General features: G+C 40.2%; 3 protein-coding genes across 6 annotated transcripts; 2 read left to right on the top strand and 1 right to left on the bottom strand.

Moving 5' to 3' along the window:
* Positions 1-18,972: 18,972 nt before the first annotated feature.
* lhpp (phospholysine phosphohistidine inorganic pyrophosphate phosphatase) lies at positions 18,973-215,579 on the bottom strand. Of its 2 annotated transcripts, none has more exons than XM_043712654.2 (7): positions 215,464-215,579; positions 145,268-145,455; positions 140,242-140,395; positions 134,623-134,686; positions 123,826-123,918; positions 95,138-95,229; positions 18,973-19,378 (listed from the first exon to the last, which is right to left on the bottom strand). In XM_043712654.2, exons 1-7 carry the CDS (start codon positions 215,511-215,513, stop codon positions 19,285-19,287), a joined length of 735 nt encoding a protein of 244 aa, XP_043568589.1. In that variant the 5' UTR covers positions 215,514-215,579; the 3' UTR covers positions 18,973-19,284. The 2 variants fall into 2 exon arrangements, with proteins under 2 accessions (XP_043568589.1, XP_087855056.1); XM_087998930.1 differs by lacking the exon at positions 215,464-215,579 and adding an exon at positions 181,622-181,794.
* nkx1-2a (NK1 homeobox 2a) lies at positions 186,539-194,432 on the top strand. The gene is made up of 2 exons (XM_043712650.2): positions 186,539-187,120; positions 191,683-194,432. The coding sequence occupies exons 1-2, from the start codon at positions 186,880-186,882 to the stop codon at positions 192,303-192,305; spliced, it is 864 nt and encodes a 287-aa protein (XP_043568585.2). The 5' UTR covers positions 186,539-186,879; the 3' UTR covers positions 192,306-194,432.
* Positions 215,370-246,792, top strand: oat (ornithine aminotransferase). 3 transcript variants are annotated; one of them, XM_043712645.2, is made up of 10 exons: positions 215,370-215,496; positions 218,505-218,725; positions 226,487-226,711; positions 230,525-230,620; positions 231,786-231,913; positions 231,999-232,121; positions 232,211-232,339; positions 235,109-235,222; positions 240,223-240,367; positions 244,407-246,792. In XM_043712645.2, exons 2-10 carry the CDS (start codon positions 218,527-218,529, stop codon positions 244,565-244,567), a joined length of 1,320 nt encoding a protein of 439 aa, XP_043568580.2. In that variant the 5' UTR covers positions 215,370-215,496; positions 218,505-218,526; the 3' UTR covers positions 244,568-246,792. The 3 variants fall into 3 exon arrangements, with proteins under 3 accessions (XP_043568580.2, XP_043568581.2, XP_043568579.2); XM_043712646.2 differs by lacking the exon at positions 215,370-215,496 and adding an exon at positions 215,566-215,584; XM_043712644.2 differs by lacking the exon at positions 215,370-215,496 and adding an exon at positions 215,901-216,227.
* Positions 246,793-252,351: the final 5,559 nt, after the last annotated feature.

The raw sequence follows: 252,351 nt of genomic DNA, 5'->3' as shown, positions 1-252,351 counted from the left end.
ATGAGGCTGGAGAAGTAGTAATGGGAACAAAGAAATGGCAGAGTAATAGGTAAAAGTAAAAGACACCAGCAGCGTACCAGAACCTCAAGAGAGCCGGGGACAAGGCAAGTGTAGCAGTCACCACTAAGGGGAACGTACACGGTGGGGGGCGCTGAAAGGTCTGAAGGTGGATAAATCACCTAGACAAGATGGACTACACTCCAAAATTCTGAAGAAGATACTGAGGAGTTTGTAGAGGTTGTGGTGGTGATCTGTCCGGAATCAGTGGACTCTGGGAGGATCCCAGAGGACTGGAAAATGGCTAATGTAGCATCCCTGTTTAAGAAATGATGGAGGCAGAAGACAGGAAATGATAGCCTGATTTTGGTAAGATTTGAGAGCCCATGTTAAGGATGAAATTATGGAATACTTGTAAGTGCATGCAAAAATAGATCTGAGTCAGCACAGCTTCATCAAGGGAAGATCCTGCCTGGCAAATCTGTTAACAATCTTTGAGGGAGTAACAAACAAGTTAGACAAAAGTGTCCGTGGATGTGATCTAGTTGGATTTCCAGAAGGCCTTTAACAAGGTGCCACAAAGGAGCTGCTAAATAAGATAAGGAGCAAGGTACAGGGGACTCTGAGATTATGTCTAGAAGGCAAGAGATGAGTTGAGAAATGTATCAACCATGATTAAATGCTGGAACAGCTTCAATGTGTCGAATAGCCCAATTCTGCTCCTATATTTAATTTTGGCCTCTCTGAATTAATCGAGCAATCATAAAGAGTAAATGGGACAGTGGAGTTAAATCGCAGGATCAGCAATGATCGTCCTGAATGGCAGATCATGCCCAATATGCTGTATGGTCTGCTCTTATTCTTAATTCTTGACATGCTCAGTTGGTATTTTAGAGAATAAGTTGCCACGTTGAAGTAAGTATATACATGGGACTTGCCAGAAAGCCCAGGTTCAAGTCCCACCTACTTCAGAGGTGTGTCGTAGCGTGTCTGAATAGCTTGATTTAAAACAAAATCTAAAAATAATAAACTAGTTCCTGGTTACACAGAGCAGCCAATTCATGTGTAATCAGAAAGTGTGCATAAATAAATGAGCAGAGCTTTTGTTCCTAACATATGGACACTTGCTATCTTTGTACTTCATGTGTGACTGGTATTATCATTTTGGCATCTACGCTGCAGTGGAGAGATAACTAATATTTTAAAATCATGACACAATTGAAGGAGAGCAAATATGCATCATAAGTATTTTAGAAATATATTTGAGGTAGATTTAAACATGCAAAATCTATCAAGCTCATGCAATGTTAACAACATTTTAAATACATCCATAAAAGTGTTAGTTATTATTGTCTTTCTCTTTAGGCCCTACATACATTAGATTATTTCTTAGCTAGCGAGTATGCAGATATCTTGTTGGAAGGTATTTCTCAATGCTCCTTTATCATGTAGATACCACTGATAGAATATTTTCATGGCCACTTCTGTGTTCGGATCCCATTTGAGCCCGTCATTGATCCTCTGTTGTCAACTGAAATGGAGTGAGCACTGAGGGAGGGCAGGCAGATTCCTAAAGTGGAATGAAAGCACAACAAGAAGACTTGAGATTTGGTGCGGTGGGTGTAGCGGTGGTTGATTTTGAGAAAACGAGCCTTCATATTGTGACCCCTCAGATGCATTATTATAATTTTGAAGATGCAGAGGCTTGGAACTAATAGGGCCATCTGAGTGGAAGGAGAAATCCCTCCAGAGAGTGTGGCCTTTCACATTTTGGCCTTGTCATCACAGCATGAAGCCTGAAACTCCAATTATTCCCTACAACCCTGACTCTGAGGTCCACCCAGTTTGCCATGCAGGAGAAATGGTCAAACTGGTGAATGGGGAATACTTGTGTACTTCAAATCGAAGGGCCAGTCCGTTCATCTTGGAGTATCACTGGTTTTTCTCTCTGGGCAATGTGAGCAAATTCCCAGAAGTATCTACAATGGGTCTTTCCCCTATTAGACCTTTAATCGGTCGAGGTGGCTAACCACTGTTGACTGGGGAGCACCTGTTACTGTTCTTCCCTTAGTGACCAACTCTTATGGGGGAAAAAAAGGGTCACGTAGGCCATCAGAATTGAAGGAGGTCATGCTGGTGACCAATTGAGCAGGCGGTTAAGGGAGATTTCTGATGGCTCCAAGAGTGTGGGGTTGCAGTGGGTCAAAGGAAGGTATATGGAGTTAGGTCACAGATCAGCATGATCTCATTGAAGGATGAAACAGGCTCGATGGGCTGATTGGTCTATTCCTATTCCTAAGTTTGTATGTTCCCATGTGAATTTGAAGCTACCAACCCTTACAACTTATAAAGTCGCCACATTATCATATGTCTCACTGCCGGCCACTCATACAGATTTGCAATCCTGCTCAAAACATTTGACTAAGACTCACAGGCTATGTCGTTCACAGGCTGTTCTAGAAATAAACCAAATTAAAAAGAAAGGAAGATTAGAAAAAACATAGTTAAATGGACAAAACTGTGTTGCAGAAGGTGTCTTGGTACATGAATCACATAAAGTATTGGTGTGCAGTTACAGTTGGTGATTGGGAAGACAATGGGACTATTGTTCATTGCGAGGGAAATGGAACATAAAAGTCAAAGAGGTCTACAAGCACAGAAGATGGCCCATTAGCCCATTGAGTCTGCAATAGTCAAAAACAACTATCTAACTATCCTAATTCCAGTACTTGGTCCGCAATGTTGCAAGTGTACATCCATATACTTAAATGTTATGAAGGTCTCTGCTTCTACCACCTTACAGGCAGTGAGTTCCAGATTCCCACTACCGTCTGGGTGAAAAGAAATTTTCTCACATTCCTCCAAACATTGTTCCCCTTCTATCTATCCCTGCTAGTCATTTAACCCTGCACCAAAGCTTTATCCTGTCTGTGGTCACAGCTGATCTTTTGTGGACTCAACTCCACTTACCTGCCCGCTCACCATAACCCTTAACTCCTTTACTGTTCAAAAATCTATCTTTGTCTTAAAAACATTCAATGAAGAAACCTCAACTGCTTCACTGGGCAGGGAATTCCACAGATTCACAACCCTTTGGTGAAGAGGTTTCTCCTCAACTCATGCCTAATTCTGCTCCTGCTTATTTTGAGGCTATGCCCCCTAGTTTTAGTTTCACCCACCATGGAAACAACCTCCCTGCTTCTATCTTATCTTTTCCATTCATAATTTTCTACGTTTTTACAAGATCTTCCCTCATTCTTCTGAATTCGAATGAGTATATTCTGTCTGCTCGCTCTCTCCCCATTGAATCCCTACAGTGGACAGGCCACTTGGCCCAACAAGTCCACACCGACCATTTGAAGATTAACCCACCCAGACCTAGTACCCTACCATATTATTTTACATTTCCTATGACTAATGCACTTAACCTACACATCCCTGAACACAGTGGGGCAATTTAGCATGACCAATTCACCTAACCTGCTGTAGGAGGAAACTGGAGCATCCGGAGAAAACCCAAGCAGACACGGCGAGAATGTACAAACTCCACACAGTCGCCAGAGACTGGAATCAAACCTGGGTCCCTGGTGCCGTGTGAGGCAGCAGCGCTAACCACTGAGCCACCATGCTGTTCCTCATATGCCAACTCACTATTACTGCAATGTTTAACTTTTAATTTTGCTCGCTCTTTGCAACTTGTTTTTAAGATTCTGTACCTAGGCACTTGTACTTAAGATGGCACCTTGCATGGCAAAATTGTACACTTTTTCACTATATGCCTATACTTTTGTACTTGAGTACATGTGACAATATAATCAAAATTATAGGAAGGATGTAAACACATCTGGAGGAATTGCACATCGGAGGGAGTACAAAAATATTTTACAAGAACAGCGCCAAGCATGTGAAACTTTAGTTAGGGATAGATTGGAGAGATTGGCACTATTCTCCTTGAAGTAGTGTAAGGTTGTTGGAAGGTTTTAAACCATGGAGGGACTGGATACAATAGATAGGGAGAAGCTGTTCCCACTCATATCAGGAACGAGAATGAGACAGTACAGAATGAGACAGCACAGTGAGGCAGCACTGAATGAGACAGTACAGTGAAGCAGCACAGAACGAGACAGCACAGTGAGGCAGTACAGAGTGAGACAGAACAGCGAGGTAGCACGGAGTGAGCACAAAGAACGAGACAGCACAGTGAGGCAGCACAGAGTGAGACAGCACAAGTTTGAAGTGATTTGCAAAAGAAAATCCAGTATGAGGAGGAAAGTATGAGATTTTTCGCAGTTACTCAGGGGTTAGACTACATCCTTTTAATAGTCTAACCTTTCTTGAGTAAGTATTTCACTTAATTCCATAGGAACTATTTAAAGTATCCATGTTTCATTGATTTTCAGAAAGTTCCAGGTGTGCAGGAATTGCCTACAGGAAAATTCATTTCCCAGACAATTTCTTTGGAGAAAGCTAGGAAGGGGATTCTGCATGTTCTCTATGTGCATCGCCGATCTACGCTCACAAAACAACTGTGTGGCCAGTGGAAAATTTGACCCAAGATGTCTCCCATTTAAGATTGAGATAAGAATATTTTTCTCTGAAGAAAGTTTCTCACCTGCAGATTTGTGTTCCCAGCCAGTAGTGGAGGCTAGGACCTTGAATATTTTAAATAGATTCTTGATTGTCAAACGATGGGAGTCGATAGAAAATGGAGTTGAAGCCACAATCAGGTTTATTTTTATTCACTTTTGGGATGTGAATGTTGCTGGCTAGGCCAGCATTTGTTGCCCATCCCTAATTGCCCAGAAGGCTATTAAGAGTCAACCACATTGCTGTGGGTCTGGAGTTAGCCATGATCTTATCAAATAGTGGAGGAGCTCATTAAGCTGAATGGTCTACTCCTGCTAATTTATGTATTCATATACACAGGAAAAACTCAAAATAAGAGAAAATAGCATAAAATACAGATGGGAATGTTTGCTTCAGACTCTAAGTCTGCTCCCGCTATCACCTTCAATGAGGCTTCCATGGGACAAGAACGATTCCAACCATTTTGCCTTTGAGCTGACTTACCTCCAGTTCTCTCTCAAAACCTTCATCCAAAAGAATCTCTTTGCTCTGCTTTATGATTACCTGAGTAACGTGTCTGAGCTTGAGCATGTGTGTTTCAGGTCTTCTGAGTGAAGCAGCAACAGAGAGTTTCAATGTCTGGAGTAGACAGCCAGTGTGATTGTAAAGTGCAAGCATCCATGTTATAAATAATTCCACTTCTATTAGGTATTTAGACAGTCACTGTTTGAGTGCTGCAGCGTTTTGGTTTGTATCAAGAATAATGACTGGAGCCCCACACTGAAATTAAAAGGTTCCTTCTTCGACAAAGATGTATTACAATCTCTGTAGACATGATGAGGAGGTGCAGTTGGGGTGGTCAAATTTAAAAATCTCACAACACCAGGTTATAGTCCAACAGGTTTCAGAGTTCTGCTGATAGTACTTCCAAATAAGCTTGTTGAACTATAACTTGGTGTTGTGTGATTTTTAATCTCTGTAGACACCAGTGGTTCTTTGAAAGCATCAAACTTTCAGTTAACGTGGCTGCAAAAGATACATGTTGTTGAAAATTTTCATCTTCACCGGATCTGATTCAAGAATACGAATTTCAAAAAGAGCAACAATATACACTGCATGAGTAAAGGGTGTTAATTGGTTGACAAGAGAACTCAGACCAACACAATTTGGACTTTAACCTGACAAAAGAACTCTGCTTCATGAGGTGTTGAATGTACCGGGGAAAGTCACCCCCCAAACTTTTATTAAACTTCAAAAAACGGCCAGTCGTTTAGACATTGCCATGAGGAATGCACCAGGCAGCAGGTGTCCACCATCCTTTTATTTAATTGAAAAAGGCACAATGCTGGACATGAGTTGTACTTAACCCTCCATTTACTGTAAATGGAACAACTTAGGACATGCTTCTAGACTAACCCACATGTGAAAAACTCTTCAGCAAACCTTCTGATAGTAATGCCACCAGACCCCTGTCCTTTAAAAAAAGTGCCAAATTCTGACAGGATCCCAAGAGAATCCAGATCTTGAGGATCTCAGCAAGTTGTCAAATGCATACAATGATATTACAGAATGTGGAATAAACAAATCAATCCAGCAGGAGTTCAAGCCTGATACAATTCTCATGTATAAAGGAGAAGGATAAAAATCTGTTGCGACACCCACAGAGAAATTTTGTTGTTTGTGTTAGCAGATTCTAACAAACTCCTACTCAACAGATTGGTAAACCACATAGTAGAATATGTATTGCCAGAAAGTCAAATTGGGTTCAGGAAACACAAAGCCACTTGTGACGTGACTATCACCCTTTGGCAAATACAAGTGAAAATCAGCAAACGACAACTGGAACTCTTCTGTGCATTTGTTGGCTGGTGAAGGTCTCATGGAAAGGCTTGGCTAAACTTGGATATCCTGATAAAACTGTAAATTTAATATTGTAGTTCATGATGGATTGATGACCAGAATCCTTGACTGGTAAATACGTTGGTACCTTTAGTGTAACAAGTGGTGTGAAGCCAGTGTATATCATGGCCCCTCTGCTCTCCAGTATATTCTTTGCTGTCATATATTCTAGGATATGTGATGGAAACAATGATGCAATATATATTTCAATTCCTAAACAGGTATCAATCCGTTCAATCTGAATGACTACAATCCTTGGCTAAGATATTAGAAATGATGATAACATGAATTACTGTTTGCTGATGACTGTGCCTCTGCATCACTCTCTAATTAGAGTCTTCAATGGATTATGGATTGTATTTCAAAAGCATTGATCACTAACGGTTAACCCTCAGTTTAGGGAAGACAAAGATCCTCCACCAACTAAACCCCACTTGCTCGACCCATGAACAACACAACCCTGATGGCTGTAAATAACTTGCCCTATCAAGAAGCACAATCTTCGTGTGTTTGCGTTGAAAGTAAGGTGGTGAATAGAATCCAGAGCAAGATCTGTATTTTCAGCACCATTTCTAAATCCATGTTCCTAAAATTTTGATGCATTTACTGCTCTGTAAATAAAGTTCAAAGGGAGCTGAAAATGATAAATTCTATTGATAGAAATTGAACATATAACAAAACTACCTGCAATATGCTATAAAAAGTCCAAAGTCAAATTATAGCAATTCCTCATTTTCCTTCTAATTTGATATTTTCTTTCTTATTAATTATTTTCTTTTCATTGTTTCTACTTTCATTTCTATTGTTTCAATATTAGTTTCTTCCTCTTTTTATTATTCTGTTTTGGTTCCTCTTTCAGTCAATAATATTTACTCTGACCTCACTGTTTATTTTCTCTAATACCTGACATTTTAGGAACAAAATCTATTTTATATCTGTATTTGCACTTTCTCTACCTAATAGTAACTTCCCCCTATTGTCTTCCCTCCCTTTCTACTCGCTCTGCTGACTGAGTACAATAAGTGGAAAGTATAGTTTTCAATATGTAATCCATGTAGCACAAGGAGTTGAGTTCTTATTGAGTCATGTATCTGAAGGTTTATCCACAACTAACTGAACACACAGATATGCATACATTTACATATACAGTCTGGGCTATATGCTTACTTAGAGTATGATTACATTATATATGTGGTTGTCAGGCTGATAAACCCATTGATTAATTGGCTGCCTAGCTGTCTGTCTAAACTGATGCTGCTTGTTTAAGTGTACAGGGAGTAGGATGGAGACCTTTTTTATGCTAGAACATCACATGTCATGATTTCACTGTCTTAAAGGTGTAGTGCCTTTCTGAGATAGGTTTTAAAAAATGGAAAAAAAAAACCTTTTGATTGATCTTATTCTTCTGTATACATCCTTTTTCAATGCTGCCTGAAATAAATAATAAGGTCATTCATTCGGGATGCATCGGTATACATACTAAGTTCATTGTTGGTTATATGAAGAAGGAAGTTAAAACTTTGCACATTTTGAACACTGGCAGTACAATAACATGTGGGAATGACAGGGGCTGTGCTCCTTGTCACCTTCCCTTCCTAATGCTAAGCCACACCTTGCCTCTGCCTTGACTCTGGACAGGCAAATCAGCCTCAGAATACTGCGGAAGACTAGAACTGCATAAAGAGGACAAAGACCTTGTGTAACTAGTCCCTATTCTCTTCTTCCTCAGCTTTTCACCCAGTAGATTAATGACCACTGAGGATAAAGACCATGAAAACAGGCCCCACAGATTTATGCTTCTGAAATGGACATCTATATGATGGCACATTGTGGCCACTATTCCAAATCTCTGAATCTGGAGTGTCAGCCGTTAGGTTGAAGATTGTGATTTATGAGATGAAGGAATGGAAGGAGCCTTTGTAGACCAAAATATTCAGAAGCCCAGCTGGAAGCACTGTACCCTATGTAAATGAAGAGGAAGTATTGATATCAAATGTATGGTTAAGTTGATGATTTCTTCATGAATATTTTTCAGACCTTTTTAAGATCAGTTTGAACTGACATATACTGATAACTTTTTGGAATTTTGGGGTAACTAAATTTATTAAAAGTAATTTGCAACTGAATATCAGGTTCAGTAATTGTTTTCAATTTTCTGCTTTTTTGGGGCTGTAATTTTTTCTACTTTCCTTCAGTTTTTTTAATGCACAAACAAGTCTTGAAAACATCTGAAAAAGGCTGTGATGTTAACATGGTTTAAAGCTGACTTTAAAAGTTCCTAAATATGCTTTTCATTGTGGCAAATGTTTTGGGCAGCACGGTGACACAGTGGTTAGCACTGCTGCCTCACAGCGCCAGAGACCCGGGTTCAATTCCTGCCTCAGTCGACTGTCTGTGTGGAGTTTGCACATTCTCCCCGTGTCTGCGTGGGTTTCTCCGGGTGCTCCGGTTTCCTCCCACGGTCCAAAAAATGTGCAGGTCAGGTGAATTGGCCATGCTAAATTGCCCGTAGTGTTAGGTGAAAGGGTAAATGTAGGGGTATGGGTCTGGGTTGCACTTCGGAGGGTCGGTGTGGACTTGTTGGGCCGAAGGACCTGTTTCCACACTGTAAGTAATCTAAAAAAAAATTTACTTTGAGGGTAACATAATAGAATAAGTGACACAACTGTTTTTGTTTGGAAATTCATCAATGTTGTCACAAAAGCCAATGAGAAATGTAGCTAAGTGAATTATTCTGAGTTCTGATTTGTTGAAATAACAGTGGTATTTGGGGTTAGTAAGACACAGTTTCTGATTTAAGCAAGTGGCCTATGGTCCTGCAAAGGGTCAGCTTAATAGCAGCAGTTGCACACAAACAGAAAAAAATGCCTTCTAATCACATAAATTATTCCCAATAATTTTAGTTACTTTTTCTCTCTGATCAGGTTGCTCTTCCCCTGAAATTATGTCTGATTTTGTGTGAGAATGAGCAGGGCACCTTCTTCCAGCTTTCAGTTTCTGCTCTGTGACCAGGAGGAAATGTTTTGGCTCCATTCAGCACTTGGCCAGCAGGCCAGGTGAGCAATAAACTAACTCTGTGGGGAATTATAAGTGCACTTCTATTTTGCCATTTAACAGTACAGCATATAGTAACACACAGAGATACAGCACCTTGAGACTACTGATGACCCTAAACTGCCACGTTTACAAATATTGAGATTTAGCTAAAAAGAAGCAAAAAAGATCCCTGATCATTTTTTATTTTTAAAATTACCACTGATGCTAAGTACAGGTCAGATTACTTCTGTAAGGCAGACTGGACAATGATTGATGTGCTTTGGTAAAAGTCTGCTTTTTCTCAATGTGCATTATCCTGTTTCAGACCAATGGGGGCACTTTCTGAGATGTGTGAGCTAATTAGTTACCTGATTATGACATCATTAGTTTGAAAGAAACAGCTCTATTACTTCAGATTGCCATGGGGATGAACAACCATGAAGCAATGGGTAAATACAAAGTTAGTTAACAGTGAGAGGATCTATGTTTCTGTTTGGCAGTTGAGAGCACACTGAGAATTTGTAAGGGAGGTAACAAGCAAGATTCTTTAATCATGGGACAGTCTTTTGTATGGTAGTTCAGACTGGATCCTTGTGTTGCAGGAGGTGTCTGAAAGTTGGCCATAGACTGTGTTTGTGTGTCTGATAAATAATTGGAAAAGATAAAGAATTAACAACAGGAAAGGCAAGGAACTATGATTGGACAAGACACATTATTGCCATTTCAATGTTGCTAGAGTTCACCAGACTGTTTAAAGGGATCAGAGAAGGAAGACTTTAGGGATTATGTGCCATTTAGACTATTGTGACCCAAGTGAAAGAGGGTTCATAGATTTGCATCCTGTTGCGGTTAACCATGTTTGGAGACTTTGTATGGAAACACATGCTAATTAAAGTGATTCAGGGTTGAAACAAGTCAGTGGGAAGTGAGATATAGCAGAAGTTGACTTGTATTGACAATATAAAGTTACATTTAGCTCTTTATTCAAAATATTCTTCTGTTACTTAATGATTGATGTTGATTCATTTGTTACAATAAAAATTCTTAAAAGTGAAATCTTGTCCAGTGGTTTTCTTTCTTTCGATGTCATAGGATTTCATCCTATTAAAGAAGTTTGCAATCTCTGAGCATCATAATAATTGTTAATATAAGCTAAAAGTATTAGAAGAAAGGTTTTAAGTCAGCTACTTAAGAGTTAACTTGAGAGCAACCTCTGTCCTTCCATGCAAAGAAAGCAGTTAGAGACAAAATATTTATTTCATACTAACTGCAGGATTTAACCTTGATTTTTCCATCATTAAATGGATATCTATCATAGATAGAGAACATGGTATTACACATTTTTCAGTTAACCAAAGGAAAACACTGGTTTGCAGTATCACCCTCAATTGTCCAAAAAAATAGACAAACAGATAACTTTGGAATATATTGTAGGCATAACTTTTTTTGTTTCTAGTGTCTGGTTCAGAGTTCTGCAGCTTTAAGTCTTTTCTGTATGAATTCATTGGACAAAATCTTACCTGATGCATGATCATTCTTTAACCTCAGTTAATCATTTCGCAATTGTGTAACCCCATACGTTAATGAAATGTCATTGTGTATTGCTTCTTCTGGAAATACACTGTAATCTAGATCAATTTTTGGAGGAAAATGGAAAGGGAAAGTTGGAATTTTTATCCAAAGTCCAGCAGTCAAATACTGCATGCATAAAAAAAATTCAGTCTTTCTGAGGTTTGTAATCTTTTTGCTAACTATGCCTCAAAAATCCTTATTTATAGGGATCACTCAATGAGTGGTTGAGGTGCATGGAATAGAAGGATAACATATTTGACTCCAGGTTTGTGCTGAGTTAGCTGATCTTAGCCAGCATGTGGCTGCAGGCCTCAGCACCCCAAGTTGAACTAGTCAGAGTTTCTGTTCACGATAGTATGCAGTGATTCCATTTGTAGGTGAATCTTGACGGTACAAAGAGGTTGATGTGCGATACCTTTTGCAGTTGCTCAGCTTGCCAATGCTCCCCAGTCACAGAATCAGGATCTTCAGCAGCAGAAAAGAAAAGCTGTATAGAAAACTTGTGAGCAGAACTGAAAAGCAAACAGCTGTTCATTTGTGAAAACAACAGATGACGTTTTAACACTGGATGCTGTCTAAAGATAGAAGTTGCTTACTGTACCCAGCTTAGATTGCAATCACTTGATATTTCCAACCCAACACGTGGTTCTGTGGTTACAACTAACCCACAACCTCTCACTTACATAGGAAAATAGGCTTCTGTTATAACACAGAGTTTCCGCTCGTTTACATCAGGATTATTGGTTCAAATGGGACAGAAACTGCTAAACCAGAGCACAACCTCATGAATTTGAAACATAAGTGACGTAGCTTAAAAATGTGTTGCTGGAAAAGCGCAGCAGGTCAGGCAGCATCAAAGGAACAGGAGAATCGACGTTTCTGGCATAAGCCCTTCCTCAGGAATGAGGAGGGTGTGCCAAGTAGGCTAAGATAAAAGGTAGGGAGGAGGGACTTGGGGGAAGGGCGTTGGGAATACGATAGGTGGAAGGAGGTTAAGGTGAAGGTGATAGGCCGGAGAGGGGATGAGGGCAGAGAGGTCGGGAAGAAGATTGCAGGTCAAGAAGGTGGTGCTGAGTCTGAGGGTTGGGACTGAGAAAAGGTGGGGGGTGGGGAAATGAGAAAGCTGGAGAAATCTGCATTCAGCCCTTGTTGTTGGAGGGTTCCTAGACGGAAGATGAGGCACTCTTCCTCCAGGCGTCGTGTTGCCATGGTCTGGCGATGGTGGAGGCCAAGGACCCGCATGTCCTTGGTGGAGTGGGAGGGGCGTTAAAATGTTCAGCCACGGGGCGGTTGGGTTGGTTGGTGCGGGTGTCCCAGAGGTGTTCTCTGAAACGTTCCACAAGTAGGCAGCCTGTCTCCCCAATGTGTAGGAGGCCACATTGGGTGCAGCGGATGCAGTAAATGCAGGTGAATATCTGACGGATATGGAAGAATCCCTTGGAGCCTTAGAGAGAAGTGAGGGGGGAGGTGTGGGCGCAAGTTTTGCATTTCTTGCGGTTGCAGGGGAAGGTGCCAGGAGTGGAGTTTGGGTTGGTGGGGGGTGTGGATCTGACGAGGGAGTCAGATCCACACCTTGTCTCCAACGGTCTTTCCGGAACGTTGATAGGGGTGGGGAGGGAAATATATCTTTGGTGTTGGGGTCTGTTTGGAGGTGGCGGAAATGACAAAGGATGAGTTTGGAGGTGGCGGAAATTTTCTCAGTCCCAACCCTCAGACTCAGCACCGCCTTCTTGACCTGCAATCTTCTTCCTGACCTCTCCGCCCCCACCCCCTCTCTGGCCTATCTCCCTCACCTTAACCTCCTTCCACCTATTGTATTCCCAACGCCCCTCCCCCAAGTCTCTCCTCCCTACCTTTTATCTTAACCTGCCTGGCACACCCTCCTCATTCCTGAGGAAGGGCTTATGCCCGAAACGTTGATTCTCCTTTTCCTTTGATGCTGCCTGACCTGCTCCGCTTTTCCAGCAACACATTTTAAAGCTCTGATCTCCAGCATCTGCAGTCCTCACTTTCTCCTACATAAGTGATATATCCAAAACCACTTAATGTTTGTGTTTCCCATGATGTTTTATGCTGGTTCAATATTCAATTTGCCCAAATCAGGCCCCAAACAGAACTGTCCCAGTTCGAAACACTCATTTCCCATCAATTTTTCCCGATTTGGGATGGGCCTTCCAATTGGGTTCGACTTCTTAGGTAAATCCATTTAACAAAAGAAATGAAATATTTAATCTAATAATGAACTTACTAATGCACAAGAATGAAACTACTTACATTTTTGAATAAATCAATCTATATTAATAAAACTGCATGAGGTGATCTCTCAAGCCATCAAAATACATCATTATACATAAAGAATAAAAAGGATTGCCTTCTATTATTCTGTTTGACCATTCTCGGCTATTGAAGACAGTACATTTGTGGTTGTACCAATGAGTATTAAGAGAAATTTGAACTGTAACTTAACCAGCTGAATTTCCAGGGTATTTTGAGCGCAATTTGTCAACTGCACATTAAGTAGCAACTGCTACCTCTATTTGTTTCTCAGTCACAAAGAGTGGTCTTGTGCTGTGACACAGTTTCAAACAGACAAAGAGAAGAAAAAATAGTTTTTGGATGGTGAGAGGCAGATTTGTTTCTGAGTTAAGCCCATAAATTCATCAACACACAGAGAAATTGCTGGAAAAGCGCAGCAGGTCTGGCAGCATCTCTGGAGAGAAATCAGAGTGAACGTTTCGGGTCGAGTGACCCTTCCACAGAACTGTAGATTCTTCACATTGTTTTAAGATTGAAATTAAGCTCCATCAATCTTACAATTAATATTTCATCTCTTATTTATAAAACATCGATATTGTTGTGTAAATGGAAGAATTGCAGTGATCAGCCAGCTTTACACAACTGACTGGAACATTAACCTACAAAAAGTAATTGTTGAAACAGAACGTGCACACCAGTGGGTAGATTTATTTCCCAAAAGATAATGGTTTTAGAAGTCTGGGGCATCAGTTTGAATCTGGATCTGTTCTGGTGTTGGGTATCAGATGTGACCACTAGAAATCAGGTCGGACACTCATAACATCGTGTGGTCATGCTCTATGGCTGATATTTGTTTTTAAATGACTTGGAGGTGTCGGTGTTGGACTGGGGTGGACAAAGTTGAAAATCACAAAACACCAGGTTATATATAGTCCAACAGGCTTATTTGGAAGCGCTAGCTTTCAGAGCACTGCCCCTGATGAGGGAAAGCTAGTGCTTCCGAATAAACCAGTTGGACTGTAACCTGGTGTTGGGTGGATTTTAAATTATTCCATCAAGCGCCGCTGATTTTCAGATCCCTGCAGACTCAATCTTTACCAGCACAGGTAGCTGTTCAAGTTGGAGTTCCTGTCTGAGTTTAGCAGATTGTCTTCCAGAGCGATATCCCGCCAGTGCTAAATGGAAAACACTGCAGAATGTAAAAGGCGCTAAATGAAGAGGACATGTTTTGCTGTGCTTCTGGATTGGCAGCTGTTGTGAGTCATCTTGTCTCCCCCTACATACTGCCTTGCCCCATAGCCAGATGTTGAAAATGAAAATAGTAAAACAGATCCCAGTTTGAGACAAAAAAATTGAAAAAGAGGAACAGAGGCAAAGAAAATAAGAGAAACAAAAAAAAATCATTCTCTAACATTCCAATGGCTGATAGAAAGCTGTCATTAAATCCTTTTATAAGATATTTTAGAACAAAAGATATAACAAGTTCATCAGTACCTCACATGAATGGGGATGATTGGGTTAAATTCCACTCTAAAAAAAACAATTTCGCATATTTATGAACTTATTAGAGGTGCCAATAAATCTCATCATCCTGAAACTATTTTCCCAGTTTCGAGACCAAGAAGACTGTAGCAGTGTTCTGCGATGGCGGAAATGCACTGAGAAGCTACATGCACTGAGAAGCCACACAGCAGTTAATATGCCCCAGAGTTTATACATGTTCGCAGTGGTCCAGCAGCCGCTGAACCCTACCCCATTGGCGACTGAGGCACATCTCTGAACGATGATTCTTAACCAGTTAGATCCAGCTGAACAACTGTTACTCGTCAAGCAGGGTTTTTTAAAAATTACACAGTACACTGGCTGTGGCCGGCCAGCTCAGAGTCAGTCCCCCGGACTAAGGAGACTCTAAATCTTTTGGTTATATTTTCAAGCAGGGTTCTTGTCCCCAGACTGCTGATTGGGGAATTGTCGATGAGGATGTGTTTGCAGAGAGGCACCACCAGGGAAGGCTGTACTGGTCTTCCCTCCTCGAAAATAATGGAGAAATAATTTTGAAGTGAAATGATTGCAGACCAGATGGGTTGCTAATCTTTACAATTAACTCTCTGTTAACGGAAATTTTGCAATCTCACCCTGTTATTTAAAAATGATGGGTGAGCTAAACTGGGAAAACATGTTTTATTTCACATTCATTCATGGAATGAGGGTGTCACTAGCCAGGCCAGCATTTAGAGTTGAGAACCAACCACATTGCTGTGGGTCTGGAGTCACATGTAAGCCAGATCAGGTAGTTTCCTTCCCTAAAGGATATTAGTGAACCAGCTTCTTTTTTATAACAATCGACAATGGTCATCATTAGACTCTTAATATCAAATTTGTTTTAATAGAATTCAAATTTTATCATCTGCCATGGCAGGATTTGACCTCAGGTCTCCAGAATATTATTTGGGCCTCCGAATTAACAGTCCAGCAATAATATCATTAAGTCATTACCTCCCTTGAATATGGCTCTTTTAGATTAACCCCTATTGTAGAGTAGAGTAGAGAAGCTTATTGTTTGTCATTTCTGACAATATGTCATTAAGTTTGTGAGAAGATTTGTAGCTCGGGTGCTCGTTGTTGTGGTTCTGTTCGCCGAGCTGGGAATTTGTGTTGCAGACGTTTCGTCCCCTGTCTAGGTGACATCCTCAGTGCTTGGGAGCCTCCTGAGGCTTCACAGGAAGCTCCCAAGCACTGAGGATGTCATCTAGACAGGGGACAAAACGTCTGCAACACAAATTCCCAGCTCAGCGAACAGAACCATATGTCATTAGGAACAGAGTGACTGAGCATTTGAATATGAACTTACCATCATGGGCTTGCAATAGTTACATTATGGCCATTTATCCTTTCAATTTATTTTGAGGTGTTCACTATGTAGGCACTGTCTACCAACAATGTTTGAAAAGGTTCCATGGAATTGAAATCAATCTTCAGATATAAGTGGTGAATTGGTTTGGAGGAAGGAGACAGACACCAAGCATTTACTCTACTTGGCTGGGTGTCATTAGTGGTGCTTCACCTAGGGATCTGTACTCAATTTTTCACTGCACTTCACTGAAGGAGTAGAGTCATATACCCATATGCTGACAAAACTGAAATATTGGCACATTAGTGTCAATGTCACGAATGTAAATAAGTACATTGCTAGATTGAGTGGAGAAAACTATGGTATATAGAGTTCAATGTGTAAGGTCATCGACATTGAACCTAAGGAAGAGAGGGCAGACAATTTTTGAAGTGGTGAGAAGTCAGGAATTCTGAAGCAGCACAGAGATTTATGAATCCAAGTTCAAAAATCACTAAAAGGTAGCAGAGATGTACAAACAGTTATTACAAAGGCTAATCGAATTTTAGCCTTAATATCAGTCTGCAAGATGTGTCCAAACTGTATAAATCCTATATAGTACATCTCCATTCCACTGTACCTGAAGACACGTCATTGGTTCATTGTCTGCACATGTTTCCCCCAGAGCGATTTTTAGGCAGTTTTTGCCAATGGCAATTTGCAATTGCCTTCCACTCTGTGGCCAGGGCAAAGAGGCAGCTCCCAAGTCTACCTTAGCAGGAACCCACACTATTGGCATTATTCTGAACTGTACACTAATCATTTAGATCTTAATCAACTGAGCTAACCTACACCTACATATTCCATCCAATCTGTTATATGTTAAGAATTATTGCAGGCATTAGCTCATTGATCTAACTGAAATTATTAACTATTCTCCAGTAATTTGCTATACATAATGGGTTATGGGTTATGAAAATCATTTCTAGACATCAGCAGGCTTCAGTTCCTAATTTCCACCCACTCTGCATAACCACCTTCTTGGAAGTGGTCTTGTTTGAATAGCTTAAGTGTTGGGACGATGCTGTACAATCTACGGAAAATGGTGTTACCAAAATAGTAATAGGACAACACTTCTAAGTGTGCGTTATGATGGTTTTAGATATTACCTCTACCTTCTATGTTTAACTAAATACTGAAACAGAGATTTGTGTCCTTCCGAAGTAAATCTTCAAACAGTGCCCCATATGGGTAAAACTGATTGGGTTTTGTGCATTTTATTTACAGCAAATTTGCATTTAAATCTTATAAGGAGCCAATGAAGTTAAATAATAGAGCTCAAAAGAGCATTCATTTGTCAAAATTGTAACTTTAAAAAGACTACACAACAGGTACAAACATCATTGAATATAGAAGTATTTTTCTTTCATTATTTCAGGGTGGGGCATGTTATGCAGCAAAATGTGTTGCTGGAAAAGCGCAGCAGGTCAGGCAGCATCCAAGGAGGAGAATCGACGTTTTGGGCATAAGCCCTTTTTTAGGTGCATAACATGCCCCACCCTGAAATAATGAAAGAAAAATACTTCTATATCCAATGATGTTTGACCTGCTGCGCTTTTCCAGCAACACATTTTTCAGCTCTGATCTCCAGCATCTGCAGTCCTCACTTTCTCCGTGTTATGCAGCAAAAGTCAGTCAAAAGTTATTGTAGCTCTTGGATCATTTTTCACCATTTGTACTAGTTCAGAGACATCTTTAATAAGTGTATGGTTTTGAATGTATAAAAATAGTTTCTTTAAGCATTATGCTTGGTTTTGTTCTAAATACATTATTTCTTGCCAAAAATACTATGTAAATCCAATGCATATATGCATATTTCAACAGAAAATACTGAAATTTCTACTCCAGGCATAGACATCCATGCAGTTAATGAGCATTACACTCAGCAAATCATTACTGTAAGGTATATAAATACCCACACATTGTTCATATGCTTTAAGTGCCTTTTGATGGCTGTATGATTTTGTCCTCTATTAGACTTTCTTGAGACCTTTGGCTCGGCTAGGTATTGCTCGAGATCCAAAGTGAATGGTGAAAATGCATATGGTATCTGGAGTGAATATTCAATAGAAAAATAATGTTAATCCAAGCCTCTCAACCTTAGATATGTTTAAATGGGGTTTTTTGGTCATTAGGTGTTTTTAAGGGAAATGCAAATAGCTGTGAATACAGGGAAACATTTTAGTAGAGCCCACATATAATAAGAATATTAGAATTAGCTGTGGGACTGCATGCTGCCTCACCTACAAGGCAAAATAATTAAAATTCTCTCAGTAGCAGTCCACCAACTACCCTCCCTAATAAACGGATTAACCTTCTATTGATATTCAAACAATAAATTTTGAATGTTAATTTTAAAATGACCAAAACTACCCTGAAGGTTATCAGTTCCAGTTCAGCAAAGTTCACACTGCATATGATATCTAATTTATAGTTTTATTTCCTATTTTAAGCTAACTATATATATATGCAATTCAATAAGCACTACAAGTTGCACTAATACCACTTATTCTAGCCATTTAACATGGGCTTCCTTTGAATGACAAATTTGCTTTCATGATTTAGGATTGCATGTTCTCTGGTTGTTAGATTCGAAACCAGAGTTGGAGCTTATTTTCCCATCACATCTGAATCTTTAAAGAGGCAGCACAGTTCTTCCACCTAGCTGGATACAAGTCAAACTCAGTTGCAGTGTAACAGAGATCTTAAAAAATGAAATGTATGCTTTTCATTACATTTTACTCTTTGGTCTGATGGCAAACAGCAATATTCGGTTTATTAAAACACTTGTTTAGTAAAGATTTTGCAGTATGATTCATACATAACATAGGTTTATGAGAATCTATATAAGTACATCATTTAGGCAGTTATAAAACAGCTTCATAAATTCTTTAATCTGATATTTACTGTTTTGAAACAATTACCAAACGCACAACAATGCTAATTCTGTAAGGGCCTGTAACCCCCCCACCTCTGAACAGCCAAAGGGCAATGAATTTGTAAATTTTTAATGACTTCACATTCTTTGTTCATTGTCAGATGTTTCTTGGATACCAGTGTTCGAGTTGCTAGTGTAAATGTTCAAGAAGGATTTTGACTGCTTGTGCCAAATTGTCCACATACCCATCTGCCTTCACTGTTGGGTGCTGTTCGTCACAGGGTCTGTAAAAGTCACGGAAAAGTAATACATTTACTAGACACAGTGTCCATTATGTGATTAATTATACATGATATTCAGCATCTAAAATGGGCTTTATTTGTTCACAATGTGGATTACATTGAAGCATGATATAAAGTTAATTTTTAAGAGTCAGTTCTACACCAGATATCATTAGTTCTTTTTACGTGTACACGCAAAAATTAACTCTATCTTCAAATGAAATATTACTGTAACTAGACTTTGGTGCAAGATCTTTCTCCTGGACTAGATCAATATAGTTCATATCCAAAACCAGAAGCCTGCAAAAGGTGCTGTAAGACGGCTCTTTGAATTGTTCCCTTTTCTTTTCCCCAGTATAGGAAGTACCTGTTTCTACAACAACCATTTTCTACAGTAACTGGAAGAAACTGGGAACTCAATAATGTGACAAAATCACAAGCACAGATCAACACTATGGTGCCTTTAAATGCACACTGCTAACAACCGCCATCTGTAACACAGAAAAATACAAAAGATACTGTGATAGCGATGTACTCTCAACATATGCAGAAGTGTGGAACAACCTGTCTGCCGGCTCATTTAGCCTGAGCAAGCTGTTTAATGTTGGGACATATAAAGGTGAAGCTGAGGGTGAAGGAAATGAAAGAACACAAACAAAATGAGTCTTTAAATTGAACAAGAGGGCAGGTTCTTGCTAATGGAAGCAACTGTTGCAACAAAAAGGCAAGTGAAATACTGATTTAACATCCCTTTGTAACTTGCCTGTTCTAAAAAAAATGTTGCCATTCTCCTTACATGGTTTGAAATGACAGAAAAAAGGGGAATTGCATGGTGTGCTGTGATGGGGAGGGCCAAAAAGTGAGAGAGGAAGTTTCAGCCTTTGGTAAAAGCTATGATCTTGTGTAAGTGGCACTGCTAATAACTGCCATCCTCTATAAATTCATATTTTGCACCAATAATTGAAATGTATTTACACACTTTTGGCCCCTCCACATCACTGTTTGTATACCATGCAGAGTTTCAGAAGAGACTAAATGATCGATTATCTTGCATCTGAGATGCTAAAATGTATTAAGTTTCATCTCAATTTTGTAAAAACCAAACATATGAACTATTTAGCCTTAATTACTCAGCAGAACAATTGTTGACGATGGTTTTTAAATTGCCATGAAATACAGTTATCCTGCATGGAATGAAGTCTTGGAAGCAGAATTCAATCTGCTGTAGACCTTTAGCTGAATGGTACATTGGAAAATTTACATTCTTTTCTATATCGTAATTCATTGTGAGTGATATAGTAAAATACATATGCAAAATTTTGTGAATATTGCTGAACAGCACACTGAAATGGTACAAACATATTGAATAAAAGTGACAGTTTGGTTCAACAATGAAAAAAATGGCAGTAAGTGACAGTTTCAATAAAACTAACCAGATGGTAAAGGAAACCAGAAACTGATGCTATCTCAGTGAAAAGTAAACTCCCTTTATACTTCCTCAAAGAGTTCAATCTCAGCTTAACAGTCTTACAAGCAGAACCATCTGCACTCACCATTACCAAATATCAGCTGAGAACCTGGAATGGCTTACCTGTCAGCAGCAGACTGGAAGAGCTGAATAGACATTGCATGTCCCAAGAATAAACACCACACCACTTTCCTGTTAAGTAGTCACACAATTAGTTCTGTTTGCAATTTCTTGGCCAACAGGATGGATGTACCACTTTACTACTGCAAATAGAAGTACAGTCCTTTTTGAACAGTATCTTACTACACCCATTCTTATAGCACTTGCACTGTTAAGATACACTTGCCTTATTTGATTTTATTAAACCTAATCTTCTATTTCCCATTCATCAACTGACTTTCCTTACACAATGCCATATTTTATCATAACCTGTTCACTTGAAATTCTGTAATACATTTCCCAAGGTACACATTATCAAATACCTTCTGAAATACATCCATAATAAATTCCTGCATTCCCTTTATCTACACATTCAGTCACTTTCAAACTTGCGAAATTTGACTTTAACAATGGCAGGCTGCTTGTTCTTTCCTAAATCAAATAATGCTAAATGAATTGTATCTCAAATTATGAATTCAAAGTTTTATGCACAAATAAAAAATAAACTAATAAATATATAATGACTTTCACTTCTGGAAGGTTAGTGCATTGATTACTCTTTAGTCCTCTAGCTTAATATGACTATTTAACTAATCAGTCTGTGATTCCATGCAGCGTTTTTTTTGGCATCATGCTGGTTCAGACCAGAGATTCTAACAGCGAGGTTGGACCCACAGGTCCAGAGCCTTGAAATGGACTATGTGGACTCTGTCTTGAATTCTCCTCTTTTAAAATTCCTTATTTTCTTTATTATATTATTATGGAAGGACTATTATTCTGAGCTTATCTCTTTATTTTTCTAATTTATTACCTATGATTTTGTACTTTTGAAGATCTGTAATGCTGGGCTTCTTATTTCTTAATTCTCTAAATGGTATTTCCTAAGAATTTGTACTTAAGATTCTACACTTTGTTAGGAAATTCTGCATAGCTTTTGGAGAACAACAAAAGGAACTGGTGACATGCCTATCTGACTACAAGATTCCGTAATAACACACAGTGCACGTAAGGATGCTCGAACTGATAAAAAGCACAAATGGAAATTCTTGCCTGAAGAACTAATCAGAAAGGTACAGTCATCTGGCTTGTAAGTAAAAATATGGTAATGGTTTGGAAGAGCTTTGAGAGTTATTTCTCACAATTGTTCTACACTCTGCTCTCATTTCCATCATTTGGAAAATCATTTAATTCCACCATTGTACCTTAATCAGCCAGATGAGAATGCACCCTCAAATCTTTCTGTGCATATTTTATGAAAAAATGTTTTAGTATATTATATGATAGAGGAACAAACAAGAATCATTTGCCAATCTTTTTATATATTACATTTAACTTGAATTTCTTCTTCCACCTCCACAAACACATTTTTTCTATTTCTCAACTAATCTTACTTTTCCTATTTTTAATTTTTACATCTACCACTACTTAAGTTTAGGTTCAAATTTAGTCTCTACTTCGCTAAGAAATTCTAAACATTAATTACTCAATTTGCACAGAACATCTTCATTTAATATTTAAATAATCCTCATGCTGATCCAACATGCCATTTGCTAACTTTTCTGCCAATTTTTGGGGTCAGATCACTTGTCATCTCATTGAATGCCACTGGTGTCTGGCTTAATATCTTAATTTTTTTTACTTGATGTTATTATTTCCAATTTGACATTGAACCACACAAGCTGTTTTCACTATTTCCCAGTTGTTCTCTGTGCATCAAATAGTTGTCCCACTTTCTTTCCTGTTTGTCAAAGAACACACTGATCTTTGAAACATATAAATCCACGTCCTGTCATCAGCACAGCTTGCCTACGTTACTACAATACTTCTCATTTCTGACACTACATATTGAACCTTTGAAACTGCTAAATTCATCAATGTAAATTGACTTGTTTACACTAATTCTCTGCTGCTGACTTCCCATTTCTTATTTTGACTACATATATTATCTTTATCCAGTTTATCCAGGGAAAGTTAAATCATCCAGTATTATTACCTTCTTCTTCCATCTCTCTAAGTTGACTATAAGTTTGCTTGACAGTTTCTAACGCACATTGAGAAGTTACAATTTCACGCTCTGTTTCTAAATCTATCTATATCCCATCTGCCCAGTATTTTTTTTATTGCCCAGCACTGTAGAAAAGGCCTTATTAATACCATTATCATACCCATTCTCTTTCATTTCTAATATAATAACTGGGAATAACAAGTTGTTTAACCTTACTATTAAGAACAAATTATTGTGAATGTTGGAAATTTGGAGTTCTGAAGAGGAATTCTACAGACTTGAAATGTTTAGTCTGTTTCTATCTCCACACGTGTTGAGTTTTCTCCAGCTTTTTATTCCTAACCCTTCTACTTTGTTAATTCTTACATTACAATAATTTTCATTTGCAATCTTATTGTATTTTATTTTAGAAGAATCGCTTATTTTGTTTGGTCCATTCCTCCCTTATAAATTTTAATATACCATTAAAACTTTAATTTATATTACATTAAAATTTTCCCCATGACACTGGGCAAGATTCAGGGAGAACATTGATCAAGCTCCGCTTAGGTAAGTCCTGTTCATTCTGTATAGAGCACACTTGTTCCAGGTTCTTCTTTTAAGCAAAGTAGGCTAGAATAAAAGTCTGAAGTGATTTTTATAGAGTGCTACTTAAAATAATGCAGTGCATTGCATACTTGATAAACAAGGGTTCAGCAGTTCTGAATAATTAACCAGAAAATAGGAATACACTGAGATGTGGCTACCCATTGTCTAGGTTCACGTAACAAATAGAAAGGAATCTAGCCTAAATGTTTTGAACTATCATATAATTAAATTTGATGGAAGGTAATGGAGTTCAGGTCAAATGGCTGGAAAAATGATATACTGACCATAATTTCCACTTTTAGATGTAGGTTTGCTCGCTGAGCTGACAGGTTCATTTCCAGACATTTCCAGAAGCTTCACCTGAGGTCCACTGAAGATGTTACCTAGTAAGGTAACAAAATGTCTGGGAATAAACCTTTCAACTCAGCAAGCAAACCTACATCTAAAACCTCAACCTGAGCTACAAATCTTCTGAAAACTCGATAATTTCCACTATTAAGGCATCTAATCGCTTATATGCTCTTGGTTAGATTTGGCCTTGCTTGTTAAGGATTTTACATTTTTTAATGGAAACTTGCTGATAATGTGCAAGTTGCTGAGAGGGAAACCAGGTATCTAGAATGTGAGTGAACAGGATAAGCAATTGTTCATCTTCTTAACCAGTTTGATGAGTTGTGAACTTAACAATGAGAATGAAGTGCGCAAGAAGATAAATAAAGAGATGGGAAAGAAATACTGGATGGATTGCCAGAAAGAAATAAAAAATTAAAAAGTAATATTTGATTTTTAAAAAAAGTCTACAAAGTTAAAACCTGATGGATTAAGAGTTCACATTTGAAATAGCTCATGTTCAGTGCCAGAGAGGTTGATTGGCAGCACTCAATATTTGTTACATCCTTGAAAGGGCATATAAGAATTGAAATGATTTGACTTAACTTTCTGTGGTGGAATTAGTTCATATCTACTGCACAAATACTGCAACTTCACACCGGGAGAAATATTTTGACTGGAAGTAATGGAATAAAAACATAGAATTTCCATGGATTAATAAAAAATGGTTATGCAAAAATCAAGCTATATGTTCTAGAGGCATACAATAATAGGGAAGGGAGCAGAAGTTAACAAAAACTCTAAGAGATACAAATGGAAAGGAAAATTAGAAATCCTGAAAACTAAAAGAGAATATTAAAGATGGTTGACAAGTAAACATTAAGAAAACAATAAGCGATTTTTATAAGTACAAACAAAAAGCTGGACTCAAAGACAACAATGGATCATCTTGCATTTGAGCAAAGGGATGATAGAGATTTTCAAGAAATAGTTTTCATCAGCTTTTACAAAGGACTGATAGTGTGGGACTGTAAATATATCCAAGGAAAGGTATCACATGCATAAAAAGTGGAACTAAAACTAGAAATGTAACCAAGTCTGGCTTGTCCACGTTGCAGAATATGTAAAGAATTGGGGATAATGGAGGAGCAAACCATAAACTTGCCAAAAATTGAAAATGTCACCAAGTACAGAACAGAATGCTTTGAGGAAACAAAATAGCTATGAACATCCTTTTGGCAGCAGGCAATACACGTGTTTAAGAGTATAGAATTCCAGAATTTGAGATATCAAAAACAGATACTTCAAATGTTTAAAGCACAATTCCAGAGATAGATAATTGAGAATGGTCATGAACCAGGCCTGAACTTTAAATACTGTGGGTAATATTAATACCTTCACTGTTGTGGAATAGGGTTTTCCAATCTGGGCACTTGTAAGCATTATGTATTTTCGGTTGGTCAGAACAAAAGAATGGTTAAAAGCCTAACAGCAGCCTAGTAGCATGACATTTGAAGTCTCAGGGAAGTATGCGAATATCCTTTGTGTTCAGCTGAATGCTATGCAGAATGTAACCATACAAAAGGATATCTCAGGTTGTACACCAAATAATTGCCTAACATTTGGTCTTGAGCAGTGAAAATAGGACAGAGTAAAACAACCTTGACTTTTGGCATCATCTGTGACATTAAACTTTTGCAACTGTAACTTGGTATGGTATTCGATTCCTATAGCCAGGCCACAGTCCCTGAATTTACTCTTGTGTGGAAAATAGGCAATCCCAAAAGGAAATGGACTTTTTAAAAAAAGAATTTGCCTCAACCTGCCAGGTTTCATTGATTGTTTTTTAGAAACCCACTGATTTCTAGTGAGGGAGGTTGAGGGGAAAAACGAGAGGAGCTAGTTCAAGTATTGGACATGATTGATCAGTCAGACTGCTCCTTTCTTTCTGCTTTGTGCTAAAAATGTTAAATGAAGGCACGGAGAAGACAAGTAGCACACAAACCCCCTGGGAATTAGAGGAGAGGCCATGTTCTAATCACCCCAAGGTGAGATCTAATAATTGTGAAAGACGACTTTCAGTTGTTTATTTCAACAATATGAATTCAGGTCTTGGAGCTAAAAGGACAATTTTTTTTAAAACTCTCACTATGAGTCACTAATATTTGCTTTAACTGCAAAAAACGGACATCAGTGGAATTACAAGCTTGCTCACTGGGATCCTGAATGTTAATATAATGTGCAGAGAAAAGTCTGCCAAGCAAGTGCACACTCCTTTATCTTGTCATCCTAAGAAAGACTGAGCTTGGGGTTGATGTGGAATTTCCATGGCTAAAACCAGAGACAAATCTGCTACCGTCTGCCCAAGGCTAAGTCACACCTACTGGCTTCTAAATCCTGAGTGCGACAGAACAAAACAGCAATCTGAAGACAAAGAGCTCATTTGTACAAAGAAATGTCACATACGAGTGAAATAGGAGGACACCACATACAGAGCTGAGATCATAGACACATTCACAGCAGTGTGCAGCTTCGTCAGCTTTAGTCACAAGCCAAAATAAGCTTTCCAACAGCTTTTATTCAGTGAAAGATGTCAACTGCATTTCAATTCATTGCACCACAGAATTTCAATTCTTTTAAAGTATAACCATCCAATCTGTCTTTTATTCGATTTACTTAATGTTCTAGGTGGTTGTGAAGAATAAATTTCAACATACAATGATGGTGTTTTCCATCCTGTCTGACACATTCCTTACAGTATATTTAGAGAATGGCACAATGCCTAACTTTGTTCTGGAGTCTAAGGTATTTGTGCCTGTGTTCAATCATGGAGTGACAGAACTGTTTAAAGACAGATCAGTCATACAATAATGCTAATCCTTACAAAGCCAAATTAAAATGAGCTGACATATAAATTGAAAGATACTAAATTACTGGGATAAGACTAACTTCTCAAAATTACAACAAGAGTTCATCAAACTTGGCTAATAGGCCATTGTAAAGCAACCGGTTGAAAAAGTTCAACACTAAAAACTGAAACTGAATAGGAAACAGGGGACTACTGCAGAGTAACTCAGGTCAGTTGACATTTTCTTACTTTCACTGTTAATGAAGATCGGATTTTACAAATGTTTTTGGTTTGATGTGTATTTGTAATCCATGAGCAAAATTCCTGCAGTTTGAAGATTAAGCTTCCTGGATTTATGAAGTGCATTTGCATGTGTTGAAGGATGAAAACAGACATTTGACAAAAATGTCTGAACATTAGTGGCCAAAGCCAAAGCCAAAAAGATCAGAACTTTTTGTGACAAGGAATCATATAATCTGCAGTAAGCGAAAATATTTCATAGGACACTTCAAATGTGTGGAATTATTAAACTTAAAGTGGATAGATACATTTGCTTTTCATTAGTTTACCTTCGACTACCACCGACAATGTGGACCATTGCATTTATATAAAATCAGTTAACATTAATATTACACAGTGTATGGGGCAAAGTATTTTATGAACAACTTCAGGATAAAGGAGATTTAATGTTGTTATGGGCCATTTCATGCCTGACTACTTTCTACATTCAATTCTGGTAGCAAACATTTAATAAATGGGGCGGCACGGTGGCTCAGTGGTTAGCACTGCTGCCTCACAGCACCAGGGTCCCAGATTCGATTCCAGTCTGTGTGGAGTTTGCACATTCTCCCCGTGTCTGTGTGGGTTTTCCTCCGGGTGCTCCGGTTTCCTCCCACAGTTCAAAGTCAGGTGAATTGGCCATGCTAAATTGCCCATAGTGCAGGTGCATTAGTCAAAGGGGAAATAGGTCTGGGTGGGTTACTCTTCGAAGGGTTGGGCCGAAGGGCCTGTTTCCACAGTGTAGGGAATCTAATCTAAACTACCACAGGTGATAGTGAGTTAATAAGTGGATTTTTCACCTGTTAACTAATGTAAACCGGAATTTGCAGACCAACAGACCTTTGAACAGCACTGGGACTTTGAAATAAACCATGAGGTCAAGAAGAAGGGGCCTTCAATGATAACCTCAGCTGGTGGGGGAACTGAACTTATGCATAACATGATGTCTTACAGCAACATGTCACCATCAAACACATCTTGGTCTCTTGGCTAAGATCAAGAGTAAGTTCCGAGCTGCGAGTTATCAGAGGATTTTGAGATTATCGCTGGATTGTGATTGGATGTTGGAGGATTACTGATTGAGCTGAGTTGTTATTGGTGAACCTTTATGCTGGCTTCAGCCTAACACCAATTCAGTATCCAGTCAACAGAGCAAGAGGAGCCTATGCCAGGGTGCCCAGAACACAGTCAAGGTGACTGTGAAGAAACTGGAGGAAGGCATACTGGTCAGCTGGAATTCTTCATGAAGAGGATCCTCCTGGATTGCTGCAGGTTCCAGTCCCTCTACATGGATGATGTCATTGTTTTCTCCTTAGATCCACTGTCAGTGCACAGACTCATTAGTGTCTGTAACCAAACTGAACTGGCCTCAGGAGCCAAGGTAAATTGAGGCAAGAGGGAGGCCTTCACCATCAGAACAGATTACTTGAAGGCACTGGGAATATGGCTCAGAGGGTTTGTGGAGCACATAAAAAATTGTGCGGAGCCTATTGTCAAGGAGATTCATAAACTGGGTTTACGGGAGCATTGCTCCCTCTCCAGTGAGGGTGAAAACCTGGTCATTAGGTGTGAGATACTCTGATTGTTTTATGTAGTGCAGGTCTGGCCCATTCCCCAAGTCTGCATCACTGCAGTCACCTAAACTGTCTTCTACAGCGATTGGCGGGGGGGGGGGGGGGTGGGAGTGATAGGAAGAGGAGGAGATGCAAGACCTTGTGTTCTATGATCTGTTTCTTAGGACGCGCACTGACACAAACATCAGTTTAGCCTGGAGCACAATCAACATGGTGAAAGACGCTCTTGGGTCTGTCCGCAACTTGTTGGTCTTTGAATGCAAAGAACTGACCTTGACAGATGGGGTCTTTCCAAAGTCCAGGACTATTTGCTGAGGGATGCAAGTAGTCTTGGGCAGCTGCCATCAAGGTTCCTCAGGAGGGCCTTCACTGCACATCACTCAGATGTCAGATCCTGATGGATGCTGTATCAACTACCTAATGTTAGTGCTGTGCAGTGTTGGTGCACAGTCTCATTGCTGCTTTCTCCCCATGGTCATGTAGGTCAGGTTATGTGTAGATACTTTAAAAGGTCATCACTCACTTCCAGTCAATCACATGGATAATGAGATATCTATTCTGTAATACAAAAGATCAAGGATTGCAAAAATAACAACGTTCCACATAACCTTTGCGCTAAGCAGGTGTTACTTGGCAGGTTACCAACAGAGTCTCAAGTGTGGAAGCAGATAGCTATAAGTGTGTCTCAGGCTCCGTGATGCATTGTTCTGTCATGTTCTCTTAGAACGTCCTAGTCATCAGCCTCATCTTCCTTTTCTGAAATTTGCTGTTGATCTCCCATTTTGTCTGAATCCAAGACACCACTTCCTTTGTCATCTCCGGATGTGAAGGGTGCAGAATGCCACAATAATGATGCCATTGTCTGGGCTAGAATGTAAGGCCACGGCACTACAGCCTCATCAAAATGTGACCAGCACTTAGCAGCATTGTGTGTCAATCTGAGGGTTTTTGAAGGAGCCATGAGACACATTTGGAAAGGATGTCCCCTGTCTCCCAGTAGCTGTCCCTTTATGGATGTCCTGCTTCTTCTTCCTCTGGAGGCTGTGTCACAGCCACGGGAGATTGCTGTTCTTACTGGGTTTTATTGAATGCGTTCTCATCACTGTTTCCTTCAGTGTACTCTTCACTGAATCATCCAGGCCACATGGACTTCAGCCATGACATTCTCCTTATGAGCTCCATGACCAAATGATCTCTGAGGAATGTGAGAAATTTAATGCAAATTTATTGAAGGAGCTCCTGAACCTTCACATCCGTCACAGCATTATGCTCTCACACAGTGTTTAATGGAGGCTTCCCAGGAATTTAATAGTCATGACTTAATAGAAAATTTCTGGGACGTTATTGAACTGCATGGTGGACAACCAGAGTTTTGATACTCCATAGGACGCAGAATTTTTCCAACAATCTATCATAAAACCATCCCCTTCCCTAAAACAAAAGGTTGCCAGCCACATCACAACCTAGATCATTGCATGCTTACATTTCAATGTGAGAATAAGAGAATCTGTCCACTGTCTTCATGTTCCTGTGGTTGCCAGTTGGGAACTTCATGTTCAGCTTTTGTTTTCCTTGTTATCACGCATCTTGTCTAGCTTATTTAACTGCACAATGGCATGGTCATGATTGCTTGATGCTGTCGTTTCAAAATGCATTCTTAGACAATGGACTATCTCATTAAAGGCAGAGTAGACTTGATGTGCTGAATAGCCAACCTCTGCTCCTGCATTTTATGGTATTATGACTTGCCAATGAAGTGCAAACTGAAGGCCAATAGGTAGCATTGACTTAATCGATGAAGGGATAGTTACTGCAATTGCCTTTAGTGTAGCCTTAAAAATGAAAGCTTTTTACTCAACCTCCAAGAAAGAAGGTAGCAACTTATTTCGCTTATTTTACATGCAGTAGCAGCCATTTTCCATAATTATTGTGAGTTGACTTTCAATCTGACAGCATCCATCAGGATCTGACATCTGAGTGATGTGCAGTGAAGGCCCTCCTGAGGAACTTCTTTTGACTAGAGACGGGAGGGGAGATAGGGGTGAGATGGAATCCTCAACAGCAGGAAGCAAGTGCAAGGAAATACAGTAATCAGAAATAGTAAGTTGAAGAGACAGGTCAGATTGGAACATGACAGGGAGCAAGGAACGCCTGTTGGATTAAATTGCATGTATTTTCATAGAAGACGGTTGACGGGATAAAGCTGATGAACTCAGGGTGTGGAAAGGTATGTGGGATTGGGATATTATACCCATTACAGAATGGCCAAGGGAGAGACGGGACTGGCAGTGTAATATGCTTTAGGCAGGACAGAGGTAGTGAAAGGAGGGGAGGGGGGAGTTGCACTTTTGATTAAATCAAGTATCACAGCAGTAATCAGAGATTAAATAACTGAAGGAACATCCAGTGAGGCTTTGTGGCTGGAGCTAAGAAATAAGAAGGGACATTATTGGGGTTGTACTATCGGCCCCCAAATAGTTAGTTGGAATTAGAGGAACAAATATGTAGAAAGACTGGGGAGACTTGCAGGAGCAATAGGGTTGTCATAGTATTTAATTTTCCTAACATAGGCTGGGACAGCCAGAGCATTAATGGGGTGGAATTTGTTAAGTGCATTCAGGAAAGTTTCCTCAAGCAGTATATAGAGGGTCCTACTCGGGAAGGGGTAAAACTTGACCTACTCTTGGGAAATAGGGCAAGGACAGGTGAAGGAGGTGACTGGGGGAACACTTTGGGACAAGTGACCACAGTTCCATTAATTTTAAAATATTTATGGAGAGGGACAAATCTGGTTCTACAGGTTCAAGTTCTAAATTGGGGCAAGGTGAACTTTGATGGAATTAGACAGGAGTTTGCAGGGGTTGACTGGAGTATTTTGTTTGCAGGCAAAGGGATCTTCAGCAAGTGGGAGGCCTTTAAAAGTGAGCTAACTAGAGTTCAAGGTTTATACGTTCCTGTGAAGGTAAAGGGTAAGGTTGGCAGGAATAGGGAACTCTGGAGGACAAGTGAGGCTTTGACCAGAAAAAAGGAGGCATGGCTGAGGTACAGGGAGCTGGGATCCTTAGAGATATACAGGAAATACAGGAGTTTACTGAAGAAGGAAATCAGGAGGGTGAAAAATGGGCATGAGATAGCCTTGGCTGAGAAGGTTAGGGTGAATTGAAAGAGGTATTTTAAGCATATTAAAAGAAAAAGAATAACTAGAGACAGAATAGGGCCCCTCAAGAACCAAACTGGACATGTATGTGTAGAACCGCAGGAGATAGGCGAGGTTCTCAATGAATATTTCTCCTCTGCATTTACCATGGATAAAGACATGAAGATATGGGAACTTAGGGAAGTTAGTGGTGATATCTTGTGGACAGTCCATATCACAGTAGAGGAGGTGTTGAATGTATTAGAATGTATGAGGGTGGAAACATCTCCTGGTCCTGACCAGATATATCTAAGAACACTGCAAGAGGCTAGAGAAAAAAAATTGCAGGGGTCCTGGCTGATATTTTTGCATCATCGTTAGCCAATGTTGAGGTCCCAGAAGACTGGAGGGTAGTGAATGTTGTGCCATTATTCAAGAAGGGCTGCAAAGAAAAACCTGGGAACTATAGACCAGTAACCCTAACATCTGTGGTAGGTAAATTACTGAAGATTTCTGAGGGATAAGGTATACATGCATTTGGAAAGACAGGGTTTGATTCAGAGTAGAAGCATGGCTTTGTGAGTGGGAAATCATGCCTCTCAAATTTGTTAGAGTTCTTTGAAATGACCAGGAAGGTTGACGAGGGTAGGGCAGTAGACGTAGTTGATATGCATTCCAGTAAGGTTTCACATGGTAGGCTGCTCTGGAAGATTAGATCGCATGGAATCCAGGGCAAGCTGGCAAATTGGATACAAAATTTGCTTGATAGTAGGAAGCAGAGGGTAATAGTGAAAGGATGTTTGTCAGACTGGAGGCCTGTGACTAGTGGAGTGCCTCAGGGGTCGGTGCTGGGCCCACGGCTGTTTGTTATTTATGTCAATGATTTGGATGAGAATGTACAAAGCATAATTAGTAAATTTGCCGATTAGGCAGTATTATAGACAGTAAAGAAGGTTATCAGAAATTGCAGCACATTCTTGATCAGCTGGGGAAGTGGGCAGAGATATGGGAAATGGAGTTTAATGGTGAATGTTAAAGCCTTAAGGAGTGTAGTGGAACAGATGGATCTTGGAGTTTAGGTTGACAGTTCTCTGAAAGTGGAGTCACAGGTAGACAGAACAGTGAAGGAGGCTTTGGATATTCTGGCCTTCGTCAGTCAGGGCATTGAGTATAGAAGTTGGGAAGTTATGTTGCAGTTATACAGGATGTTGGTAAAGGCGCACTTGGAGTATTGTGTTCAGTTTTGGTCACTTTGTAATAGGAAGGATGTTATTAAACCTCAAAGAGTGCAAAAGAAATTTACAAGGATATTGCCTGGACTCAGTGGTCCAAGTTATAGGGAGAGGTTGGACAAGCCAGGACTTTTTTCTTTAAAGCATAGGAGACTGAGGGGTGACCTTATAGAGGTGTATAAGATCATGAGAGGCATGGATAGGGTGATTTCGCTCAGTCTTTTTCCCAGGTATGGGGCATTGAGGACCAGAGGGCATCAGTTTAAAGTTAAAGAGGAAAGAATAAAAGGGAACCTGAGGGGCAACATTTTTTAAAAAACACGAGTGATACACATATGGAATGAGCTACCAGCAGAAGAGGTTGAGGTGGATAGGTTAAAAACATTTAAAAGGCATTTGGACAAATACATGGGTAGGAAAAGTTTAGAAGGAGATGGGCCAAGTACAGGGAAATGGGGTTAGTGTTGATGGGCATTTTGGTCAGTATGGATCAGTTTGGGTCAAAAGGCCTGTCGCCGTGCTGTAGGACTCTATGACTGTTTGACCATAAGGGACAGTGACAAATGAACCATCTTCTGTACATCTCCCAACTTTGAATGGCACTGTGTTCCCTTGAAAAGCTGAGGACTAGAATGATCCTTTACCTACAGAGATGTACTGATTCCATACTCTCACTCACGAGGTAGATAGCCGTGTGGAATGATAAGTGTAAACCAGGCCCCAGTACAATTTCTGCACATTACAGTTAACCTCAATCTTGATACGTTAATGGGCGATGTCTTGGCTGCAGTCCTCTATGTCCAGTTTCAAAGACACCCTGCTGTCTGAAGCTACCTGCCCACAAATAGTTGGTTGCTTGTGAGAGATGAGCAATACTTTGTGATTTCAACTTCTTACATCCTCAAGATGACTGAAGACACTGCTCATCTCTCATGTGGATGAGACTTAACCGCGTCTGATAATGAATGTTATACTATAATATGACATTGTAACAGTTCAAGTGAAAATATATTGACAAAAGTGATATGTTATTGACAATGATAAATAGCAGCCAAGTCAGCTATATGCCCTCAGTATGTTTTCTCCTTCCTCTCCCTCTTATTACATCTTGGTGTAGGCCTAATATCTGTAGCCAAGATGCAGGGAGCCTGCTTTGTGGTTGACCCTGTTGATTTGGAAGAAATGGGATATCGCTCCCTTCTGCCTTGGGCCTACAGGCCTGCTAAGAATCTCCTGCTCCGATGTCAATTCAGCCTCTTTGTTTTGTCTGGCTGCAGGCTTTGGGATCACAGGCAAGGAAGTGGTGGAGGGGTCAGGGCCAACTCCACCAAACCACTGTTGGGTCTCTTGGTTGTGGTCCAGCCTTTCATACAATGGGGGCCAAAGAGAGGAGCAGAGTATGATGGAAGTGGGCATTAAAAACAGTCACTGGTCACGTGCACCATATCAACTGGAAGCTCACCCCCCACCTCACTCTGCCAAACTACTAACTCTTTCTGCTCTCTGCACTTATGACTCACTCACTGGGGACTTAGTGAGTGAGTCACAAATGCAGAGGGTAGGAAGAGTTAGGAGTTTGGCAGAGTGAGGTGGGGGAAGAGCTGTTCAGCTGATATGGTGCATGTGATAATGAGGTCTATCAGCTTGGGTAAAGATGCAAGTGCAGTGGCAGGGTTGGAATGAGCGCTGGCCCTGTGGGGTGGCACAGAGAGATAGTGGCCCCTTATTTTGTGGAGTACAATAGATCATTGACCTTCTCCCTGCATTGCTGGGGTGGTCTCATTTCACTTGGGCACTGCACTAAACTGCACCTGTCCAAGCTGGTGTGCAGCCTCTTTTGGCCATCTGCAGGGAAGAGGGCTTTTAACAATCCAGAGAGCTGGAACTAATCCCTGTTAATCTCAGAACAAGGTTATATCAATTAGTTATCAGTTGATATAAACTATAGAACGGGTAATATCAGAATTATACATGGTTAATGCCAATACATTTTGAAACCTGTTTTAAACCATAGTCCCTTGGGCTGAAGTCACACAGAAACCACTGTTGCAGGGTTAACAATCCTCTGATGTTGCTAATATATTTTCAGCTGTGAGTCAGTTAAATACTAGAGACTTTAAGTCAGAAACAAATGGATGAAAGTGGCACATGAATTTTAGATGAAGGTTTGCAGCTCTTCCTTCCACTGCTCATCTTCCTTCTCTCACAGCTGTCAATGTTTTATCCTTTTCTCTGAAGATATTATCACTTTACTTTAGGCCTAGATACCTTCTACCAAAGTGACCATTCATCATACAACATTAACTGGAGTTAGATAGACATCTAATTACCAGTGAATTTCAAAGCACAGTTACAAATTCTATTTTTAATAACAAAATTATGCTATTGTTGGCTTAAACCTACTTGTCAAGAATTAAAAGATTGAATAATAATGTTTGTGACATAAATTAGCAGCTTCTAAGATGGCTATACATTTAAATAACTCCAACCTGCAAGTTACAAAACCATTAAAATGGAGTTAGGCTGTGTGGCAGAGCCCACCAAAGACAATCAGTTTGGAGGAATGTGAATGTCCCAGTGCCTGATTCATTCATAAAACATCCAGACAGCACATGTCTATCAACTCTGTATGAAACAATTCTTTAGATACAATCACTTCGGATGAAGACTCTGGTAAAGAAAGGAACTTTTCTAGTCACAATCCAATAATATCTGAACTACAGACCTGGAATCATTGTGCTGTGACCATGTTTGGCGAACTGGTCAATTTGTGGGAGTATGATCGTGTGATGTACTGAGCTAACCTGCTATTACATTTTAATGAAACTATTTTTCTCCAGTCCAAGTAGAAGAGATGCTAAAGAAGAAAGGCTCTGAGTGAACACTCTCTCTTTCTCCATCAATCCATTCTGCAAAAATAAGCCCTGCCTCTTGTTTGATCAGCTTATATGCAGCGGGGATTGTCAAAAAAAAATCAAGTGACCAGAAGACCAGACAGAAATCAACTGTGAACAACTTTAAATTATCTGGAAGAGGAATTTGGAAAGACCATGAGGCCAAGTCTGAAACCAACCAAAACACCAATCTACTGAATCCACAAACAAATAATGTCTTCGGACTTTTAAAATATTTAATCTATCTTCCCACTTTAAAATATACTTGTGTGTGTACGTGTGTACTTTTACACACATATGCATGTGAGAGTTGGAGCATTTTTACAATTCTTATTTAGATCAAAGTGCGATAAATACTACGCCCTTTTCTTCAGAAAAGCTTATAAAACCTGCTAGTGCATTTCTTTGTCGGTCACAGCATTTAAACAGTTAAACAGTCACTGAATTGGCAAGTCTATACTTTAAAAAAAAACACCTGTTGTGGTCAATTGAGGAGAGAAAGAAGGGAGCCATAGTGCCACTTCCCACATGATCGTAACTGCATTACATTTGAATGTTTTGAAACATATAAACAGGAAAAATGCTACCCATCGTTTTCATGCATGATGAAGGTGACTATCACTAAATTAGTGTTATGATCTTAAAAGTTATTTCTTTAATCCAAGTCCCAGTTGCACTCATGGTTGTACAATTCATCTCCAATGTGGTTACTCTCAGATTCCAGGGCTTTGGCAGACTCCTTCCTGTGTTAATGCAATAAAGCAGCATGATGCATTCATATGTCTGCCAAGTCTGACCAATCCTTTGGGGTTTTATTGCTGACATTCAGCCAATGAGAAAATCACTTTTCTAAACCTAATTGTTAAGAATGAGAAAAGAAAATTGTTGAAAAGTCTTGTTATTCTTCTGAAACAATGTTTGGAAAAGAAGGATAGATCAGCAGGAAAAAAATAAAGCTAAATAATGGAGAATAGTCGACATAGTGAATAAGACATAGCTGGGTTGGTGGATCAGACTTTTTCCTTTAAGACTGTTAGAATTGTGTTTTGCGCACAGATTAGCTTCATAAGATTATATTAAACAAAGCTGGTTCCAATTAAAACATTTGAGTTGCTATAAGTGTTTGTTCTTTTTACACAGTACATGAACTAAATAATGGGCCAAGCTGCCCAGGGACTTCCCTGGACCTGTTGGAAAACTGTTTGCTTAAAGTAGAGCAGCAAAAGAAAAATACTGCTGAACAAAACATGGAAAAAAAATGCAATTTCAAAGGAATAAAGGCAGTGCTGATTAACCAGTTACAGTAAGCTCAATTGTATCAACATTTCTTTTATGGTTTCAACTGAAGCTAATACATACTGAAAATAAGATAGTACTAAAGCAGGTTCCAGCAAACTCTCAAGCTTGGCAACATCACAGATTTTCTGGTCCTTCTTTTGTTTTAACTGAAAATATTGGCACGCTTCAGGACTACACCTGGATGTCAATGTTAAAGAAATCTTTAGCAGTTGAAATATAAAGGAGTAAGAATTCAATCCAAATATCTATTATCCAAATTCCATTATTCAAAACAAAAATCAAGTGACAGTAATTTATCTTTTACTGGTAGTATTGATTGTCTGGTGAATATTGATGTGCCAGGAGCATTAATGTGATACATGTTTCCCATTTATTTTTCTCCCTTTCTCCTTCAACTGTCTGGGTTCAAGACTGGAAAACATTTTCTGAAAGGTGGTTGTTTGGGCTGGTGAAGGTTTCAGAAATGGAGCAGTAGGCAAAACAACAGAGGTTTAAACACCAGGACCAAAAAGATTAAATTTGATGGTCTGGAGAGCCAAAAGCCGTAATGTTCAACAGTGGGACAGGAGTGATAAGCCAAAGCCCATAGAGTTTGAATAGGTTAAAATGTATGCAAGGTGGCAGATGGGAAGCTGACTAGGAGAGCATTGTGATAGTCATGCTAAAGACATGGATAAGAGGTCCTGTAGCAGATGAGCTCAGAATTCTTTGTGATATAGAGAATATTGCCTTGGAATCAACTTGAAAAAGGATAGGACTCTCAGATTGCAAAATATTTGATTCAATTTGGGATAGTAGGCGAGAAGGAAGGAGATGAAGGGGTGGTATTAATAAGAAGCTTTTAATGGGAACTGAAGGCAATTCCTTTAGCCTTCTTAATGTTTTAACTGGAGGCATTTAGGGCTACTTCAACACTGGATATCAGAAACAAAAAGCCTAACATTTCTGCACTTGCCAGGTGGTTCAAGTGCAATCTCCCAGCATGCTGCCTTAGCATTGGTGATCTAATGTGTGTACTTTATTGGCAATTCGTGCAACTTCTTTTGGTAGACATTGCTGACATGATCAATTTAGTGCTTGTGACCCAGTTCCAGCCAGTCTTGATTTTCTGGTTATATCATTTGATTTTCAAATTGCAATTATGCATTATGACCATAAATATAGCACCAAAGTTTTGCATGACAAGATATAATGAAAAGTTTATACTCATTCTATATTGCACTATCCCACAGTCATTCAGGTGGAATTGATCACCACAAAGCAGGCCTCAATTCAGCAGTAGAACTTACAAAATATGAATGCACAACACTTATCAATAATGGGGTTTCTGAAAAACAATATTATCAAATGTAAAATGAGCAAGTTTGACTGAAAAACCTATCTGAGACTTCTATTGAAACCATTCTGTGCCAACGTTCTCTCCTTTCTGTCCTCAGACACTGTAGGCTTGACAGGGTTTAAAATCAGCAATCGTGGTTTGTAGGCTGACTCGTCAATTAATCTCTCTCCCAAAAAGATAGACAATTTCGTCTTTGGGGAAGTAGCAATTGTCAGATCATGCTTGGAATTACAAAGAGATCCTTAAGCTTCTGCTGCAGTTGGCTTGAAACCATCATTAAATCGTGCACCAAAGTGTTGGATTCTTGCTCGAAAAAAGAGCAGCTGTAGACAGCTGCAAAAGCAATGTTCCTGGGACTAAGCAGTGGAGTTGATAGCCCTGCATATCAGAGCAACTCTGCACACAAAGCATGATCTCATGTTCCTAATGCCCCATACAACAATACACAAGGAAGGATAGGGGCAGGTGCCATCTTTTGTACGCTGGTTCAGCCTCTTTTACAGACTTTTCTTTGATTCGGTACCAATGTTTGGTTGTCTGATTATACTTCTCTGATGTAGCTTGGAATGTATTCTCCAAAAGTGTTACATAAACATGGGTAATTTTTATGGATTTAATGCCAGTGTTGCTTGTACTCTGATCACACTATGTGACTCATTGCTCTCCCAACAACCACTTCTACAACCGCCTCCAACTTCTTGGTAACAGGTTAATATAAACTCTAGTATTACTGACTATTCTGCACAACATGGCTATTATTTTGTGCCAAATACTTTACACTCAGCAGTATTTACTGGCTCTGTAGACTAGAAAACAGATTTACGCGATGGATAGAGCAGGAGCCAGTTTTATCAAAATAGCAGGAGACAGCTCAGGGATGAGTAATCACAAAGGGAACACATTGGCAAGAATAACAATGGTGAGGCAGGGAACTGTAATAGAAAACAGCTGCAGCTGGTCGTGTACAAGGGCTTTGGTTTTGATAGTTTATCAGGTGTAGCATCACATATGAAACACCAGCCATTATCTTCCTTTCAGTTGCTGGCGTAACTTGTTTGGATTTTTCACACTTTCATTGTAATTTTTTTTGTCCTTTTTTAAGCAAAGTGCTTGGTAGCAAAACAAACAATGCCTTATGGCAACTTAATCAGAAAGCCAAGTTTAGCTTGGTATTGATTTGATCAATTCTGTCACGGCTCTCAAGAGATTAAAAATCAACTTTACACATGGTTGAATGTGCCAGATCACTATGTTACAATAATTGTCAGTTTAGGAGGATTAAAGGAACTTGTGGAAAGAATCAAACTATTTAATTCACATCCATATTATATTATTCTGTGTGATCTCTCCAAGTACATGAGCAAAATTTATCATTTGAATTTATAATTGAAATTCATGTTTGGAGGGATATGGGCCGGGTGCTGGCAGGTGGGACTAGATTGGGTTGGGATATCTGGTCGGCATAGACGGGTTGGACTGAAGGGTCTGTTTCCATGCTGTACATCTCTATGACTCTATGAGGTCCAAGTAATACCTACACTCGGAGGATATGACAAATTAGTGAGTCTGTCTTTAGTCTTTTAAGAAACTGCAAATTATTCATTGTTGCATTAAGTTTGTGAGTAAGAGCAAAGCCAGAAAATCTTAAATTAAAAATTTTAAAAATGCATCTAAAAATAATTTTCTACCAGAGGAGTAATTAGCTAAGCTCACCAATTACTGTGGGTAAGTGAAAATTGCATTATACATTTACTCTGTCTCCAATTAAACAATACATTGGCAGTTAGAGTTTACAGGAGAAAGTGAGGACTGCAGATGCTGGAGATCAGAGCTGAAAATGTGTTGCTGGAAAAGCGCAGCAGGTCAGGCAGCATCCAGGGAACAGGAGAATCGACGTTTCGGGCATAAGCCCTTCTTCAGGAATGAGGAAAGTTTCTTCTTCCTGACCTCTCCGCCCCCACCCCAGTCTGACCTATCACCCTCACCTTGACCTCTATCCACCTATCACATTTCCGACGCCCCTCCCCCAAGTCCCTCCTCCCTACCTTTTATCTTAGCCTGCTGGACAAACTTTCCTCATTCCTGAAGAAGGGCTTATGCCCGAAATGTCGATTCTCCTGTTCCCTGGATGCTGCCTGACCTGCTGCGCTTTTCCAGCAACACATTTTCAGTTAGAGTTTACATTTGTGTTAATTTCATTTGAATGGCTTTTAAAATAAAAGGATACCCATCAATGCACAGGATCAAACTAGTACCTTGGATAATGTGAAAATCAGTTTACTTTCCAAGTATGCCCTTGTTTTTACCCAGATGTGACATTTCTCTGTAGTGAGATGAACAGAATTCACCCAGGAGCACAATTTGAAGTCCTGACAGCAAAATTTCACAGAACAAAACGGATAAACGTTAAGTGTACAAAGTACCTTTAAACTGTGATAAAAGTAAAATGGTTACCACTTGTTAACACATTAAAGGCAAAATACCGTAGATACTTGAAAGCCATACTGAATTCATGTATTTGCTTCTCTTTTCACAGATGCTGCCAGAGCTGATGAGTTTCTCTAGCATTCTCTGTGTTTGTCAACTCAATAAAATGATTATTTTCAAAAATGTCAACACTCCAGTTATAGTAAGTGTCATTCAGATATACAGCACAGAAACAGACCCTTCCATCCAACTCATCCAAGCTGACCAGATATCCTAAATTAATCTAGTCCCATTTGTCAGCACTTGGCCCATATCCCTCTAAAGCCCTTCCTATTCATATATCATCCAGACACCTTTTAAATGTTGTAGTTGTACCAGCCTCCACCACTTTCTCTGGCAGCTCATTCCATAATGCACCATCCTCTGCGTGAAAAAGTTGCCCCTTAGGTCCCTTTTAAATCTTCTCCCTCTCACCCTAAACCAATGCCCTCTAGTTCTGGACTCCCCAGCTCAGGGAAAAGACCTTGTTCAAATACCCTATCCATGCCCCTTATGATTTTATAAATCTCTATAAGGTCAAGACAACCAAAACCGACACTGGCTCATAGTTCAACTAGAATCAGAGAAAATGAAATGATATTACAGGGGAAAGGCAATTTTCTTTAGGGGATACTTTAATCAACCAGTTGTAGGGAGTTGAAAGAAGAACAAATTTATGAGTCTCAGCATGTTAGAACTTGAACTCAGCACTATGTTAGCTCACAGACATGAAGTAATGATGCTGTAAATTCATGGTGTTAACACACCCAACCACCAGATGACATCTGTGCTGAACACAACTGTTGTCCCCTTAATCTGGTTTGTCAATTCTAACATGCTCAGTCTAAACACTGCATTTCATTTTTAACTTTAGCCTAATGACTAATTTTGACCTCAAACTGTAATAAGCTTGAAAATGCTCAAAGTACTGAACTTAGTAAGCAAGGATATATTATCTCAAATTTAAAACAACAACTCAAATTGCAGCCCAACGTGATTAGCTGCAAGGTCACTCGACCCTCTTATGAATGTGTTTTTTTTTGGGAGGGGTAATGGGAAGAGAGGAAATTACAAATCATACATTATATTGAGGAATAATCTAAAAAGGTCTGGGCAGGGAACAGAAATGTCCCGTGAAGCCAGCAAAATGTATTTCCATAACTTTTCTCCATAGCTGCAGAATAAGCACTGAAGCTTCACAACCAAATGGATTAAAGTTTCTTTCAGTAAAGAGGAACTGCAATTATTTGGTACAGGCTGTAGCACAGCAGTTTAAACCATCTACCAGGCCAGCTCTTCTGAGGAAGGTGAAGGGTTTGTTTTTACAGTGACTCCCAGTAAAAAAAATGAAGACAGATGACACTATTTTGGGGAAGTTGAATGATCTCACCAGGGATTAGTTTGGGATGGCTAAGCCATGCTGAAGTCAACAGAGTTTGAAAAGGAACATGTTAAAAATACTGTACAGCCAGTTTATCCAGGACCATCCTTTGTACTACTGTATTTTTTAAACAGTGTAGACACTTATTAACTGATTGAATTCCTTAGGACATGCTACTCATTAACTTTTTTTTAAGTAAAGAACTTGACTTTTAAAAGGAAATCATTTTTACAGTGACCGAAAAGAACAAATGCCAGCTCTGATGTAGAGTCATCTTGACTTGAAATGTTGGCTTGCGATCTTTTCATGGATACTGTCTGACCTACTGTGATCTCCAGCATTTGTTGTTTATAGTACAGGTTCCAGCATCTGCAATAATTTACTCCTCCATCTTTACAATGAAATTCCTTTACATTACTGAGTGGATTCATTTACATAACAGCGGATTCTTTATTCCTTCGGTGTAATTTTAATCTGTAATGCAGTCTTTCATGAATACAAATAGCTCAAATTTGCAATTAAGTTGTTTTAGAAAGGTTTATCTCACCATCTTTGCTGAACTCCTACAAGTCAATAACCTATTTAATTTCCAAACAACAAATGCCACAATTGTGGTTTACGATGACCTTTGTCCATTTATGCCAATATGTTTACAGTTGGCATGAAAACTTTGGAATAATTGAAGAGGATTTACTACACAAAGTTATTGTGAAAGTTATACTGAGTGCTAAGAGTGCGAGTAGATTGGCTAAAGAACTACCCTCACACAAATCACTAAAAATGGGCCATGAGGGCAGTGGGCATTTCAAAACGTCGACTTCTCTACCTCCTGAAGCTGCCTGGCTTGCTGTGTTCTTCCATCCCCTGCCTGTCTACTCAGCATTAACAAATTTCAACCTGTAATGAACATGAACAATTTATGGAACTTATCCAATTTGACTTCAGCTAGAGATGCTTAGTATTAGAATTTCAGGCTTTGTAAATTGATATTATTGGATGATTAGATTATACTACCTACAGTGCAGAAACAGGCCCTTCAGCCGAACCATTTCCCCTCTGACTAATGCACCTAGAGCTATGGGCAATTTAGCATGGCCAATTCACCTAACCTGCACAACTTTGCATTGTGGGACGAAACCGGAGCACCAGGAGAAAACCCACGCAGACATGGGGAGAATGTGCAAACTCCACACAGACAGTTGCCCAAGGTTAGAATCAAATCTGGGACCCTGGTGCTGTGAGGCAGCAGTGCTAACCACTGAGCCACCACTGCCCAGGGTCAAGGAGGCAGAAGCGGGTTTAACCAGAAGCTGAATCTGAAGACTTGAGTACAGAATGGCTACAGTCAGTAGTTGATCTCACAATGGAAGAAAATGGCAACTTGACAGTGGACAGGACTCTATGCACCTTCACCATAATAATTAGATTAATATGACACAAGAACAAAGGACAGGAGGCCGCCATTCAGCCCTTTACATTTATAGTACCATTAGATTTAGGACCAAAGTAGGCCATTTGGTCCATCGAGTCTGGTTTGCTCCTCAATCATGGCTATTCTGAAAATCTTCCACTTCACTTTCCTCCTTTTCATTCAAAACCTTTGATTCCCTAATGAATTGAAAATCTGACTATCTCAGTCTTAAATACATGAAACGACCTAGCTGCTACAGTCCCCTGCAGAAAAGAATTCCACTGATTCACTATCCTCTGAGATAAGAGATTTATCCTTACATCTGTCCTGACTGGGCAACCTCTTACACAGAGATAACGTCCTCTGGTCCTAGATCCTTCACAGGAAGAAACAATCTCTCAGCATTTATTCTGTCAAGCCCCTAAGACCCTTACATGTTTTTTAAAACTGCATTCTTCTAAACTCCAATGAATACAGGCCCAATCTTCTCAACTATTCCTCATAAGAAAATCAGTTCTTATCGAGAATCAACTGAGAGAAATTTCCCTGAACTACAAGTATATCTTTCCTCAGTATTCCAGTTATGGTTTGACAAGTGCCTCGAATCATTTTAGCAAAATGTCCCTAATTTTCAATTCCATGCCCTTTGAAACAAAGGCTAATATTCCGAATTGCCTTATCTGTTACCTGAACTTGTATGCTAGCTTTTTGTGTTTTCTGCATAAGGACCTCCAAATCCTGTGTTGCAACTTTCTACAGTCTTTCTCTTTCCATTTAAATAATATTCAACTTCTCTTTTCTTCCCGAAAGTGCATAACCTCACATTTTCCCACATTGTATTCCATTTGCCACATTATTGCCCACTCATAACTTGTCTCTATTGCTCTGTAGACTCTTCATGTAATTATTGGAGCCTGGGGGAGTCAGCCAATTCTCTATCCATGCGAGGACCTTGCTCCTAACTCCATGGGCTCTTATTTCGCAGCCTTTTGTGTGGCACCTTGTCAAAGGCCTTCTGGAAATCCAAATTGATCATTGGAGTCAGGGTCAGTTGGCAGTTAGGAAGGCAAACACAATGTTAGCATTAATTTCAAGAGGGCTAGAATACAACAACAGAGATGTACTGCTGAGACTGTATAAGGCTCTAGTCAGATCACATTTGGGTCCCAGAGGACTGAAAAATGGCTAATGGAACTCACTGTATAAAAAGGGAGGGAGGCAGAAGATGGGCTGAGGGCAGTTCCTATAAAACTCAATAACCTCAACACCATCCAGGATAAAGCAGTCAGCTTGACTGGCACCCCATCCACTGAATGAAACAGCCACTCCCTCGCTATTGACACACAGTGGTAGCACTGTGTATCATCTGCAAGATGCAGAGCAGTAATTCAACAAAACCTCTTTCAGCAAAATCTTCTAAATTTGTCACCTCTACAACCTGCCATTTCCACTCTAAGCCACAGATCATCCTGACCTGGAACTATATCACTATTCCTTCAGTGTTGCTGGGCCAAAAGCCTTTTTTAAAAACAGCCAGATGGATGAATCTTCACCAGATTGGTCACCCAGAGAACACTTAGTCTCCTTGACATCCCTAAATGACCTTACTAACAAGTTTAAAAGCAGGTTGTGACTATTTGTAGATGACGGTGTAGTTTATACATCAGGGAAAACTCAAGATCATATCAACTCACTGCATGATGATCTTTTGAAATTGCAAAAATGGCAGCACCAATGAGAGATGGAATTCAACATCAAAAATGCTATGCCATGTACATTACAGACAAAAGTATCGAAAAGCAGATAGCCTTAATTCCTATAATCGAACCCTTTAACCAGTAGGCAGAAATACAACCATACTTGGGGTTCATCTTAAAAACAATTTTCAGTGGGGATTCCGGGTCATATCCAAAGTAAACAGGGTTCTTGGATTTCTGAGGAGGAATCTTTGGTACTGCAACAAAAATATCAGTGACATAGCTTACCAAACATTTGTTTGCTCAGCTTTGGAGTATGTATGTTGTGCATGGGATCCTTATATGGCAAGAAATATAAATAAGATTGAGATGATCCAAAGACATGCTGCTCAATTCTGCATGAGTCAATCTGGGAAATACATTAGTATCACAGCTTTGACCAAAGATTTAGAACGAGTGTTACAACAGCAAAGGAGGGATGAAAATGGACTATGTTTTATAAAATACGAAATGAATTAGTGGGAACATCTTTCAGCAATGACAAAACACAAAGTAGTCATCCATACAAACTACAAAGATCAGGGTTTCCAAGACAGCATATCTGCAATCTTTCTTCCCAAGGACAATCCCACAGTGCAAGAAGCTGCCAAAGGAATTAATCACAACTCCATCACTTAAACTCCTCAACAACCATCTTTAGATTACTTCCATTTATAAGTTTTCATTACCAGGACAATCATTTCAGTTGGCCTGAATTATCTACCCAAGCAGAAGCTCTCGTATTTGCCTTGTACTGGTGGACAAAGTATTATGTAGATAACCTTTTTGTAGAAGCTTTAAAATGCTTTTGAAATGTGTCTTTTTAAAGCTATTGTTGACATATGAGTAACAAATGTGGATTTTAAGATCATGCCTTTCTTTAAATTGGTACAAAAAAACACTGACTCTGTTTGTTGTTTGAAGGTTGCCAGCCCCTGCGCAAAAATTCACACTTTCAGTGTTACCAGAGCTCCAGAACTAAAGTCCTATATTGGCAAATGTTATCAACAGTCACAAAGCCATATGTCTGTCATGCAACAACACCCTCAAAGTGTTGGAACAGAACGACTGTAATATGATCTAATTGTATATCCTGACTCCAGCTTGATATTGATTGTGTAGAGTTCCTGGATAGTGATCAAGGTGACAACTTAGTCATAGCGACTTTATTAACACATGGAACTTAATGGGAACATTATTCTTCTTGTATTAATATTCTAATAATGTCTAATAGCATTTAATAAGAGAACCCAACCATTTAGAGGTGTTAAACTGCTCAGATGTGGACATGTAACATACTGAAAACTACTGGTCTAAAGAGGAAAGTAATTCCAAGGTTTAAATCACATTTAAGATAGTTACTCCAACTGTGGATTGACTTTTCTCCTGATCATTGCTGAATTGTATATATTTCCTGCATTATTCATAGATATTTTTCTGGCAGCCAAAAAGCTAAAGTATTTTGAGTTGTCATCAGCTGAGGAATCTCTTTCTCCAGCAACCCATACCATTTTAAAAATGTTCAGTCCTTTAGATTCCTACAAACAATAAAATAATGGATTTGCTTTCAGGCCTCTGTGCACTGTCCATGAGGTGACGCAGAGCAGTAAGAAATAACCTGAACTCCAATGTTTCCTTGTCCCTTGCTAAATAATTAGTTTTTTACCATTTTTTAACCTTTAAAATATTTGCAAGATTAGTCACAGAATGGAAATGAGATTTTGATGAATTAATTTAGACCTTTTGTTGAAAAAGGGTGAGGGTTAAGGTAAACATTAGAGGTAATGACCAGCGAACCTAACACTGCTCGTGGGGACAACTCTGCACATACAATTTACCCTCAACAACATGAACAGTTGTTTGGAAAAACATGGGCCACTAAACAAAAGAGTACAGATAACAGACTGTTTAAAGACAAACAATGTAATGGAGAGGGTTGATGAGGACAATGCAATTGATGTATAATGGGATTTTCAAAAGGCACTTGATTAAGTACCACATAATAGCATAATTAGTCCATGCAATTATAGGAGCAGCAGTAGTGTTGAACAAAATGGACAATGCAGCGTACTGGTGAATGGCTACTTTTTAGATTAGAATGAAATATATAGTGGTGTCCCTAGGGTCCATATTAGGACTATTAATCTTCTTGATATTTATTAATGGCCTTAGCCTCAAGTTATAGACAGCGTAATTTCAAAGTCTGCAGATGAGTCAAAGTTTAGAAATGGAGCAAACGTCAGGACTGGTGAAATGGGCAGACACACGGCAGAACACAGAAGTGTAAAGTGTTTCAGTTTGAAAGGAAATCAAGGAAAAGCAGTTGGAAACGGCAAAGCATTGGAAACGGCAGCCTAAGTTGAGAAGGCTGTTACAAACAGCACACATGAATCTTGACTTTAGAGAAGTCTGGAATACTAAACCAAAGAAGTTATGATAAACCTTTGTAATGTAGTGAGCCTAACGCAGCTAAAGTACTGCGATTTTATCTGGGTAATACACTTCAGAGATAGTGTTAAGACTTTGGCAAAGAGAAGCTGGGTTGTTTTCCTTTGAGCAACAAAGTTAAGAGGCGATTTAATAAAGGTGTTCAAAATGATGTACAGTAGATAGGGAGAATCTCTTTCCACTGACAGGGGTTTGATAGCCAGTGGAGAAAAAAAAGCTGGCATGTGGAGGGGCATGGAAGACACAGGAATGAGAATAAGTAAAAATATTTTTACTCAATTTGCAGTGGAAATAAATTCTGAAGTCAGTTGATAAAGGGAATTGGAGGCAAACTTAAAAGGAAACGTTTACAGGGTTGTGGACAGGAACAGTGGGACTTCATAGCAGCTTTTCCAGAGAAGTGGTATAGTTGCAATGGGCCAAATGCCTTCCCTCCAAATGTACTAAATGATCCTGCAATGTCTTTAATAGGTAAAATACAATTAGTGCCCAAACAGAATTTTAAAATCTTCAAATTTCTTTGCCATTCTTTAGATTTGGACTGGAAGTAAAACGTGTTGAAAAGGATAAAGCAATAAACATGACCAAAAGATTAATGTCCTTGATTTGTTCTGTTTTATTCTGCAAGGTCTCACTGTGTTTACAAGTGACACTTAAACAGAGCTGCAGGGATGAAAGATAAGAGTGTGGTCTGCTAACTCAGTCTATAAAAACACTGCTTTAAAGAAAAAGCTCAAGATTAGTGACTCATTGGCTCTGCTATTTATTGGAAAGCAGTGAGGAAACGAGAGTGCACCGTGGCCCGGAGAAAGCTGGCAAGTCCTAGGGACATTGATGTCCTGCCAAAGAGCATTTGCAGTTTTTCCAAGGTGCAATCCTCTTTTGAAACATTTTAAGCTCCATCTCTGCTGCCTATTTCATATGAGAGTCTCTCTCTCTCCGAGAGTGAGTGAGTGGCAAAGAGAAATTCTAGGGTGAAAGCGATGAGTAATATTGAGGCCACTGACTTCAGAAATAATTTGCAACAACGTTGAAGCATGATATACACAGAAAGTTAAAAAGTTAGAACATCAGGTTATAGTCCTACAAGTTTATTTGGAAGCACTAGCTTTCGGAGTGCTGCTCCTTCATCAGGTGGTTGTGGAGTACCTGATGAAGGAGCAGTGCTCCGAAAGCTAGTGCTCCCAAATAAATCTATTGGACTATAACTTGGTGTTGTGTGATTTTTAAACTTTGTACACCCCAGTCCAACACCGACTCCTCCAAGTCATGACATACAGGAAGGTGCTTGGTCTTCAGGACGTTGCAAAGCATTGCCATCTCAACTTCCCTTGTGTGGTTATCACTCATTGTAAAAACAAGACAGCTCACTTTTTTTTCTTGCTGCAGAATAGATTTTAATAATTTCAAAATAATCACATCAAAGTTTCCAAATTTTTATCTGCGCTGTCATCAATTGTTACAGTTAACCTGAGAATGTAACTTTTAAAAAAAAAAATAGTTTTGTGATTTACGTAAGAAAGAAGTGAAACTATCATGGTCATTCTAACAGATGAGAGACTTAACAAACAATCAAGGTATTTTTCAATGTACAATTTCAGTTCCATCACACTGTAAACTTTTGCTATAAATTCTGTGTCTTACAATTGGACTATAACCAGGTTATAGTCCAACAGGTTTATTTGGAAGCACTAGCTTTCAGAGTTCTGCTCCTTCATCAGGTGATTGTGGAGTACCTGATGAAGGAGCAGCTCTCCGAAAGCTAGTGCTTCCAAATAAACTTGTTGGACTATAACCTGGTGTTGTGTGATGTGTAACTTTGAACACTCCAGTCCAATAGCGGCATCTCCAAATTATTCCAAATTTTTGTTTCTGCTAAATTTTAATGCACCACTTATAAAGGGATACATTTATAAACCTTCCACAGCAAGATTCAGTGAACAATGAAAATCAGTATGAAAGCCAGACAACTTTCAAATTCTGAATCAAGGACTGTTAAATTCTTGATGACATTAAATAAAAATTAAACAAAGCTATGCTGAAACCAAGGGTATGATATTTGTTATCTAAAAAATGCATAATCCATTGGGATACAATCCAAAATAGAACTATTATTTTATTTAGACTCCCAGATGTCAGATCTCTGAACAAAGCTTCTGTTCTCTTACACTGATTTATTGATAGCAATCCATATGTCTAACAATGCATGTCTTTGCAAAAAGAGCCAATCTCATGAAGATAGAAGCACAGCCTTCAATCCTGTCCCACTAGCACTTCAAACACTTGTACTTCCAAATAAACCTGTTTGGACTATAACCTGATGTTTGATTTTTTTAAAATTTGAATGCTCAAGTCATTCATTATTAAATTAAATGGCTCATGGCCCAAAGCTAGACCTGTGGTGTTGATTACATGCATTCTTACAAATATGAGTTATGGCAGGAGGGGAGAAAAGAAAAATTGGCTAAAACGAAATGGGACAGATCTTCTCATTTGTCTTTGTTAAGCTTTTCACTTTTCGGTGGAAATCTTCCAAAGATTAAATACCTACAACGCTAACCAGTTTAGGAAGGTTAATACTTTGCAAGACTTCTTGTTGAGTAGATAATAGATGTTCTAAATTTTACACAAAATCTTAAATTGCAAGCTAGTTGAAGTGGAATCTCTGACAAAGTTTAGGTATAACTGCAGCATTGATTGGGAACAAGGGCTTTGACAGCAAACCTATCACAATTCAAAATGCTTATTAAAGAGGGTTTTAAGTAGTTAAGCAATCTCTTTGGAATAGAAGTTAACTTTGAATAATTCTCTTACTTTCTATTGACATTAGTTCATTTTGATTTCACTCTTTCTTCTGGTATTTTCCTAGATATTTAATCTTCAGTGATTTTTTTCATTCCCCATTTGTTCCATTATTTGTCTTTGTTCATTTTTTTCTATTCCTGCCACGTTTTTATTATTAAACTTGAGAATTTCAGAGTTCGTGGTCGTGTCCTACTAAGAAATACTTCTGAAACAACCATGGTGGAACCTGTTTAAACTTCTCCCCTGCCAAATAAAGGTACTCCACCACCCCCCACAGTAGAGGAGTGTGCTGAGGATGCAAGTTTGGTAGATATGCCATTTGCTGTTGTTCTACCTTCTGTCACTCACCTTGGGCAGAATGACTGCAGCTTTTTTGTAGATTAGATTACTTAGATTACTTACAGTGTGGAAACAGGCCCTTCGGCCCAATACGTCCACACCGACCTGCCGAAGCGCAACCCACCCAGACCCATTCCCCTACATTTACCCCTTCACCTAACACTAGGGCAATTTTAGCATGGCCAATTCGCCTAACCTGCACGTTTTTGGACTGTGAGAGGAAACCGGAGCACCCGGAGGAAACCCACACAGACACAGGGAGAATGTGCAAACTCCACACAGACAGTTGCCGGAGGCGGGAATTGAACCCAAGTCTCAGGCGCTGTGAGGCAGCAGTGCTAACCACTGTGCCACCGTGCCGCCCAGCTTTTGCAATATGAATGTTGATTTCAATAAGAGGGGTCAGGTTCTATCAGTGTTAACTCCATCAGAATACACTTAATACCAAGCCAAATAATGTCAGTGCCAGATCAGCCATCTTCATCACTTGGATGATGGAAGTACAAGTAAAGGTCCTTAGCACAGCCAATGGTCACAACTGCATGGGTGACCATACCTCCAAGGACAATTGTCAGTGAGAAATGGCATTGACACTGACAACTGGGAGGCAGTCATGACCTCTGGAGGTTGACTGTTTGGCAGGGCATTGGAAGAGAAGTGGAAAAAACCCAACTGCTTGAGAAGACTGAGAAGAGGCCCCAAAGAAATCAAAAGGTCAATGAATTGTACACCCTATTAGCCTCCTGTCTTTCTCTGCAGCAAATGCAGTTGAGACTACCATGCCACAGTGGAGCTCCTGAGTCACAGCTGATAATGTTTAACACAGAACTGGCCACCTTGGGTACAACCCATTGTATCATGAGAGAGATGAATAATCGGATCAGCATATGCACAAATCCAATTTGGGCTAGCTGCCAAGAAACAACGTGCATTTGATTGTTTCACCATCACATTATTCGCTCACTTGGAGATTTGGTTTGTGGCTTAGTTCCTTTCCTGCAAAGGGTGACACCTGGACAGTACTGCTTGATCTGGTGCATGGTGTGGTTTGCACTGTTGATGAATGGTGTGCCATGGTGGTGTGGTACATAGCTAATGAAGCAAGTTGCAGAGAATAGTGTGAAAAAAAACTCATTTGGTTTCACACTGAGACAACTCTTCCCATGAAACTTGCCAAAATTGACACTTAGCTGATTGTTGGTAAAATTTAACCCTTACAGTACCTTCCAAATAATGTTCCAACATACTGACCAAGGATAACTCTCCCTACCACACATTTCTAATAGCATCACGTTACTATCCATAACACTTGATATCTCCTCCATGGAAAAACATCAATGTATTTTGATTGAATTGCCCTTTCTTTAACCCAAATCTCTGTGTTACACTCTCTAACCACAGAGATCACAGAAGAATAGATCAAAAGATGAAACTGGGGTTTGCAACTATGGAATAAAGAATGTAAACATGTACTGTATTAGAAATGTGTGGTATTGATAAGATGATCAGTGTTTTTCACATCTGGGCTTCATTCATTATTGCAAAGACCAGGTTGAGTTTGTAAGATCATTGTTCAAATGTTTGACTCTGCCTATTACACTGCATTGCTTTCATCTTTCTTCAAATCCTTCTTCAGAACTAATTGTAGCTAGGAAAAGATTGGTCTATATGTTAGAGAAGGGGTGGGGTGTATGGGGAAAGATTAAGCTATAGATGGTGAATAAGCCCAGAGAGAAAGAAGAAACAGTTGGACAGACAAAGGAGTGGGTAAAAATCAGCCTGGGGGAATGACTAGCTGTCAATGGATTAGATTAGATTCCCTACAGTGTGGAAACATGCCCTTCGGCCCAACAAGTCCACACCGACCCACCCAGACCCATTCCCCTACATTTACCTCTTCACCTAACACTACAGGCAATTTAGCATGGCCAATTCACCTAACCCGCACATTTTTGGACGATGGGAGGAAACCAGAGTACCCAGAGGAAACCCACGCAAACACGGGGAGAATGTGCAAACTCCACACAGACCGTTGCGGGAATTGAACCCAGGTCTCTGGCATTGTGAGGCAGCAGTGCCACCCACCGTTTTCTCTAAACCTAACCTTTCAAATCGTTGTATCTTTTAAATATCTTGATCAGATCAGGACACCCTGACTGAAGGCTGTCTCCCTTAGCTGGAGAGACAGCTACTATTTCCTGTAGACTTTGAGACATAGCTGTTGTCTGAAACACATATGGAGTGTTGATGGCACTTGCTGCAGATGTGAGTTTGATGTAGCATGGTGTCATACAGGAACATGTCCACTCCCTTTGACTGATCATTGCTGACAACCACGATCAGTTGCCTGGCATTGTGTTTGTGCTAAACTGCAAAACAAGGCAGATGTGCTGTGAGCCTTAAAGCTTTGGCTGAAGAGGCAAAATCTAAAAAGACAAAGTAAGACAGAGGTGCTGTGAGTGTTGAAGTAGTCACAATGAGAGTCTGTGAGTGTTGAAGTAGTCACAATGAGAGTCAATAAGATGGCCTGAGGTGCACACTGCTCTCTTCTATGAAATGGGTGTTTTACCCTGTATACAATGTCTTGGCAGCAGCATTACAATGAAAGGTACCAGTGCACACGTGCAGATCCATTGGTATAAGTGGCTCAGAGATGTGCCTATGTGTCCTATGTCAACATCTGTGAACAGGAGTTGAGGGCGGTCATTACCCATGCGCTAAGATGTTGGGTGACCAAGACGGGGACCAGGAGGAGCCAGAGTGATCTCCAGTCGTCAGGTATCTTCCTTGACATTCATGATTTTCACCATCTCATTTCTATCTAGCAGTTATGAGAATGGGAAAACTGCACATCAATGAGGTGAGGTTAGGTAATTCTGACATGCTGATACATCTAAGTGGACACAAAAATGCCCCTCACGAACAAGATTCTCATCTCATTATTCACAAATTGGTTGGAGAATCTGACCTTTTCCTCCTTACGTTAAGAATTTCATTTTTGCAGATCTAACCATAGTTTCTCCAATGATTTGCCAATGGTCATTTTGTTCAAGAGTTGGGAAGATTCTGCCACAATTTACTAATTGTGGGATCTTACAATGGGAAACATGGCAGCCAATTATTGCATTTCAAGATAATTTATTATGGAGTAGATTTTGCATTGTTGGCTCAGAACTTTCATGTAATGAGAGTGCATATTGGGAATTTGGGTATTAACCTCTGTACTAAAATGTTTATTTTTCTCTTCTCTTGCACTAACCTGTAGTATTAATTCATAAACTCTGTTCCTGCATGTGAAATACTTTGTAGTGTGGCCAAGAGATGTATTACATTCTATACTGTACAAGATCATTAGTGGCTTTCCATGGGTGGTTTGTGGTAGCAGGCTGTGTGGTGACAAGACCTGGTCTATGGGGGTTGGGGTAAGGACATGGGAGAAAGTGCTCAGGCCCTAAAATTATTGAACTTCATGTTGAGTCCAGAGGGCTGCAGGGTTTCCAAGTGGAAAATGAGATGCTGTTCTTCCAGCTTGAGCTGCACTTTGCAGGAGCACTACAGCAAGCCTGAGAGAGAGGCGTTCGCCAGTGAACAAGGTGGTGTGTTAAAATGGCAGGCAACTGGAAACTCAAGGACATTTTTTGCGACAGAACGTGGATGTTGTGCAAAGTGGTTGTCCAGTCTGCGCTTCGACTCCCCAAAGTACAGGGGACCACTGTTCAAACTAAGTGGCTTACAATAACAACTCTGGGAAAGCTAACAAAAAACACAGGCAAAGAGAAAGCCTGCAGCTAATTTCATGAAAAAATTCTCAGAAGGTTTCTCTTGATATTTCAATGGAAGACAAGTTCCAGAAAGCATTGATTATTTCTGCTAAAAGACGAACCCCATCCCCTCCTTCAAATTCCTATTTTGGTTAGATCTATAGAAAGCAGAGTAATCTTCTCAGCCTATCATCATCACCCATCACACAAATCCCAAAATGTAACCACTGCTTCACTTCTTCAATAATTATACTTGCAGAAGTTCTACACATTTGTACATACGGCCTATTTCATTGTGTACGGCTATTTAACTGTTTTGAATGTGGCCTCAGCTCCACTTTCCTGTCTACCTCCATAACACTGAACATCCTTGTCAAACAAGAATCCAACTCAGACTTGGACATATACTATGACACAGTCTCCATTGCTCTTTGAAGCAAATTCCACAGACTAATGGCTATCCAAGAGACAAAAAATATTCTCATGATTACCTTTAATGTGTCACCTAGTTCTAATTTTACAACTCCAATATCGTTCTGCTTCTATAAGGAGAAACATTCTCTCAACATTACCCTGTCAAGCCCCATTAAGCTCGTATATGATACAATACCATCACCATTCTTCCTCCGAGCTCTGATGGGTGTAAGCCCAACAACAAAATAATTATGGTGCAGGAGGAGGTCATTCAGTCTAAGATAACCCCTTCATCCCAGGAATGAGCTTTAACTGAACTGCTTCTAATGCAATTTTTATCTTTTCTTAATTAATAACATCAAAATTGCACTCAATATTCCTGTTGTGGTCTCACTGAAGCATTGTACAACTCTATATTCTATTTCTCTTGTTATCAATGCCAGCATCCTACATACCTTCCCCATCACTTGCTGTATCTGCTTACTAGCTTTTTCTTATTCATGTACCAGAGTTCCATCCATACCAAAGCTTTGCAATTTTTCTCATTTTTTTTGTAAATATTTTTAGAGAAAAAAATTTTGAATTGTTTACAAAATTACTACAAAATAGTATCACAATCTTATCACAACAATAACAGTAAACAAACTACTACACTACTCCACAAACAATTGAGAAGAAAAAATAAAGAGAAGAAAAAAACTACACAAACTACGATTCAATAAATAACTAAATCAAAGGAAAAAGAAACTAAATTAAATCAAGTTCAACCAAGGCAAATTAAATTAAATTAAGTTAAGTTACAACACTCAGTGCAATCCCACCAAAGCTCCCCATCACCGGAAGCATCAGTAGGATACCCGTATTTGTTCGGAATTCTTCCTTCCAGGGGCCCCTGACTCACCAGACACAGCCCTCATGACTACACAAATGCGCTGACCAATATAGCCGCCAAGCCTGCGTCTATATAATTCAAAAAGGGCCATCACGTCCTATTTAAAAACTCAGTTTTCTGGTGCACCATGCTCATGTGGAAGTCCAAGGGGCCGTGCTCTATAACTAACCTACACCACCCTGAGAGTCCCAGAGGATTCTCCAACACCCACCTCATCAGAATCCTTTTCCTCGCATAAAATGAAAGAATATTAAACAGTTTCTTCCCATGCGTGTCCAAACAGGGGAGATTCGGCAAACCCAAGAGGAAGGACACCGGATCTACCTTGACCTCGGTTCCCAAGACGCCTTCCAAAGTACTTGCTATAGTGCCCCAATATCTATGAAGCTTATGGCATGACCACAAGGAATAAGAATACCAACATTTGTTTTACATTTGTTGCATATTGGGGACACTCCTGTCGTAAATATTGCAAGCCGCTCCAGTGCCAAATAAGCCCTATGGATTACCTTCAGTTATACAGCCTGCATCCTATTGCAAATCGGAATCTTCCTTACATTCTCCCAAATATCCTCCCATGCCTCTGACGAGATCTCCACCCCCACATCTTGAGTCCAGATTCTGCACAGCTGCTCAATGTCCTTCAAGACACTACCTCCTTGCTGACCGAGAGAGTACCCATGGACTGAAGTACTCTCCTCTCCACATCCGACTTATAGGGACTAACCATTAATGTAGTCTTTTTATGTATAAAGTCCTTAATCTGAAAGTAATGAAAGAGGTCCCTCTTAGATGGTTCATATTTCTGGTTCAGCTGCTCAAAAGACATCATGACCTCCCTGTCAAATAAATCTCCCAAATCCATCAATCCTGGCTGGAATCCTAACATTCCTACTATGGGAGTAAAAGGGGAAGTTTTTTGTAAATTGCCCTCACCTTGTCGCATCATTTTCCATGCTTTAACTGTGTTAAGGCCAATTGGATTTCTGCAATGGTCCATAACAGTCCTCATCTTGTCCATAAACAACAAATTAATGAGGGGGCATTCTGCCTGGGAGGCCTCGATGTTCATGACCATGGGTTCTGGCAAGCCCAATCAGCCACATAGGATAATAGAGAACTTAATTGAGATTTCTTAAAATCTGGAAAGTCCACACCACCCATTCCCTGCGGAAGCTGCATTTGGCAAGCTTAATAAGAGGCCGCCTATGACACCAGACGAAAGAACCGAGCCAACTGTTAAGTCTCTGTAGTGCTGGCCTAGGCAACATCAAAGGGAACATTTGCATGGGATGTAATAAATGAGGAAGAACGCTGATTTTGACCAGAGCTATTCTACCCAAACGGGATAGCAGAAGATCCTCCCAACACCAAAGGTCCTGTCTTATATTCTCTAGCAACTACACAAAGTTAGCTTTATATAATTGATTGAAGGCCGGGGTGATAAAAATGCTGAAATGCAGAAAACCTCCCTGTGACCACCTGAAAGGGAATAGGATTCCACCCCAAGATCAGGTACTCTAATAAGAACCCCCCCACAGGCATGGACTCCGACTTCATAAAATTGATTTTATACCCTGAGAAAGAACCAAATAGATTAATCACTTGTATTAAACGGGGCACAGATATCATCGGGTCAGTTAGAAAGAGAAGAACGTCATCTGCATAAAAAGGGTGATCTTTTGCTGTCCTGATCCTACCTCTGGGGCAATTATATTGGGACCCTCTGGATGGCCTCTGGCAACAGCTCAATCACCAATGTAAATAGTAATGGGGAAAGGGGGGCACCCTTGTCGGCTGCCTCTACTAAAACTAAAATTGTCAGACCTTATACCATTAGTGAGAACAGCTGCTTTGGGGTCACTATATAACACTGCCACCCACCTGGCAAAAACCCCTCCAAGGCCAAACCTTTCCAGGACACAAAAGAGGAACGACCACGCCACCTGGTCAAATGTTTTCTCTGCATCCAGGGAGACTACCAAGCCCGGAATCGACCCTTGCTGGCATACCTGAACTATAGTTAGTACTCTTCTAATATTATGAGAAGAACTGCAGCCCCTAATAAAACCTGTCTGGTCCTCCTTTATAATGAAGGGCAAAATCCTCTCCAACCTCAATGCCTTAAAATTTTACAACAAAATTTTAAAATCCACGTTTAATAACGATATGGGCCTGTATGAAGTACAATCTTCTGGTGCTTTCCCTCTCTTGAGGATAAGAGAAATATTTGCTTTTCTCAGAGAGGATGGGAGGCAGTCCTGACTGTATGAATAATTGTACATATCCAACATTGGCCTGGCCAGCATATTTATAAACTCCTTATAAAACTCACTCTAAACTCTGGCTGGGCCACGCGCTTTACCACTCTGGAGCTGTCTCACCGCCTCCTGTATCTCTTGGATTTTCAGAGGGGCATTCAAAAGAGACTCCTGCTCTGAAGTTACACCTGGAAGGTCCAGGGTTTTAAAAAAGGACTCCATCTTCGCCAATCTGTCCTCACAGCCCTCCGATCGGTACAGCTCAGAGTACCATCTGAATGCTGCATTAATCTTTTTGGAATCGCAAGTGAGAGTACCAGCACACAGTCTAATGGATATGATAGATCAGGGGGCACTCTTCTTTTTAGCTAGGTACACCAAATATCTACCCGGTTTATCACCATATTCGAATAACCTCTGTTTTGCAAAGGAAATTTCCCTCTTTGCTCTCTGGGTGAGCGCAACATTCAGAGTAGCCCTGAGAGCTGTAATGCGCTGCAACTTGTTTATAGATGGTCTGTCAAAGTATGCTGTCTCAGCTGCCTTCAGGCAAGCCTCGAGCATACGCTGCTGCTCTCCCCTCTGCCGCTTCCGGGTTACCGAGTAAGAAATAATCAAACCCCTTGCATAGGCCTTGGCAGTCTTCCAGAGCACTGATGGATTACTGGTCGTACCCGAATTAATGTCCCAAAAAATGTTAAATTCCCGCAAAAAATACTCAATAAACTTGGATCCTTTCCTCCTGAAGGATAGCATGTGCCAATGCCGCAAGCCTGTACCATCACCACTAGCCTTAACCTCCATGTACACTGCTGCATGATCAGAAATGGCTATGTTACTAATTCTGCAGGACAGCACCAAATTCAAAAAGGCCGATGGGGCAAAAAAAATTGTCAATCCTAGTATAGCACTTATGTGCGTTAGAGAAGAAGGTGAGGTCCCTACCATCAGGGTCGACTCATCCACCAACCCCAGCTCTCTTCAGGTCCACTTGCTGCCTGGATTGCGGGGATACACCCACAAGACCCAGAGGCATCCTGTCCACTTCGGGGTCCATACATCAGTTAAAATCTCCCCCTATTAATTGTATGACGTGTCCCAAGGGCCATCATCCTGGAAAGCGCATTCGTTAAGAATTTGAGGGGGTGTGCCGGGGGCAATATACATTCAAGATCCAAACTCCTCTCTATGTATTAAAGCTTTAAGAATCATAAACCACCCATATTTGTCCTTAATTTGGTCTAACAGCTGAAATGGGAGATTCGTCTGGAGGGGTATAGCAACTCCTCTACTTTTCGAATTTCTCTCCATTTAATGGTTTGCTTTGAGTCTTTTTGCAAAGTGGATAAGTTCATATTTTCCCACATTGTACTCCATCTGCAAGAATTTTGCCTACTCACTTTATCTCTCTATAATTCTCCGTATACTCTATCTTTTGAGTCTTTAACAAATTTCATGACCATACATTTCAGTCCAGTACCAAAGATTCATCTAACTAGTTGAGGTAGCTTGTAAACACTTGAAACCCCATATCCCTGTGGCATTCCATTGGGCACATCCCATCAACCTGAAAATGATCCATTTACCCTGACTCTCTGCTTCCATTATCTATCCAAGATTCTTTCCATACCAATATGTTTCCTTCTACATCATGAACTCTTATTTTGTGGACAAATGTTTGATGTGACAAATGATTGAACTTCTTTTGGAAATCAGAGTACACGACATCTACAGCTTTCCCTTTATCAACATTGCTTGTTACTTCCTCACAGAAGTCTAATAAATTCATCAAATACACCTACGTTTTCACAACAGTATGTTGACTCTAACTGATCAAAGTATGATTTTCTAAATCTGACTTGTGGCATGGCTGGGACTAGAGTGAGGAGTAGTCAATGGCTATAGGGTAGCCAATTACCATTAGTGATGCATTTGGTACCAACCCTTCGTGTGGTAAGAAAGGATTCATCCTGAAACATCATCAATTTAAATTTAAGTTTAAGAAGGGCCAGGAATGTACTGGAATAGTTGAGTATAGAGGTAATCAAGGCACGAATGAGAATTTCGGAAGCAGATGAGTTGAGATGGGGCTAAGTTAGGCAATGTTGCAGAAGTAAAAAAAGTGGTCTTACTAACGATGTAAATTCAAGGTTGGAAGTTCCTCTTGGGGACAAATGTGACACCAATGTTACAAGCAGATAAGAGCAATTTTAGATGGATGCCAGTAAGAAGTGAGTAGATACAGAATGGATTTTGGAGTGGGAACCAAAAACAATTCAGTTTTCCCAGTACTTAAGTGGAGGATGTTTCTTCTTATCAAGGACTGGTTTGTGCATATACAGTCTGATAATTTAGCAGTAGTAGAAGAGATAATTGATGAGGATGTAGCATTGGGTATCATTAGTGTATATAAGATGAATACTGTATGCTCAATGATGCCAATGCATGTAGATGAGAAATAAGAAGGGGCCCAGGTTAGATCCTTGGTGAACTGCAAGAAGACAGCCATTGTAGGTAATTCTCTGGCTATGATTAGATAGATAGGATTGGAAACAGGTGTGTGCAATACATGAACCATAAAACGTAGGAGCAGAAGTAGTTCCTTGAGTCCACTCTGTTATGCAATGAGATCATGACTGATCTGATAATCCTCAACTCCACTTTCTTGTTTTATCCCGTAACCCCTGATTCCCATAATGATTTGGCTGTTGTTTATGTCAGTCTTGAATACAGAATCAGAGAATCCACAGAATCCCTACAGTGTGGAAAAAAGCCATTGGGCCCATCGAGTCCACATTGACCCTCTGAAGAACATCCCATCTAAACCCAACCTCTTACCCAATCCTTGTAACCTTGCATTTCCCGTGGCTAATCCACCTCACCTGCACATCCACAAACATCACGGGGCAATTTAGAATGGCCATCTAATTAACCTGCACATCTGTGGACTGTGGGAGGGTACCAGAGCACGCAGAGAAAACCCATACAGACATGGGGAGAATATGCAAACCCCACACAGCCAATCACCCAAGGGTGGAATTGAATGTGGGTCCCTGGCACTTTGAGGCAGTAGTGCTATCCACTGAGCCACCATGCCACCCTAATGGCCCAGCCACGACAGCTTCCACAGTAAAGAATTCCACAGATTCACAACTGTCTGAAAGAAAGTAAGTATCCCAAGCAGGCCTTTAGGAGAAGATAGTGTGGTGAACGGCTGCAGATAGGTGGAAAAAAATGAGGAGAGTATGTTTATCTTTGTCATAGTTTCACAAGATGTCACTTTGATAAGAGTTACTTCCGTAATGTGGCAGGAGCAGAAATCTGAATTCGGGAATCAAACATGGGGTTGCATGAAGGATTAAAACAATACACATTATCAGAGATTTGGAGGACCTAGACCAGTGATTTTTGTCAAACATTTTGTCTACATATTAACAGGTCCCATATGAAGCTAATGCATTGTGTTTTTTCAATTGCTGTATACAATAGGTTATGAAATAGTCTACAACTATAACTCCCCCTCCCACTCTGCCAAGGACATGCAGGTCCTTGGCCTCCTCCATCGCCAGACCATGGCAACACGACACCTGGAGAAAGAGTACCTCATCTTCCGCCTAGGAACCCTCCAACCACAAAGCTAGAGAATGTAGATTTCTCCAGCTTCCTCATTTCCCCTCCCCCCACCTTATCTCAGTCCCAACCCTCTGACTCAGCACCGCCTTCTTGACCTGCAATCTTCTTCCCGACCTCTCCGCCCCCACCCCCACCCCGGCCTATCACCCTCACCTTAACCTCCTTCCACCTATCGCATTCCCAACGCCCCTCCCCCAAGTCCCTCCTCCCTACCTTTTATCTTAGCCTGCTTGGCACACCTTCCACATTCCTGAAGAAGGGCTTATGCCCGAAACGTCGATTTTCCTGCTCCTTGGAATGTGCCTGACCTGCTGCACTTTTCCAGCAACACATTTTTCAGCTCTGATCTCCAGCATCTGCAGTCCTCACTTTCTCCTAACTGCAGTACAAACCAGACAATAATAATAGCTTCACAATTCATTTAGCATTCTGCATGACTTTCCATCTTTTCAGCTGATATTCAGGACAAATTTAATAACATTATTGGCAATGATGCTCATCAAGAAATTTCAAGTTTGTCCCTCGCTTCACAGTAAATTAGAATCAAAAAAGATTCAAAATAGACAAAACAGTCAGGGAGAATACAGAAAAATTAGTTGTTTACTAATTAAGTCAGCATTATTTTATTTCGTATTAAGACTTTGATGAATGCTTCAGTGCTGAGTCAGACACCGATAACTTGAAGTGTTCAGACCCTCCTGCTGATAGAATGTAACCCTGACTGACAGTAAGTACATTTTTCAAATGTTCTTGAGGGAAAATGCAAGTAACATACACTTCTAAACATTAGAGTAAATAAATATAGATAAAAATTAGTGGCAGTCCTTTTGCTGAATCAACACAGAGTCATATGGCAGGACTATATATTATGCTCAATCTTATTACTGTGGAAATTCTGGCAATGAAGCAAGGTTACGTCACATCTTTCATGTTGGTCATTATTTGACAAATTGTACCCTGCCAATGCTTATGACGACCAATCTAAATGATTTGCTTTCCGATGCAGTTTTAAAACTTGGAAGCACATAATTCACTTTTCATAATTTTTGCATGTTGCTTAAGTAATTAGAGTAACTGAAAGGTTTATATTTAGGAGGTATAGCATTGTTTAAATTGTTGAAAACACAATTCTATACCAGGTTATAGATCGAATACATTGTTTAAAATAACTGTCTTGACAGCCCTTTTCAAATACTTTCCAAAACAGCAGCATTTATAGTTACATTCTTAATTTGACAAATTATGCACTACAAAAAGTATAAAATACTTCAGAAAGTAAATGAGGTCTACTCAATCCTACTGATGGGTGAGTAAACACATCAGGGAAGAAAAAATCCCTTTTGGTTCAAGGTCAAAGGGTGGTTGAGGTTTCTACAGAACAACACTCCACTCATTCTTAATCAAAAACAAAAGGAGGTTTACTAAGTTTAGTGAGTAAATACAAATGCAAGTCCATACTCAAAAAAGGCATAACTGTTTTGTTTAATTTACAGGCAGTGAAAATCCCAAGCCCCAGATCCTGCATGCTAACAGCGCACACACTTCAAAAGTACTTAACTGTAAAGTGCTTTGAGACATACAGTGGTCATGAAAAATGCAGTATAAATGCAACTCTTTCTTTCCTCAACCTGTTAAAAGATGTCTCAATTTAACTGATATATCTGTGTTTACAACCGTCCAGTATTTTCTTCCCAAGGATGAAGAGTCTCAAATCAGCCTCCATGCCCATATAAATCATTAACTTGCACTAAAATTAATTGAGCTGCTCAAACAGCTCCCACATATGACATCACCAGCAGACTTAGATGAGGTCAAACTTCCAAAATTTAAATTAGATATCCCCCATTTAGTTATTTAAAGGCAAATACGGAGTATTGTATTCAGCAAAACATCGTTTCTTGTCTTGTGAGATGCATGTTGTGATACTTCGCTACATTCAACAGTGCCACACAGACACAATACCTTTCTGTGATATCCTGAATCCAATCAATGAAAAGGAATATTGGGAGTGGTGTAAAATGGTTAGCTGTCACCTATTATTAACATTGCATAAAGTCAAAACGATCCATAACCAGGCAGTGTTACTGTTATCAATACTGTAGTCTCCAACCTGGCTTTGAATCCAGCCTAGATATTAAGATGAAAGTTGCCCATCTCTTAAGACTAAGGGAGGAATAGGAAGTTTAGCCTGAGCGCCATGGTAGTCTCTGTGGCATTTTTCTGTTTGCTGGAAAACATGCGAAGTGCATGGCAGCTTTCCATACCAATTCTTGTCTATGGCTCAGTGGTGAAAGATTTATGGGTCTCACTACTCTAAACGTATTTTACACACAGGATCAAATTTTATTTATAGGGAGTTAGAGTGTGCTCTAACGGCCTACTGTCTTCCTGTGACAAGTGCAGCACAGACTGCCATGCCAGAGAAGGCCTTCTGCACCATACCAGGCTTTGCTTAACAAAGAGATGGCAATTAAAGTGGAAGACTGCCTCATTAAAAACAACTTCAGATGTGGAAATCTAAAACAAAAATAGAAATGGTCAGAGAAATTCAGCAGGTCTAGCAGCATCAGTGCAGAGAAAGCAGAGTTAACATTTCAGGTCCAGTGACTCGTCTTCAGGATTGATTGTAGCTTGGAAAAGTTTGGTATATATTCTTAAGATGAGGTGGGGGGATGGGGAAGGAATAAACAATGGGTGGAAATGGAGTGCGGGAGAGAGAACAGCAGTTAGACAGGTAAAAGAATGGGTCATGGTCAGCCTGGGAGAATCAATGGGTTGTGAATGGGGACCATTAACATCTGACAATTAGATGGTTGTAGTTGCAGCCCATGTGATGACAAGGAGTGGGGTGTGGCCATTGGGTAAGGACATGGGAGATGGTGATTAGGCTCTAAAATTATTGAACTTCATATTGAGTCATTAAAGCTACAGGGTGCTCAAGAGGGAAAAAGAGATGCAAAAAGAGATGCTGTTCTGCTAACTTGTGCTGAGCTTTGTATACCCCCACGGGTATCTTCCTCTGCAATCGCAGGAGGTGCAACACACCTCCCATTTATTTCCTTCCTCATCACTACCCAAGGCCCCTGACATACCTTCTAACTAAAATAACAATCTAACCGCACTTCACTCAATCAAGTCTGCTGTACTTGATGCTCACAATGTGGTCTCCTCTACATTGGGGAAATGAAATGCAGAGTAGACTACAGTCTTGCAGGACAGCTATGTCTGTCTGCAAAAATGACCCTGAGCTGCAGTTGCCTGCTACTTCAACATACTCTGGCCAAAATCTCTTCTGTAGAACTTCTGCAAGTAGAATTATCGAAGAAGTGAAGCAGAAGTTACTTTTGGGATTGCAATGAAGATGATAGACTGAGAGGATTGCTGGTCATAGAGTTATAGAGATGTACAACACGGAAAAAGATCCCTCAGTCCAACACACCCATGTTGACTAGATATCCCAACCCAATCTAGTCCCATTTCCAATTGGCCCACATCCTTCTAAACCCTTCCTATTCATATACACATTCAGATGCCTTTTACATGTTGTAATTGTACTGGCATTCACCACTTCCTCTTGCAGCTCATTCCATATACACAGCACCCTCTGCGTGAAAGGATTGCCCCTAAGGTCCCTTTCACATCTTTCCCCTCTCACCCTAAATCTATACCCTCCAGTTCCAGGATTCCCCCACCCCAGGGAAAAGACCTTGTCTATTTACCCTATCCATGCCCCTCATGATCTTATAAATCTCTATAAAGTTACCCCTCAGCCGCCAAAGTTCCAGGGAAAACAGCCCCAGCCTATTCAACTTCTCCCTTTAACTCAAATCCTCCAACCCTGGCAACATACTTGTAAATTGTTTCTGAACCCTTTCAAGTTTCACAACATCCTTCCGATAGGAGGGAGACCAGAAATGCACACAATATTCTAAAAGTGGTCTAACCAATGTACTGTACAGCCACAGTGACCTCCCAACTCCAATAGTCAATACTCTGACCAATAAAGGAAAGCATACCAAATGCCTTCTTCACTATCCAAATTATCTGCGTCTCCACTTTCAAGGAACTATGAACTTTCACTCCAAGGTCTCTTTATTCAGTAACACTCCCGAGGACCATACCATTAAGTGTACAAGTCCTGTTCTGATTTGCCTTTCCAAAATGCAGCATCTCACATTTATCTAATTTAAAAACCAACTGCCACTCCTCGGCCCATTGGTCCATCTGATCAAGACCCCATTGTACTCTGAGATAGCCTTCTTCGCTATTCACCAAATCTCCAGTTTTGGTGTCATCTGCAAACTTACTAACTATACCTCCTATGCTCACATTCAAATCATTTATATAAATGATGAAAAGTAGTGGATCTAATACCGACCCTTGTGGCGCACCACTGTCACAGGCCTCCAGTCTGAAAAATAACCCTCCGCCAACCACCCTCTGTCTTCTACCTTCAAGTCAATCCAAATGGCTGATTCTCCCTGTATTCCATGAGGTCTAACCAGTCTATCATGAGGAACCTTGTCAAATGCCTTACTGAAGTCCATATAGATCACATTCACTGTTCTGCCCTCATCAATCCTCTTCATTACTTCTTCAAAAAAACTCAGTCAAGCTCACGAGACATGATTTCCCATGCACAAAGTCATGTTGACTATCCCTAATCAGTACTTGCCTTTCCAAATATATGTAAATCCTGTCCCTCAGGATTCCCTCCAACAACTTGCCCACCACGATGTCAGGCTCATTGGTCTGTCGTTCCCTGGCTTATCCTTATCACCTTTTATAGTAGTGGCAGCACATCAGCCAACCTCCAGTCTTCCGACACCTCACCTGTGCCTATCATTGATACAAATATCTCAGCAAGGGGTCCAGCAATCACTTCCCTAGTGTACCACAGAGTTCTCAGGTATGCCTGATCAGGTCTGGAGATTTACCCACTTTTATGCATTTCAAGACATCTAGCACCTCCTCCTCTATAATATTTACATTATTCAAGATGTCACCATCTATTCCCCCACATTCTGTATCTTCTATGTCCTTCTCCACAGTAAATACTCGTTTAATATCTCCCCCATCTCCTGAGTTTCTGCACATCGGCTGCCTTAATGGTCTTTGAGGTGCCCTATTCTCTCCCAAGTTACCGTTTTGTCCTTAGTGTACTTATAGAATACTTTGGATTCTCTTTAAATATATTTGCCAAAGCTATCTTATGTCCCCTTTTTGCCCTCCTGATTTTTCTCTTAAGTATATTTCTACTACCGTTATACTCTAAGGATTCACTCGATCTTTCCTGTCTATACCCGACATGTGCTTCCTTCTTTCTCATAACCGAAACCTCAGTTTCTCTTGTCGTCCAGCATTCCCTACACCTACCAGCCTTACCTTTCACCCTAACTGGAATATTCTGTCTCTGCACTTTCGTTATCTTATTTTTGAAGGCTTCCCATTTTCCAATGGAACTTTTACCTGTGTACATCAGTCCCCAGTCAACTCTTGAAAGGTCTTGCCTAATACTGTCAAAATTGGCCTTCCTCAATTTAGAACTTCAACTTTTAGATCTGGTCTATCCTTTTCCATCACTATTTTAAAACTAATAGAATTATGGTCGCTGGCCCCAAAGTGCACTCTCACTGACACCTCAATCACTTCCCCAGCCTTATTTCCCAAGAGTAGGTCATGTTTTCCACCTCCTCTAGTAGGTACAGCCACATAAAGTACAACCTTGATTATCTGAACATCAATTATCTGAATTTCAGATTATCTGAACAAGGTCTCAAGGTCCCGTAAAAACAGCATGAGGCAACTCAGCATTCAGTTATCAGTTAAACAGCATTATGGCGTGCATTGCCGGCTAACTGAGAAATGTTCGATAACGGCACTCATTAATTACCGCTTGTTTTACGATCACATTGATTATCCGAATGATCAATTACCCAAACAAAATACTCCCCGCCTGTCTCATTCTACTGCACTGAATCAAAATATTTTCTTGTACACACTTAAATTCCTTTCCATCTAAACCCTTAACTTTATGGCCTTCGTTGTTTGGCAAGTTAAATCCCCTACCATAACTACACTATTATCCTTACAGATTACGGAGATTTCCTTACAAATTTGTTCCTCAATTTCCCGCTGACTATTGGGAAGTCTATAATACAATTCTAATAAGGTGATCATCCCTGTCTTATTTCTCAGTTTTACCCAAATAACTTCCCTGAACGTAATCCCAGGAATATCCTCCCTAAGTACAGCCATAATGCTATCCCTTATCAAAAATGTCACTCACCCTCCTTTCTTGCGCCCTTCCCCCCCCCCCCCCTTCCCCCCCCCCCCCCCCCCCTTTGTATCCTTCCTATAACATTTGTATCCTGGAACATTAAGCTGTCCATCCCTGAGCCAGGTCTCTGTAATTGCTATGATATCCCAGTCCCACGTTTCCATCCATGCCCTGAGTTCATCTGCCTTCCATATTAGGCCTCTTGCAATAAAATAAATGCAGTTTAATTCATTAGTCCTACCTTGTTGTCTGCTTTACTCCTGCCTGCCCTGACTATTTTATTCACTTCTTTCCCCTGCACCAGTCTCAGAGTGATCTCTTTTACTATTTCTCTGGGTGACACCCCACCCCTCCAACCTTACTTGTTTAAGGCCTCCTGAGCAGCTCGAGCAAATCTCCCTGCCAGGATATTAGTCCTCTTCCAATTCAGGCGCAATCTGTCCTTCTTGTTTAGGTCACTTCTACCCCAGAAGAGACTCCTTTGATCCAAAAACATGAATCCTTCTCCCCTGCACCAGCTCCTCAGCCATACATTCATCTGCTCTATCCTCATATTCCCACCCTTACTAGCTTATAGCACCGGGAGTAATCCAGACATTAGGGGGACCTCCTTTTTAAATTCCTGCCTAACTTTCTATATTCTCCCTTCAGAATCTCATCCTTTTTCCTTTCTATGTCATTTGTTCCAATGTGTACAAAGACCTCTCCCCTTTGAGAACATTCTGCACGCTCCTCGAGATATCCTTGATCCTGGCACCAAGGAGGCAACACACCATTCTGATTTTTCGCTGCTGGCCGGAGAAACATCTGCCTGTGCCTCTGACTAGAGAGTCCCCTATCTCAGTCAATCGCTTGGAACCTGAGTATCCCTCATTAGATTAGACCCAACCTCGGTACCAGAAACTTAGAATAGATAACCTATAGTATGGAAACAAGCCCTTCAGCCCAACAAGTCCACACCGACCCTCCGAAGAGCAACCCACCCAGACCCATTCCCCCACTTTATATTTACCCCTGACTAATCCACCTAACACTATGGGCAATTTAGCATGGCCAATTCACCTGGCCTGCACATCTTTGGATTGTGGGAGGAAACTGGAGCACCCAGAGGAAATCCACACAGACACGGGCAGAGTGTGCAAACTCCACTGAGCTCAGTGGTTAGCACTGCTTCCCCACAGCAGGAGGGACCCAGGTTCAATTCCAATCTTGGGCGTCTATCTGTGTGGAGTTTAAACATTCTCCCCGTGTCTGCGTGGGTTTCCTCTGTGTGCTCCGGTTTCCTCTCACAATCCAAAGATGTGCAGGTTAGGTGAATTGGCCATGCTAAATTACTCATAGTGTTCGGGGATGTGTAGGTTAGGTGCATTAGTCAGGGGTATTTACAGGGGAATGAATCTGGGTGGATTACTCTTCAGAGAGTCGGTGTGGACTTGTTGGGCCGAAGGGTCTGTTTCCTACTGTAGGGATTCTAGTAAAAAACTTGGCTGTTTGTGCTGCACTGCTCTGAGAGTCCATCACCCTCTACATTTTCCAAAACAGCAGACTTATTTGAGATGGGGACAGCCACAGGAGACTCCTGCACTACCTGCTGCCCTCTCCTACCTTTCCTGGAGTTAACCCATCTAACTGACTGTATCTGCAGTTTTTCTCCCTTCCTATAACTGCCATCTATCATATCCCCATCTCCTGTAAATTCCTCATTGCCTCTGTTGCTCCAACCAATCCATGCGATCTGATAGGATTTGAAACCAAAGACACTTCCTGCAGACATAATCATCAGTAACATGGAAACTCTCCCTAAAGTCCCACTTCCAACAGGAAGAGCACATCATTCTACTGAAGGCCATCTTTGCTCCTTCATAATGTACAGACCCAGAAAATTGCACCGTGTTATTGCTAAAAAAAAATTGCTCCAGGCTAAGTTAATACTTATGGCTTATATTTTAAAAATTTAATCAAGAGACAGATCTCAATGAAACATATAATCAAGCCTCTGCTTTCTGTAGTCCTCAACAAAATGGGAATTAGAAGGAGGGGATGGGGTTAGTCTTTTAGCCAAAGTAATCAATGTCTTCTGGAACATATATTCTCTTGATTAACAAGAGAAACTTTCCAAGAGATTTTCATGCAGTTGGCTGCAGGCTGTTTTCCTGTGTAATTTTTTATTTTGTTTCCCAAAGTTATTATTATGAGCTTAGTTTGTACAGTGGTCTCCTCTACACTGAGGAGACAAAATGCAGAACCACTTTGCAGCTGCTTTGCAGAACATCCATGTTCTGATCACAAAAATGACCCTGAAGCTTCCAGTTGCCTGCCATTTCAACACACCACAGTGTTCATTGGTGAACATCCCTGTCTCAGGCTTGCGACAGTGCTCCTGCAAAGTGCAGCGCAAACTGGAAGAACAACATCTCATTTTCCACTTGGGAACCCTGCAACCTTCTGGATTCAATATCGAGTTCAACAATTTTAGGGCATGAGCACCTTCCCCCAAGTGCTTACCCCAATCCCCACACACCAGGCCTTGTCATCACAACCAACCCATTGTGAGCCACTAATGGTCCCCATTAGCAGCTATTGATTCTTCCACAGAACATAACAGCGCAGTACAGGCCCTTCGGCCCTCGATGTTGCGCCGACCTGTGGAACTAATCTGAAGCCCATCTAACCTACACTATCTAACCTTATCCAATGACCATTTAAATGCCCTTAAACTTGGAGAGTCTACTACTGTTGCAGGCAGTGCATTCCAAGCCCCTACCAATCTCTGCATAAAGGACCTACCTCTGACATCTGTCCTATCACCCCTCGTGCTAGCCATCACCATCAGAGAAAAAAGGCTCTCACTGTCCATCCTATCTAACCCTCTGATTATTGTGTGTCTCAATTAAGTCACCTCTCAACCTTCTTCTCTCTAACAAAAACAGCCTCAAGTCCCTCAGCCTTTTCTCATAAGACCTTCCAGGCTGACCTTTACCCCTTCCTTTGTCTATCCAACTGGTGTTCCTTCTTGGGCTCCATTTCCACCATTGTTTACTCCTTCCTCCTCCCTCCACCCCCATCTTTAAGCATATATATTAAACTTTTCCTAACTACAGTTAATCCTGAAGAAGGGTCACTGGATCCGAAACGTTAACTGTGCTTTCTCTCCACAGATGTTGCTGCACCTGCTTAGTTTCTTCAGCAATTTCTGAATTTGTTTTGGAAGGCTACCACAAATGATCATGCAGAAAGATATTGTATTTTGCAGTCAATATGAACAAAAACAGAACATATATCAGGAAATCATTGTAAATGAAAGGAAACCTCAAGAATAAATATTCAATATTAATATTCAAACAAAAATTGCTGGAAACACAGCATCTAGGGTAAGAAATCTCTGAATGTTTTGCCTGACCTAGAGTATTTCTAGCATTTTCTCTTTATACTTCAGACTTCCAGCTGCATTTTGACTTTTGTATTATTAATAAAGGTGCTTGGTTCGCATAGTAGGTACCATTAATCGAACTAGTCTTGCACAGATAATCTGATAGGATAGATAAGTCTTCTGGCTGTACTATCAGCACTTTTCCAACTCCAGGTTCATAAAATGATTTATGAGTAGATGGTACATGGAACATTATAATGTTCCTCAACCACCTGTCTGAGTCGAACACTCCGTTGAGCCACGGGGAATCATTTAACTTAAAAAATATTGTGTTGTGTCACTTCCAACAATTAAGCATTTCAGTTGATTCTGCTGGAAATATATGATCCACCAGAGACCCATAAATATTTCACAAAGTAGCACCCAAAATTAAAAACAAGCAGCATTATAGTTTCCTGATCACAAGCAAAGTTGTCACTTGGCTACAGTTTTGAGGGAGCATTGCATTGTTGGAGGTGCTGTCTTTTTGTTATGATTTTAAACAAAAGCACCATTTCTCTGCTTTGATGGCTCTTACTATTCAACAGAAGGGAAAATTCTCTTGGTACCTTAACCAAAATTATTGTCTCAAACACCAAGAAAGCTGATGAATCTATTATTCATATAATTCACTAAGTATGTGACCTAACTGTGTGCAAACTTCCAGCTGCATTTATCTGCATAACAATGACTGCATTACAGAAAATAATTCATTGGACATGAAGTTGTTTGTGACACAGAGATGATAAAATCCAAAATGTTAATTCTTCCTTTTTCTTCAAAAGTTCAGATGAACATTAACCATTCATACATGAGGATATTATTTTCAACTATACCAGTGTCATCATTTGTCTGACAGGTCTTAAATCCGGTCAATGTCTTGGCCTTAACCATTACCTACATCAGTGGAATAAACACTAAAAATAAATTCCTGGCAGTGCCCCAAATGAAATGAATAAAATTACAGTTCTGTATTAAAATCACAATACACACGCAATCTCCAAATTAAATGTTTACATTCAACAATTTGTATATCATGGTTCCCATACAGTTTAACGGTATCGACATATCAAAATTCAGTCCTTATAGCTAGTACTTTTTGAAATTAATTTTTAAATCAAATTTCAGTAATGCAATGTCTGAATTATTTTGGGTAATGGAACAGTGAAAATAAAAAACAATACCACTGTTTCCTCCCATCACCACCCTCACCGTGCACATGCCTTTGCCAAAGTCAGACTGCACATTGGTAATGACGACAGAGATGCTACTAACAAAATGGATTCTGCATAATGTGTTCACCATTACAGTGCTCACATAGCACTTACTAAAAAATAAACTATAAACATACACTCTTTCACATTTATTCAGAATTATAACATACTTCTGTCTCATGATGGTGGTGTGTTACATTAACATATCCATTTAAGCAACTGACAGTACTCCACTGTTAACATAGCTTGACAATTTCTAACACAAACAATGTAATCATGTAAAGCTGTATCAGCAGTTCTGATTGTAGAGTGTGTAGAGTGTATAAATTATTCCTGTTTGTCATTTAGTGAAACTGCACCTGGTTAGTCTTACAATGGCTTTCTCAGGATTTAGCAAAGTTGCCCTTATTTTCCAAGTTTTGCGGCTGTAATTTTCTACTTTCTTGAGTTTATCTCAGGTTTTGATACTAAAAATTAAAACAGAAAATTACTTGAGAAAAAGCTTTTAAAATCAGCAACAAAACAGACTGTGAAGATGTCCTATTCTTAATACATAATTCTTTCTAGACCTGGGAACAGCATTGTTACTGTTCAGGATCACTAAGAATCTTGGATATCATTAACCAGGGCTATATACAAACAAGCAACTCAATCAAAATGCTGTATAGCTCCAAGATAATTTTTAAAGATTTTGACTCAACATGTTTTGAAAATAAAGCTGCATTTCACTATTTGGATGGGTGTGTAAAAGACAACACCCTTACACAGTTTTCAGGTTCACAACTTTCTCCTTAGTCCCTAAGAAGATTTATTCTATTTGCAAAGCTCACAAATTTAAATATTTTACTTCCAATATTACAATGTAGTTTACTTGACCACAATCAAATTAAGTAGCCACTTATCAACTAAGGTATGAACCCTAGTCAGCACACTATTAAGATTTTAATTGATCTTCAAATTCCATACTTTCTCTACCTTGGCATTGGACCTGAGTTTAGGAACTTTGAACTGAGTCCAGGTTCTCATAAAACTTCCAATCCAGGTCATGCGATCATTTAACAACAGGAAAACTGTCAAACACACCAGGTGCATCCTATAGTACTCAATATTTTTTCATCTTAATCCAAGTTCCCTCATCATTTTCTTTGGTTTTTCATTCAGTTACTATTCTCCACATTTTCCCTAAAAAAAAAAGTCAGTTTTGTGAAGGAGTATTTCATGTAATGTTTCAAAATATTTTGGAATGCTAAGAACACCACTTCAGAAGACTTCTCTTCATCAATTTGGGCACTGCCTTCACAAAGAAGTTGAGCTTAAGCCAGATCTACACTTTTTAATTGCACATTGGCTGCCAGATTTTAGATTATTTTAGCTCCTTCCAGTTTTGATTCATAGAATCATAGAATCCCTACAGCCCATCGAGTTGACATCAACCCTCCAAAGAGCATCCCATCTGATAATTCACCCCCACCATATCCCCACATTTACCATGGCTAATCTACCTAACCTACACATCCCTGAACACTATGGACAATTTTTTTTTAAGCACAACCAATCCACCTAAGCTGCACATCATGGACTGTGGGAGAAAAGTGGAATATTCAGAGAAAATCCACGCAGACACAGGGAGAACATGCAACTTCACACAGACAGTCACACAAGGCTGGAATCGAACCCATGTCCCTGGTGTTGCGAGGCAACAATGCTAACCGCTCACCTCTTAACTAATTAATTGCCTTTTCTTCTTACGCTATCCTAACAGTTCTATGGATGACAAGGAAACCGAAAGCATAATAGTAATGCCCTGTCACTGGACTAGCAAACTAAAGGTCCAGGCTAATGCCATGTGAACGTAGGATCAAATATCACCATAGCAACTGATGGAATTTAAATTCAGTTAGTAAAATCTGCAATTGTAGGCCATTTTCAGTGATGAACCCCATGAAACTAGCATCGATCAACACTTATCTTCTTCAGTAATATTCTTTGCAGAAGGAGTTAGGCCGTCCTTACTTGAAGTGGCCTACGTGTGGATCCTGACCCTGAACAATGTGATTGACTCTGCAATGACATAACGAGTCACTCAGTTCACCAGCCCTTTCTCCAGGGCAGTTAGGGATGAGCAATAAATGCAGCCCATGAAAAGAAAATAAAGAAAACAAAGGAATGATGTATGCACCTTTTCTGAATATGGCCTGAAGATAATTGTGAGGTGCAGATAAATATTTCCCGAAACTCACTATTCTGCTAATTTCTACAACATAGAAACTATATTGATAACAATGGTTTAAACATCTTGTGGATATCTTGTTCATAATTCATATGTTTTAAAATATAACTTTTAGTCTTAGAAAAACGGGGGCAAGTGATTCAGAAACTCATAAGCAGCCCTAAATTACATGCTATTCAAAAAAATTTAGAGTCATAAATAAAAGGTATTTTGAGTTTGGCTTACGAGGTCAGAGTAAATACTTAAAAATGTCAGATCCATCGCTATGCTTGGAATGGAGTCAGAAAGTCTGGGACCAGGGCAATTAAATCCATTAGAAATATAAATTATTCATATGGGTTACAGAATTCTTGAAGGTAAGAAAATCAATTCACATTTCTGGTTCAGAATACAGGGTATCCCAAAGCATACTGCCATTGGGATAGAGATTCAGAGTGGGGTCTAGGTTATCAGATTCTTTTATCTAATCAATCTGATGTGTCCACTGATAGAAGCAGCTCAAATTGGGTTTTGTAAAGGAAAGGCATCGCTAAGGTTTGCTCTAGCTTGCAGTTGTTGGAAGAAATCCACAGTGGTCCTCCAAGATCATTGTGGCAGAAAGACGTTAGCAATGAATGGCAACGTGGTAAGAGGTGTGCAGAAGTATGGGAACAGACTGAGTCTACATATCTCTAAACACAGGAAATTGAGTTGAAGGGGTCTACACAATTATGAGGTGTTTAAAGAAAATTGAAGAATCACTGAACACAAAGCAAATGGAAAGATACCTCATACCTCGAGGAAAGGTTGGATTATAGTGAAGAGAATCAGAACACATAATAGACCTCTCACCTGACACAAATCTCACCATATCACTCAGATCCCTATAAGTTTCTGCCCTGGTATTTTTTGGCAAAGATCTGTTACTTAATCACTGGGTGTCAGGATTTCTTTTTTAAATATTAATGGTCTCTAAAAGGATCATGACAACACAAAGGCATACACTGTAAAAACACCTTTATTTTTTCTTCCCAAATATCCAAAATTAGGATACAATTCATGGTGACATCTTCATAAGCATCTCTCCTATAGATTTGAATGAATCAGAGGATTATTTTGGAATCCTCCGTCATCTATACTAAAAATTATACTAAAGTCTTTTATTCTCATTCCGTATCTGAATTAACCAATACTTGCAGAGATTTACTATCCTAGTCTGTGAAAATTCTCCAAGTGCCCATCTGTTATGTGTGAATTTGGACATTTCTGGCAGACCATTCATCAACAGAAAGCATCTCAACAAAGAATATCTAGCCCAGCCTTTGTAATCTCTCAGCAGGATATATTAACTGGACCACAGGTCCAAGTGGACTTTACATTTCTCTATTATAGATATGCAGATGCCAATTGCAGGGCCTTCAGATGAGTTTGGTTAACTCAGTAAAATCAATTTCAGTGTATTCCAGTCTCCTGGAGCTATCTGTTCATGTACTGCTGAAAACCCTGTCAGAGTGTACCTACCTTCTCTTTCCCTTTCAATGAATGGTCTCGCACTTCTCTCTTAAATTTCTATTGTCATGAAGCTGCCCACTCTGCTAAGTGTATGCCTTTTTGAAATTCCACGTAATTTGCCATGTTGTTGCATTTCCTCATCACATCTTTTTTTTTTTAAAACAAAACCTGCTGAAAAATACTAATTAAATAATGTTAAATAATCCTGCGTGCCAGATTTATTGTATTTTCTTTACCTAACAGTAAATTACCACATTTCTAAAAGAAAAACCACTTCTCTTTAACATTTCTTTGCTGGCTGGCCTGACTGGTTCATGCTGACTAGTTTGATTTCATGGATGCTGTGCAACTGCTTGCATCTGACATTAAATTACTCTGTTCAATATATTCTTAATAATTCAAATATACTTTCATGTTAATAGAAGGAAAGTAGACATTTAGTGGCAAAAAAGTATATCAGATCTGAATGAATCCATTTTAAGCTGCTAGACTATGGCTCCCTGGTGTATCCTCATTGCTACATATCTGTGTATGCTTCTTATCTCCCAACATAAAGCATACTTGTAGAAAGTTTCAAAAACTGTTTAGAGCTTCTTCTGCTTTCTCAGTGATTCCTTTGAACAGTATCAGGACTTGATATTGTGGCTGGAGATTAACCAACTTTCATTTTTTGAACGTTTTTCAGAAGATATGTATCATCTTTAACAAGTGTTCTACATCTTCCATTATAGTTTCATATTCTCAACTGCAGCTCAAATTTCACTTTACCCTCCAGTTGTAATAATAAAATGAAAAATATTAGGTATTACTGTCATACCTTCATCCTCCACAACTCGGTTCTCTCCTTTATTTCCAAGCAAACCTGCCTCTATAACAACGATTTTACCATAAAATGGATATAAAATGCAGCAATTAGTCCGGTTTGTTTCTGGTCAATGGTACTCCCCTGAAGGTTGAGAGTCAAGAATTCAGCAATGGCAATGGCATTAAATGTTAAGGTGCAATGGTTAGGTTCTCCCTTATTGGAGATAGTCATTGCCTAACATTTGAGTGGTGTAAATGTTACTTACACTTATCAGCTCAAGCCTAGATATTGTCCAGGTCTTACCACATTTGGACACAGATTGCTTCAGTACTTGAGGGGTCTTGAATAGTGCTGAATGTTGTGCAGTCATGAATGAACACCCCCACTTCTGATGAGGGACAGTTACTGAAGACATAGCTGAAGACAGTTGGACATAAGCACGTTCCGGTTACCTCAGTTAGCTAACCATATGGACCATATTAATGCCATTTGTTCCATCATTGATCTAATGACCAATGCTCAGGCCCGTTTCCTCATCTCCTGATAATTAAATATCAGGCACACTGCAATGGCTCAATTGTCCACTGAGGACCTGCTTTCAGTTCAAGAAAAAGGAGATCTAGGCCAAAATTAAGACTTAATTATAACCTCCAATAGAAGATTCTGAACGTGGTTAATGGTCATTCCTAAACTGAGGGAATAAAGAAGGAAAACTTTAAAATGCCTACACAGTTCAATGAAAGCTACTGGAGTAAAGAAAAACCATATCAGATTATACAAGTAGAATTCACAATTCAGCTGTTTGCACCTGAGTGTCATGTTGGCTTAATGCACTCTTTCCTTCAAGATTGTGGATTCAAATCCTGTTCCAGTTTAACCAACATGAATCCTTTAATGCAGGAGGAAGCATTATCATCTCATATGCATGGTTAAGGTGAATGAATGCATCTTCAAGTGTCAATCCTACCAATGCACCATTAGCTCTAGGCACTACTCAATTCGTCATCAAAGACAGCAGGAATTAATTGGAAGAGTTGACAGTTCTCTGTGTTTTCTAATCCCCACAGAGCAGATCATGCTGGCCATTTGCTCAGATCATGGACAACAGTCAGACTGATGGCATCATAGGTGACAGCATAAACATAGGACCTAATCCTTTGTTCATTCTCTCCCCACCTCGGAAATGACCATCTTCCCGCATTACAATCGTTTCTCGTCAAGGAACGTTTGTTTCTTTCATGACTATACAATGCAACAGCAATGCCAGTTGGAAGCCATTTTGCTTTTCACTGATGTTGAAGTTGCAGTGTAAAGGTCACCTCAGGCCCAACTTTGAGGCAATTTCCCACTGCTTAACTTCAAAATCAGGCAAACTTGCAGCTTTGACTTACACAATTAGCATTCATGTTGGTGTGAAGTGAATCCAAATGCTACCACTTCAATGCCAGTATAGATTTAAACCACTAAGCTATTTTTCACCAGTCCATGACAAACAATAGCATATTTAATGAAGTCCCATCAAATAAGCCAAGAATAAACTTGAATTTTCTTTTTGCCTGCATCATTACTTTCATTTCTAACAGGATAATATGTTCAGAATTTAGGACCATATAAAAACACACAATATCAATATATTTTGACCCATTTGACTTCACTTGCAATTAAAATGTTAATTTATTTTGTATCAGACCACTCAAAAGAAAATGACAGTAATCTGGTACCTTGGACATTATTATTGCTCATTACCTTATGTAGTCTGTTTGAACATCAGAGAAATTCAGGCAATTTTAAAATTGTGCTTTATAAATGGATACCAGAAGTTATTGGGGGGGGGGGGGGGGGGGGGGGGGACAGTTGCTGATATATGTAATCTGTCATTATTTTGGGATTGTGTGTTTACAAATGGATTCTGAATAGATAGAATCTTTGTCATGGACCATTGACTAACCAGTGCACAGTAAAATCTATATACATTTGGAATGTCTAAATTAAATGCTTGCTTGAAACAAAACAGATCAAGCTCATGGGTACTTTAATTTCTATTCTTTGAGGTAACCTTTCCTTGGAATAACTGTAGAATATGAATGGCTAATGGTGGCAGTCAGGAAGTGCAGCAATTAAGGGGCCTCCTTCATCGTCTTATGGTTCCGGTAAAGGTCAATATTTCAATTGAACTCATTAAACATGTCACCGACATAATTATTTCTCATCTAAGTGCCTAGATAGATTAAATCATATGAAGAATGAATATTAGCAGCAAACTCCCCGGACCTGTAAGGTTGAACCTAGGGTTTTAAAAGAGGTGGCTATCGAGATAGTAGATATAATTTAATCTGCCAGGCTTCCCTTAATGTTAGAATGGTGCACACAGATAGAGAGCTAGTAGATGAAACTTTGCTATTCAAGTAAAGCAGGCAAAAGAAACAGGGAAACTGCGGTCCAGATAGCCTGATATTCAATAGTAGGGAAAATGCTAGAGTCATTTCTAGGGATGCAATAAGAAAACACTTGAGGAATCACAACCAAATTGGGTAAAATCTTTTGGGTTTAGGAAAGGAAATTTGGATTTGCCCAACCTGTTAAAGGGTTTTGAGATTTTAAGGAACAGATCAAGGGAACTGGATGTGGTGCATTTGGATTTTCAAGAAATACTTGATAAGGTGCTACTCAAGAGGTGATTACACAAAACTGGAGCTGGTAGGATTAGCTGGAAGAATATTAGCTTGAGTTGAGGGTGGCTTAACTGACAGAAAATAACTAGAATGTGGCTGGTGAAATACAATACAGAGAAGTTTGAAGTGCTCTCTTTCGGTAGGAAAATTGAAGAGAGTGATTTATGCAGCAAATGTAATGCATGTATCACGTAAATGTGCAATACACTGCCTAGAGTGGTGGAGGCAGATTCAACCATAGCTTTCAGAAGAGAATTGGATAAGCAGTAATTGGAGAAATCTCACAAGGCTACAGGATAGGGGCATGAGATGCACTTGCTGAACTGCTTTTGCAGAGTGTTGGCATGGACACAAGGGGCTGAATGGCTTTCATTTGTTCTGAAACCATTGTATGATTTGAGGTTATTTTTGGGTAAGAGTTTACAACTAGTGGGGTACTGCAAGATTAGTGCTTGGGCTTCAGAAGTTTACAAATTGTATCAATGCGTTTGATGAAGTGACAGAAGGTAATGAATTCCAGTTTGGTGACAATGAATACAAAGCTTAAAATGGAAGTAAACTGTGAGGATAAAGCTAAAAGGCTGTACTGGGATATAAACAGATTGGCCAAGACTTCCCATTTTATAAGTTTGTTGGCAATTATCTTAGGCAGCATCATGTCTGCCAATGTCCAGGGCAGGACATCTTTCATGATCATGGATTTCTGAGCTCGTTATCTATGCCAGGAAGATGTTGCATGAATTGCTTGACAAATTATACGTGGTCCCCAGGATCCCAGGAATACCTCATAAGGAATCTATGCTGGCTCCCAAGATTACTGATGCTGTTGGATGGAGTCACAGAGAAGGTCCATCCAGTTCCCAAGGGGAATGGCACAAGGAGGCTATCCCATCAGATACACCTGGCCTGGGAGCAGATCACAGTGCAGGTCAGTGTCACTGCCCAAAGAAAAGGAATAGGAAGCAGTGCAGCAAGAACATCAATGAATGTCTGTGCTCCCTCAAGGGCATATGGCAGTATCTCCTCTCTGTCAGTTCACACTCACTGGAGCATCACACAATTTAACTCTGGCACTACACAAGCATCTCACAAAAACTCAACCTGCCAGCTGCGACATCAAATGAATGTTGAGCACTCAAAAACAAACCCTTCCCACCCACTGCACTTCCTACTCACCACAGGGGCAGCTTAGTATTTTACATGGTCACAAATGCTCACAAAGTGTTCCTGCACCCATTTCCATCACACCCAATCCTATTCTAATTCATTACAGGAGGAACTAGCCCATAATATGGGGGAAGCGCAGCAGGTCAGGTAGCTTCAAAGGAGCAAGAGAATCGACGTTTCGGGCATGAGCCCTTCTTCAGGAGAAGGGCTCTTGCCCGAAACGTCGATTCTCCTGCTCCTTGGATGCTGCCTGACCTGCTGCGCTTTTCCAGCAACACATTTTCAGCTCTGATTTCCAGCATCTGCAGTCCTCACTTTCTCCTCCTCTAGAAGGGAGATAAGCTGGCCAGGAAAGGGGCAGCTGCTCAATAATCAACATTGTGCTTTGCTCTTCTAGAATGTGCACAATGGCAAACATGTTGCTTTGTGTAAGCTATTCTGCATCTTTGCCAACTCGTTCTTCCTGAACTCTTCTGCAGGCAGTAGCATCACCAGGCCCAACACAAGAAACCACAACCTCTGCGTCAACCCCATTAACCCTTGGAGATCTTAGAGACGAGGCAAAGAGAAGTATTACATTAACCTTTGTCACAGATAAAAGGAATGAGATAAATTTAAGTTATGATCACTTTTACCCCCTCACACCCAAGATAGTGATGCATTGTTTAATTTACACTCTTTTTCATTCTTGTCCCTTATACAGGTATGCTGAACATTAATGAAACATTCAAAATGCAGCGGAATTGCTTTGCCATTCCATTCACGCACACAAGAACTCATGAAATTAAAACAGGACAAGAGAAAAATTATAAGTTACAAATGTTGGTAAACCCAGAGACAGAAAAAAAATTGTTTTACATAAAGTTACAACTGCCTGGAGGTCAATGCCCAATAACAGCTTCCTCGGTGAGCTGGGTCAAGCAATTTTCCTTCTTGCAGCCAATGTGTAGGCTTTTTTCCAGCTAGTAACTTGGGGACAGAGATGGAGGATCAAGTGCAATCTGGCTACTCTGTCTTGGAACCCTGCCAGGAGGTCAAACAGCAACTGACTCAGAATCCTAGAATTGTATACCAATGTAATTCAAGAAGATTAGATATGAGTTATGTGACATAGACAGGCATTTCAAACGCTGATGGACCATACTGGGGGCTAATTGGAAGGGCAATAAACTAGCAGTGTTGCTTTATCTCCTCCAGAGTTTCCATTGTGAGTCAATGAGATAACTGGAAAGGCTTCAGCATCAATTTTACTATAATGGGTTTGAAGCATTTCCTTTGTCCATGGGGCACAGTAGCTCAATGGTTAGCACTGCTGCCTTACAGTGCCAGGGACCTGAGTTCAATTCCAGCCTCAGGTGACTGTCTGTGTGGAATTTGCATATTCTGCCTGTGTCTGTATAGGTTTCCTCCGGGCACTGCAGTTTCCTTCCATAGCCCAAAGTGGTGCAGGTTAGGTAGTTTGGCCATGCTAAATTGCTCATAGTGTCTAGGGATGTGCAGGCCAGGTGGATTAGCCATGGGAAATGAAGAGTCACAGAGTTAGGGTAGGGGGCTGAGTCCAGGTGGGATGCTTTTCAGTAGGTTGGTGTGGACTTGATGGGCCAAATGGCCTGTTTCCACACTTTAGGGATTCTATGAATAAGAACTGGCTGGAGGCAGACAGCTCATCTCCAAACCCTTTGTGTCACCTTTGGCAGGAATATCTATAATATTCAAGGGATTCAAAAGCTCCTGGAAATACAATCATATAATCAGCATTGGCCATTTTATGTGCCTAGTGAGGTTGATCACTTTTAAAAGAAACAGAATTTAAACATGAAAATATAAAATAAAATACAGTTTTCTTTGGGATTTCTGTTCAAGCTACTGGGCCTGGATACTTTTCACTAAAGGTCAAGTACATGACTACAAAGGATGATATTTTGTATTGTTTTCAATTGCCCACTCTGAATCAACCAATTTCCTCAGCTAGCCAATACAACCAGACCAATCCCCAGACCTGAGCTGCCTGCAACCTTGATAATGCCATGGTAGACCCTAGAGATCACCCTACCAGATTACGGTCAACCCACTCCCTCAAATGACCATAGCCCAAAGATTCATGGACATTTACAGCACAGAAGAAGGCCATTCAGTTCAATAAAGATCTGACTACATTAATCCTATTTTCAGCTCTTGACCCATAGGCCTGGAGTCTAAATGCTACTTAAATGTGATGGGAGTTTCTGACTCAACCACCTTTTCAGGCATGAGTTCCAGACTCCCACCACCCTCTAGATGAAAAGAATTCCCTTCAACTCACTTCTTAAGCCTTCTATCTCTTACCTTAAATAGTGGTTAGTGACCCCTCTACTAATGGAAAAAGTGCTTTCCTAATCACGGTCTCCCCTTATCTTACATACCTCTATCTGATCCCCCTCTCAACCATCACTGTTCCAAGGAAAACAACGCCACCATCCCACCTTTTACCCATAGATCAGACCCTTCAGCCCTGGCAGCATTCTGGTAAATTTCCTTGGCCTCTCTTGTGCAATAACATCCTTTCTACAATGCAATGAGCAGAATTACACACCGTGGTTGAGCTGTGACCTAACTAGTGCTTTATACAGTTGAAAAATAACATCCCTGCTCCTTTTTCTTTTATTCCTCAACTAACAAATGCAGAGATCCCAAATGCCAGATGGCTATCCCATGGAAAACATTTGCAGGATTTTATTTGACTTCCAGGACTAATCATGGTCCAACCCCTGGCCAGAAATGACAGTGAACCCCAGACTTGCATGAGTCAAACTGCATGACTAGCTTCAGATTAGAGGCAGTCCAGTCACTGGATTGATTGTGGCAGTACACCTGCCCTAATTTATCGTGTTCCTTAACAACTGCATTCAATTAATTGCCCTTTTGGTTTTGTATTCAGCAATGTCAGAATGATTTTAAACATGCTGACAGTGGCAAGCTGACCAAAAAGGCTTTCCAAAACAGATCTATTTAATTGTAAGTTGTTTAAATTGAAGTGTGGATTTGTCATTTCCACTAGTTCAACCTCATTTAGCTCCCCCAGCTATATGCTAATTTATCTGTTTTACCATATTAAATAACTGAAAAATTGAAGTCAACCTATAGAGAGAATAAAACACACACTGACTGATGTTTTAAAGAAAAAGAAACAGACTCTATCTGCAGCACATCATATTTTTGTAATTATTACATGAGGGTGTCAAAAGTAATGATTCTTGCGTTTTATTTTCCACCTAACAGAACAGGGTTGGTTTACACAGGACTGAATGATCATTTTTTAAATTGGATTTCATTATGAATGCACATGTTGCCATACCAATGCACCTGAAATAACACTGAGACAATACAATTTTTGTCACTTAAATTGGGAACTCTAATTCCTGCTCTACACTTGATTTTGTCACATTTCAGGTGAATTTCTGATCATTTAAACATAACCAGTAGCATTTTCATGAAGATTGCTGCAGTTCCAACAAAGCTTTGGTATTTCGATTTCATGTATATATCTTTACCTCTCTCTCTCTCTCACAACTACCAATTGATTCTGTAGTCTTAGGCAGTGTTTCTGTTGTCACTACATATTCTGATGCTGATTTGGTACTCAGATTCCCCAGCTTCATTGATTTTGCAAGAATGCAGAATTTGAGAGAACTAAGATTGCAATGTGAATCAAAACAGTTAACAAGAGAATAGAGGGTCAAAATTAGCAGAAAAGTTGAAATGATGTGACCATTACTAAAACTAAAGCAGGTGCCTCTTGCAAATAAGGCTTTTCATGTTAACATTAAATGACCATTGGCAGTTTTTGATTTGTGTGCACTTTAATTTATCTTAACACAAGTATAACTTCAGTGGTGGATGAACCACATTGTTTTAAGTTGTGCCATGATGTGTGCAGCTGCAGTTTTCTGCCATTCACCAGAAATCCAATCTACCAGTGGGTCAATTCACCCATGCTGAAAGGCACCATTCCACACATCATGGGAAGTGTAAGAAGATGCATATTGAGATAGTAAAAATAATCAACAGGCACACATTGATGCCAATTATGACTAGTTATTCATAGAATCTGGGATCCACCATTAACAATCTTGGGTTTCATGAGACAACCTACAATCTAATACATATCAATCTTACATAAATAGTGCTGACCCTCCAGTATACTACTGAGGTAAATGTACCAGCAAGTGTCTAGCTTTGACTTCCATCCCAATGCTGAGTTAGGCAATCTCAGCCAGAACAACCCATTGCCTCAAATGTACGTAAACACTTTCCTACATGAGTAAATGTCTTTGGAACTGTAGGATGTGTCAAATTTCAATGTTTGACTTTCTTGGAGAAGACTGTACAGAACTGCTTTCGTACCTGTGAATGTTTATTATGAACAAAGTACACTTTTGCAATTAAAAACATCTCAGATAGAACAACTTTAAAGCTATAAGATTAACCTGGGTGTCCTGAAGCAAAGAGATGGGGAATACGTGGGGGAAGGGGAAAATTGCCAGAAATACGAGTATTCAGTAATATAATGTGCAATATTTAAAATTTAATTGAATAATGATTAAGCAATTTTTTGAAATGCTAGGTTTCAAGACATCTGATTGCAAAAGTTATTAAATTATATTTTAATTATAGCCCAAAAATCTGAATTAAGTCAATCTTATCATTAGATAACAGTAATAATCAAAATATAAAAAAATGTTATTTTCTCTCCTTATATACCATTCCTCCTTCTATTCAACATCTTTTAGGCAAGACCGACCCCAGGGGATTCATTAATGCAATAGCTACAAACTTCAATTAAATCAGAGAGTTTGATTTAAACTTAGCCTTTATATTTGGTTTAATGCAAGTTCACATTTTCAATTTTTCCTCAAATGACTGTGCAATGAACTACTCTGGTTTAATTTTAGAATCTAATGGGACTGGGTTATATTTTGATCAAATCCAGATATCCACATCACTGCAGACTAAACATTTTATAACTTGCATGCAAGGTTGATTTTCTTCTAGAAAGAAATATGAAATGTACAAATGTATTTGAAGGTTTGGGAAAATGACATGTAAAAAACCACATGCCCACCAATATCTATTATGGTTCTTAGTGACCTTGCATCTTTCCAAGTTCATCAACACCCTATTTCTTTTAAAAATACTTTTGATGTTCAATTTGTCTTTTTTTTCTCTCAGTATCAAATATTAACCTGACTTGCTGCGATACCATCCAGTCATAATGCACACTTGAACCTAACTGATTCAATATGGAAATCATCAACTAAGCCTGACTGTCGAGCCAAACTAACTGAAACAATGGACTGAGCTCAGGCCAAAAGAAAAATGAGGCTGACATGCCATACAAAGTTAAAATTATGTTAACTATGTTAATTAACTCAGAGCCCCGAAACATCTTAAACATGGGCATGTTCAATTAGCGCTGATTAGGTGACAAAATATTTTTCAGTGGGAGGTCCTCTTGTATTTTCCAGTAGAATACTACAATTGCAATATACCATACATTTATTCCATCCTGAGCTCTGATTTGAATCTGGTAGAATTTAAATACTGCACAGAATGAAAAGACAGATAATGATTCAAATCCCATGCAATGCATGGGCCCAATTCCAGACCTGAAGCAGATGCCTACATTAAGGCAAAGAGTCAGACATGGTGGTGGGTCAAGAGAAATTATCTTTCTGAACAAATGACTACCACATGAGTTTACAATGAAGGAATTAAAGCAGTTTCAAGTGCACATACAGGATGAGAGATTGTGGCACCTTTATCAGCAGCAAAACATTCAAACATTTCAAGGCACTTTTCAGAGGCACAAGTAAATGATGTAAACCGATTCAATTAGATTAGATTAGATTAGATTACTTACAGTGTGGAAACAGGCCCTTCAGCCCAACAAGTCCACACCGCCCCGCCAAAGCGCAACCCACCCATACCCCTACCTTTACCCCTTACCTAACACTACGGGCAATTTAGCATGGCCAATTCACCTGGCCTGCACATCTTTGGACTGTGGGAGGAAACCGGAGCACCCGGAGAAAACCCACGCAGACACGGGGAAAATGTGCAAACTCCACACAGTCAGTCGCCTGAGGCGGGAATTGAACCCGGGTCTCTGGCGCTGTGAGGCAGCAGTGCTAACCACTGTGCCACCCACAAAGGAAAAAATATTCAAATAAGTGACCAAAAGCTTGGTTCAAGTGGCAGATCTTAAAAGATGGGGAACAAATGCAATTACAAAGGAGTTCAGAGAGAAATTTGAGAATACAGGGTCTGGAACACCAAAGGATCAGTTGCCAATTAGGGATGAAGAGTGCAAGTACAGAAAAAGTTAGGGTCATGGTGTAGTGGGTTTGAGAAGAAAGGACTGGGGAGTTGGCAGAGTTTAGAGATAGAGGGAAGAGGCCAAGAAAGAATTCAAATTCAATTTTAAATTGAAAGTGTTAGAGAACAGTCAGTGAGGTCAGTAGCGATGATTAAGTGAAACATGGCACAGGATAGGATATGGGGAACAGAGTTTTGGATGTTAATGTAGTCTGGAAAGTGACAGGTTAATCAGGAGAGTTGGGTCCAGAGGTGTGTGAAAAAGGTACAGATAAGGGCTGAGGAGCAGGGCTTTTGAGACTTACCATTGATATGTAGGTGGAAGTAAATAATCTTGTTAATGAGAAGGATCAAGGACTGGATAAAACGAGACTTTCAAGTTACAAGTAGCTGTTCTAGTCTGCACCAATAACCAGAGATTGGAAGGTGATAGTGGCTGAGTACAAATGAAGGATTTAGTTTTTTTTAGACTTATTTGCAGAATTTGATAGCCAGGTATTAGTGTTTCCATCACAAAGCACTGTTATTTTATGATTTTAATATTGTGCACTTACTCAAATTTTAAAAGAGCTCACAATGTTTATCCTTTATCTGCGCAGAGGAGAAACCAGGTTTGTTCCCAAGTTAATGTGAATTAGATTTTAGATGCAGTACCATAATGGACATTGCTGTTGGTTTCAACACTGGGTTAAAGGAATGGTGCAAAACATCCAGGATTCGCAATCCTAATACTGTCCTGCTCCAATCTACTGCAATTGTTTGTGTGTAGATCATAGCTTAAAACATCAGAATATACATTCATCCAATTCACCTCATCCCTCCCCAGTCTTCCAGAATAACCACCTTATGTTCATTTTTAATGTACACATAAGAATGCAAGTGCAATTAAAATTCTAATTAAGGTGAAGTTAACTTGGATGATGAGCCAGAAAGGAAAAGATTAGGATGGATAAGGAGGATTGGCTGGAGATGTTTTCTTTCTAAAGAAATTTTACAAAAGAAAAGCTAGGTCAAGACAGACAGACAGAAGGTTGGGAGAAGGTCCAAGGAGCCGTACCTCTGTCACAATGGATAAATGTTATGCCTTCTTTGGTTATGTACAAGTCAGGTCCAGTTTGGTAGAGTGACTCTCACGGCGAGGCAGAGTGAAATGTCTTGCCATATCTTACCATACTCGCTGCATTAATTATCATTCAAGTCCTCCGGCAAGAATCACATCAATTCTTGCTCCATTTTCCATGCACCATTCACAGAGGAACCAACTGCTCAGTGGGGATCCTTCATAAGACCAGCATTCTTTGGGGGTCACGCAAACTTTTAAAGCTAACCGAGTACCTACAAGGGTGCTGGCATCTGTAACTTCTGCTTCTCGGCTGAGATAGACATCAGGAGAGATGGCATGGAAACTGGCAGCCACCATTCCCAGTTAGGGACCTCCAGCAACCTGTGGACAGGTTGGTGGAGAGCAGTCTCTTCCCAGAAGGCTGGCAGAGAAGACCACACCACCATACCATGCCTTCCTGATCAGAGATCACAACCCAGAATGGTGCCATCTCCAGGGTGAGGAAGACTGGGCAACAGTGCGGGAAGAAAGTCAATGATCTTCAATTGCTCTGTCAGCATAGGTGCAATATTGTGCTATCGCACACCTACCCATGTCACTATACCCTCCCTAATCTGAAGGCTTTAGGCTCTGAAAACACCTGTTCTGCATATGCAATACCTTTTCTCATGCACTCTCATCAGGACCCCTCCTCCCACACTCTAACCGCACGTCTTCTCTTCACTTCTTCCTCATTCCCTTGGAACACTGTTCCGCTATTCCTCCAATGCACCACCTCTAAAGGTCATGCAACCCACTTGTGTTTTATTCATTTCCCTCCTTTACACCATTACATCCCAAACTCATGCAGAGTGATGTTAGACAGGTGGGAGGGTGCCAAACATCCATGTCCTCACCCCCTCGGGGGGAAAGACCAGAACTGATCCTGTGGGAATGCTGGGACATCCATGTCTCACCAAGCAAGTAAGTAACAGAGGCCATCCCTCTGCAATAGTCATATTAACCAGGTATCGATTACCACTACTAACCAGTGACCACAATGTCTTCTGTCTTAATGACTTACAGGTGAATCCATCATTGCAAGGACTAGCCTGTCTCCTTTTGACAAGAGTCCCTCAAGTTCCTTGAATCATCATGGGAAAACACTGGAGGACCATCGACTGCATTGCCTCCTGGGCCCCCAGCATTACAGACAATACATGGCAGGCCTCTTCGAGGTCCTTCACGGAGTTACACACACTTGCAATTCCACACAAGGGTGAGGGCAAAATTGCCCAGGCCACATGCAACTGGAGCACCTCCGGAGACCAGGGTCCTGGAGAGCTTTTGGCCAAGAGGGACTCGTGCAGATGCACAGGTAGAAGCAACAGTGACAGGTAGGCATTGGTCCACTACAATTCCTGACACAGACGTATTCCCACTCTTCTGCCTTATTGAAGGCTCCCTAAAATGGGAGGCCACTAAAAATCTGCCTAGCAAATGGGAATTCCAATTTTGTGTCAACTTAGTTTGGACTCTGACTGGCATCCTTTGGAAATCTATTTTTGTGCTTAAATGTCACACAAAGACACAATGAAATCTGTACATTTTAGCTGCTGAACCATAAGCTTGAAGGATTTGCCTTGGACTACCAATGAATGTTGTGTTTCCAAATATCTCAACTACAGATATAGTCAGAAGAGCAAAATTCACCTCCAGCAGGTTAGAACAAATATTAAGTTGTTGGTTTAGTAATGGAAAATGTCACCAATTTATCTAATTATTTATGTGTGTTTCAATAAGCCACATTTGCAGCTCACAGTGCCACCCAGAGGTAGTTCAAAATCTTCCAATCGTTCAAAAGACAACACAGGAGCAATCCTGCAAAAACCTGAACACCTCAGGTTAGGTCACAAAACAAGTGGTTCAGCAAATGCCAATATTTCAAACAGCAATGGAACATATACCCTTAACAACTGAAAATTACTTTTCAGAAAGAGTGGCCCAGAATTTCCTCAACGTGTGTGTCAAAACAACAATGCAAAGGCGGCAGAATGCTGACTTACTGAGCAAAAAGGTAATTCTGTTAGTTTTACATTCTACTTCCAGGTTTCCACTATCTTTCACATTAACTCAATTTAATTTCCAGCCCTTATCAAAATAAACTGCATTAAAAATTGTAATCTTCCATGATTTAATTTTCTTAAAATATACTCTGCATAATGGTTTAATAGCTTTATATTTTCATTTTCAAATGTAATAACAGGCATATCGTACATTCTCACTGCTTTCCCTCAGGCCTTGGTTATTTAGACAGCTGCTTGGTTTACCTTCCCATGTACTTCACTACGGTTCCCATAAAATGTTAATTATAAGTTGTTGATGACAAGTGCAGTCACAAAAATTCTCCTAACACACAATACACAGGCCACTTAGCCCCTCAACCCTGCTTCATCATTCAATAAGATTATGGCTGATCGAAATCCCTGTTCTTAGATAACTTTTCATACCCCCTTTCCCCTACAATTATCAAGAATCTATCTACCTCTGCCTTATTAGTTTTCAAATGCTGATTCTAGATTCTTCCATAAGAGGAAACATCCTCTACATATTGTGATCGCCTCTCAGCATCTTAAAAACAAACCATCTCTTACTCTTCTAGTGGGTAAGTGCCTAGCCTGCCCAAATTTTTCTCAGGAGACATACCATCCATTCCAGCTCAAAACTATTTCTCTAGTAACTTTTCTGATTAAACAGTTTATTACTGGGTCACCAATACACATTTGACATACCTCAACAAGGAGGAATTTTTACAGGCTTAATTCAACAGTCTTCGATTCATGAGATAACGAGAATCCAGAGAAAGTATATTCCTGTTAGGGTGAAAGGAAAGGCTGGTAGGTATAAGGAATGCTGGATGACTGAAGAAATTGAGGGTTTGGGTTAAGAAAAAGAAGGAAGCATATGTAAGGTATAGACAGGATAGATCTAGTGAATCCTTAGAAGAGGATAGAGGCAGTAGGAGTATAATTAAGAGGGAAATCAGGAGGGCAAAAAGGGGACATGGGATAGCTTTGGCAAATAGATTTGAGGAGAATCCAAAGGGTTTTTACAAATACGTTAAGGACAAAAGGGTAACTAGGGAGAGAATAGTGCCCCTCAAAGATCAGCAAGGCGGTCTTTGTGTGGAGCCGCAGAAAATGGTGGAGATACTAAATGAGTATTTTGCATCAGTATTTACTATGGAAAAGGATATGGAAGATATAGACTGTAGGGAAATAGATGGCGACACCTTGCAAAATGTCCATATTACAGAAGAGGAAGTGCTGGATGTCTTGAAACGCATGAAGGTTGATAAATCCCCAGGACCTGATCAGGTGTACCCTAGAACTCTGTGGGAAGCTAGAGAAGTGATTGCTGGGCCTCTTGCTGAGATATTTGTATCATCGATAGTCACGGGTGAGATGCCTGAAGACTGGAGGTTGGCTAACGTGATGCCACTGTTTAAGAAGGGTGGTAAGGACAAGCCAGGGAACTATAGACCAGTGAGCCTGACGTCGGTGGTGGGCAAGTTGTTGGAGGGAATCCTGAGGGACAGGATGTACGTGTATTTGGAAAGGCAAGGACTGATTAGGGACAGTCCTATGTGCATGGGAAATCATGTCTCATAAACTTGATTGAGTTGTTTGAGGAACTAACAAAGAGGATTGATGAGGGCAGAGCGGTAGATCTATATGGATTTCAGTAAGGCGTTCGACAAGGTTCCCCATGGGAGATTGATTATCAAGGTTAGATCTCACGGAATACAGGGAGAACTAGCCATTTGGATACAGAACTGGCTCAAAGGTAGAAGACAGAGGGTGGTGGTGAAGGGTTGTTTTTCAGACTGGAGACCTGTGACCAGTGGAGTGCCATAAGGGTCAGTGCTGGGTCCTCTACTTTTTGTCATTTGCATAAATGATTTGGATGCGAGCATAAGAGTACAGTTAGTAAGTTTACAGATGATACCAAAATTGGAGGTGTAGTGGACAGCGAAGAAGTTACCTCAGATTACAACAGGATCTGGACCAGATGGGCCAATGGGCAGAGAAGTGGCAGATGAAGTTTAATTCAGATAAATGCGGGTGCTGCATTTTGGGGAAGCAAATCTTACCAGGACATATACACTTAATGGTGAAGTCCTAGGGAGCGTTGCTGAACAAAGAGACCTTGGAGTGCAGGTTCATAGCTCCTTGAAAGTGGAGTCGCAGGTAGATAGGATAGTGAAGAAGGTGTTTGGTATGCTTTCCTTTATTGGTCAGAGTATTGAGTACAGGAGTTGGGAGGTCATGTTGCAGCTGTACAGGATATTGGTGAAATATTGCGTGCAATTCTGGTCTCCTTCCTATCAGAAAGCTGTTGTGAAACTTGAAAGGGTTCAGAAAAAATTTAGAAGTATGTTGCCAGGGTTGGAGGATTTGAGCTATAGGGAGAGGCTGAACAGGCTGGGGCTGTTTTCCCTGGAGCGTCGGAGGCTGAGGAGTGACATTATAGAGGCTTACAAAATTATGAGGGCATGGATAGGGTAAATAGACAAAGTCTTTTCCCTGGGGTTGGGGAGTCCAGAACTAGAGGGCATAAGTTTAGGGTGAGAGGGGAAAGATTTAAAAGAGACCTAAGGGGCAACTTTTTCACACAGAGGGTGATACGTGTATGGAATGAGCTACCAGAGGAAGTGGTGGAGGCTGGTACAATTGCAACATTTTAAGAAGCATTTGGATGGTTATATGAATATGAAGGGTTTGGAGGGATATGGGCTAGGTGCTGGCAGGTGGGACTAGATTGGGTTGGGATATCTGGTCGGCATGGACAGGTTGGACCGAAGGGTCTGTTTCCATGCTGTACATCTCTATGACTCTATGTTGAATTTATGCCAAAGCAGGTCCTCTTTTATTTAAGCTGCTTAATTTCAATTGTTGAGTTTTTGCAGTCATCTTAATGTTTAAAAAAATGACAGGGTTAAGAGATATTAGACGAATGCAAGTAGCTATTGTTTTCACGTCTCCATTACATCAATAAATCCCCTCCTTTTTTCTTGGAGTATTAAAATGCAAGACTAGACGTTAAACAGAATCTTTCTTGAAAGATGACCAGCAAATGAAATATGTTGTATGCTTCTTTTATAAACCAAATTCTTCTTTCATTCTTGACAGCATGTATACAGATAAATTAGAAAGAATTCAGAAATGTGACCTTTGGAGAGCAACAACCCTCAGTAATAGCAAAAAAAATGCAAAGTATGTCAAACGCCTGCTCGGCTACAAAAAAAACCTCAATCTCAATATGATTAAAATCTCACTTTATAAATAACCCAGAAGTAGCATTACCCTGTGGTCTCATTTATATTTAAAGGTGTTCAGAGACTGCAGGTGATTATTAGTGTTCGACATGCACATTCTGGGCCTGAAACACATTTGGCAAAAAACAGTCAATGGCCTTGTGATGGAGTACAAAAGGAAAACATCCAAGAAACTGGGAGGATGGAGACATGAGGAAAGAACTGACAAATTGGGATGCTTTAACCTCAAAAGGCAGCAAAAGAAAGGGGATATTCCAGAGGCATTTATGCAGATACTAAGTCAGATTCTGAACGATTCATTGTCACTTGCATTTTACAGTGAGTAATACAGTAAACGCTTCAACTTCAAACTGTCAATACTATTCCAAGCCAAATCACAACCTTGATGTAAAAGGATACAAGTCTAAATTTGCAATGTAAGTTCAAGACTAATGTCAGGAAGTTCTTGCATTAAGAATAAATAATACTCATTGTCCATGACAGCCTCCTGCTGTAAAAGCAAAATCTTTCAGTTATTCAAAAGGCAGTTAGATAATTGTGGTTTCGGATAAACTGTAGGTTGTACATAAAACTGAAATTGTATCAATTGGCCTTCCTTACATACGCTTACCTCCATAACATTTGTGATGTAAAAATACAAGTCCGAATGAAGTTTTAAAAAGCCCTATGACAGACATGGATCATTGCCAAATGCAAAAGAAAACGTCTGATCTTTCCTACATCTGCCATTCCATAGAGTTGGAGTGCAAGAATGTCGTGAATCTTTAAAAATCTACAACATGATTAGATTGAAATGGATACTAAGTAAATTTCTCTTTGCCTACAGTTTTTTTTAAATGCATCTATGACTTTTAATAGAGAGTCTCCTTTACTGTAAGATGTAGTCTAAGCTTTTTGGAATACACCTATTTTCTTTCCTACCTTTCATAAAGTTCTCCACCCATTGCCTTAACTGTGCTATGATTTCTGTGGCATTTAAATCTACAGATCTACAGATGTGCAGTCATTTTCATTAAACCCTTTAAAGGGTCTTCTGAAGGGTAGGATTGTAAATTCACTAACCTGTACTTCCCTGTCCTGACCTGGACAGCCTTCATACCACACTGCTGGGCTCCACCTACATCATTCACAATATCATCTCCAATCATGATGACCTGTCAAGAAAGAATGAGGTATTTGATGTCAGATTAGATTATTTTGATGTGTTTGCATTTCTCAGAATATTTGATGTAAACTGTCACCAAGATGAATTAGCTGACATTGAACACTGTCATTGAACCAGGGGATATTGTAATGCAGTATAATGACATGTGGAAATGGCAGGTTGCAAAAGGTGGACAGTCAATGTACAGCCATCAAGTCACTAAGTTGTTATCATTAGCTTTTTCAAAAATAAACTAAAATCATACTATTATGAAGCTGGGTCCGCACAAGTAAAGCAAAGAGAAAAATATGAATTCTGAAAAAAAAATTACAAAGTGAACTAATTGGAATTTTAAAATAAATCAACTACATAGTATTAGAAAATATTAAATATATTTAGCAAAATGCTGAACTGCTGTGAATATTTAGCGCACTAGAGTTCCACAGTAGACAAAGTAGAGACACAGCTGGCTGAAGGGGTCTGACATCTTCTGAATCTCATATGTCCAAGGGTCAGGTGCAAGTTGACAAGTGTTATACGTATATGGGGAACTTTCCCTGCAATTAGACAAAGGAAGGAATTGAGTATGATGAAAGTAGATGGAAGTCAGTGGTGATGCAGGAGTGAGAGACCACAAGAAACGCATCTGGATGGGTAAATGAATTGGAAGGATTTAGAGGTATATGGGCCACGTGCTGGCAAAGGGACTAGATTAGATTAGGATATCTAGTCAGCATGCACGAGTTGGACCGAAGGGTCTGTTTCTGTACATCTCTATGATTCTATGACTCAGACCATAAAATGTAGAAGCAGGCCATTTAGCCCATCAAGTTTGCTTCCACCATTGAATGAGATCGTGACTGACCTGACCAACCTCATCTCCACTTTCCTGCCTTTGTCCCTTAGCCCTTGATTCCCTTACTGAATAAAAATCAGTCCATCTCAACCTTGAACGTACTAATGACCCAGCCTTAACAGCTCTGGGTGGCAAAGAATTCCACAGATTCAGAAGCCTGAGAAGAAATTCCTCCTCATCTGTCTTGGAAGTGCTGACTCCTTATTGTGAGATTATGTCTTCTGCTTCTATCCTGCCCCACAAAAGAAAACTGCTTTTCTGCATCTACCCTGTCAAATCCTCTAAGAATCTTGCGTGCTTCAATACAGAGGTGGTGAGATGTCCCGAGCGATTAAGTAGGAAATGCAGAGCTCAGGATGGGTGAATAGTTTGAGGAGGATGAGGATGAGGGGAGAGCTGTTAAGTGGGTACAACGTGTGCAATAGTGAGAAACGGGGTCCATTTGCCTTTGTGAGAGACATATGCAGTGGCTGATTTAGAGAGAATAGTGGCTCTAAGAGTGTCACATAGCAGACAGATGATGGTGGCACTTATGTTTACAGAATGCAGATCATTGACCATTCTCCCAGCATTGCTGTGTGTTTTTTAATGCCAGCAACACTGCATTGATCTGAGCAGTTATACCAGTCCAGGTGCCTTGAACCTGCTGCTGTGATTTTCTGCAGTGATAAGCAGGACACGGCACTGCTTTCTGCTCCATCACCCTGTCTATAGTAGCTCTACGTCTCTGCCCACACTGGGGTGGTGTCTTCAGAGATCATTCTGGAGCATTACAGTGTGAGGGTCAGTTTCTGACTTACAATGCCTGAAATGGTGCTTGCCCAGCCTATAAATATGGCACCAGTAGCATGAGCACTGGAAGGTGCAGGCAAGCACTTCTACCTTTACTGTTGTACAAACACATGAGAAAGATGCCCAACGTACAGGGAATGAGATGAAGAACAGAGGACTGTGTAAGAAAAGTTGCTGAGAGCAATGATGGAATCTCACTTGTAAAAGTACGAACTGCAAACGGGAAAATTCAAACCAGTTTCTTTAATTAGTGAAAAACACAATTAGGAGTTTATTATTATGGCATTCTGAGTAGATCGAGGTGAAGAAAGAATCATCAGTTTCCAATCAGAGAGGTTTGATTTCAATATCAAATATTAAAATATTAATGAAATAAAGAGGTGAGTGTGTGGTGCTGGAAAAGCAATGCAGGTCAGGCAGCATCAGCCCATTCCTGATGAAGGGTTTTTGCCTGAAACATCAATTCTCCTGCTCCTCAGATGCTGTCTGATGTGCTGTGCTTTTCATAATTGAACTGAATACGTTAAATTATGGTGTACCTCTCCTGCAATACATCTTTGTATAGGGATAGGATTAAAGATATATTTATATTAAAACTTGTTGGACAAAGTTGGTGCAAACAAACAGAACTGTCTGGTTTCAATGCTGGGCTCTAATACTTTGTGCATCCATATGCTTGTGAAAAAACATTTTTTTAAAACAGCACTTGTTAAGAATCTAACTCTACTTTTTCTAGCATGTAAAGGCAAAAGTACTAAGCAAGATATAATTTAAACAGAATGAATTCAAAACACAAAAGTTCTTATTCCAAAAGAAATATCATGAACATAATCATCAACAGTGCAAAATAAAATGAACATGGGAGAATAAAATTAAATTAAAAGCATTCCAAAAAAATGATTCAGGATAATCCCTGAAAGTGAAAGATGTTATGCACATTGCACACTGAATCATTTCCTTGGTAGCTAGAAGTTTACATTTTCAAAAGCTACAGAAGTGCCATCCTCCAGGTTTAACCAAATCGCTGCTGCACATCTCAAAAGACACATCTTTTAAATAATTGCACTGAATATTTCTGATTGTCTGATAAGGTAGACAGGGCTTTGGTTTAACGTTTTATCTGAAATGAAGTTAGAAATCCTTTCCCTAACTGTGTCAACAGAAGAAGATAACAGTTTGATGGGAGTCTGGATTCTCATTGACTCCAGACTCACAACAATGTGGTTGATTTTCAACTGGGATGGGCAACAAATTCTGGGCCAGCTGGTGACACCCTCATTCCACAAATGAATTTTTAAAAAACCAAAAGAACTGCAGATGCTGGAAATCTGAACAAAAACGCAAATTGCTGGACAATCTCAGCAGGTCTGACAGCATCTGTGGAGAGAAAGCAGAGTTAACCGCCGAGGAGAGATTAGGAAGAACTACACACAAAGGGTGTTCAAGGTTTTGAACACCCTTTCACAAATGGCAGCTGATGCTAGATAAATTGTTAGTTTTAAAATGGAGATAGAAAAATTTTATTAACCAAAGGTATTAAGAATAATGGGCCAAAGGCAGATTATATGGAGTTAGGCCACAAATCACCACAATGATCTATATAGGTACTGCTTGCCCTTTGAAGAACAAAAACTTTTCAGTCAATGAATGAGGTCACCCAACTCTGATCTGTTGGAAGTGAGTACCAATTAAATCCTGCCTTGCTTGTGGCATCCAATGCTGCAGCACTATCTTATGCTGAAGGTGATGTTTCTCCTGCTCACTCTCCTCTTCTTCCTCCTCAGGACATTGCTGCCACTCTCCCTGCTCTCTATAGTTCATCATGCTCCATCTCTACCTGCCCCAGTTGTGACGAGCAAAGTGTGCAAGGGATTTGTGAGTTTAAGTTCCAAATGAAGCAGCAACAATTAAAAAGGGAAGGTAAGGCATACAGGTAAAGCAAAGAGTGTCCAAGCTGGCGCAAAGTGAGTGAGCACTAAGAAAGCAAGGTAAAGATCTGAGAGTCACCCTGTTCTGATGCACGAGATGGGTGTCTGTCCCTGTATGAAAAGTGGCTTGACAAAAGAATTGCAATGCAAGGTTTCAGGGAGCTCCAAAATGCATTGATGAAATGCTGGCATTGTACATTTGTCATAATGATGTGGTAAAGCTGCTTTCTTGATACCAAAATCTGAGTTGGAGGTTGCAAACAGTCTATTGCCCACGAAGCATGCCTGAGAATGCGGAGGAAAACTGGCCAATATGAATATTCAGAGAAGATGCTTGCAAGCTGCATCCTCCTAGTAACTGCTCTGAATTCCAAGCTAAAAATTGACGCCATTTAATTTCTCTCTACTGCCTGGGTAAGTAGCAACCTGCATATAAATGAAGTGAGATTAGGTAATAATGAGATGCTAATAGCTGTGGTATAGATGCTAATACAGCGAGGAACACAGACCCTGCAGTCCAATTCATTCAGGCTGATCAGATATCCTAAATTAATCCCGTCCCCTTTGCCAGCACTTGGCCCATATCCCTCTAAGCCCTTCCTATTCATATACCCATCCAGATGCCTTTTAAATCCTGTGATTGTACCAGCCTCCAACACCTCCCCTGGCAGCTCATTCTACCCACGCACCATCTTCTGCGTAAGGTGGCCCGTCAAGCCCCTTTTAAATCTTTCCCTCTCACCTTAAATCTATGCCCCCTAGTTTTGGAGTTCCCCGTACCAGGGAAAAGACATTGCCTATTTACCCTATTCATTCCCCTCATGATTTCATAAACCTCGATAAGGTCACTCCTCAGCCTCCGAAACTCAAAGGAAAATAGCCTCAGCCACTCAGCCTCTCCCAGTAGCTAAACCCCCTCAATACCACCAACATCCTTGTAAATCTTTTCTAAACTCTTTCAAGTTTAACAGAACTGAATGCAGTATTTCAAAAGTGGCTTAACCAACGCCCTGTACAGAGTGTATTGCTGGAAAAGCACAGCAGGTCAGGCAGTATCCGAGGAGCAGGAAAATCGACGTTTCGGGCCGGAGCCTCATCAGGAATGAGGCCTTCATCAGAAACATCGATTTTCCTGTTCCTCGGATGCTGCCTGACTTGCTGTGGTTTTCCAGCAATACACTCTCAACTCTGATCTCCAGCATGTGCAGACTTCATTGTCTCCCAATGTCCTGTGCAGCTGCAACATGACCTCCCAACTCCTACACTCAATCCACTTTCAAGGGGCAGATTATCTCTCTGCACCTCTAGGTCTCTTTGTTCAGCAACTCTCCCAGGGCCCTACCATGAACTGTATAAGTCCTGCCCTGGTTTGCCTTACCAAAACGCAACATCTCACATTTATCTAAAATGAACTTCATCTGTTACTCCTTGGCCTCTTGGCTCATCTGATGTAAGTAAATAGAGCCTGTGCCACTTGGTGTTAGTTAGCTCAGTTGGCTGGATGACTGATTTACAATGCACATGATGCCAGCAGCATGGGTTCAATTCCCATGCCAGCTGAAGTTACCATGAAGTTCCTTCCTTCTCAAACTCTTCCTTCACTTGAAGCATGGGTGACCTTCAGGTTAAACCATCACCAGTCATCTCTTTCTAATGAGTGATTAGGTCTGTGATTCTCTGGGACTATGGTGACTTAACTTCCTCATCCAGCTATTGAAACCTTCAGGAGTAAATCAGACTTTCCTTTCCAGTCATATTTTCATTCTCATTGTATTCTCCCCACTTCCTCACCATTACCTGCATCATTCAGACGCTGGAAAAATTTTGCCCTGTGTTTTAAATTGATGACCTATTGTCAACGTCAGTCAGTCCAACATTAATCATCTGTCACACCTAATCAAAATAAGCAAATGACTTGTTTTCTTTTTTAAAGAGCTCTGTGAGCAAGTGCATTATGTAATTCCTACAACAGCCTTTTTAATAATGCCTGGATGATCTTTGAATTGATGGAAATCATTAATAGCTAATAATAATCCAAATATATTTATTGACTACTTCTCAGACAGTTAGAATCTTAAGTCCAATTAAATCATAAACACGAGGGAATCAATTTGAAGTGTTTTGTTAATATATTCTGTATATCATTATTATGGTTTAAAGAATCGTAATCGAGCTAAACCTTTTGTTATGCAAGTGAGGACTTATTTTAAGTGTTTTAGACACAAGACGTCATGAAGAGTGTTACTATGTAATTTTCCATAAATTTGCATTTCCTTTGTCCAAAGCAAGAAAATTGCAGAATTGATTAGATAATGCTTTTTATTTTTAGAACTGTTACTTGCTTACGAATGGTGTAAATTTAGTAATTTTCAATGAAATTTTAACCAAGGAGACACTTTGTGAAAAGAGCCCTGTACTAATTTCATTTTCAAAACCAACTTGTAGAATAATCAACAGCATTTCACTCTGAAGTGGAACAGCATCTATTTTGCATTCACTCATTATACACGATCTGCAGACAGCTTTAATAAAAGAAAGCTTGAATAAGAGGCACTTATTCATTACACTTTCAATACTTGGAAAATTTTGAAAGCTTAATTTTAAATGGAACACCTTGTTAATAGATCATGTTGCTGGAGTAAATGCTATTGTGAAAAGCAGTCAGAAAGGGCATTAGAATAGTACATAGCCACTCAACCAACCAATCCAATGGTTAGGGGGAATACCAATGTGTGTTTTGTCCTCAGTTAGCTGATCTAACTGTAGTGTTTTTCAGAGCAGGGGCAAGGAGGCACTGGGCCTCAGCATTTCTGAAGAATGTAAGGAATTGATCAAAGAGTCACCATTCACTACCAACCACTGGTCAGGATTCCAGTCTTAAAAACATTTTTCTTTTTAATAAACACAGGGATCACTCAATTGGGATGGTTAAAAACAATTCAGTACTCAAATCTGAAGAATTTATAGAGTTACCAGAAAGTCAACACTAGGAATTAACTGAAGTATGTTTGTATAGTAGCCATTTGGGAGCTGCAACCTTTTAGGAGAAAGGTTAATGATGAAAAACCAAAACAAAACAGCGAAAATGGCATTAAGTAATTGCTTTTTATTAAATTATGGGATGTGGGCTGGCTGGGCCATCATCCCTAGTTGCCCTTGGGAAGGTCATAGTAAGCTGCTCTCTTGAATTGCTGCAATCCACGTACTGTAGATGCACACACAATGCCATTCACAGCAGTTGTCCTTTCCTATACATGTAATACAATCTATGTAGGTTATTCTTGCCTTTATAAATTCATTTTGGCAAGGTTTTTCACCAAAATCAGCTAAATGCATTATTCTGAATAAAACTTCCACTTGTTCCAAATGGTCCTCCCACATGTCACAGTATACCAATACAACAAGGCATACGGCATAATTAGGGACACTATCTAACATTTGATTCATCAGTGTCTGAAAAGTTGTTGGAGTATTTTTGGCCTGCAAGGCATCACCAGGTTTTGGAAAAGATCAGCTGGGATGACAAAGGCAAATAACTCTTTAGTTTTCGATGCTAAAACAAAATTCATCAATGTCCATTTCACATATCCATTTTGGTAAGAAGTCTGGCAACTGCCAAAACTATCAATGCAATTTTCCAAGCGACAAACCTTTGTTGCTGCTTGATTTTTCTATAGTTGATACAAAATCTGATTCACCAATCAGGCTTAAGCATTAAAACTATTGGGAAATTCTGTTGCTTTGCCTTGGTTCAATTAGACTGCTTTACAACATGTGTTGGATTTCTGCTTTCACTAGGCCTGTTTCTCTTCCCTAAATGGTAAAGAAACTATTTTATAGGAGAAATCTCCTAATTCCACATAATGTATGGTTAAAATTGTACATCCTAGTTTATCCCGACAGACTTCTTTAATTTTGATGCATAACCTTGTTAGTGTTTTCATTCTTCTGCCTTTAAACATAAAAGCATGGTGTCTAACCAGCCTAACAGTTCAGCATTAAGTAACTAGATAGTCGGCGATTCAATTGGGAATGGTCTAGTTCTCCTTCTGCCTCATCTCTATTTGCCCCATCTATATCCCACTGTCCTTACTATCGGAATGATCCATACTTGCTAATGCTTCTCTAGATGGGTGCAGTGTTTCAACATTTTAGTGCAGATTCTTTTTCCATCAATCTGAGGTGTCACTTAGATACTAAAGAACAACCTCAGTTATCTGAACATCGATAATCCAAATTTCGGATTATCCAAACAAGGTCTCAAGGTCCTGATGCTTGGGTAAACTGTGTTATCCGAACATTCGATGAACCAAACAAAATACTCCCCACCCATGTTGTTCGGATAATCGAGATTGCCCTGGGGTTAACCATTTCTTTTGATTGGATTATTTATATATTCCTGAAGAAGGGCTCATGCCCAAAATGTCGATTCTCCTGCTCCTTGGATGCTGCCAGACCTGCTGTGCTTTTCCAGCAACACATTTTCAGCTCATTTCTTTTGATCGTCCTGTATGTTTTCAGAGGTTCACCTTATAAAGGAGGTAATATTAACACCTCAATCCAGTTGAAATGTTTGAGACTTGGCATGTTTCACAGCCACTGTTTCACAGTTGTTTCTGATGGCTCGAGGTGATCTTGAGCAACTTTGCATGTCTCTGTGAGCCAATTCACAGATGTCATATAACATGGATGACTCACCCTTCAGTCCTAAAAGCTTTACTTTCCAGGGTCTCCCTACCTCATGGCTAAAACTTAATTTAAAAGAACTAAAACCAGTCAACTCATTAGATGAATCCAGCATGGCAAACAAAAGAAATTCCAGTCCTTTGCTCCAATTTTGATGATATCCATGATGTATGTCCTTATTATCACTTTTGGGGTTTCATAGTATCTTTCATAAACTCCTGGTATACATGGGTGGAATGCTGAAAACTGTAACTGTGTCATACACAGACTACTCATAACTGCCTTAAAAATTTGAGACATAAATTTGGAATCTTGATTCAACTGGATCTCCATCAGCAACTCATATCGAATGAAGAATTTGATTAATGCCTCTACCACTATGATAGAAGTGATTGCTCTTAAGAGTATGGCCTCTGGAAATCAAGTACCCACATCCATGATAGCATGGATACACTGGTGTCCTGTTTTTGCTTTCAGTAAAAGTTCTATGTAACACATTAATATCCAGCAAAATGGTCTCTCAAAACTGATATGGCAATTAAATATGCTGGCTTGTTTGTATGTTGCACTTTTCCACAGTCTGTTGTGTATGGCATATTTTACAAAACTGTACGACATTCTATAAAGACCTGACCAAGTAAAAATATTGATCTACATGTGTTTAGATCTTCTAGATCAAACATGCCCTTCCAAGGGAATTTCATGTGCTTTCCTTAAAATTTCTTCCTGTTATTTGAGTGGTACAGTACCTGGTGAATCACTGTCGACTCTTCATCTGTGCATCTGAGAGAAGGTCTCCGTTTCCCCATCAAAATCCCATTTTTATGTAGCAATATTTCAGAACTCCCTTGACTTCAACTTCAGTTTGAGATGATTGGACTACTTAACTTTGGATCAACTTTCTGAGCCTCACTCAGAGAAAACATATTGAACACTTCCTTTGATTATCCAAATCAACGAAAATTGCAGGCAAACAAACATCTGGATAGTTCGTAGTGTTTATACTTGGTTTCCCAGCTGTAGTCAGAGCTACATCGTGGTATTTGAAACCCATAGTCTTTTCTCTCCACTGATTTGTGTACTTCTCAAATTCCAGTAATCTGCATGAAGGTGTTTTTTGTGATGTCAGAAATGCTTAGGCCATCAGACATCATTCCCACTCCCAGCACTTTCCTCTCTGACCTGAGGAAGAGATCTTGGGGCATCCCCAACTGTCCCTCTCATCACTGACTATTGCCTTCTTTCATCTTTCTACCTGGTATCTTTTTTAGGTTAGTGGCGAAGGAAAATGTTTATACCAGGCTGTAACTGGAGACAACTCAGCTGCCCTTCTTGGCGCTGCAACCTTCTGGCTTTTTATGTGAGTTCTTACCAAAAGAGTGGACTTTTATATTCATTCAAGAGAATTACTTCCCTAAGGGTTTCACATATAGTTTCTACCTTTAATGCCCACACACAACAGTCAGAGGTATTTGGCTATACCCTTCCCAAGCTGAGCATTCTGAAATTTCCAGTTGTAAGCCCGAAGGTCCAATTCATATGCACTGAGAATAATCTTTTCTTTTAAAAGAAATCACTTTATAATCTATAGAAGCCACTTCAGAAAGCAAGGTATAAACTTCATAAATTAGGCCCATCAAACCTGCTTTGCCAAAGTGATGATCAGTTTCCTTTTAACCACCTTATCTGCTTAGCTTTTTTTTTTAAACAGTAGAAATGAAAAACACAGCATCCCTTTCATCAAATTTTGGAGGGATTTGCAGAAATTTAAACACGGAGTTGTGCTTTTGATTCAGACATTCCTTGGCAGGATGTTCCCTGAAGTCAGATGCTTGTTTTTTAAATTACAGCTTTTTCAGCTAATATTCTCCCCTTTCTCTCTTTTGCTCTTGTCTGAATTGCTTTCCTATTCTTTCTCTTTCCTCTCAAGGCTCTCTCTGAGGTATACTTTTCTTTTCCTTTAACTCCCGTTGAAGTGTTCTTTAGTTCTTTTTCCCCAAATGTAAGTTTTTTTAATATCCATTTCTTTTTCTTTTTCAAGCTTCTTCATTGAATTCAACTTGTCACTAACACAATTGACTCACCACCTGGTTTGTGTTGCTGTTCTTCCAACTAGAAAAATTGAGCTATTATCTTAAAAATATCAGCTTTCCTAACTCCTCCTTTTAACTCAATCCATAACTTCCCAGCCAATTCAATTAGCCTAGCCATGGTTATTTACAACTCAAAAGAAAAATCATGATAACTGCCAAAACTAACAACATACAAGAAATCATGTACAATTCCTTTGGTACATCTCCAGTTATTAGCACCACATTGCCAAGTAAATGATGTCCTCATTGAGTATCCCTCATTGTCAGCGCCCACTTTTATGTTACAAAGCTGCAGTAGTGCACTATTACTCTTGATCACTACTCCCTGGATTGCAACACAAAATAAAAATAATGTTCCCACATATCAAGTTTGCCAATTAAATATCTCGTCTACATCAGGTTTTAAACAACAGGTATCTTTATAAACACAGTTATAGGTTTATTATCCAAGGAAAACTTTCTCAGTAACCATGCAATAATTGGTTAACATACACAAGTCAGTAATATATAGAAGCATAAAGCTTACTCTTTAAATATATGCAAGACACACAGACACACTTCTGGGAAAGAGAAGATAAATGAATTCTCTGTACAGTTTAGTTTTCTGACATAAAAATATTAAGCCAATGGGTTATTCTTGAAGCCAAATGGATAAACTGCAATATCTTCTGGAGTCTGTTACTCTGATGTTCTAGCACATTGTAGTTAAGTCACGAATAATGCCTGGTTGCCTCTGAAGTCTTACAGATATCGCTTGCTCAGCAAATACAATCTTGAGATGTTCTTCCAATTACTCTTTCTAGGGAATAGACCGGTTTTACCCTGAATTGATGTGGAGAGTTTTTTTTCTTTTTATAACTGGGAGAGATAAGCTGGACAGATTGCTCAAAGCAAGCTTTCTTCTAACTCAGCTGGTTGTCAGCATGCTTTCCTCCAACTAAGTTAATTCTTAGGCTATCCTCCAAGTGAACTAAATTAAACAAGAACCCCTCCAAACCACTCAGTATGAGAAACAACCCCAAAAGGGTACAACTGGAAGCAATAGTCTTGTGGTATTATTGTTCAACTATTCAAGCAGGGAGCCAGACAATGTTCTTGGGAATCCGTTTCGAATGCTGCCGTGGCAGATGGTGGAATCTTCCCTTGTTAACACCGGCTGAGCCAGTTGCACCCATATATTATGAATGAATTTTTTTTAAAAAGTTAAGGAAATCTTGCCTAAACAAATTCCAAGGTCCACAGCAGTCAATGACCTTGGTCAAAGAAATGTCCACAAAACTTGAATTGAATTCCTTTTTACATTATTTTTGACAACGCAAGTCCTTGGTGTTATATATAAAGCAGGAGAAAGTGAGGTCTGCAGATGCTGGAGATCAAAGTTGAAACTTTATTGCTGGAACAGCACAGCAGGTCAGGCAGCATCCAGGGAACAGGAGATTCGACGTTTCGGGCACAGGCCCTTCTTCTGAAGAAGGGCCTGTGCCCGAAACGTCGAATCTCCTGTTCCCTGGATGCTGCCTGACCTGCTGTGCTGTTCCAGCAATAAAGTTTCAACTTATATATAAAGCACCTTTGAGTTCAGGCACTAATTACGACCCATTCTGCTGTTGTACATTTTCCAATTCCTTCCGTCAATGCTCACATTTCAATAAAAAAAAGAGAAAATATTTGTGGAACATCAATGCAAACAGCTCGTAGCAAATGCAGAAAGTTCACAAGAAGGGAGGCATTCTTGTTGGGCAGGATTTCAATTGGATGCTCCTGATCTCCTACCATAACTTGGGGAGAAACTACAGTGATGTAGCAGAAATAGTCATGGATGCTGTTTGCCTTGCATGCCAAATATCTGTAAATATCTGTTCTAATGATACTCGTAATTGTTCTTTGCCTTAAAGTAGTTTTCATTCAACGGACTGAAGTGGGACTAAGGTGGTCAGTTAACTAGACATTCAGACTGGTTTCCCCTCTTTACCAATGTTGTCATTAACTTACGAACAGTGGCAGTAGTACTCTAATCAATAAAGTTAGGTTTTCTTTCATCCCATGCATCAAACCAAGGAAGGACAGATACATGCAGATGCTGCGCAAAATACAGTTGCACGTGAGCAGTGGTGCTTGCAGAAACAGACAGTGGCAGACGCAGACAAAAATTGGGTTCTGGCCTCAGGGGAGTTCAGTGATTTACTATCAGTGAAGGGTAATAATCACTAAAGGCACTGCAATTATTCCCAAATCATTCAGGATTTAAAAAATCATTGGTGAGAAGATGGAGGTCGAAAGGTCTTATGTCAGGGGAAATAAAAAGCTCTGGTCATCAAAAGTAAGGTATAAAATACTTTTTTAGGCTGACAAGGTAGGGAGGAATATCTAAGAGGATGAACATCCATGACAGATAGTGTGACCAGCCTACAATAAAAGTAGTAAATTGGAAAAGTAAATAGCAGCTTCTTTATTAGTAGGAAAATAAAACTGTTCACTTTAGGGTTAAGAATTTCGCATTCTGAGGCTGGTAGTCTGGCTGTCAGGATTAAGTTAACCATTGAGATTAAATTTAGGCACATAGAAATGCGCAGCAAATGCATGAAGTTCAGTAAAATAGACTGATAAATCCTCTTGCCTGTTTCATGTTTTGGGAATTTACACATTTGCCAAGTGCAAAGAATCTCCCATTTAATAATTCTTAAATAAATTCCTTTGAATTAAATATTGCCAACAGATAAAAGATAACCGATACTTTGACTACAACTGGTTCATCCTACAAAGGAATAAATCTGCTGAATTAACCCATACTTTTCTTATCTAGGTTACCAGCAATGGCGAGTTATAACAGTTCATTAAGAACTCCGAAAAATTTACATCTCATGCCCAATGTAGCCATGAGCAAATTAATACAGCTTTTTGTACTCATAAAAGAGCACCCCAAACTCCTTGTCACTGATTAAACATTTGGCTTATTCAATGTCTTGATGTCTCCTGAGGGATTTCCAACCACTTCAAAACATATCTCATATAATGCTGGGCATTAAATAATAATCCCTACACTTGATTTGCTGTTCTGATATGCAGATAAGTAAGAATTACTCACAGTAATGGTCCTGCTTCACCAGTATACTCAAACATTACATGTCAAACTGAACTCACAAGTACAAACATTACAGCATTTCTTTTAGTCTGTAAGACAAATCACTAATAGAAGTACTAATGCTTGATAATGTTTAAGCTGGTAACAGACCTCCTGTTATTCATTCCATTTTTACAAAGATATTCATTTACATTCCTGATAAACAGCTTAATACTAAGAGTGATCAAAATACAGCCATGTAACCTAATGAACTAAAATCAAGCAAATTCTTTCCATTAAGCCTTCTTATAAAGAAGAATTGTTTGCCTCTCCTCAGGCCTTTCCATCTAAAAAGACTGGGTAATCAGCCAGCCTGCAATTAGATGTCAGTCAATGTCTCAGTTCACATGGGAAAAGTATGTTTGACCTCAAAATACTGACTAGCACCTGTGAATATTTTATAAACCCATCTAATTTATGCCACCAACAATTTAGTCTCAATTATCAAGTTAAGAGTTGTAGAATATGAGCACCAAATTGAAGTAAAAAATCTAGAATTTCATTTAGCAACAAAATTTGATTTTTTCAATTGCCATAGCCTACTAAAAATTATTGCATAACATTTATATTGAGAAACAAACTATTCATTGCAACAGGCACATGTCCTACTTTCTACATCCACAATATACTTGTCTAAAACATTATTTCCTTTTATGTATATCTAGTTTCCCTTTAAATATATTCATGCTGTTTGCTTCAATCACTTCTTGTGGAAGTGAATTCCATATTTTAACAATTCTTTAAGAAAATAGGTTTATTTTGATTTTCTATTTGATTTATCAATTAATACTTTTTATTTATCACCTGTAATTCTGGTATCACCTCCTCATCTATCCATCAAACTCTTTAAAAACATCAAGTCAACTCAAAATCTTTCCTTTACCAAAGAAAAACAGGTCTATGTCTAATCAATACAGCCTGATGGGTATAACCTCTCAGTTTCACTATTGTTTTAGTCAATCTAAATCTAGTGGGCCTGTCCATCAGTAGTATAGTAATTTGGAATGACTCATAGTTTTTCTTCCATCCAGTGGGAAAATTACATGTTCTACATTGTATAAACAGCATAACTCTGAAAACACAAGTCTCCCGAGCCCACTTCTGCTCACTTTATGGCATAGTGGTGTGCCATCTTTAGAGTGGTATAATGATTAGATTCCCTACAGTATGAAAACAGGCCCTTCGGCCCAACAAGTCCACACTGACCCTCCGAAGAGTAATCCATCCAGACCCATTCCCTTACCCTACATTTACCCCTGACTAATGCACCTAACATTATGGGCAATTTAGCATGGTCAATTCACTTAACCAGCACGTCTTTGGATTGTGGGAGGAAACCAGAGCACCCGGAGGAAGCCCATGCAGACACAGGGAGAATATGCAAACTCCACACAGACAGTCGCCCGAGGTGGGACGCGAACCCAGGTCCCTGGCGCTGTGAGGCAGCAGTGCTAACCACTGAGCCACCGTGCATCCCACTAAAAACTTATTTCCTCTTATGTTTATGGTGAACTATCATTAATATAGTTAACGATGTGTCACCTTTAGCCTATTATACTCGTGTCACACAATAGCTTGCTTGAAAATATATGAAAATTACTGCTAAATAGGCTAAACAGCAATTTGTTATAATAGGAGTGCTATAAGGGAGTGGAATCACTCACGAAATGTCAAAATGAGCTACTTTCACTCAAAGCATTTCAAACTATAATCATACTAATAAGCATGCTTTTGACTCAATTTCAAAGAGCCAGTTTAAATTATTGTAGATTTGCAGTGAATAAATTAGTCTGATACAATGGAGGCCTTTCTCACTTACCACTCACTGACAAGATCTAGCATTTCCAGGTTTAGAACATATGGAAAAGACAAAGTTTCTCTGGTAACAAAGAATAACATTTTAGGGTTGAGACCTCTCAGACCTCAGGCAAAAGTAACTTTAACTGTAATCAGTACTTTCTCAAAACCAGATGTGGTTCACGATGACCTTGTGCATTTTCATCATCCTATAGATTAAGTGCATCCACAACTTAATTTAACGAGCTCACTCCATTCATTTAAGGTCATTCCCTGGTGTCCCTTTGTCAATATTACATTATTCACCAACAGTAATTTTCAGACTACTTACTTTGAAATGTAATCATGCAATTAAAGTGTGGCAAGTTTTTACTTTCTTAATGCTCCTATGAACAAAATAAGGCTGCAGACATACACTGAAATCAGGGAATGAGAACCTGAACAAAAGAATAGAAATCACTAAATAAAAACACATAAAATTTATTGAAAAACAACAGGTTTAATTGAAACATACCACTAGTTTTACAGTGCACCAGTGAATTTGTACAAGTAGTACATGATCACTATCCCCATCTTATTTACAATTTACACTCAATAACAAACATATGAATTCTTAACAAATAGGGCAGACAGAAAAGTTTTAATCCAGATTGAGCAGAAATTCCTTGTTCTTTGTTGAACATAACTGGACAGCAGAAGTTCTGGTTTGCTAAGAAATTAAAAAGCTATTATGATTTTAAATTCTTAAGAAAGAAACTAAACTTGGGCCATTAATAAATATAACTTATAGGAAAAGTAAATAAGAACAAACTAGGTTTAGTGCAAGTTTTACTGTTTGTATTTCATTATATCCCTTATATTAAGTTCATCACAAAATTATAGATGTGAGGACCATTTCCCCACAGTATTTAACAACCTAATGCATGCTGTCTTCAATATCTGAGATTATCTTCTACACACTCACTCCTAGCATGAAGAAGTGCTTCCTCATATCAATTCTAAACTCACTTTTTCCATCAATTTGTACTCATTTGTTGACCTTAAACTTTAAATAGCGCTTTTGACTAACAGTTAGTATCATATGAGTGATCTGTCTTCATTTATCACTTTTATATTTTTCAAATTTGATCTCATACCTTAGACCTCAGACTGAGTCCTTGCCCACCCCAGTGCTTGGAGTTTTCTCCAAATAAAGAAAATGCTCTTCTTTATTCCTCTGTTCAAATGCAACTCACTAATAACAATTCTCTTCCATTTGTGATGCATAAGGACTGATGGTTTTCACCTGTTAAATTTTCTGTTTGTAAAATTGAGAAAGGTGGCACCACTCCTTGTAAAGGAAGCTGTGAAAGGTTTTCAGAATATGGATTAAAAATGCAGATTTTTTTTTAGCACTTTGGACGCAAAATCAATGCGTCATTTCCTGTCCCATCCACCCCCAACAAACTACTTATAGTATTTCAGAACAGGCTTGATAAAATTAGCATTAATCAGGCCAATACCGAATGGTCAGACAAAGAAAGGGGAGGAAATGGAATCTAACACTAGCTGCCAATTGGTTGGGAGAAATACTCAGTTTACTTCACTTAGAACTATCAGAACAAAGAACATTAAAATGAGTATGAGTTATGTTCAAACTCAGATCCTAGGAATTATAAAAAGACCAATTCTACTATTAGCAAAACACTTACTACATTGTGAACTTGCACAATTATGTTGGCAGGGACTATTTTAAGATGGTCAATGTAGGATATAACATTGATGCAACAAGTGATATTACATTGACACTACAGAGTCTCTCTCTTATTGAATATCTCATCATTCAAGACTATCAGAGGGGTTATGGTGGGGAGACACATGACCTGAACTCTGTTTTATTTTTAGATCACAACATTAGTGAAAACCTGATAGAGGGTCAGCTACTATTCTGTTAGACACACGTGACAGATACCCCAGGTAGAAAGAATAGTAATTTATATCCTCACTTATTTAAAGGAATCACTTAATTTGCAGAATACAAAACACTTGCAAGTACATATGAAGTTTTGCAAAGAAAAAGCAATTTTAAAAAGCGCTTTTTAAAGTTAGTAATGGGAGGAGCACAACATGCTAGTGTTGTTCTGAGCTTCAGTTCTTGGCTCCTTTAAAAGGAGTGAACTGGATACAGAACTGGCTTGAAGATAGAAGGTAGTGGTGGAGGGTTGCTTTTCAGACTGGAGGCCTGTGACCAGATGTGTGCCACATCAGCTGGTCCACTGCTTTTCATCATTTATGTAAATGACTTCCATGTGAACAAAGGGAGGTATGGTATATTTGCAGATGACATCAAAATTGGAGGGGTAGTGGAGAGCGAAGAAGGTTACCTCAGAGTACAACGGGATCTTGATCAAATGGGCCAATTGGCCAAGGAGTGGTAGATGGAATTTAATTAGATAAATGTGAGGTGCTGCATTTTGTGCTGCATTCTGGAAAGGCAAATCTGGGCAGGACTAATAAACTTAATGGTAAGGCCTTAGGGAGTGTTGCTGAGCAAAGAGACCTCGGAGTGCAGGTTCATAACTCCTTGAAAGTGGAGTCGCAGGTAGACAGGATAATGAAGAAAGCATTTGGTACATTTGCCTTCATTGGTCAGTGTGTTGAGTATAGGAATTGGGAGGCCATAGTGTGGCTGTACAGACATTGATTAGACCATTTTGGAATTCTGTGTGCAATTCAGGTCTCCCTGCTACAAGAAGGATGCTGTGAAACTTGAAAGAGTTCAGAAAAGATTTACAAGGATGCTTCCAGAGAAGGAGAGTTTAAGCTAAAGGGAGAGGTTGAATAGGCTGGGGCTATTTTCCCTGGATTGTCAGAGGCTGAGGGATGGCCTTATTGAAGGTTACAAAATCATGAGGGGCATAGATAGGGTAAATAGTCAAGGTCTTTTTCCTGGGGGGGGGGGTCCAAATCTAGAGGGCTTAAGGTGGTGGGGGTGGGGGATTTAAAAGGGACCTAAACTTTTTCACACCGAGGATGGTGTATATATGGAATGAGCTGCCAGAGAAAGTGGTGAAGGCTGGTACAATTACAACATATAAAAGGCATCTGGATGGGTATATGAACAGGAAGGGTTTAGAGGGATATGGACCAAATCCTGGCAAATGGGACTTAATTTATTTAGGATATCTGGTCGGCATGGATGAGTAGGACCGAAGGGTCTGTTTCTGTGCTGTACACCTCTCAGACTATGAGTAAAGACCAGGTTTAATGTCAAGCTCTCAGAGAAAAGACTGTGTGCAACAGGACTGCCTTGATAACACAATACTCAGTTAATACTTATTCAAAAACAAGCAATCGCAGAAATCATCGATCACAACAGTATTGATCAAAGCAGCTTTAAGCACAAAATATTTCATATTTATGAAACTAAGAAAAAACTATTTATTCTATTATTAAAAGGATATTTGAAGGAAACAGAAATAGATTAAGTTTTAAGAGAATGCACTGGAATCAATGTTGTAGTTCTGATGAGCTATTACAGACCTACACTTACAAACAGGACTTAGTGAGGGTACATCAGCATCAGATTAATGCTGAGATCGCAACAGCTCTACTCACAATCAAATACGGTTGATAAAACAAAAAGAGTATTTGCTGCTTTGAATCATTTATTTATCTAGTTTCTTGTTCTGATTCTGCTGGTTTATCCACCCCACCATTCCCCCCTCTGAGGATTAGGATATTCAACAACCTTTCAACTATCGCTGTGTAGGTGTAGGTTACTTCATTATACAAATATCAGAAAAGGAAAAATGAAAATATTAAAAGTAAATTTTATGTTTTGAAATAAAGAGTTGCACCTTATGGTGTCACACCGCTGGCGCCATATTTAAAATCCAACTGAACACCATTTTAGACAATGCAGGCCAGGACCTGGCCCTCAAATTTGGTCCTTGTACTATCAGGACTGAGAGCGTGGCCTAGAGGAAAGGACAGCTCACTCCCTGCTTCATGGACAGGGGCCTGGAGATGTTCCTGAATGGGGAGGGGGAGAGGAGGACAGACCTTTATCCTGCCATCAGTCACACGATACAATGCCACCAAACTCACCAAATTGCAGCCTGGGACAGGACCCTGTCTCTGGTGAAGCAGGATGCCAAACAGTGCAGGGAGCAGGTCAATAATCTTCTTGGCTCTAAAAGGGCTAGTGCAATCATCTTCTCTATGTTGCCTCTCACTCGAATAGCAACAACTCACTCTAACACTGTCACTGCACACACCTCTCACAAAGGCTTATTGACTGCAAGACTCACTATTTCATGCATTCTGTCTACTCAATGGCTGTCACCTACCTCACCTCCCTTAACTATTTACCCTTCCTGCCCTCTGCACTTTTTACACACTCACCCGCTAAGGTTTGCTCCCCTTTCACTTTCACACATGGGCCATTTGCAGTGTGTTTATTGCACTTTATGCTGAGTGTATGAAGTCATTGATGCATAGTGCCAGACAGTGACATGTTCACTCTTTGGTAGTGCTTCCCACTGTGACAACTGACCTGGCTTTCTCTCTGCGCTAAATGGCATTGCAAAGCAAAGACTGGTAGCCTCAAATGGAGCACCAAAAACTCCTGTGTGCAAAAAAAAACCCAAGGTGGCCCACATAGAAGCCAGAGGCCTGTATGTCAAAGTCTGAGAACATTTACTGAGAAAATACTGTGAAGTAGATAGAGGCTAGCAATCTCCAAATAAGTGCAAAGTGACTGGGTGCTGAGAAACCAAGCTAAGAGCCATGAGATGCATCCTAGACATACAGGTTGCAAAAAGCAACCTGGCAGAAAAAGCAAGTGTTGGGGAACCCTGAGCTCTGTAGTGACATGAAAAATGTGTTGCTGGAAAAGCACAGCAGGTCAGGTGACCTGCAACACATTTTTCAGCTCTGATCTCCAGCATCTGCAGTCCTCACTTTCTCCTCTGTAGTGACATGTCGAAGGTCTGAAGTGGTGTGTGAGTTGATCCAAGAGCAGGCACGATGATGTGATGAGCCACTGATTCTGATCGATGTGGACCAAATGTCAGGGAAGGTAGTGAAACAAACACAGACGCTGGGAAACTCAGCAGGTCTGGCAGCATCTGCAGAGAGAGAAACAGAGTTGGCATTTTGATTCCAATATGACACTTCTTCAGAACACTATCCTCAAAGGAGGAGAGAGGCCCTGGAGCATGCAGGGGCATTGTTATGAAGAAGTAATTGGATGAAGACTCAGACAAGTGTTATCATGGCTGCAGCTAGCAGGTACCCACTCAAATTCATGTGTCAGGAAATTTGCACTATTTAGTTTCTCAGGGAAGGAGAGGAGAGTCGGAAGTGATGTTGGGGCTTTAATGAGGTATAAATGAATGGAAGTCAGACAGTTGCTGCTCAATACTGGGTTTCTTATATCTCCATTTAAAGCTTGAGAGGAAAATAGCAAAAATATTTCTTGTCATTAAGATCCTGATTTATTTCATTTGCTCCATATTTTCCCATCTTTCTCACCATTATTCATACCATGGCTGGCAGGGAAATCCCCACCCATTATTATTAATAAAGCCTTCAGAAATAATAATTGTTGGAACTGTCTTAACATGGTATCACAGTAGGAGAGGTTTTCAGTTTGGAAGGAGGCCATTCAACCCTGTTGGGGTTGTTGGGTCTGTGATGGATGACAAAGTAACCTGATCGCACTTTACAGAGGTTCCAAATGATCTTGCTTTAAATTCACTGCCGGTCAACCAGGTTTACACCAGCATCCATTGGCAAGAACCAGTGCTCTGAGGTCACACAGCTTGCAAACCTCATTCTCACCCATAGATTAGTGAGCCCTGGGATGTTCGTATACTCCCAGTTTTGTCATATTAAAAAAAAACTTTCAACTCTCATAACCTACTGTTAAAATACACAGACACTTGCAAAACCCACACCATTGGAAAACTGAAGATAAAGCAGTCAGGCATCTCCACTCAATAACGGTGCATTATGTCCAGTCAATGGGGTGCTTCAGGTAGCAATTGGGATATATAACAACTAATGGTGGACTGAAGAAGCAGAAATATTTGTGTTCAAACACTGAATGCTGCAAATAGCTCAAGTAACAACATATTATGAAATGTGGTTTCCAAAGAGTGAGGCTGGGTTTGACTTTCACTTTTAATAATAGGAGTTTATTTGCTCCCGATCTGCTTTTAATTGGGAAGTAGCTTGGCATTAAGTCAGGGAACCAATGGAAAATCTGGTGTGAACCTCTGCATTTGAACTCACTGCCAATAATTCATACTGTAACAGTCATCTTCACAAAGAAGACACTGTCATGACTATAACAAGGGCAGCCAAATAGACCTCAGAATATGAGTTCCCTAATTGGGGCTGTTAATCTGACCCAATCAGGGGGCCCTGGCAGACAGACATAAACAGGAGTGCCAGACATCCTGTTCACTCAGAGCTGATTTTGAGGAAGCTGGACTCACATCAAGTACTATGCACTTGTAAACAAATAGTGTCTTGGTGATGGGATACAGGCCACATCCAGTCACTTTCCACCAGAAATATTAACTAGACAGTTAAACATTAAAAATATTTAAATAGGCATGGACTTTATGTTTGGTTGAAAACTGAAGGAATCACTGATTTCTGCCCACAACTGGCATATCACCCTCAAAACACATCTTCTCTTTCACTTCCAGCATTCCCCAGAGATTTGGATACCCAGTTTGACTCCTCAGTCACTCACAGCACTCTCTCCCCTTCCTGAGACATCCCTCTGCGTTTTCATCTTCATTCTTCTCACTATTCAAAGCCCTCAACACTCTTACCAGGTGTAACAGTGATTTACTAGTTCATCTTTCAGTTTAGATGATTGTATTCATTTCTCGCATTGTGATCTCCACTACACACAGGAAACCAAATGCAGATTGTGTTACTGCTTTGCAGAAAATGGCTGCTCAGTTTGAAAGTGTGGACCCAAGCTTTTAATCATGTGTCATTTAAATTCTCCCTTTACTTGCACTCTACTTCCTGTTTTCCGCCTCCTGCAATATTTAAATGAAAGTCAATCCGTGCTAAAGGAACAACACCTCATCTTTCAACTGGAAACCCAAAGCCTGACGGACTCAACAGAGTTCAACAATTTATAGACTCAACAGAGTTCAACAATTTATAGTGTAACCTCAGATCAAATCAGTTTGCTTTTGATGTTTTTTTTTCATTTTTCTCTCTTTGTTTCCTTTTTTTTCACACTTGGATGGTTCATTATTCAGGATCCTGCCATCCAGACTGCCTCTGAACAGATCTTTATCATTTCCACTGCTCTACCTTTGGCATTATACCATGCTTCTTTTTGTTGTTTAATCTCTCCTGCCTTCCACCCTGTCACAGAGCTTCTTTTGCCACCCTCTTGCCCTTTCACTTTCTTAACATATCCAATGGTTCCCGTTCTGAAGGTAGGGTCATAATCCTGAAACAGTGGCTCAAGCAGTATGGTTTCCAGATATTCGTGGACTGGTTATTTAACTTATGTCAAAACTCCAGAAGAAATGCTGACACATTATATCCAAGAGAATTCACTGGGAAATTTGAACTTCTGATTCCCCGACACTCTCTGACTCTGAGATAGAGTTGCAAACTTCAGATTGTTCCAGCTTACTTAAACCCAGTCAAAGTAAAGTCCAACAGAAAGGTAGGCAGTGTATCAATGACTATTGTTTACAACTTTGCCAAAATATCCAGACATCTGGCGACTCAGAATACAGATGTGAGAGGATCAAAGAGATCCATTCACAAGGCAAATGGATCCACTGAAATCAAAGGAAAGGAGATCATCAAAGACTGCAATAGTTGGAGAGTTGGGCTGAACGCTATCCTGAGTTGCAATCTTGGGAGAACATAGTCACAATGGAAGCTCATAGAAATGTGACACCTATCGGTCAGAGGAGAACTGGATATTGAACCCATCGTAAAGTACCTTAGCAAAGATATGGGCAAAGCTGCACACTGCCTGAACTCAAACACAGGAATCCGACACTCCTGCAGCATCTGCACAAACCTCCCTGTCTCTGTTGAAGGGAGAGGACTCTGTATGAGGACATGTGAGATGTAGAGACTTTTCCCTTGTATGTGAACAAGGGTAACCGCTGTAATTGTAACAACTGTCATCGCATCTCCCTGCTGAGCAGTGTGGGGAAGGTATTTGTCTGTGGTGCTCTTATCAGATTTCAGAACTCAGCTGAAACGTTTCTCCAAAGCCTGAGCAGTTTTAGAAAGGATCGACAATTGGCCACAATCTTCTCAGTCCAAGAGAAATGTAGGGGAAAGGAGACATTAGACACAGTCTTCACCAATCTCACCAAGACATTCGGCCATGTGAGCAAGAATGGTCTATTTAAGCTGTTGGAGAAGACTGGCTTCCCATTGAAGAGCTCAATGTGATCTTCTTGTTCCATCATAATATAACAATTAAGGACAGCAATGACCTTGAGCAACATCAGAAGCTATTGGTTTATCGTGGGCTCAAACTGTGCTGCATCTGACAGTGACACTGTTTAGTGTATTTTGTTTGCTGCTGTTAAATGTCTTCAGATCAACTATAGGGGGTGTCTACTTAAATACCAGAACTAACAGGAAGCTGTACAGCCTTACCCACAGCAGCAGAGCCCGGGAGAGGGGACTGCAGATAATTCCTAGGGCCCATATCTTTAGGAGAGCTGGGCTTAGGCACTAGCTCCTCTCAAGTGGCTACCTCACGTGCTGGGTGTGGTGAATGAATTCACTTACCGTCCACAGGCCTGGGCTCAACCTGCAGTTTTTGTCTTACTCGCAGCACTGCCCTTCTACACAAGCAATAGATACCATGAGCTTAGGCTTACTCAGAAACTCTGAGTTGTCCAGGACATTCAGCCTCGGACCTTCAGGTGACCATCCTCCAAGGTGGACTTCGGGACCGGCAGCAGAGAAAAGTGGCCGAGCAGAGGCTGATAGCTAAGTTCGGTGCCCATAGGGAGGGCCTCAACTGGGACCTTGGGTTCATGTCACATTACACACACACACACACACACACACACAGACACCCACACATACCCTTATAGACACACACACTCCAACATGCACCCCCTCAAAGACTTAAGACACTCTGCACTCACTACACACACACACACACACACACACACTTGCTCACACTCACAACCCCCACCCCAGACAGACAGACAGACACACACAGACAGACAAAGACCCACATGCACACATATATTTTGTGGGGTGAATTTGTACTTGCAGAGTTACTTTGTACTTTGCTCAAAAACTGCATGCATTCATGTAAAACTGTTATCTCACTTTTTAGATTGGAATCAATCAATCTAAACATCATGGCATAGACAGAGAACACAGGGGGCCAACATCTTCAACATATTGTCTAGCTATCACCATTGTTAATAGCTAACCCGAGAATGCAACTTTTAAAAAAAAAGGTTTTGTGATTTACACATGAAAGAAGTGAAACTATCACTGTATTCTAACAGATGAAAGGCTTAACAGACAATCAATTTTTCAGTGTATAATTTCAGTTACATCACACTGTAAATGTTTGCGATAAATTCTGTGTTACGATCGAGCCCTCCACAATCACCTGATGAAGGAGCGTTGCTCCGAAAGCTAGTGTGCTTCCAATTAAACCTGTTGGACTACAACCTGGTGTTGTGTGATTTTTAACTTTGTACACCCCAGTCCAACACCGGCGTCTCCAAATCAGAAACTCTGGCCATCGTCGCTGATTTGACAAGGGTCCTGAACAAGGCACCCAAATTAACCACCTCTCAGAGCAGCAGTCCCAATACAGCTCCAAGCAATGGCCAGTCACTCTACAATGCACAAAGCCCAAGCAGCTCAGATAAAGAGGATACATCTACCCATTACTCATTTTTAAAATTCATCAGCTTATGGCTCAGTAAATTGCTTATGTTTTCTTCAGGCTTAAATCTTTGAGAAAAATGTATGTTTTATGTTGTGCCAATGTCAAACTAGGTCTCTGGCAGTCTCTGCTGTGTTTCGTGCTGAAGAGGAATGAGAGATTGACAAAACTCTGATTACTTTCTGGACGCCTGGCAAAAGGGGTGAATTTTGCTGACAAGTGCATTTGGCGTCTACGCTAAGAGAAATTGAAGTCAGTGATTCTTTGCCTGAAATAATGCTAATCATAGTCCTAAATGACTGCCTTTGTTTCTCTCTCCACAGATGCTCCCTGGCCTGCTGAGTATTTCCAGCATTTTCTATTTACATTTCACATTTCTAGCACCTTCAGTATTTTGCTTTCCTACTAGATACTCAATGCTGGGCATCTGTAAGTGTGGCATTTCTTAAGATGAGAAAATGTTTACCACTCAATGCAAAGTGTATGTTCTCAATTAGAGCATGGACTGCAATAGAACATTACTGCAGGTGAATTAGTTGGTGCAATTTTACTGCAGGATTTGCTATTTTTAGACTTGGAAATGAAACCACAAGTTGCGATAGAAAATATCACTGAGCTCAATATATGCTGATTTTTACATGAAATTATTGATTTTGGTACTTGTGGGGTTCAGGCCTAATGGATGATATTGCATAAGGTCAAGTTCAAAGAAGCAGAGCTGATTTTATGACATGAACATTCAAGTTATGTGTAATTGTCTGACAAAGCTGTGGTTGTAAAATGTATCATACTGAAATCTGGGCTTTCAGTGGGTTTTATAAATAGAGGCACTGAAGTGTAGTTGAACCTGAGCAATGCTGTTCCACCCAACTGTGATTTATAGCTCCTAATTCAGAGCATATGAAAGCTTTGGAAAGGGTTCAGTACATATTTTCTAGAATGACTTCAAGGATGAGAGATTACAGAGAACCTTGGGTTGCTCTTCCTACAGCCAAGAAACCTGAAGGAATTTGATGCAGGTGTATAAAGTTATGAATAGTTAGCTGGAATACATGAACAACAGTTGCAATCAAATGATCCAGATTTAACTTAAGTTAGTTGACAACAGACCCAGAGGTTACATAAGGAAAAGTCTTTTACACCAATAATGGTTAGGCTTTGGAATGCACTCCCTCCCTGATATTATGATGGATATGGGTTCAAAAGAACTGATGCAGGTTTGTTGGACTGAAAGGCCTTGTGCTATTGGTTGCATTATTGCATTTTATAGGATACATAGTGTATCATGAATGCACTTGGTGGCAATTATTGAATGTTAAAATATCAAGGAGGGATAAATGTGTTGGGAGAATAAGAGACCTGGAAACAGGAAAAGTGGCAAGGTGCACAATTTCTCTCCTTGGTCTTGCATCTGAGAAAGGTGTAATGACTCATCATTAGGAAGTTGTTCTATACCAAGGATTGCATGTGGATTGTCTATTCTGAGGAACAGCTGCAGTACCAAATTGACATACTTTCTGACATCCATAAAGAATCTGGTTTAACCATCAGCATCAGGAAGACAAATGCCCAGGGTCTAGGATGTTGCCATACAGCTATGCATCAACGTGACAAAGTGATGTTAGAGGATAGTGATAGCTTCATATACCAGTCGCCACACGCACCAAAAATATATCACTTGCTGCTGAAGAAACACCCACATTGCAAAATCTTCAGCTGTTATGCTCAAGCTGAGCTACAGGGTGTGGAAGAACAGCAACCTGACAGCCTTGTGAACCTCTGTTCCTATGGTTGTGAGAACCGGACACCCTATGTTAGGCAGGAGAAAAGGCTGAATAATTTTCCCCTTTGCTATCTCAGATGTATGCTCAGCAGCTCACAGTAGGACAAGGTCATGGTGACTCAGTGGTTAGCACTGCTGCCTCACAGCGCCAGGGATGCGGGTTCGGTTCCAGCCTCAGGCGACTGTCTGTGTGGACTTTGTACATTCTCCCTGTTCCTGCATGGGTTTCCTCCAATCCAAAGATGTGCAGGTTAGGTGAACTGGCCATGCTAAAAATTTCCCACAGCGTTCAGGGTGGGTTAGGTGCATTGGTCAGGGGTAGATATAGGATAATAGGGTAGGGTACGTTGCTCTTCAGAAGGTTGGTGTGGACTTGTTGGGCCGAAGAGCCTGTTTTCACACTGTAGAGATTCTATGAAGGGCACCAGCTCAGAAGTTCTGAAGTATGGTGATACCATACACTCATTACTAATTCAATGTGCCTGTGCTGGCAACTCAGCTACATGTACCAGATGGGTGATAATCATATGCCCAAACTCCTTCTGTACAATGAACTGAACGCTGGGTCATGACCTTCGAAGTGTCCATATCTCTGCTAAAAGGACACCGACCCTGGCAGACAGTCAGCGGCGCTGTGACCATTGGAAGCCATACGTCTGGGAGGGCCCTGGAGGATGCAAACAGGAATGAAAAGCTCAGCTGGCTGCGAAAAGTGCTCAGACAAAAACACAGGCCAGCAAATCATGCACCTTTGCAGTCTTCCTTGTAGCAAATGCAGAGTGAATTCCTGATGTGGTTGCCAACCCAGAGTTGACCACTATAGCACAAACCATCTTTCTAGAGAGAAGGCTGCCACATAGTAGAAAATACATTCCAATTCATTACTGCTAAGAAATAAACTCCTCCAAACAGTTAGCCACTGAGTACTGGATGGAAGTTTATTAAATATTAATATCTGATTTTTAACTCAACAGCACTATCATTATCAATCACTATCAGCCTCTAGCTGAGGTTCTTGTCCATATAATTCTATTTGTAAACTGGAAATGAGACAAAATATTTGTAGAGTCACTATATTTGCAAGGTGAAAAGAACAACTTTTATGCAGAAAATAAAATGGAAGTTATGAATTTCAAGTTATAAATCAGCTAATTAAGCTTCAATTCAGGATGCCTGGTCACACGAGAATTTAAATTCAAATCACAATTGCACACCATCCTCTAGAGTCCAATGTTGTGTGCGGTTAAAGCAAAGCTGCTGTTAATCTACAGATCTATGATTTTTGGATTCATAATTCATACTGTTTTAAAAAAAGTATCTAAAATTAATATAAAAGGATGACACGATTTTTTTCTCTGCCACAAGTTATCAGAAGGAAATGTCTGCTTAATCTATATTTATTATCTTTCATAAACACAAAACATTTAGTCATTTTGTCACTTGCTATAAACTCTGGAATAATTCTGTTACGTTGACAATTCATTCAAAATAAACTTTAACTAACAATTCCTGGAAGGAAAATTTGTAGCCATTTGAAAAATCAAATGAACCAAATGACGAGAAACAATTCAAACAAGGTATTTTTATTCAACAGGTAACAGCGCAGGTGTCAGGCATGAAAGACTAGCTCTTACCTGATCTGGCTGTAAGCTCATGTCAGATACGGCAGACAGGAAAAACATTTTTGCTGGTTTTCCTACCACTTCAGCTTCGATATCACAGGCGTACTGGGAGGAGGGAATGAAAATAAAGTCAAATTCATGTATAAAAACTGAAAGAACTGCAGATGCTGCAAATCAGAAACAAAAGTTGTTTCAAATTGTTTCAGATGCATGTGTAATTCTTGAGAGAAAAAGGCACCTGAGACTTCAAGGCAGAATACAACTTGATGTTAAAGACAACAAAGCATTTGGATTTTTAGCAAAGCAATAACATTTTGAATTAAACACTTCCTTTGTCAAATGTGCTGCAGACAATATCGGCTTCTTTGATGACTAAATCTACAATTAGGTATACTGAAAGCTACTTTGAGTCTAATTTTTGAAATAAAGATTTTTTGGGGGGAGGGGTAAGCAGAACATTTCAATACCAATTGGGTCACTGTGCATTTTTGATCAAAAACTTAATCAATAAACATCATGCCCAAAGAATCATTTTATCCAAGTAATGATGCACCTAAATGCAGTTATCATGTACAGCAAAGGTAGGTAACGTAATGTTTCATGACTCTCAGAAGTGCATTAATGAGAAAAGGGACATTCTAGTTTTTGCTCTTTTTAGCTTGACATTCAATCCATTTGCAGGAGTGCCTTTTCTTTTAACTGTCTCAAGTTTTAACTAGTTAAAAAACACAAATATAAATTAAAACAAAAAGGTATCAGATGTTGTTCATGGCAAGACAATTCATGAAAATGTGATGCTTGGGGCTCATTGTACAAGTTCATATAAGCTCAGCAGAGGGAGCCTGTTTCTGGGGTTGGCATTATTACTGACTTGGCTGGGATGATTTTGAGTAGTAAATTTGACAATGTTTTACCCAGGTATTTTTTGAACCATGTTTGTGTCACGATTTTATAATTGGACAGAGCAGAAAGTCCACTTCAGCTGGAACATGAATCAAACTCTGTCCTTTTCTGTATTATGAATCACACAATCATCATCTAAGCTAAATGACTCTCAAATAATGTATTAGGGAAGGAAGAACACATATGTTGATCTTGCTGAGATTGATTTTTCATTTTTATTAAATCTTAGTTGTGCATGTTATATACATATCCCACACACATACAGTCATATTATTGAACATATAGAATAACTGACATTTATAGTGCAGAACAAGGCTGTTCAGCTCATCATACAAGATGGTTCTTTAAAGGTGTAGTCTTGTTTGGTCCCATATTCAGATTTTTTTCCATGATCCTATAGGTTCCTCAACTTCAAATGTCTTTTAAAACTATTGATGGGGGTGTGGGAACTGTGGTTAGATGGGTCTTCATACTACATGTGGAAATACCATTCATGGGATAATTAATAATTGTAGAAGACAACTAATTATAACAATTTAACAAAATACGTCATCTACTGCTGTAAATAAAAAAAGGGGCACGGTTTGACTTCCTCATCTTTGCTGCAGTATAAGGCACCATTTTGAATTCAGATAGCTCCACATTTCTGAAGTTGGAAGTGCTGATGAGAAATGTGAAGATGGGTCCTAATGTCCAAAATTAGGTACAGAATAGCAATCCAACACTGATCACCACTCCTCAGAAGGTTTGAGCCATCGTGTCTATACTGCTTTCAGTAATGACAGTTCAGAGGAATTGTTTGATTTGGGCTTAAAACTGCATCAATTAAAAATATTCTGTGAACTCAAAGATAGTAAAACTAACTTACATCTTCAGATCAAGGAAGATATTGTAAATGAGGGATATTTAACTGAAAGGTCAAGCAAACATAGCTCAGAGCTGGCTAAGCATTATGGAGATGGGTATAGCTTTAAAAGGTTCTCTGGTTACAATTTATCGTTGTATTTGCAAGAAGATGTTAGTTGCAGTTTGGAGTAGAGGGAATACTAATACAAAAGAAGTGACATCAGACAGTTAAGGCTCTAAAGGGGTCCAAGGGAATAGTTGCAGAACAGTTCATTGCAGCTGAGTGGGGTGAAGGAAGCCCACAAACAATATTTGCTTAATGCAACTGAGAAAGATTTTTAGCTTGGAGAAATTCAATGACAGCTCAATGAAGCCAACTATTTGATAAAAGATTAAATTGTGTCAGTAATTAGATGCTTGGGAATGGTCTCAAAACTACTGAAGAACTCAGTTTTAGGAGAAGAGATTGAACTAAAAGGTGAGAGCAGCTGTTGAGGGTGTCTGAGTCAGAGAGTCTGTGAAGGAGTTTCCAAAGTTGGATCTTCAAAAGTGAAATAATTGAAATCCATTGCAAAAGAGAAAGCATTTTAATTAGACTTTGAGACTCACAGTGTCATAGATGTCATAGCTTTGTGGAATCTGTCTCAACAGCATCATCCATTTAAAATCTGTGAGATGTTCAACCATAAATTGCCTGTTAACTCAGATTTATTTCATGTTAACTTTAAATGTTAGAGTGCAAGTTATAAATATATTGCAGATTGTTTTACTTTCCAACTTTTCACTGAAAAGTTTAGTTTATTTGTTCTAAACAATGGAACCCTGTGGTTTTATTCTTTTAGTAAGTATCTAGGACCTTCAACTTTGTCTACTTAGAGTTAGAGAGTCACAGAAACACACAGCATGGAAACAGACCCTTTGGTCCAATTCGTCCATGCCGACCAAATATCTTAAATTATATTTAGCCCCATTAGCCAGCATTTGGCTCACATTCCTCTAAACCCTTCCTACTCACATGCCCGTCCAGATGCCTTTTAAAATGTTTTAATTGTACCAGTCCCCACCACATTCCCGGGCAGTTAATTCCGTACATGCACCACCCTCTGCATGAAAATGTTGCCCCTTAGGTCTCTACTATATCTTTTCCCTCTCACCTTAAACCTTTGCCTTCTAGTTTGGACTCCCCATTCCTATCCATGCCCCTCATGATTATATAAACCTCTATAAGATCACCCCTCAGCCTCTGACGTTCCAGGAAAAATAGCCCCAGCCTGTTCAGCCTCCTCCTATAGCTTAAACCTTCCAACCCTGGTCACATCCTTGTAAATCTTTATTGAACCCTTCCAAGTTTCACAACGTCCTTCGTATAGCCGGGAAACAAGAATTCCATGCAGTATTCCAATAGTGGCCTAACCAATATCCTGTACATCTGCCACATGCCCTCCCAACATCTATATTCAATGCACTGACCAATAAAGGCAAGCATACCAAATGCCTTCTTCACTATTCTATCTACAAACGACTCCATTTCCAAGGAACTATGAAGCTGCTCTCCAAGGCTTTGTTGTTCAGCAACACTCCCCAGAACCTTACCATTAAATGTACGAGTCCTGCCCGGATTCGTTTTTCAAAAATGCTGTACTCACATTTATCGAAATTAAACCCCATCTGCTACTTCTTGGACCATTGTCCCAGCGGATCAAGATCCCGTTGTACTCTGAGGTAACCTTCTTCATTGGCCACTACCCCTCTAATTTTGGTGTCATTTGCAAACTTTCTCCCGTACTTCTATGTTCACATTCAAATAATTTACATAAATGACAAAAAAGCAGTTGACCCAGCTTGTTAATACAAATACCTGGTCCATTATTTTAATCAACCTTGGTCTGAAAGTCAGGTAAATTGGGGTAATGTACATATTTAAAAGAAACTTTAACATTTGGTATGACTTTGGCAATACTGGGCTCAATTTATGGTACACTACTGCAGTGGGTTGTAGCATCTCAACTTAACCTTCTTGTCTGCATGGAAAGAACCTTCAACTAATTTGTTAATTAAGAATCTGTCTAACACATCCCTAAAAATGTTTAATTGACTCTACCTCCATTCATCTCAGAGGTAGATAAATCCATAGATTAACAATGCTCTGACAGATTTTTAAAAATTGCAATTTTGGAGAAGATTTGTAGCTCAGATAATAAGTATGCTTGCTGAGGTGATAGATTTGCTCTCAGATGTTTCATCACCATGCTAGGTAACATCATTAGTGAGCCTCCAATGAAGCATTGGTGTTCTGTCCCGCTTGCTATTTATGTGTCTTAGTTTGTTGTGGTTCAAACCGGAACTCCATTAACAAACATATTAATATGGAGCCCATTTACCAACCTCTCAGAAACTGAACTGGAAGTGATATCACCCAACAGACCAAGACACATAAATAGCAAGTGGGACAGAAGACCAATGTTTCATTGGAGGCTCACTGATGATGTTACTTAGCATAGTGACAAAATGTCGGAGAACAAATCTACCAGCTCAGCAAGCAAACTTACAACCAAAAAAAATTCTCCCATTCTTCCATAAGGGAAAACATCCTCTTAGACTCTACCACATGCACTCAGAATTTTATATGAGTCTATTGTTCATTCATCTGAACTCAGGTGGATACAGGCCCTGGGTGTCCTGTATACTGTGTGAGATATTGCGTTATAGGTTATCTTTATTAACTCACTCATCAGCTTGCTTTATATTCATTAATATTGGTTCCCATTCATTCATTCACAGCCCTTTACTAACCCATTATTTACTATAACACACTTTCATTTATTCGTTCACAAAACCACGGTTCTGTAATATATTTTACTATCCAAACTTAAAAACATCCCTTTCAAACCCATTACAGTACTGCATTTCCACACCTGTCAGCCTTTGCTACAAGCAGTGTTTACCTCTGAATAAGTGTAGCATACAGAACAATACCATCCCCATCAAGTCTTCACGAAACATTATAATATTAATCAGCCCTTACCAACTATCTCCTTGACCTGAATAGGTTAAGTACCTATTAAATACCTTTTAACTGTGATTTGGAGATGCCGGTGTTGGACTGGGGTGTACAAAGTTAAAAATCACAGAAAATGATGAAGGAGCGGCACTCTGAAAGCTAGTGTGCTTCCAATTAAACCTGTTGGACTATATCCTGGTGTTGTTTGATTTTGAACCTTTTAACTGAGCCATTATCCCTTTAAGAAACTAACTGACAAAACAGTGCTTCCATGGAATTGCATGAATGAATGAAACACATACCAGCAAATTGTAAATAAATCTCACAAGCCAGCTGCAGTAATCAGTTTAATATCCTTTATTCTTTTATTAAGTAAGGGTACAATTTTTAACTTATTTAGAGCATATATGCCTAGCATTTTTACTAATATTTACTAACTTAAAAGACAAAAGGACTAACATCTCCTAAGGATGCAAGCAGACCGGACAGACATCCCATTAGAAGTAGCAGTCAGCACCTACTGCATGTTTTAACCAATCTCCTATCCTCCTGGACAGAAGCTCTTCAAATGTTTGTGTACTACAGATAAAAAATGTAACATTATAGTAATGGAATTTTAATATATGCAAGAACTGTATATAAAGGGGCTCATTGTAAGAACTGTATTTCAGGATTCTATTGCCACCCGAACTTGTGCTGTTATTGCTGATTAACAACACACTGATTCCAATCTTTATTCGAACACGACACCACAACTGTATTAAGTTTTACCTACTTTGATATTCATTTACCTTGCAATAGAAGACCAAATTCCATTTGCCTTCCAAATCACTTCAGTGCCACACACCAACTTTCTGTGATTCATATACTGTACAGGCACATTTAGATGCCTTAGTACCTCAGAGATATTCAATTGCTCTCCATTTAGGTTGTGTATTTCTTTTCTATTTTTCCCTTCAAATTGGACAAGTTTGCATTATTCTCCATCTGCCAATTTTTTGCCCAGTCCAAAGCTTTGCAGACTCCTTATGCCCTCTTCAGGACTTGCTTTCCTACAAAACTTAGTGACATTGGTTAGGCCACTGTTGGAATATTGCGCGCAATTCTGGTCTCCTTCCTATCGGAAAGATGCTCTAAAACTTGAAAGGGTTCAGAAAAGATTTACAAGGATGTTGCCAGGGTTGGAGGATTTGAGCTATAGGGAGAGGTTGAGTAGGCTAGGGCTGTTTTCCCTGGAGCATCAGAGACTAAGGGGTGACTTTACAGAGGTTTATAAAATCATGAGGGGCATGGATAGGATAAATAGACAAAGTCTTTTCCCTGGGGTGGGGAGAGTCCAGAACTAGAGGGCATAGGTTTAGGGTGAGAGGGGAAAGATATAAAAGAGACCTAAGGGGCAACTTTTTCACGCAGAGGGTGGTATATGTATGGAATGAGCTGCCAGAGGAAGTGGTGGAAGCTAGTACAACTGCAACATTTAAGAAGCATCTGGATGGGTATATGAATAGGAAGGGTTTGGAGGGATATGGGCCGGGTGCTGGCAGGTGGGACTAGATTGGGTTGGGATATCTGGTAGCATGGACGGGCTGGACCGAAGGGTCTGTTTCCATGCTGTACATCTCTATGACTCTATGACATCAGCAAATTGAGCAATGATAGCCTTGGCCCCTTCATCCAACTAATTCACATACGTTGTGAAAAGTTGAGACTTCTGACACTCCATGAGTTGCAGTTTACCAAGCAGAAAATGAAATGTTATCACTGCCTTCTGCTTCCTGTTTGCTAACCAATAGTAGCTTTTAATATAGGAACTCAAATACATTGGGAATCCAAATACACTCCATCTACTCATTCCCCTTTATCCACAGAACTTCTTAATTCTTTAAAGCATTCTAATATATTTGTCAAACACAATTTTCCTTTCACAAAATTATGTGGACTCTGGCTGACCACCTTAACATTTTGTAACTGCTTGTTATAAAATCATCAATAACAGATTTAAGCATTTTTCCTTAAACATACATTAGTTTGGCTGGCATGTGACACCAAAGAACTTATTTTGGACTCAAAACATTGGGCTGAATCTTACATTTTTTTAGGTTAAATGTAAGTTGCATCAGGTTTTTTTTGGCGGGATTCTCACCTTGAGGCCAGGCAAGATTTCTCAATGTATCTGACCAAACACATCAAACTAACTTCCTGCCCTTACGGCATTCCTCACATCATCCTGGTTGAGCCACGTCTTACTACATGCTGTTCTCAGAACCTGGTCATGGACTGTCCTTCTGGAGCTGCCCTACAAGGTTTCTGACATTGCCCTGGACATGGCACAACAGGGGATATTGGTGGAGAAAATGAGGACTGCAGATGCTGGAGATCAGAACTTAAAAATGTGTTGCTGGAAAAGCGCAGCAGGTCAGGCAGCATCAAAGGAACAGGAGAATTGACGTTTCGGGCATAAGGGGATATTGGTGCCCTAGTTTACATAAGGGAACCAGTACATCCTGCTTTACAGGGTGGAAACAAACACAGGACTTCCTCTTTCCCCAGGACTGGCAGTGGAATCCATGACACCAGGCCATGTCAGCCTTGTCGGAGGTTACCACTCAGATTAAAGCGGTTTTGGCTTTCTGCAGGAATAGCCAGCACCATCGATGTCCTTCTCCATTCACCCAGCATAACTGGCACCATCTTTTCATTGATATCTCACACTGACTCTCTTTGCTTCTGTACCCACCTCCCATTAAGTTTCATGCTCTACCACTCTCACTATTGCCTGCAACATCTTTCCTCACTCCCCTGCATGCCCTGTGTGCTGCCTACGCGCTTGCTTGGGACACCTCCCACTTACATCAAGAGAACAGCTGTGCTGCCCACTTTCATCTGCCATAATATCAGGAGGCAAACAGCTAATGTTCAGGCAAAAAGAGTCAGGATGGGTGGTGGACTGCCTGACATTTGGCTCCTTACCCACTGATTGGCTAACATCCTGAATCTGATTGTCCTGAATGGCTGATAAATCAAATCCAGCTCCGAGCAGGTATCAGATAGTGCCCTCGACTTACTATGCCGAGATCCCCTGAGCAAAAGCAATCCCTCTTAATTTGACTGAGGCCTGTCTACAACTATAACAAGCTTCCTGCTTATGTGTCAGCTCTAACCAGCAAAACAAGATAGAAGTATATGAGCCTGACATCTCTGGTTGAGGGTACAAAGTGTATAAAGACAAGGCAAAGCAGGAATGCTGTGTATGAATAGTTGAATGTGTCGGCTATGCTGGGAGAAACCAGTGCAGAACAGGACCTTTGGGTGTGGGGGAAGGGTAGTGAAGGAGGAGGGTGTTCACCTTCTGAAATTGTTAAATTCAATGTTGAGTCCTGAAGGCTGTAAGTTACTGAGGAGGAATATAATATGCTGTACCTCAAGGCCATCAAGGGAAGGGAGGGAAGCATGTGTCTGGTGGTGGCATCCTGTTGGTAGTGACAGAAATGGCAGCTTATGACTCTTTGGATGTGGATGCTGATGGGATGGAAAGGGAGAACTAGGGGGACTCTCTCATTTGTGCGGCAGGGGAGGGAAAGGTTAAGAGTGTAAGTGTGGGAGATGGTCGGACATGGCTTGGGGCCCTGACAATCAAAGTGATTGAGGAGAAAGGGTGGCAAATTCTGAGACCCTCCCCTGCTGAATGTGGCATCAACAAAATACATGCGGAGGCAGAGAAACCTTGAGAATGGAATAGAGTCTTTATGGAAGCAGAGCGTGAGGATGTATAGTCAATGTAACCACAAAAGTCTGTGGATTTGTAATAGATATCAATGTCGAGAGTGTGGTGCTGGAAAAGCACAGCAGGTCAGGCAGCATCCAAGCAGCAGGAGCCTTCATCAGGAATGAGGCTTGAGAGCCGATGGGCTAGAGAGATAAATGGGAGGGGGGTGGCACTGGAGGGGTGGGGGGGCGGGGGGGGGATGATAGCTTAGAGTGGATGGAGGTGGGAGTAATGGTGATAGGTTGGAGAGGAGGATGGAGCAGATAGGCGGGAAGGAATATGGACAGGTAGGACAGGTCAAGAAGGCACTGCCAGGTTGGAAGGTTGGAAGTGGGATAAGGTGAGGGAGGAAACTAGTGAAGTCCACATTGATGCTGTGGGGTTGGAGGATCCCAAGGTGGAAGATGAGGTGTTCTTCCTCCTTGCGTCGGGTGGTTAGGGTGTGGCGATGGAGGCGGCCCAGGACCTGCATGTCCTTGGAGGAGTGGGAGTTGAACTGTTCTTCAGGGATCCAACAGCGAGAATTTTACTAGTCAGGGGTATCAGAGGAAAAGGAAAAAGGTGGCTTCAGCAGCTGTTAGTTGCCCACTTATGGGCCTGACCTGCTGGGAAGTTCCAACTGATCTTTTGCCCAGCTGTGTATGGCTGAGGCAGTGAGAAGGGATGAGCGTCTCTCCTGGAACAATCTGCCCAATTGCTGGTCCTCCTCACCACCTCCAGAGAGGGGAGAAATGTGCTCTATATGTTTATATTATGTTTTAGAGTTTGTTGTAATGGCCTGCTTTTTTCATCGCCTCTTTGTCTTCCATATTAATGTCTTCAATTCTCGTACTTTCCATAACTTCCTGGCAATTAACTGATTATTTCCTGCATCATCTGAGTTCCATTTAAAAATGGTACTATGCATTGTGTGTCCCTCTTCAGTTTGGAGCTCCTTTTAAGAAAGGTGGCCACCAAAACAACAGAACTGCTATCTATTGAGAAGTGAAAATTCTTTCCTGGGTGTGACTGTTTCTATAATAAGACTCTACAATTCAGGTGCAGAGTAGGCCATTCAGCCCATCGAGTCTGCTCCATCATTCAGTGAGATTATGGATGATCTGGTAATCCTCAACTCCACTTTCCTGCCTTTTCCCTATAACATTACTGATTAAAAATCTACCTATCTCAGCCTTGAATATTATAATGACCCCATGGATTGATACCTGTCCAGCCTCAAGTTCTGCCCAATTAACTTTGACAGCTTAATTATTAGACACATTTGCCAAAGTTTTCACTGAAGTTTTCACCTGCAATTCCTAGTAGCGTTTTCCAAGGAAGGGTACACCTTTTCTGCTTCCACCAGTGGATCAACACTTAAAAAAAAAAGTATCTTGTGTTTTCATATCTCGAAAAATATAATCCTTGCCAAGAACTATCACCTCCCCCATACCCTTGTCTTCTCAAACCATTTTTTTCTACCTTGCATAGATTTTGACTACAATCAAGATATCTGCACACATACAGAAACACACTGCCCAACATACAATGCCCCCTTTTGAATAGTCAATGGTGTTCCAATGAAGACTATTCTTTTAGGACTTTATCTGGAAGTAGCAGAGCTGCGTTGCTAAGGAAAGTGTTGAATTAATTCCATTCTCAGTTTTCACTGAATGAGCTGAGCTCCATCAGGATGGTGACAGATGTATTGGAGTCGTGTGCGGGAGAGGGAAACAGAGGAAAAAAGAAAGCCAAGGGTGCCTGTTTCTGGCACATTTCTGAATTTCAGCCGAGGTACAACTGAGTTAATCTGTGAAGCGCCCTACAGCTGAGGGTCTTGGCAGAAGTATTTGACTGCATCTTTCAAAGCAGACCTCAAGAGTTTCAAAATGGGGAGGGAAGAGACAATTTGGAAGAAGCATAACAAGCTCAAAAAAAAGCTTATTTCACAAAGGATATTAACAATTTAAATATAATGAGTGCATTAAGAACAGTTTTCATTTGAAGTGTTTTGGTAATTTACAGGGCACTAGCCATTCTTCATATTCTGTAAGAATATCTTCCAATTTTAGTGTCATAGAACTTCAAAATTTGACATTTTTCTGTTCCCAGTTGGTAATCTGGTCGCATATTTAACATAACACCAGCATTTATTGTCCATCTCTTTTCAAGGGCAATCAGGATGGATAATGAAACCCACATCACATGAACGAGAAGAACACTAAACAAGTTGAATATTTTTGAGGTATAATATAACATTAGCCAACAGCATAACACCTTCAGAACAGAAAAGGAAGCATAAACATTCAAGTACCTCCAATGCCTTCATGTAAGCTCCAACATCAAGTTTCATTCCATCGGTTTCCTTATAATATCGCCTAGAGTATGGAAACATCAAGAAATGTGGAGGTCAATACAATCAAAAATCCATAATATAGAAGGCTCCTTTGCAAAGCAGTCTTTTGAGGACATACAGAAAGCTTGGCTTTAGCATCCAGCATATTAGAGAGGACATCATCACCACAGTGAACAAAACAATGGATATAATTACATCATTAGCATAATAGTGAGGGCTAACACACTTCAATTTTGCAAATGTCACTGAAGACCAGATTTCTGACAGCAGAAAATAAATCTTTCAATACAGAAAGGTGAAAAAAGCAATATATTTTGATAGGAAGAATAAGGGGAGCATACAGGTAAAGGGTACAATTCTAAATAGGATGCAGCAACATGCTCTCATCTTGATAAAGGTGGCAGAGTAGGTTAAAAGTGTTAAAGAGGCATACAAGCCCCTCGGCTTTTAAACAGAACCCAGAGTACATGAGCAAAGAAGTTATATTAAACCTTTACTGAACGCTAGTTGGCCTCAACAGGAGTTGTGTCCAACTGCAATTTAGGGAGGAGACGCAGGGTTTAGATAGGATGTAGAAAAGAGTCACGAAAACGATTCCATGGATTAGAGAATTCAGTGATGAGGAAACAATGGAGAGGCTGGAGTTGTTCTCTTTAGAGAACAGAAGACTGCGAGGGGATTTGACAGAGGTGTTCAAAACCTTGAGGGATTTAGATAGAGAAGACATGGAGACACTGTTCCCTTGGTGTAACAGTCATGAACCATTGAACATGAATTAAGGTAAATGGCAAATCAGTGACATGAGAAAAATCATTTTCACACAGGAAATGTTTAGGAACTGTGATGCAACTACCTCAAAACGCAGTAGAATCTGATTCAACCAAAAGGGATTTGGATAATATATTAAAAGGCTATGGGGAAAGGATGGTGAAATTGGAATAACTGAGATTGTCTTGCTGAGAGCCACACAGACTTGGTGAGTTGAACGACCTCTTTCTGTGCTGTACTCATTCTTTAGTTCTGTTTTCAACTCCAGTATAGAGCCATCCCCAGCTGATACAATAGGTTAAATAGCTTCTTCCTGTATGTTAATGCATTCATGTTAAGAGAAACAAAATGATCAAATATTTCATTTTCATTATGAGGTGCACAGTGTTCCGTGAAGTTTTTCACAGTAACCCTGCAGTAGAGAAAAAAAAATAAGGAAAATCTGTAAGCTAATGGAGAAGGTATGAAAAATTAAATGTCTTTCAATCTATTGCCAGCTAAATAAACTTCAAAAAAAAATTCATATTGTTCTCTCACTTAAATGTAATTCACCTTCACTCAAGCAGATAATGTCAGCTGAGTGACAGAGTTATTGAGCAAATCATTTTTTGAGAACTATTTCTGCTCCATGCCAGATGGACTGTATTAAGGTCTCCGACAGCAGATGAGAAATGTGCAACATGGTTGGACATGGGTTTTATGGTTTATCTTTCTGCCATTTTCAATTATACATCAAAGCCTCTCTCTCAAATGACCACTTGACCTCTGCTTGAGCAACCATTAACCTTCCATAGGCTAGGGTAAGCAGCTTAATTTTCTGACACTGGCATGACCAGAGAAATTACACTGCCAATTCCACATCCCATCTAAAAGAGATGCTGAATGTAAATCAATATATTTAGAGGAGACTCCTTGAGTAATTCTGTCATGCTGGCATAACTTCTAACTTCTCATTTGCTGACTGAAGTATAGATTGATCTTGCCAATTTTGACTTCATTCTGGAGTCACATTGTATTTTTATCAATCCAGATGCATACCATATCCATCTGTGTGCAAATGTTCATTCTTTACTGACCGATTTTTAATGAGACTGGTTATGCTTTTGTGCCCAGCATAATGGAATGTCTAATTCGGGATTATTATTGAAGCTGCCCGATTTTGTTTTTGCTTGTAACTGTCCACCCTTTCATCTCATTGTCCTCCTTTTTTATTCCTTCATGATCTTTCCATCCTCTTTCTCAATTTATCAGTTTCTTTGATATTGTCTTCCTGCTTGGAGAAGTAATATTTGAACAATGGTGACGTGAATCCTTGTCAAAACTAAAGCTTTCTTCCAAGTTTTATATGCTCACACAATTTCATCCCTAGCTTTCATGATTCAAAATGTACCTCCACTGACAGTGTTCAAATGTTTAATCAATCATTGCATTAACAATCAGTTAATTTGCAGAGATTACACTGCATCCACTTCAGTCCACCCAAAAAGGTGGGGAGCCAAATAATTCAGACTAAAACAAGAGGGCTGAACCTACTTGCTTTTGTGTTTTGAACCAGGATTACAAAGTAGTACCAAATGCAGTACAATAAGAAACATACTAGGATTTAAAGGGTTAAATTACGAAGACAGGTTGGACACAGTTGGTTAACATTCTCTTGTATTTTATGTTTGAGAGATAATCTTATCTCCTTACCACTTTGGGGTGGCACAGTGGCTAGCACTGCTGCCTCATAGCGCCAGGACCCCAGATTTGATTCCATCCTCAGGCGACTACCTGTGTGGAGTTTGCACACTCTCCCTGTGTCTGCATGGATTTCCTCTGAATGCTCTGGTTTCCTCCCATAGTCCAAAGATGTCCAGGTTAGGTGGATTAGCCATGCTAAATTGACCATAGAGTCCAGTAATGTGCAGGCAAGGTGCATTAGCCACAGGAAATGCAGGGTTGAAGGGTAGGGGTGGGTATGGGTGGGATGATCAGTGTGGATGCCTTGGGCCAAATGGCCTGCTTCCACACTATATGGATTCTATAATTATCTAATTCAATGAAATAGATGCAGAGATGCCTCTTGTGGCAGAGTCGAGAGCAAAGGGGCATAAACATAATCTTAAAAACAAAGCCATTTAGGATAGAAATATTATCCATCCAAAGGTCAGTGGAAATCTGAAATTTTCTCCACAAAAGCTGGGTCCATTGCAATTTTCAAGACTGAGAAAATACATCTTTGTTGGGGAAATATATAAGGGATTTGAAGCACAAGTTGGTGAACTCTTGCTCCTCTGTTTCAAAGTCTAGAAATGCATTAAGTGATAACTATAAACTTCAGGTTTACACTGTCCATCTGCTCCATTATATTTCCACTGGCACCATGGCTTTATTCCACACCATTTCTGTGGCTAGCTATCAATTTGTGACAGGAGTCAAAGGCTAGATCTGGAGTAAATATCTTTTGTCACACGAAGCCAGCTTATTGAAACAAAGGTAACGCAAAGCTCTGGTACAGAATGAATACAGAGAATTGACTGCTGCCAGAAATCCAGGCACAGATCAATGATGCCTATTGGTCCAACAAGCTGGATCATGAACTCATTTTCTGTTAAGAAAGTTACCTCAACTGTGATGATGAGCATTCAAAGCAGTGAAGGTTCAGTCTCTGGTCCTTTTCATTCCAGAGGGAGGAAATTTGTGTGAAGTATTTGTGTGCTGATATAGACCCCTCTTAGAACAATTAAACTTGACAATTTCTCAAATATACTTGTGAACAGTGAATTGAGAGATATCAGCCTGAGAGGAGATCCTATCAGTCCATTGCTTAAAATCAAAGCCTACAATGACCTTGACAGCCACAGACCATGTTTTTGCTCGAGACTAACTGTAGCTGCAGCAGGCTACTTAGCTCAGTGGCAGCTTTTTTTTTCATTCGTACACAGGAAGTGGGTGTCACTGGCTAGGCCATATTTATCGCAGTTGAGTCAACCAGGTTGCTGTGGTTCTGGAATCATGTCGGGCCAGACCAGATAAGGAATGGCTGTTTCCTTCCCTAAGGGAGATGAGTGAACCAGATGGGATTTTCCACATCCATTTCATGGTGACCATTTGAGTCTTCGTTCCAGATTTTTTATTGAATCCAAATTCCATCATCTTCCATGACAGGATTTGAATCCTGGTCCACAAATCATTAGTAGACTCCCTGGATTAATAGTCGAGTGACAACACTACCAGGCCACTGCCTCTCTGATGTGATGAAATTAAGTAGGTTGATATATCACACCAGAATGAAGGGCAGTTAGAAGTAAAGTGTTTCCTGAAGACTACCTGTAGGCACAGCCTCCTCCAGGGTCCCCTCTTCATCCCTCAGCTGAGAGAGAGAGAGAGCATGAGAAAGAGTGAGATAGAGCAAGAGAGGGCGCAAGAGAAGGAGAGTGCAAGAAAGAGAGAGCGGGAGAGCGCGAGCGAGAATAGGATGAGAAAATATATAGTGAAAAAGTGGGTGCTTTTGAATTGATGGTAGGAAAAGGAAATGATAATAAAAGGATAGAAAGAAAAGTCCACAAATGGGGCTGGGGGGGGGGGGGGGGGGGAGTGTTCTGTGATAATCCATGTAATTAACAGGAAGGGAACAGAAGTTTTGAAGGAAGATTTCCAATTATAAAACTTGGTTTGAGCCCCATTTGCAATTCCCTGTTCTGGCCACTGGATGACTCTGCACTAACTTGCGTTCTGTTAGACATGACAGCAGTGAAATTTTTAGTATTTTTCAAATGTTATGAATTGCGAGCACCTTAAACTAATTCACTTTTGTTTAATTTCTCTCCAACTGATAACCTGACTGACCATAAGGTCAATCTTTTCAGTAAAAGGATTTCAGTCAGTCATTCCAAACCTTTCCTCTTCTCCAACAGCAACCAATTACACACATACACACCCTGAAAGGACCCCCAGTTCAGCTAATTCCCCAGCTAGATAATACTGACAAATTTATTAATTCACTACTTGCCATGACTTAAGACACTGTCAATGCAACCATAAAAGCTCAACTCTAGTAAATCTAACCAAATGCATTTCATTGCTTCAATTAATATCTTCAAAAGTGAACTATAGAGCTCAAATCACCAAATACGAACGTCAAGTGGAGTTCTGCAATCTGCAGGCTTACAATTCTCACCATTCAAATTGTTCGCCAATCCTCGTCCTTCAAATTAGCCACCTCCTTTATTGCAGTCATTTTCTGATCTCCTGGGGCAAATCTCCATTACTCCACTAACCCACCATCTCCCCCCCCCCCCCCCCAAAAAAAAGATATTGGTTCACACTTTCCAACTCATTCCCACCCCATGGCTGAAATGCCCACCTTGACCTATAAAATAGCACTTGATCTTGCTTCCCTCGATGAGGATTATTGGTGATTGATTAAAAAGATACAATACCCTGTTTACAAAAGTCTTAGGGAGCAGACATTCTAGAGGATTAATTGTATCATATCGACAGTCCTACAGGCAATTTGACAGGTCACAGCATGTTTGTGTTGGCATCAAAAAGGACAAACAAAATATTTGAATTGAAAATACAATGCACAACTAAAGTCTTGTTTTGGGGCGTTCCATGTTATAGTCCTGTTCTTAACACAATGACAGAGCCAAAGTCAAGCTAAAGATCTTTGTCAGGATAACCTCTGGTAATCTCTCAGCATTGATCTTGTGAGGGGAGACCCATTGATTTTTCCTCTATTTACACAGCCTTAAACAGAATTATTCACATGGCAGCATCGTCTGTGGTTAAGGCCTTTTTATCCAACAGTAAAAAACTTCTTACCCTCTGCCAAGAGATAGCAGCACAGGTTTTTCCAGTCCAATCAAAACTTGAAAAGCCTGATTCAGGTTCTTGTAAGAAAAATTATCTGCAGCATCTCCAATCACAACACAGTTGGGATTTGATTGGTCAATCTGGTTAAACTCTGGTAGAAGATCTGGAATTGAATTGAAAAACAAAATCACTATAAAATGTTACCATTTTCCCATTTAGCTTTGTTAGATCAAATATTCAGAGTTAATAATTATAATATGAATTCTACCAGAGAAGACTTTAGAAACACTTCTGTATAAGCATTTTACCACCTTTAAGATTGTTACAATATCTTTTTAGTTATATACAAAACTCACATCTCTCTGGGGATAAAGAAATATCGTTGACTGCAAATTATCTAAAAGAGGCTGACACACTTCTACATGCAATTACTCAGTGCAAAATCTCATGGTACATATATTGAGTATGTTTTTCAAAACAGGAACTGAATTATTTGAAAATAATGGAATATATGCCTGCCTACATGGAGAGCTGCATAAGGTGCAGTTTCAGCTGAAGCCAGCATAAGCAATTTTCATCTGTTACAACAAAAAGTCCAACCTTTTATGATAAGGCATCACTACTCAGTTACTGACCAGCAATAGCTTAGAGTTGTCAGTGAGGAGGATGGTAACTTGACCAACCACATCAATAAACTGGCTATAAAAATGTTGATGATACATGACTCCTTTCTTGACCCTGAAAGCCTGCGAGATAGAAGGCTCAAATCAGGAATATAGTGGAATGCTCAAACAGGTGCAGCTACACCTGTCAAGAAATCGGACACCATCCAGAACAGTGCAATTCATTTCAACGAAATCCTTACTATTGTAATAATTATGCAGGACCAATAACCACCAGGCTTATTTCAACAGTACCTTCCATTGAAATGAACCAAAATGGCCAAGACCAATAACATTCCACTACTAGTGACAACTCCCTTTTCAGGCACACACCATTCTGAATCCAATATGTCAGGCCTAGTTGTGAAATATTGAACTTCATTTTATTCTGCTGGCAAACAATTTCCTGTGCTGCTCACAATGCAGTCTCCTCTCCAGTGGGCAGATGAAATGCAGGCTTGGTGACAGATTCCCAGAATGTTCTGTATGTAAAAGTGACCCTGACCTTCCAGTTGCCTGCCATTTCAACACCATGCTCCCTGGCCAACATTTCTTTCTCAGGCCTACTGCAATGTCCCAGTGAACCTCAGGACAAGCTCAAAGAACAGCATCTCATTTTCTGCTTGGGGACCCTGCAGCCTCTAGGAGGCAACATTGAGTTCCATAACTTTACAGCCTGATCAATTCCTTTCATGTTTTTAACCATCCACGCACCCAGCCCAGTTATGACAGGGGCTGCATTCAGCACAGCCTACTAATTCTCATCCATTCTTCTTAGGTATTATTATCACATTACACTGATTGTTTTCAGCAGTTGATCATTACGTTGACTAGAATTGAGCAATTGCCATCCAATATTGCAATGACTTTTCAATTTTTAAACACATCATAACGTATTAAAAATGTAAAATAAAATTCTGTCCGTCTTTGTTGTCATGTTTCATTTTCTGCTTTAAATATATTGATAGTGCTGACTGTTAAAGAAACACTGTTTTTCAAAGTTTAAAATAAAACCTCTGTTGGGAGCTGAACTACTTTGTTGGAGAACTGCAACGGGCATTTGAAATGGCCTGCCTCCACACCAGACCCCTCACACATGCTATTGTGGCTCCCGAAATACACTGTGTCAAGTCAAACCCCCGGTCAAAGGGTGGGCACAAATTTCACAATGTGCAAATGTACTCACACAAAAGTCTGAGCCTTACTGCCATTTTTAAAACTGCCTGCAGTTTCTGACCCAAAAGCATCAGGGAAGCGCCACCAGCACTCTCAGTATCACATCGAAAAATTGCAACCCAACAGTACCTTTTCAGGGAAAGTATCAAATTGGTAATAAATGCAAGTTTGCCTATGTCACCCATGTTCCCAAATCAAATGATAAATGAACAATGGTCCAACATGGCATAAACAATCAAATTAAAATAAGTCTGAGTACTGTGGGAAAAATTTACTTTAAATATCAGCAAAAAGGTTTCTAGATCTTATTCAACATAACTAGCCATCGCACTTAATTATGAAAAGTTGAAAACTCTTAATCTGCAAATACTGCCTGACTCAGGCATATTTTCAGAGGGTACAATTGAGGCATTCTACTCCTAAATTATGCAAGCAGTTAGCATTTCAAATACTGCTTTCATTAAACAGAAAAACCTGCCAACTGAGGCAGAATTGAACTGCTCTCAATTTTTGGGCAAATGTTCTGTCATGCTCCTTGATGTTCAAACTCCAAAAGCACTTCAAAATGTTTTTAAACCACACAATAAAATTAGAGTTTGCTATGTAGTTGACCAACAGATCTAACAACTTCAAATTGCTTAGGAGGCAACAGAAGCAATAACATTAATTTACAATATTAATAATTTTACATGCGCTGGTTAGTGGGGCTGGTGGTTAAATGGTGAGTATTTCGTGGGAAACTCAAATCAAGTTACACAGGCAGTAAGCTGGCTTCTGGGTAGATGGACCTAATTGGTCTTTTGTGGTCCTGCACATTCCTGTGCCCATGTATTTTACTCCTCAATGTATGTAAAGATTAACAGTCAGAGTGTTACATAAATATGCTTTTTGTCATTCTACAGTGGACTGATGTTTGATAGTAATCTTGCTTTCATGTGTTGAACATTTTCATTCATTAGCCAGCTTTTCCATCCTCTTCTACATACAAGGGGCAATTCCGCCAAAGAGGGCAATGGTCAGAACAACATTCTGAAAGAATTATTATTGCAACTTTGTACAAGATGACATCTGCCTTTTAACAAAACGGACTCGTTAAGAACATCAATCTGTTTCTTCAGAAGTCCCAGAGTTATCAGGTAAGCAGACTTTGGAAAACTGGATACAAGACAATAGAAACAAGCCATTCAGCTTAATGAGTCCATGCCCATCATTATGCTCCCAGCTCCTCCCTGCTTTTCTCTTCTAAATCTACCACAATAACCAACATCATCTTTTTCTTCACATTCTTATCCAATTTCTCCTTAAATGCATCAACGATATTTGTTTCAAGCACTCTGTACAGAGTCAGAGTGCCCTACAGCACAAATACAGACCCCCTCGGTCCAAGTCATTCATGCCGACCAAGTTTCCCAAACTAAACCAATCCCAATTACCTGCACTTGGCCCACATTCCTCTAAACCTTTCCTTTTCACAAAGCTATCCTAATGTCTTTTAAATGTTGTAATTGAACCTGCACCTACCACTTCCTGTCTGGAAGTTCAGTCCACATATGAACCACCTTTTGTGTGAAAATGTTACCTCTCAGGTCCCTTTTAAATCTTTCTCCTCTCATCTTAAAATTATGCCCACTAGTTTTGAACTCCCCAACCCGAGAGAAAAGACCTTTGCTATTCACCTTATCTAAGCACCTCATGATTTTATAAACCTCTTCAAGATTTACCCCTCAACTTCCTATGCTCCTGTGAAAGTAGTCCCAGCCTATCTAGCCTCTCCTTATAACTCAAATCCTCCAGTTCCGGTAACATCCTGGTAAATCTTTTCTGCGTGCAGAGTTTCTAATTTCCACCACTCTTCGACTAAAGAAATTTTTTCAAACTCCCTACTGTATTTTGTAGTGACTATTTTATACTGACAACCTCAAGTTATGCTTTTTCCCCACCAGAGGAACCAGTGTCTGAACAGAATTCCCAGCCTGGCTGCTCCTAAGTCCCTCCATGATAACCTACTGTATAGGGTTTGATTCAGCATAATGCAGGTGCAGCCACACCTTCCAGATACCAGAGAACCTGAAAACACCCCAATAAAGGCAACAGCAAACACCAGAGGGGGAGGGCAGTCAGGAGTTGAGTTGGGTGTGCGAATAGGCAGATCAAAGAGTTGGGGATGTCAGTTCTGGAGTTGCCAGGTGTCTGTGGTAGGGGCGAGTGTGTCAGGGTTGCGGCTGAATGGTATGCTGGGTCCAGGGAGGGATGTAGCCGAGGGATGAGCCAATGGTGTGTCAGTTTAATGGTTAGCTGGGAATTAGAACAGGTTTGAGTTCCTCTTCCATTGCCTGAGTAACTATTAAACTAGGGGCAACACGGTGGCTCAGTGGTTAGCACTGTTGCCTCACAGCACCAGGGTCCCAAGTTGCACATTCTCCCCGTGTCTGCATGGATTTCCTCTAGGTGCTCCAGTTTCCTCCCACAATCCAAAGATGTGCAGGTCAGGCGAATTGGCCACGCTAAATTGCCCATAGTGTTAGGTGCATTAGTCAGAGGGAAATGGGTCTGGGTGGGTTACTCTTCGGAGGGCCAGTGTGGACTGGTTGGGCAGAAGGGCCTGGTTCCACACTGTCTGGAATCTTGTCTAATCTAAAGTATGACAGACCCCCCCCCCCCCCCCCCCATACTGTCTTACTCTCACTCAGATTTGGGGACTTTTACAGAGGAATCCAAGCACCAGATAATTGACCATCAGAATTTGAAAAAGTTGAAACTTTCAGGGCAATTTCTGTAGAGTCAGCTGTGTTGGGACTAAATGGTGCCAACACTTAATTCAAGTCTAAACTGCTGCAATGATTATCTTCCTCTTAGAAGGTTTGGGCCATTATCTCTGCATCCACATTATCAAAACCTTTCACAATTTTTAAACTGTTGTTTGGTCATTCATCACTGTTCTAGTTTCAAGAGAGAAGACCTGGTCTGTCAGTACATTCCCCATATATCCACATAACTGAAGTCAGTCAAATGTGCTAAGTTTTCTCAATTAAATCATGACAGCTCCTGCACACAATTAACATTTGCCTATTAGAAAGGAGCAAAACAAAGGAGATCTCAAATAATTCCACAACAGTGAAATGCGTTACTCAATAACAACCATGCTTCACAGCTATAAATTTGGTGGTTAATTAAAAAAAGAACATTTGAGCACTAACCATCATGTACAAGGAGGTGTGGTCTAAGTCCACGTTCCTTCAAAATTTGACAAGCAGCAGGGGCAGGAGCAAAGACTTCACCCAAAGCGATATCAAATCCCAGGTTTTGCAACTTCGCCACAAACTTCTCCCGGGTGGCCTGAGTTTCGTTGGTGCAAAAACGCACCTTTAAATTGGCCTCTTTGATTCTGCACCAGAAAAAGTAAATCATTTACATTCAATCATGTTTTCAATTAAGGCAGATGTTTATCAGAATTACAACGAAGGAAAAAGAAGTCTCACAAATGACTGGCTCTGGAGCATTACGTAAGATTTCCTCAATGTATCAGCAATTTTATCAATATTAGACAGACACCAGGAACAAGTCTCACTGAGTCTTGAACTTGTGCCATGCTGGCAGCACTCGAGCAACTAAGTGAAATGATTGTAAATGGAAAGATGTGATGCTACTCAAATTTCTCACAAAATGCTTTCCATAACTTACTCTAAAGATAGCTGTCTTGTCAGACAGTTGAACTATGTTTCAATGCAAGCATTAAATGTAACAAAAGGGCATGATTAATATCATTAATGATAAGTGCTATTATTCCATAGGAATAGGAGTAGGGCATTCAGCCCTTTGAACCATTCAGCGTGATTATGGCCAATCAATCTCTTCAATGTCTTCTATCAATACTATCCCTATAACTCTTTATGACTTTGGGAATCATAAATTTATCACAATTCTACTTTAAACATACTCAAAGAATGAGCTTTCACAGGCCTCTTGTGTACAGTATTCCAAAGGCCCTCCAGAGTAAAACAAAATTCTCTTGATTTCAGAACTAAATGCCATCCTGCTTCATTTTTGAATTATATCTCTTGGTTTTAGACTGCCAAATGAGAGAAATAGTTTACCTACAGTTACCATGTCTATCCTGTTAAGTATTTTGTAAGTTTCAATGAGATCACCTCTTGTTCTTTGAACCTCTAGAAAATACAGGCCCAGTTACCCAATCTCTCTGTAGGACAATCTCACCAGCCTGGGAATAGATCCAGTGAACCTTTGTGACACTCCCTCTAGTGTGCGGGGAATTGTAATTTCATATTAAAGACGAGGCAAAAGAAAAGCAGAATAGATCCAACATAACACCTGAAAGTAATGGAAATACTCAGTGGGTCTGCTCGCACTTTTGGCGACAGAAATAGAGTTAACCCTTCAGGTTGATAATCATTCTTTGGGAATTATTCAGAGATGTAATTGGATTTGAGCAAGGGATAGGTGAAAGATGGGACAGATTGAATGATAGCAGATTTAGTCACAGCGCCAAAGGCAATGATGAAGGAGGAAAAAAAAACAAGAAAAGATGTGCCTTGAGCAGAAGTTCTCCTGCCCAAAAGTGAAAAAAAAGTCAAAGAAAAAATTGAATTGAAAGGAACCAGAGATTACAGGCAGAAAATGTTGAACTCACTGTCGAATATGGAAGGCAATAAAATGCCTAATCCAAAAACGAGGTGCTGTTCCTCAAGGTGACATTAAACATCACCAGAACAATTCAATAGTCAAGGACAGGGTGTCAGCATGACAGGAAGGTGGAAACTTGAAATGACAGACCACTAGAAGCTCAAGGTCACATTGTGAGCTAAAGGGAGATTCTCTGCAAAGCAGCTACTCAATCTGTGTGGTATCACCAACACAGAGCAGCAAACACAGCGAAACAAATGAAAAGGAATGTATGTAAATTGCTGCTTCACTCATAAGGGGTATTTGGGTCTTTGGACAGAGAGGAGATGAAGGACCAGATGCTGCATCTCCTGCACCTCCATAGAAAGATGACTTGGGAAGGGAAAAGTGCCTATTGGCATGAGAGAGGAACAGACCAGAGTATCATGGAGGGAAGATTCCATTCAGAATGCTGGAAATGGAGAGGGAGATGTGGTTGCTACTGATATCACGCTGGAGGTGGTGGGAAAAATGGGAAATTATACACTGCGTGCTGTATACAAAGGCAGCGGTAGTCAACAGGAATTCTGTCATGGTTCTTGGAGAGAAGAAGGGGTGAGATCAGAAGCATGGGGAACAGATTCAACATGGTCAATGATCCTCTCAACATGCTGGGGGTTTCTCAAGTTGAGGAAATGAGATCGGACTACCAGAGTAACCATGTTTGTGGAACTTGGAGAGGAGGTAACAGCAAGGGCTGTTTGGGTTCGTTGAACTATATGGTAAAAAGCTGTGGAGGGAAGATAACTAGAGAAGATGGTGTTATGGCAATAGCTTGAAAGTGGTTGATGGGATCATGGTCTGGGAAGCTAGGAGGAGAAATGGATGGAGAATCAGAATTCAACTTCTGCAAGGAAGAGGTCAGTTACTAGACACAATGTCCCCACCCCTCATCATCTAATTTGATAACAATGTCTGGATTAAACTCAAGAAAACAGTGTAGCAAGTTCAAAGGAAGACAGGTTCAGGTGAGCAGTGAAACTAAGACAGCAAGGCCTAGGGTTAGGGAGAACATTGGGGACAGTGAGCAGGAGGGAGTTACTCCGAGTCAAAAAAAGAAAAAAAATGTTGATGAAGGCAATGGAAGAAAAGTTCAATACCATGTCAAATTTGAGACTGAGTAAAATGCAGTCCTAATGGGATAAAACTGAACCCTTTGTGAAAGTTAGTTCATTCATCAGAGTTGGGAAAGGTTGGAGGGAGTTGTGAATACGTGGAAAGAAATGAGATTAAAGAGAGATTAGGGAAAGGTATTTGTACCTATGGACAAAATACACTGGTGTTATACATGTGGGACATATGACCAGATCTGTTATTTCAATGCAAATAATGAAAATATAATCAACCTCAACAGTCAGGAATTTCCCTCCTGGAACTCCATGTAGAGTATGGGGCTGTTTCTCTTTCCCAAACCCAGCCCCAGTGGGGGAAGGGGGAATACGGGAAATTTTGGGGTTTTAGTAGAGATATTTCCTTGGCTCACACAGTAGTTCCCTGTCCAATTGAAGGGAATGGGTGGGTCCGAGGAACTGAAGAACCCAACAGATGCCAGGCCTTGTAGCCTCAGAGGAGCAACAAGCCGTAATAAAGGGCAAATAATAAGACTGGTGCTTCAACATGGAAGTCCCTGGTCACAAACACTTGTGAAACTATAAACAAAAAGATGGATCTGGCAGCTAGACTACAACAGGAGCAAGGGTATCTCCCTGCTGGATGGCCAGGTCGGGACAGACTCTGACTCAGACTCTGACTTGACCCTGCCTGCAGAGCTTGCCCCAGGCCGTCACTGCTGCCAGTCTCCATGCAGTTAAACTGCCTCCCGCCACTGTGGGAAACTAGATACTGTCTGGAAAATTCCCAGTTGGCTTCCTGAAATTGCAGTTAACAGGGCTCCAAACCAACCTAATACGTTTGATACATTTCTGAATATTTGTGGTTACCCATGGGGTACAGGAGTATGGAGATGGGATGGGTAAAAGACATTAAAAAGGTTTGACCAGTCATGATTGTATTGATTGGTGAGGCAGAATGGCCTCTGTTCCAGTGTTCACACTCCCAATCTCCTTTTAAAAGATTCACTAAAATACATGACTATAAGATTTTAAAAATCAAATCTAGGTCACAGCTGAAACATGGTTGCTTTGCATTTTAGGGAGTGGCAAAATGCACCTTATTATTAAACTTAAGTGGACAAAACAGACAGACACGTTTCTAATGACTGAACTCTTCTTAAATTTTGCCAAATATTCCATTGCAGGCAAATATATGTTGTGAATAGTAATCAACCCTTGGATAACAAAGCCATTGGTATTTATGAATGTTTGTGTTGGAAAGCACGTCAGTCTGCGATCTGAACAACAAAAAAGTGCATGACTTAACAGGTCTTTCTTAATGAGACCGATGATCAGTTTCTTTAGCACTATTTATCTTAGCTAATTACAGTGAGTGTGAATTATCAATTACAGTTAGAGGTAATTGCCCTTCATACAGAAAGCTTTTTTAGTTCATTCAGAGCCATTAATATAATGCTACAATTAACGGTCACATTTACATTACCAATATATCTCCATTGTTCTAAATTGTGAAGTAATTTCATTTTTCACAGGAGAGCTTCTCTTAATTTACTGATGCAATTGACTGAATAACTAGAGAGACTGTCATGGGGCTAATCAGTGATAATGAATTATCCTTTGACCTTGTAAGGGTAATGCACAACACATGCTCCCTCTGGATAACTACAGTTGACATCTGCTGGAACTTTCACTTTCACAAAGTTTGTGTTCACATATCGAGTCAAATACAGCTATTTAGAACATACATTCGCTCTGATAGTCTCGGGCAAAATCATTTCTCAACAATCAACATCAGTGGGCAGAATAAAAAAAAAGACATTGAAAAAATCATCAGTACAAGTTAAAACATTTAGCTGGAAACTCCCATTAAGGAAAGTGAAAGAAAATTTGATATCACTTTAGGTGTCACCAAAGATTCTTCTCTTCCAAATGTTTTTTAAAACATTTTCTAGCAAGAAGAATTTAGCTTTTTGTATAAAGACATAGACTATGTCACAAATTAGAAGAAAACATGTAACAAAGGTGATAATTATCTGTAAGTTAGAATGTAATTATCATTCTCAAAATTCATGGATCTTTGGTACGAGACTTTCAGGGATTAAACATACCATTTAAACAGTCAACTTCTGTGAAATGATAAATGTTGTACCCAATTTTTAAGAGTCAAAAATGTAATTTTGAGTTTCACCTGCATCATATCAACAGAGCATGACAATATATGGTGTTGTTGTTTACAGAATGGGAGAATAGATGGAAGGGTCTCAAATGATACTTTCAATGTTAGAATTTTCAATAGCGCTCATCCTTAGGTACAGATCATGAATTTTGGTTTGTAGGGTTGCAGAATGTTACGAGACTGGCTGCAGAACAGGGAGCACAATGTGATTCATTAAAATAAAATACCGAAAACAGTTTGTGAGTAACTTTAAAATGGTAGTTCCTTAGTACTATTAGGTTGTAAACATAATTCCTTGAAATGACCAGCCATGCATGAGATATTGTTGTTATTCCCTTTGCCCTATAAAGGCCAATCACCAAAACACAGGGAAAGCTGGCTTCCCTAATGTGCCAATATCGCCCTCAGGCTGCCTCGCAGAAGACAATTCAAATTGGAATCGTTTAAAAAGGCAAGTTTATACTGGCAATCGTCCTTCTGTTCATTTCCTACTGTGAGACTCCAGTGCCTAGTAAATAAAGTACAAAGCACTTCGATACGGTGACAGAAGAAAGATTAGATCCCCTACAGTGTGGAAACAGGCCCTTCAGCCCAAACAGTCCACCCCGACCCTCTCTGAAGAGGAACCCACCCAGACCCATTTCCCTCTGACTAATGTACCTAACCCTATGGGCTATTTACCATGGCCAATTCACCTGACCTGCACATCTTTGGAATGTGGGAGGAAACCCACGCAGACACGGGGAGAATGTGCAAACTCCACACAGTCACCCAAGGCGGGAATCAAACCCGGGCCCCAGGTACTGTGAGGCAGCAGTGCTAACCACTGTGCCACCATGCCATAAGGTCAGTGTAAAAAGAAAAATTTTGATGAATATGAAAAACCTTGCATTCTTACAGCACTGCACACAATGCAGTATTAATGGGGTCATGCAGAGATCAATTCTTACTGTTGACTCCATGTTCAATTCTACGTAAGTATGATGTATTCCAAAGTTAATAGAAAGCTAGTTCTGGAAAAGGTTCTCAATTATCGTTTTCTTTACAACATAAAGGATGGGTGATATCTATGCTACAGTGTCAACTCTACTCTAACACTTCTTCCATGCAAAGCACTAAGCTGTCCTTGAGGGCTCCAATTAAAACTACCTATTGTAGATATTTTAACTAATCTGATCAGACAACGGAGCAAATGTGACTTGAACCCAGGCCTTCCACTCAGTGGTAGGGACACTACCACTACATCACAAGAGCCGCAACTACCATTTGTACACCACGAGCAATTGCAGCATGTTCTGCAATCTCGAGAATCTTTGCTTGGATTGTTCACTGGCTCATTTCAAAATGATCCCTATTGCCTGAATCTCCTCTCAATTTAAATCCAACCAATTCTTTCGGGATTTCTTTATTTTGCTATAATGATAGGTTCTGTTATTTTTCCCTTTTTACTTGCTTTTTACAAACCCTGAAAGGCAGAAAGGAAATTAATGTTTTGCCAGACCAACAATATTTCTCTAAAACTGATAAGTGGTGTTAGACTGTGGCTTTACAAGGATTGTGCAAGGTAATTGTGTTACAGTGGGTGAAATGTTAGCATTTAGCTCTAGGTTCCAATCCAGCCTGGATTGATGGAATGGAAATTTTTCCTGTATCCTGACTAGAAGAGACCTATGCAAGTTAATTTAAGCAATTTCGATTCCTTCCTTGCAAGTACATCCTGTTCTAATCTGGAATTAATTTGGAAATTTCACTCATCCCCAGAATAAACGAGTAGAAAATGGAATATAGGTCATGCTGATACAGTAGAGGTGTACTTTCAAGGTGCGGACTGAGGCAAATTGTTGAATCATAATAGTGAGAATTTTGTATCTACCTGTGCTACAACTGACTTGAGAATGGCAGTGCTTAATTCTGATAGAGTGTCTGGGGAGCGATGGTCTAGTGTTATTGACATTAGGCTCTTAATCTAGAGACTCAGATAATGGTCTTTGGACCTGGTTTCAAATCCTACCATGGTAGGTGGTGGAAATTGAATTTAATTTTTTAAAAATCTGGACTTAAGAGTCTAATGATAACCATGAAATCATTGCTGATTATCAAGTTCTGGTTCCACTGGTTCATCAATGTCCCTTAGGGAAGGAAATCTGCCATCCTTACCTGGTCTGGCCTACGTGTGACTTCAGACCCACAGCAACGTGGTTTACTCTTAATAATTAAGGACGGGCTAGAAATGCTAGCCTAACCAGCAATGCCTACATTCCATGATTAAATAATGAATAATAAAAGGGAGAAATCCAACATTTCTCATTTGATTAGTCTAAAAAAATTAAAAGAATTGAAGTCACTCTATTTTGTCCTTAGTACTACATTCTGCTCATCCATGTGTGTAGTGCATTCCCATGATGCCACTGATAACACTGATAGGATGGAAGGGGGCAGGAGCGAGTGCCGGTAATTATGTCACTTACTGATACTACTATGAACTTTAAAGAACAGTACATTCTCTGACAAGTTCATTGTTAATGTCCAAATGATTTTTGAGCTGAAACAATTGTAAAGAACCAAGTATAAACATATCCCTTTCCGTGGACTAATTTCTGAAAGGTCATCTACCCCCTTTCCCTAGATTTCTTAAGCTCACAGAATCCCTTTTCCAAACTGAATGTGTGACTGACCAAGTATCATGTTCCCAGATCCTGAACAATGTTATTCTCTAAATCATCCAGATCATTCTGCAATTGGTCAGGAGAAGGGGGTACGCACTGGTCTCCAGCCACCTGCATCTTCCCAAGGCTGGGAAAGAGAATCTGCTCACTGTGTCAGGAAAACACAAAGTGATCCATTCCATCTCAAACCATGTTGTACAATGCTGGCTAATCTATGGAAATGCTGTATTAACTGCTTATACAGCCACTCATCATTTTCAGATCAAATGCAGGACAGTCAGAGGAGTTTAAAAGTTGTTTGAAGATCTGTAGCTTAGCCACTACAAGACTGCTTTGAACTGACCTTTACCTCGCCCTAACAGGTCAGTCTGATGATGCCCCACAATGCAATTACTGAGCATCAGATGTGCAACTCCTTACAAATCACCCAGAATTCTACACATCTGCTGGCTGTCAGCATCTGCCACGCTCAGTCATGTGCAAATAATGAAAAGCATTTGTTATTGCCCCAGAACAGGTAAGCATTATGACAATTACTACACATCCCAACTGACCTTGTGTAAATCTAAATCCCATGACCCTTTAAGCTATGGATATTTGGATGTTGAAAGTGATCGACATCAATGAACGAATTTTGGACAAATTCTATCTTTTTCAGTTGCCAGCTGGAAGAGACAGAGAAACGTTCAGTTTTTGTACAATGTTGAAGAATGCAAATATTCCCCCATTGGAATATTTAACCGGGCAGCAGTATTTGGTTAAGACTTTGGAATAACTTTACTTTAATCCTGTGTGTCAGACTCGTAACACAGGAATATGTAAAATCTGGCAACAGAATTGAGTGAATCCCGTTCAGACTGTGAAAAGCCTCTGTAAGAGATTAATGTGCAATCAGGTATGTCAGTGTGTGAAACCCAAAATCATGTCCAGTTTGATAACAAAATTTAGAGATAGCACAGAACACTTAAAGTGGAAATGGAATAGAAGTGCCATATAGATACAGCAAAGAGTGCTCAAAGGCTGGGAAGACTGGAGTGAACTGTACACTGCTATCCCTCACCTGAAATCACTTCATTCGCAAGAAAAACACCAGTTATAGGTAAAATGTTCAATCTCTTAGCACTAACATCTCTTATTTTGTAAGGGAACGTAACATGATATGGAAAATTGTACAATAAACAGGGATCGCAGAAAGCAGTAGCCATGGAAACAAATATCAGGGGGAATTTATAAGATGCTTTGGATCACATTAAACTCAAGCGTTTTTGGAACAGTTCAAGGAGGAAAACTGAAGTTCCACAATCACGGCCGCAGCCGATTTCCTTGGAGTTACAAAGTCTGGACATAGCGATAGGGCCAACCTGTGTTTTGATTAGAGTGGTGCTGGAAAACCACAGCAGGTCAGGGCAGCATCCGAGGAACAGGAAAATCGACGATTCGGGCAAAAGCCCTTCATCAGGAGTGCAGGCAGGGAGCCTCCAGGGTGGAGAGATAAGTGGGGGGAGGGGGGTGGGGAGAAGGTAGCAAAGAGTAGCAAGTCTGTTTCAGTACATGGTTGAAGAGCATCAGGGCAGAGGAGATGACCTGGGGGTTGCAGTGAGAGAGAGACTCACAGATTCTTGTGGAGAGAGGAGGAGAACTTCTTCAAGGTTTTGATTTGTACAGAGACATGTACGGTAAATATGGTCACAAATCCAGAGTGTTAGAGTCTAGATTTGAGCAATTGATTTAATAGCAATCGATTTAATAGCAATCAATGGGATCAATTTTCAATGCACAATCAGGTTTGTGCTAAATGTGAGAAATGTGGAGGAACTACACTTCCAATCACAATAACTTCTCAAAGATTGATTCTCAAAACGTCTCTACTCCACACCTCATAACACCAGTAGGCTTCAAGTTAAAACGGTTAGAAATTCTTGTTTCCAATCCATCCAACTTCTACTACATGTTGAGTACGGAACTGAGGTGATTACTTCAAGTAATTTCCACAAGGAAATATTAATTACTGGTATATTTCACACATTCTTCACTGAAAGGGCAGAAGAGCAGAATGGCATTCTATGCCAATGGTTCCCAACCTTTTCAGTATTAAGATACAAACAATTCTATGGTCCACAGACTTTTTCCTGATAAATTGATTGCTCATAAATGTCACTTTTAACTAAACTTACTATAATTATGGCCAATCTAGAGAGGTTTGCAACATAGTGCAAACAATAAGCTAAAGAAGAATCAAAAGCTTTGTGTTTCAAATCCACTGCTAAACATACACTGTCTTCGACTGCAAACACAGACACTTTCAAAATCTGCTCAACTCGATTATTTCTAACTATTGACTAACAATGAGTCAGAACAAATCTCAAAGAAGAGTACATTACTAGTTTAGTGGGAAACCTGGGCATGCCTTTTGACCTGGGGAACAATTGCCGAGAGGCCACCCAAACGTTTTGCTCCATTGACAAGCTTTAGCTCCTGTTATCATCATGTATGACACTGTTGAAAATGTTAAGTTTGCAGAGGTATGTTGCTGCAAACAGTAACAGTATGGTCAGACATTGTTGGATAGTCATATGCCACAGTCAGCCAAAACACGTATAAAGACACCTTTCCAAACTTTAGCTTCATTGTGTGATCCATCTGTAGCTTTGTGTACTCCTCTTTTTCTTTTAAAATCAGCTTTTAAGATGAAACACTAGAAGCCATTGGATGAAACAGATCACATATCCAGTCATAATTTTCCACATTTGGTGAAGGGAAGTAAAATGTGAACTTCTCTTGCAGAGCTTTGAGATGTTCGAATGTGAGGCTGTGTATATCAATAGCTGTATTTGCAGCAGACGATGCCAGTAGAAACATCTCAAGTCAATCTCCTGCCACTGTCTCTTGTCAAAGCCATGGTTTTGACCCTAAAGCTTAAAGTTTATCACATCATTATACTGTCTCTGAACATTTCTTGGCTTTCTTTTTTGAGTTCAGATGTTTCATTGACGAAATTAGCAGATGAATTGTTTATTTTAACAAGCAACCTTTCCATTTCTTCTCAGAATCTAAGACTTTGATCAGTGGCATAATTAAAAAATTTCCAAAAATATTCATATTATCTCCTAACTATTATCTCCAGGTCAGCTCTGGCTCATTTGTGAATCACCTTAAGTTGGTGACCTCTGGTTCATGATCTTCCCACTTTCTCTCTAAGCAGCCGCTTGGAGGTTCCTGAGATTCCAGTTTTGGAATTTGAGGGTGCATGGACCTCGGAGATGTGAGCACTGAAGAAAAATTACGGCGTGCATTCTCCAACAATGAAATCAGTTTCTTTCTGTCTCCTCTAATCTGATGTTTCACTTTTGTCAAATCACCTCTCTATATTCTCTTCTTCGAGAAAATATTCGCAGATTCACCAGTCTACCTACATAACTGAAGTCTCTCATACCTAGAACCATTCCCTTAAATCTTTTCTGCACCATAGAGTCATAGAGTCTGTTTCTGTGCCATACATCTCTTCGGTCCAACTCATTCATACATCCCAACCTAATCTAGTCCTACTTGCCAGCACCCGGCCCAAACCCTTCCTATTCACATACCCATCCAGACGCCTTTTAAATGTTGCAATTGTACCAGCCTCCAGTACTTCCTCTGGCAGCTCATTCCATACACGTACCACCCTCTGCGTGAAAATGTTGCCCCTTAGGTCTCTTTTATATCTTTCCCCTCTCACCCTAAATCTATGCCCTCTAGTTCTGGACTGTCCCACACCAGGGAAAAGACTTTGTCTATTTATCCTATCCATGCCTCTCATGATTTTATAAACCTCTATAAGGTCACCCCTCAGCCTCAGATGGTCCAGGAAAAACAGCCCCAGCCTGTTCAACCTCTCCCTATAGTGCAAACCCTCCAACCCTGGCAACATTGTTATAAATCTTTTCTGAACCCTTTCAAGTTTCACAACATCCTTCCAATAGGAAGGAGACAAGAATTCGATGTAATATTCCAAGAGTGGCCTAACCAATGTCCTGTACAGTTGCAACATGACTTCTTCACTATCTACTTGTGACTCTACTTTTAAGGAGCTATGAACCTGCACTCCAAGGTCTCTTTGTTCACCAACACTTTCTAGGACCTTACCATTAAGTGAATAAGTCCTGCTAAGATTTGCTTTCCCAAAATGCAGCACCTTGCAGTTATCTAAATTAAACTCCGTCTGCCATTCCACAGCCCATTGACCCATCTAATCAAGATGTCGAACTTCATATTTCCTAAACTGAGGTGGCCAAAGAAAACAAAAGGCATGAAAGGCAGAAAGAAATAAAGCGGTTCACAAATTGTTCTCCCACAGAAGCTTACTTTCTCAATAAATCTCTAAAACACTGCCTGACATATTTAAAGAAACAAAAATATTTGAAATACCACAATTCAGATGTGAATATTTGCACAGAGAGATTGTCCATCTTAATGAAAATGGCAACAGCGACATAAATCCTGAACTTCTGAAACCTGGAACTGGCCCCTGCCATCTTTGCAGGGTGGATAGTACAGGAGGTGGAGGTGGGAGGGTGGGGTGGGGGAGTTTTAATTTACACATCTATGATTCACAGAGGCACCTGTCTCAGTCCACTCTGATTTTTGTTAGGGCATGTATGGATATTGAACTGTAAGATTTGTTGTAATGTATGCTGTAATCTGTATAAATCTCGAAAGTGTTTTGTATTTTTTTGTAATTTGGCAGATTGTGTTTTCACCTTCTGTGTAAAGCTTCTGTCCATATGAGTGTACTAAATAAACAAAATGATTTCCCATTCTCCTATCCTCTATTAATTTGCAAACTTAACCTATATAATAGTTGGCATGGTAGATATAAGGGCAAAAGGTGGTAATTTGGGCAGATGGGTTTCTATGAGTTGGCAAAAGGCTATTAGGAAACATATGGGTTGAGTCGAGAGATATAGGCTGGAATGAAAGGTATGAGGCACCTTGGGGTACAGATAGGGCATAGTTTGGAATGGAGGGAATGAGGGCAATAGAGGTGCGTATAGGGGCACAGGTTGGCATTATTGGACATGCAGTGTGGTGGGGTGAGGGCTATTTTAAAGCTGGGACAAAGTGCTGGAGCACTGAGGTGGGCCTTTCAAAAAACTTACCCCTACACTGGACAACCATCTGATGAAGGAGCAGTGCTCTGAAAGCTAGTGCTTCCAAATAAACCTATTGAACTGTAACCTGGTGTTGTGTGATTTGTAACTTTGTCCACCCCTACATTGGCATCCTTGTGGCTGCTTCCGAACACTTTTCAGGGCAGGCAGCCACAAATGCAATAACTGCAGCCCTTCCCCCACCCAAAATTAAAATTGAAATTGTCCTCACGTAACCTCAGAACAAAGTTTCACACCACAGAATGCACAGAGCTTGACAAACAATTAATTCATTCCCACCTGTGGGGTCCTGAATGTAGAAATGTGGACGTGATCTTTAGCATACTATTCTCTCTAAAGTTAGTTCTATAATAACTGCCTTCTGTAATTCCATGCTAATCTTTTCTCAGTGGATTACACAATTAGAATGTTAGACAATTCCAAACCTGTGTAATGTATTACAGATATTATTGTTGCAATATCCTCTCCAGCTTTAAATTAGGTGGTGTAGTTGGATTATCCATTACCCAATTACACATCAGGCAGCTTGGCCTTTCAATTTAACGCATCCATTTAGAGCACTAACCTAAAGTACAATAGTTAGAAATGTGTGCATTCTGTTACGTGATCAGTTTGATACACCAAGCTCTTTTCCCATCCAATTGTAAAAGCAGCGGAAATATATTGCTACTCAAAGCATTTGTGGCTCAGCCTGCTCACACTTTACCTGGAAACCACAGGTTTCCATAAGCTGCTAAAAGCCATCCTGCAGATGCAGCAAACAATTAGAAATGATACGTTGGCCTTCATTGTAAAGGGATTTGAGCACATGATTAAAGATATCTTGCTACAATCTACACTACCTTAGTGAGGCCACAGCTGGTGTATATATGGATGGTTTTGATCTCCTTATCCTAAGGAAGATATATTTTCTGGCTTGCTGAGCTGGAAATTTCATCACCATACTAGGTAACATCACCAGTGTGCCTCTGGATGATGCACTGGTTGTATGGCCCACTTCTTATTTGTGTGTTTAGGTTTCCTTGGGCCAACGATGTAATTTCATGCGATTATGTCATTTTCTGTTCTTTTCCTCGGGGGTGGTAAATGGTATCAGAGTCAATGTGTTTGTTGATGGAGTTATGGTTGGAATGCCAAGTTTCTAGGATTGGCGTTCTCTGTTTGGCTTGTCCTAGGATCGATGTGTTGTCCCAGTCGAAATGGTGTCCTTCCTTGTCTGTATGTAAAGATACTAGTGAGAGTGGGTCATGTCTTTTTGTGGCTAGCTGATGTTCATGTATTCGCGTGGCTAGTTTTCTGCCTGTTTGCCCAATGTTATAGTTCTTGCAAGGTATTTTATAATTGACATTAGGTTTGCTTGTTGTCTGTGTAGGGTCCTTCGAATTCATTAGCTGCTTTTTTTTTTAGTGTGTTGGGGGTTTGTGGGCTATCATGATGCCAAAAGGTCTGAGTAGTCTTGCAGTCATTTCCAAGATGCCTTTGATGCAGGGGAGAGTGGCTAGGGTTTCTGGACGGAAATGACTTCCAGACTACTCAGACCTCTTGGCATCATGGTAGCCCACAAACTCACCAACATACTTAAACAGCAGGTAATGAATTTGAAGGACCCTACACAGACAACAAGCAAAACTAATGTCAGATACAAAATACCTTGCAAGAACTATTACAAACACTACATTGGACAAACAGGCAGAAAACTAGTCACCAGAATACATGAACATCAACTAGCCACAGAAAAACATGACTCGCTCTCACTCTGATCTTTACACACAGATGAGAAAGGACACCACTCGAATAAGCCAAACAGATACACGCATGAGAATTCCTAGAAGCATGGCATTCCAACCCAGAACTCTGTCAACAAACAGATTGACTTGGATCCCATAAAGCACCACCTGAGAAAAAGAACTGGAAATGACATCACCATATAAGACCATAAAACATAGGAGCGGAAGTAAGGCCATTCGGCCCATCGAGTCCACTCCGCCATTCAAAAATGGCTGATGGGCATTTCAACTTCACTTACCCGCATTCTCCCCGTAGCCCTTAATTCCTTGTGACATCAAGAATTTATCAATTTCTGCCTTGAAGACATTTGGTGTCCCAGCCTCCACTGCACTCTGCGGCAATGAATTCCACAGGCCCACCACTCTCTGGCTGAAGAAATGTCTCCACATCTCTATTCTGAATTTACCCCCTCTAATTCTAAGGCTGTGTCCACGGGTCCTAGTCTCCTCACCTAACGGAAACAATTTCCTAGCGTCCACCCTCTCCAAGCCATGTATTATCTTGTAAGTTTCTATTAGATTTCCCCTTAATCTTCTAAACTCCAATGAATACAATCCCAGGATCCTCAGCCGTTCCTCATATGTTAGACCTACCATTCCAGGGATCATCCGTGTGAATCTCCGCTGGACATGCTCCAGTGCCAGAATGTCCTTCCTGAGGTGTGGGGACCAAAACTGGACACAGTACTCCAAATGGGGCCTAACCAAAGCTTTATAAAGTCTCAGTAGCACAACAGTGCTTTTATATTCCAACCCTCTTGAAATGACATCACCAACCCAAGGAAACCTAAACACAAATAAAAAGCAGGCCATACCCCCAGTACTTCATTCAGAGGCTCACTGATGATGTTACCTAGTATGGTGATGAAATGTCTGAAACCAAACCTTCCAGCTCAGCAAGTAATACTACATCCAGAACCTCAACCTGAGCTACAAATCTTCTCAAAACTCGCTAGATATATTTTGCTTACAGGGAGTGTAATAGAGATTCACCAGATTTATCCCTGGGATGATGGATTATGGAGAGATGGGGAAGTCAACTCTGGATTCCCGAGAGTTTTGAAGAATGAAATATATGTTCATTTCCAGAATTCTTTAGGGCAATGTAAGGGTGGATGTAAAAGTTTTGCTTAGCTGAGAGTCCAGAACCAGGGCCACAACCTCAGCACCATTTAAGGAGGAGGAACTTCTTCACTTAGAAAGTGGTGAATCTTTTGAATTCTCTATGCAGTGGATTGTGGAAGCCAAATTATTCAGCATCTTCAAGATATAAATCAATAGATGTCTGGAGGCTAGTGATATGAAGGGATATTGAGGCAATGCAGGAACGTGGCATTGAAGTAGATGAGTCTGCTCAATAGCTTCTGTGGCTTACTCCTGTTCCTCTGTTCCAAAACAGCAGCACAAAGGGTCAGATAAACCATTTTGGTTTAAAATCAATGAGGATCTCATTTGTTTATTTGGTTTGATCTTGAAATTTGGTTTGTGAGTGTTAGCAAACTCCAAATTCTCCTACATGTTTTTATTATTGGCATTTCATAAAAAGCATAAACTAAAAAGTTTCCTGTGAAAAGCTCACATATTATTCAGTGTAGATTCTCCATCAGTTGTTTTGGGGTTTACGAATATTTTGAGGGGTGGGGGTGGAGACAGGAGTCACACAAAACTCTCTCCAAATTTGTGAACGATAAAACACTGGGAGGAGCCAAAAAATAGTAGGGCAAATCTCTACTATAAAACCACAAAGAAGGTTTATAGGATCTTTGGATTTATAAACAGAGGCACAGAATATAAAAGCAAGGAAGCGATACTACATCTCTACAAATCATTGGTCAGACCACATTTGGAGTAATTTGTTCCGTTAAGGAAAGAAGTTAAAGCTGTGGAGAGAGTTCAAAGGAGATTTCCTAGAATGACATCAGGAATGAAGGATTTTAGATATAAAGGAAAGATTATGGGTAATCCAAGATGGAGGATGGGAAAACATTGACTGTAACAGCTGCTCTTTTTTTGATGTATTTTCAGTGTAGGAGCTGATCTCCTTGATTTCTAGGGAGTAGTAATTACTGTTTTATAAGCTGTTGCAACTTTGGAACTTTGGGAACAAAAAGAGCAAAACAATGACATTTTAAAAAGGAGGAAGACAGACAAAGGCGGTGACCACATGATAAGTGAATCAAATGGAGAAATAAACCTGCACTGTTCTGCTGTATCATTGCAAATATCTCTGGACATTGGCGTTGTCGAAGAAAAATTAACAAACAGCAAAATTCACAGCTGACCTTGGAGAAATCTGTATGGGAGAGCTCACAGCATGGGAGCTGCTAAGTGGCTTTTTAAAGTGTAACCTTACATTTTGTTTTGGTAAATATACAACAGTGAGTAGAGTGGGCTCATTTTTTGATTACAGGCTTTCCCTGGGTTATGAACGCCCAACTTATGAACACTCGTACTTATGAAGTGACCTCCGTAAAGCGTACTGTTTTAAAAAAAATTACATACAAGGGTTCATAAGTATGGGTGGTTGTAAGTCGGACTAATTTGCATAACGCTCAAAACGTTGCGCTGTACTGTAGTTACATTTATTACGATTACTGTATTATTATATTTAAGATATTTTCGGTAAAAGATATACTATATACTAAGATAAACATTTGACTAATTGACACTATACGTGAACAGTATGTAACTGTTCTGACTTACGAACAGACTTAAAAACGGAACACATTCGTAACCCGGGACTTCCAGTATATGTTTTATTGAGATCTGTCTCTTGATTAAACTTTAAAAATATAAAACATAGGTACTTAGTTAGCCTCGAGGAATGTTTTTTTACAGCAGTAGGACTGTCCTATTTTCTGGGTCTATACATTGTTAACGTGCAAAGATGGTCTTTAGTAGATGCTCTTTCTATCGGATGTGGGAGAGTAAAGAGAGTTTCTATATTACTGATGATTATGTCTACAGGAATTACATTTGCTTATGAAACCTCTGGAATGCATGGATTGGTTGGATCAGCAGTTAGAGGCAATCATGAATTTACAAGAGCTGGGGGTGTGATGGATGGCAGTTATAGGAAGGGAGATGAACTGAAGATACAGTCATGTAGATGGACTACCTCCAGGAGGGGGAGGTAGGCAGTCTCCTGTGGCTATCCCCATCTTAAATAAGTATGCTGCTTTGGAAAATGTAGGGGGTGATGGACTCTCAGGGGAATGTAGCACTGACAGCTAGGCTCCTGGTGCTGAGAATGGCTTAATGTAATCAGGGGTACATCAGGTTCCAAGTGATCGATTATGATAGAGGATTCTTTAGTCAGAGGCACAGAAAGACATTTCTGCGCCCAGCAACAAGACATCAGAATGGTGTGTTGCCTCCCTGTGCCAGGATCAAGGATATCTCGGAGAAGGTGTAGAATATTCTCAAAGGGGAGAGGGACCAACTGGAGGTCATTGTACACATTGGAACTAATGACATAGGAAAGAAAAAGGATGAGATTCTGAGGAGAAAATATGGGAAGTTTAGCAGAAATTTAAAAAGAAGTCCTTGAAAGTAGTAATATCTAGATTATTCCCAGTGCTACAAGCTACTGACGGTAGGAATAGGAGGACAGAGCAGATGAATATGTGGCTGAGGAGCTGGTGCAGGGGAGAAGGATTCACATTTTTGGATCACTGGAATCTCTTCTGGGGAAGAAGTGCCCTGTTTAAGAAGGACAGATTGCGCCTGAATTGGAAGGGGACTAATATAATGGCAGGAAGATTTGCAAGAGCTGCTCAGGAAGATTTAAACAAGTAAAGAGGGGGGGGGGGGGGGGTTCCCAAGGAGATAACGAGGAAAGAGATCAGTCGGAGACTGGTGCAGTTGGGAACTAGAGCAAATCAAATAGTCAGATCAGGCAGGAACACAGCAGAGAATGAGGTAGACTGATAAATTAAGCTACATTTATTACAATGCAAGAGTTTTAACAGGAACTCAGGACATGGTTGGGAACATGGGCTTGGGATATCATAGCGATTGTAGAGATGTGGCTCATAGATGGACAGCACAGTCAGCTTAATGTTCCAGGGTACAGATACTTTAGGAAGGATTGAAAGGGGAACAAGAGAAGGGGGAGTGGCGTTTTTGATTAGGGGTAATATTACGGCTGTACTTAGGGGGGATACTCCTGGGAGTGTGTTGGGGGAAGTTATTTGAGTGGAACCGAGAAATAAGAAAAGGATGAGAACCTTACTAGGATTGTGCTAGAGACACCTCCCAACAGTCAGCAGGAAATTGAGAAACAAACTGTAGGAATAATAGGTTATTTATGGTAGGGGATTTTAAGTTTCCAAACATAGACTTGGACTGCCATGGTGATAAAGGTTTAGATGGAGAGGAAGTTGTTAAGTGTGTACAATAACATTTTCAGATTCAGTATGTGGATATACCTACTAGAGAAGGTGCAAAACCTTCTTTTGGGAAACAAGGCAGGGCAGATAACTGAGGTCTCAACGGGGGAGCACTTTGGGACCATAGAGTCATAGAGATGTACAGCATGGAAACAGACCCGTCCACGCCGACCAGATATCCCAACCCAATCTAGTTCCACCTCCAATCTGGTCCATATCCCTCCAAACCCTTCCTATTCATATACCCATCCAAATGCCTCTTAAATGTTGCAATTGTACCAGCCTCCACCACATCCTCTGGCAGCTCATTCCATACACATACCACCCTGTGCGTGAAAAAGTTGCCCCTTGGGTCTCTTTTATATCTTTCCCCTCTCACCCTAAACCTTTGCCCTCTAGTTCTTGACTCCCCGAACCCAGGGAAAAGACTTTGTCTATTTATCCTATCCATGCCCCTCATAATTTTGTAAACCTCTATACGGTCACCCCTCAGCCTCCGACGCTCCAGGGAAAACAGCCCCAGCCTGTTCAGCCTCTCCCTATAGCTCAAATCCTCCAACCCTGGCAACATACTTCTAAATTTTTTCTGAACCCTTTCAAATTTCACAACATCTTTCCGATAGGAAGGAGACCAGAATTGCATGCAATATTCCAACAGTGGCCTAACCAATGTCCTGTACAGCTGCAACATGACCTCCCAACTCTTGTACTCAATACTCTGACCAATAAAGGAAAGCATACCAAATGCCTTCTTCACTATCCTATCTACCTGCGAGTCCACTTTCAAGGAGCTATGAACCTGCACTCCAAGGTCTCTTTGTTCAGCAACACTCCCTAGGACCTTACCATTAAGTGTATAAGGCCTGCTAAGATTTGCTTTCCCAAAAATTTTTAATGTTTTAAAATAGTGATGGAAAAGGTTACAGCAGATCTAAAAGTTAAAGCTCTAAATTGGAGGAAGACCAATTTTGACAGGATTAGGCAAGAACTTTCAAAAGCTGCTTGGGGATGGATATTCACAGGTAAAGGGATGGTTAGAAGGTGGGAAGCCTTCAAAAATGAGATAACGAGAGTCTAGAGACAGTATGCTCCTATTAGGATGAAAGGCAAGGTTTACAGGAGTAGGGAATGCCAGACAACTAGAGAAACGTTTTGGTCAAGAAAAATAAGGAAGCATATGTCAAGTATCGGGATCGATTTAATCCCTAGAAGAGAATAAAGGCAATAGAAGTATACTTAAGCAGGAAATCAGGAGAGCAAAAAGGACACATAAGATAACTTTGGCAAATAGGGTTAAGGAGAATCCCAAAGGGATTTTATAAATACATGAAGGACAAAAGGGTAACTGGGGAGAGAATAGGGCCCCTCAAAGATCAGCAAGGCAACCTATGTGTAGAACCACAGGAAATGGGGGAGATACTAAACAAATATTTTGCATCAGCGTTTATTGTGGAGAAAGATATGGAAGATATAGAACATGGAGAAATGAATAGCGACATCTTGAAAAATGTTCATGTTAGAGAGGTGGTGGTACTGAACGGCTGAAAATTCAATGGTGGATAAATTGTGGGACCTGATCAGGTATATCCTAGAACACAGTGGGGAAGCTAGGGAAGTGATTGCTGGGCCCCTTGCTGAGATGTTTATACCATTGGTGGCCACAGGTGCCAGAAGACTGGAATGGCTAACATGGTTGCCACTACTTAAGAAAGGTGGTAAGGAAAAGCTAGGGAACTATAGATTGGTGAGCCTGACATCAGTGGTTGGCAAGTTGTTGGAGGAAATCCTCAGAGACAGGATTTACATATATTTGGAAAGGCAAAGACTGATTAGGGATAGTCAACATGGCTTTGTGCAGGAAAATTGCGTCTCACTAAATTAATTGAATTGCTTGAAGAACTAATCAAGAGGGTTGATGAGGGCAGAGCCGTGGACGTGATCTATATGGACTTCAGTAAAGTGTTTGACAAGGTTCCTCATGACAGACTGGTTAATAAGATTAGATCATGTGGAACACAGAGAGAATTAGCCTCGAAGGTAGAAGACAGAGACTGGTGCTGGAGGGCTGCTTTTCAGACTGGAGACCTGTGACCAGTGGAATGCCACAAGGATCAGAGCTGGGTCCACTGCTTTTTTCATTTAAATAAATGATTTCAATGTGAACATACGATGTACAGTTGGTAAGTTTGCAAATGACATCAAAATTGGAGGTGTAGTGAACAGTGAAGACGGTTCACTACTTCAGAGTACAACGGGATCTTGATCAGATGGGCCAATTGGCAAAGGAGTGGCAGATGGAGTTTAATTTTGATAAATGTGAGGTGTTGCACTTTGATAAGGCAAAACAGGGCAGGACTTATACACTAAATTGTAAGGTCCTGTGGAGTGTGGCTGAACAAAGAGACCTTGGAATGCAGGTTCATAGTTCCTTGAAAATGGAATTGCAGGTAAATGTGATGGTTAGTAAGGTGTTTGGTACACTTACTTTTAATGGTGAGGGCATCATGTATAAAAGAGTTGGGAGGTCATGTTGTGGCTGTACAGGACATTGATTATGCCACTTTTAGAAAAGTGCGTTCAATTCTGGTCTCTCTGCTGTAGGAAGGATGTTGTGAAACTTGAATGGGTTCAGAAATTATTTACAAGGATGTTGCCAGGGTTGGAGTGTTTGAGCTGTAGAAAGAGACTGAATAGGCTGGGGCTATTTTCCCTGGAGTGTCAGAGGATGAGGGGTGAATAGGGTAAATAGACAAGGACTTTTCCCTGGGGCAGGAAATCCAAAGCTAGTGGGCATAGGTTTAAGGCGAGAGGAGAAAGATTTAAAAGGGACCTGAAGGGCAACATTTTCCTCACAGAGGGTGGTGTGTGTATGGAGCTGCCAGAGATGGTGGTGGAGGCTGGAACAATTACAACATTTAAAAGAAGGGCAGAAGAAGGATAAGAGGTGACTTGGTAGAGGTGAACAAGATGATGGGAGGCATAGATATAGTGGATAGCCAGAGAATTTACCCCAGGAAATAGATATCACGAGGGGGCATAATTTTAAGATGATTTGTGAAAGGTTTAGGGGAGATGTCAGAGGTAGGTTCTTTACACACAGAGTGGTGGGCGCATGGAATGCACTACCAACAGTGGTAGTCGAGTCAAATACATTAGGGACATTTAAGTGACTCTTGGATAGGCACATAGAAGACAATACAATGAAAGGCATGTAGGTTCGTCTGATCTTAGAAGGTCAGCACAACATCGAGGGTTGGATGGCCTGTGAAAAAACATCTGGATGGGTATATTAACAGGAAAGGTTTAGAGGGATAGGGGCCATAGGCTCACAAATGAGACTAGGTTAGGTTAGGACAACTGGTCGGCATGGACAAGTTGGACGAAAGGGTCTGTTTCCATACTGTACATTCCTATTAGAGAGATTGGGCCTGTTCTCATTGGAGCAGGGAAGATTAAGAAGTGACCTCATTGAGGTGCTCAAAATCATTAACAATTTTGACAGGGTAAGGAAGGATATTCCATTTCCACTAGTTAGTATGTCAGTAACTAGGGGTCACATCTTTAAGATTGTCAGCAAGAGAGTTAGGAGAGCGATGAGGAGAAATTTCTTTACTCAGAGCATTGTTAGCATTTGGAATGCACTGCCTGAGAGATTCCATAGGAGATTTTGAAAGAGAGCTGGATATATATTTGAAAGGGATGAAGTTAGAGAGTTGCAGAGATAGGGCTGGAGCATGGGACTAGCAGGGTAGCTCTTTCCGAAGCTGGTAAAGACACAATGGGTAGAATGGCCTCCTTCTGTACGGTAAAATTCTATGATTCTAACCTGCAATGGAGATAGTTGGCAAAATTAGGGAATTGAGCTAAAAAGAGAAATGTTTAAAAGTGAAAAGTTGTAAAGTGGAGGCAAATACAGAGCAGCCGTACAATATAAAGAGGAATGGAGACAGACAAGTGATCCGAGAGTTTCATTTGAAAAGCCTTTAAACCATCAGTACAATGTGCAGCTATGATGGAAAGGGCAATAAAGGGTTTGGGTATACAGCACATATCCAATAATAGTTAGCTTATGTAAAACAATGGTCCTTCTCAACTGCAGTACTGTTCATGGCTCTGTGTCAATAACTAAGAGGAAACTTCCAGGCCCTGAAGACAGCACAAAAAGATTCGCAACTGATAAATGGGATTGGGCACCTGAGGTATAAGGTAATATGAAGAATATTAAAAATGTTCACGTTTGGTAAAAAAGAATTGCAACTTATAAGGGGATTTCAAACATGAAAGATCTTCAAGGGGACAAAAAGTTGAATCATGTTTCTTTTTTAGCACCAGGGGATATCCCAAAGTAGAGATAGTGAGTTGAGTTTTGAGGGTCTGAACACTGAGGCAACAATGGCCATTGTGGAGCTCTGATTCAGTTATAACAGCTGCACTCCAATTCAAGTAGGTAGACCCTCACTCTAACAGCATCAATCCCTCTACCTTCTTCACAGTGATCATTGAGGGGTCACTACAATCTCCAAGCCTCAAATTTCAATCACAGTGGGGAAAAGTCTGGGAAATACTGGGATATTGGTTAAAAGTTCTAGATTAGAAATTCTGACTACACTGTTAAGATATGATCCGTTTTGTAGAAGGAGATAAATAAAGATCCTTCTATGTGGTGATTCAAGTGGATAATGGTGTAAATTTTAATTATTTGCTGGATCAATTAAAGGTATCAGAAGCTGTCATAGTAACCAAGCATTACTGACAATGCTGTGACTCTAAATGAGAACATCTGGAGTCTGAGAGGAGAAAAGAAATTGTTCAGTTATATGCAACTTGTTACCCAATTAATTTTTGGAACATTTCTCCCAAACCCAGATTTTGCCATTAACCAGCCACAGATTGCTTACTTGTCTCTCTGGTGTTAGCATTACTTAAGGCAATGTAGGAGATTGCAGCTCCTTATGGTCGAGACATTCGAATAGACTTTTATGGTCTTCTCTCACTTCTTTTTCCATATAAATTAAACAGTACACAATTAGAGGTGGAACAAGAGCTCTACACAATACACTCCTGACTGCACAGCTTACTGGTTCTTAGGTTTATTTTCAATCTGTTAACTCTTTTAGGCAGCCTGATAGCTTTCAGTTAGAGGTATGCAAGGAATTCAGAAGTACAATATATGGCCATTAGCTGAGAGAGGGCCAACTCTCACAAGTATACAATTATTCTTTAAGACAGATTCAAGTAAAGAAAGTTACCACAAATATAATGGATATCCATGGTTTTAATACATATGAATTAACATATTAGATTATAGTTTAAAAGGAGATTTCTAACAAAATTACTATCTATAAACAAATGAGGAACTTTTATGACATTTTCTAGTTGTAACTGGCTAATAATGCATACAGGCAATGGGAAACTGTGCAGTTGATATAATCTCACATGAGCTCCTAATAATAAAAAAAAGTGCAAGTTTATACTTTACCAACTGTGTACAGTATAGTTCTCCTGGATATAAAATGTTTATAGATCTTTGTAGAACTACTCCAAAAAAATAGGTAGTGCAGTGATAAAATCAAAAGAATTACACCCAGGCATCAATTGCGATTACCTGTTGGGGACAATCACAGAGCCATAGACAGACTATCCATTAATGTTCAATGGTAATATATTTTGGATATATATACACATGTACATGTGTGTGTGTCTTTTATATATGTGTGTATGAGAGAACGAGAGGTGGCTATTATTCAGCAATCTATTAACATATTGATGCTCGCAATGGATGGTGACTAATGTCCACAAAGAAATCATTGCCTGTGCTATGCTAACTCCCTAAAAGGAAGTATTTTATCAAAATGTTCTTTTTCGCATCCCTATCTAGTTTCTTTGCCAAAGCAGAAAAATATCAAATACTTCAAACAGGTTTAATGGGTCTATATAAGTTTTAAAACATTCAAAGTTAAATTTGTTTAGTAGTAGAGATAGGGCATCTTTGGCATTGCCAGCTGAAATCATAACGAAGGAAGGAAATCACTGATGTGCACCTATGTCAAATCATTAAACATGCATTCGGTTAGCGATGTATTTATTTTACTATGTGCATACAACCTTTTCATTTATGTAGACAGCATCCGCTTGAAATTTACTCAACTCTTCTATAGCTGACCATCTGGACTTCCATTTAAAATTAGGATATCCGTTTAGGGAAAAATTAATATCCCTTTAGGATATCCAGTTTACACCCTAAACAACTACGAACATCTAGTATTTGGTATCACAGAGCTACCTGCTTGTATTAAATCAGTCGGTTTCCCATATAAATAGATCAAAAATGTCAAGTACCTTGTTCCATCTGCCATCAGGAAGAACAAGATAAGATTTGTTGTAACCTCACTCTTGTAGCACTTCTGGATTGGAAATCAGGGATGGAATATGGTTTACATTCTGTGTGTCGGGGTCAACTTGGGGTAAATACAACTAAGACAGATTCACTGATCTTTTCTTACCAGAAGGAATGATTCAGACTTGGCAGATAATTAACAAATGTGGGACTCCCTGGTGGTAGATTACTTTATGAGGTTTTTTGTGTAACCAACAAGCCCCTTGCTGGTTTTCCTGTGATCTTGGCATTATTACAGCTCTGCAGGGTTTTGTCTGGCCACATATTGGCCAGCTGCTCCTACTGCCTTCTTGGGGATAGTCCTTGCTGGTCTTTTGTTAATGTTTCATGTTCCTTGTTTAAAGTTCTGCTAACAGATGCACTATACCAAACCAACAACAGGATGTTGTAAAACTCCAACATTTCTTTGCTTTTCATATGGAATCACTCTCAATGGGCAGGCCATCAGGAAACAAACGTAAAGTACTGGTAAACAGAGCTATGGCTGAAAAGGGATTTCAGATAGCTCACCTTCCAGAAAGCAAAGACTTACTAATGTAGTATCATGCTGTTAATGGAAAATGCATGCCTCCAAAACACACTAACCTCAAGGTGGTACTATTGTTAATCCCTCTGAGTTATGAATGTTTATCTGCAAACTATGCTATGTGTAGTGAGTGGTTCAAGCAGTGACTGCTGCATCTTACTGAAGTTGTGGCAAATGCAAAGCTATGTGAAGAAAATAAGGATTAGTTCAAGATTGCAGAAATTGCATGGGGAAAAAAAAATTCAGCAGGTCTTGGAGCATCTGTGGAGACAAAGCAGAGTTAACGTTTCAGGTCCAGTGATCCTTCTTCAGACCCAAACATTAACTGCTTTGTCTTCACATATGCTGCCAGACCTACTGAGTTTTTCCAGCAATTTCTGCTTTTGTTTCTGACGTCTGCATCCACAGTTGTTTGGTGACATGTGGAGGTCAGAAACTGAGCAATGTAAAGGTAGAAGTAGAAAATGCTGAGGTAGAAAACAGAATCAAAGTTAATGGTATTGATGAGGATGGGAACAGAGGGATGAGAATGAAGGGAAACCAAGGTAAGTTCTAACTGATATTGGTCAAGTTTCCATACAATCCAATTTGGCTCAAAGAAGCACATAGGAAGGCTCATGCAGGTGAGACAAGAGACTTGGGAAGCAATGAAAGTAAGGTTTGGTCAACGTTAAGCCATAAGAAAATGCTTTGAATTTTCAATGTTTAGTTTTTCCAGAGTTCACAAAAACAGAGGGGAAACTACTTGCTCATAATGATAAATGATGGACTTCTCACTGGGAATATTGTAATGAGATTGTATGGATCACAAGCCCTTCCAGTTATTGAGATGTGCTAATGCTACAGACTTCAAAGGGAGTTTCTCAGCTCACAGAATTTGATCACTTTCTTGTACAGTGAATTCTGCCTCATGTCATGCTGTTCATATTCACAATACTTCAATATGCTAAAGTTTCTGTACAGTTTTACAGTCAAATAAATAAGTACTAATTTCAGGCTTCATGGGTCTTATGAATTCCTTATTTCCCCAATAAGCCTAAAATTACTTGCTCTGAATTGAAGATCCTTGGAATTTTACAACCTGTCCAGTGATCTACATGCAATTTGGTTCCACAATGTTGAACACTACCAGTTATTGCTCTTCTCTGTTGATTCCAAGATCAATTGTGAGAGGAAAGATCCATTTCTCAATGAAATACCTCCTTAAAACTCCCTGCTCTTCACAACCTTGTTTCTAGCAGTAAACACAAAGACATCTTCTTAGCGTCACAGAGTTGTACAGTATGAAAACAAACTCTCCAGTCCAACTTGTCCATGCCAACCAGATATCTTAAACTAATCTAGTCACATTTGCCAGCACTTGGACCTGACATCTGCCTCCTGCTTTTTCTTGACTAAAGCCTTAATTTCTTCAGTTATCCAGCATTCCCTAAACCTACCAGCCTTGCCCTTCACACTAACAGGAACACAGTCTCTAAACTCTTGTTATCTCAGTTTTAAAGGCCTTCCACTTTCCAACCATCTTTTTACCTGCAAATATCCTCTGCCATTCAACTTTTAAATGTTCTTGCCTAATACCATCAAAATTGGCCTTAATCCAATTTAAACTTTAAATTTGAGATCCAGTCCATCCTTTTCCATTACTATTTTAAAACTAATAGAATTATGATCATTGGCCCCAAAGTGCTCCCCCACTGACACTCCAGTCATTTGCTCTGCCTTATTTTCCAAGAGAAGGTCAAGTTTTGCACATCTCATGAGTACATCTGCATACCGAATAAGAACATTTTCTTGTATATCCCTCTCAAATTTTCCAACCCCTAACACTATTGCAGTCCCAGTCTATGTTTGGAAAGTTAAAAATCCTCTGCCATGACAAACTTATTAATCTTACAGATATTTGAATCCCCTTAAATATTTGCTTCTCAATTTCTTGCTGACTATTGGGGGCCAATTGTATAATCCGAATAATGTCATCATCCCTTTCTTACTTCTCAGCTCCATCTATCTAACTTCACTGGACCTTCTCCCAGAAATATCCTCTCTAAGTATAGCTGTAATGTGATCCTTAACCAAAAACACCACTCTCCCTCCTCTCTTGCTCCCCTTTTATTCTTCCTATAGCATTTATACTCTGGAATATTAAGTTGCCATCCTGCTCCTCCCTCAGTCATGTTTCTGTAATAGCTATGATATACCAGTCCCACATTCACAACCACGCTGTGGTCATCTGCCTTACCCGTCAGGCTTCTTGCACTGAAATAAATGTAGTTTAATTTATCAGTCTTACCTTGTTCTCTGCCTTGTTCTTGGTTGCCTTGACTAATTAACTTGCTCCTCTTCTCTACCATAGCAGTGACAGACGTATGTCCGCCCCCACACACTCAAATATTACTACCCTTGAGGACCTACTTTTTAAACCTCCTGCCCAATTGCCTATATTCTCTCTGCAGAACCTCATCCCTTTCTTTTCCTATGCCATTTGTACCAACATATACAAATACCTTCGGGTGGTTATCTCCCCTTTGAGAATATTCTGCACCCTCTCTGAGCCATCCTTAACCCTGGCATGAGGAAGGCAACACACCATTCTGATGTCTTGTTGTTGGCTGCAGAAATGTCTGCCTGTGCCCCGACTGAACAGTCCCCTATTGCAATCAAATGCTTGGAACCTGACATACTTCACAATACAGTCGAGCTAGTCTTGGCACCAGAAACCTGGCAGTCAGTGCTACATTCCCCTGAGAGTCCATCAACCCCAACATTATCCAAAACAGCACTTGTTTGAGGTCAGGATAGCCACAAGCAGCGAATGTGCCGTGGCGAATCATCACCAACCCGTTTCAGGAAGGTAGAAAAATAATAGATACAGTCAGCTAGATAGGGTGCTCTAGGAGAGATAGGCAAGTAGTGCAGGAGTCTCCTGTGGCTATCCTGACTTCCTGCTGTTTTAGATTTTGGACATCCTGCTGTTTTAGATTTTGGATTTGGATTTGACTGCCAGGTTTTGGGTTGGTGACAATTTGCCACGGCACATTCACCGTTGCTGATTAGCCACTGCCGGTTCTCCATTGGGGTCGTTTCACCCCTGGAGACTATTCACCACTGGAAATATATATATGTACTGATTGTTTTCCCTCCCGCCTGTTCTTTCATACTTCTCAGTCCCCTTTATTTATACAAGTACATACTATATATTGATAAAAAGAGGTAAAATAAATAACATTTTATTGGTTTATATATAAAAAAAAGAGTTACAAATATTTGTGGTGGCGAATCATCTTCAGTGGCCAATGGGCGGTGAAAGGGCAGTGGCTAATCGGCAGCGGCAAATGGTCCCATCCCGCCTGAAACTGCTATCCACGACACCTCCTGGATTTTGTGATTTCCTCATTGGCTCTAACTGCCCCTCCAACTGAGCCGATAGTATTCGCGTCCAAACACATTTCCTGCAGAAATAATCTCCAACCTTAGCACTACCTCAGTCCTTTCAATGTTAAAACTTCATTCATATTTATGTTAATCCTGGATTTAATTTCAAAGATCTCTCATCTACCGCCCATCAAAGGCTCCAATTTAACTGGAATTGAGCTGACTATATCCTACCACAATAGGTTCTGTGTCTCTCTTTCCTAACAGATCTACAGTATATTGCTCTCTACTATATTTCATTTAAAATACCTGTCACCATCTTTAAACTCTTCTATGATCTCAGACCGACCTTTGCAACCTCTTTGCATCATATATCTCCTCCAACATGTACTTTGACTATGCTGAATTGATGCACAAATAGCAGTAGTCCAAAAGTAACTTTTGTACACGCTTAGAACACACTTTAATCTGCAATCTGAGTTTAACATCAAGTTTACTTAATAGGGTGATGAGTCCTTTCCTAATGCTTTCTTTTTGAATTATATTTCAAACGTACATCCCATTTCTTTTTTAATACATGAACCTTCATATAATCTGTCCAGCAGCTATTCCTTTCCACACCATTTCACATATTTTCAATAAATTGAATGTTATATTTGCACTCCATGAAAGGCCAACAGATACCAGCAGTCTACGACCCAAATGCAGCAAAATGTGGATAATATCCAGCTCGGCTGACAACTGGCATTCATATCACACAAATGCCAGACAATGACCATCTCCAACATTCACTAGTAGTACCATCACTGAATCACCCAATATCAACAACCAAGGATTTACCATTGACCAGAAACTGAACTGGACTAGATGTATAAGTACTGTGCCTGTCAGAGCAGGAAGCCTGACGAGTGACTCAACTTCTGACTTTCCAAACCCTGTTCATAATCTACCAGGTGCTAGTCAGGAGTGGGCTGGAATAGGTTCCATTTGCTTGGATGAGTTCAGCTCCTGCAACACTCAGAAGCTTGACACCATGCAGGACAAAGCAGCCCACTTAATTGGTGTTACATACACAAACATTCAGTCCATCACCACTGAAGCTCAGTAGTAGCAGTGTGTACCATCTACAATATGCACTGCAGAAATTCACTAAAGCTGCTGTGATAGCACTTCTAAACACATGAACATTACCATCCAGGGCAGCAGATACATGCGAACACCACCAACTGCAAGTTCCTCACCAAGCCACTCACCACCCTGCTTGGAAATATATTTCCATTCCTTCACTGTTGCTGTGTAAAAACCCTGGAAATCCTTACCTTCCCTACCAGCATTGTGGGAGCAACAGTTGGACTGCAACAGTTCAAAATGTCAGCTAATCACCACCTTCTCAAGGGCATCTAGGGGCGTACAATAAATGTTGGCCCAGTCAATGAAGGCCACATCCTGTGAACAAATAAAACAACCCTGACTGACCAAAATTGGAGGTGTAGTGGACAGTGAAGAAGATTACCTCAGAGTACAACAGGATCTTGACCAGATGGGCCAATGGGCTGAGAAGTGGCAGATGGAGTTTAATTCAGATAAATGCGAAGTGCTGCATTTTGGGAAAGCAAATCTTAGGAGGATGGTAAGGTCCTAGGGAGTGTTGCTGAACAAAGAGACCTTGGAGTGCAGGTTCATAGCTCCTTGAAAGTGGAGTCGCAGGTAGATAGGATAGTGAAGGCATTTGTATGCTTTCTTTTATTGGTCAGAGTATTGAATACAGGTGTTGGGAGGTCATGTTGCGGCTGTACAGGACATTGGTTAGGCCACTATTGGAATATTGCATGCAATTCTGGTCTCCTTCCTATCGGAAAGCTGTTGTGAAACTTGAAAGGGTTCAGAAAAGATTTACAAGAATGCTGTCAGGGTTGGAGGATTTGAGCTATAGGGAGAGGCTGAACTGTTTTCCCTGGAGCGTCGGAGGTTGAGGGGTGACCTTATAGAGGTTTACAAAATCATGAGGGGCATGGATAAGATAAATAGACAAAGTTTTTTCCCCAGGGTCGGGGAGTCCAGAACTAGAGGGCATAGGTTTAGGGTGAGAGGAGAAACACATAAAAGAGACCTAAGGGGCAACTTTTTCACACAGAGGCTGGTACATGTATGGAATGAGCTGCCAGAGGAAGTGGTGGAGGCTGGTACAATTGCAACATTTAAGAGGCATTTGGATGGGTATATGAATAGGAAGGGTTTGGAGGGATATGGGCCAGGTGCTGGCAGGTGGGACTAGATTGGGTTGGGATATCTGGTCGGCATGGACGAGTTGGACCGAAGGGTCTGTTTCCATGCTGTACATCTCTATGACTCTATTTTCCCTTTGCAGTTGACAGACTGGGTTCTGCCTTCACATTTCCAGTATTCTTGGTAATATTTTTCTGAACATTCAATCTCATTATATCACATGCTCCACAACCTTTGCCCAGCTTTTACTCCAGTCAGATTCTAATTGGTTAAAGCCAGGAGGAGACATAGAAAAGTCAAGAATGTGTTCCTAAAATGAAATAAAACTCAATTTATTCTGCATTATCTGTTCTCATTTTTATTATATTGATTTACATTTCTATAATTAATTGTGGGATGTGGACATCATTGGCTGGCCAGCATTTATTGCCTGTCTCTAATATGAAAGGACAACTGCTAATAGCAGATTGAATATTCATAGCACTACAGAATATTATGTTATTATATCTATCTTTGACCTGGATTTAATAAATTAGTGCAATGTTTGGATAAATTAATCCTCAACAGACTCAAGGTATTTTATAAATTTAAAATATGAAAAAGAAACACTAATCACATTCTCCAGTAGTATTACAATTCTGGCAATTTAACAGACAATTTCCTCTTACTGATAACTAGCTTTGGAGCATTATGGGAGCAATTCTACCCCAAGCCAAAAAATGAGCAAGTTTACAAGATTAAGTTTAATGAAACAATCTAAAGGCATATTTCTTCAATTTTGACCATACAATATTAATTATAGTCCAATAGGGTAAATGACCAAGGGAACAGGTGGCAAACGACCCATGCTGAAAAAAACTCATCAGATCAAAAATAACATACTTCCTTTTGCTGTATAGTCATAATTCACATGAAAATCATTTCAATTAGTAATGACAATAATGAAAATTCCAATATGCTTTGTGCTGGAATCAGGCAGAGGTTGGGGAATGGGGGCACGGGGGGGGGGGGGGGGGGGGCGCAGGGAGAGGTGATAGGAAAAGAAAGGGATGATTAAAGCTAATTAAAGCAGAAGGCTGTGATTAAACCTGCAATCAGCTCAAGCCTCCCACTGTAACATACAAACTGGAATGGTGCAACTAGGCAAAAGTCGAGATTTTCCTACATTTGACATATATACAAAAGTATGATTTTTACATATATTTGCATTTCAATAATGTATTTCATGCTCCCAGCGTGACCAAAACACTATGCAGTCAATGAAATGTAGCAACTGTTGAAATCTATAAAATACCATCAGTACACCTACACAACAGTAAAGTCCATAAAGGTCTTTTTTTAAAGCAGCTGAAGGATTTCTATTGACCTGGGAATCAGGAAAACTCCCTCGATCTCCTTCAAAGTACCATAGTTATTTCTAAACAACCAGTCCAGACATGTTAGTATTAAGAGGTAGTATAACTATGCCACAACAGCCTTTGCAGATCAAAGACATGCACTTGTTAACTGAATAGTTAGAATAGTTGTTGTAATTTTAACTACAATATTAGAAAATACTGAAGTTCAACAAATATAACAGGTGTAGAAAACATCAAAAGGTTTTTTTTCAAAACTACTTGTGGCATTTATGAGTAGCTGTTTCAGTGTTCAATGTGAACTTTCAACATTATGCTCAGCTTCTTATTGGATCCTGAAGCAACTTCAGAAATGATCATTTCTCTTCGAAAATGTTTATTGTTGAATAAACCATTTCAATAACAGTTTTGTGCTGATTTTTAAAGCAAAAAGCAGTAACAGAATATTGCCAGAATGAGAAAATTCAGTCCAAAGAGGAAAAGAGCTTTTTGTTGAACCGGTATTTACATCAGCTTGCATCAGATATAATTATCAAATATTAAAGACTAATAATTGTAAGCAGAGCTGATTGGCAGAGCTTTGCTGCAACTGCAACATGTAATGGTTTGCAGACAGCACATCGGCAGTAAGTGTCTGTTTTTCAAAGTATTTCAACTGACAGTTGTTAAGCTTAAATACAAGGTGCAAACATTCCAGGGCAGAGTAGAAAACAGCTGCTGAAACATTTTGTTTCAGGAAGCAGTCACGGGTTAGTAGATGGTACACGTATGGTTAACGGTAAAGAACTCGAGAGTGTGATTAAAAGTCAAGCAAGCAAGGGGATTCCACGTGCAATGCTGAAGAGGCTTTCTCCATTGCCCTTAACCAATAGCAACAAGGCTCCTGAGGCTTGTACTGGTAATGGAAAACTCTTACAAGGTGGATGAGCAAATTGACCAAGGTATAGAATGCTATTCAAGTAGGAGAAGTAAAAAAAATGGTAATGATAGAAGACTGTATAGCCAGCAAGATACACACAACTCTCTGCAACCATGGCAGAGAATTACCAAAGTTGTATGGCCTGCCAGGTGCCAGGATTAAATATATCTCCTGTGACTGGAATGAACTTGGAGTGGGCCAGGGAGGATTCAGTTGTCCTGGTCCATATAAAAACCACTGTCATAGTTAGAACAAGGTATAATAATATTTTGTTGAGGCTGTTTAAAGAGCTGCATTACCAACTCGTCTTAGATTACACATGAAGTCATCAATATGTTCACTCTTAAAGGTGTTTGATTTCAGTCCCTCTGTATAATGAAAGTACTGAGGTTTTAAAGAATGTGGAAAGGAATGGAACCAGAATGATAGCTCACCCACGAATTTATTAAAGGATTTTTAAAAAATCCTTAAGTACTGTTACACACAAATGGATATTTTTTCCCCATCACTGTATCTGTGTTTTTTTACCCATCTATTAACCACCACGAGCAAATCACAGAGTTTCCAACTGAATAATTCAAGTGCACAGCCTGTTAAGGGAATTACGAATCATCAAAGGTGAGGGAAAGGTGGGTGAAGAATATTCATGCTTGGTCTTTTTTTCATATCCAGAAGTGCTCTTACAACTGAATGTTACTTTTCCCTTCACGAAATCACTCTGGTATTTTAGTAATCACATCAATGCTGTATAAATAATGTCCAATTCTGTTCAGGCTGTGGGCATATACTGGTGATTCACTCATGTTCCTAAGTATAGGAAAAGAATAGGAAGGATGGCTGCTGTGGAGCAGCATTACAGTGAGTTTTGAGAAGATTTGTAGCTCAGGTTGAGGTTTTGGATGTAGGTTTGCTTGCTGAGCTGCAAGGTTCATTTCCAGACATTTCATTACCCTACTAGGTAACATCTTCAGTGGGCCTCAGGCGAAGCAATGCTGAAAATTCCTGCTTTCTATTTATATGTTTGGGTTTCTTTGGGTTGGTGGTCATTTCCTGTGGTGAAGTCACTTCCTGTTCCTTTTCTCAGGGGGTGGTAGATGGGGTCTAACTCAATGTGTTTGTTGATAGAGTTTCGGTTAGAATGCATCCAAGGAACAGGAGAATCGACGTTTCGGGCATAAGCCTGATGAAGGGCTTATGCCCGAAACGTCGATTCTCCTGTTCGTTGGATGCTGCCTGACCTGCTGTGCTTTACCAGCAACACATTTTCAGCTCTGATCTCCAGCATCTGCAGACCTCACTTTCTCCTTCCGGTTAGAATGCCATGCTTCTAGGAATTCTCATGGGTGACTTTGTTTGGCTTGTCCGAGGATGTATGTGTTGTCCCAGTCGAAGTGGTGTCCTTCCTTTTCTGTTTGTAAGGACCCTCTGTCACTAGTATCCTTACATACAGATAAGGATACTAGTACAACACAGCATTACAGTTCCTACCCCTGAACCAGGAAACTTCGATTCAGGTCCTGCCTGCTCTAGAGGTGCTTGATAACATCTCTGAACAGATTGATTAGAACCTTACAAAAACTCCTGTTCCTAAGTGTAGGATAAGGGTATGACGGAGAGCTTTTGTGGTGCAGTAGTAGTGTCCCTACCTCTGGGCCAGATAGTTCAGGGTTCATGTTCTACCTCTTCCAGAGGTACAGCATAATACACCTAAACAGGTTGATTAGTCTGGAGATGCAGGCTGGTGATACCTGCCTTTCTGTACACTTCTTAGGATTGAAGCTCCAGTTTTACACAGAGGGTGGTTCACATGTGGAATGAACTTCCTCAGGAAGTGATTGATATTACTCCAATGCCAATGATTAAAAGACACTTGCATAGGTACATGAATAGGAAAGGTTTGGAGGGATATGGATCAGGATCAGGCAGGTGGGACTAGTTTAGTTTGGGATTATGTTCGGCATGCACTGGTTGGATCAAAGGGTCTATTTACATGTTGTATGACTTCTTCTGGGTGACTGGATAGGACAGAGGTCATCATGCCTAGCTGATATTGTTCTAACCCCAAGACACACTTAATAATACCAACTGGATAATAACTTGGATTCTGGGCTGACTTTTCCCTCCCTATCACCGTTTAGGTCTGAAAATTGTTTTATAAAATCATGGAGGCTCCTTCTAATTTCTCAATACAAAACTCAATGAACGTTAGTCACCATGTTTGAATTCAAGCAGAATATCACTTTCAGATAAAGGAGTCTATTTCGACAAAAACAGCAAACACTTTAGACTCATTGCTTTAGTTTCGACCACAATAAAGTTGTGAAGGTTTGTACAACGAAGTGTAAAGGAATCCGCACTCTTCCCACGTTGTGTTCAGTGGGTTTTACACAAGCACTTTCATCTGATATCACAGAGTGGGAACATTTTAGGAAACTCGGAATGTAACGAATGGTGATTCTCAAAAAAAAAACTGGAGTTGAGAGAATATGTTGGGTATTTCAGCCAGAGAGAGGCTGCATCACTCGATTAAAACAAAAAACTGCAGTTACTAGAGATCTGTATTGAAAACAGAAAGCGCTGGAGAAACTCTGCAAGTCTACTTCTCCAGCACTTTGTTTTTGTAGGCCCAGTTTTTATGGTTCATGAATTAACCACTAGAGGGGAGGAGAATGGCCACCGTATCCCATTCCATCCTAAGGGGGTCAGCGGTATATACAAATCCTCACAATGCTTGTGTTTGATTGCTGTTTTTCTGACAAGGAACCGACGCTGTGCCACTCCACACAGTACTAGGGGTGAGCAAACAGGCTTCCCCTGCAGCTTTGACACTCACCTTCTCACCGCTTCTGTTGAGCCGGCAATGGGAACCCCTCCTCCTTCCCCACTGTCATACAGAACCCCACTAATATCTAACAGAACTCCTCTCACTCTTCCTGCAGGTTTACACCATTCGGCCATCATGGAAATTAAAGTACGTTGCATTTCGGGAGGTGCAGTCTGTTAGATGTTACGAGTTGTTGAGCTCAATGGGAAGTGAACTACAGATGCCAGTGGCCCGTGCGACAGCGCTACCTCTCAAAGTCTCTGGCAATAATTGGTGTACAACCTTAACTCTCCTCAGTGTCCAATCCGCGCTATATTTCCACAGTACCGGGCTGTGTCACACAACATAGGAATGTGCAATGCATGCAAATTGCGATAATATTTACAGAAACATTTTCCAAGTGCGATTACAGAACATAGTATGGAAACCTGAATGGCATCTTATTATTCACCTATTTAACTGAATACATACTGCTGGTATTATAATTAATCCAAGAGCAATTCATAGCAGTTCATGACATAAATGTCATGCCAATGTGAAAATGAGTCCTCCGTGTCCTTTAGCGGTTACATTGCGGCCAAAGTGGTATCTTGAAGTGATTGTGTATGAATATGCTTCAAAACATTATACGCTGAACAAATTGTTCTTGTAATATTGAAATTCATGAAATAACGACGCAGTAAATGTATTCCTTTGGCAAAGAGGCAGAACGCAGGAACCGGCGCCGTCAATTCTCGCGGCATTGAGCGAGGGCGTAATATTTGTACTATAAGGAAATATGTAAAATGTGTACCATAAGTTATGATAAAGAAAATAGAAGGTAAACTATAAATTACGCAAAACGTCTGTCCAGACAGAAGAGGACAGGATTTAATTAATTTATCAATGAATAAGTAATTAATCACCCTTGATGGTAATTACCTAGATAACGTTTCTTACCTATCTATACAGTAAGTAAAGATTTTTCCTTTCAATGGCCAACCCATACAGCCGATAAAGGCTATAGCTTGTTCTTGTGTATTACCGCTATATTTGCTTTGTATTTTCTCTCTCAACCATTTCTTTGAAAATCTGAATATAATTTCCAACAGTGTTTTAGATATTGCCGGTTGGCAATGGTTCTATCTTCTTGCTGATAGTATCTATACTGTAAAACTCATTAACCAGAATAAGAGATTGAGCAAGTTATTTAAAACAACATCACTAATAGTGTAATATCTCAGCTGTCTACTTTGATAGTGAACATTGTCTTGGACAGTCTTATCAGCAGAGGACACCCGCTGTGAATATTGATTCCAGCTTGTTTCAAGCCATCAGCTGCCATCAGGACAGGTCAGGTCTGAATCCCACCTGGCGTCAAAGCAATTTAAAGACAGCACTCACATTGAATTCTAATCTGTTGCCCTGGCAGAGCCACTTAAAACTGCCAAAAGGCAGGACATTTCACAACAACTCTGTAGAAAATAACTTTTAAAATTAACCATTTGAGGTCTGTAATAGGATTGTTGCAGCAGACCATAAGTATTCTGGTCAGTAACCAAAAAACACGAGCTATTCTAAAACAGATAGTAAAGACATTATGAACGTTTGGAGTTGGTTTTGGGCGATACTCAATAACAGCATCACGAGGAAAATATACAGTCCCTATGACAAGTCGGTTCCAATGATTTTTAGTGTCCAGTCTTCAATGAATCCATTCTAATTCTCCGGAAAAGACACAATACTTCCATATTTCCGATTACTAGGCAAAATAACAAAGTTTTTAAAAAACTACAGTTCTGGTTGGAGTTCTGAAATAGGAGGTACAACAGAAACTTACATGCCGTGCAGTGAATATTCACGGCGTATTTTCCTTGAGCCAGCCTGTGATGGTAGATTATGCACTTACAGCTGAGGGAGGAGATGGTAGCAAATTAGTTTTGGCACTGGACACGTCCAAGCCAACATTTTGGTGGACAAGGGTTCGAATCATACTGGATTGTGAGATTTGAATTCAGTAAAACCTAGAAAACCTAGAATGAAATGTTCAGGTGAATTGGCCATGCTAAATTGTCCGTAGTGTTAGGTAAGGGGTAAATGTAGGGTTATGGGTGGGTTGCGCTTCGGCGGGTCGGTGTGGACTTGTTGGGCCGAAGGGCCTGTTTCCACACTGTAAAGTAATCTAATCTAAAAAATGATGTCTGTGGTATGAAAAAAAACAACCGGAAATCTGACATTCTTATTTGGTCTGACCTGCACGTGACTCCAGACCCTCAAGAAATGTGGTTTACTCTTAAATGCTGACTGAAACGGCTCTAGCATCACTCAAACCCAAAGACAGTTAAAACAAATGTTAGCATTGTCAATGACACCCACATCCCATGCAAGATTTTTTTTAAAAAGTGTTAATATATACTTAAAAACTTGAAATACACTTATGAAAAGTGACAAAATTGACAACACTGCTTTCAATTATAACATTTACCGAATATAACAACCAGCCATGTGGGACACCTCAGGCCGTTGTGTAATAGACTTCTGAGCACAAGACATAGAAACAGTATATAAAGGAAGATAGGAGAAAGTGAGAATTGCAGATGCTGGAGATCAGAGCTGAAAATGCGCAGCAGGTCAGGCAGCATCCAAGGAACAGCAGAATCGACGTTTCGGGCATAAGCCCTTCTTCAGGAAACGTCGATTCTCCTGTTCCTTGGATGCTGCCTGACCTGCTGCGCTTTTCCAGCAACACATTTTCAGCTATAAAGGAAGGTAGACGAGCGAGCCTTTTGCTGTTAACAGCATTTCTAAGGGAATGCGTTGTAGAAGCTACTAGCAAACTGGTTACAGTAGCAGATGGAATTTAAAAAAGTCACTCGGCCACCACATCATTATTGACTAGTATGCTATTTTTGAATCTGTATATTGCGCAATTTAACTATCAAGAAATTACATTTCATTGATGCCTTAACGCCTTGAATATGGCTTGGTATGAGCTTCACTTATTGAAGTTAGTTTCCTGGTGCTGCACCAAAGCGAAAGATCCCAGGTCTTTTAAGACATCCCAGCGCCTGTATTAGAAGTAAAATAGAAAACTGCGGATGCTGGGAATCTGAAACAAAAACAGAAATTGCCGGAGAAGATACTGCCTGACCTGCTGAGTTTCTCCAGCAACTTCTGTTTTTGTATGAGTACCAACATTGGGTTCAGCTGCAAGAACAACCACAGCCCCGATCCTTTTCCAAATCCCATGAAAAAAATGCTTAAATGTCACTGCAATATTTAAACAAATAAATATCAGATAATTATCATTTTAAAAATGTCTGCCGGAACTTTGTTACTGTCCTCAGAAGGTGACGATGTAATAGTTCGGTATCAGTTTTTGAGTTAATTTAGCGCTGCTGTCTCTTCATCACAGATTTAACCACAAGATTTTTAAAACACCTAGGAGCCCAAAGATCGCAGACAGTAAAGGCTAGGAATGTTCTCTTTGATATGACTGATATGCATTCGGTTTATTGCAACATATTAAATACCAGGGGAAGGAAAAAAATGCATACTTTTTTAAAGAGTCAGTGTACTAGTTAAATTGCAAAAAAAAAATCAGGCTTCTGAGAAGTTAGTCCGAAGTGGGTGTGGCGATGTGTTCAAGCTTTATTTGCATTGCCAGCTGGGTGCAGGATGACTATAACATTGACATGAGATATATCCTCCCGCTCTCTGCATTTCCACAGTCTGGGAACGCCTCTAAAAGTATTAACAGATGCAAATGAATTGATCTACATAATGTTTTTAAAAGATCCATGTAATTAGAGCGGACAATGGGGTATAATTGCAGTGCCGGATGGACGGTTAAAGTGCAACAGGAATTGTTCCGCTGATTTGCAAGAAGTCCCAGATGGACTGAATCGAATGGATTTTAGAGCATTTTCCTCGATGTTCAAAACGCTATCCACAACAGGTTAATCCAAAGTAAATTCGCGTAATTTCAATAACAATGGAGGAAAAAGTGATCGAATTAAAGTAAATTAAAGTATGGTTCTGCTGGCTATTTCGAAAATGCCCTCCTTTAATGAAAGTGAAGGGAACGACATTACGTTTTGCTTTTGAGGTTTTGCCAGTGAGAAAAGAACAGTTTATTGAAAAATAGAGTCAATTTGGTGCCTTTTATGTGAGCGGTTGTTTCATGTTTATCCCATTCCAACTTTAAAATGTTGAAGCACTGTGTAAATAATCCGATTTTACCTAAAGGGTAGTTTCTACAGTGCACCTGGAATTCCTCGGCTGTGTCAGGAGCTGAAAACTAACTTTTCACAAAGTAGTGTTCGATGTCTAAACATGAACTTTCTGCAAAGGAAGAGGAAGATATAGAATTGCAAATATTGCACCTCAGTCCTCAGCACATCTTTACATCATGCAGCGCAAGGTCAAATGGAATCCGAGATTGGGAAATAGTTAACAGCAGGGTTGCAGTTAGTAAAACAATTGAATCCAATTATTTGATATGCATTTTTAAAATTTGATTTAAAATTGCGATTGCAAATGAAAATGACCAAATGCCGATACGCTAAGGATTTCATACGTGTTACTTAAACTTGAATACCTTATTTATAAATAAAAAGGTAACTCGTTGAAGAATATTCTGTACTGAATATCCACTCAAATGTGTTGATACAGTAGGCAGAATTAACATTTAAAAAAGCTGTAGGAAGCATTTTCTGTTAAATGATTCTTCATTTATTGCAGCAGTTAATTGAAATTAAGTATTCTCAAACAAAAGAAACCTTTGGTTTCTATATATTGTGATGTCAGTAGAGATCCCTTTGATGTTCAGCTAAACTATTATTGCAATCACACGTGGCGAACCTGCCCATGCATATCCAAAGGCCTCTGTAGTGTTAATAGCTGATCTGCTGCTGGGCTCTATACCACGTGCACTGTTATTATTAGTCTCTGTCACTGTAGCCAGACGTTGAACAGACCAGCCTCAAACTAGAAAAGGAGCCCGACAAAACCAGCACTGGAGCAGTGCTTACTTATATATGTAGAGACATCGCAATTTCTTTTTAAAACGGACAGAACTGATATCCACCGTTCATTGACCCTTGCTAAAGCATTCACTAAGTTTCAGTGTCAGGTGTGAAGTGGCCGGTGTTGTCTTACAAGGCAATCTTAACTCCAAAGTGAATTTTTGTGTGCATTCCCGCTCAATTTGTGACAGAATCGCCGTCTTGTCTGATCTGCGGAGCAAGCTGTAGCCCGCTGGACAGTGTCTAAAGGGCAAGAGGGCGATGTTCGAGTCCCCGGACACTGGGGAAGAGATGGCTCCTACCCACAAGATTTCCTTCTCCATCATAGATATACTCGATCCTCAAAAATTCACAGGCAGATCCCAGCCGTTTGAGCTGCAACAGAATGGACCAAATGAAAGCAGTGAATTGCCGGTGCCCTGCAGTGGAGAACAGAATTGGAAGGGGACAGGTGCAAAACTAAGTGCTGAAAAGAACAGCAACCAAATCGGCACTGATTCTGGTGAGTAATATTACACGTTCTCATCTTAATCAGCGTTGCGATACTTTAATTACAAAACATCAATAACTCTGTACATTGACTGCACCAAAGTGACACTGATCTGTCGCTAGGCCTCCTACAGGCTTTTGACTTTAATCAAGAAATTACGCAGCTCTTTTTTCTTGCTTATTTTGTCTGGACTTCCTCACGAAAAGTGTTGTGATTTGAATTAGTCGTCCATTTATTTTCTAACCCCATGTTTTCAAATCGAGCGGATGTTATGAATTTGTGAAACTGACAAGGAGTTGGTTGCAGAAGCATCTGCAGAAGGATGGAGGAGTATTTGTTTCCTGACACTGGTCTAACTCCATGCTTTTTGTTTACTTTCCAGAGCGTGACTTTTTGTAGTAACTGAAATTGCTTAGTGTTTGAACCAGATAAATTAGCTTTCGGCTCAGTTTTGCTTTCAAACCGGGAGACTTGGTTAAGACTGCGCCAAGTGCACCTGCAGTTTGATGTGCGCACCATCACATCCACTTTTGGAAGTGCTGAAATGAGAAACAACTACTTTGTTTCATTGAAGATTATTTTGCTGTGATCACTTCCACGACATCCCATATTTAGTCCATTTTAATTTGCTGTTCCGCTTCTTATGTTCTTTATCGCGAAATCCACAGAAATGATAAATATGACATACACTACGTGTTATATCTTGAAAAAACAATTACAGTTGTTCAATAACAGCTCTTTGCTAGGTGTGATTGGCACTGGGAGAGAGTCTGGGTAATTGTTTAAATCGTCCCATGGAGGATGCCGCTGCTCAGATGATCGATATCCTATTACTGACTTGTGCATATCTCCTTCCAACAGCTTGCAGGTATAGCCGTGAAAACGCGAGTCTGAAGCAGATCGAAGGTCCAAATATTTTTCGATTAAAACTTACCTTTAATAGATGGCATTATCGATCTGTTAAAATCTGGAACTCTAATTGCACATCGTGGCTGGTGTAGATTGGACACTTTTTTTTCGTGGATCCTGTCATAACGTTTCCACCTGCCTTTTAACTATATCGCAGCTTCCTCCCAATCAGGACGGTCCTAACATTCCTCCCAAACAAAAGTCAGAAACCCGTCATCTACTAGAAGCGACGAGTCGAATAAAACCCTATGCAATTGTTACAATGACAATAAAATATGTTGCGCCTTAGGGAATGGGGGCTCTTGCATTCCAAGATGATGTTCAAGAAGTGCCGTGCACCGTTACTCAAGTACGGTACCTCTTCTAGATTTTACAGCACAAGATAGAGAAATGACCGGAACAACACCAGCCACAGATTTGCACGATTTCTAACCGTGTTTTTAAAAAAGAATGTCGTCCTGGTCATCTTTCTCTCGCACAACCCGCCAGGTCAACAAGTTTCTGGACAAATACTAACTCACATTTCCCAAAATGAACTACGGATACAGAACACTCACACAGTTGGGGCGATTTTAAACTGTGTATGAAGCAGGCTTTTTAAAGTTTACTTTAGTTTCTAATTGTTATTGATTTGTGAGAAATAACGTTAAAATATTACAAAAGAACTCAGGGAGAAGGCTAGGGTGTTAACACAAGAAACATAGGCTAGCTAGTTTATATCTCCATGTTTTCATATTATTTATTGCCAGTTGGTAATAATTCAGTATTTGGTAGGATCTGTTGATTTCATTCCTCCTGTATTGCATTTCAATCGACACAAATGGGTCAACATTTTCCACTGGGCCACGGTCTCAAGGTTATTATCATTTCCAAGACCGTAAGAAAGCCAGCAAAATAGCTAAGGTAACTAAGCGACCAATGATTGAGCGGATGATATGGGGGAAGACAATAGGTTCAGACATCTATTTACACAACTATTAATGATTATTGGCATAAGATTAAACGACAGTGATCTAATCGAACCGAGTACAATAAAGAAATAAAGTTAGCGTGGAGAAAATATGGATAAGGATTTGACGAGATGGGAGAAATAGAACAACGTTCTTTTTTTCCGCCACGATAGACCTAGATTTCTGTAGATGGTTTAATCTTTGATTAGCAACTGTTAAATACTCTCGACTCTGCGTGTGCAACAATGAATGTTACAACAAGGAGTGAAATTACAACTAATTTCATGTCTTGCTCAAGGAAACAAATGGGTTAGTGTAGTGATATGAGCTTTAAAAATATTTGTTATGGTAACTGGCTGCCGGGCTTGTGTGCAAAGAGCTGAACGTATGCAAGACACATTGCTGCAAGTGACAATAAAGGAATGGAAGTTACGTTTTTACTGTTTGACATTTTCAACAGTCCTTCACGATTGGTCACCACTTTTGCAATTATGTTAGCACGTTTCTGTACACACTTTTATAATTATTGATGTAAACCACGGAATCGCTGGCTAATTTTGACTTTATGTCTCACGTTTGCTTCCTTCTCATATTTATGTCTGTCTGGCACAATGACATCGTCCCTCATTTACACCTTTTAATTTCTACATTTATTCCTACTCCTGTTTTTGAACCCAATTTAATCTTTCTTCCCTGTGGAATGTCTTGCTATGACAGGTATAGCTAAACAGAACTTTGTGTGACAGAATTAGAAAGCAGTTCCAAGGTGACAAAGGCTGGGAACTGAATATTCCAGGCTATTAGATATTTCAGAAAGATGGGCAGAAAAGGAAAAGCAGATGGTGTAGCTCTGTTAATCAAGGATGTAATTCATACAAAGTTAAAAATCACACAACACCAGGTTATAGTCCAACAGGTTTAATTGGAAGCACACTAGCTTTCGGATCGACGCTCCTTCATCAGGTGATTGTGGAGGGCTCGATCGTAACACAGAATTTATAGCAAAAATTTGCAGTGTGATGTAACTGAAATTATACATTGAAGAATTGATTGTCTGTTAAGCCTTTCATCTGTTAGAATACAGTGATAGTTTCACTTCTTTCATGTGTAAATCACAAAACCCTTCCCTCCACTATCACCTGATGAAGGAGCGTCGCTCCGAAAGCTAGTGTGCTTCCAATTAAACCTGTTGGACTATAACCTGGTGTTGTGTGATTTTTAACTTTGTACACCCAGTCCAACACCGGCATCTCTAAATCGTGATTCATACAGTAATACAACTTGGAAGACAGCAATATAGAATGATTGGGTGGAAACAAAATACCAAGGGAACCATTTATAAGCTGACATTTAGGAAATCATGGGGCTCTGTAAGAAAACTACAATCACGAGTGATTTCAATCTTCATATAACTTGGGTACATCAAATCAGCAAATGTGGCTTTGAGAATGAGTCATAAAGTCTATTCATTACAATTTCTTTTAACCAAATGCCAAGGAATCAACTGAAGAACATTATTTTACAATTGATGAAATGTAATAAGATTGAATTATTAAAAGATCTCATGGTAAAGTATCCTCAAGAGAAATGACCATACCATGATGAATATGGCATTCAATTTGGAGGTGAGAAATATGAGTCTAAAACTAGAGTCTTAAACTTAAATATAGATAATTACAATGATGTGAAGGGATTGGTGAGAAATGCCAGGCATTTAAGGAGATATTTAACAAGATATCCTAAAAATGATATATTCAATTTTAAAGAAAGGGCAGACCATTTCTTAATGCTGGAAGTTAAGGATAGCATCAAATTGAAAGGAAAGGCATACTGCAAAAATAGTGATAGGCCTGAAGACTGGGAAAATTTAAGAAAGGACGACTAAACAAAAAAAAACATAGAATATGAGAATAAACTACTGTTTGTAGCCACTCCTACCAAGAAATCAACTGTCATGATATGCCATTCTCGTCTGTCTTGTACCATACTCACTCAATCATTAAGGCTCATCTGCAAATATTCTGGGACACCCATCATCCAACTGTATCATGTCAATCTCTCTTTTGCTGCTCTCTATTTTGCCTTAGATCTCTGTAGCTTTTCAGTTCTAATCAAATGGCTGAAATACTAACAATTCTTTTTCTGTATGTCACCTAACACACATCCTTTTGGTGATGCAATTTCAAGTATATCTTAATTTGTCTAAAGCAATGTATATGGAAGTTTGCATATATGTTAGAGGAAATTATTAAGAAATAAGCACCTGTTTTTTTTTTAAAGTGGCAGCAGATTTATTATCCACTGGAACTGATGTCAAACAAGTCCAGTTTGACTTGTAGTGTCTGGTGCAGCTCAGCTCTGTGAATGGACAAACATTTAGCAGATGTAGTAGACATGGGAAGTATAAGGTTTGTCATTTTAATAGGAACAATATAAAAACAAAATATTATTTAAGTGTAGAGAAACTGCAGAATGATGTGGCATAGAGAGATTAGGTATTCTTGTAATCAGAAGATTAATTACAATCTTACTGAATGATAGAGCAAGCTCAAGGGCCAAATGGCTCCTATTTATTTTCTTAGACTATGTTTAAACTTGAGAATAGCAATGACCAATTATTGTATATTCACACACATTTAACGCAGATATGGAAAAAGGGAGTTAAAGATTGCAATGTTAGGCATTTCAAAAAATATTTTAAATGCTTCTTTGCAGATGGAAGTGATTGGGAGCAAGATACACATTCCAATGCTAATACATCAAAAAAGTCTTCGGAAACTTGTGGAAACTTTCAATCATTTAAAGACAATAAAATTTCAACGCAAGCTGAATTTGACAAAGACCATACTGCCTCTACTGAATTGGAAACCAGAGCTGAACATACCGCAACAAGACAAAAACGCCGTCGTGTTGAACCAGGCTGTGCCAAACCAAGACGAGCTAGAACTGCCTTCACTTATGAGCAACTAGTGGCTTTGGAGAATAAATTCCGTTCAACTCGATACCTATCGGTTTGTGAGCGTCTCAATCTTGCCCTGGCCCTCAGCCTTACAGAAACACAGGTAAAAATTTGGTTTCAAAACAGACGCACCAAGTGGAAAAAACAGAACCCTGGGGCAGACACCACTATGCAGCCTGGATCTACTAGCCTGTCTCGAGTCAGCCCAAGCCCTCCGGGACCAAGTGTTCTCAACTTCCCAACTTTTCAGACTTATGCTGCAGGAAACGTCATTTGCCAGGCAGCAACCCCAGTCCCTTTAATATCATCTGCAGCAGGGTTGATGTCTCCTTTCCTGAGTTCTGCCTACCTAACACCCTTTTATGCTCCACATTTGTGAAAACGGTGCCATTTATTTCTTTCAAATAATAAGAACTGTTGTGCAGTAGACTGACAACCAGCTTTTTCCTTAGGCTGCCATTTTTCTATAACACCTCGTGTGCTTCTTTTTAATGATTCAATGGTATTGTAAGCAGCAACATCACCACTTCTAAGGGACCAATTGGTTGTAATAGTGAACAGCTCAGAATCTGTCTTCAACAGTCAGTCTGATTCAATTGTTTTACAGTGACAATTATGAAAGTCTCAGAGGAGGTATTAGACAAATACTACTGTTCTCTCAAAGGGAGAATGAATAAATCCATCAGGGTCAGGTCCACACAGACCATAACGTCTGATATATTCTTGTGGAACATTATCTGTTTAAGATTCTAATTCTATAATTACAAAGCTAAGAATTTATTTGTGTTGTTAGCTACTGAAAAGGGCACGAACTACTTGAAGTAGTTAAACTCCACCTTGTAGATACATACTGTTACGCATAGTAAGTTATTTCAGTTTCTTGGGACCAGTGCTAACAGCAGAAATTACAGGAACCTATGCTGACTGTCTTGTTCTCAAATTGAATGAGAACTCATTGCAAATTCCTTAGAGGTTTAATACAGTATATGATTTTTAAAAAGATGAATTACTGAAACATAGAGATGTTTATGGACATTCTGCAAGGTTGTTTTTGCATGGACGTTGTCTGAACCCAATAAGAAAGTTATGTAAACTTTAGCTGACCAAAAAATGATGAGAAGTCACTCGGATTAGATTAAAAAGTATATTTGAATATAATGTAACAGCAGTCTTCAGAGCACCATGAAAAAAAAAATCTGTCTTCAATCCATTATAGGTGAACAAAAAGATTTGGAATTTTTGTCCAGACATTAGCAAACTTATTTGCAGAATTCTCGTAGTTATGGATATTTGGATTCCAAATTCTTGATCCCCAGTGCTTCTCATTCCCCACTCCATTATTGATCTTTCACTTTAGTTAAATATTTGTTGATTATTTAAGCTGACATTACAATTCAGATAAGCTTTGTGATAATCCACAAGATAAAATGGCTAAAACTTGGCAAACCATGAACTTTGCAAAATTATTGTTACTGAATTTTTCAGGTAGGTTTTACCATTATTTAATTTCAGTTTTCTGGTACATATACAGTCTCTCCAAACCAACTGTCTAAACCCCAAGAATTAGACTCTCTTTCTAATATGCTAATCTATTTTTCCAGCATGACTGAATTAAAAATAACATACCTGGACAATTCAGCTAGATGCTGCATTTTATTGTGTGCTTTGTCCCTAACATTAATGTATAACTGTATTTCAAGTGACCCTTAACCCCATCTAACCCAGAATCCACCTAAACTGCCCATGGCCCAAATAACTAACATGTAATCTGGCAAAATCCAATATCTACAATAGCTTTGGTTCCATGGCTTCTGGCTTTGAGAGAGTGTATGTGTATTAAATTTCACACGCTTTTCAAACATATGGTCCATGTTTATGTGTATGCTGTAAATTATTTAAATAAAATATTAACATACAAGAATAAAGTTTAGAAAAGAACAGCAACTTTCTGACTGCACCACTGTATCCTTATTTAAATTATCCATTAAAATAAATTATGAAACCATTGGAAATGAATGCAAACTAGTGTAAGTGCTTAATTAACACATTTCAGGCACAAATTGAAAACAATATTGAGGACTAAAAAACAATCTTTACATGATCCAAATCTTTGGGAAGAATGCAGTTTTATACGTGTTCATATTTGAACAGAAGCAATATTTAAACAGTTTCCATATACCACACTATAACATCATAAATTTATGATAGGCTGAAATCAGAATGCTTGTGTTACTTAAATGGGCCTTGCAGAATATAATTTTCTAAAGTTAGCTACAAATACAATTACAAGCCTTGCGTCCACTTATGGTGCATTGGAAAATTGTCCAATGCATATTACAATGTCACACTTGCAAAACGTCCATCACAATTGCTTAAATCTTGGAACAATGGTGATAGCCTCAATATGATTAGATGTGTTGAAAGCAGGCTTAAAAGATACTACACAGAGAATCAGAAATTGATCTTTGCAACTTTCGCATCCTCAAGCACCCTGAAACAATTATTACTTTGGAAATACTGTCACTCTTGTCTGGTAAGAAAACCTGACAACCAAGTTGTGCAGATCAAAGTCCCAAGTGCAGTAATGGGAGATGAATAACCAGTTAATCTGTTACTGGTGATGTTGACTGAGGATAAATATTTACAACACTAGGCCAGTTCATTTGACAAATAGTCTCCAGTACTTTTCAGCCACGGGCAAAATTCTAACATCGCCTTCTGGCTCAGTTGCAGGAGGTGGAAGTGTCCATAAACATTGTGTTGTCCTCCCTGTTGACTTCCATCTGTCCCTGAATTGCCTGCACTTTCGCAGTTGTGTGTGTGTGGGGGGGGTGGGGGTGGGGGGAGAGTGGGTATTGGTGGTGGGCAGGGATGGAGGTGAGTGCATGTTGTTATGTGAGACTGAAATTAGCCCATCCTCGCTGCCACAATGGAGGATCTTAAATGGCTGTTTCCTGTCCTAAATCAATACTGAAACTGGTGGACAATTTCAGCAGCATGGGTAAGTCCAGCAGGTCACCTGCTTGCAAGTGGGTGGTGTCTCCCTTCAAAGGCCTTCTCTCCATGTCTGTTGCTCTCTCCTTTGTGCATGCTCCCTCCTTTATTTCTCCATCAACACTCTTTCCACTACCACCTTTCCCCAGGACCCAGGCTTCACATCCCCTCTCCACCGTGAAAACCCCTGTAATTTCTTTAATCAGGGGACTACTTGCATTCCCAGGCTTGGCTACTGTTGGGCATTCCATCTCCAGACAACTGATGTCCTGAAGTGCTAATTGGCAGTGGAGCTAACTCTTTGGGTTGCACCACAGGAAATTGTACCATCTGAAAAACCTTGCACCACCTGACGGTAAATGGATATGAGAACTACCAATAGAGAACAAGGTAAAATAAATAGATGGCTACCAATGAACAGAATTGAAACAGCAAAAAGTATCCATGAGTGTTGAAAGCAATAAAAATTTGTATTTATATTGTCCCTTTCACATCACAAAACATGTCAAGGTGATTCAAACCGCAAAAATAAACTTTGAAATTTCTTTTAACTTGCATCATTTTTCATTCAATGAATGAATATCAATTTCTAAATTAATACCTCACTATATAAAAAATGAGTTCATAACTGAATAATTAAACTTATGCTTAATGGTAGCTTCACTGTGATTGAAATCTTTCAAACAATGATTCATTCTACAGATCCCAGTGAAATAATTAGACCTAATGCATGGGTTATGGTACATTACTGAAAGTTGCAATCATTTTTTGTTCACATTGAGCTTTCAGCGGATCACACTTGTCAACTCTAAGACTGTCACTTTAGGTATGGCAGTCTTCTAGACTAGAACTCCCAGAACTCACCACTGCCACTCTCTGTATATTCCCTCCAATCATAGCTAAGTTTGAATTAAAACATCCAGAATGCACCAGGATATACCAAGCAACTTTTTTGTGGTCGAACAGTGAGGCTTGCAAATAGAATATCACAACATGCTTTGGTAGTCAGGCCTGGTGTTTATCATAGAAAATCTGGTGCTTTACAACACATTTGATTTCCGCATTGGACAAACCAAGATTGTACTCACATTCAGAGTTCTGAATGAAAATCTAATCTAGATCATTTTTCACCATGCAGCATTTCCCCAGCATTATCAAACAGAAATTTTAAAAAAGTTTGTCTTTCATTTTATAACAAGCGATAGTCATGTATTTTTGGAGGGTTATTGTAATTTAAATGGAAACAGTTGAACTGGAAAATATCTTAATTGGATCAATATTTTAAAGTAGAATGTGAGTTTTGGTATTCTTTCAAATCCATATTTTATCCTGTTTGTGTGGTTCTTATGATTCTGTTCTACTTCACATTTCCGTTGCTACGTTATAAGTAGCAGATCTCAATCATCTTGCTATTGCCTTCAGTGTTCTTTTGTTTACCCTCCATTTTACCACATGTTTCTCGAACTTCAAAATTCTCTTTGAATATCTTTGCTTCATAAGATGAGTTCTTCTCACAGAATTTCTATCCACTTAACTGCTTTTGGAATTGCAGTATTTTTGGGCCAGGATGTGGATTATGGGACATTCAGCAATGGTAATGACTGTGAATGTGAAGAGGAGATAATTGTATGTCTCCACATTGGTGATGACCATTGTCTGGCACTTTTGTGGCACATGGTCTTTTGACAGTTTTAGTGAACAGAGCTGAAAAATGTGTTGCTGGAAAAGCGCAGCAGGTCAGGCAGCATCCAAGGAGCAGGAGAATCGATGTTCCGGGCATAAGCCCTTCTTCAGGAATGAGGAAGGTGTGCCAAGCAGGCTAAGATAAAAGGTAGGGAGGACGGACTTGGGGAATGCGACAGCTGGAAGGAGGTTAAGGTGAGGGTGATGGGCTGGAGAGGGGGTGGGGGGGTGGAGAGGAATGAAAAAAATTGCAGGTCAAGATGGCGGTGCTGAGTCCGAAGGTTGGGACTGAGATAAGGTGGGGGGAGGGCAAATGAGGAAGCTGGAGAAATCTGCATTCATCCCTTGTGGTTGGAGGGTTCCTAGGCGGAAGATGAGGTGCTCTTCCTCCAGGCATCGTGTTGCCATGGTCTGGCGATGCAGGAGGCCAAGGACCTGCATGTCCTTGGTGGAGTGGGAGGGGGAGTTAAAGTGTTCCGCCACGGGGCGGTTGGGTTGGTTGGTGCGGGTGCCCCAGAGGTGTTCTCTGAAACATTCCGCAAGTAGGTGGCCTGTCTCCACAATGTATAGGAGGCCACATGGGGTGCAGCGGATGCAGTAAATGATGTTTGTGGAGGTGCAGGTGAATTTGTGACGGATATGGAAGGATCCCCTGGGGCCTTGGGGGGAAAGTGTGGGCGCAAGTTTTGCATTTCTTGCGGTTGCAGGGGAAGGTGCTGGGAGTGGAGGTTGGGTTGGTGGGGGGTGTGGATTTGACGAGGGAGTCGCAGAGGGAGTTGTCTTTCCGGAATGCTGATAGGGGAGGGGAGAGAAATATATCCTTGGTGGTGGGGTCTGTTTGGAGGTGGCGGAAATGATGGAGGATGATACGATGTATCTGGAGGTTGGTGGGGTGGTAAGTGAGGACCAGTAGGTGTCCTGGTGGCGATTGGAGGGGCGGGGTTCAAGGGCGGAGGAGCGGGAAGTTGAGGAGATGCGGTGGAGAGCATCGTCAACCACGTCTGAGGGGAAATTGCGGTCTTTGAAGAAGGAGGCCATATGGGCTGTTCGGTATTGGAATTAGTAGATGCGGTGGAGGCGAAGGAATTGGGAATACGGGATGGCGTTTTTACAGGGGGCAGGGTGGGAGGAGGTGGAATCTAGGTGGCTGTGGGAGTCGGACATTTACTATAAACCTCCAAACAGACCCCACCACCAAGGATATATTTCCCTCCCCTCCCCTATATTTCCACACCCCCCATCAACCCAACCTCCACTCCCAGCACCTTCCCCTGCAACCGCAAGAAATGCAAAGCTTGCGCCCACACCTCCCCCCTCACTTCCCTCCAAGGCCCTAAGGGATCCTTCCATATCCATCACAAATTCACCTGCACCTCCACGCACATCATTTATGGCATCCGCTGCACCCAATGTGGCCTCCTATACATTGGGGAGACAGGCCGCCTATTTGCGGAACATTTCAGAGAACACCTCTGGGACACCCGCACCAACCAACCCAACCGCCCCGTGGCAGAACACTTTAACTCCCCCTCCCACTCCGCCAAAGACATGCAGGTCCTTGGCCTCCTTCATCGCCAGACCATGGCAACACGATGCCTGGAGGAAGAGCGCCACATCTTCCGCCTAGGAACCCTCCAACCACAAGGGATGAATGCAGATTTCTCCAGCTTCCTCATTTCCCCTTCCCCCACCTTATCTCAGTCCCAATCCTCGGACTCAGCACCGCCTTCTTGACCTGCAATCTTCTTCCCGATCTCTCCGCCCCCACCCCCTCTCCGGCCTATCATCTTCACCTTGACCTCCTTCCACCTATCGCATTCCCAATGCCCCTCCGCCAAGTCCGTCCTCCCTACCTTTTATCTTAGCCTGCTTGGCACACCTTCTTCATTCCTGAAGAAGGGCTTATGCCCGAAACGTCGATTCTCCTGCTCCTTGCATGCTGCCTGACTTGCTGCGCTTTTCCAGCAACACATTTTTCAGCTCTGATCTTCAGCAGTTGCAGTCCTCACTTTCTCCTAGTTTTAGTGAACATCCTACTTCTGACTTTATGATGGTGGGAAGATCTTGGATCAAAGCTGAAGATAGTTGGCCCAAGATCACTATGCTGATGAACCCCTGCAGAAACGTACTGGGACTAAGGTGATTTAATTCCAACAACCACAGCCATCTACATTTGCACGGTGTATGACTGCAGTCTGTGGAGTCTATACTACATAATTTCCATTGATTTCAATTTTTTTTTGTGCTTACATGGTTAAATGCTGGATTGACATAGAGGATAATCACTTAGTATTAATTAATTTACTAATCATTTAATAATTACAGTCCTAATGACTGACGGTCCATACCAATCAACATGTTCTATCAAACAATTAGAGTGGGTAACATGTCACTTATATGCAACCATCTTGTGCTTGCAAACATCAGAAGAATATATCCACCACTAGAAGTGATTCTGCTTTTTGATATCATTTCATAAAAAGTCCAGACAGCACTGAAAGGTACACCACAAATCAATTTAAGATCATCAGCCGGGCCTGCAGAATGATCCTTTTGCATGTGCTTGAAGCTACCTTACGTAATTACTCAGGATCCTGCTTTATGTAAACAAAAGGAATTTGTAAATACTGTTACCTTTTCCAAAACAGGGTCACGGAGACAGCTAAATTCTGCATGCTCTGCCCAGTAAGAATCTATCACCTAGTCTAAGAATTAAGATTGATTGCTAATTATTCTTGTTGCATCGCCTTGCCAAATATGACCCAGCCAATTTACACCTCTTCTGATCTGTATAAAATGGTGTCTCTTTACTTCAAGTCTACTTCTTGATGTTCTAGTCCCGAGGAGTGCAAGACAAAAAGCTTCAACTTCTTATCTCCTTTTACCAATATTTAAGTTCTATCCTATGAGCATATATTTACAAACTTATGACTGTTTCAAAGAGTCCAAAACATCCACATCTCTGTAGTTAAAATATATGATTTATATTGTGAAATAATGAGAAATTAAACAAGAGTGAGAGCGAAGGAGGACTTGGTGCAGAAGACAATGTAGATAGGGAGGCTTTGGTTAGTTTTAATTCTTGCACAATGTACTGACATAGAAACTATTAAGGAAGTTTAATGTCCAACATAGTTGAAACTATTTATTCTGGTCCTGATAAAAATAAGCAACTAATAAATTAATGCCAGCAATGTAATTACATTAATATCATGTACAGTCATCATCATTTGGCAAATAATAGAGTGAAATATATCTAATGGCTAATACACACACTGGGATCTTATTAACACAGCGCACATACTATTTCTCTGCATGCCCATTGTGGTTTTCTTAATGAATCTCCTTTTTCTAATTTAGTTGCAGGAAACAATCCATTCAGGAATAATTAACACACTCAGATACTGCAATGGGAAACTAATTGGTTGTATTTTAAGAAAATCCTGCTTGATGAGAAATTAAACAGGAGACTGATCATCACCATCAGATATACAGGTCTGTACATTGGTGTTGATTGCTACTAGGGTCACCTACCAAGTAACAGAAATATTTGGAATTCCCTGCATTTATGATACTTGTCTTTGTATGAAGTCTTGAAATAAATGAATCTAAAAAATGGAAACACAAGTAACACTAAAAATGCCAATTACATTTTTGATGACAGCAATATCAGTAACAGGAAAGTTTACAATACAAACAAATGACATTGATTTCTGAAAGATGCATTTCATAAAATGGTACAGTGTAAGTAAATATTTCTTTGCCAGATGAGAAATACAATGTACATATGTAACTACTTATAATGAGCAACAATGCTACAGGATCTGCTGTTCTGGAAATCCAGTCAGCAAGGTTTTAAGCTTGACTGGAAGTGATAATATAATTTTACATGTTTTATTATAACATTGAGTATAGGAGTTGGGAGGTCATTTTACGGCTGTGCAGGACATTGGTTAGGCTACTTTTGGAATATTGTGTGCAATTCTTGTCTCCCTCCTATACGAAGGAAATTGTGAAACTTGAAAAGGTTCAGAAAAGACTTAGAAGGATGTGCCAGGTTTGGAGAGTTTGAGCTATAGAGAGAGGAGGAATAGGCTGGTGCTATTTTCTTTGGAGCGTCAGAGGCTGAGGTGTGACGTTATAGAGGTTTATAAAATCATAAGGGACATGGATAGGATAAATAGACAAGGTCTTTTCCCGAGGGGAAGGGAGTCCAGAGCTAGAGGACATAGGTTTAGGGTAACAGGGGAAAGATTTATAAGGGACCTAAGGGGTAACCTTTTTCCATGCAGAGGGTGGTGCATGTATGGAATGCCAGAGGAAGTGGTGGAAGTGGTTATATTTGCAACATATAAAAGTAGCACGGATGGATATATGAACAGGAAGGGTTTAGAGGGATATAGACCAAATGCTCGCAAATGTGAATGGGTTAATTTAGGATTTCTAGTCGGCATGGGGAGGTTGGACCAAAGAGTCTGTTTCTGTGCTCGATGACTCTATGTGAGATCTATTTGAATGAACAAGTTGGAATAGTTATCACAAATTTGAAAACGGATGCAAAATAATTTCCCAAGGTTTCCTGCCCATGTCAACAGATTTATGTATCTTTCTGATTTATTACATGCCTATGATAGCGAGTTTTCTGGTAAAATGGCAATGATTTGTTCTGTTTAATTTTTTTTGAAAAGTAGGAAATGGAGACTTCAGGAGCCTGTAAATATTTGTAGTTGGGAATAAATTAGCATTTATGAAGGCTCTAACATATAGTTGATGGAAAGTAAGAAACATCAAAATAACAACATTTATGAGTTATAAAATCAAAAACTCATGCAATTGTAAAGAACGGTTTAATGTGAATTACTGTATAACATAATTTACTACCTGCAGTTTTATTATTAAGTCATATCCAAAGTGACTGATGCTTCTACTTTGCTGTATCAAATTAATGCACATCGTTCTAACATGTTAGGCAATGTATAATAGATGTGTGTATATATATAAATATATATTTGTACATGTGGTGCAAGTGAGCACGTGAGATGTATGACATCAGGACTATCAGTAACAGATAACGATTATGCAGCAGTAGCTTTGTAACTGAGTAGCTAAAAGTGAAATCAAGTAGAATTAATTAATTAATTGTAAGAAATAAACATTGCTGTGAACTGGGCCTTTATCCGCAATTCAATAAATGTTGTTTCATGTTCAATCTAACAAGTCTTTAATTTTATTGTTTTTAATTAAACTAAATCAAAGTAAACCCTTAGTTGCTGAAAAGAATGGGCTTCATTTCACACTTCCTGGTTGATTAAAAATAATGTTCTACTTGTTTTTTGTTAACTGTTTTAACAATCTGATCTCTCAACTACCTAGCAAAGCTTTCAGATTTCTCTCAAAGTGGATGTGAGATAGCACGAAATATATGTTTTTCTCTCTATTTCAAACTCCATCATTACGTTGCATCTTATTTCACATTCACCATCTTCAAATGAATGCAGTTCAACATGGAACATTTTTTTTGACTGATGAAGTGGCTTACCTTCAATATGATGTATTTAGCAGGCTGGTTGACATGCCATTTTTCTTCTAATTCCAACTCATATCAGGAAATTCCAATTAAGAGTAATGTTTGGTTGCTAAAGGCTTAAGAATAGATTTGTTCTGTGGACATGTCAGTGAATACTTGTTTAAAGCACTCTACTAACATTTTAATTTGATAACACAGTCAGAAATATATCCAATGCATTGGAGTAAAGTTATATTTCACAGTTGTTTCTTAGCTTTCGTAATTCATAATGTAGTGGCCGTAACAATGTCAGCCAGGTTGACATCATAGAATATGAATTCCCTGATTAGAGCTGTTAATCGTGTCCAATCAGGGACCCATGGCTAACAGATAAGGACAGGAGCATCCACCTGCACACACACATGGGCAGTTAGGCGGTACTGTGGGGTTAAGAAAAAAAAGAAAAAAAAAGAAAAAGAAAGGACAGGAGCATCAGATGTTCTGTTCACTCTGAGCTGTCTTTGAGGGAGCTAGATCAGTGTCAAGTATTCTCCATGTGTAAATAAAGGGCGAACTGGTGACAGGATATCGGTCTCTGTGGAGTTATTTCAAACAAAAGTAAGTGTCCACTGGCAAAAAGTAATAAAGGAATTAACAAGTATTTGCTGATTGTGGAATGTTAATTTTAAAATGTTGGAATGGAATCTGAGATCCTATAATGATAAGTTATTCAAATGTTATACAGCAATTTGGTGAAGTCATATTTGATCAAAGCATGATGCATTTAATAGCGTAAATAGCCAAAGAGAATTTCAAAATTTTATAAAAATAATTTTTGTGGAGGAGCTCAGAGTTTAGAAATTATGGAGAATATTGAAAAAGGCTATGTATCAGGCTTGTACAAAGTTGAAATGCATTCTACAAAGTTGAAATGCATTCTACAGTTAGAGTATTATGTGCAGTTCTAGGCATTTCAGTGTAGAAAATATTTCCCATAAATTAGTTATGTGCCAATTTTGGAGACTTTCATGGAGGATTTCTCTCTGTGAGCTCTCATGCGTTACCTTGTGCAAATCTCTGCTGTTCACCTCATTAAGAATACACCAGGCCTCTTTTAGGAATTGCTTTGATGCTATCTAATGCTCAGCAGCATTGGAAATGCTTGTTGTATCCATAACTTTCTGGATTTCCTGCTGCTGGCATTATATTTGAAGCCCAGTTGTGCAGCAGGGCAAATACTGCCAGCCAGGAATAGCCCTTCACAGCAGATGTAGATAGAAATAAAAAGGAAAAGCTATGGGGGCATATAGAAAATATTTCATCGTAAATAGAGTATCATATTTCCAAATATATTTGCTAATGAAATCGTCACCTGACTGATTGGCTGTCATTGTAGTTACAGCTATCAGAATGAAGCCTCAGAGCTATTTATCCTTAGCTCCACTGCTCTCTCCCTAATGCACATCATAGTCATTTTTCAATATGGAACCATTACACGTTGCAAAGCCCTCAAACATGAACAACAAGAAAAGCAAGAAACAAAAAACAACAACAAAATAAAAGCTGCATCTGCCTCTTGGAATATACAGGGCTGATTGCCTGTTGAGGAATAATCAGTTTATAATTAAAAAACGATAACTTCCCCCAACTCAGGTAAATTGGAACTGTGGGTCAATTAAGTGCTGTCTGGCTTGTTATACCCAATGCTGCAACACCATTTCATAGTGAAGATTCTGCTTGTATGTTCTTACTGTTCAAGATGCTCAAATTCCTTCTCAGAAGACTGCAGCCAAACTCACAGTTCCTCAGAGTTCATCACATCGCATTACTGCCTGACCAACTGTGCAGAGCGCACCATGAAAGAGTCTGCTGCATAATCCTATTTTGAGAATACTTCAAGGTTTTCCACCTCAAGGTATTCACTCACACCCCGACCAGACTGATCTTGCATTGTGTAAGGGATTGTGTAAGGGAGTCATGAGTCATGGTTGCAGAGGGTGGCCTTTGTCTCCAAACAGCAATCCTTGTAATGCATCTAGTCCTTTGAACTGCAATAGAAACCTGTGTTCTCTAGAATGAAGGCATCATGGCAACTTCTGGGTGAGGTACTAGGTACAGACTCTGAAGATGAGGTGAAATAATCACAAATGGCTTGTACATTGACTTAAGAAATTTTTTTCTATTGATGAAGTCAGCTGCATTGTGATGTGGCGGTCTGTAATGTGTGTACAGTCTGCAGCACATTGCACCTGTGGGAAGCCAGATACATTAACAAAGCCTACAGCCTGGCTACAGGACTAAGGAAACAAGATGAAACAGTGTGAACTTGCACAAAATGCATCGGATCAGTCTTTATATAATTGTGGTTTGAGGATTGAGAGATCCACCGAGATCCCCAGTGCATCCTTGGAGACAACCAAATGCATAAAAAAATTAACTCAGCTATCACCTTGATGGCCACCTACCTTTAAGGTGACAAACCCTACTCCAACAGATCATACATTTTTAGTGATGGTGTCTCAGAACATCCTCATTTGGCAGTGAGCTGTGCTTCACTTATCTAGAGGAAAGTACACATACAGCGCAATAGACCTTGGGCCTCCTGTACCTCTTCTGCACCCTGAGAGGGCATTCTGCTGGAACCTCTTCGTCCAGAGCCTGTTTGGCAGCATCTGGAGGTTCCTGCTAGTCCTAAACTGTCTGATGCATTTTGTTCCTCCTCAATTTCCCACTGTTATGCAGTGGCCACAGCGATGATGGCACCTACTAAGGCTGGATCTATTGTTCACATTTCTAATGAGCCTATGTGGGGAATAACAGAAACAAAGTAGCTCCTTTGTAATATGAACAGTCAGTAGGCAGTTTGCACACAAGTTACAGCTTACCATAGTGCTTGATAAAGTGGATTATGGAGAACTCCAAAAAAGGTGCACATGGACTTTTACCATAGTATATCGTATTCTGATGTACGCAGCTAACACAAATGCAGTCAGATATTCTAAGTGATGGAGGATTTCTGAATCATTGTCTCCCCCCACCCCCACCCCGCTAATTTTCCAAAAGGAGCAACATTATTTCAAAGCACTTTGTTGATTATATACAATTCAATGTGAAAAGAAAACAGCTCCATGCCCTTCTGTTGGTCGTGAAACTTTGGATTGTATTTAGGAATTGTGACCCTCAGGTGACTCTAGTTACTTCTGCTTCATAGAGATGACTGTGAATATTTTGCAATGACATGGTCAAGATTGCTTATGGACAAGATTTATTTTTCATATAGTTGGTCATTGCCTGTGGCTCAAATGCAGAGCTGAGATTACAACTGTCTTTAACCTATACTGTGAAAGTGCCTGATTAATGCCATTGTCCCTTGAATAGCCTCACATCGGTAACAAGTAGAGCTCATTCTCTCAGATAGAAGAAAATATTTTTACCATTCTGGATGTGTAACCCTTTTTCATATCTATTGCACACTTGCAATTGAGATTGAGGATGCATATCTACTGAATAAGTTGCAGGCTCACCTCTCAATCTAGGTGATCCTAAACTTCCATGTCTCTTTCTTCTTTACACTTTCTACTGACCTCCTCAGGTTTGAGCTTCCATACATTCCCACCAATATACCTTTTATTTAAGTCTTCATCACCCCACTTTGCGCTGAGCCAAAGGTATACAGGTTTGTTATGCAAACAGTCATTATTTACTGTTAGCCCCATTGAAGCCAGGGTCATGGGGATAGTCAATAATGCTCCTCCTGCAGTGCCCCTGCCCTCCAATGTCATATTGTCTTCCATCCTTGCATGTTGAAATCCCCCACTTCATAACTGTTCTCCTCTCCGCATATTACCTACAATCCCCACAACTGACTTCGCCAACAGCAGTAACCCCTGATAACCCCTTTGACTCTCAGTGAACAGGATTGATTGCGGCCCACCTTCTTGGCCAACTTGTAATGATAACACCAAGTTATGCAACAACATTACTGCCCCCTTTGCTGATTATTGCTGGCAAACATGACAGGCTACCTGGCTTTCTGTCTATGCTAAAATGCAAGCTAAGTCATAAGTATAAATGAGGCTGCTACTTCTTAATGAGATAGCAATGTGTAAAAATACAAGGCAAAGCATATGTTGTGGGGATCCAAGTAAGCTTAAAGTTAGTGAGAACTAAAAAAGCAAGCAAAGGTTCCTGAGATGTACTGAGATGGATGCCTGTGCTTGCATGCACACTGTTGCCCAGTTGCCTCCCTAGACAACAATTATTGGCTTGGCACAAAGAGGTCAAGGGTCAAGTCTACATAAATTAACCACTACCTTTATTAGTTTAGTTAAAACAGACATACAATTCACACCATTTGGTTAGAAAAAGGTTAACAACAAGCATGCAAATTGCACAAGGCTAAAATTTAAATGCAGAATCTTGTGAGCTATATATTCCCAGAACAGACCACAAAATAAGCCCCCGGGCCAGGCTTCTGTTCCAGGTCTTCTCCACACTTCATGGAGATTGCTTTCTGGAGTTTTCACTGACGGCACACTGAAATCCTTCAATTTTATCCTTTTCTCTTATTTTCCCAAACTGTCGTGTCTTGTTCTTGTTGGTTCCTCAGCTCAACTGAGAGTGTTGCCTTTCCACTATAGGCTCACTTCAAGGACACATGTAGGATTACCTCATTGCACCAATTAGGATTTACCCCTTTGTCATTCTTAAAGCTGAACCAGCTCAAACCGACTGAGCCAGCAGCTAGGGCTCAGCTGACTTCAGTTCACAGCTCCTGCCTTTATGTTGAGCAGCTTCTGGCCAACAACACAAAGCAGCATTGTATTGCAAGGTATTAGTGAGCTCTGAAGTACAGTGTTGAAATGATTAATTATACTATGTGTGAGTTGGAGATGTGCCAAGAAGATGTAGCGATGCTGGTCCACGTCAGATGCCCATCTCCATGGACAAAGGATGCATGCAACATGCCTGAGGTGTTGGGGAACGCTGGTCAAAACAGAGTAAAACCTCAACAAACAGAAACAGAATGCACTGGAAAAACTCAGCTCTTTTGGCAGCATCTGCAGATGGAGAAGCAGAGTTAATGCTTTGAGTCCAACATGACTCTTCATTAGAAAACTTCTACAATTGTCCCTGCTCGTGATAACCAGAATCAAATATATAGCTAACATTTATCATCTTAAATGCTTAGTTGTTTTTATTGGTTAAAAACCACTTAAAAAGGTAGTATCAATGACTTGAAATGTGAAACATAAGGCACAGTGAACAGGGTCAGAAGTCCATATTTGCACTGTGAACTGTCACTACAAATTAATCAGTATACTTCGCACGTGTAACATTTAAACAGACCATGGGTCAGCCAAGGTTGAGATTTTACACAATCTATAAACACTGAATATTACAGCACAGAAGCATTCATCCCATTTGGTCTGCTTTAATTTTGCCATACCAGTTACCAAGAATTTACTTGTTCTTTTATATCCTGTAATATTGCTCTCATTAAGTAACTTCTTTAAATGTTATCAATGATTCAAAATGTTGCAGCCCACCACTGAGTTTCACATCTCACAGTTATCAGTTTTACTTGGCAATTCGAGAACGGAGGTATCTGTAATGGGATTTCTGACTAGATTAAGAGGACTGACAGATGCATGTGACTTCGGTTTGATGAATAATGAGATTTCAGAGACTGGGATGTGGGATAAATGATTTAAACATGCAAAACCACTGGCACTACAATTGTCTTTGTCATGAGAAAATGCGTAAGTTGAGCATTTGAGTTACAAGGTATGCCAGTGGAAGTGGATACCCTTGCCAGGCAGCCTGAGCTTGGGGGACACCATTTGAATAAAGGCAATTGTACTGCCTCACTCAGGACATATTCTGAACAGAGGGACTCTAGGTCAGTCCACAGCAAAACTCCAAAATAAAGCCAAGCCTCAGCCAAACTGTTAATACTTTCTTCAGGATCTGGGCTGGCAAGCCATTGTAATTGCTGCTGGTACTCCAACTCAAGACAGCAAAAGCATCCCACTAGACCTAAACTGAGTAAGACAAATTATTGGCCAGTATCTAGGACAGTGCACATCCTGGAAAGCCATCATATATCTGGCTTGGAACAGTCAAATTGCTTAGCAACCTTCAAATCGGAAACAATCAAAATAAATGGTTACCTGGTTCTAATGGAGGTTGATACTGACACGGCTGTATCAGTGATTGGAGAACTAGTCTTTTACAAAATTCGGTATGGACTCCAACCCTTAAGTTTGCTCAAGACCTTGGCTAGACTGAGAAACTATACCGTGAAACGTTTACAGATTAAGGGTACAACTTGGTTCCAGTCTCAAGAGAACAGCTTGTTCAGTTACCACTGATTACAGTAAAAGGCTTGGGTACATGCTTGATCGGGTGAAATTTGTTGAGTAAGATTCACATTGATTAGCTCAACATTTTTCAATTAGAAAATGGCTGCCTGAGTGAAGTCCAAATTAAATACCTGGAAGTTTTTTCAGGAAGGTCTAGGGACTATCAAAGGAGCCAAGGCCACCCTGCATGTCGACCAGGAAGCTGTTCCGTGATTGTGCAAGGCCTGCCCACTGCCTTGTAAAAGTAGAGGCAGAAATTAGGAGGCTCAAAAGCAATAATCAAACCAGTATAGTCTGCAGAATGGACAGCACCAATCGTAGTTGATTCGTCTTTGTGGGGATTTTAAACAAATGGTAAACTGCTTCTCGCAGCTGGATAAATACCCAATCCCTTGCAGAAAGGAATTGTATGCAAAGGTGGTGGGAGGGCTTCACAAAACTGGAAACGAGCCATACGTACCTATAGTTGCGTTAAATGAGGATTCCCATAAGTATGCTACAATTACAGAGGAACCTCGATTATCCGAATACCAATCAGGGGAACCTCGATTATCCGAACGAGATGGGCGGGCACTATTCTGTTCGGATAATCGATTATTTGGTTAATCGATTAAATGCCTTTCCTCTGGGGCTTGGAGTTTTTAAAGTCTGCTCCCATTCAGGAGACTGCAGCAGCACACAGCGCACAAGTTCCCGGCTCTTCCAACCCCGTCCAACATTGCCCCCCCCGCCCGCTCCCGCTCCCACCCCAAACCCGTCCAACACCGCCCTCCAACCCCGTCCAACACCATAATTGGTAATCAGATAATCGAGGTTCCTCTATATCCGAAAATCAGATTATCCGAAGGAGATCGCGAGGTCCAGCTGGAAACATTACACCAAAGACATGTTTCCAACAGTGATCGTGTCTTTTGTTTACAGTGACTAAAGAGGCACCGTCTCCAAATAACTGTCTGCTCGCCCTCTCTCTGTCCCCACACTTTCCCTGGAGTTCTGCACAGGTGTGTACCCTAACCCCGCCCCCCCCCACCTCCCCCATCCCTGGATAATCTCTCCAACATTGTCCTGCACACAGCAAAGGTGGAACCTGTCAAAACAGTGCAGTAAAATGTTGCGTGTGTGTCTGTGTGTGCTATTTGGAGACTTACCCCACACAGGCAACTGCAGCAGTCTTGTTGTTGGTGTCCAGTCCAGCTGCCCGGAGAGGGGGTGGGATGGACAGGGTTAGGGGGTGAGCAGAGGGTGGTGTTGGGGGCAGGGGCCAGTGTTGGGCGCTGGTGTTGGGGGTATGTGGGGGGCAGTGTTGGACAGGGTTGGGGGCGGGGGACAATGTTGGAGTGGGGGGGCGCAGTGTTGGATGGGTTGGGCCTGAGGGTGTGTGGTGCTGCAGTCTCCTGAACTGGGAGCAGACCTCAAAAACTCTGAGCCCCAGAGGAAAGGTATTTAATCGATTAACCGAATAATCGATTATCCAAACTCAATAGTGCCTGTCCATCACGTTTGGATAATCGAGGTTCCCCTGTAATACCCATAAGGGTTGTACCAATATATGAGATTGCCATTTGGAATCATCAGCCTGTGCCATTTTTCAGCAGATGATGGAGAACATTTTACAACATCTACTCAGGTCACCATTTATCTGGATGATGTGTTAATAACATGGAAAACCAATAAAGAGCACTTAGAGAACCTACACATAGTCCTTAGATGTTTCTACAAGATGGGTGAACATGTTAGAAGGGAAAAATGTGTGTTCCTGGCACCCCTGGTAACCTATTAGGGCCACAGACTCAACAAGTGTCTATGGGTTCCATCCATTGGAAGATAAGACTGATCAAAGGTGCCCTGGCTCACACGTCTGTACCAGAGCTTAACTCTTTCTTTGGAGTAGTGAATTATAATGGAAAGTTCATATGTAATCTGGTCTTCATCCTGGCACTTTTACATCTGCTATTGAAAAAGGGTCAACCTTAGAAATAGTCTTGTAGCCAAGATGTTTTCTTTCGGGAAGTGAAGAAGCAATTATCATTGTCTAAGATGTTGACACACTATGAGCCCAAGCAACATCTGGTGCTGATATGCAATGCCTCCCTGTACAATATTGAGATAGTGTTGGCTTAGAGATGGCCCAATGGAAAAGAACACCCTGTTGTATATCGTCGCTGGACCTTGGCTGATGTCGAGTGCAAATACACCCAGCCAGAGAAGGAAGGTTTGGCGTTTATCCTTGATGTGAGAAAATTCCAATATCTTTATGGATGTAAGTTTGTAATAGTAACACACCACAAACCCCTGCTAGGGCTACTCAAAATGGATAAGGCCGTGCCACACATAGCTTTAGGTTGAATTCAGCAATGGGCTCTTATTCTAAGTGCATACGGTTGTAAGTTGGAATACCATCCGGGAGGCGAAGTAGCAAATATGGATGCCTTGAGCCACCTCCCACTGGCTGATACACCACTGAAAGAACCCTTTCCGGTTTTAAACTTCATGGACACCATTCTGGTCACCGCTGACAATATCAGACTGTGGATGCTAAAAGATCCAGTCCTGGCAAAACTAAAACAGCTGGTGGTGATCGGGGAAACAAAAGGGCCATCACAACCAGAATTGAAACTTTCTGGGTCGAGAGCGTGGTGCTGGAAATGCACAGCAGGTCAGGCAGCATCCGAGGAGCAGGAGAATCAACATTTCAGGCATAAGCTCTTCATCAAGAATGAGGGCATTCTGATGAAGGGATTATGCCCAAAATGTTGATTCTCCTGCTCCTCCAATGCTGCCTGAGCTGCTGTGCTTTTTCAGCACCACACTCTCCACTCTGAACTCCAGCACCACTTTCTCCTCATTGAAACTTTCTGGACCCAGTGAGACCATGGCAGGATGACATTTTAATATGGGGAGCAAGTGATTCTCCTGAGCAAAAGTTGCTGAATTCCACCAGGGTCATCAAAGAGTGTCTAAAATGAAGATGTTGTTGAGACATTATGTCTGGTGGGCAGGATAGGATCCAGACATATCCACGTTGGTGGGGCAGTGCCCAGAGTGCCAACAAGAACAAAAATTAACATCAGCTGATTTCCCCCATATTTGTGGGAATGGATGGGTAAACCCTGGACTCCATTACACATCGACTATGCCAGGCCTTTCAATGGGGTCAATGTTCTTAGTCATTGTGGACACCCACTCAAAGTGGTTGGACGTGCACATAGTTCATTTGTCAAACACATGGATGATGATAAAAAAGTTGTGAGCATCTTTTGCAATACATGGCTCCTGGAAGTGTTGGTCACATACAATGGGCCATCATTTACCAGCAAGGGAGACTGGACACCTTCTCGCAGAGCGCTTTACGGAACATCTCCAGGACACGAGCACCAATCAACCCCACCGTTCTGTGGGCCAACATTTCAACTCCCCCTCCCACCCTATCAATAACATGCAGGTCCTGGGCCTCCTCCATGGCCATTCCCTCACCACCCAACGCCTGAAAGAAAAACGTCTCATCTTCTGCCTCAGAACACTTCAACCCAGGGCATCAATTTGGACTTCACCAATTTCCTCATTTCCCCTCCCCACCTTACCCCAGTTCCAAACTTCCAGCTCAGCACCATCCTCATGACCGGTCCTACCTGCTCCACTCTCCTCTCTGACCTATCACCTTCCTCCACATCCCCATCCACCTATTGTTCTGTTTGCTACCTTCTCCCCAGCCCCACCCCCCCCCCCCTCCCATTTATCTCTCCACGCTGGAGGCTCCCTGCTTTCAGTCCTGAAGGGCTTTTGCCTGAAATGTCGATTTTCCTGCTCCTCAGATGCTGTCTGACCAGCTGTGCTTTTCCAGCACCCCTCTAATCTAAACACTGATTTCCAGCATCTGCAGTCCTCACTTTTGCCTTATCTAATCTGTTGAACCCAGACTGACAGATCTAAACAGCAGTGTCAGAGGTTCTGTTCACTCAGAGTTGGCTCTGAAAATGTCGAAGTAGTGTTCGAAGTACTATACACGTGTAAATGATGATTGAGTTGGTAACGAAATACCGGCTTTTATGGAGTTATTTCAATTATCTTTAATCTTTGTCCTCTAATCACATTTCCACCATTGAGTAAGAACACTCCATATTCTCATCATATCTCTTTTGTAATTCTCAGGACCTTTAGAAATTAATGCCCAGTTACTGATGAAGCTGTTTTCCAAATGTTTAAAAGTGCAATCCTGTGTTAAAGATAACTAATTTACCAATAACTGAAGACCAACAGGTCTATAATTTCCTGGTTTATTCTGGTATCTTTGAAAATGGAAACAATATTTGCCCTGGCACAATCTTCCTTTCCACAAAGTCTTGGAGAATTATTGTGAGAACCTCTGTCTTCTACGGCAGTTCTTTTAAGTGTCAGAAAAACTGTTGGATTGATATCTGTTTTGCTTCGTCAAATGAGACAGATCATTAGAACAGTAAGAACAGTCTTAGTAAAGGGATACCTCACATTTGACATACTCAAGCATTGAGCTCCAGGATTTGCCCACACAGAGCATAGTGTTGCATCTGGCCAAGGCCCCAACCCACATGTGCACCATTTAATTCTGCACTGCTGCTTTGAGTTGAGTTGAAAGCACCTTGCCATGTCCAACAGAAACTTGGAGGCATGCATGATTGTAATATTACCCTCAAGCCTGACAACATCTCTTCCTATTGTTATTTCTGAATATATGTAAAGTGGCCCAAAAAAAAGGTTGACCTTTGAATGAATCAACAACTGGGAGGCAACACTGCCATCTCAAACCTACCACAACAGCACAATCCTAGCAGCCTTCATTTCGCATGCAAGGACATGGAAGCTGTAATGTCATGACTTGCAGTTCAATAGAGTGTGAGTACCTTCACTAACGGGGAAGAGAAGTATTAAGCAAATGTACCTTGCTCCATTGACACGTGTTGACCTCAAAGATCACAAGATACCCATTAAGGCACAATGTAGTCTTAGCTATTTCTTCACAAAATTAGATCAAAATTAGATGGTATGAGGAAAGAAATGTATTTGCAGTCAGCCTACTTGACACATTATGGCACAACTGGAACTTAAACTGGGCCTTCTAATCCATAGGTAAGATCACTGTCAATGCATCCCAGGACAGGAAACTATTTTTATCAACCTATTTGGACATGTTATGACACACCTCTGGGGCAGGTCCTTGCTGTTAACAATCTAGGTTCTTTCTCTCCGCTGCTCCACAAAGGAGCTGCTTGAATGTCATCCAGTGTGTAATTCTAATTTCATCATCTTCTAAAAGTAGCTAACTATAGGTGAACCTTTCATCTCCCACTATGTGAAATCATACAAATGTAATTAAAAACAGGAATTGAGAATTTCATGATACTAATCCAATTGCCTCATTTCTACATCTTTAGTTAAAAATAGCAATTTAATTGCAGTCAATTTTGCTTATTCCATATGGGTCACAATCTGTGATTAGATAACAACTATGGTCTTTTCATGCTTCTTCCTTAAAAAAGCATTTTAATCCATAAAAGGTCTTGGGTATGACAGCCAGATGATGGAAGCGAGTTAGTTTTGTGTGTTTAATTACCACCATTTGGTAACAATGTGCATACATGCAGTTGAACTAGAGCAAAATTGAGATTGATACGTGGCAAGCAGAATTTGTGTAATGCAAGTGCCATACAATGACTACTTCCAACAAGAAGACTCTCATTGCCTTAACTTGACAATAGTAACATCATAAAATCTCCTAACATCAAATTCATGGACATAACCATTGATCACAAATTGAAATGGACTTTTTACTAAAATAATGTGAGGCCTGACTTGTTCAGAGGCATGAACTTTTATAGCAAACGACTCGCGTCCTGACTCTCCAAAGCCTTTCCACCATTTACAATGAACAGATCAGGAGTGTGATGGAGAATATTCTCCTTTTGCCTGAATTTCATCTATTAAGTCCATGTAGTAGGCTATTGTCTACTATTACAAAATGCAACACATTGCTGCAATATGTAAAGTTCCATGTACAGTACAGGCCCTTCAGCCGAGGATGTTGCACTCACCTGTGAAATTATTCTGGTGTCCATCTAACCTACACCGTTCTATTATTATCCATTTGTACATTCAATGACCATTTAAATGCCCATAACTTCAGCAAGTCTACTACTGTTGCAGGCAGGCCGTTCCATGCCCCTACACTGTGAGTAAAGAAACTATCCCTGATATCTGTCCTAAATCTATCACTCCAATTTAAATCTATGCCCCCTCGTCATTTTCCTCGGATGCCTTCACCATCCGAGGAAAATGGCTTTCACTGTCCACTCTATCTAACCCTCTGGTTAGATGTCTCAATAAAGTCACTTCTCAACCTACTTCTCTTCAAGGAAAACAGCCTCAGTTCCCTCAGCCTTTCCTTGTAAGGTCTTCCTTTCATGTCATTAATTATGAAGGTTCTTTGAATAACACTTCCCAAATGAATAATAAATAGTAAGAGCAAAATTTCACACCACCACCCAAAAGTTACCCACTAAATCACACACCAACACTGCTTTTGAATACATTAATGTTTGTTCATGATATTTTGGCATCAATTGGTGGGTTAACAGAGGATTTAAGGTGAATGAGAAAATAAGTAATGACAACACCAGGCAACAATTTCTTCCACAGCCAGCGCTTAGACTCGGGTATGCGCAATCTAAGAACGTGGTGGAAGCATAAGGCGGCTTTTCGAGGTAATTCAACCAGCACCTAAACGCCAAAGGGGGGTAAAAAAAAAACCTGACCATGGGTAAAGAAAACACCACGCTAACGAACCGGTTTCGTCATTTACAGGGAGCCAGCACCCGCACACAACGGACCTAATGGCCTCCCCCACTCACAGGGGCGGTTTGTGACGCAGTTCCCAACCGGCTCGCGTTAACGTACGGCGACACGTGGTCCTCTCGCGAGCGCGCCCATTTAAAAGGTCGTCGGGCGTGCGCGCGCACCTGATCGCATTCAAACCAACGGCAGCAGAGGAGGTGAGGATGTAGACCATCGAGCGTGTACGCACCGGATTCGGCACCTTCTTCCCTGAGCGCCTGAGAATCGGGCAGGCGGTGATTATAGGTTATACAACCCTTCTTCAGCACCCGGGCAACCCTCCCCTGTCCGGGCCGGCCAGGCGTGGCCGTGTTAATCCTTTATGGTGGAGAACACTGGGAAATCCGCCCCACGCTGCGACTGGCCGCGATATCGGTTCCTGGGGCAGTAGAACAGGGTCTGGCCTGCTATTCGGAGAGAGGGGGTGGGTTGTCTGCCATCTGGGGAGAGTAGGGGAATGGGGCTCTGCAGGATGTGGAGACAGCCGCGGTCTCCGATTGCAGAATAAACAGTTCGTGCAGACTCGGCTGATAGCAGACGGGGATTGTGACTGTGTGTATTTTGATGCGCTCAGGTTGCGTTAGGACGGATGGAAGATCGAGAAGCTTCTTGGGGGGGCGTTGAGGTGCAATCGGCAACGTAGGCTGGGGAGGAAGGTGTTTGCTTGGTCTTCCGTTTGCAACATATTCGAAGCAAAGCTCCCCAGTTTCTAGTCACAAGCTCCTCCACCGAAAGGGAGCCTGGTGATTGGCCCGTACGGGACCTGCCCCCAAGCTGCAGATCTGCTAAAATTATTTCTCAACAAATGTCTGTCTCACTTAGTTGTGCAGCGCACTTTGGAGAATTTATAAGTGCCACATTGCTTAGGTTGGAATATAATCTTGCGCAAGTAAGAAATGCCTTTATTTTATTGGTTGGATATAGTCGAACTGCAATATTTGTTTATTTCTTCATGTGCTACTGGACAGAACCGAACTGTTTTAATATGTAAAGACATTTTTCTGAAAAATATATTTTTGAAATTTAAAGGAAGCCACGAGCTGCATTTTAATGCTCTTGAGATTAGTCTTTTAATTGACTGCTGATTTTATTCTATTTATGTTTAATTTGGTTTTAAAGTGCTATTTGTATGAATATCTATTATGAATGCAGAATCAGTTTGTATGTTGTAAGCGAAAACAAACCTGACCAGGCTGTGGCTGGGCAATGATTTTTGATTTGGGTTGATCTTTAATCAAACTTTTCATCAGTTTCTCCTAAGCTGGTTTCAAGAGGAAGTATATTGTTTATTTTAGACTCAACAGTGTATGTACACGATTTATAATTTACATTTTGTGCTCGGAGGGTGAAGCTGGACCAAGCTGTTTTAATTTAGCCCTAGTGCATTTGAATTTCTGTTAAAGTCTTTGACATTTTGAAAAAAAAACTAATTGGGATTTGTTGAAAAAATAAAATTTCATGGATAACTTTGTAACATGTCAAATAATAGGAGTAAATGCGGACTGCAGATGCTGCAGATCAGAGTCAAAAAGTGAGGCGCTGAAAAGAACAGCCGGTCAGGGAGCAGGAGAGTTGACGTTTCATCAGGAATGTGGGAGGGGGGTGTGGGGGCCAAGGGTGCTAAGAGATAAATGGGAATGGGGTGGGGGCTGTGGGGAAGATAGCTAGAAATATGATAGGTAGATGAAGTGGGGTGATGGTGATGGGTTGGAGTGAAGGGTGGAGCGGATAGGTGGGAAGGAAGATAGACAGGTAGGACAGTTTGAGTGGTGCCAAGTTGGAGGGTCAAATGTCAAATAATACCCATGTTTAGGTTTATGTATAGTTTAACAAACTTTATTGGGTTTGATCGCAAATTAAAACTTTGTGTGGAGTAAATTCTTTTTGAGAACCTTAAGTCAGCAAGAGGAACAGTTTATAATTTCAGATTTAAACCTAAGTGCTTGAAATTGTAGTAAAGTAATAAGTTGAGAAAAAGCTGGAAATGAGACAGCATTTGTAGCATGAAACATTTCACCTAAACTGTTTCTGTCTCCAGAGCTGTTTGCGATTAGTATTTACAGCATTGTGGAAAATCTGAAACAAAGACAATGTAATATTTTGGTTAGCACGGCTGCAATAGAATGGTTTAATTCACAATAGGAGTAAAAAAAAATGCAAACTGAAGCTGCACAAGACTGTCTTTTGGGGCTGGACTCTGGGCCGAGAGTAGAATGAAGCAGGAAATAAATTGCCTTCCTTATATCTTAATCTGTTTGTAAAATACAATATAATCAACTTCTGTAAATATTTGTATATTGGTGCTTGCGTCAGAGGTGTTCATCCAAGGCTGTATAAACTAATCCTTTGTTAAATAGAGCAATGATTCCTGAATATTGCATCATCTGAAAGTATCAGATTACTATGTTCCAAGTTTCCACTGGCACTGAAATTAGCAGCTTTGCAGACTTTGTTACATGAACTTTGTATACGCAAAAACATTCAAATTCAAATACGTTGTTCGATCTTTCATTACTGTTTTAGTTTTGATTTCTATTTCATGAAGAGTTATCGTAAAAATGCATACTTATGAACTAATTTATGCGGTGATTTAAGACTAATATACTTCGTTGAGTTGGTTGTACAGTTGTGTGGGGAAAGGTACTTTTTGGGTGTGATGCAATTTGATGATGCCGTTGACATCAGACATCAGATTGCATCATGGATTTGTAAAGGATTGTTAAGATTTTGCCTTCTGTGGAATGTTAGGAAAGAATTAGGCTTATTTTGTGTGTTGTCTGGATTGTTCAGGAATTCTGGAAATGTCTCATGCATACCAATCGGGAGATGAGTCTCTCAGTCATTCTTTCCTTTTTAAATGCTGGTCATTTGTAATATCTTCTAGCTCTGGTCCTTCAGCAGTTTTATTGTGCGATAAATATTCTAATGTAGACCAGAAATTTTAAATTGACTGGTGTTACCATTGCTGTTTGGGAATCAGGAAGTGATTCATATTTTGAATGGATAGTTCATCCACACATACTTCACTGTTCGTTTAAAGCCATTTGAATGTTTCAGTATCATAGCTGAAGCATTGAGATAAAATAAGAGTTGAGCCCAGGACTATTGCTACTTAAATTGCATAACATTTAATATATAACTAACTCTGTTTCTTTTATTTGTATAGAAAAGCTTGAACATTTTTAAAAATGCTGACCCGATTCTCACGGTGCATAAATTCCTGCACTTTAACTTTAAGACAAAGATTCAAGACCGTTGCTTACTCTGCCACAGAAACATCATTAAAAATTGAGAAATCACTCACTTCAGAAGAAGTCTTTGCACGTGAAGAAAAGTATGGGGCACATAATTACAGTCCACTGCCTGTAGCATTGGCCAAAGGGGAAGGTAAGCATTGCTGAATACTTAACACTGTAATCAATTCTACAACCAACAGTGCCCAAGGCAAATGTCTCCACAGCATGTTTTTGTGCTTTTGAGTGAAATAGTGGATGTTATTTTTGTGTTGCAAGTATAAATAGAATTAGGAGCAGAAGTAGACCATTTGGCCTCTTGTGCCTGCTCTGCTGTACAATATGTTCATGGTTGATTTATTCATGTTTTGAGTTTCCAAGTTCTCAATAACCTTTAAACTTTAAAAGCAGAAATAGATTCAATGACCAGTGTTCCAAAGTGTCGCAAACTTTTGGGAGATAAAAAAAAATCTGATTTGCCTCGAAAGGGGGGCCCTTAACTTTAAAACAGTGCCCCGCAATTCTGGATTCCTCCACAAGAGGAAACATCCTTTCTCGGCCCACTTTGTCAAAATCATTCAGGATCGTGTATACTTCGGTCAAGTCATCCCTTACTCTTAAGTGCAAATGAAAATGAGCAGAGTCTGTCTAACCTATCCTCACAATTAAATTTACTCATTTTATGTATCTGGGTGAAAGTGAGGATTGCAGATGTTGGAGATTAGAGTCTAGAGTGTGGTACTGGAAAAGCACAGGTCAGACAGCATCTGAGGAGCAGGAGAATCGACGTTTTCGGGTAAAAAACCTTTATCAGGAGTCTTGATCATCAGATTCCTGATGAGGGTCTTTTGCCTGAACCGTGTATTCTCCTGCTCCTCTGGTGCTGTACCGACCAGTACCCTTCCACAGAGCCGTACCGACCAGTACCCTTCCACAGAGCCGTACCGACCAGTACCCTTCCACTGACACCCTCCTTCGACTGACTGAACTGGTCCTCACCTTGAACAACTTCTCTTTCCAATCCTCCCACTTCCTCCAAACGAAAGGAGTAGCCATGGGCACCCGCATGGGCCCCAGCTATGCCTGCCTCTTCGTAAGATATGTGGAACAATCCATCTTCCGCAACTACACTGGCCCCACCCCCCACCTTTTCCTCCGCTACATCAATGAGTGTATCGGCGCCGCCTCGTGCTCCCACGAGGAGGTTAAACAGTTCATCCACTTCACCAACACCTTCCACCCCGACCTCAAATTCACCTGGACAGTCTCAGATTCCTCCCTCCCCTTCCTCGACCTTTCTATTTCTATCTCAGGCGACCGAATCAACACGGACATCTACTACAAACCAACCGACTCCCACAGCTACCTGGACTACACCTCCTCCCATCATGCCCCCTGTAAAAACGCCATCCTATTCTCCCAATTCCTTCGACTCCGCCGCATCTGCTCCCAGGAGGACCAGTTCCAAAAACGCACATCCCAGATGGCCTCCTTCTTCAAGGACCGCAATTTCCCACCCGACGTGGTTGACGATGCCCTCCACCGCAGCTCTTCCACTTCCCGATCCTCCGCCCTTGAACCCCGCCCCTCCAACCGCCACCAGGACAGAACCCCACTGGTCCTCACCTACCACCCCACTAACCTCCATGTACAGCGCATCATCCGCCGTCATTTCCGCCACCTCCAAACGGACCCCACCACCAAGGATATATTTCCCTCCCCTCCCCTATCAGCATTCCGTAAAGACCACTCCCTCCGTGACTCCCTTGTCAGATCCACACCCCCCACCAACCCAACCTCCACTCCCGGCACCTTCCCATGCAACCGCAGGAGGTGCAAGACTTGCGCCCACACCTCCCCCCTCACCTCCCTCCAAGGCCCCAAAGGAAACTTCCATATCCGCCACAGATTCATCTGTACCTCCACACACATCATCTATTGCATCCTTTGCACCCGATGTGGCCTCCTCTATATTGGGGAGACAGGCCGCCTACTTGCGGAGCGTTTCAGAGAACACCTCTGGGACACCCGGACCAACCAACCCAACCACCCTGTAGCTCAACATTTCAATTCCCCCTCCCACTCCACCAAGGATATGCAGGTCTTTGGACTCCTCCATCGTCAGACCACAGCGAAACGACGGTTGGAGGAAGAATGCCTCATCTTCCGGCTAGGAACCCTCCAACCACAAGGGATGAACTTGGATTTCACCAGTTTCCTCATTTCCCCTCCCCCCAGCCTGTCTCAGTCAAATCCATCAAATTCAACACCGCCTTCCTAACCTGCAATCTTCTTCCCGACCTCTCCGCCCCCACCCCAGTCTGACCTATCACCCTCACCTTGACCTCTTTCCACCTATCACATTTCCGACGCCCCTCCCCCAAGTCCCTCCTCCCTATCTTTTATCTTAGCCTGCTGGACCAACTTTCCTCATTCCTGAAGAAGGGCTAATGCCCGAAACGTCGATTCTCCTGTTCCCTCGATGCTGCCTGACCTGCTGTGTTTTTCCAGCAACACATTTCCTCCTCTGGTGCTGCCTGACTTGTTGTGCATTTCTAGCACCACACTGTCTACTCATTTCATGTATCTATCTAGCAAACCTCCCCTGAATTACTCTAATGCATTTTCTTTCTTTATATAAGGTGAAATTGCATTTAGATTTTTTTGATGTTCTCTCACTAAGACCCTGCATCACTAAAACATAACATTCTTTCGTGTTTAATTCGTCTTGCAATAAAGCATAGCATCTTAATTATTTATTCAATTAAATGTAAACCATACTGACATCTTGTGGCTCATGCACTATAACTAAATCTGTTTGCATCTTGGAATTCTTCAGCTGTTTCCACACTTAAGTAATGCTCTGCTTTTTCATTTTAACTGTTGAAGTAAACTTCACATTTTCCTACATTATACTCCTGCCAGATTTTTCTTATTTGCTTAATTTATTTTTGTGTCTGCAACTTCCTTATATTTTCACAACATAGTTTTCTACCTATCTTTGTTGTTTATGAATTTTACTAGTTGTTTTGTCCTTTTTGTTTTTAGATCATCTATACAATTGTCAAATGTTGATGCACCAGCATAGGGTCCACTTATTATATCCTGACAGTCAGATTTATTTATGCATAGTTTGTTTTCTGCCAGCTAGCCAATATTGTATCCATGCTAGTATGTTGCCACCTACACCTTTTATACATGGCTTAATCTACCAAAATAAGCTTTGACGTGGCATCAAATCCTATGTGGAAATTAAGTACAGATTCCCCTTTACCCATAGTGCACATTATTCGATCAATGAACGCCAATATATTAGTTAAACTTAAGGCACTTTTTAAACCATGCTGACCCTTGTCAATTATGTTTCACTTTGAAGTGTGAAGCTCTGAGAGCTTTGGTCGATCCTAACATCTTCCCTTGCACAGATGTCAAGTTAACTTGTCTGTGGCTGCCTGTTTTCTGAATGGATATATTTGTTGCTTTCCAGCCTGATGGAATCTTAGCTGAATCTAGGGAATTTTGTAAAATCAAGTCAAACTCCTCTGTTGCCTCACTACCAGAGTTTTTTAAGATCCACTGGTTTTGGAGAGGTTATGGCATAGTGTAAATGTTACTAGGTTGGTTGTCCATTCCTGACGAAGGGCTCAGGCTCAAAATGTCAATTCTCCTGCTCCTCGGATACTGCTTGACTGGCTGTGCTTTTCCAGCATCACATTCTCGACTCTGATCTCTAGCATCTGCAGTCCTCACTTTCTCCCTGGTTGTCCAGAACCTCAAGGTAATGTTCTGTACTAGGAGTTTGAATCCTAAAGTGGCAGATAGTGAAAATTCTGTTTTAAAAAAAAAAAATTTGGAATTATTGGAAAAAAACTTGTCCAATAATGACCATGCGATCATTACCCATTGGGTTCACTAATGTCCTTTTGGGAAGAAAATCTGCCATAATTGATTTGGTCTGTCTTGCATGTGACTTCACAAAAATCCATAGGAGTATGACTCCCTCAGTTGGGAATGGGCAGTAAATGCTGACCTGGCCAGCAATGCTTGCATCCCATGAATTCTCACAACCCTACTAAGAAAAATCAATCTGGTCCCTTAGATGTGTCATCCATTGCTTAGTACTGTTTTTCTCGTGATTGCAATTTCATTATGTTCCTCTCTCCCTTCCTCCTAATTCACAGCTGTTACTATACTGTTTGTTTTTTATAAGGTAAAAACAATGACTGCAGATGCTGGAAACCAGATTCTGGATCAGTGGTGCTGGAAGAGCACAGCAATTCAGGCAGCATCCGACGAGCTGCAAAATCGACGTTTCGGGCAAAAGCCCTTCATCAGGAATAAAGGCAGAGAGCCTGAAGCGTGGAGAGATAAGCGAGAGGAGGGTGGGGGTGGGGAGAAAGTAGCATAGAGTACAATAGGTGAGTGGGGGATGAGATGAAGGTGATGGGTCAGGGAGGAGAGGGTGGAGTGGATAGGTGGAAAAGGAGCTAGGCAGGTCGGACAAGTCCGGACAAGTCAAGGGGACAGTGCGGAGCTGGAAGTTTGAAACTAGGATGAGGTGGGGGAAGGGGAAATGAGGAAGCTGTTGAAGTCCACATTGATGCTCTGGGGTTGAAGTGTTCCGAGGCAGAAGATGAGGCGTTCTTCCTCCAGGCGTCTGGTGGTGAAGGAGCGGCTGCGAAGGAGGCCCAGGACCTCCATGTCCTTGGCAGAGTGGGAGGGGGAGTTGAAATGTTGGGCCACAGGGCGGTTTGGTTGATTGGTGCGGGTGTCTCGGAGATGTTCCCTAAAGCGCTCTGCTAGGAGGCGCCCAGTCTTCCCAATGTAGAGGAGACCGCATCGGGAGCAACGGATACAATAAATGATATTAGTGGATGTGCAGGTAAAACTGATGGATGTGGAAGGCTCCTTTAGGGCCTTGGATAGAGGTGAGGGAGGAGGTGTGGGCACAGGTTTTACAGTTCCTGCGGTGGCAGGGGAAAGTGCCAGGATGGGAGGGTGGGTCGTAGGGGGGCGTGGACCTGACCAGGTAGTCACGGTCTTTGCGGAAGGCGGAAAGGGGTGGGGAGGGGTCTTTTTGGAGGTGGCGGAAATGTCGGCGGATGATTTGGTTTATGCGGAGGTTTGTAGGGTGGAAGGTGAGCACCAGGGGCGTTCTGTCCTTGTTACGGTTGGAGGGGTGGAGTCTGAGGGCGGAGGTGCGGGATGTGGACGAGATGCGTTGGAGGGCATCTTTAACCACGTGGGAAGGGAAATTGCAGTCTCTAAAGAAGGAGGCCATCTGGTGTGTTCTGTGGTGGAACTGGTCCTCCTGGGAGCAGATGCGGCGGAGGCGGAGGAATTGGGAATACGGGATGGCATTTTTGCAGGAGGTAGGGTGGGAAGAGGTGTAATCCAGGTAGCTGTGGGAGTCGGTGGGTTTGTAAAGAATGTCAGTGTCAAGTCGGTCGTCACTATTGGAGATGGAGAGGTCCAGGAAGGGGAGGGAGGTGTCAGTGATGGTCCAGGTAAATTTAAGGTCAGGGTGGAATATGTTGGTGAAGTTGATGAATTGCGCAACCTCCTCGCGGGAGCACGAGGTGGCGCCAATGCAGTCATCAATGTAGCGGAGGAAGAGGTGGTGCGTGGTGCCGGTGTAATTACGGAAGATCAACTGTTCTACGTAGCCAACAAAGAGACAGGCATGGCTGGGGCCCATACGTGTGCCCATGGCTACCCCTTTGGTCTGGAGGAAGTGGGAGGATTTTATATCCTGCCTCGTAAGGAAAGCAAAATTTTGAATCATGCCTTCTGCCATTTTCTTGTTGTCTTCTATTAACTTCCCATTCTCACTGAGTAATATTCTCTTTACCTTTCCTTTTTTAAATAATCTGTAAAAACACTTCTCTCTATTTTAAAATTTCTAGCTCGCCTGCCCTTTCAGTCATTCCCAGCTATTCTTTATATTCTGACCATTACTCTAATCTGCCACTCCTTTTATATCATTTGCTTTTTCTTGGAGTTTTCCCTAACTGCTTTATTTGACCGTGGAAACTTTCTTTGTGGCTACTGTATACTTATTCAGAAAGATTCCTTTAGTGTTTTCCATCGATACTAGACAAAGGGACAAATTAATAGAGTATCAGTTCACTTTACTTGTGTTGGCTGAGGTTTCATTACCCTTAATTAAATTTAAAATACTGGCTTTAGATCCATTCTTCTCCCTTTCAAATTAGCTGTAAAACTCCATCATATTATGGTTATTGATACCTAAAAATGCCTTTAGGGTCACTAATTCTGTCTCATTGCACAATAACAAATCTTTGGTTCCAGAATGTGTTGCTCTCTTAAACTACCTCAAACGTTCTTTGAATTCCTCTTTCAGGCCACCTCTACCAATCTGATTTTTGTCCCCCTATTTATATATACATCAAAATCACCCATGGTCATTGCTGTCCCCTTTTCACAACTGTCTGATATTTCTTACATACATTGTCATACATTGTATTTACTGTGAGGGATTGCATGGATCACTCTCCTACTTTCCCCGACTGTGCCACATCTCCAAGCAAAACAATTTACGTTACCATTTTCTGTCTTAACTATAAAGCACACACCATTCTTAATTAAGTGTTCCACTTTTAATCCTAGTTTCTATTCTTCTTGAATATTATACTCATCAATATTCAGGACACAATCAACTGTATCCCGGAGCCATGTCTGTCTTGGCTCTCAGATTATATTTATTTACTTCAATGTTTGCTGTCAATTAGTTTACTTTATGACTGCAGCACATCTATAGGCAGAGCCTTTAATGCGTTTTTGTTATCTTTGTAACGTCTTGATTGGTATGTTTCTAGGCTTTTTTCTGTTCCTTTCTGCCATTCTGACCTTCATTTCCCATGTTAATATTTTCTTTTCTTACCTTGTCTCTATTCTTTGATATACTGTCTTACTACATTTGCTCACTTTCCCCACTTACTTAGTTTAAAATGCTGTCTACTTTTCTAATTATGCAGGTTCCAAGATAACCGACGTCAGCATGCCTTAGATGTAGATGTCCCAATAGTACAGTTCCTACTTGCCCCACAAACTGGAGCCCACTTCTCTCTCCAGTCTTTGAGCCCACCTATTAATTTTTCTAGCTTGTACGCTGTCAATTTGCATATTGCTCAAGTAAAAATCCAATGACCATAATTTTTGAACTTCTGCTTTTCAGTATAGTGCTTAGTTACTCTCTTTGTGCGGAACCTCTTTCCTATTCAAAGATGACCACAACCATTCGATTCTCCCCCTCCCAATACCATATCAGCCCTGAGCAGATGTCCCACGTATGGCAGTGGTAGGCAACACAGTGGCTAGACTCTTGCTCTTGACTGCAGTCAATGGTGTCCGTTAGGCTGAAAAGTTCAAATTTATCTGGAGCTTTACTGAAATCGAAGTCATTTTTCTCTCGCTGTTTTTTTTGTTGTGCTTCAGAGACCTGAACTAGACACAATTCACCAGTATAATCTAGCTAGATCATTATGCAGTTTTATCATAACTTCCTTGGCCTTGTCTCAAACTGTTTTAACAATTGTTGAAGGTTATTGGTTTTGCTTGGGCATATTGAGTGCACACAAATTGATGCGTTTAGGTACACTAATCTTATTCCCAGCTATTTTCATATATTGGGAATAAATCATCTATTGCAGAGCTAGTCTGACTGAAAATGTTTATACTGCCTGCTTCAACTCTACAGCATCTCCCACTTTGGAATCATCCTCAAATTGATCTTGTTTGTTTTGTTGCGAAACCTGTGAAATGATGCACAGGAGGCGAGAATTTGGCATTTTGTCTCTGCTAGTGAATTCATTTTTGCTAAAGTGGACTTGTTTAATTTACAAGAATACCTATTTAACTGAAGTCATAGCTTTGATCATACTCGTCTTTTTAGGAATTTATGTATGGGATGTGGAAGGCAGACGGTACTTTGACTTCCTGAGTGCTTACAGTGCTATGAATCAAGGCCATTGTCACCCAAAGATTATCGGAGCACTTAAATCTCAAGCTGATAAATTGACTCTCACTTCACGAGCTTTCTATAATAATGTACTGGGAGAGTATGAAGAGTATATCACAAAGCTGTTCAACTACAACAAGGTGTTGCCAATGAATACAGGTTAGTAGACAATGTTTATTTAATAGTCCTTTACAGTGCTATGATTTTTAAAAAAGGACATTTTCTTATGGTATGCTAAAATTCTATTCCATTTCAGTTTCTATAAGGCACTAGTTTGTATTGTCCAATATCTGAAGTGCATCTTTTAAGGACGGATTGGGGATACTTGTAGATGACTGCAAGAATGTAATTGTCCTCTGTTCAATATCTCATTGTGTAGAAAATTGAAGATCCGGCACTATTTGACATGTGCAATCTTGATCTGACTAATTTTACAAAATTTCTGCTTATTTGCTAATGTTAAGGATAACTTTTATTTATTAATTGCTAAAATGCTTAATTTCCCCTGTTTATTTTGGTCTGCAATTCTACCAATTTTGTTACTTTTTTTCTTTAACTTGAATTTTTTGAAGTTAATCTGCCTTTCAGGTAAATGCTTCTAGTTGCCGATTGTTTTCAGAGACTGGATGCTTAAAATTAAATTTAACCTTCAGATTATTGTCTTTTATACATGGTTGGGTTATTTCTTGTGTTTGCAAACAGAACATTTCAACAATGTAAAAAAAAGTGCTCTTCTGAGTAAACTAATTTGGACTTAGAACCAGATAGCAACTGAATGACTAAATCCCTGCTGTCAAAGCAAATTATACTGTGCATAAGTTATCAGGGTACAAGTATTTGTCAATGTCTTACTGATTGGTATCCCACCAGGGCTTATTAATAGATATGCCCCATCATGCATCTTTACATGGTAGATTTCTTTCACTGATTTCTTTTACAGAATTAATTGTCTGTTTCCTTCTTATGAGCCCAGTTATCCCCTGTCTTTTGGAAAATTTGGTAACAGTATGGTTTCCTTTTTCTTGCAGGACGTTAACATGTTACTTGTTCACAATGAGATAATGATTGACCAATAGACTGAAGATTTTAAGTCTTGTTACTATTTCTACTTTTTTTTATTTCTAATATTTTGATTAGTTATACTTAAATTAATTAAGATGTGGAGGTGCTGGTGTTGGACTAGGGTGGACAAAGTTAAAAATCACACATGAGGTTATAGTCCAACAGGTTTATTTGGAAATACCAGCTTTTGGAGTGCTGTTCCTTCAGTTGTGCTGTGGAGCAGCATCATTAGACACAGACTTTATAGCAAAAGATTAGTGTCATGCAACTAAAACGATATATTGAACAAACCTAAACTGCTGTTAAATCTTTCATCTTTTAGAATAGGTTGCAGATTTTGGTTCATTAATATGTAAATCCCAAACTTCTTTCAAGTCACATTCTTGAAATAACTTGATTTTATTTTTAAAAAGTGAAATTTCAGCTCCGTGCATTAAGGGTGTGAGGTTAGAGTCTGTCTGTATCCCAATCTTGAGTCAGACTGGTTCTATTTCCAAATAGAAATTTATAAAATGATACATGGATTGACTACCTGCAGATTGTATGCTTTGTTTTGAACAAAATAGACCGTTTTGGCACTCTGCATCGCTGCAATAGCCTCAGTACTCAATACTAACAACTGCCAAGCACCATCCTACAGCTCATCCGCTTCAACCTCAACCACAACATTTTCACCTTTGACAACCAGTTCTTTATCCAGACACACAACAGCATGGGAACCAGATTTCCACCCCAATGTGCCAACATTTTCATGCACTAATTGGAACAAGACTACTTTACTGCACAGGACTTCCAACCAGCACTATACACTAGATATATTGATGACATTTTCTTCCTCTAGACCCATGGCAAGGAGTCAAATGGTGATATCAACTAGATTCATCCTGCCATCAGACTTTCCATGGACTACTCTTATTATCTGTCTCATTCTTGGACACATATATCCATCAAGGGTGGGCACCTCAGTCCCTCACTCTACTGCAAACCCACGGATAACCTCACAATGCTGTACTTCTCCAGCTTCCATCCTAAACATTAAGAAAGCCAAACCCTACTGACAAGCCCTACGCATACACGGGATCTGTTCAGATGCAGAGGAATGTGATGGACTCCTGAAGGTGCAGAAGGATGCCCTCACAAGGACAGGGTACAACAGTTAACTCATCGGTCGCCAGTTACAACATGCCACAGTGAGAAACCGTAATGACCTCCTCAGGATACAGACACTGGATGCAACCGATAGGGTATCCTTCATTGTCCAGTACTTGCTGGGAGCAGAGCAATCATGCCATGTTCTTCGTAGCCTGCCACACTTTATCAATGAGGATGAGCACCTCACCAATACACTTCCCCACGCCTCCACCTCTCGCTTTTAAACAACCGCCAAACCTTAAACAGACCATTGTTTGTAGCAAACTGCCCAGCCTTCAGGACAACATCAACCACAACACTGTACAACCTTGTCATGGCAACCACTGCTAGACGTGTCAGTGTTGACATGATACTGCCATTACATGTGGGGATACCACCCACCATGTACGTGGCAGGTACTTGTGACTCTGCCAACATTGTCTATCTCATATGCTGCAGGCAAGGATGCCCTGAGGCATGGTAAATTGGCGAGACCAAACAGACGCTGTGACAACAGATGAGTAGACACAGTGCAACCGTTGCCATACAGGGATGTTCCCTCCCAGTTGGGGAATGCATCAGGGACATTCTGCCTTGCATTTTAAGGTGACCATCTTCCAAGCCGGACTTCAGGATACGCAACAACACGGAGTGGCTGAGCAGATGCTGATAGCCAAGTTCGGTCTCAACCGGGGTCTTGGGTTCATGTCACACTACTGGTGACCCCAATACACTATGCTGTGTGTCTCTCTCTGCTCCACGCTCCGACACGCATAGGTCTATGGGGTGAATTTGTATTTACCGACGTTCTATTTTGCTCAAAAAGCATACAATATGCAGGCAGTCAATCCATGTAACATTTTATAAATTCCTATGTTGGAAATAGAACCAGTCTGACTAAAGACTGGGATACAGACAGACTCTAACCTCATACCTTCAATACATTCTGTGTCTATCTGAGCTGAGATGTCACTTTAATGAAACCGTGTGACTGGAAAGAAGTTCTGGGATTTACATATTAATGAACCAAAACTGGCAGCCCGTTCTAAAAGATGAAAGACTTAACAGCAATCTAAGTTTGTTCAATACATTCTTTTCAGTTACATGATACTGTAATCTTTTGCTATAAATTCTACATCTTATGATCCTGCTGCACAGCTACCTGATGAGGGAGCAGCTCCCAATAGCTCGTACTTCCAAATAAACTTGTTGGACTATAACCTGGTGGTATGATTTTCAAATTAATTGCAGTCTGGCCTGTTGTGGTCCTGTTCACTTGTCCAGTATTCTAGTTTGGTGATCAAATGGCAACTTCATATTGCTTACTGCTGAATCCTTTATTTGTCACTATTCTTTTCCAGTCATAATTTAAAATGAGACATTTTCAACACAAACATAATCATTTCACTTTGAACGCAGTTAGCAACGTTTGAAAGTTTTAGTCTTGTGACTTTCTATTCATGATTTCTGAAGGCTAAGTACTCCAATCCCTGGAAGGACGTGAAATTACATCCAACTTAATAGAATGGAAGTCATGAACTATCCCTGTTGTGAAGAGTGCACTTTATAATGCATAGAATATGACTTGAAGTTTGACAGTATGGACTTTACATTCTTGCTATGTCAAAATTTTCTAATGTTCCTAATGTTGCCTCTGGTTAACAAAATAATGTAGGAATTTGAGTTTGGAACTTTAGTCTTCCTTTGCAAACCAAATTCTGTTTGACTTTTGGTAATTGTTTTCAGATCTTGTTTTTGTATTCTTAAATTTGATTTTAGGTGTGGAAGCAGGAGAAAGTGCTTGCAAGTTGGCTCGTAAATGGGCATATGAAGTTAAAGGAATTCCCAAATATAAAGCAAAGATCCTTTTTGCAGGTAAGATATTATAAAAAGGGGGACATAGCTCGATACAAGATTCCATTATTATTGAAACACCTTTTACAGACTGCCCACGATTGAGTAAAGTATGAAATTTAACATTGGTCCCTTAACCTGGATGTTTACAGCTCAAATGGAAGCCATTTTGCCCATTGTGTCTACCATTCACCAAAGATCTGATTACACTAACTCCATTTTCCAGCTTAGTCCTCGGGGCTTTGGGGCATATGGTAATGTAAGTGAATATCTAAAAACTGCTTAAATGTCGAGCTTATAACTCGATTGCTCTTTCAGGCAGTGACTTTCAGAATGCCATCACCTTCTCCACCGTTCTTTTTCTTCCATCACTTGACTTAAATCTCTGCTCCTTGATTATTGACCCAACTGCTAATGGAAAAAAGTGCCTTCCTTTCCACCCTGTTCAACCCCATAATTTTAAAAATCTCTATTGGGTCGTCTTCTGACCTCCTGCTTCAAGAAAACCAACCCCAGCCTATCCATTTGTCATATCTCCGAACCTCCTGCCCAGGCAGCATCCTAGCAAATCTCCTTTGTACTCTCTCGTGTAACCATATCCTTACCATAATGTAGTGATCAGAGCTATGTGTAGTACACCAGCTGTTGTGTAACTAGCTTTTTGTGTAGCTCCAACGTAAGCATTTTGCTCTTGCATTTATTAGCCAAGGCATAGAACACAAATGTTCCATTAGCCTTGGCTAATCACCTCATCTACCTACCTACTACCTTCAGAGAATCTGTGGATGTATATATCTAGCTCCCTCTAATAGAAGTATTTTCCAGAGTCTTACCCTTTATTGTGCAATCACCTGCCTCGTTGGCACTCTGCAAGTGCATTATTTTATACTTCATGTTGCTCTAGGACTGAACCATAAATTATTACTTTAGTTGGCAATGAATATGATTGTTCGTAGTTCTTTATTTTATCATTTGATTATTACATAATTTTAATTCTAGTAAATCATCAGATTAGAAAAACATAAATTTTGGGTAGCCAACATATTTTCTTGAAATACCACAAATTTGTGACCTGCATCTTGAACTCATGAGGGAAATACTTGTGTAAATGGAGCTAGAGTTTAAAGTGCCTAATATTCAAAGACATGTTAACCAATTTTATTCTTTTTAAACTCTCTTCCATCAGCTGGTAATTTTTGGGGTAGAACCATGTCTGCTATTTCCAGTTCAACAGATTCAAGTAGTTATGAAGGGTTTGGACCATTTATGCCTGGGTTCGAAATTATTCCATACAATGATCTGCCGGCAATAGAGGTATTAACAGTTGTAAACTGCAAAACAATGCTTTTGATTACATTTTTGTAGCATTGCTATGATATAATTGCAAATCTCTCTTTAGCGTGCATTCCAGGATCCTAACATGGCAGCGTTTATGGTGGAACCAATTCAGGGAGAAGCTGGAGTAGTTGTTCCTGACAAAGGCTATCTTCAAGGAGTGAGAGAATTATGTACAAAGCATAATGTGAGTTGCAGAGACATTGCAGTTACAATCATTACTAGTTTAATAAATTTAACTGGAGTATCTTTAGTTACGATTGTTTCATTACATAGGTTCTGTTCATCGCAGATGAAGTGCAGACTGGTCTGGCTAGGACTGGGCGGCGTTTGGCTTGTGATCATGAAGATGTCAGACCAGATATTGTTATGCTTGGAAAAGCCCTCTCTGGAGGAGTGTATCCTGTGAGTGATGTGGTTTGAGGTACTAAGTTGCTGTAGAAGTTCAACTAAGGTCAACACTTCTTCATGAAATTGAGCCTGTCACGCTGGAACTGATGTGTGACTTAACCACAATGTTTTAGTTAATCCTTAATCCAGTCAGTTTGCACGAACTCGCAACACACTTTGTTAGGGTTAGTTGAAATACACCGTTTCTGGTGTCATTGAAGCCCTCGAGAGAAAAAAGTCTTGGCTAAATAAAGTGTCCTGTATTTTAAAGAAAATATTTAACAATTCAACAGTATGCCTATAAATGAGTACAAGGAAAATGTGGGCTGATGAATTGAAAATCTAGATGAAAAGTGATTACTGGAGTTAATATTTGGAACAAATATTATTGCTTGAAGTTATTAGTTGGCTGAAGAAAATGTTTGACAAATTTTCTGCCAAGTAATTATCCTGGGAAGTGACTAGTACATCAAATTCAGTATTATCTAAACCAGTGTTGTCAGACACTCCATAACACACACTGGGTGGGGGATGTGTTACAGTAGTACAGTACTGTAAAGTGAGACTCCAGACCAGTAGTGGGAATGTATTTTGACCAGCTATAGAAGTTGTTTAGGGCGGCGCACTGTAAATTAATCATTCTCCATAGCAAAGCTGCACGCTTCTCACATGCAGCATAAATTGTTGCTCCTCTTGAAATTGATATTTTTCATTTGTCCTGATGAATGAAAGATGAAAAACCTTTGATGCTGTGCCTAGTCTTCAGTAATGATCAAGTTATGTAATAGCTAGCAACAGTTTATAATAAAGAAATTTTGAAACAAAAATACCTTTTTTAGGACTATAGGATTGAATAATGATTAGATTAGATTCCCTCCAGTCTGGAAACGGGCCCTTCGGCCCAACAAGTCCACACTGACCCTCTGAAGAGTAACCCACCCAGACCCCATTCCCCTACATCTACCCCTGACTAATGTACCTAACACTATGGGCAATTTAACATGGCCACTTCACCTGATCTGGATATTGTTTGGATTGTGGGAGGAAACCGGAGCACCCGGAGGAGACCCACGCAGATTCTGAGAATGCAAACTCCATACACAGTCGCCTGAAGCTGGAATCGAACCCGTGTCCCTGTGAGGCAGCAATGCTAATCACTGAGCCACCGTGCCACCCTAATGAAACCAAGTGTACCTTCCTTTCACACCTTGGGCTTAATATGAACAATGCAGTTGGTCATCCCTCTTTACAATAACATCAACAATCTCCAGTGTCATACCTTGTTTCTTTACGATGCTGTTTGTTTTGCTGAGTATTTTCCAACAATTTTTGTTTGACTCCTAACCCCTTTGTTGTCAGCCATGTATACTTTTTACTATGGTCTGCAATATGGATTTGCAAGGATCACAAGGGAAAAATAGTAAAGAAAAGATGATGACAATGTCATAAAGAAAAGGCATCTCAAGCAGTCTCTGCTGTCTTCTAGGAAGAAGTGTCATGTGCCCTCTCCCAACTTTAATTCCTAAAGCTAGGATTTAATAACATTAAAAAGTGCTATTGATTGAATGAAATCTGATCTTTTCCATATCTTCTCTGTTAAAGAGGTTGTTTTTCAATTTCTTCGAATACGAAACTGTAACATGAAACATCCGCTTTTCACTTTCTCTTGCATTGTTCTTCTTCTTATCCTTCCAAAAATCTAAACTTTAGCTATCTCTGGCAGGAAGTGTTTTTTCAGTTCTAATTTTTGGAAGTGCATCAACAAATCCTTAATATACCCACTTTAAAATTTTAAAGCAGGTTGCAGATTGAGATCTTCATGGGTGTATATCTCGGCACTTCTACTTCAATATTTAAAGCTCCTGGTCATTGGCAGGATAATCCAAATTTTCTATGACTTGGAGGACTGGGGTGAACAAGGTCAGAGTCAGGTGACACCAGAAGTCAACTGACAAAGGGACAATGCTCCGAAAGCTTGTGATTCCAAATAAACTTGTTGGACTAAACCTGGTGTTGTCTGACTTCTGACCAAATTTTGTGTTTTGTTCATTTTGTCTGCCATTAGCTTAAATTTGTCCCCTGGACTGACTCTCACCTTAAGAATAGTTTTTCCTTATTTATGAAATCCATATCCTTCCTGAATTTGAGCACCTCTATTTAAGTCTATCTATAAATTCTGAAGGAGATTTAACTGCCTGCACCCTCGGCACCAAATGGCAGTCAGAATCACACCTTCGCTGATGGATTGAGAAAAATGGGAAACACAACTATAAATGAGTTGACTCGACTCTTTATAGAGTATTAAACCTGTAGTGAAAAATAAGTTGAAGTTTTGAAATTGGAGTATAAGCTTGCCAAATAAAAATGTACATCAGTGCTGCAGTAATATAATCAATATTAAACAAATACTTGCCCTCTCATTTCTCCTATGTGATTGTCTCATAACATGCTGGCCTCATATAAATCTGTCTCCTTGGCCAACTCCAACTTAGTTTCAGTTCTGTTATTCTTTTGGCCTATGAAGTATTTGGGGAAATTCTCGTTCAGGCATAGACCAAATTAAAACTCCTGTGGACCATACTTCTCCCAGTTCTGCTCCAGAAAGCTTAAAATTACTGTGAACTTTTGGAGAATTATTGCGCAATGGATGGACACAAAGTAAATTTAATCTTCCAGTGAATGAGACTTGTTTAGAAATATCAGCAGGAATGCCTTTAGCTGTACATCGCACAGCTGGCAATTGTCTGTTTTTCTTGGAATACAGTTGGTAATATTTCTTTACAGGTCTCGGCGATTTTGTGCGATGATGAAGTTATGCTAACTATTAAACCAGGTCAGCATGGGTCAACATATGGTGGCAATCCATTGGCATGTCGTATTTCTATTGCTGCACTTGAGGTATGTTTGATTAGAAATATGTGCAATTAGTTTGATTTTTCACTATTAATAAATTCCATCTTAGATTATCATGGTTATAGTGAAAAAGCATTAAAATAACAGCTGCCATTTAGATACAAATAATTTGTTCCTGGCAAGTGGGAGAGAATACTAAACAGACATATGAAAAAATTTATTGGGGTGATGGGTGTGGGAAGTGGTTTTGGAAAGGGAGGAATTAAATTGACGTGAGTCCCATCTTTCTTCAAAGCTTTAGCTGGAAGAAATGGAACAGCAAGACACAGTTCCTATGTACCTTGATTTAGTACTCAACATTGGTCTCTTGAACTTTGGATAAGTAGTAGTGTATAACTTAAGGGACCTAGGATTTACATAATACATTTAAGAAAGATAATCAGTGATTGGTGGAGTTTTGAAAAATAAGATCAGCTTTTTGGTTGAGCTGATGGAATATTAACTTGTGAAACCAAGTAAATGTTTGGTACACAAACTGAGGAGACAAAATAACTTGGGATTAATGTGTAAAAATTGAAGGAAGGAAAACCTGAGAGCCATTCATGAAACCAGTCCTTAGGGTGATTTAAAGGCATTCTTTCATCAACAGAGGAAAATTTGGCAAAGTTATGAAGGGGAAGTTAAAGCTAGATAGCTGATCTGAGAACCTGATATATACAGCAAGGAAACCGACCCTTCAGTCAACTTGTCCATGCTGACCAGATATCCTAAGTTAATCTTGTCCCATTTGCCAGCATTTGGCCCATATTGTTTTAAACCTTCTCATTCATATACTCATTCAGATGGCCTTTAAATGTTGTAAATTGTACCAGCCTCCACTTCCTCTGGTAGTTTATTCCATATGCTCACCACCCTCTATGAACAGGTTGTCCCTCAGGTCCATTTTAAATCTTTACCCTCACCTTAAAGCTATACCCTCCAGTTTTGGAACCATTCTCTTCCCCCCCCCCCCCCCCCCAAACAAAATTGGAAAAGACCTCGTCTATTTATCCTATCCATGCCCTTAATGACCTGGTAAGCCTCTGAGGTCACCCCTTAGCCTCTGATGATCCAGGGAAAATGGCCCCAGTCTATTCAACCACTCCTATAGCTCAAACCCTCCAACCCTGGAAACATCCCTGTGAATCTTTTCTGAACCCTTTCAAATTTCACAATGTCCTAAACAGGGACACCAGAATTGCGTGCAGTATTCTAAAAGTCACCTAAGCAATGTACTGTACAGCTACAACATGACATTCTAACTCCTATACTCAATGCACTGACAAATAAAAGCAAACCTAGCAAAGGCCTTTGTCACTATGCTATCTCCCTGCGACTCCATTTCAAGGAACTGTCAGCCTGCACTGAAACGTCTTTGTTTGGCAACACTCCCCAGGGCCTTACCATTGAGTGTACAAGTCTTGCTCTGATTTGTCTTTCTAAAATGCAGCACCTCACATTAATCTAAATTAAAATCCCTCTGCTACTCCTTGGCCCATTGGCCCATCTGATCAAGATCCTGTTGTAGAGGGTGTAACCTTTGTCCACTATACCTTCAATTTTGGCATTATCTTCAAATTTATTAGTCATATCTCCTATGTTCCATATAAATGACGAAAAGCAGTGGACCCAGCACCAATTCTTATGGTACACCACTCTTCACAGGCCTCAAATCTGGAAAAACAACCTTCTACCACCACCCTCTGTCTTCTACCTTTTGGGCCAGTTCTGAATCCAAATGGCTAGTTCTCACTATTTGTGTGATCTATCCTTGCTAACCAGTTTACCATGTGGAACCTTGAAGACCTTACTGAAGTAAGAGGTTAAAAGGGTCTGTATAATTTCAGAATTCCACTTAACCCTATCTGATTGATGTTCTGTCAAATTGACAAAGCAAGTGACAGTTGAAACTACAAACTTATGATTTTGTGGTTAAAATATGGTGAGCAGTGTGGACAGACTGAATCTGTTTTGGAGTGCAAATACACATTTCCAAGTTCCTGTCTATCCACACTGCCCATGAAGGCTGCACAAGATCAGAGTTCATGGAGATTGGGTCATCTCTTAGTGTGCAGAGAGAAATTGCTAATTAACAAACTAAGCTGGGATCAATCATAGAACCCTGACTGTTCGGCCCATCGAGTCCACACTGTGCCTCTGAAGATCCAACCTCCTGCATTTCACATAGCTAATCCACCTAGCCTGCACAACCCTGGACGCTATGAACAATTTAATATTGTAGCAATTTAGCATGGCCAATCCACCTAATCTGCACATCTTTGAACTGTTAGAAAACTGGAGCTGCTGGAGGAAACTCTAACAGACAGTGAAAGAATGTGAAAACTCTACACAGACAGTTGTCTGAGAATGGAATTAAACCCAGGTCCTTGGCACTGTGAGTCAGCAGTCCTAACCACTGAGCCATTGTGCTACCCAAAACCTCACTAGTTAGTTTGTTAATGTTGGGACATCAGCTGTTCATGATCCATTTAAATAACTTGCATCAAAGGAGTGACTGTATTGTCACCACGTTTTCTGAAGATAAGTAGGAAAGCAAGTTTTGGGAAAGGATCAGCCTCTGCTAAGGAATCTAGATTAAGCAAATAAGTTTAAAAAAAAATTGACCGATTTAAAAGATATGGGCAATACAACACTGGCTGGGGAAATTAGGAAAAGTGTACAGAGGAACCTCGATTATCTGAACGAGATGGGCAGACACTATTTTGTTGGGATAATTGAATTTTAGTTAATTGATTTCCTCTGGGGCTTGGAGTTTTCTGTGAAGTCTGCTCTCCGTTCAGGAGACGAGGCAAAAGCACACTGCACGCGAGACCTGTCCCACCCCCTCCCCTGCTCATCCCGGACCCTGTCCAACACAGCCCCCCGCCTGCCCCCAACCCTGCTCCCTCAATCCTGCACCCTTGTCCACCCCCACCGTCTCCAGGGCAGCCGGACTGTACACCAAGAGTAAGACTGCTGCTGCCTTTGTGGGGTAAGTCTCCAAATAGCACACAGACACATACACAACTTTTTGACAGGTTCCACCTCTGTCCTGTACAGGACAATGTTGGAGCGATTATCTGGGGAAGAGGGATTTGGGGTACATCCCTGTGTAGAACTCCAGTGAAAGTGAGAATCGGGGTTGGGGGGGGAGCGGGGAAATGCGGGGAAGAGGGCAGAAGGTCACTCATTTGGAAACGTAATCGGGGTTGAAACCGATCGTTGACGTAATGTTTCTATTGAGACCTTGAGATCCGCTTTGGATAATCCAATAATGGAGGTATTATTAGATTGGGGGAGACTGATAATGTTGTATTACAAAATCCAGGTGGCATTATAGATCAACAATTAGCATGCAGATAGAACATGTATTTAAGTTAAACGGAATAATGCAAAAATAAGGAATTTCTGGTGCTCATTCATAGATGTCATTGCTAGCTAAGTTCAGCATTGCTCATTTTTAATTATCCTTGATGGTGAACCTTCTCGAACTGTGGTAGTTCTTATGGTATAGGTTCATTGACAATACTGATAGGAAAGGAGTCAGTGTATTAACTGAGCAACAGATAAGGATTGGTGATATTGTTCCAAGTGGACATGGTGTGAGATTGAGAGCATACTTGTGGTTAAGTGTTCCCATGCATCTGTCGCATTTGTCCTTCTTGCTTGTAGAGGCCATAGGTTTGGTAAGGTCTATCAGGTGAGTCTGGCAAATTGCTATGTGCAGCTTGTAGATGGAGCACAAGTCACTGCTGACACAGTGAATGTTGAAGGTGATGGATGCGGTGCCAATCAAATTGGCTGCATTGTACTCAATGGAGTCGGGCTGTTTTGAATGTTGTTGGAGCTATACTCGTATGTGGTATAACACTGCTGGTTTCTTTAGTAGATGGTGAACAGGTATTTGAAAGTTGGGAGGTGACTTATTTGCAGTGGAATTCCTGACCTTCGTTCTGTTCTTGAGCCATGTGTTTGGCTGGTCCAGTTCAGTTTCTGATCAATTGTAACCTTCAGGGTGTTAGTTTTGTTGCCACTCTTGAGGCTTGATGAGATCATACATTGAGTAACTGTTTTAAGGAAGGATATATTTTAATGCATATAGTTTGGGGTGGAGGATCATTGGCTGGTTTGTGGGGTGAAAGGGGTACCAGGCTTGATGAGCTTAAGGACCCATTCCTCTTGAATTCTAAATGATTACTTTGATTTTGCTCCTATGGATTGAAAGGAAACTGAACGTACCCAGGGCTCTGAAATTAGAAAGGCATCTCATAGTGTAACCATGTCCTTCACAGCCATGGTGGAAATCATTGGCACAGACACAGTTGCTCTATGCTTTCCATAACATGTGAATGGTAAAAGAAAGCAAAGGGTGCAATCTTGCTAATGCTATAGAATGTTGGCAGGAAATTGTTAGTTTACACGTTGGAATTGAAAACACCTGAAGGTGGGCTATGCTTGAGATTAGTGGAGAATGTTCCTTTTTAAGGAACTCTAAATCTTATACGTTGACAACTTTAACAATTGTGGTCATGTGGGTAGATAAGAAATTGGCTTTGAGGGTATTTAGGGAAAGCAGAGGGCTACAAATTTGGATGGTATCCGAAAAGGTCGTTTGGAAATATGACAGAAATTTTAATGATTTGTTTTGGCTGCTTTCCTTTTGAATATGATTTCATGCTGCAGTTTTCAGAAATGTGAAGTAACTAAGTAATGTTGTTCAGTTTCAAGGTTTCACATATGAACTGCAGGAAGTTTTTAAAAGTGAAGAAACTTGAAGTTAGGAGGCATATCTAGTGGAATGTTTTTCATCTAAAAACTTGTGGAATCTGAAACTGTCATCAGAAAACATCTGTGTAGATATAATGAGACAAACTGTTTCTGTTGAGGAATCATGAATAGTTGGATGGTAGTTAATGTATGTAAAAAGAGGGAAGCTTGTTTAAGTCTGTGGTTTTGTTTCTGGGCTAAATTATTTATCCTCCATGTCCTTTAACTGAAATATACAGGTTCTTGAAGAAGAAAATTTGGCTGAAAATTCAGAGGAAATGGGAAAGCTTCTCCGAAGTGAGCTGATGAAATTGCCATCCGATGTTGTGACTGCTGTCAGAGGAAAAGGATTATTGAATGCCATTGTTATTCGAGAAACAAAAGGTATGGGCTAGGCAGTTTTTCAATACCTCTTGCTCACTTGCATTCCATATACTAGCTCAACTTCTCCAATTGTTAGAGAACACTCAAGGTTCTTTGGACACCGAACAGAGAGCTTAGATTCCAGCATATAGAGCAGTTGTAAAGTATTATCTGTAAAATAATTGGTGTACCACAAGGGAGACCAACTGTATCTAGAAGTGCAAAGCCAAATGTATGAGGCTGAGCCCACAGTCTTGCATTCTACAACCAGAAGTTTGATAGATATTCTTTGACATCTTTTACAATTAAACCTGAGTTTGGATTCTTCATCAGTTTCATTACCTTAGACCTCCTTTCATGCAGCTCATTGAATGGTCTAACCTTCTACTGTACATAAAAATTTATAGTCAGAGCCATACAACGTAAAACCAAACCCTTCCATCCAGCTTGACTATACTGACCAAGATTCCCAAACTAAACTAGTCCCACTTGCCTGTGTTTAGCCTTGTCCCTCTAAGCCTTTACTATTCATGTAACTATTTCAATGTCTTTTGAATGTGCAATTGTACCTCCATTTACTACTACTGCTAGAAGTTTATTCTCTATATGAACAGCCCTCTGGAGAAAGTTGCCCCTCAGGTCCTTTTTTGTTTTTTAAAATCTTTCAACTCTCACCTTAAAAATATGCCCCCTCGTTTGAACTCACCCACCCTAGGGAAAACATTTGCTGTTCACCTTACCTATGCTGCTCATGATTTTATAAAACCCTGTAAGGTCACCTCTCAACCTCCTTTGCTCCAGTGAAAAAAGTCCCATCCTATCCTTAAATCCTCCTTGAAACATGCTGGTAAAACTTTTCTGAAACCCCTCCAATTTAATAATGCACTTCCTGCAGCAGGGAAACCAGAACTGTACACATAGTCCAAACATGGCCTTACCAGTATCCTGTACAACCTCAACATGACATTCCAACTCCTATACTCAGTGGTCTGTGCAGTGAAAGAAAGCATGCTAAATGCTGTCTTAACCACCCTGTCTACCTGTGATGCAACTTCCAAAGAACTAAGTACATGCACCCCTAGGTCTTTGTTTGACAACAGTACCCAGGACCCTACCATTAATTGTATAAATCCTGTCCTTGTTTGTTTTACCAAAATTCATCCAAATTAAACACCATCTGCCACTTCTTAGCCCATTGCCCCAGCCTTCTTCACCATCAACAATACCAACAATTTTAATAAACATGCCTCCTAAATTCTCATCCAAATTGTATATATAAATGACAAGCCACAGTGGATCCAACACTGATCCCTGCTGAACACTGCTGATTATAGGCCTCTTAAAGATTAACTAGGCCATCTGTGTGGAACTCCAGGAGATGGGTGAGATGCAAAATGAGTATTTTGTGTCAGTATTTACTGTGGGGAAGAATGCAAAAAGCTAGAGAACCTGGAGCTGAGGATGGAGGTTTGGCATCTCTCAGATGGAGATTTTTTTTTGGGTAAATGTGAACTGTTGCATTTTGGTAAGGCAGATGAGGGGCAGGACTTGTATACTTAGTAGGGTCCCTAGGATATGTTGTTGAACAAAGGCCTTGGGATCAGGTTCATAGTTCCTTGATGTTGGAATTGCAGACAGGATAGTGAAGAATGCTTTTGCTACATTTGCCTTTATTGGTCAGTGCATTGAGTACTGGAGTTTGGGATGTTATGTGGTGGCGAAACAGAACATTGGTTAGGCCACTTTTAGATTATTGCATTCAATTTTGGTCTCCCTGATAAACTCGAAAGGCTTCATCTAAAGGATGTTGCTGGGATTGGAGGTTTTCAGCTATAAAGAGAGGCTGAGTAGGCAGGGGCGTTTTTACCTGGAGCGTCGGAGACTGAGGGGTGACTTTATAGGGGTGTATAAAATCAAGAGGGGTGTGGGTAGGGTGAAAAACCAAGGTCTTTTTCCGAGGGAGGAGAGGAAAAAAACTAAAGGGCGTAGGTTTAATGTGAGGGGGGCAAGATTTATAATGACCTGAAGGGCAATCTTTTCACACACCAGGTGGTGAGTGTATGGAATGTGTTGCCAGAGGAAGTGGTACAGTTACAACATTCAATAGGCATCTGGATGGGTACATGAACAGGAAGGGTTTAGAGGGATATGGACCGAATGTTGACAATTGGGACTATATCAGTCTGACATGGATGAGTTGGACTGAAGGGTCATGCTGTACAACTGAGTCTATAACTTAACCACCACTGATGTCAGATCCTCAGGTTTATAGTTCCCAGGCTTTTCCTTACATCCTTTCTTCAATAAAGGCATAACATTAGCCCACCCTTCAGTACTTCACCTGTTAGATGATACAAATATCTCTGCTAGGGGCCCTGCAATATTTGCCCTAACTTTCCATAATGTCCTAGTATACACTTGATCAAATCCTCGAGACTTCTCCACCTTTATGTTTAAGAACTCCAGCACTTCATCTTCTGTAATGTAGACTGTTTTGAAGGCATCAGTATTTATTTCTCCAAATTCTGTAGCCTCCATTTGCTTTTTACGTAGCAAACATTGATGAGAAATATTTATTTAGTTTCTCTTCCATCCTCTGTAGTTCCATGCACAGGACCTCATTGATCCTCAAAGAGCCTTATTTTCTCCCTAGTTGCTGTTTTTGCTCTTAATGTACTTTGGATTATCCTCAAACCTTGTTTGCCAATTCTATTTCGTATCTCCTTTTTTGCCCTCTTGATTTCCCTAAGACTACCCCAAGTCCCTTTTATATTCTTCGAGAGTCACTTGATCTCACTTGTCTATACCTAACTATATAGTAATGTACTATATAGTTATTGCCCAAAGAACAATGTCAAGAGCCTCCATGCACCAAGTCAGATGTGGTGTGACTGGGAAGTGGAGTTTTGAGGTGGTGGTATTTCATGCATCTCATATCACCCTGCTGGGTGATAGAGCTAATGAGTTTGTGATGTACTGTTTTTAAAAAGAAAACTGCCTTGAGTTGATACAGTGATTGTGCAGTTGGTGCATGCTGCAGCTGCAATGTCTTGATTGCAGATGAAGTGTGTACTCAAATTAATTGTTAGTGCCCATCAGACTGACTATTTTACCTTGGATGACAAACATCTTGTGTTATTGGAGCTGTAGTCATGTAAACAGTTGGAGAGCCTGTCATCTCACGACTGATATATCCTGGAACTGGGGGTAGCAGGTTCATTTATGGTGTCAGGGTCATCGCTGCCCTTTAACCGTTATTTCAAGTGAGGGCCTGATGCTTTGGATTATGAGCAGCGGCCAACAACAAAGCTGTCAAACCTTTGATAGAAGAACTGAATGTGGTTGCATTTCCTTCAGGAAATGGTTTTGTGCTCCCTTAAGCACATTTGAGGAAGAGCATAGAAAATCACTTGCTGTTCTTTTTTTAATCTGTACACATTACTCATTTAAGTTTACACTCAGATGCTGATGTGAACAACTGAGATAAATGTCAGTCTGTCCTTGCAATGGGTACTGGAATTCTATTCTGTTGGGCATATATTTGAGAAGAACTAATTTGTAGGGTTATTGTGGAGGGTGGGAAATCTGACCTTGTTAGACTACATGAAGCTTTGTTTTCAAAAACTGATGCATCCTTCTATGCCATGAGAGGTTTAATTTCATATTGTTTTATTCTTTGCCTCTATTAAGTTGGTGCTACTCCTAACCTGCTTTTCTGCACCCAGGAGGAAGTGAACATGAGCTGTACTTTTAGTTGTTGGCTATTTAACTAAAGCATTCTATTTGAATTCAAGCTAGTCAGAGCCTGTACATAAAGCCATTGGGTAGCAACCTTACTAGTTATCTTGCATTTCCAGCTCAACAGTGCAGGGTGATTTTTAGTGCCCCTTCTACTGCTTTGCTCAAAGCAAGGTGATGTTAAAAATTGTACTTACTGTTGAAAGATATTTTAATGACAACTTTCCACTACATAAACAATGAACAAGCTACAAAGATTTGTTTTGAATGATTTTAGAACACTTCATCTCAATAGCTTTTTCAACTTTTATTCCTCTTATAGCTTTTGATGCACTGAAAGTTTGTATTCGTCTACGTGATAACGGTCTGCTAGCTAAGCCAACCCATGGGGACATCATTAGACTGGCGCCACCCCTTGTCATCAAGGAAGATGAATTAAGAGAATGTGTGGACATCATTCAGAAAACTATTTTGTCTTTTTGAAGTATATAGAAAGTGTTAAAATGCATTTTCGAAAACATTTTGGGTAATGTGTTCATCATGTAATTTTGATTTCTATAGCTATATGGTATTTTATTCAAAATATTTGGTACCTGCCAAGCATTTCTAAAAGCTTTATCTTTAATTAAGCTACATTTAACTTCAGAATTGAAGTTGGTCTTTGGTTGACTGTTAACCTAGTGACAATTTGTATTGTGTTGCAAGCCTGATTTTAATTGCCTGAGGTGCAATTCAAGTTCACTTGAGCTGTCTAATATATACATCCGCCACTAAAAATTCTCTTCTCCTGATAACTTACTGTGTGGTATTATATTTGGATAGTCCATTATCTTGTATGGACATAGAAACTCTTTGATTTCATTTTAAATTTTTGTGGTAAGCAAGTAAGAATCAAACTTGCCACCTTGCTGTCATCCATAAAACACATTTTTGTAGTAATCTAGGAGAGTTCTGTTACATCTTTTGGTTGAAATGGTCAACGATACTTTGCTGCATATAACTGTGCTGAATTATAGCTCCTATTTTATCACACTGTTAGTTAGAAAATTTGAAGAGTTTTGGAATAGATTTTTTTCAACCATGCACAAACAATCTGTTCTAATACAATTCCCATGTGAATGTTTTTGGCTTAATGCAGTAATAAAGATTACAGTCAGCTCTGGGAGATTAATTACTATTGCATCACTGAAGCATGGAGTGTAGAGTTTAACTTCAAGACCATTTTGCTTAACATGCTGTACACTTGCATAATTCTTTGGTAATATAAAAGATCTTCAGGAAAAACAGATTAAAATTTCTATGATACGTCTGATTTACTGAAATTGTGCTGTTTTAACAAGTAAATTTATAGTTTGTCCACAGAGGATTGTTATCAGAACTGTTGAGTGAGTGTTTGAATTTAGTATTTTGTGAAATGATGCAGAATGGTTAGATTTGGTCAGAGGTCTTTGTTAAATCCAGTGTAACACAGTAATCAATTTGTGGCTTTTGAGTTTACCTTTCATTTCAAGATACTGATCTTTAGATATGTGCTGTTCTGTTAATTGTTAGTGTCGACTGTTGACGTATTTCTGCAGCGTTAAAAAGATCAAATGAAGGCTGTCAAGTTGAATACTGGTGGTGTGGCTGATGTACTCTTTTCTCTACTGTGTTATTGTTTTTTTTAACGAAGTTATACACTTACTACAAAATTTGGCTTTTAAGTATCTGTTGTGGAACTATTAGGTTTTGCACTTTAGAGGGAACATTGATAGGAAGTATTCCATGTTGTGCAGAACCATAGTAGATACAAATGAATTTGTAGGTATTGCTGTATGCTTATGATTCTATAGTGATTGGCTTTGAGCACTTTACTCTGAAGCAAATTGTGATTATCTTTAAAGCATAACATTGTATGGTATCATACTGAACTACAGCCTAAAGATTGTAATTGGTGAATGCTTTGACATCTGGATGGTAATGTCATTGTCCAGGGCAAATTTGTTTACAAATAAATGCATAGATGCAAGGAGACTGTAAGCTCAAAATGTAACTTCATTTGCTGGGGAAGGAAGGGCAGAAAATTATTGCCCATGTTGTAATATTTAATATTACAGTCAGAAGTCAAGTTGCTAATCCCTTGAGACTTGAATGTATTGACATTTTAATATTATCATCCAAAGATCTTTCTGGCCAATAGTTAGAAATCCCAAATTGAGTTTTGCGTAAACTTGATCAGCATCGGTTTAAAAATCTGCTTAGCATGTTTCTAGTCCAACTGGGTTATGAAAAGAATTCTAGAACAATGAGTAATGATTTTCTGGCTAATTTCAGTGGAGAAGTTGCAAGCATCTCAAGTGTTTGTGGCCAGCCATTTCTGGCAATGGGTGTATGCCTGCAAATTGTAACTGGCAGTTTGAAGGATCCAAGCATAAGTGATATTTGTGTTCTTACTATTCTTAATGCAACTAAAGAGGATGTGCTCTGTGTACATTATCTTCATAACCAGTTTGGTGGCAGTGCCTTATTAATACCAACACGTTCAACTCTTAGATGCCTTCCTGCACAGGGCAATAATCTTGCTGTAGATGATTAGAAATAGCTTACTTTTTGCTGTGTTTCTGTTGAAGTATAAACTTTTATATACCTTGTGAAATACTGATTCATTTCAAAGATTTGTAAGTAGTCTCAATCTTCAATTTCCTTTCAGTAAAATGTTGTATAACATGCATTCAGTGTTTTTGTTACTTGTGACACACTCATTGTTTTCACATTTTTACATTTTGATATTGACCATTCCAGATAGCCAAAATATTGAAATCCTCATTAACTATTATTACTTGCAGAGTTATTTCAGATGGTAATATTCACTCATACATGCTGGTTAAAAGGTAGATCTCATTAAGATATGGCTGGTAAAATATATTCTATAATGCACATAATTGCAAACCCTATTTTTCAGCTGGCTACTTTCTTGCACATTGTGCAACAATAGACAATGCTAAGGAAACAGTTTGCTTAAAATGCCCTTATGACGATGAGGTGCCAGTTATAATCCCAGGTAATGGCAATACTTGACAAGTCAGATCAAAACGAAACCTGACTTGATAGGCCATAAATTTTATTTGTGCAATTTTATTACTGTGGCTGAATGTATTCATATGAGGTTGCCAGTGTATCTTTAACAAAACATCAAAGCTTATTATGCACCCAGGGGTGGGGAGGGGTTGGTGGAGGAGGACCTTTTTCCATGCAATAACTGTTGAAATTGTCATTCAGGAGAATCCGCATTGAAGGTTCAACCATTTTTCTTTGAGTGAGTGTTACAAATATACCAACCTCCGTGAAAGCTTGCCATATCCATATCAATGTTTCTTCAGTTGGTATGGCTGTACTTAGTTTCTTTCTAGCAAACTTCTGCCTTTACCTGATGTTGGCTTTAATTAATATCTCTTCATGAGACTAAACTGCTACCCCATGCCTATTGTCATTTAGCCTCCTGTTTAAGGAATCTATATTATTGATTAGGATTGCTAGAGCTATCTCCTCCTATTAAATCATTCAGGACTTTTCAACCTAAACTGTTTGGAAGACTGTGTAGCTAACAGTCTTGATGTCATAGACCTGTTTACTCCCAATGTAAATTTGCACGTTGCTTTGTCTTCTGGCTAATTCGGTAATGAGATACTGTTTACCTGACTCCCTACCTTGTTCCTTTTTCTAAAGTGCTGAGCTGTTCACCTCAAAGGGATTTTTCTAAAAGCCTCATTTAAATGCATGTAACCCTGATGTTATTACTCAGACTCCAATAAAACCAAGCCCTTAAGATACACAATATAAAAATAAAATCATACTTAAGGCTATGCATGCTTCTATCCACTTTACAGTCCAAATTTAGTAAATCGTAATGCATCGTGAACAATGATACCTCACTGGGGAAAGAAATATTTTTGAGGGACTTTCACTTCTGTTACAATTTCCCCTGTATTATGCTACTTCTAGAGATTTTAACAGTACCATTTACATTAAGTGCTCGAAGACTTACTAAAAATCACCTATGTGGCCATTTTGATCATTTCTATTCTATGTTCATGATGAAGCATCCACTATCTTAGGAAAAGACCTGAATGATTGCTACAACCAGGCAGCATGGCATTCAGTTTCAAAGACAGTCTCAATTTGTTATAGAATCTTGTCAGTGAAGTGAGGATTATAATCTGTATAAACAACTGTCACTGCAGAGTTGTGATAAGTAACTTTAACATGTATAACCACTATAAACTCAAGGTTTCTTTCTCCAAAGTTGAATATTTCTGCTGGCATACACTTTAGTTCATGTGAAAAATAACTTGTTCGATCCACATCTTGTCAAGCAATAACACTAGACCTAATATCAATTTTGCTGGTTTTAAAGTCAATAGATGTGAAGCTGGAAAAGCACAGCAGGTCAGTGCATCTAAGGAACCAGAAAGTCAATGTTTCAGGCAGAAACCCTTCTTCAGGACTGGGGAGGGGGAGAGAGCCCAGAAATAGAGGGAATGGATAGGGCTGGGGGGGGGGTTAGATTGGATAGTGATAGGTGGATGCAAGTAGGGGGATATTTTGATTGGCCACTGGGAGGGGTGGAGTGGATAGGTGAGTAGGAAGATGGGCAAGTCAGGGAGGTGAGGAAGGGTGGGGCTAGACCTTGGGCAAGGTGGGATCTCAAAACTGGTGAAGTTGATGTTGAGGCCTTTGTGCTGTAAGCTTCCCAGATGAAATAAGGTGTTTCAGTTTCCGTTCGGCCTCGTTGTGACAGTGGAGGAGGCCAAGGTTGGACATGTTGCTGTGGGAAGGGGAATTAAAGTGGATGGAAACTGAAAGATCTGGATGCTCTGCAAACCAGCTCCCGAGTCTACGTTTGATTTCTTCTCCACCCCCCGGCATACAGAAGAGACAATGTTGGGTGCAAAGTATGCATAAGAGAAGGTTGGATGATGTTGCAGGTAATCTCCCTGATTTACAAGGATTGTTGGGACCTTAGAGGTGAGAGGGGAGGTGTGGGGTCAGGTGTTGCACCTCTTGCGCTTGTAGTGAAAGGTCCCAGTTATGGTGGAGACATTTACGGGGAATGTAGAGTTGATGAGGGAGTCGTAGAGTGAACAGTTTCTGTGGAAGGCAAATAGTTGGGGAAGGAAATATATCTTTTTGGTGAGGGCTGATTGTAGGTGGTGGACGTGTTGGTGATGCATTGGATTTGGAGGTTGGTGGGGTGGTATGAGGACTAAGAGGACTCCATCCTTGGGGGGAGTGGGTTTGAGGGCAGAGGTGTGGGAAATGGAGAAGATGCAGTTGAGGGAGTCATTAATTACTGAGGGGAAACTATATGGTCCTTAAACCTGTTAGTACAGGTTTAAAGTTGTCAAAGATCCTGTCTTTCTCTTGTCTTTTAAATTTCTTGCTTTCTTAAACTTGGTCCAGTGAGCCACTATGTGCTGAGATTTAGGGCATATGTCTGTAAATCCACTTATGCTGATATCTTGCAAAGGTTTACATTTTGCCTTTGGCATGGACATGATTATTCTTTTGCTTCTCTGTGGTACTTTTGCTTTGTCCAGTAGTGTGGCCTAAATGGGTTACTTTTTTGTTTCAGTAAATTCGCTCTTGCCAGGCTTATGAACACATTGGTTCTTTTGAACAAATTTGCTTGTGTTGTAAATATACCTCCCAGGATGGGCTGAATATACAGTACAACACAGTTCATAATCCCTCGAAGACTTTTTTGTTTAGTCATTGTGAAGTTGCTTGTGCATTTGTTGTTCAAAATGGCAAAATATTGCATCAATAAAGGAATTAAGGGTTATGGTGAGCGGGTGGGTAAGTGAAGCTGCAGCCACAAATTTCAGTCAAATTTTATTGAATGATGGAGTAGACTCAAAGGGCCAGATGGCCTACTCCTGGTTCTTGAGCTGAAAATGTGTTGCTGGAAAAGCGCAGCAGGTCAGGCAGCATCCAGGGAACAGGAGAATCGATGTTTCGGGCATAAGCCCGTCTTCAGGAATGAGGAAAGTTTGTCCAGCAGGCTAAGATAAAAGGTAGGGAGGAGGGACTTGGGGAGGGGCGTCGGAAATGTGATAGGTGGAAAGAGGTCAAGGTGAGGGTGATAGGTCAGACTGGGGTGGGGGACCTCTCCGCCCCCACCCCAGTCTGACCTATCACCCTCACCTTAACCTCTTTCCACCTATCACATTTCCGACGCCCCTCCTCCCTACCTTTTATCTTAGCCTGCTGGACAAACTTTCCTCATTCCTGAAGAAGGGCTTATGCCCGAAACTTCGATTCTCCTGTTCCCTGGATGCTGCCTGACCTGCTGCGCTTTTCCAGCAACACATTTTCAGCTCTGATCTCCAGCATCTGCAGACCTCACTTACTCCTGGTTCTTGTATTCTAACCCGTGTGACAGCCAAAAAAAAAGCTTTTGTAAGTTGATGGAATCTGCCAGTATCTGTTTAACAGGTTGACCTTTGCAGCAAACTGCTTATCCTATTCTCTCGTACAATCCTCTCCAAACATGGGATCCATATATGAATCATCTTTGCAATCACAAAATTTAAATGATAATCCACACAACCTTTGAGAAGTTTTGGTGCCATCACAGGTGAGCTGTAAGTTCTGAGTGAAAACCTGTGCCACTGCTACAGTTTTAATATCTATATTTCCTGCTTCACCCTTTTTGAGTATTCCTTTGGCATTACTGCAGTGTTCCTTGATTAATTTACAGCAATATCGTTGTTCAATCTGAAATAGAAGTCTTTTGTGCATCACTTTGAGATTTCTCCTCTTTTAAATGTTGGTATATTTGTGCTGTTTGAGCTGTCACTGATTTTCATAAAGTGAAAGTAATTTTTGTTTAGTATTGTGAACTGGGAACCATGTGACCATTTCTCCTCCTCTAACTGTCTGTGTGGTGAGGTATCTGCCAGACCTCCTGCCACTTAGAGGACGATCCAAGCTCCCAAAAGATCTAAGTCTTAAGGGTTACTGGAATGTTATTTCAGAATTCTTCCATAATATCTCTCAATCTCAATTTTTTCTAACTTTTGTGATCAACATTTAATTTTCTCTGGCAAATTCTACAAATGCCCGATTGGGTTTCTTAAATTCAACTGGTTTTTACAATTGGTAAGCTTCAGGGGCAAACCTTGAGTAATAGCTCTGCAGTCTGCAGTTTGATATTCTGATAAACATTCATAAGTGTATTTACCAGAACGCCCTGAATTTCATCTTTAGAATTGAAGCTTTTAAATTCCATTTCCATTCAAATGACTACTTTCTTGTCTTTTGCTAATTCAAGCTTTTTCTATTTGCACCATCATTTTTCCCTTCATTTCTCTCTTTCTGCTATTCCAATCTTTTCTTTAACGGGATATTGGCTAATTTATAGTAATAGCACATTTCCCTCCTTTTGAATTTTAAATTCTGTCACTAGTTTAAGCATCTTGCTTTTTTGCCTGTAAGTTAAATGCTAACTTTTGGGCTTTTATTTGAACATTTTGACTATCAGGTCTCACGCTTCACTCCAAGAAAAATCTTAGCAACAGTCAAAACCTAGATAGCTGTGCACGTAGTTGCAAGAGTGTGGTGACAAGTTTGGCAGCATCTGTGGCCTTCAGAGCTTTATCATATTATAACATATCCTCAGCAAGTGATGCTCCATGGTGCAGTCTACGAGACACCATGGATTGACATAATCACACTGCAGTGCCAATACACAAGTTCATTTTGGTTTCCCAAAATAATCTTGGGTACTCATGTTCTATCAAAAGAATCAAAATTCATGAGATTCAAATCACAGCACTACAGTGTAACAAATTAGACATAATGCAATTAATTTGTTGAAGTTAAATTCTAAGTAAATCTGTTAAGCTTTGCCCAGAGCTGGTGTAGACAATTGCAATAGGTAACTGCAAAGTTTGCAAAAGACTATTTTCTAAAGATGACCTGTTAATATTAAGGAAGTTAACTAAAATATTCATTCATTGTGACTTATTCAAGTGTGTGGTGAAGCTTACATGCCTGTGATCCATGACTTAGTAGCATAATATTGTGTCACCATTACTGATTCGGTGATGACTGTATTCAGTTCGTGTAGCATAACAAATAATGTTTGACAAGAGACTGTAGTTCACCTTCAGACTGTTTTAACGATTTGTGCATTAAGTTGGAGTGCATATTCTCACTTTGATGTCCTATCATCCTTACTCAAACGGTCTTGTGGAATGTTTGTTTGTTGTGTACTATCATCAATG

The sequence above is a fragment of the Chiloscyllium plagiosum genome, unplaced genomic scaffold, assembly GCF_037043375.1.
Source record: "Chiloscyllium plagiosum isolate Xiang-an unplaced genomic scaffold, Cpla_swu_hap1 HiC_scaffold_22, whole genome shotgun sequence".
Lineage (NCBI taxonomy): Eukaryota > Metazoa > Chordata > Chondrichthyes > Orectolobiformes > Hemiscylliidae > Chiloscyllium > Chiloscyllium plagiosum.
This window is presented reverse-complemented; position numbering and strand designations above follow the sequence as displayed.

Coding starts and splice junctions, on each gene's coding strand:
- lhpp (XM_087998930.1), bottom strand. CDS start 181,770: ATGCAACGTACTTTAATTTCCATGATGGCCGAATGGTGTAAACCTGCA. Junction 145,456..181,621: donor TCAACAGAAGCGGTGAGAAG/GTGAGTGTCAAA, acceptor TTTCTGGTGCAG/AATCAAAGAGGCCAATTTAA. Junction 95,230..123,825: donor TGAGCTTACAGCCAGATCAG/GTAAGAGCTAGT, acceptor CTTTCTTGACAG/GTCATCATGATTGGAGATGA.
- nkx1-2a (XM_043712650.2), top strand. CDS start 186,880: ATGTTCGAGTCCCCGGACACTGGGGAAGAGATGGCTCCTACCCACAAG. Junction 187,121..191,682: donor CCAAATCGGCACTGATTCTG/GTGAGTAATATT, acceptor GCTTCTTTGCAG/ATGGAAGTGATTGGGAGCAA.
- oat (XM_043712645.2), top strand. CDS start 218,527: ATGCTGACCCGATTCTCACGGTGCATAAATTCCTGCACTTTAACTTTA. Junction 230,621..231,785: donor AGCAAAGATCCTTTTTGCAG/GTAAGATATTAT, acceptor CTCTTCCATCAG/CTGGTAATTTTTGGGGTAGA. Junction 231,914..231,998: donor ATGATCTGCCGGCAATAGAG/GTATTAACAGTT, acceptor ATCTCTCTTTAG/CGTGCATTCCAGGATCCTAA.